At 59.3% G+C, this 266,939-nt stretch overlaps 19 protein-coding genes, 2 long non-coding RNA genes and 3 pseudogenes across 62 annotated transcripts; 9 read left to right on the top strand and 15 right to left on the bottom strand.

Moving 5' to 3' along the window:
* The first annotated feature begins 6,965 nt into the window (after positions 1 to 6,965).
* GSDMD (gasdermin D) lies at positions 6,966 to 12,599 on the top strand. The gene is made up of 11 exons (XM_053896223.1): positions 6,966 to 7,089; positions 8,055 to 8,314; positions 8,505 to 8,697; positions 9,242 to 9,410; positions 10,230 to 10,332; positions 10,589 to 10,642; positions 11,268 to 11,363; positions 11,494 to 11,669; positions 11,753 to 11,894; positions 11,995 to 12,068; positions 12,186 to 12,599. Exons 2-11 carry the CDS (start codon positions 8,098 to 8,100, stop codon positions 12,426 to 12,428), a joined length of 1,467 nt encoding a protein of 488 aa, XP_053752198.1. The 5' UTR covers positions 6,966 to 7,089; positions 8,055 to 8,097; the 3' UTR covers positions 12,429 to 12,599.
* A 10,380-nt stretch (positions 12,600 to 22,979) lies between these two features.
* On the bottom strand, positions 22,980 to 30,089 carry MROH6 (maestro heat like repeat family member 6). Of its 7 annotated transcripts, XM_053896296.1 has the most exons (16): positions 29,984 to 30,089; positions 28,533 to 28,601; positions 28,015 to 28,170; positions 27,746 to 27,898; positions 27,435 to 27,589; positions 26,754 to 26,871; positions 26,445 to 26,629; positions 26,215 to 26,352; positions 25,980 to 26,094; positions 25,736 to 25,879; positions 25,472 to 25,645; positions 25,168 to 25,335; positions 24,812 to 24,931; positions 24,507 to 24,609; positions 24,330 to 24,395; positions 22,980 to 24,105 (listed from the first exon to the last, which is right to left on the bottom strand). In XM_053896296.1, exons 2-16 carry the CDS (start codon positions 28,593 to 28,595, stop codon positions 23,729 to 23,731), a joined length of 2,235 nt encoding a protein of 744 aa, XP_053752271.1. In that variant the 5' UTR covers positions 28,596 to 28,601; positions 29,984 to 30,089; the 3' UTR covers positions 22,980 to 23,728. The 7 variants fall into 7 exon arrangements, with proteins under 7 accessions (XP_053752271.1, XP_053752270.1, XP_053752269.1 ...); XM_053896295.1 differs by lacking the exon at positions 29,984 to 30,089 and having other exon boundaries at positions 28,533 to 29,820; XM_053896294.1 differs by lacking the exon at positions 29,984 to 30,089 and having other exon boundaries at positions 28,015 to 29,820.
* NAPRT (nicotinate phosphoribosyltransferase) lies at positions 30,045 to 33,833 on the bottom strand. The gene is made up of 13 exons (XM_053896333.1): positions 33,583 to 33,833; positions 32,960 to 33,087; positions 32,797 to 32,879; positions 32,404 to 32,534; positions 32,176 to 32,291; positions 31,731 to 31,927; positions 31,509 to 31,649; positions 31,110 to 31,194; positions 30,931 to 31,011; positions 30,737 to 30,839; positions 30,505 to 30,659; positions 30,257 to 30,364; positions 30,045 to 30,162 (listed from the first exon to the last, which is right to left on the bottom strand). Exons 1-13 carry the CDS (start codon positions 33,806 to 33,808, stop codon positions 30,100 to 30,102), a joined length of 1,617 nt encoding a protein of 538 aa, XP_053752308.1. The 5' UTR covers positions 33,809 to 33,833; the 3' UTR covers positions 30,045 to 30,099.
* Positions 33,834 to 35,188: 1,355 nt separating this feature from the next.
* EEF1D (eukaryotic translation elongation factor 1 delta) lies at positions 35,189 to 49,111 on the bottom strand. Of its 2 annotated transcripts, none has more exons than XM_019435112.2 (8): positions 49,006 to 49,111; positions 39,921 to 40,041; positions 39,497 to 39,568; positions 36,312 to 36,411; positions 36,134 to 36,234; positions 35,779 to 35,997; positions 35,401 to 35,595; positions 35,189 to 35,284 (listed from the first exon to the last, which is right to left on the bottom strand). In XM_019435112.2, exons 2-8 carry the CDS (start codon positions 40,035 to 40,037, stop codon positions 35,246 to 35,248), a joined length of 843 nt encoding a protein of 280 aa, XP_019290657.2. In that variant the 5' UTR covers positions 40,038 to 40,041; positions 49,006 to 49,111; the 3' UTR covers positions 35,189 to 35,245. The 2 variants fall into 2 exon arrangements, with proteins under 2 accessions (XP_019290657.2, XP_053752283.1); XM_053896308.1 differs by lacking the exon at positions 49,006 to 49,111 and adding an exon at positions 41,687 to 43,264.
* On the top strand, positions 49,094 to 51,698 carry TIGD5 (tigger transposable element derived 5). The gene has a single exon (XM_019435110.2). It carries the CDS (start codon positions 49,094 to 49,096, stop codon positions 51,509 to 51,511), a length of 2,418 nt encoding a protein of 805 aa, XP_019290655.2. The 3' UTR covers positions 51,512 to 51,698.
* A 2,799-nt stretch (positions 51,699 to 54,497) lies between these two features.
* PYCR3 (pyrroline-5-carboxylate reductase 3) lies at positions 54,498 to 59,674 on the bottom strand. Of its 3 annotated transcripts, none has more exons than XM_019435113.2 (6): positions 59,545 to 59,674; positions 57,726 to 57,790; positions 57,018 to 57,197; positions 56,483 to 56,695; positions 56,078 to 56,231; positions 54,498 to 55,897 (listed from the first exon to the last, which is right to left on the bottom strand). In XM_019435113.2, the coding sequence occupies exons 1-6, from the start codon at positions 59,642 to 59,644 to the stop codon at positions 55,605 to 55,607; spliced, it is 1,005 nt and encodes a 334-aa protein (XP_019290658.2). In that variant the 5' UTR covers positions 59,645 to 59,674; the 3' UTR covers positions 54,498 to 55,604. The 3 variants fall into 3 exon arrangements, with proteins under 3 accessions (XP_019290658.2, XP_019290659.2, XP_019290660.1); XM_019435114.2 differs by lacking the exon at positions 59,545 to 59,674 and adding an exon at positions 59,190 to 59,481; XM_019435115.2 differs by having other exon boundaries at positions 55,592 to 55,897; positions 56,078 to 56,170.
* A 3,238-nt stretch (positions 59,675 to 62,912) lies between these two features.
* On the bottom strand, positions 62,913 to 67,922 carry GFUS (GDP-L-fucose synthase). The gene is made up of 11 exons (XM_019435184.2): positions 67,792 to 67,922; positions 66,896 to 67,052; positions 66,466 to 66,580; positions 65,155 to 65,283; positions 65,004 to 65,077; positions 64,678 to 64,811; positions 64,514 to 64,578; positions 64,072 to 64,138; positions 63,831 to 63,910; positions 63,553 to 63,652; positions 62,913 to 63,267 (listed from the first exon to the last, which is right to left on the bottom strand). Exons 2-11 carry the CDS (start codon positions 67,039 to 67,041, stop codon positions 63,212 to 63,214), a joined length of 966 nt encoding a protein of 321 aa, XP_019290729.2. The 5' UTR covers positions 67,042 to 67,052; positions 67,792 to 67,922; the 3' UTR covers positions 62,913 to 63,211.
* Positions 67,923 to 75,076: 7,154 nt separating this feature from the next.
* Positions 75,077 to 88,156, top strand: ZNF623 (zinc finger protein 623). 2 transcript variants are annotated; one of them, XM_019435183.2, is made up of 2 exons: positions 75,077 to 75,320; positions 84,337 to 88,156. In XM_019435183.2, exon 2 carries the CDS (start codon positions 84,414 to 84,416, stop codon positions 85,923 to 85,925), a length of 1,512 nt encoding a protein of 503 aa, XP_019290728.1. In that variant the 5' UTR covers positions 75,077 to 75,320; positions 84,337 to 84,413; the 3' UTR covers positions 85,926 to 88,156. The 2 variants fall into 2 exon arrangements, with proteins under 2 accessions (XP_019290728.1, XP_019290727.1); XM_019435182.2 differs by lacking the exon at positions 75,077 to 75,320 and adding an exon at positions 75,752 to 75,851.
* On the bottom strand, positions 82,160 to 82,604 carry LOC109258387 (small nuclear ribonucleoprotein E-like). The gene is given in 2 exon segments (XM_053896359.1): positions 82,160 to 82,453; positions 82,455 to 82,604. Coding segments are annotated over 2 exon segments (279 nt in total). The 5' UTR covers positions 82,593 to 82,604; the 3' UTR covers positions 82,160 to 82,312.
* Positions 88,157 to 89,815: 1,659 nt separating the features above from the next.
* LOC109258302 (26S proteasome regulatory subunit 4-like) lies at positions 89,816 to 94,758 on the bottom strand (annotated as a pseudogene).
* On the top strand, positions 94,205 to 98,058 carry LOC109258407 (ADP-ribosylation factor 1-like; annotated as a pseudogene).
* Positions 98,059 to 107,033: 8,975 nt separating this feature from the next.
* CCDC166 (coiled-coil domain containing 166) lies at positions 107,034 to 109,678 on the bottom strand. The gene is made up of 2 exons (XM_053896362.1): positions 108,956 to 109,678; positions 107,034 to 108,869 (listed from the first exon to the last, which is right to left on the bottom strand). Exons 1-2 carry the CDS (start codon positions 109,394 to 109,396, stop codon positions 108,033 to 108,035), a joined length of 1,278 nt encoding a protein of 425 aa, XP_053752337.1. The 5' UTR covers positions 109,397 to 109,678; the 3' UTR covers positions 107,034 to 108,032.
* A 10,662-nt stretch (positions 109,679 to 120,340) lies between these two features.
* Positions 120,341 to 121,710, bottom strand: LOC128775312 (uncharacterized). Of its 4 annotated transcripts, XM_053896357.1 has the most exons (3): positions 121,178 to 121,710; positions 121,104 to 121,123; positions 120,341 to 120,984 (listed from the first exon to the last, which is right to left on the bottom strand). In XM_053896357.1, exons 1-3 carry the CDS (start codon positions 121,539 to 121,541, stop codon positions 120,919 to 120,921), a joined length of 450 nt encoding a protein of 149 aa, XP_053752332.1. In that variant the 5' UTR covers positions 121,542 to 121,710; the 3' UTR covers positions 120,341 to 120,918. The 4 variants fall into 4 exon arrangements, with proteins under 4 accessions (XP_053752332.1, XP_053752331.1, XP_053752328.1 ...); XM_053896356.1 differs by having other exon boundaries at positions 120,341 to 120,978; positions 121,111 to 121,708; XM_053896353.1 differs by lacking the exon at positions 121,104 to 121,123 and having other exon boundaries at positions 120,341 to 120,978; positions 121,124 to 121,707.
* Positions 121,711 to 122,440: 730 nt separating this feature from the next.
* On the top strand, positions 122,441 to 122,974 carry LOC128775318 (uncharacterized). The gene is made up of 2 exons (XR_008419955.1): positions 122,441 to 122,542; positions 122,598 to 122,974. It is a non-coding gene; the product is annotated as an uncharacterized LOC128775318 (long non-coding RNA).
* A 1,253-nt stretch (positions 122,975 to 124,227) lies between these two features.
* Positions 124,228 to 130,500, top strand: MAPK15 (mitogen-activated protein kinase 15). 4 transcript variants are annotated; one of them, XM_019435151.2, is made up of 13 exons: positions 124,228 to 124,501; positions 125,713 to 125,811; positions 126,263 to 126,292; positions 126,411 to 126,501; positions 127,024 to 127,154; positions 127,235 to 127,398; positions 127,604 to 127,743; positions 128,440 to 128,497; positions 128,851 to 128,988; positions 129,111 to 129,216; positions 129,363 to 129,564; positions 129,663 to 129,805; positions 129,893 to 130,500. In XM_019435151.2, the coding sequence occupies exons 1-13, from the start codon at positions 124,433 to 124,435 to the stop codon at positions 130,286 to 130,288; spliced, it is 1,767 nt and encodes a 588-aa protein (XP_019290696.1). In that variant the 5' UTR covers positions 124,228 to 124,432; the 3' UTR covers positions 130,289 to 130,500. The 4 variants fall into 4 exon arrangements, with proteins under 4 accessions (XP_019290696.1, XP_019290694.1, XP_019290695.1 ...); XM_019435149.2 differs by lacking the exon at positions 127,235 to 127,398 and having other exon boundaries at positions 128,440 to 128,988; XM_019435150.2 differs by lacking the exons at positions 127,235 to 127,398; positions 129,663 to 129,805 and having other exon boundaries at positions 128,440 to 128,988.
* Positions 130,501 to 131,898: 1,398 nt separating this feature from the next.
* On the bottom strand, positions 131,899 to 145,140 carry FAM83H (family with sequence similarity 83 member H). 6 transcript variants are annotated; one of them, XM_019435144.2, is made up of 5 exons: positions 145,015 to 145,140; positions 137,710 to 138,171; positions 136,710 to 136,874; positions 136,511 to 136,635; positions 131,899 to 136,313 (listed from the first exon to the last, which is right to left on the bottom strand). In XM_019435144.2, exons 1-5 carry the CDS (start codon positions 145,069 to 145,071, stop codon positions 133,550 to 133,552), a joined length of 3,573 nt encoding a protein of 1,190 aa, XP_019290689.2. In that variant the 5' UTR covers positions 145,072 to 145,140; the 3' UTR covers positions 131,899 to 133,549. The 6 variants fall into 6 exon arrangements, with proteins under 6 accessions (XP_019290689.2, XP_053752255.1, XP_019290693.2 ...); XM_053896280.1 differs by lacking the exon at positions 145,015 to 145,140 and adding an exon at positions 141,356 to 141,568; XM_019435148.2 differs by lacking the exon at positions 145,015 to 145,140 and adding an exon at positions 138,737 to 139,083.
* Positions 141,712 to 165,163, top strand: IQANK1 (IQ motif and ankyrin repeat containing 1). The gene is given in 15 exon segments (XM_053896360.1): positions 141,712 to 141,846; positions 143,597 to 143,697; positions 147,095 to 147,163; positions 162,099 to 162,232; positions 162,362 to 162,526; positions 162,619 to 162,810; positions 162,894 to 163,019; positions 163,493 to 163,645; positions 163,647 to 163,760; positions 163,916 to 163,942; positions 163,945 to 164,013; positions 164,211 to 164,319; positions 164,418 to 164,538; positions 164,615 to 164,749; positions 164,812 to 165,163. Coding segments are annotated over 14 exon segments (1,815 nt in total). The 5' UTR covers positions 141,712 to 141,846; positions 143,597 to 143,600; the 3' UTR covers positions 165,116 to 165,163.
* LOC128775314 (uncharacterized) lies at positions 151,096 to 153,040 on the top strand. The gene is made up of 2 exons (XR_008419950.1): positions 151,096 to 152,131; positions 152,353 to 153,040. It is a non-coding gene; the product is annotated as an uncharacterized LOC128775314 (long non-coding RNA).
* Positions 165,164 to 165,367: 204 nt separating the features above from the next.
* Positions 165,368 to 186,717, bottom strand: SCRIB (scribble planar cell polarity protein). 7 transcript variants are annotated; one of them, XM_053896265.1, is made up of 37 exons: positions 186,540 to 186,717; positions 185,188 to 185,305; positions 185,001 to 185,079; positions 184,814 to 184,903; positions 184,655 to 184,711; positions 184,493 to 184,556; positions 184,323 to 184,397; positions 184,110 to 184,254; positions 183,657 to 183,775; positions 183,236 to 183,435; positions 182,975 to 183,141; positions 182,765 to 182,892; positions 182,565 to 182,690; positions 181,630 to 181,797; positions 181,106 to 181,507; positions 180,399 to 180,461; positions 179,908 to 179,997; positions 179,321 to 179,398; positions 178,351 to 178,674; positions 178,117 to 178,197; positions 177,778 to 178,032; positions 177,130 to 177,240; positions 176,734 to 177,027; positions 176,455 to 176,643; positions 169,455 to 169,565; positions 169,304 to 169,351; positions 169,036 to 169,110; positions 168,053 to 168,121; positions 167,331 to 167,435; positions 167,084 to 167,243; positions 166,857 to 166,986; positions 166,569 to 166,754; positions 166,333 to 166,475; positions 166,207 to 166,244; positions 166,023 to 166,097; positions 165,789 to 165,840; positions 165,368 to 165,708 (listed from the first exon to the last, which is right to left on the bottom strand). In XM_053896265.1, the coding sequence occupies exons 1-37, from the start codon at positions 186,696 to 186,698 to the stop codon at positions 165,572 to 165,574; spliced, it is 4,911 nt and encodes a 1,636-aa protein (XP_053752240.1). In that variant the 5' UTR covers positions 186,699 to 186,717; the 3' UTR covers positions 165,368 to 165,571. The 7 variants fall into 7 exon arrangements, with proteins under 7 accessions (XP_053752240.1, XP_053752236.1, XP_053752241.1 ...); XM_053896261.1 differs by having other exon boundaries at positions 167,084 to 167,435; positions 180,399 to 180,443; XM_053896266.1 differs by lacking the exon at positions 166,023 to 166,097.
* Positions 186,718 to 187,677: 960 nt separating this feature from the next.
* Positions 187,678 to 200,409, bottom strand: PUF60 (poly(U) binding splicing factor 60). Of its 9 annotated transcripts, none has more exons than XM_019435133.2 (12): positions 200,278 to 200,409; positions 195,566 to 195,667; positions 193,155 to 193,250; positions 192,948 to 193,037; positions 191,955 to 192,005; positions 189,667 to 189,828; positions 189,487 to 189,579; positions 189,136 to 189,349; positions 188,866 to 189,056; positions 188,590 to 188,725; positions 188,188 to 188,423; positions 187,678 to 188,105 (listed from the first exon to the last, which is right to left on the bottom strand). In XM_019435133.2, exons 1-12 carry the CDS (start codon positions 200,299 to 200,301, stop codon positions 187,806 to 187,808), a joined length of 1,695 nt encoding a protein of 564 aa, XP_019290678.1. In that variant the 5' UTR covers positions 200,302 to 200,409; the 3' UTR covers positions 187,678 to 187,805. The 9 variants fall into 9 exon arrangements, with proteins under 9 accessions (XP_019290678.1, XP_053752279.1, XP_053752282.1 ...); XM_053896304.1 differs by having other exon boundaries at positions 195,566 to 195,664; positions 200,278 to 200,405; XM_053896307.1 differs by lacking the exon at positions 200,278 to 200,409 and adding an exon at positions 199,922 to 200,032.
* Positions 200,410 to 204,156: 3,747 nt separating this feature from the next.
* NRBP2 (nuclear receptor binding protein 2) lies at positions 204,157 to 211,536 on the bottom strand. Of its 4 annotated transcripts, none has more exons than XM_053896335.1 (18): positions 211,191 to 211,533; positions 210,529 to 210,651; positions 210,352 to 210,453; positions 210,140 to 210,229; positions 209,933 to 209,973; positions 209,752 to 209,846; positions 209,601 to 209,624; positions 209,447 to 209,530; positions 209,306 to 209,361; positions 209,114 to 209,209; positions 207,938 to 208,070; positions 207,703 to 207,805; positions 207,525 to 207,575; positions 207,315 to 207,450; positions 206,437 to 206,490; positions 206,274 to 206,337; positions 206,116 to 206,171; positions 204,157 to 206,029 (listed from the first exon to the last, which is right to left on the bottom strand). In XM_053896335.1, exons 1-18 carry the CDS (start codon positions 211,317 to 211,319, stop codon positions 205,961 to 205,963), a joined length of 1,506 nt encoding a protein of 501 aa, XP_053752310.1. In that variant the 5' UTR covers positions 211,320 to 211,533; the 3' UTR covers positions 204,157 to 205,960. The 4 variants fall into 4 exon arrangements, with proteins under 4 accessions (XP_053752310.1, XP_053752313.1, XP_053752311.1 ...); XM_053896338.1 differs by having other exon boundaries at positions 210,529 to 210,686; positions 211,191 to 211,292; XM_053896336.1 differs by lacking the exon at positions 210,352 to 210,453 and having other exon boundaries at positions 211,191 to 211,536.
* A 1,618-nt stretch (positions 211,537 to 213,154) lies between these two features.
* Positions 213,155 to 230,559, bottom strand: EPPK1 (epiplakin 1). 2 transcript variants are annotated; one of them, XM_053896257.1, is made up of 3 exons: positions 230,457 to 230,550; positions 225,946 to 226,041; positions 213,155 to 225,054 (listed from the first exon to the last, which is right to left on the bottom strand). In XM_053896257.1, the coding sequence occupies exon 3, from the start codon at positions 224,997 to 224,999 to the stop codon at positions 214,614 to 214,616; it is 10,386 nt and encodes a 3,461-aa protein (XP_053752232.1). In that variant the 5' UTR covers positions 225,000 to 225,054; positions 225,946 to 226,041; positions 230,457 to 230,550; the 3' UTR covers positions 213,155 to 214,613. The 2 variants fall into 2 exon arrangements, with proteins under 2 accessions (XP_053752232.1, XP_053752233.1); XM_053896258.1 differs by lacking the exon at positions 225,946 to 226,041 and having other exon boundaries at positions 230,457 to 230,559.
* Positions 230,560 to 237,014: 6,455 nt separating this feature from the next.
* Positions 237,015 to 240,739, top strand: LOC109258414 (uncharacterized). Of its 3 annotated transcripts, none has more exons than XM_053896346.1 (3): positions 237,015 to 239,030; positions 239,316 to 240,076; positions 240,391 to 240,739. In XM_053896346.1, exon 1 carries the CDS (start codon positions 237,702 to 237,704, stop codon positions 238,650 to 238,652), a length of 951 nt encoding a protein of 316 aa, XP_053752321.1. In that variant the 5' UTR covers positions 237,015 to 237,701; the 3' UTR covers positions 238,653 to 239,030; positions 239,316 to 240,076; positions 240,391 to 240,739. The 3 variants fall into 3 exon arrangements, with proteins under 3 accessions (XP_053752321.1, XP_053752322.1, XP_053752323.1); XM_053896347.1 differs by having other exon boundaries at positions 239,316 to 240,072; XM_053896348.1 differs by having other exon boundaries at positions 239,586 to 240,076.
* A 14,031-nt stretch (positions 240,740 to 254,770) lies between these two features.
* Positions 254,771 to 255,356, bottom strand: LOC109258342 (60S ribosomal protein L39-like; annotated as a pseudogene).
* Between the last annotated feature and the right edge of the window lie 11,583 nt (positions 255,357 to 266,939).

The following is a 266,939-nucleotide window of genomic DNA, read 5'->3' on the forward strand; positions in this document are numbered from 1 at the left end:
AATTTGCAGAGAATGCTGAAAAACAGGCTATGTGTAATAAAAGAACTAACATACCAGTGGATTTCAACATGCTCACTGGTACAGGACGATATGATGATGTGGGCCTCCAGCTGAATTATCCTGAAATTAATACCTGTGCCATTGCAGCTTGGAAAAAACTCCCCTCTACAGGGGGCAGAACTGAGGAATTGTCTAAAATTAGGCAAGGGCCAGATGAGAAGTACCAGGATTTCGTTGGGCGCCTCTTGACTGCAGTCAGTCGTATGGTTACTGATGGGGAGGCAGGTACCATTATTGTAAAACAGGCTTATGAAAATGCTAATTCTGCATGTCAGGCAGCCATTCGTCCTTGGAAAAATCAGGGTACCTTGGAGGATTATATCAGGCTATGTCCTGAGATTAGACCCTCTTATATTCAGGGCATTACTTTGGCAGCCGCCTTAAAGGGAATAGACCCCTTACAGGTGCATGCCCAGCTTCAGGGTAAAAACGTAAGAACTAATCCAAGGAAGTTGGGTGGAGTAGTGTGTTTCAAATGTGGCCAAAAGGGCCATATGAAGGCCCAACGTCGTAGTAAAGAAATAATTCCAACCACCCCCGGTTTGCCAAGTGGCCCTAACATTAATAATAAGCCGGCAATTATTTGTCCCTGATGTGGACGGGGGTGTCACTGGGTCAATGAATGCCGCTCTAAAACTGATTGTAATGGCAAACCTCTTCAGGGAAACTGGAAGCGGGGCCAGCCGCAGGCCCCTCAAACAATTGCGGAAATGTCCCCACAGGCGCCTTCCCACCCATTGTGTCCAACACTGGAGACCTCCCAGGTATTAGCCAACGACACCGCGGCACCCCCGCCAGTGCGGGACTAGATCTTGCCCCAGCTCAGTCCGTTTACCTAGAAGGAGGACAGCCCCCCAACGCCATCCCCACAGGGATATGGGGGCCTCTACCCAGGAACACTTGGGGGTTATTATTGGGAAGATCCAGCTGGACTCTTAAGGGACTGATGATCTATCCTGGAGTCATTGATGAAGATTACACCGGAGAAATAAAAATTTTGGCCAGCTTAACTATGGGAACTTTGGTGCTTGAGCCCAAGACTCCCATAGCACAATTGATCTTGATACCCCGGATATCCTCCAATAATAAGGCTGTTAAACCTTACCGGGGAAATCAGGGGTTCGGCTCCACAGATCTTTATTGGGCTAAAGTGATCTCTGTAGAAAAGCCCATGCTTACATTGCATATCCAAGGAGTCCCTTTTGAGGGACTAGTGGATACAGGTGCAGATGTCTCAGTTACCGCTCAAAAACATTGGCCTGTCACGTGGCCTACTCAAGTGACTAATATTCCAATTAAAGGTGTTGGTTACGCCTCTGCTCCGTTGCAAATCTCTGATTATTTACATTGGAGACTGCCTGATGGTACGACTGGAACTTTTCAGCCTTTTGTTTTGAAGATAGATCTTAATCTCTGGGGCAGGGACATATTAACTGCAATGAATTTGACTCTGGAGACTAAGGCAGTCCCGATTCCAAAACAGACTAATCTCGCTATGCACCTTATGAAGGAAATGGGCTCTATTGAGGGGAAAGGCTTAGGGAAGGAGTTGCAGGGGAATCCTGAGCCGTATGTCCCCGAGCCCAGAAGAGACCATTTCGGATTGGGTTTTTCCTAGGGCCATTGGAAACTCCCCACGCTATGCCTCTCCAGTGGATGACTTCCACTCCAGTGTGGGTTGACCAATGGCCCTTACCTACTGTTAAGAGGGAGGCTGCTGCTCACCTCATAGAGGAACGACTGCAATTAGGTCATTTAGTTCCCTCCACCGGTCCCTGGAACACCCCAATCTTTGTGATTAGAAAAAAGTCAAATAAATGGAGGTCGCTGCAAGATTTGAGAGCAATTGATGCTGTCGTGAAGCCCACGGGGGCTTTGCAACCCGGCCTCCCTTCCCCATCGGCCCTTCCTTTACAATATCAATTGCTAGTTTTGGACTTAAAAGATTGTTTTTTTCCCATTCCGTTGGCCCCTGGCGACGGAGAACATTTTGCATTCTCCCTGCCTTCCACTAACTTACAGGAACCTGCTAAGCGGTATCAGTGGAAGGCATTACCGCAAGGCATGGCCAACAGTCCGACTTTATGTCAAGAGTTTGTGGCCAGAGCAATTGCCCCTTTTAGACGGAGTTTTCCCCCTGTATATTGCATCCATTATATGGATGACTTACTTTTGGCTGCTGAAACTGAGGAATTATTACAGGAGGCTTTTATTTCTCTCCAAAGATGCCTTAAAGCATATAATTTGATTGTTGCCCCTGGGAAAGTTCAAAGGGAAGCACCTTTTGAATACCTAGGGTATCTCATCTCCAAATCAACTGTCCGACCTCAGAAAGTATCAATTAGGACCGGACATTTGACTACTTTAAATGATTTTCAGAAATTATTAGGAGATATGAACTGGATTAGAAACACACTAGGGGTCACCCCAGAACAATCATTGCCTTTGTTTAATATTCTAAAAGGAGATAGTTCTCCAGCGTCCCCGCGAAGTCTCACTCAAGAAGCTAAAGAAGCTATAAGACATATAGAACAGGCCATTCAGCAGGCCCACGTCACTAGAACTGACCCTTCTCAGCCTTTGTATCTAATAATGTTAAAACCTCAGGTCATCCCCTTTGCAACTCTGTGGCAATCTCACGGTCCACTTGAATGGCTACATTTAGCCTTACACTCTCCGCATGTCATTAATCCTTTGCTATCTATGGTTTGTCTTCTCATCATTAGAGGAAGATCCCGAGCTGTTCAGCTCTTTGGACACGATCCAGAATTTATTGCCTGTGCTTTCTGACACAGAAGCTGGTGGACGCTGCTTTTGCCCAGTCCGTCGAATGGCAACTTGCCTTGGCTAATTTTACAGGTCAAATTAAATTTCATTTACCTTCTGATTCTTTAATACAAGGTTTCAGTCTTATAGATATTTTGCCCTATAATCCTATTGTCTGTCAGCCGATTGAAGATGCTGCTTCCATTTTTTGTGGATGCTAGGAAAGAGGGTAAAATTGCAGGGTATTATGTCACTTCCCAACATAAAAATTTGATCACTTTAAATTATACGACTAAATCTGTCCAAAGGGCCGAGCTTTATGCCGTTCAGGTAGCCCTAAGAACTTACCCAGAATCTATAAATGTCTATTCTGACAGTCAATACGTTGTCAAAGCCGTGTTGCAGCTTCCCACTGCCTTTATACTGACAGCAGATGAGGAACTTTATCATCTACTTCATGCTATACAAAAACTTCTTAATTCACGGCACAGTCCAATTTATATTTCCCACATTCGAGCTCACACCCATCTGCCCGGTCCCCTAGTTGCTGGGAATCGGATAGCCGATGCAGCAACCCATTTATCGCAAGTTCTGCCCATTACCACTCCTTGGGAAACAGCCAAAAGGAGTCGTGATAATTTTCATCAGAATGCGGCAGCCCTTCGACGAGAATTCAAAATATCTCGTGAAGCGGCCAAATTGTTAAACAGTGCGGCATCTGTCCGCAATTCTTCCCACAGCCGGTCTGTGCCATTAATCCCCGAGGTCTTCGACCCAATGATTTGTGGCAAACGGACGTCACCCAGTATTTACCTTTTGGGAAATTGCGACGTATACGTGTGTCTGTAGACACTTGCTCAGGCTACATACATGCTTCAGCCCACTCAGGAGAAGCATTTGTTGCTGTTCAAAATCACCTATTTTCTGCCTTTGCAGCAATGGGCAAACCTCGTAAAATAAAAACTGACAATGGTAGTGCTTATGCTTCTAAATCTTTTGCAGAATTTTGCCGCCGACTCCGAATTGAGCATACAACCGGCATTGCTTATAATTCCACAGGACAGGCTATTGTTGAGCGAGCTCATCTGACTCTAAAACAGTATCTGCGAAAACTTAAAGAGGGGGAGATATTAAAGGGAAAGATCAAGTACTCCCCACGTGTGCATCTCACTCTTGTGTTGTATGTTTTAAATTTTTTTAATGTCAATGAAGCAGGGCTGACTGCCGCAGCGCGTCGCTGGCGAAGGAGTCAAGAACCTCTCTTGATGGCAAGATGCAAAGATATGCCGAAGGCATTTGGCGAGGCCCAGACCCAGTCCTTCGGGAAGGGCGAGGGTGTGCTTGTGTTTTTCCACAGGATGAAGAGGCGCCGCGCCGGGTCCCGCTTCGGCTCCTCAGAGACATTACGGTTGCGCCGAAAAATGGCCAAAGTGACAGCGACGGAGCCCCCCCAGAAGCGACAACGGCGGAGTCATAAGGCGGGTACAGCCACCTGGGGACAGATAAAGAACCTGCTGACCCAGGCCACTGATGTAGTGATGGCCTCAGGTGGAGAGGTAGCGGCCACACATGTCTTCTTGGCCTGTGCCTTCTCACTACACCCGGGGATCTGTCCTCTATTGGGCATACATGGTAGGTCCTCCTACAGTACATGGAGAGACCCCACACCCAAAGTATACACCAGTCTCACCTTTATGGGAGGGGAAGACGCAGGGTTTTTGCCCACTGTGTCGGCCTCTATAAATTGGACGGCACTCTCTGCAGGAACACCTATCTGCCTGCAAAGGGAGTCTACGCCGTACAAACTTGCTTATGGGTGTTTGGGTACGAAACCAGTAGGGCGGTCTATTACTTATACACTGTGGCAAAATGACAAGCGTCCTTCGGAACGGGTACCCCGCTCTGTTGCCGCTTATTGGCAAAAGAGAGAATTATTAGGAGAATGGATGTTTTTTGGGCCGCGTGATCCCCCTCGGAATCTTCCTACATGTCCCTCAGCTGGTCGAGGCCTTACTGGGGACTCACCTTGGGGTAAATGTGCCCAATCCTCTTCACTGAGGATGACTCCTAAAGACGTAAACTATACCATTACAGATTATTCCCGAAAGGCCCGGCTAGCTCAGTCGGTAGAGCGTGGGACTCTCGATCCCAGGGTCGTGGGTCCACCTCCTAACGAGGTACAGGTACACCACAAGATTATCCCACAAACCATTTTGCAGCCCCTGAAGGAAGAATTCATTCTGATCTTTGGAAGTTATATGCTACCTTTGATAAAATACACACTAATGACAGCTTTCGTTTTCCAGAATATTATGTTTCTGCAGTTCTGCAATTGCGTGCCTGTGTTCCTCCCCCCTACTCTCTGGTTGTTGGAGAGGGGACCGTTACTCCAGCGAAAGAAGATGGTCATCAGTTATACCGGCTGACGTGTCCTGCTTGTGCTTTGACCAATTGTCTCCCAGTAGATGGACCCTCTAGAAGTGGAATGAAGGTTTATCTGCTCTTACCACCTCCCTATTGGATGTTGCCAGTACATGTTACAGGACCTTGGTATCCTAATTATGGGATGCAATTGGCCTTAGAAATCAGTGAACGGCTGCGCAGGACCAGACGGTTTCTTGGACTCTTGATTGCTGGACCCATAGCAGCAGTGACTGTAATTCCCTCTGCAACTGTATCTGTAATATCCTTACATGAAAGTGCCCAAACGGCATCCCATGTAAATGAATTGGCTCATAACGTATCCAAGGCGCTTGCCACTCAAGAACGAATAGACCGTAAATTGGAAGCCCAATTAGAGGCACTGCAAGAAGCATTGATGTATCTTGGTGATCAGTTTGCTATTTTGCGTACCAGACTTTCTTTAATTTGTCATGATGCATATAAGCATATCTGTGTTACCCCTTTAGAGGATACCAATAGGACATGGGGACAAGTGCGTCGTCATTTACAAGGGGTTTGGCACGATGCTAACACTAGCTTAGACCTTTCACAGCTACAAGAAGAGATAAATGCTGTTGCCGGTAGCTCACTCAGTTTCCCTGACCCTGGAGATCTCGCTGAAACCATACTGCACCAACTTAATGGGTTTAATCCATTTAATATTCTTCAGCATTCCTTTTGGATCTTTATTGGAATTGTTTCCGTAATATCTGTTATACTTGTCTTGCTATGTTATTTCTGGAGATGGGGTCTTACTGCCTTTACCACATACCAAGCCAGGATGCACATGTTGCAATTACAAACAATAGGGGGGCATGTGGGAGGCCGGGCCCCGGCGCCAGGCTGAGACCGGGTCGAGCAACATTCCCCGTTGACTCCGCCAACCCGGTGGTTCCCCCTCCCATTCATGTGGGAGGCCGGGCCCCGGCTCCAGGATGAGACCCAGTCGAGCAATTGTTCCCTGTTGACTCAGCCAACCCGGTGGTTCCCCCTCCCATTCCCCCCCTCTCAAGGGCATACGAAAGCCTTGTCAAGGCTGAGAAAGTTAATTCCTGAAGCCTGTGGTCTGCGGGTGTTGGCAGTAATGCTCCTCCCTTTTTCTACCCCGAGTCAGATAGAAACAAACATGGGAATTGTGTTTTGCCAGCAATCTTATCAACAAGGTCTTGTTGTGACCCGTCTAGAAAATTCACAAGAAACACACAACTAAATGTTTTGGTTGGCAGCGATTATGTGAAACCCGTTTATTCTTAGAATGGCCTGACCCATAAGAGTCTGGATATAAAAGATTGCGTACGGCAACAATAAAGCCGTCACTTGGGCCGTCAGCCCAGGGGACCCTCCTGTTCCCAAACGTTCTCCTCTCTCTTTTTTCTTGCATTCCCCTACCCTCAGGACCCTGACCTCGGTGTTTGTCGCGCCGGTCGCGACAGGTGTGGTCTGATGCGCGGGCCTCTGGTGGCTGATGACGTGAGCAGCTTTTCAGTGCTTGGTGCCCGTTTGTACATTTTCCTTAGAGAAATGTCTAATGGAGACTTTGCCATCGCCCGAGTCGTAAGAAAGAAACCACGAGAGGTGTTGCCGGCTGGAGGGGGAGGCCGTGGGCTGCCACGTGGCCCCTGGCTTGCTCCACTCTGGGCGGGCAGAGGGGCCCCACGGGGTGTGTGCTGCCTGGGGCGTTTCCGGGAGCATCGGCCAGCCTCCCCAGGCCAGTTTCACTTTTGGGTCTGTGCACTTGCTCAGAAGCTTCCCGGCACAGCCCTGGTCTGCAGGGAGGCCTTGCTTCACGTCGTGGGCCCAGAGCCTGGGGTGACGGTCACGGTGAGCTGCGCCCCACACCCAGTACCGTTCCTTGCTGGCTGGGCGGGGGCGTGGGGGTGGCTCACACCAGGGGCGGAGGACGTCGGCCCTTTTGGGAGGTGCTGGTCCCAGCACCCTCCAGGACTCCCCATGATCCCAGACCAGTTTGGGGAAGCCCGAGGCCTCTGGGAAGGCAGCGCCCTCGCCAGCCCATCTGGGTCTCCGGTCACCCTTTGGTCTGCTCCCGATTCAGACGGGCACTGAGGCTCAGAGGTTCCTACCGACGGGAGCTCCTCTGTCTGGGACCCAGGGCTCCTGCGTGCCGGGTCAGGTCTGCTTTGGCCTCTGACCCCTGAAGCCTCAGCCTTAGACTCTGGGCACAGAACAGGCCCTAGAGGGTTCACCTGGAAGCTGGAGACGCTCTGACTGGGCCTCGCTGTGGCCCCTGTGCCAAGTGCCCAGGAACTCGGTGGCTCCTGTTTCTTCCTCTGCCCCCTGAACACCTCAGCCAGGGAGACAGCTGCTGCGGCAGAGAGAGCACCGGCCTGGGGTTCACCCTGAGGCCCCCGCCCTGCCCTCCCTCGGTGGCTGCTTTTCAAGAGCGGCTCTAAGCGCTGTTGGGCTGACAACACGACGGAGGCCTCTGTGGGGAGCCAAGGGCGGCCCTGCCCCACCCCTCCCCAAGCACTGAGAGTCCCTGGGCTTTCTTGGGCGTCCTGCGGGCACTCTGGCCATGGTACAGATGGTGTGAATGGCCTGAGTCCCACTGAGGGCTGCGAATGCCGTCCCAGCCTAGGGGCACTCACCCACCCCATGGAGAGATGGTTCGAGTGGATGCCAGGGTAGGCGGTGCTGAGTAATGATCAGCGGCGGGAGCTTGCTGCCTGTTGGAGCATCTCAGGACTGGCCTGTGGAGGAAAAGAGCTCCCTGTCGTAGGAGGCATCCAAGTACCCACTTGGCCCCGTGCCCCCTCCCACTCTTCCAGCCCTGATCACAGAACGCCTGAGCCATCTGTACCCCTCGGGAGCATGACGTCCACCTTCGAAAGGGTGGTCAAGAGCGTGGTCCGGGAGCTGGACCCCAAAGGAGACCTCATCCCCGTGGACAGCCTGCGGAGCTCCACCAGCTTCCGGCCCTACTGCCTGCTGGGCAGGAAGCTCTCCAGCTCATGGTTCTGGAAACCCCGCTACAAGTGTCTCAACCTGTCCATCAAGGACATTCTGGAGCCTGATGCCCCAGAACCAGGTACCCTGCTGGGCACTGAGTCGGGGGGCCTCGGGTGGGAGGGGAGCGAACAGGCCGGCCTGCTGCCTGCTCTGGGCGTGTGGGCTGCGTGCTTTCAAAAGACAAAGCACCACCTCTGCCGGGGGGGGGGGGTGGGGGGGGGACGGGGGGCAGCTGGCAGGATGGAGCCTCAGCTCTGGTCTGGCTCTAGCTGTGGAACGCGTCGCCTCCTTCCACATCGAAGACCTCGTGGACGGGATGGTGCAGGGCAACGTGGAGGTGAAAGCGCTGGGACAGGGCAAGTTTGTGAGCGGGGCAGCGGTGTCGGCCACAGCCAGCACCTCCATGGACGTGTGCGTGCTGAAAGTGCCCCTCCACACCTGGGGGGCCATGAACAAAGAAAGGTGAGCCGGTGGCGGGGGGGCCGGGGAGGCTCCAACCTTAAGCAACCGCTGGGTCACAGCCTTGGGGCATCAGGAGTCACAGGGTGTCGCTGCCAGGCCAAGGGGTCAGCACAGTCGGGGTGGGGGAGCCCCCAGGGGTTTGCCGAGCCCGCAGAGGTGACGGGGGGGGGGGGGGGGGGGGGGGGGGGAGGGGGGGCGGGGGGGGTGGGGGGGGGGTGGCCGCCTCCTGAGGGTCAGGGTGGTCAGGCAGAGCCCAGGCCACTGGGGTGGAGCCGACAAGGGGGGCGGGCACCTCCAGGCGTCTGTGGGTGTCCACTTATCACCCCTGGATCCGGCCCCGCCCCCAGACACTGTTGGGAGGCCCCCGGGAAAGGAGCGACGGGGGTCCCGTGCCCCGGCCCCCGCAGAGCCCCCGCACTCCCGGGCCGTGTCAGCCCCCCACCGGCACGAAGGCTGAGGTCCCGGGAGGGAGGCCCGACCCACGGCCCGGGGCCGGAGAGGGCAGGATGCGCCCCGGAGCTTCCAGACCTACCCCCCGCCGTAGGCGCCTGCGGCAGCCGGAGCACAACATCCTGCAGCAGCTGCGGAGCTGCGGGAGCGACGTGTTCGTGGTGACGGAGGTGCTGCAGACGCAGGAGGAGGTGGAGGTCACCCGGGCCCAGAAGCAGGAGGGCTGTGGCCAATTCGCCCTGCCCGGAGTCCTACGCGTGCAGGTGCGTGGCGGGGGCCGTGGGCGGGCAGGGGTCGGGGAGGCAGGAGGGAGCGGCCGAGCCTGGGCGGCTGGGATCTAAGAAGGGAACGTTGGCGGCCCGGTTGAGAAGCAGCAAAGCGGGCCAAGAAAAGCCGGTCTCCTTTGAAGTCCACACCTTGCCCGTGGATCGTGTTCCCCGCTCTGTAAACGCTTAATCTGAGGTAGAAGAACCACCCCCTTCCTGTGACGTATACACTGCCCCCGTCACGTCGCCCCCCGCCCCCCACCCCCCGCCACCCACACATCACTACCCTGATCGTCCCGATCCCCGATCCCCGACAGTTAATGAGCCTGCTTTCTTCCTGCTTTCGAAAGCACACGTTCCTTTCCCCTGCACCCTCGAGTTGTACTGATAAGACTCTCAATAAAAACTGGAGAAGAGGGGCGCCTGGGTGGCTCAACCGGTTGAGCGTCCGACTTTGGCTCAGGTCACCATCTCCAGGTTTGTGAGTTCGAGCCCCGCCTCGGGCTCTGTGCTGACAGCTCGGAGCCTGGAGCCTGCGTCGGATTCTGTGTCTCCCTCTCTCTCTGCCCCTCCCCCACTTGTGCCCTGTCTCTCTCTGCCTCTCAAAAATAAACAAAAAAACTGGAGAAGAGCTTTGCTTGGGGCCATCACCACCAGAGCCCTTGGCCCCCTGCCCTCTCCTTTCTCTGACTCAGGAGTCTGGAGTGATGTGTCCTCGGCCACCCCAGTGCCCCCAGGCAAACCCCCAGCACCCGCACCCAGCCCACCCAACCCCACAACCCAGAGCTCACTCCTGAGCCCATGCCCATCCCTCAGGGCAAGGGCCAGGGCCACCTGAACCGGAAGAAGACAGTCACCATCCCCTCAGGCAGCGTCCTTGCATTCCAGACGGCCCTGCTGGTTATTGGCCCTGACTGGGGTGAGTGGGGACTGGGGTGACTTGGGGGGCCTGGGCTCCGTGGCAGAGAGGCAGGGAGGCCCAGGGACTGCCGCCGGCTGGCTGGGGTCTGGCTGCACAGCTTCCTGGCTGCGGTGGCTGAGGAATGCTCTGGCATGTGAGGGGTTGGGGCACACGGGGACAACTGTGCAGGGTGGTCCCGGTGGGTGATGGAGAGGCTGGGGTCACTGGCTGACCTGCCCCCCCCCCCCCCCGCTCCACTCCCACTGGCGGCCAGAGATCCACCACCTCCAGCACAAGGACGAGAGGACCTTCAGGCTGCCCAAGACAGGTGAGGACCGGGGATCCCCCCACCCACGCGGGGCAGGTGACCAGCGGCTGAGGCCTTCCGCACAGCATGGCTCAGCCGGGGGCTCCCGAGGACTGGGCGCACGGGCACACACACGCGGGCACATGCACACGCACCCGCACACACACTCACGTGCACACACCCACACGCTCACATGTGCTCGTGCGCACGCATGTACACGCGCGCGTGTGCACATACGTACATACACTCACTCACGTGTACAACGCACATTCACATGCACTCACATGCACACACGTGCACACGGACTGTCACACATGCACACGCACACACACGTACACACAGTGCACTCACGCACACACGCACGGTTGCACACGTACAGACGCACCTATACACATGTGCACGCTCACACAATGCTCTCGCACGTGCACATGCACGCTCACATGTGCACTCACACACGTACACGTGCACACACACTCACGGGCCGTAAAGCAACACCACACCAGACTCGGCCTGGCATACCCTCACTCCCTGCCCTGGGCGGCCAGTGCTGGGGCGGGTGGTGAGGGACGACGGGGTCTGGGGAAGGCTTCAGCCCTGTCTGGCTCGGGGACCTGTACCCTGCACTGACCCACCCTGCCCCACCCAGGCCACAAGCCTACAAGCAGCACAGGTCTCCTGTCACAGATACCTCTCAGCTACTTCAAGATGAGGTTCCCATCTACACCCGTGGACATGGTGTCGGGTCAGTACCTTCTTGACGACCCTCAGAACCCTTGGTGGGCTCCCCTTTGCCCCCTGGGAGTCTGCCCTTCCTGACCAGGGCTCTCCAGGGTCCTGCGGGCGCCCGGGCAATTCCAGCCCTCTCCACACAGATGGGGACATTGAGGACCAGATGCCAGTCACTGAAGACTTTCAGGGCCTGAAGGTAGAGGTTAGTGTCCACGCCGACGGCCTGAAGGGCTTGTCCGGGGAACTGTGCGGGCAGATCCTGGCAGGCCTGATGAAGGTGTTGCGGGAAGAGCCGGCCTTGGAGAGCCTCCAGGAGGAGGTGAGCAGCCTGCTGGAGTGGGCAGGGTGGGTGGGACCTGCGCCCGGCCCATCGGGCTCACCCGCCCCACCATATGTCCCCAGCTGGAACAGGGCCTGTGCTGTGGGTGGGTGGCGTCCCCTGATGCCCCGGGGGGTGCCATCCTGGAGTGCCTGGTGCAGTCCTCTGGAAAGGTAGAGGAAGAACTCGCCCGCCCCATCCTCTACCTCGTACAAGCACTGACTGGTGAGAGGCTCCTGGGGGGGGGGGGGCAGGTAGGGGGCAGGGAGATGGGCTTCTCCAGCTGGCTTTCTGGAACCCCCTCTTACCTGAAGTCTCTCCCCAGAGCTGAACGAAACCCAGCGTGCACTGCTCGCGGAGGCGCTGGAGACAGGGGACCTGTCCGGGCAGTCCAGGCTGGTGAGAGAGCGTGGGTGGCCGGGGCAGGGCTGGGCCTGTCGGGGGGGGGGGGGGGGGGGCGCGTGCCGGATGCTGGGAGTGGAGTGGGCAGCGACGACCTCCCACACTGTCCTGCAGGTGCAGAGCGTCCTGGAGCAGAGCTCCCCCTGGAAGGAGCACAGGGCTGTGTCCCTGCCGCAGGAGCTCCTGGGGAGCAGCTGGGACTCAAAGGCACCTGCCTGGGTCCTGCTGGAGGAGTGCGGCCTGGAGCTGCAGGTGGACGTCCCCCAGGTGCACTGGCAGCCGGACGCGCAGGGCCGCACGAGCGCCCTCTACGCCTGCCTGGTGCTGCTGCCGCATCTGAGCCAGGACAGCGCTTAGGGCCGAGCCTGGCTCTCCCGCCGGGGCGCCTGGGCAGCGCTCCGGGCAGGGCGGGGCTCCTGCCCAGCTGGCGGCCAGCCCCGGGAAGGCGAGAGCCCGACCGGCCACGTGGCCGGTTCAGCGTGGGGCCAGGAGTCGGGGAAAGTCAATAAATGCGATGTGTAAAGGAAAGATGGGATCACTGAGGTTTTGAGGGGCCCCAGATCTGGGTAGGGAGCAGCGGCGGGGACTGGGCACAGGCGTCTGCCCCGTGGTCTCGCTGCTGGTGCGCTAGGGGGCTGAGGGGAGCCGCCCTGTGTTTGACCCTGGCCGCTCCGGAGCGAGCGCCGCATGGCTGGGCCCTGGCCCCTCCCCACTGTGCTGGCCCAACGAAGAACAGGGCAGAGCGGTTTTACCAAGAGGGTCTGTATCTGCCTCAGGGACCTTGAGGGCGCCGCTGCCAGCCAGGAGGTAGTGGGGGCCGCCGTGGGGGGTAGGTGTGGCTGGCAAGCAGTCTGCCCCGGGGCTGCAGGGAGGCTCCAGGAGAAGCAATGCCCCACGTGAGACTCCAGAGAAACGGGCCTTCGGTCGGGCCTCCTCTGAACACGTCTGCTCCAAGGGAAGAGTCTCTCCCCGGAGAGGGGCCCGCAGCCCCCGAGCTGCTCATCCAGGGCCCTTGGCAGGCCTCCGGGCCCTCGCAGGCCCTGAGCTGCGCGTGGCAGATGCGGCCCCTCGTGCAGGGAGAGAGGGTACGTGATCCGGCCGGGAAGCTCTCCCCATCTCTGGGGAAATCTGCCTCTCCTCGGTGGGAACGCAGTCAACCGCCCTCGCGGTGGAAGGCAGAGGAAGGTACACGCCTTCTGACGCCCTCTGTCCCGGCCACCGTTGACAGGCGGCTTCATGAGAAGGAGAAGGGACAGGAGGTCCGGCTGGGGCTGGGGCATTAACTGCAGAGAGTATCTGGCACCCAAGCCCGGCGGTAAAATGAATATCGGAACAGAAGGGACGCTGCACGCCACACTTCCCAGATCCGGGCAACAACCTGAGGCTGCCCTCCCACACAGCCCAGTAAGAGGCTTCCGCCCCCAGGCCCCACGGTCTTCTCCAGGGCTTTGCTCCTCTTTAGAGAACCCTCCCTGGGGGCGCTTGAAAGGCCACCTGCAGTGCGCCAGCGGAACTGGAGCGGCCCGGGTCTCAGGAGCACCTGGGCAGGGGCCGAGGCGGGCCGTGGGTGTCCCACCAAGCCCCAGATGTGGGGTCCGATTGACGGTGCAGGCTCCAGGAGCAGCAGCGCGCCGAGAGCGTCTGAGCACCGCCACCGAGGCGGGAGGGCCTCGCACGGAAGGGAAGCGGGTCCGAGCCTAGAAACGCTGGCAAGTCGCTCGGGCCCTCTGCGGACAGACCTGAGGGACCCGGCCACCCCGCACACCCCTGGGGCCGGAAGCACTCACCCGGCACGGGGCTGTGGTGCTGCCGCGGGGCAGCCCAGCAGAGCAGTCTCTGAGAAGGGTCACACTCCCGGGCGGCCACAGCCCGGCCTCCGGGCCACGCGGACTCGGCAGGACCTTACACCTGGCGGGCAGGCAGTGGAAGGGGGCTTCCCGGTAGGGGGCAGGGCGGACACGCGACCACGAGAGGCGGCCGCGTCCTTGGTCCTTCGGGAGACAGCCTGTGCTCCTGCTCTTGGGGCGGGGGTGGGGCCCCCAGGTGGGAGACGCCCAGGCACAGCGGAGGTGGGGTGACCCGGGACAGGGGGCTGCCTGCCTGAGCCTTCATCCGAGTCTGGGACCTCCTTTCCGGAGGGCATCGCTGTCCGGCCGCGCTGTGCTTGGCGAGAGGAACGGGCGCCGGACACCTACCCCACGTTCCGCCCTCCGGGCGACCGGCGAGGGGGGCATGAGGCTCCGTGCGGCCCTGCCCAGGGCCTGGGTCCAGCCAGGGGCTCTGAGGACGCTCCCCGCACACACCGGCTGCACGGAGGGGAAACTGAAGTGGGAGACCCGGCCCTGCCCCACACGCCGTCCTGCGAGCTGCGGTCCTTCCCCGCGGGTGGCCAGCTTGGGAGCTCCGAGGCCAGCACAGCCCGGCAGGACGCTCCCACCGACAAACTTTTCCTTCTCTCCTACCGTTCGCGGTGGTGGGAGGGCCTCCTGACCTGTCCAGAGCATCCGCCATACATTTCTTGTTTTGTCAAACCTTGGTCTGCGTGCAGATTTCGTTCCGGAAACTCGCTTGTAAAGCAAAGCACTTGTATATCAAAGCGAATTTCCCCCTAAGAAATCATGGAAACTCAGATGATTCGTTCCAGCCAAAAATATTCATATAAAAATGATTATAATACTGTAATATAATACAAAATAATAAAGAAAATAGGGAATATAAAGAAAAATAAACAAATTAACCTCCTTTCTTTTGAAAACCTTCGTGGCTGGTGTGAGGGAGACGAGAGAGGAGTGTTATTGTGTAGGACGACTTTCCCCATCGCTAACAGAATCACTGCCACCTATTGGCTCAATGGGATCCTTTGCTCTTCATTCAACTTTATCCAATGACACCTGCTTTGGCCTCCTTTTGAGGATTTGGCGGAAGTGTGACGTTGCATTGTCGTTAAACAGATTCATCGCTCAGACTGCTGCAGCCTTGTTCGCGTGGTGCTTTTCTACAGAATGTTTCACCGTTTCCCACATCTTACACATCTCCCTAATCTCATTTGAAGTGAGGGATTCCTCGGCCTTTTTCTCCACCTCTGCAGACGAGATCTCCCCCATAACCTCAGCTCTCGCTCATGATGCAGACCCATCAGTTCGTCGGTGGTCGGCTCCTGGCCATGCTCCTCCACCAGCTCCTGAACGTCGTCCTTGTTCACCTCCAGTCCCCTGGTCTTCCCCAAGGACACAGTTTCGTCGACAACTGGTGGCTGCTGTTCATGAACGAGCCCCTCTAAGTCATGTCCAAGAACGCAATCGGACCACAGTTTTCTCCAAGCAGAATTGAAGGTTCTCTTGGTGACCCCATCCCAGGCTTTATCGATGATCTTGGGGCAGTTCATGGCGTGGAAATGATTTTTCCAAAACTTGGAGGGTGAGGTTTATCCTTCGGTCACCTCGAAGCATCGCTGAAATCGGGCTTCAGTGTAAAGCCTTTTAAAGTTCTAAATGACCTGCTGCTCCATGGGCTGGAGGACTGGAGTGGCGTTGGAAGGAAGGAACCTGCCCTTAATGAACTCGAATTCCTCCAGTAAGTCGTCCTCAAAGCCTGGAGGCTCAGCAGGGGCATTACCCATAACCAGCAAGGCTTTGAGCGGCAAATTCTTCTCTAAAAGGTATTTCTTCGCTGCAGGACCGGAGGCCTCGTTGATCCACTCAACGAACAAGATACGAGTGACCCAAGCCTTGCTGATGGACCTCCACATAACGTTTAACTGGCTTCTCTACATCTTGCATTTCCTGAAGGCTCGTGGATTCTCAGAATGACACACGAGCAGGGGCTTGACTTTGAAACCCCTGCTCGCGTTAGCACAAAACGAGAGGGTGCGACGGTCTTTCACGGACTTGTGACGGGCACTGCGTTCTCTTCTTCTGTAACATACGTTCTCTTTGGCATCCCCTTCCAAAAAACCTCATCTCATAGCAGTTGAAAATTTGCTAAAGCAGAGAGGGGCCAAGATGGCAGAACAGCATGGAAGTTCTCTGCTTCTCTCATACCTGAAACGCAGCTGGGTCAGCACCAAACCATTTTGCACACCTAGGAAACTGATCTGAGGATTAACACAACACTGTATAACTTGAGCCACAGAACTCAGCAGGGACGCGGCACAGAGAGGTGAACCGGGGGACAGAGAAGCCCTGGAAGGTAGGGAGCTGTATTTATGGAGAAAGGGCAGAAAAACGGGGGACAGTACAGGAAAAGCACTCCCCCCAAAAGTAGCTGGAGAGGAAGAGAAAGAGTGGAAACACCCACAAGTGACTGAAGAAGAAAGGGAGAAAGGAGAGGGTTTCAATACCATTAGGACTCCATAAACAGGGGAGAGCAGAGTCAGAAATTCCGCAGCTCAATACCTGAGGGTGCTCTGGTGGGAAGGGAGAATCCCCAGGAGCAGACAGCGAGGTCCTTGAGGTCCTTGGGGTCCTCGGGCCACACAGGAAGAAGAGGTTCCCCCTGCTGAGCGGGCACTTGGTAGAGGCCATACGGCCTCCCCACAGGCAAAGGTCCCAGTGGACCAGAGAACAGCCACCTTTACTGGTACTGGAACAAAGACACCAGGGTGCGGTGAAACCTGGTGCCTGCTGTATGTTGTGGTTACCATCACCTCTGAACCTCTGCACGAACGTTTCTGGGGCAAGCTGGCACCCGGCCATTGCTCAACGAGAGGGTTGGACCGGGTCCAAGCTGCAGGGTTCTCAGAAATGAGGGATTGGGAAACACAGCCCCATCTGAGATAAAATTCAGGAGGGAGGTGCCGCCTAGCAGGACAATGGCTTGGAGGCGGACAGCGTAGAAGCGGGGAGTGGACAGAAGCCGGAGACAAAGGAGGGGTACCTGATGGCCGGTAGGGTAGAGCACAGAGCTCTGTTGCTAGAGACCGGGAACCTTGGAGAAGCCATTTTCACCTCTCCTGCACATGTGCACACACACGCACGTGCCACACCGATCCACCCCAGTAAGCTAAGCAGTGCCACCTAGTGGAGAACCGAGTTGTTACACCAAGCCCATCCAACTGTGCCAACCAAGCTCAGGCCCCAGAGGACCAGAACAAGTCTCTTCCCCTGCTTAGTGCACGGACTATAAAGTGCTTCATAGTTTGACTTCTGGGGGAAACTGGCTGTAATTTCATTCGGATTTCATTCTATTTCTTGGTTCATCTCTTTGGGGGGTATTTTTTTTTTGTTGTTTTTTTCTTTTCTTTTCTTAATCTTGGATACAGAAAGAGAAAAAAAATATTTTTATTTTCCATTTTTGTAAAATTTTTTAAAACTTTTTTACTGTATTTTTTTGTAAATTTTTATTCTATTTTACCTTCTTCATTTCATTTAATTCTATTTTATTGTATACATTTTTAAAATTTTTAAACGTTTTCTTTTTCTTTCTTTTCTTTTCTTTCCTTTTTTCCTCTATTCTATCAAGCTTCTTTCAACAAGCAGACCAAAACACACCTAGGATCTAGCTTCCTTTATTTGATTTTTTGTGTTGCTTTTAATTATTTTATTTTATTAATTCTTTTTCTTCCTCCAAAATGACAAAAAATTCATCCCAAAAGAAAGAAGAGGAAGAAATTACAGTCAGGGACTTAATCAACACAGATATAAGCAAAATGTCTGAACGAGAATTTGGAATCACGATATTAAGAATATTAACTGGGGTTGAAAAAAGCATAGAATCCCTTTTTGTGGAGGCAAGAGAAGTAAAATCTAGTCAGGACAAAATTAAAAATGCTATAACTGAGGTACAATCTTGAATGGATGCCACAGCAGCAAGGATGGATAAAGCAGAGCAGCAAATCAGTGATATAGAAGATAAAATTATGGAGGATAATGAAGCAGAAAAAAAGAGGGAAACTAAGGCAAACGGGCACGATATAAGAATTAGAGAACTCTGACTCATTAAAAAGGAATAACATCCTCGGGGCGCCTGGGTGGCGCAGTCGGTTAAGCGTCCGACTTCAGCCAGGTCACGATCTCGCAGTCTGTGAGTTCGAGCCCCGCGTCAGGCTCTGGGCTGATGGCTCGGAGCCTGGAGCCTGTTTCTGATTCTGTGTCTCCCTCTCTCTCTGCCCCTCCCCCGTTCATGCTCTGTCTCTCTCTGTCCCAAAAATAAAAAAAAATTAAAAAAAAAAAAAAAAAAAAAAAGGAATAACATCCAAATCATAGGAGTCCCAGAAGATGAAGGGAGAGAAAAAGGGGCAGAAGGTTTATGTGAGCAAACTATAGCACAAAATGTCCCTAACCTGAGGAAAGACACAGACTAAAATCCAGGAAGCACAGAGAATTCCCTTTAGATTCAACAAAAACTGACCATCAGCAAGGTACATCAGAGTCAAATTCACAAAATAAACAGACAAGGAAAGAATTATGAACACAGCAAGGGAAAAAAAAAAAAGTCCCTAACCTTAATGGAAGACAGATGAGGTTCACAGCAGACCTATCCACAGGAACTTGGCATGCCAGAAAGAGGTGGCAGGATATATTCAACGTGCTGAATTGGAAAAATATTCAGCCAAGAATTCTTTACCTAGCAAGGCCATAATTTGAAATAGAAAGAGAAATAAAGAGTTTCCCAGACAGGGATGTCTGGGTGGTTCAGTCGGTTAAGCATCCATCTTCGACTCAGGTCATGATCTTGAGGTTCGTGAGTTTGAGCCCCACATCGGGCTCTGTGCTGTCAGCTCAGAGCCTGGAGCCTGCTTCAGATTCTGTGTCTCCCTCTCTCTCTGCCCCTCCCCTGCTTGTGCGCTCTCTCTCTCTCTCTCTCAAAAATATATAAACATTAAAAAATTAAAAAAAAAAAAGAATTTCTCAAACAAAACTAAAGGAGTTCATGACCACTAAACTAGCCCTGCAAGAAATTTTAAGGGGGACTCCTGAGGGGCGAAAAAAAGCAAAACAAAACAAAGAGACCAAAAGTAACAAAGACTAGAAAGTGCCAGAGAAAATCACCAGAAACTCCCACTCTATAGGCAACACGATGGCAATAAATTCGTATCTTTCAGTTCGCACTCTAAATGTCAATGGACTAAACACTCTAATCAAAAGACATAGGGTAACAGAATGGATAAGAAAACAAGATCCATCTATATGCTGTTTACAAGAGACCCACTTTAGACCTAAAGACACCTTCAGATTGAAAGTAAGGGGATAGAGAACCATCTATCATGCTAATGGTCTACAAAAGAAAGCCAGAGTAGCCATACTTATATCAGGCAATCTAGACTTTAAAATAAAGACTGTAACAAGAGATGAAGAAGAACATTATATCATAATTAAGGGGTCTACCCACCAAGAAAAAAAAATCTAAAAATTGTGAACATTTATGCCCCCAACAAGAAGCGCCCAAACATATAAATCAATTAATCACAAACATAAAGCAACTCATTGATAATAATACCATAATAGTAGGGGACTTGAACACCCCACTTACAACGATGGACAGATCACCTAAACAGAAAATCAACAAGGAAACAATGGCTTTGAATGACACCCTGAACCAGATGGACTTAACAGATATATTCAGAACATTTCATCCTAAAACAGAGGAATATACATTCTTCTTGAGTGCACACGGAGCATTCTCCAGAATAGATCACATACTGTGATTAGTCCTCAACAATTACAAAAAGATTGAGATCATACCATATATATAGTTTCAGACCACAACGCTATGACACTCGAAATCAACCACAAGAAAAAATTTGGAAAGACAACAAATACTTGGAGATTAAAGAACATCCTACTAGCCAGGAAGTTAAAGAGGAAATTTAAAAGTACACGGAAGCCAATGAACATGATAACACCACAGCCCCAAACCTCTGGGATCCAGCAAAGGCGTTCATAAGAGGAAAGTACATAGCAATCCAGGCCTTCCTAAAGAAGAAAGAAAGGTCTCAGATACACAAGCTAACCTTACATCTTAAAGAGCTGGAAAAAGAACAGCAAATAAAACCAAAAAACCAACAGAAGACAGGAAATAATAAAGATTAGAGCGGAAATCAATGCTATCGAAAACAAACACAGAGTAGAACAGATCGATGAAAACCAGGAGCTGGTTCTTTGAAAGAATTAACAAAATTGACAACCCCCCTAGCCAGTTTGATCAAAAAGAAAAAGGACCCAAATAAATAAAATCAAGAGTGGAAGAGGAGAGGTCACAACCAACACAGCAGAAATAAAAACAATAATAAGAGAATATTATGAGCAATTATATGCCAATAAAATGGGCAATCTGGAAGAAATGGACAAATTCCTAGAAACATACACACTACCAAAACTGAAACAGGAAGAAATAGAAAACTTGAACAGACCCATAACCAGTAAAGAAGTTGAATCAGTAATCAAAAATCTCCCAAAAAACAAGAGTCCAGGGCCAGATGGCTTTCCAGGGGAATTCTACCAAACATTTAAGAAGAGTTAGCACCTATTCTCTTGAAGCTGTTCCAAAAAATAGAAGTGGAAGGACTACTTCCAAACTCTTTCTATGAGGCCAGCATTACCTTGATTCCAAAACCAGACAAAGACCCCACCAGAAAGGAGAATGACAGGCCAATTACAATACATTAAAAGAATTATCCACCACGATCAAGTAGGATTTATACCTGGGATGCAGGGCTGGTTCAATATCCGCAAATCAATCAATGTGATTCATCACATCAATAAAAGAAAGGACAAGAACCACATGCTCCTCTCAATAGATGCAGACAAAGGATTTGACAAAATAAAGCATCCTTTCTTGACAAAAACCCTCAAGAAAGTATGGATAGGAGGATCATACCTCAAGATGGTAAAAGCCATATACGAAAGACCCACCGCTAATACCACCCAAAACTTAGAGCTTTCCACCTAAGGTCAGGAACAAGACAGGGATGCCCACTCTCGCCACTGTTATTCAACATAGTATTGGAAGTCTTAGCCTCAGCAATCAGATAACACAAAGAAATAAAAGGCATCCAAATCGGCCAGGAGAAAGTCAAACTTTCACTTTTCGCCCACGACATGATACCCTATATGGAAAACCCAAAAGACTCCACCAAAAAACTGCTGTAACTAATCCATAAAGTCTGTACAGTTGCAGGATATAAAATTAATGCACAGAAATCGGTTGAATTTCTATACACCAATAATGAAGCAGCAGAAAGAGAAATCAAGGAATGGATCCCACTTACAATTGCACCAGAAAGCATAAAATACTTAGGAACAAACCTAACCAAAGAGGTGAAAAATCTATACACTGAAAACTATAGAAAGCTTGTGAGAGAAATTGAAAAAGACATAAAAAATGGAAAAACATTCCATGCTCATAGATTGGAAGAAGAAATATTATTAAAATGTCGACACTACCCAAAGCAATCTACATATTCATGCAATCCTTATCAAAATAACACCAGCATTCTTCATGGAGCTAGAACAAACTATCCTAAGATTTGTATGGAACCACAAAAGACCCCGAATAGCCAAAGCAATCCTGAAAAAGAAAACCAAAGCTGGAGGCGTCACAATCCCGGACTTCGAGCTGTACTACAAAACTGTCATCTTCAAGACAGTATGGTACCGGCACAAGAACAGACACTCAGATCAATGGAACAGAATAGAGAACCCAGAGATGGACCCACAAACGTATGGCCAACTGGTCTTTGACAAAGCAGGAAAGACTATCCGATGGACTAAAGACAGTCTCTTCAGCAAATGGTGCTGGGCAAACTGGACAGCGACACACAGAAGAACGAACCTGGACCACGTTCTTACACCAGACACAAAAATAAACTCAAAATGGATGAAAGACCTAAACGTAAGACAGGAAAATCCGTCAAAATCCTCGAGGAGAAAGCAGGCAAAAACCTCTCTGACCTCGGCCGCAGCAACTTCTTACTCAACAGCAGCAGAGGAAAGGGTCTCTATCTAAGGCAGCCTGACCTAGAATGAGGCAAAGCATTCCTAAGCTCATGCTTGTCTGAAAAAGCAAAGGACTGTCCACAGGTGCTTTGAAGTGACGGAAAATACACTAGTTCCAGTGGTGGGCACCTGCCAGCATTCTGAAAAATCACTGATTTCTGTCAGCCACTGCAGCCTGAGACCGAGCATCCAAGCATGGGCCACAATTGCACAGAGAGAGAGAGAGAGAGAGAGAGAGAGAGAGAGAGAGAGAGAGAGAAGAGAACCATTGGCTCAGTTATGATCATGTGACATTCAGCATCACATACTACTTGTATTGCAAGACGTCGTTCGTCTGTCAAGTTAAAATCTATTTGAAATGTTTGCTTGTCTTGCGGAACACTTGCAGAACAAGTTCCTTGCAACCCAAGGTTTTACGTACTTTAACCTTGTTCTGGCATCTGCTTTGGAGGCTCTCAACAAATACACCAAACCACACATGGCCTTGGCCTGACCCTGCCTGGCCCTAGAAATGCTCTAAAGAGAGACCCCACCTCCTTCCTGCCTGAGCTCCCAAACTCGCTTTTTTTTCCTTTTAATTTTTTACTTTAATGTTTATTCATTTTGAGAAACAGACAGAGCGTAAGACAGGGAGGGGCAGAGAGAGAGGGAGACGTAGAATCCGAAGCAGGCTCCAGGCTCTGAGCTGTCAGCACAGAGCCCGACGTGGGGCTCAAACTCACAAACCGCGAGATCGTGACCTGAGCCGAAGTCAGATGCTCAACCAACTGAGCCACCCAGGCATCCCTCAAACCTGCTCTTTGACTCAAGGTAAGCCCTGAGTCACAAGCCTGGACCCTGAACCTGGCTGACCCTCATTCCTGGCTACACGCTGCCTTATCTATAACCCCAGCCTGAGCGCAATGTTGGACCAGGCCACGGTCATCAGAACTTCATCCTTGGCTCAGACCCGGTCTCCAGAAAGACGCCAGACTTTTTAAATCCACCTGTGTTTATTTTAAACACTTTCCGTAGTGGGTGGACAGGACCCCAAGGGGTCTCCAGTCTGGGGGGACTGCTCCCAGCCCCTCCAAAAGGCTGTGTGAGCCAAGGCCTCTCTGAAGTGGCTAGGTGGAGGGCCTTGAACGGCCCAGAGAGGCTCAGTCACAACAGAGGGGCTGTTTCTCTGCATGTTCGGTCACGCTCTCCTCATTCGAGCCCACACAGGGCACGGGGGAGCGTCTTGAGGGCTCAGTCTAGTGGGGTGCAGATGTCGGCACCCCACACCTGAGCCCACAGGTACCATCCCAAGCCTGTGGTGTCCCGTGGGGCGGTCAGGAGAACCTCCTGGAGAAGGTTCAGGTGAGGTCTGGCAGGCTAGCAGGGGTGAGGGTGTGGGGATGTGGGGACAGGCCGGTGATGAGTGGACACATGATGGAGGCTGATGGGCTGCCGGGCAGGGGTGCCAAGGAAGGCAGGGGAGCCCGAGCCAGGCTGTGCGCAGAGACAGACACCTGGAGAGCAGGCAGCCTGCCAGGGCACCAGCTCCCCGGGCTGGGCTGGTTTCACAGTGTCCCCAACCAGACCCCAGCTCGGGAGCCCAGGTGCCATCCAGGCTGAGGTTGGCGGAGGTGGGGGCACACTCCTGGGCGCTTGGAGAGCAACAGGTCTGGCCTGAGTGGGGACGGATTCACCCAAGCTGAAACAGTACTCGGACAGGAGGCGTCTCCATCCTCTTGCCTCTCACGTGGCCGTCGTGGCCCTGGGCCTGGAGGATTTGTGTGCAGGAGAGGGGGAGGGGGCTTGCTCACAGCATCTGGTACCGGGCCCAGGGGCCCCCGGAGCGGAGCCTCTTCTGCGGATCGCTCCCCCCACCCCCCACCCAGGATGAACCACAGAGCAGTGCGGTGCCTGCCTCAGACCCAGGTACCCTGCGGGCTGGCTTGGGGTCAGGCACAGCCGGATCCCAAGCAGCCCCAGCGCCCCACGACGCTCCGGGGCTGGAATGGACTGCTCGCGTAGACTGGTGGGGGTCGGTGGGGACCCGCGCGGCGCCAGAGGCCCAGGCGGAGGAGACGCGGGAGGCGGGGCGCCGGCGGTGCGCGGGCCAGCAGCGCCACCTGTTGGGCGGACACTTGAGCCGCGGCGACGACGGCTGGCTCTGGATCATTCTGCAGCTGCCCCAGGTCTGCAGGGACAGGGCGGCTCGGGCAGGGTTGCAAGACTCTCAGAACCGCTAAGTACCCCAGACTCCTGGCCCTCCACCCATCCATTCCCCTCCACTCCGTCCTAGCACCCACAGCCTCTCTAGGACCCCAACCTGGCCAGCGAGCTGGGTCCTTACCCTGGAACAGGGAGTCCAGCAGGTCCTGGTTGACCCGGCTGGGGCTTGTGTGATGGACGAGGAAGCCTGGACCAAGGCAAACCAGTGAGTGCCGGCCCCAGGCCCCACCGGGGGGGGGCCGGTCCAGCTCCCAGAACTCTGAGTTCGAGAGACAGCGTGACTCCAGTCCTGCCTCACCTAGGAGCACAGCAGCTGCCCAGCGCAAGGGGTCCTGCGGGCTCCGCAGGTAGCCCTGGGTCTGGCTCAGGAAGCTGGGTATGTGACTCGGGTACTGCTGAACCTGGGGACAGACAGGCTTATGGCAGTATGGAAGGGCCAATCCCATATGGAGAGAAGGTGGCAGAGGTGAGCCCAGGAGCTGGGACCCCCTGGCAAACCCTCAACGCACGGCATCAGGGCCTGAGGTCTTAGACCTGCCACCACCTTGGCTGGGAGAGTGGCCCTGGGGTACACGGGACCGAGTGGGTGCTCCCCCTACTGACCAGGCAGTGGCAGATGCGGCTTAGGGCCTCAGGGCTGTCGTAGTGGGCCACGGTGACCATCTCCTCCAGCAGGCCCCAACGGAGGGCGTGATCACAGCGGGCCAGGGTCCACTCTGAACTCTAGGACGGGCGAAGGGAGCAGGGGTAGGGGTCCAGGGAGAGGCAAGAGGTGGCTGGGGTGTAGCCAGGACGAGGGGTGGAGGAGCCCAGGGCAGGTGGTCCAGGAAAGACCAGGAAGCTAGGAGCCCTTGACACCTGCACCTGACGTCCTTGTAGAACTCTTTGGAGTTGCGCAGGGTGGGGATGCAGAAGGCTGGATGGGGACAGCAGCGGGACAGTCTTGGGGGGCAGCTGACCTCAGCGGCGTCCCTGCTGGGATCTTGCAGGCGCAAGAGCAGCGGCACGAGGCTCTGCAGCACCAGCTTCCGCAGGGGGCCGCGGAGCCCCACCTGGAGCCCGCCCCGGCCCCGCCGCACCAGCGTCCCGAGAAGTCCGACAGCCGAGGCGCGGACCGAGTCCCGGGCCTGCGTGGGAGGAAGGGGTCAGGGCACACCGGGAACCCAGGTCCAGGGAGAAGGGCGGTCTGGCAGGGGGTCCGGAGAGGCCTGAGGCCGGGCGGGCTGGAGGGGCGGGGAGGCAGCCTGGCGGGGCGGGGCTTACGTCGTCCAGCAGCGGCGGGAGGCGCGGCCCCAGCTCGGCGCTCAGCAGCCGCACGGGCGCCCGAGGCCGCAGCAGGAGCCGCCGCAGCGCGCCCAGCGCGGCGTCCACGAGCCGCGCGTCGCCCTCGCCCAGCGCGCCCAGTAGCGCGGGCAGCAGCTTGCTCACGTGCCGCACCTGGGGGGGGGGGGGGGGGGGGCTCGTGGGCGGCCCCTCGCAGGCCCCGCCCGGGCCCCGCCCCGGCCCCGCCCGGGCCCCGCCCTTCACCTTCCCGCGGCTCAGCGCCAGGTGGCCTAGGCCGAGCAGGCCCAGCCAGCGCACGGTGGGCTCGGGGTCGCCCTGCCAGGCGCGGAGCCGCTCCAGGATGACCTCTTCCCGCAGAAGCCCTGCCGTGGGCCGACTCTGCAGCAGCTGAGCGGGGACGCGGGGTCAGCATGCTCGAGGTCCCCAGGCACCGCCCAGAGGCCGGGTCTACGGTCACCCCTCACCGCCCGTGTGGACGCAGGCTCACCCCGGTGAAGAAGGCCATAGCCGTGAGGCGCCGCGTGTCGTCGGCGCTGCGCAGCCGGGGCAACAAGTTCCCGAACAGGCCTCGCAGGTGGTGGTCCGCGTGGGCCACCATGGCACTGGGAATGGAGCGGAAACGGGCGTTCTCCCTCCTCTGGGCGCCTCACCCCGGGAGACGTCTCCGCCCGACCCCCCTCCTGCCCCTGCCTCTTCCCCCCCCCCCACCCCCTCCCCAGCACCTGGCCAGCAGCAGGACGCCTTCGAGGTGGGTGTGGGCTCCCACCAGCCTCCTCCAGCCTCCAGCCTGTTCCATGCACGTGACCACCATGCGGCCGCCGTCCCCGGTGAGCAAGGCCTTCAGGGCCTCCACAGCGCAGCTGGAGGTGGGGGCAGGCAGCGAGGGGGGCGGGGGGTGAGGGCCGGGAGGGCACCGGCCCAGGCCTCACTCCGCTCTGGTGTGTGCCCTCACCTGGCGTGGCTGTGTGGCGGCCCTCGGTCCGATGGGGTCCAAGCTTTGGGGGTGTCAGGGGAGGACGCGCGCCGCGCCAGCTGGTGCAGCTGGGTGACCAGCACGAGCAGGAGGTGTGGGTAGAAGCCCCGAGTGGCGCCTACGCAGCCGGACACAGCCAGCATCTCCCCAAGGGCACGAGTGGCCTGTGGAACAAGCAGCCCATCTCAGGCTCTGGTGCAGGGAGCAGGGACCAGGACCAGCGGCTGATGCTTGAGGAACATCATGCATGCGCTGGGCGCCCCCCGGGGCCCCAAGGGAGTCACCTACCGCCAGTGCCTCCGGCTCGGGCCCGGCTCCGCCCTTCAGTGCCCACAGCAGCTGTACCAGCACCTGCCCATTCACGCGCTGGTTTCGGCTCAGGCTGCGCCACAGCTCAGCAGCCACCCTGGGGGTGCGGAGCGCCCGAGACTCGGTCTGATGTGGGGGGGTCCCTGGGGCCGGGTGGGAGGTGGCCACTGGGACTCCCGCGTGGGAGAGTAGGTAAACCCCCGCCCCCCGACACTCCACCCCCAAATCCCAGAGAAGCAAGATAACCAGCATCTGTGCAGAAATAGCCTGCAACCTTAACTGCCTGGCAGGGACCGTTCAGAACCTGGTCGGGCCAGCAACCCCAAACAGACCCGATAGTGGAGACGATCACTGTGGAGAGTAAAACCAGAGAGAACTTCTCCTGGGGCAGGGTAACCACAGAGCCAGGGGCTCCAGGCTTGCTGACCCCACCTGGGAGCTTACCCCCAGGCTGGGCTCCTAGTGTGACCCGGAAGGAGAAGGCAGGCCCCCGAGGTTTTTTTGGGGGGGGGGGTAGGTGGAGGGCGGGAGTCACACGGAGGGAATTGAGGCCCTCTCCACAGCCTGCCCCTCCAGGACCAGACTGCTGCCAATTTGGAAGAGGGAAGGAAGCTGCGTGGTGCCTCGGGGCGCGGGGCTGGCCTGGGCCAGGCGGCTTACCGGTCCGGGGGCAGCGAGCTGGGCAACAGCGCACACACCACCTCCCGAGCATGCTCCAGGGCCAGCGCACTCAGTACCCGGAGGGCCGCCTGCCGGGGCCTCCCCTCGGCCAGGCTGGGCACCTGTGCCAGCAGCCCGCGCACCAGGGCATACACCTGGCGTGAGGGAGCCCGCGTCAGTGGGAGGCTTTCTGGACCCCCCTGGGCAGGTGCCACCCGAAGGGAGCGAGCTTGACAGGCTGCTCACTGGGATCCCCCAACCTGAGGACTCCACGGCAGGAGCCTGGGGGCAGGGAGGGGGTGCTGGCTCACCTGCTCCTCCAGACGCTCCCCCCGGGCCTCCAGGGCTGAGGACAGTGTGAGGGCTGTTGCCTGGGTCCCCGCAAAGCCAGCCTCTTCCAGGCAGGCAGCCGCATACAATGCCAGGTCAGCCAGGGCCCCCTCCTCCCAGGAATTTGGGGGGTCCTAGGGCAGGGTGGGTGGGATGTACGAAGTCCCCTTGCCTCTCCCAATTCTCTTCCCCAGCACCTCCCCAGCCTCCTCCCTGTGGTCCCCTCGGCCCCCCTTCCCTTACCACTCACCTGATAGAGCCCCTTGGGGGCTGGCTCTTGCACCCTGGGCAGAGAGCAGGGCACAGGGCGGGCTGTGGGGATGGCAGTGACACCCGTAGGCTCTGCCTCAGGTTCAAGTTCAGGTTCAGGCTGAGGGTCAATGGAAGAGGGTCCTGGGGGCTGCCCCTGGTTGGCCCGGATCTCTTCAGCCAGAGCTGTCAGGGTTAGGGCCCCCACAGGGCCCCCCCGAGCCCTGCCCCATACCCCCCAAGCCATGGCTGCCGCACACCCCAAGCTCCTCAGCTGGACCCAGCCTACGGCACCTGCCACTGGTTCTCCCCGGAAGTCATGCGCGGGCCTGACCTAGAAGCTGGCCCTGGGCAGACAGGACCCGGGACAGGCGTGGTGGCGCATGCCTGTGAGCTCATGCTCTGTGCGTGTGGGGGGTTGGGGAGCCGCGCCGAGGCGTCCCCGGGTGTGGCACACAGCAGGGGCTTGCGAAGGGCCCTCCTGCCCTTGCTGCTGGCAGCGAGTAGCCAGCCTGATACCTGAGCGTCTGGGATCTGGCTCAGCCCACCAGGGCCTTGGGGAACGGATAAGAGCCCTGGCATGCGGATCTGCAAGGAGAGGGGGAGAAGGGCCCTTTACCCCTGACCTGCAGCCCCTCTGGGCGGGGAGACCTCATGGAAGTGTGCCCAGCCCTGAAGAAGCCCCAGCAGGGACCAGAAGTCTGGGCCCAACCCTAAGTTAAAGCCTTGCCTGATTCAGCCCTAAAGAAGCAGATGTGTCCAGGCAGGGCCTGGGGTCAGGGACTGGGCTGTCCCCATTGCATTCCCACGGAGCCAGACATCTGGGGGATGAGGAAGGTTGGGAGAGCCGTCACCACCTCCCGGCTCAGGCAACCTCGGGGTGGAGCAGAGGCCGCCTCCCAGGTGCCCTTGCTGGTGACTGCCATTGTTGAGGTGGGTCCCCCGGGTCCTGGCGCCTGGGAAGTGCGCATCTGAGAAGTGTTGACCTGGGGAACCTGGGGCGGGTGTGTTCTGCCATGTGGGTGTTCGTGAGTCTGTCTCTCTCGAAGCCTCTTGCTCCCCAGGGCCTCTGCCCTAAATTCTGTCATCCTCACCCAGTGACATGGGCACTGCCCTGAGCTTAGGGATCCAGAAAAGCCAGTCTGGTCAGATACCTGGAGAGGCGGAAGTGTTCTAGGAAGCACCCCCGGGAAGCCCGCTCCCCTCCACACGCCCTCACCTGCCTTTGCCACCTTGTGCCGGACCAATCAGAGGCACCCGGCACCCCTGCCCTACATCCCCCAGAGCCTAGAACGTCTCTCGTGAGTGGTTTCTCCGGAACGCAAGTTGCCAAAGCTGCCAGAAGCCTGACCAGCTTCGTGTGCATGAGGCAAGGCCAGCCCAGCACGCTGAATCTCTTCACGGGCTCTCATGTGCACCCCTGAGCCTTTCTCTCTGCAAGGCTGCTGCATCAGGAGCCAGCTCCCCTGGGGCCCAGGCCCTGCTGACCCTGTGACAGATGCCAGGGCCTGGAGAGAGCCGGCTGGGTGCAGCCCGTGAGCCCAGCGTCCCCAGTGGCAGAGTCCTGCAGGCCTGGCCACAGCGGTGGCCTGGGACACCTGCACTTCTTTGGCTTTGGAAGCTGGGGTGCCCTGCTGACTTCTCCGGGGTGGGGACCTTGGTTGGCAGGGGAGTCTGGGGCCGTGCCTGGATACAAGACCCTCTTTCTGGCACCCGTCCCTGCCCTGTGGCTCCCCCTCCCTAGTTGCCTGCAGCAACTCCAACAACTCTTGGGTGGGCACCAAAGCCTCCCTTTCCCCATAGCCTTGTCCCCCCCACAGTCCAGCTTCCCAAGCCCTGGACACTCCCCAGCCTTGGCCTAACTCCTTGCGACCTTCAGACCTCAGCACAGGACAGCCTCCCCACCCTGGCAGAGCCTGGGCCTCCCCTGGGAGCATGAACCCGTGCTCTGACCCCAGACTCCAACCCACCCTTGGAGGCCCTGGGGGTCAAGCGAGTGGCAGGCTGAGTGAAGAAATGACACGGGACAAGTTGTGCAGGACAGTGAGTGACTCATGTTGATTCCAGGCAGTCTCCACCACAGTTCTCACCAGGACCCTCCTGTACTCAGTCGGTGCACCAGGGCCTGTAGCCCATCAGACAGCGCCACCTACAGGGAAAAGAGAGAATGGACGGGTGGCTGTAGGGACAGAGGGCACACAAGGCAAAGGGACAATGATGTGGGGGGGCGGGCATCTATCTACCTGGTATGGTGCGGGCTGTTCCAGCCGCTTGTGCTCAGGGTTCAGGCGACCCAGGGACAGCTGGGCAAAGGCTCTAGATTCAGCCAGAGATGGGAGAGGCCCACACAGCTGCGGGGAGAGGGAAGGGGAGAGGTGAGAGAGGCCCATGAAGCTGGGGGAGCGGGAAGGGAGAGGCTGGGGCAGGAGCAGGTGCCAGGGCTCAGTTCAGGCTCATCGTGCAGACTGAGGGAGCAGGTAGAGGCAGTTACCTGTCCCTGCTGAATGCAGAGTCTCAGCAGGGGCTCCACGTGGGCAGGCCTCACAATACAGGCTTCCTGGGCCCCTCGAGGCCAGACCCTCAGCTCCTGGCCAGGCTGGGGTGGTGGTTCCTCTGCCAGCTGCAGCACATCCATCAGCAGAGACCCTGTGTGTGCAGCAGGAATAAAGTGGGGGGCCTGGGGACTCGAGGAGGAGGGCCGTGGGGAGTGGGAGGGGCCTCACCATCGGAGCCCAGGAGCCGGAAAGCGGCCTTGCTCCCAGGCAGTGTCTGTTTCTCGGGGTCCTCAGTCAGCTTCATTCGGGGCTGACCTCCCACAGACACCAGCTGCAGAGACAAGTGCTGGGACCATGGGAATCTCCCCCCAAACCCATGACCCCTCTGGCCCACTCCACTGGACCCCAGACCCTGTCTTGACCTTATAGACGCAGCCCAGGGAAGGCTGGCGGGGGCAGGTGACCACGGTCGTGCCGATGCCAATGACGTTCACCTCACTGCCCTGGAGGAGGAGGGACAAGGTGGCACTGAGCTTGGTTGACATCTGCAGCCCCAGAGCCCTCCTAACCGCCCCTGCCCCTGCTCCCCACTGCCCGCCACCTCCTGGGCCAGCCGGGCCAGCTCTTCCTCGTCAATGTTGTTGCTGACGGCGATGGGGACTGATTCCAACCAGGGCATCTGGAACCTGTGACGGGTGGACGGCCCTCAGGTGCTCCTGCCTCACCTGGTCATTCTCCATTCTCAGTTATGCACCTCCCCCCACCCTCCCCACCTGAGAATTTGGCCTCAGCCACATGGGCTCTCCCTTCTGCTTACAAGCCCCTGGGTGAACCACTCCCCCGACCTCCCCCCAGAGCCCCGATGTCTCCACTGTGGTAGCCGCCAGATCAGAGCTCCTCAATTTGGGAGGAGCAAATCCCTCCCTCCCTCTGCCCCATCCCAACACTCCTGCCCCCAACAGGGTCTCTCAGCAGGCACAACCCCTCCCAGGGGACTCACTGGGCCGAAACGGTCCTGAAGGCCCTACGAATCTCCTGGGCCTGCTGCAGAAGGTCACCGCTGTCCAATCTTACGCCCACGGCTCGGTAGCCCAGCTCCCCCAAGGCTAAGGCTACTGCCAGAAAGTTAGGAAGACCGCTCCTGCCAGCAAGATGAGAAGGGTTGGTGGAGGGGCCATAGGTGTTCAGGCAGAGCCCACCCAGGGGGGTGCCTGGGCCTCACCTCTGCACACTGTAGGTGTCCAGCAGGCCCTGGAAGGCCCGGGGGAAAGCCAGGGCATAGGCCACGAAGGCTGCCCGCTCCCCCCGGTGGGGCTCCCGCACCCCTAGCCCCAGATGGGCACACACGCGTCCCAGCCATGCCTCCACACGTGCAGCCAGGTCCACCCTGGGGCCCTGACTGGCAGCTGGAGCCAACATCTATGGAAACGGGTCGGCGAAGGATGGACAACCCTTAGTGCATGAGCGGGGTGAGGGCTGGTTCCCCCAGGCTGAGGTCTAAGCAGGGGTAATGCCTGCCACCATCTGCCAGCTTCTGAGCGCAGGACTGCAGCTACCTGCTAGGGTGGCTCAGATGGGCGGGGCATGGCAGTCCCTCCTTCCCCTGGGCAAGGACTGGCTTCGGGGACTGCCCTCTGGAGGGCAGCGGAGGAGAGAGGGATGCTAACCGGGTCAGGGGGCACCTCAGCGCCCGAAAACGAGGTGACGAAAGAGTGAGCCAAGGTTCCAGCCAGGGGCACGCCCCGCAGCTGTCCTGCGAGCACGTTGCTGCTGCCATCGAAGCCTGCATCAGGGGCCAGGAGGGCGGGGGCGTCAGTCGGGCGTCAGACTTGGCTAGAGGGCTTCTGGCAGGCCTCCTCCTTCCCTGATCCCTGTCTCCCTCCTTGGGCTCTTACCGCCCAGGTAACTGTAGGTGGAGGCCGTAAGACCTCCATCGGGGCCCTGAGCTCGCCGCAGCCCCATCTCCAACAACCGCTTCGTCGGACCCGCGATCAGGCGAAGCCGCGCAGCGTTGGTGGCGATGAGGCTGTGGGGGGCAAAGGAGCAGGGGACCTGCGGTGAGGGTCCGGAAGTCACCGCGAACCCCGGCCCTCTTTGAGGCCCTCCACAGTGGGAGCCGGAAGCCGCTCTCCAGGGCCCTGCGCTCCACCCACAGAGCCTAGGGGCCCCACCCCACCCACGGAGCCACGCCCCTCCCAAAGGCCCGCCCCCCCCGGAAGTCGCCGCTCTTTCTCCCGGGGCCCTGCCTTCCCCGGGCTCCTCCGGCCGGCGGCCCCCCCCCCCCCCACCTGGCGTAGCTGACGAGGCAGAGAAGTGGCGTCTCCAGCAGTTGCACCACCAGGAGTGGCCCTGACACCTGTAGCAACGGCACCTGCGGGGAGGGTGGTCAGCTGGGCGCCGCCCGGCCCGCTCGGTCCCGCGCCCCTCTGCCCCCGCTCACCCTGCACTCACGCTGGGGAAGGCGAGGGAGCCCTCGGGCAGGGCCCGCACCGTCACACCGGAGCAGTCGAGGGTACGAAGGTGCTCGAAGAATGCGGGATCCGTGTCGGAGGGCAGCACCGAGGCCAGAAACTGCACGTCTGGGGGTGACAGAGGCCCTCGTGGGCTGGAGCCAGCGCAGGCCGTGGGGACTCGTCGGGGCTGGGACCGCGGTAAAGAAAGGGGCCTGTAGGGGGCCTTGGGGGGCCTTTGTTGGGCCATGGAAGACTCTCGTCAGGCGAGAGTCTTGTCCGGGACTCATCAGGCCTGGGGCGGGGCGGGGGGAGCTGGCTTAGGCGGCAGGTGGCCTGGAGGGGTCGGGGACTCGCCAGGTCGGGAGTTGGGGGTGGGGTGGGAAACTGTCCTGGCGGGGTTGGTCTATCTAGGTGGCAGGTGTCCTGGGGGTGTGGGGGCTCGCCTGGCCGGGGTGGGGTGTCCTGGCAAGGGCGGGTCATCTAGGTAGCAGGTGGCCCTGCGGGTCGTGGGGGGCTCGCTGGGGCCCGAGGAAGTGGGATGTCCTGGCGGGGACAGCTCATCAAGTGGGGGGCGTCCTGGCGGGGTCGTGGGGGGGCGGCCGGGAACGGCGGGGCTACTACCTGCGTCCCGCAGGCGGAAGGTTCGCAGGAAGCGCACGCAGTCGCGCAGCCCCGCGGCCAGGGCGAAGGCGCCGCCGAAGGGGCAGCGGCGGAAGTAGAGCTCGAACTCGGCCTGGTCCCGCGCCCGGCCCGCGCGCCAGTAGCCCAGCGCCATGGTGGCTTGGTAGAGGTCGGTGAGCAGCGGCCGGGCCGCCGCGCTCGCCTCGGGGTCCCGCTCCGCCGCCATTCCGCCCCCGCGCCCGGACTCTGGCCGCGCCCCGCCTGGCCCACGTGACGCCGCTCCCCACGCCCGGAGCCTCCCCTCCCCCGCCGCGGAAACGGGCGGGGCGGGTCGGCGGAGGGGCCCCTCCTCCCCTTGGGGCCTGGTCTGATCTGGGGTTCCCCCCACCCCATCCCACCCCACCCCACCAGCCCGCGGAGGGGTAAGTGGCGGTGTTAACTGCGCACCAGCCCAGGCCCAGAGCAGGGCAGCAGGTAGAGGGGATTCTAGAATTTGCTCCAATTGGGCACGTACGTGGTGCCACACCATACGGCTTAGGGAACCAGTGGGGTGCTGACAAAGAGCAAGGGGGTGAACGGGTAGCCTGCCGGGTCCCCACCATCAAGGGGGCCAGTCCATTCCCCTTGTGGCTCCGCACCCTGGAGGACAGCAGCCGTGACAGGCCACAGCCCACACCATTCATTTCTCCCCAACTGTGAGGATGGTGGTCTCTCCAGCCACACTGGCCAGCAGTCCTGGAGAGAAGCCACTAGTGGCCCAAATACTGCCCGCGCAGGACAGTGGGCACGAATTAACCATGGGCCTGTCCAGGGTCCAGGTCTCCAGCGAGGGAGGGATCGGCCGCATCTAAGGAAAGCAGCCCAGCTTGTCCCTGGATGTGGTGGGAGGCCTGGCAGGTTTCACGCAGGTCAGACCTGGGGGGCCCATGTAGTCACAGCAGCAGGGCCCGGTCAGCCACTGGGACCTTTGTTCCTGGACAGTTTCAGGCAGACACTTTAGCCCCCATGGGGACAGCTTGGCTGGGAATGGAACCCAGAGAAGGCAGAGTAGAGATGCCTCGGGGGCCTCGGAGGGCCAGCAATCCATACAAGGAAGGAGCCACGCATGCTGTTTCTGCCTCAATAGCTTGAACCGTTCGCATGCTGTTTCTGCCTCAATAGCTTGAACCGTTCGAGGCGGCACTTGTAAGCGAGGGGAGAGGGCAGGCAGGGTTCGGTCACACACCAAAATGCGGCAGAGACGGGGCACCTGGGAGACTCAGTTGGTTAAGTGTCCAACTTTTGATGTCGGCTCAGGTCATGATCTATCAGGTTCTTGGGTTTGGACTCCATGCTGACAGCACGGAACCTGATTGGGATTCTCTGCCTCCCTCTGTCCCTCCCCTACTCAGCCCCACTCACTCAAAATAAACACACTTGAAAAAAGAAAAGAGTGCCGTGGAGAAACCGAAGAGGGGGAGGACGGCACTGGCGCCGTGGGCTCCTGGGTGTAGGGGCCTGCGTGGGACACGACCGAGGTGCGGGCCACGTCTGAGGCCTGGGGTGTAGCAGTGCTGCTCCCTGAATGTGCCCACCCACCGGGCCCAGACCAGGACAGGAGCCAGAGTGGAATCTCAGTCTTTAATGGCTGAGGGCCCCACACCCCACGGCCGGAGGCTGGGGCTCAGATCTTGTTGAAAGCAGCAATGTCCACACTCTGCACCTGAGGAGGAGGAGGAGGGAGGCCCGCGGTCACGTGGGGCCTTGGTTCCCGAAGACCCAGCCACCCACTCCAGCACCCTGCCAGGCCAGGGGTTCCCTTGGGGGCCTGCCACTCACGTGCTCCTCGAACTTGGTGATCTCCTCCTCCAGCAGGTCCGTCCCCACCTTGTCGTCCTCTACCACACACTGAATCTGCAGCTTGCGGATGCCATAGCCCACGGGCACCAGCTTGGAGCCCCCCCAGGTCAGCCCGTCTAACTGGATGGAGCGCACGCAGGCCTCCAGCTGGGCCATGTCTGTCTCGTCATCCCACTGGGAGATCAAGGGGTGGAGAGGCTGGGTCAGGAGGCTGCAGACCCCAGGGAGTGCCCCCCCCCTCACCGGCCCCTGCCCTCGCCCTCGCCCCCCAGGGCACAGAGGGCAGGCAGCTCTCCTCTCGGCTGAACCCGGCCAGCTCGCTGAGCCCACCGCGAGCCCGGGGGCGGGGTCACTCACAGGCTTGACGTCCAAGAGGATGGAAGATTTGGCCACCAGCGCGGGCCGCCCCGCCTTCTTCTCCGCGTACTGCCGCAGCCTCTCCTCCCGAAGCCGGGCTGCCTCCTTGTCCTCCTCGTCATCGCTGCCAAACAGGTCGATGGCATCGTCCTCGTCATCCTCTGCGGCGGTGGCCGCCTTGCCGGCAGGGGGCTCCACTTGGCGCATAGGGGACACGTGCTGCCGTGGGAGAGGGAGGCTGAGGGCCCCGCCCCCGGGGCCCCAGCTCTGCACCCTGGTTAAGAGGCTGCGGCGGGGAGGGGGACAGGAACACCCCCCCCACCCCCTCCCCAAAGGGCCCGAGAAGGGCGCGCACCTGGGTCTGTGGGGCTGCAGCCCGGTGGGTGGGTGAGCTCTTCTCCAGTGCGCTCAGCCGGGCCTCCAGCTTGGAGACAGCCTGCTGCAGACCTTGCACCACTGCAGGAGCAAAGGGGCCGCTGGTCAGACGGCGGGGACTGGGTGCGGTGCCCCACCCGTTAGGCCCAGGGCCTCACCGCCTCGCAGGCTCTGATTCTCCACTTCCAGGCTGGCGATCCGGGTGGCGAGCTCACTGTGATCTCCGCCCGGCCCGCTGGAGGCCCCAGGGCCTGAGCTCTGCAAGGCAGGGGGAGAGTGAGGCTCTGCACCCCCGCCTGCTTCCAGGGTTCCCCCCAGTCACAGCTACTGAGAATCAGGGCCCCGAGAAAGGTGGGAAAACTGCTGGACACTAGGAAGCAGCTCCTGTCAGCCCACTGGGTCCACCTGTGACACTGCACCCGAGGGTGGGAGGAGGCCCTGTAAGCAGGAGAGCAGTGAGTGACGTCCTTGGCCAAGCGGAAGGCACAAGGCCCGGGGCAGCCCCAGCACGGAGCTACTGCGGAGCCCACAGCCACAGTCGGGTGGGAGGAAGCGCCAGGGGCGGCCTGGGCCACAGAGCAGGGCCCAGCAGCGCAGCCGGGAACTGGAAGCAGGCTGGGAGAGCAGCTGAGGAGCCGCTGGGAGTCCGGAGTGCTCGTTACAGGGGGCGGCCACTCCGTGCGCAGTACCCTGCCTCCCCCAGGCCACGCACCTGCCATTTGGCTCACCAAGCCTGCCCTTGAAAGGCTTGAGTGACCCGGGGTCCCATCCTGCCTGCCAGCCTCCCTCTGGTTCCTCCCTGACCGGGAATCCCTATCACCCAACTCCAGCGGTGCCACCCAGGGAGCCCCTCAGCACAGCGCCGCAGTCCACGCCCGAGTTACACACCCTGATAGAATGGTCTAGGAGGACGGAGTGTACCTGGCCCTTCCCTGAGGGCCGCTGTCCCTACCCTCCCTCCCTGTGTCCAATTATGAAGACCTTGGACCCAGAGCCCACCTGCCAAGCAGCCACAGAACGAGCCCCGTGGCTTCCTCTGTTCTATGTACCCCCGGAGCCCAGACAAGCTAAAAACCCCCAGGAAGTACAGGCAGAAAGGTGCCTGGCTTCCTTGCCCCAGGGATCGGAGAGCAATGCTACCCGTTGTGACCCAGCAGCTCCCTTGTCTGGCTCCTAGTAGAGCTGGCCAAAGGTGGAACGGGATGCTGCTGTGCAGCTGGGGTCAGAGCGCTGGAACCAGGGGTGGCTGGCACCACTCCCCTCCTTTCAGCTCAACTTGAGTGTCCACACCCAACCAGCCCCCCCACCTCCCTGCCAAAGGAGACCCGTGCTGGACTCGCCCGACCCTTGGCTGCGGCCACATGGCCTCCTCTCCACCTGTTTCCTCAGCACCCCAGCTTGCAATGCCGTTCTCACTAGGATTTTCCAAAAGTTTCCATCAGACAGGGATGAAATCCAGACCTTCTTGTTCCCTCGAGGCCCTGACCATCCTCCTCCTGTTCACCAGGGAGTCTAGGCACCCCCTCCCAACCCCAACCTCAATAAGGCAGACCTAGGCTACCCTAATCCTAGCCTGTGACGGTGGGTCACAAGGAGCCAGCCACGCAGTAGCCTCAGAGGACAGTGCCACATGCCAGGGTTTGGAATCCAGACCTTTCCAACCCCATCTCCGACCCTGTCCCTGGCAGCATGCACGGTTCCCAGGAACCCCTTGGTTCTAAAGGCCCAGTGTCTGCTGAGCCCTATCGAGCCCAAACCCAAGCGTTGGGGCTGGGTCAGCAAGGTCCCTGGGTCAGCAAGGTCCTTCCCGGTCCATTAGCAGTTGAACGATACTCCTCTGAATTTCGTGCCGCTCTCAGAACAGGGGCTTTTGTTTGGAAACTGGGTCTTTATGGTGCTAATCCAGTTACAACAAAGTCGGGAGAGTGGCCCGAATTCTGACTGGTGTTCTTATAAAACGAAGTTTGGATACAGACAACACACAAAAAACAATGTAAAGGCAAAGGAAAACCAGGAGAGGCCTCAGAACCTACCCACACCTTGACTTTGGACTTCTAGCCTGCAGACTGAGAAAGGAATCCATTTAAGCTCTTGGTCTGTGATGCTTTGGCCTCCAGCGGTGCCACCCCCAGCACACAGGGGCTCCCCCAAGTCCTCCCAGCGGGCCTACATGGTTTCCCCAAGACCCGGAGCCAGAGGTCGACCCCAACACATCCAGGGCCCCCTGAGGGCCAGAGGGGGGGCTCCTGTGGCCCAGAAACCTCAGTGCCACTGGGCACCCTGGCCTTCTGGGGGTTGGCACCCCACGCACCTGGCGCCAGCTCCTCCCCACGGCTGCCTGGCCCAAGCAGGGACCCTCCCCCCCACAGCTGTCCAGCCTATGGCCCAAGAGCCAGTATAGCCAAAGTAGCTGGGCAGGCAGGGGTGCCCACGTAGTCCCCAAGCCTGTAAAAAGGTGACCTAAATGGCAAAAAGGACTTTGCACGTGATGAAGCGGAGGCTCTGGAGGTGGGGAAATCCTCCTGGATTATGTGGGTGGGCTCAGCGTCGTCACCAGGCTCCGTGTACCCAAGAGGGAGAGGAGAAGGAAACGTAACAGAAACAGCCATCAATCGGGACTCTCTGATGGCTAGGAACCACAGGCCAAGGAATGTGGGCGGCTTCTCAAAATTGGAAAAGCCAAGGAAAGGATTCTCTCCTGAAGTCTCTAGGAGCAGAACTCTGCTTGATCCTCGACCCTCAAGGACAGGACACCATGTGTCCTAGAGAGAAGACAAGGTCTCGACTTCGCTAAGAAGGCAGAGCAGCGGGTCTGTCTCCTCCTGGGGACATCTGCCCAGCCAGGCTGGGGACAAAGCTAAACATGGACCTGCTTTCCTCTCTTGTGACCCAATCTGGGACCTGGGGGCCAAACGCAGCTGGACGGCCCCTCTCTGGGCCTCAAATTTTATCATTTGGACTCCCATCCTGTGAACCCATCTCTCCAGGGAGGCAAGGCCTAGGAAGCAAGAGAAAAAGGCCTCTCCCACTCCTCCCCACACAGAGTGCAGAGCAGGGGAGGAGGCCTCCAGGCCCAGCCTGGGGATGGCGCCACAGCAACAGGCAGGGTGAGGGCAGGTGGGAGTCCTGGGTGACCACCGGGCAGCAGCACGGATGCCATCGGCTCCTGTGGCAGTCTGAGTCACCGAAGCCCGCTGGGGCGGGAACACCGTGCTGGACGCCCCGCCCCAACCGTGCTCCTAAGGCCCAAATGAGCGCAGCGGTACCGGGGTACTGGGGCGGCTGGGAGGCATGCAGCCAGGCCGGAGGGCAGCAGTGCCGATGCGGGCCTGCAGGTACTCACCCCAGCCAGGGATTTCTGGATGTTCTCTCTGGCTCTGGCAATGTCACGGAGGATCACACTGGCACCGTTCTCCTATAGACAGTGCAGAAAGAACCGCTTTTTTCTTTTCGTTAGAACAATTTTAGCGGAAAAAAAGGAACGAACCCTCACAGACAGCAAGAGCTGCACAGAACCGAAGGCTCAGTGGGATGGCAAGGAGCTATGACAACGGCCCCGAGGCCCACACCCCATCCTGATGGGCACCGGTGTGCCTGCTGGTCTGACACGGCGGAGGTGCCCCGTCCCATCTCGAGCAGATCCAGGGACGCGCCCGCAAAGACCCCACCACCGGCGCCTGGAGCAGAGCCGCTGGGGCCGAACATGCCTCTGCCCGCCCCCACCCCGTGCTGGCACAGTCCCCCGGTGCCCCGAGGGCAGCCCCCACCTGGCGCGAGGAGCCAGCCACGGGCCCGTTCATCCGCTCATAGAACTGCCTCTCTGCATCATCGTATTTGAACTTGTCGAACCAGATCTTCTCGTGCGCTAGGAAGTTTGTAGCCATTTTCCTGTTGGGACGGGAAGGCGAGACTGAGACAGCGTGGCTGGGAGGAGAGGGTACGTGCCCTAAGGCCCCAGGCCTGGCCTGCGTGAGTGCCCCACAACGGCCCAGACACCAAGGGTGCAAGGTGACGAGGGGTCCAGGTCGGAGCACAGGTGCCTTGGCACTGCCCGAACCAAGTCTGTAATCCGCACCCCCCCAACTCCCGGCTCCCGCCCCTTTGGTTCTCAAAGTGTGGTGAGGAGCCCCTGAGGGTCCCCGGGGTCCTCCCTGTCCAACTACACGTTTGTGCCAGGCACAATTATGTCCATCGGACAATACACACCAACAGACTGAGTGCAGAAGAAAGTGTGACAAACCGGGTGCCTCCTGGTTAAACAAGCCACTAAGATTTGCAAAAATGTCGAATAAGGCCGCTCTGCTCACTGCATCTTTTTGTCTTGGGAACACTGCTGCCCATAGGAACAAGTGGTTATGTTAACGCGTGATCGACTTCTTATTCAATGACTGAAGAACTACCGCGTTTCTATTTTAATTGCTAACGTGACAAAAATCAACAGCACAAAAACCGTGTGAGGTCCAGAGACCTGAAGTTTGAGAACTGCTGCTCTAGAGCGGGAGCCGCACGGCTGTGCCCACCGCCCTCCACCTGGCATGGCCCCTCCCGTTCCTGAGCAACGGTGACGGAAACGGACTCGATCTTACCAATCCTCTGTGCCAAGGGCCCCAGGCTATCACTGGATCACACCGAGTGCGCCCCTGGTGTCAGGAAAGGAGCCGGGCCCCGTGACTCTCCTCCACCCACCCCCACACAGCCATCAGGTGCAGCCAGGCCACCGTGAACACTTTTGGCTCCACACTCACCCTAGGCTGCTGACGGGGACGCTCCTGCACACGGGTTCCCACACCCCGCCGCTCACACCGAGCTAACAGGCTGCTGATGGGCATGTGGGGCCCAGGGTGGCACCGCTCCCTCGGGCCCGGCCTTCCGCACGGCCACCCACGCCCCGGACCCTCCCGCTGCCACGCTTGCAGTTTGCCCGGCCGCCTGCCTCTCCCCCTGCCCTTCTCCAGATCCTGGCGTCCAGACACCGGTGTTGCATGGAAGCATCCTGGGGCCGAAGGCAAGTGAGCCTCATGCAGTAGGTGTCCCTCAGACATAGGCCACTCGACTGACAGCACGCTGGTGTGCCTGAGACACTCACCGCTCCCTGGAGGTGACTGTGGAACGGGAGGTAGGGGAGGACGGACAGAAGGGGCAGGAGGGACGGGCCAGCTCCCGCGTCTTCCCCAGCAGGGCTCGGGCCAGGAGCCTCTAACACTGGCCCTGCCCTGCCCTGCGACAGCCAGGGGCACCGGGAGTTGCCCGGCAGAAAGGGAAACCCTACCCAAGCACAGTCTGCTCTGTGCTAACCCCTTTCCTCCCTCGACAGCCCCAAACCTTGTGATCCCCAAGAGGTGGCCCTGGAGGCTGCACTGCCCCAGGAACAGAAAGCTACCTCTGCCCAACCCACTCCTGCATCCAACTTAGCCGGGTCCAGGAGTGCTGGGGAGAGAGCCGTGCCAGGGCGAGGGGGGGTGGGGAGAAGAGCAGCCAGGGCCCCAGCCCAGGGAAGCCCGGGCCGGGAACCCACGCGGCAGGTTTCTCCTACTTGGGTCTCAGGCTGGACACGGTCGGGCCAGACCGGGCACCAGGTCGGTGAGCCAGGGATGCAGCTTCGAGGCGCCAGGCCACTCGCAGGGCCTCTGCGGCATGATGGCGGCACTCTGCGCTGTCATAGGTGGGCTTGCTGAGCCAGGGGGCCTCGGCATCTTTGTGCAGGAGATACCAGTAGGGCAGGGCAGAGGAGGCCTCCCCGTCAACCCGCCGAGGCCCGACCCGTTTGCTTCCCACGGAGTTTCGGCCTCGCCGGTCTCTGCGGCCCCGCCTGGCCCCCTCAGCCTGGCCGGCTCGCTCCTGCAGGCGCACCTTCCCGGGAGGGTGGCCGTCGAACATGGCCTCGTAGAAGCCCCTCTCTGCCGCGTCGTACTGGGGCTTCTCCAGCCACACCTCCTGCACCAGCGCCTGCAGACTGCCCAGCGGGGGTTGGCCGTTGGCCAGCGGGCCAGGCTGGCGGGCGAGAGCCAGATCGGGGGCAGATGCCTGCTGGCCCGTGTCAGAAGCCCCCTGCCTGCCACTCCCCTCCGCGGCCAACAGCGAGGCCTGCGACCGCTCCACGAACGCCCGCTCGGCCTGGTCGAAGGACGACTTATTGACCCAGATGCCCCAGGTCACATGGTGGCAGGCCACCTGGCTTCCGTGGGTGCAGGGGCCTCGGGGGACCAGGGCAACCCGCTGGGCCGCCTGGGCAGCCGCATCCGCCAGCCTCTGGCGATAGGAGCTCTCTGCCTGGTCGAACATTGGCTTGTCCAGCCACACGTGGTCGGCCGAGAGGCCCACGAGGGCCAGGTCTGCCTGGCTGAACCAGCTCTTTGGTGAGCGCTTCCTTTTCTTCTGCAGAGGCTTCTTTCCGTCGTGGCTCCTCCTGGGGTCGCTCCTGCTGCCGCTGTCAGGGGCGTCTGCCTCCTCGGCGTCCTCCCGCCCAGGCCCGTTCACGGCTGGCGCTTCAGCCAGGAGCTGCTGGGTGGCGGCGGCTCGTGTGGCCTCGTGCTCGTAGAAACGCCGCTCGGCTTCCCCATACTTCTGCTTGTCCTCCCAGACGGTCTCCAGGGCACAGGCGGCTCTCCCGCTCCTCATCTTCCGCACAGCGTTAAAAAGCAAGCACAAGAAGGCAGTTGCAACACCGCGGGCCATGGGGATGGCGCCCCGCCCCCCTCCTCAGCCTGACTTTCAGGGCTGGCCGGGCCTGGGAGTGCTCCCCGATGGGGGTGCCAGGAAGACACAAGCAAGGACCCGAAGTCAAGTCCACGGGAAGCTCAGTAAAGCAATAAGCAATTACGTGCATGCATGTGCGTACGTATGCGTTCTTTTAGCTGTAAAGCTAATCTTTCCTAATGCGCCCGGGCTCTCCAGAGGGGTCTAGAGAACGGTTTCCAAACTTCTTCAACCACGGAAGCCTTCTCCCATAGAGCCTCCACAGGGGGTTGCCAAATGAAATACACACCACACCCAGGTAACTTGACTGATACATAAACAACAAATAACTCTTAGAATAAACACGTCCCACGAAATATTTAAGACCTTTACACTGAAGGGTTATTCGTCGTTCATCTAGGATTTTAACAGGACGTCCTTTGACTTTGCTGAATCTGGCCACCTTTCCTGAGGCACTGGTGCTTCCGCTTTCTAGAAGTATACGCGGCAGTCTCCCAGGCCAGCCCCATCACGGCCAGGCCACCCCGGGGACCTTGCCCCGTGGCGGCATACCCCTGCCGCAGCCACACCACCGCCTGCAGCGGCATGCTCCAAGGGGAGCTGGCAAGGGTCTCAGACAAGGGTTAGTGTCTCGGGGAGCAGCTGGGAGCACAGGGTGGAGGGCCTGGCCCTGCAGGGGCCACGCTGGGGGAGACACAGGGAGGATGCTAGTGACCATCCGGAAGAGAAGGAGCCTGGCGGCTCAGGCAGCAAGTGAGAAGCAGGCTCCGGGTCAGCCACAGCCACCTCTGGGCGCACCCGCAATACAGGAGGGACCACGTGGGAAACTCTGGGCCCCGGGGTCATTAGGGCACCCGCCTCTAGTCACAGAACCATTTGATGTGAGGGGCCCCATCCCTAGAACAGAGGGAGGCAGGTGGGGAACTGTGTGTCCCATCTGCCACTGTGGACAAACCCTTGCCGAGAACCTCAGCCTCTTCAATAGAGGTGGTGTCCCCTCCAGTCGGTCATCTGAATAGAGGAGTCTGGGCCACCACTGCCACCGCCTCTGCAGCCTCTGGCCAGAAACGGCTCAAGCCCAGAAAGCCCCAGTAGCCAGTCTGCTCTTAAGACGTGCCCGGTGGTCTGAGCTCACACTCCACAGGCCTGTTCTAGAGGAATGGCTGTAGCTGGCAGAGATCCTGTCCGGACACAGGCTGGACTCTGGCCCCTGCTCCCCAAAGCAGAAGCGCCCACGCCAGATGACCAACACCCAGGACCATCCCAGCTTCTGCGGGGTCAGTCAGTAGCCTACGTGGGGGGACGCACCTGCTGGGCCCTGTCTCCAGGAGACCAGGTCTCCAGAGGGAAGGCGGCAAACCTTTCCCGTCACCTGCAGCAGCATCGACATCCCTCTCCTGACACCCCGAAACAAAACTGAAACCTGATTCTAATGACCCCGTGGGACATGCCGGCTGTGTAAGCGCCGCGTCCACTCAAGACGTGGGGGAAGATTCCCCCTTGAACTGTGAAGGGACGTGTTGGGGGCCTCTAATGGCACAAGCCACAGGACGGAAGCCCCAGGCCTGGAGAGACCCCTGGGACGCCCCCTTGTGCCTTCCTCCCCAGGCCGGCAGCAGTCCTTACCAAGGCCAGGCTGACAACAGAGGCAGTGGTGAGAGGCGGGGAGCGTGTGCTCAAGAGGCAAGGCATTGTGACATCACCCACTGTCCCTGAGGGGACTGCAGGCCAATCAGGCAGGGCTTGTCCGCCCTTCAAACTTTCTGGCAACGAGCCCCCAGCAGACCCTCAGCAGAGGAGCCCAGGGCTTGCTTGGTTCAGCCCCTTGAACTCCACTAGGCTGACGCCCCACTGGTGAAGTCCTGTTGGAACCTACTGACCTAAAGGCTGTCCTTGTCTCCTGACATCAGATCAGGCCCTGCTCAGAGCTCTGGGGGCCACACCTGGGGGGAGGCGGGGAGAGACTGCTTCTGAAGATTTCTCAAGAACAAGGGGTGTGGCCTGTGGCAGGGGGTGTCCCCGGTGTCCTCTGCCCAGAGGGGAGGGCCAGCACGCCAGCCCCGGCCTGCTCGGGGAGTGCCCCCCACCACAGGCACAACCTGGCTCAACCCAGGGATGCACTGAGACACCCACGCGCTGCCCTGCCTGGCAGGATCAAAGCCCAACGACAGCAAAGCCAACTCCTTTGTGTTGCAGACAAGGAAAGTAAGGCCTGGCGGCCTGGCCAAGCCGGGCCCTGCACAGGCGCCGGGATGCCTCGTACGCTGTGGGCCAGGGGCTCCCTGGCTGAGGTGAAGGGAACACCGGGCACGGGACAGGTGGGTACTTACTTTCCCTCTGGTCTCCTAGGATGGCATGAAGAGAAAGCAGCAAGGTTAGAGGCAGTCAGGGCAGCACAGCGGCTGGAAGGTGTTTGCAGAAGGTGCTTGGAAAGGTGGCACGAGGTTTGGCCGAGCAAACTGAAGATGAGCACCAAAGACCCACCACCCAAATCCCCTAAGGCGACCAAGTCCACCCACTCGGGACAGCACCCCCCCCACCCCCCCCAGCCCCACAAAATGAGCAGTTCCTACGGTTCGCACTAGCTGGACTGGGCAAGCCCATCTGAGCACCGCTCCCACCCGCTCCACACTCCAGCACAAGCCCTCTGGGGGGAGAGGAGCCAGCACTCAGTGCCCCCACTGCCACGTGCAGCTGTCGACGGGATCCCTACCTGGCCCCGCTGTCGTGCTGCCCTAAGTCCAGGGCTGCCGGACAAGGCACGAGACAACCAGGACCATCCATGGGGCCCAGCAGCCCTGGAGCCCACGCTGGGGCAGGGAGCCGCCACCGCTCCACACGTGAACAAAGACACAAAGCCCCCACGGTGTTCACAAAAGGACAGGGCTTTCAGTCCCTTCACAGATGGGAAAACGGGCCAGAAACACTAAGTGCCCCGCCCCAACTCCGACAGAGGTAGCAGTCCAGGAGCCGAGGAAGCCACACGCAGACGAAGCCATCTCTGAGAAAGCCTGCAGGGCACGGCGGACAGCCCTGCCCGCCCTGCACCCGGAGCCCCCCCAGCTGCTCACTCACCGGAACCCAGAGATCTGCCAGCCAGGCCCCTTGGCCCCCGCGTCTGCCCCAGGTCACTGACAGGGACGTCCAAGGTGCCCGCGGGTGCGGCAGACGCAAGGACACTGGCGCGAGGACAGGGAGCTGCCCCCCAGGAGCACACAGCAGGCCCTGGGCAGCCGCCCTGCACACATGGCGGTGAGCCGCCCTGCTGGCAGTGAAGCCGGTGTGGTGACAGGCCAACAGCACTCCGGGGACACTTGCCGCAGGACCAGGCAGCCGGGTTCTCCTGCCCCCGGCCTCTCCATCTCCCAGGACAGGCGGCAGAGTGCCCCCCACCTTTACTGCCTCAATCTCCCCGCTCTCCGAGCACTCCACGTCCCACGAGGACCTGCTGAACTGAAAACCCCTCTCTCTGGTAGAAAAGCAAATCTGAGTTTAAATGATCCCCGTTGAGAACACGAACATCCGAGCCTCCAGCCAGAGTGGGGACCCTCCTCTCTCTCCCGTGCTCTCTCCACACACACAGCATTGGCTCCATAACAGGGATGCATGAGGAACAAGGCCCCAGAACAGCAGAGCGAAGACCCGGGAGGAGGGGGCCCCAGGTGTCCCTGCCTGCTGCCATCATCTACTTGCTTGCTCACTGCAGGGCCCAGCTGGGCTGCCCGTGACCAAGACTTCGCCCCCGCACCTCAGGCAGGCTGAGACCTCGCCCACGGGAGGGGGTACTCCGGGGCCATGCCCCACCTAGCCACCAGGGACCGTGGTGAGGTGAGCCATGTAGGAGAGCTGGTCCTGGCCACAGACGACCCCTCCCCTGCAACCGGTCCCAGCACCCCCGTGGAGACGTGCTCCAAAGCACGTGAGCTGGGAGGGCAGGTCTTACAGCGGCCCTGGCAGCGGCCCCCACAGCACACCCCTGGCTGGACGGCCTGGACGGAAGGCGAGGATGTGGCCCCCGGCACTGTGCCCACAAGGTGCCAGGGCCTGTAAGTCTCTTGGGGCCTAGCGGAATGGGGTAGGTTTCTGGGAGGAACTGGCCCCTCGCCAGACTCTGCCCTCCAACAATACCTTCCCCTGGACACCACCCCATCACAGCCACACCCCCGGACCAGCCCCCCAGTTGTCCACCCAGAGGGCAAAGGTCTGCGCCCCTTCCAGGGGAAGGGGGAACCCACAGAGGTGAATGGGGGGCGGGGTCTGCAGGCCAGCTCCGTCTTCCTCGCGACAAAGCCTGCCGTACCTGCGATGTCTGAGAGCGCTGTGACACCTGGAACCGTGAGTCACGGGGGGAAGGCACACGGAGGGGTAAATTTACCCAACGGCGCGTCTCCACGTGCACGGGGGTGATGCCACCTGACTCTTGCAGGGGGCACTCCACAGCCCCACATGCTTCCCAACCTGACTCCTGATGTCAGCCCCGCTTAGAAGTACCGGCTTGTCCTGGCAGCAGAAAGGGGGCCCCAAGCCCTCAGATTCCAGGCTCACACCACAGCTACCTAGGTCACCCCGGGGCAGGCTCAACGATGTCCGCGCCTCAGATGCCACAGCCTACCAGATCGGTCTAACCTAACCAGCCGGGCCTATGCCCCCTTCCCTCGGGGTGACCCCAAGGACTGCACGTGCTTCCTCAACCCTTCTGTGCACACGGGCCTCACACAGCTGGAGGACTGAGCGGAGAAGGGAGGCCCCCGAGTCAGGGAGGCGAAGAGCCCGGGATCCGTGTCTCCCTCCATCGCCTGCACGGAGCTTCAATGCCATGCTGCCACCTGCTTTGACCACACACCTGTCACCTTAAAATACTGGTGCGGGGCGGAGGCTCAACAGATACGCTCGCCAGCATTTCCTGCCTGCGGAACCCCAAAAGACGACACCAACGCACAACTTGCTGGAGGTATTTTTCTGGTCAATCTTCAAACGCGCGCACACACGTCCCTGCAAGGACACTTCTTTCACGGAAACGCTGCTCAAGCACATTTGCCCACTTGTGCCGAACCCTGGCAGCCTCACCCTGCTCCGCAGGGGCAAAGCTGAGGGGGAGGGGGTGGCCCTGCACCAGGATCCTCCAGAGGGCAGTTGTCTCTGGCCGGTAAAAGGCTCTTCCCAGGACTGGCATGAGGCCCAGAACACTGACTGCCCCCATAGAGGTGACGGAAAAAGCCTGCTCCTCAGCTCGGGTGCCAGTCACTCTGCAAGATGACACTTTCTTGGGACTCCCTGTTCACAGGGCAGGGCACAGGAACGCTCGAATCCCATGTGAGCCAGCTCACTGGCGGCTCAGCCAGGCTCAGGGTACCCAGAGAAGGCTGCGGTGTCAGAGCTGCCCATGCAGAAGCGTCCTGAGAGTGTCCCTCCCCGCCCCCGGGCCAAGCCTGAGCCCTCAGAGAAGATACACGCCAGAGTCAATTTGAAGAGGTGTTCCCCTTCTGGCAGGGATCACCCCAAAGCTTAGCCGGACAAATATTTGTCTTGTTGAAGGGTGGCCCTTCATTCACGCAAGCCTCCACCCCACTCCACTCCTTTGGCCCCTTTCTTCCTTCCAATCACGGTGCCCATTTCTCGGGAAGACGTCACCCACCCCTACAGAGACCGGCTTCAACGTCGCCTCCTGCCGGGACCCTTATCCAAGTCAGGACTCCCGAGCACTCCGAGAACCCTAAGGATTTCTTCTGAGTCACTCAACAGTCACTCAGCAGTCACTCCCTTATTCTTTCCCGCGCTCACGAACCCTCAAGGCTCCGCGAGGGCTGGGCCCGAGCCTGTCCCGCTGGCCCAGAACCGGCGTGCAGCAGGTGCTTAACAGACGCGTGCCCGACAAAAGAAGGGCTACAGGACCGGGACCAACCGAGACCGAGGGGCCCACGCGGTCCCCGGCCTCCCGGCCGCCACCTTCCCGCCGGGACCGCAGTCGGGGTCCCGCCGGCCACGTGGCCCGCGCGCCCCGCCCCCCTGCGCCCGCCCCTAGCGCCGCGCTCGTCCCACCGTCCCTACGCCGGCACCCCGGCCGCACTAACGCCCCGGCTCGGGCGCCCGCCCCGCCCCCGCCCCGGCCCCTCCGCGGCGCGTGCCGCTCCTGCGGGCGCGGGCTGCGGTACTCACGCCAGCCAAGGACGCGGCGACCAAGAAGGAGGGCTCGTGGCGTGCGACGGTGGAGGAAAGGGAGAGTCGCCCCGGCCGCGCACGGGAAATGAAGCAGAGGGATGCACCACGCGCCGCGGCAGGGGAAGCGGCTCCCGCGCACGTCCCGCCTGGCCGTCACAGCCCTCCGCGCGACGCAACGCTCCCCGCGGCTGCAAAGACAGAAGCCAGTGGGAGTCACCACGGGGCTCGCAGTTTCCCAGAGAAGCTGGAGCTAGCAGCCGCGAACACGACGGCAGCTCGTCCGCACCCCTGCGCTACCGGTGCAGTGGGCTCGCCGGGGTGGGGCGGGGCTGCTGAGCCGGCACGCGCCGGACGGCGCGCGGCGCGGCGCGGGGCGGGGCTGGGCGACGCACGGGGCGGGGCTGGGTGGCCGGGCCAGCGCGCCTGCGCCCCCGGAGCTGGCGAGACAAAGGGGAGGGCCCGGCCGGCCCCGCCCCCAGCGCCCCGCCCCGCGCGGCCGGCCGGGCCGGCGTGTGGCCCCCGCGCCCCCGCCTCCGCTGCCGCCGCAGCCGCCATGTACCCCGCGGGCCCCCCGACCGGCCCAGCCCCGCGCCGCGGCCGCCATCCCCTGCCCGGGCGCCCCGCGCAGCCGCCGCGGCTCACCGCACCCACCCCGGCTCCCGCCGTGAGGCCGCCGCCCCCCGCGCCCGGGCCGCGGCCCCGCGTGGCCGTGAAGATGGCCTTCCGCAAGGCCTACTCCATCAAGGACAAGCTCCAGGCCATCGAGCGCGTCAAGGGCGGCGAGCGGCAGGCCAGCGTGTGCCGAGACTTCGGCGTGCCGGGCGGCACGCTGCGCGGCTGGCTCAAGGACGAGCCCAAGCTGCGCTGGTTCCTGGAGCAGCTGGGCGGAGAGGTGGGCACGCAGCGCAAGAAGATGCGGCTGGCCAACGAGGAGGAGATCGACCGCGCCGTCTACTCGTGGTTCCTGGCGCTGCGCCAGCACGGCGTGCCGCTGTCAGGGCCGCTCATCCAGGCTCAGGCCGAGGCCTTCGCGCGCCAGATCTACGGGCCCGAGTGCACCTTCAAGGCCAGCCACGGCTGGTTCTGGCGCTGGCAGAAGCGCCACGGCATCTCCAGCCAGCGCATCTATGGCGAGGCCGAGCCTCTGGCCGCGGGCCCCGCGCCCGGCCCGCCCGTCAAGCAGGAGCCCGCGCAGCCCCCCGGCTCCAGCTCCGGGCCCCTGCCCGAGAGGGCCCCGGCCCCGCCGCCCCCCGCCGAGGGCGGCTACGGAGACGAACAGATCTACAACGCGAACGTCACTGGCCTCTACTGGAAGCTGCTTCCGGAGCAGGCCGCGCCCCTGGGCGCGGGAGACCCCGGCGCGGGGGGCTGCGGCCGCCGCTGGCGGGGCGACCGGGTGACAGTGCTGCTGGCCGCCAACCTGACCGGCAGCCACAAGCTGAAGCCGCTGGTCATCGGGCAGCTGCCAGACCCGCCCAGCCTGCGCCACCACAACCAGGACAAGTTCCCAGCCTCCTACCGCTACAGCCCGGATGCCTGGCTGAGTCGCCCACTGCTGCGGGGCTGGTTCTTCGAGGAGTTCGTCCCTGGCGTGAGGCGCTACCTGCGCCGCAGCTGCCTGCAGCAGAGGGCTGTGCTGCTGGTGGCCCACCCGCCCTGCCCAAGCCCGGCTGCCAGGACGCCCGCCCTGGAGGAGAATGAGGAGGCCCTCAGGCGGTGTCGGCCTGAGCCCCTCAGCTCCCCAGAAGAGCTGCAGACCCCGGATGGTGCCGTGCGGGTGCTGTTCCTGTCCAAGGGCAGCAGCCGGGCACACATCCCTGCTCCCCTGGAGCAGGGAGTGGTGGCCGCCTTCAAGCAGCTGTACAAGCGGGAGCTGTTGAGGCTAGCTGTGTCTTGTGCGGGGGGCTCCCCGTTGGACTTTATGCGCAGCTTCATGCTCAAGGACATGTTGTACCTGGCCGGCCTCTCCTGGGACCTGGTGCAGGCTGGCAGCATTGAGCGGTGCTGGCTTCTCGGCTTGCGGGCGGCCTTCGAGCCTCGGCCCAGCGAGGAGTGTGTTGGGCAGCCAGCGGGCCAGGCCGAGGAGGCCGCGGAGCACAGCCGGGTGCTCAGCGACCTCACGCACCTGGCGGCCCTGGCCTACAAGCGCCTGGCGCCCGAGGAAGTGGCCAAGTGGCTGCATCTGGACGATGACGGGGGGCTGCCGGACAGCTGCAGAGAGGAGGCAGGCCCTGGCCGGCCCCCGGTGCTGGCCCCTGCTGCCCCTCCACCCCCCGCCAGCCTACCCTCTGTCATGGGGGGTGGAGAGGAGGAGGAGGAGGCCGCGGTGCCCACTGCTGGGGAGGCGGTGCGGGGACTAGAGACAGCTCTTCGGTGGCTGGAGAACCAGGACCCCCGGGAGGTGGGGCCACCGAAGCTGGTGCAGCTGCGCTCACTGATCAGCATGGCCCGGAGGCTGGGAGGCATTGGTCCTTCTCCCGCAGTCCCCGAGGACGGGGTGTGACCAAGCCAGCCCAAGTGGCCCCCCAGTGGCTGTTCTCCTGCTGCACTTGGAGGGAGGGGACACACAGTCTTTCCATCTCCTCTCCTCCCCTCCCCAGAGGTGGCCCACCCTATGGCTCAGGGGGTTCCAGGGACCCCAGCACGGGCTGGCTTGGAGGGGCTCTGTTGGTGAAGGGTCGTTCTGCTCACTGGTCCCCCATCTCCTGAGGGGGGAGCTAGAAGAGAGGCCTCGGGCTCATACACCTCCCTGGGCAAGCACACTCGTGGGGTCTGTGGTTCTAGCCAGGGTCCTTGCTGCACACACGACACCACGCACTTAACAGGGCAGCTGTCGGCGTTCCCGCCCCAGCCTTTGAGAGCTGAGATCTTCAGCCCTGTGCCTGTCTGTACCTCTGGCCCTCCTCCCCAGGGGCCCGTCACGTGCCCTGGACGAGGGTCCAGCACTCCTGTCAGTCTGGAGCCCTGGTGCTTTGTGGCTCCCGTGCTACAGCCATGTGATCGTCTCCATGGGGAAGCACCCCACTCAGTTTTGGTGTTTAGCACATTAAGTCCATTTTTACAGATACCCCTCATGGGAGCCAGGGTGGCGTCTCACCACCACCCCCTCCCCCAGCCTGGGGCCGGTCTTGGAGGTTGGCTGTGTCGGCTGGGAAGGGAGGATGGTGCCCGGCACTCGGGGGACCGGACGTTCCGGGTGCAGCAGGGAGTGTAGATTTCTGTTCCACTGGGATTGTTAGTTTTCCTTAGGAAGATTCCATTCCAAAATCACACCTATTCTGTGGGGTTGGCAACCTTCTAGCCTTTCTGGGCCCTGGTGATTTGACCAATGGCTGAATGAGCTCCCCAGACCAGCCACAGCCCACTCGGTCCAGCCCCAGGGCCCAGAGCCACGCCACCTCCTCGGCACTGGCCTGCGGCACTGACAGCCACACCAGGACAATCCCACAGTGCCTTAGTGCCCTCCAAGGCTTTTCCATCCCTCCAGCACTGCCAGGGGCGTGACGAAGGAGCGGCTTCCCACGGCCCCAGGAATTGGGCTTCCGAGTGGCCCAGCTGGAGAGAGGGAGGCAAGTGTTGGTGTGTCACTGCCCCGCTCTGGGCTCAGTCCTGCGGGTGGTCTGGGACCCGGAGGTGCCCGGGGCCTTCAGGGACTGTCTGGGGAGCTGCTGCCCAGAGCTCTCATGGAGGGCGGGGGCTGGGTCTGCGGTCCACACCCCCACCGCCCCGCGTGCTGGCTGGACACTGCAGAGGCTGTACACAGGCAGTGTGCTGGTGGGAGGGAGGGGCAATGCACTGGTGAGGGAGCCCCCGGAGCAGCTCCCCAAGTCTGCTCCTCGGAGCTGTCCTCAGTCGAGGTGTGTGCGTGTTACATACGTGGGTCTCAAATCCGAGAGCTGAGGGGAGAAGTGGAGAATTTGGAAGCTCGACCAGGCAGGGGCCCAGCTGGCACCTCTGCTCGCTCATCTCAAGCCTGCACCCCTAGAGGAGCCGGTGGCCGGCTGTGGCTGGCCCTGGGACTCTAACCCAAGCAGCTGGCACAGAGCTTCAGGAAGCCTTCCTTCCACCACCTGATGGCAGCTCAGGGACGTAGGGCTGGGAGCCCGTGGGCGCTAGGAGGGGTGCACCTGGGGCTCCAAGAGTGTCTTCAGGAGAACGGCTGAATACTCAAAGCAGCAAAGGTTGTTACTCTTAGGAAGAGGCTGTTGGGCCTGATTGGGGTGTCCGGAGGGCACGGCAGTGGGCTGCAGAAGGGGGCCCTGGGAAGTGGGTGTGTGGGCTCCTATTAAAACCACGCTTAACTTGTGTTTTGGGGAGAGTTGCCCATCCGAGACGCACGGCCTTGCCCAAGGGGGCTACGTGCTTGGGAAGCGACCCCCACACGTGGAGTGGACTGCAGGTGCAACGTCACCATGTGGGGAGGGGAACGGAGCGCCCGTGAGCTGAGGGGACCAGGGACCCCCCAGCCCACGCCTCCACCCAGTGTAGGTCAGGATTGCTATGCGGAGCCCTAGGATGGGCGCTGGGCACTGCTTGTCCCCAGATAGGGGTGTCCCCTGGTGAGGCTCATCTCCAGAGGCGTGTCCTCGAGGGGACCGTGGGCTTATGGGGTGCACGCAGTTGAGCCTTTTCACACCCATCCTTGCCGGAGGTGTTCACCCAGTCAGCCCGATGCGCTTTATAATAAAAGTTCGTGTCAACTTCATATGCATCCCTGTTCTAAAGTCTTCTTTTAATATATTTTTTTGAATTTGGGGTATATTTTATTTTTTTAAGTAACCTCTACATGAAACACGGGGGCTGAACTCCTAACCCCAAGAAACAAGAGTTTCATTCTGTAGGACTGAGCCAGCCAGGTACCTGTAAAGTCTTATTTTTATAATTTTCAATCCAATACTTAGATCTAGAACACCTCATGATTCAAAAAAGTGAGGAAGACAAAGAGACTGATGAAAGGAGAGACTAGACCCACCAGTCTCTTGAAAACCTAACTTTAGCCTCGTGGTATAAGCGGGCTTGGGGCCAGCCAATGATCAGGCTGCCGCCCCGGCCCCCAAAGCCACTCTCATTCCCGTCCTGTCCAGGGCCATCGCCATCTGGGGCGAGGCTGCCCCGCCAGCCAGGCTGGGGGCTCAGGGAGACGCCTCTCGTTCAGCGAGTGGCCTGCTCATGGCAGGGCTGGTCACAGGTTCGTCCCCTGCCCCACAAGCCAACCCGCCCAGCTTCTCGGGGACCGCGTGGGGAGATGGACTGCTGGAGCCCGCCGACACACCGGAGGGTGAGGCTGGGGTGTCGGGAAGCCAGCGACTCCGCCCGACCAGAGCTCTCCGGTGATGGTGACGTACAGCCAGGGCGGGTCGCCTCTGCCCCCACGCCATCTGCGCTCGACCGGCTCCCGGGAGCCCCGCGCCCCAAGCCTCAGCTCTGATGTACCTCTAAGCCCTTGGAATCTGTCTGGCTCTATCAGCCCAAGTATGGTCACTCAGTGCTACAGGACAGCAGCGTCTTTATTCCCATCTCAGAGAAGTCAGGTGTGGAAATGGCCTCAGGCTGACCCTCCTGACAGGCAGGAGGGCCAGTGTGCCAAGATGGAATGGGGCGGCGGGAGGGGTGGAGGGCAGGAGCGAGAGCAGGGTGGGCACTGCTACAGTGGCGGGGGGGGGGGGGGGGGGTGCCACCAGGCCACCTACAGACGGGACTGATTTGCTCGTCTCGGCCTGCAGGTGGCACAATCAGCTAGCTCCACCCCGTGACTGGCACGGTGTCGGGAGGCCACTGGGGGAGGGGAGGGGAGCTCCAGCACTCCAGGGCCTGGCCGGGGGAGGCGGGTGGGCAGTGCGGGCAGCCCACCCTCCACCACAGGCCCCACAGCCTCAGTTCGGGACCTGGGTTCCCTGCCCTCCGGGCTGGTTGCTCCATTCAGGGACATGCCGAAGAGCCACATCCTGCAGTTGAGGCCAGGCCACGAGACCCTCCAGGACAACCCATGGAAGGGTCATCAGGGCAGATCACCCAGATCCTGCCACTTGCCAGGAGCTCCGCAGGGGCAGGGGGCCCACGGCCAGCTGAAGCCAAGTCTCTGTCCCGCAGCTGGCCAGGCCACCCTCCCAGACTGCCCGTGGCCTGCTGCCAGCTGGAGCACTGCGGCCATCCTGCGGGGGCTCTGCTCGAGTGTCCCCAAGGGAAGGACCTGGGTGCAGGTCCTCCTCAGCCAGGGCAAGGACACCCAGCCCCGTTCTCTTCTTGGGGCCTGGCAGGGTCAGGGCCCAGCTCCCTGTGGGGAGCCCCACCTAATGGCAGGTCAACCTGGGGACGAGACGGATGTGGCTGGCTTCACTGCACAGAGCAAGTCTTTGTGCAGTCTCTGCGTCACCCCCCCAGCTGGCGGTGGTTACACGGCTGTCAGAAGCGCCCGCCCAGCTTCTCTGCTCCTGCCTCACGCAGCCAGCCCACCACGTCCCAACGCTCAGGCCCCCAGAACGCGGGCCACCCACGAAGGGGGCCCACCGCCACAGTGTTCTCTGCCCCATGGGGGTGGTTCCTACAGGTGAGGGGATTCCCCGCCTGCCAACCCCTCCGGTCCTGTCCTCATTTCCTCACGCAGGGATGGGGCAGCCCTGGGGATTCCTGCCTGGAGGGAGAGCTGCAGTGCCGGGAAGGGGCAGGGAAGGAGGGCCTGGGGGCGGCCACGGCCAGTGCCCGCTCCCTACTTCCCGCTCAGCTCCCTGGCCCGGCAGGTGGCAGCCTCCACGGCGCTCATGGTGGCCGCCCGCAGCCCGCCCCGCTCCAGCGCGTGGAGCCCATAGATGGTGGTGCCGCCCGGCGTGCACACGTCTGTCCGCAGCTGAGCCGGGTGCTGCCCCTTCTGCAGCAACAACTTGCCTGTGCCCTGGGGAGAGGGGCACCGGCGGTGACTCGAGGGAGGCTCAGTCCCACTGTGTAGCCTGCTCGGCCTGCCATCCCAGATCCTAACTCAGGCTTCCCGGGCCTGCTGTCTCCCTTCCCGCTGCTCTGCAGACACCCCAGCCTATCCCTCTTCACACAGTCCCTGGGGGCGGCCCTCACTCACCAGCAGGGTCTGGGCAGCAATGCGGTGGGCCAGGCCACTGGGCATGCCCATCTTGATGGCACCTTCGGCCAAGGCCTCGGAGAAGGCACACACCTGCAGCAGTGAGGGGTGGGGACTGACAAAGCTGACGCTCTCCCTGGATGAAGCACCCAGTCTGGAGAAAGCGTAGAACTTTCAGAAACAAGGCCCAGAGCACTGGCCACCAGTGCAGGAACCCGGTCTGAGGCTTGAGCCCAGGGCTCCGACTGGAGGAGTCCTGAGCCTCAAAGGTGGGGGAGAGCAGAGATACAGGCAGCTCGGGGATCAAGCCATGTGATCCCAAAGGCAGGGGTCACTGCAGGGACTTGAAAAGGCTCCGCTCTGTCAAGGGCCGGCCTGGGGGGCGGGGGATGAGACAACACTCACGAAGGCCACGCCGCTGCCACTGAGGCCGGTGTGGATGTCCACGTGGGCCTCAGGCACCTCCTCGCACTGCCCACAGGCCTCCAGCAGGGTCTGCAGGAGCTCGGCGTCGCTGTTTCCAGTGTGGCGGCCGCGGGCCATCACCATAGCGCCCTCTTGAACCACGCAGGGCAGGTTGGGGGAGATCCGCAGCACCCGTGTGGCCGGTGGCAGCAGCTGGCCAGAGAGAGGCAGGGGTCAGGGAACGGGTGGGGTCGGCGCTGCCAGGCAGGCCCTCGCCTCCGCCAGCTGTGGGCTCCCCTCCCCGGGTCCTGGGCGCGGTGCCAGGAGGTGCCTGAACCTCAGGCCCCTCGACCCCCTGGCCCCCTGTTCGGGCTGTCTGGAAGGCCAAGTGTCACATGTCTCGCCCATCCCGCCTCCCTAAAGGGCTAGAGTCAGGCTGGCACCAGTCTCGGATGGCAAGGGGTGGGAAGCAGAGCCTGGCCAGCAGAACTGACTCTGGGGGCAAAGCCTCACCTCCCACATAACCACCACTCACCTCCTCCAGGGTACTCAGAGAGATCCCGGCGGCCACAGACACCAAGATGTGCTCAGTGGTTACCACGGGGGCCACCTCTGCCAGGACAGCTGGCAGGACATGGGGCTTGGTGGCAAAGAAGACTAACCAGCAGTTCTGCACAACCTCCTGGTTGGAGTGGGTGGTCTGGCAGCCCAGAGCCTGCAGTGGGGACAGCGGGATCATGGCGGGGTGAAGTGCGGCAGCCTCCCAGACCATGGCCCTTCCTGCTAGAGGCCACCCTGCATCCCCAGGGGTCCCCAGGGATCTCTCCTCCCATTGCAAACACCTGCACCAGCCCCCTCACAATGCCCAAGACTCACCCAGACCACGGGTTCTTGCTCAGGACCCAACCTGCACCTCACGGGCCTTGCTGATGTCAGGACCTCCTCACGCCCTCTGACCCCAGTGAGTGCCCACAACCATCTCTGCCCACCCCAATACACAGATACACGTGCACACACACACACGCCCCGTTACTCCACCCTTGCTCTCCACAACCTTGACTTTCCTTCCAGTCTTTGACCTCCTCTTTCCCCAACCCAGACAGTCTCAAAAGTTCAGCTAACTAAGCAGCATCCCCTTGCCCCCAGGAAGTGTCTCAGAGGAACAGGAGCCAAGAGCCACCATGAGCCCCCTCTCCCCCCCACCAGGATAGCCTCGACTCAGAAGAGCCGGGGACCAGCTCACCCGGAAGCGGCAGAGGTTCCTGTCGCTTGGTGCGCTGGCTAGTACGTGTTGAGCTTCGACTTTTCCTGGAGAGAAAGGCCAAGAGCAGAAGGGTCAGTGAGGAGGTGGGGTGGAAGGAAGGAACAGGGGCCAGCCTGGCCTGCCCCTCACCGAAGGGTCTCTCACACTCAGCCATGCCTGGGCCATCCTGGCCGCTGGCTGCCTGAGACTCTGTAAGAACCGAAGTGCGTGGCAGGGGTGTTCCACTCGCCCGGGACCAGGCAATCACGTCCATCCTGTGGTACTTGTCAGTCTCCACCACCCATCTGTGGCCGCGGCCGCAGGCCCCGCTAGACACAGGGGCCAGGAGCTTGCCTAGTCTCATGAGGACATGGATCTCAGGGGCCTATACCTCGAGGGACAGGAAGGCAGGGGAGGAGGGGTCCGTGGTGGGTAGGGAGGCCAAACAGGGGCAAGCTTCCGGCGGAGCTGGGGGTGTATCTGTGCTGGGATGTCCGAGCTGGGGCTAAGCGCCCATTTGGTAGAAATCCTCTGCACCTGTCGGGTACAGGGCTGAGGAGATTCAGTTTCTGTAAGGTCTAACAGGAAGACAGAAGTGCACCCCACAACCCAAACACAAGGCCAGTTAGTCAGGACAATGACAAGTGCCATGCATTCCTACCACTACCGTGTTCAACACTGAATCTGCACCACCCTGGAAGGAAGGAGATACTGGCGGTTTTACAGGTAAAACACTTGAGAGTTTTGCAGCAAAGTATTTTCTGATGATTTTGACCCCACTGAACCTTGACTGTGGCTGAAGGGAGAAAGCCAGCCTATAGTCTACACGTAAAGGTTTCTAAATCCCGTGGAGTAAGTTTAGGACAGCATTATCATGCCTTGCTGCAAACCAGTGGTTCACCACCCGGGAAGTCTCTGCCCCTTTCCAACCCCAGGGGACTTGTGGCAATTGCTGGAGACAGTTTTGCCTCTCACAACAGGGGATGCTACTGACATCTAGTGGGAAGAGGCCAAGGACGCGGCTAAACACCCTACAATGTGAAGAATGGAGAATTATCCCACCCCAAATGTCCACAGTGCTGCGGAGGTTGTGAAAACCTGCAGCGCGCCGCCAGAGTAGAGCCGGCAAACAAACAGGAAACAGGAGGCTCAAAGGTCAAGCAACTGGACCCAGGCAGACCAGGTAGTTAGTAGGAGATCCCAGGCTCTAAGCTAGCGCTGTCCAAGAAAAATATCACCGAAGCCACGTAGAGAACTTCACACTTTCTAGTAGTCACATTAAACAAGTAAGGAAAATAGATGAAATCAATCGTAACATATTTGACTTAACACGATATAAAGAAAATGCTATTCTTCCAAAACTTCGTTTCAGTCAGCATTAAAAGTTACCAAAATATGTCACTTTCTCTTTTCTTGTGTGCTAAATCTTCCAAACCCGACGTAGATTTTATGCAATAAACTCACGCCACATCTCAACGCGAACCATCCACATTTCCATGGTGGGCGGTCTATGGCCCCATGTGGCTCCTGGCCAGTGCGGGGACAACCAACTCTAAGCCTCCTACGCGCAGCCGTCACCGCTGTGCTCACAGGGACGCAGGGTCCCCAGGAGCAGAGTCCGCCTTCCGCCCGGGCCCACGCCCGCCGGGCCGGACCCGCCCCGCTCCGCTTCCACGGTGCCCTCGCTCCTCGCCCAGGAGCTCTGCGGGATGCATCCCTCCACGCAGAGAAACCCTTCCCTCGCACAACCGGCCGGTGTCGGACGCCCGCTGGTCCCCAGGCCCAGGGACCCACGCGCCCCCACGCCCGAGGCCCCCACCTGCTCGAATGAAGCCCTGCGCGAGGGCCTCTGCCATACGCCCGGCGCCAACAAAGCCCACGCGTAACTGGTCCAGACCGGGGGCCGCCACCACCGCCATCTCGCCACCGCCCCGCCAGGCCTTGCCCCGCCCCACGCCCTCGGCCCCGCCAATGGGCTACGCCGCCCCGCCCTGTCCTTGTCTATTGGCTGCCTGGACTTCACGCCCCGCCCACTCCCTTCCGGGCTCTGCGCCCTACCGCTCGACTAGCAGTACTGCTCCAGTCCCTCCCCGCGCTGCTCATTGGTCCGGGAGAGCGGGGCGCTGCGGCTCCGGTGGGCGGGGCGCCGCGCCCCGTCTTCCACCACGCGTTGGAGAGTCTGGCAGAAGCCCCGCGTCTGGCGAGGTGGATGAAGCTTCCGTGGCAGGATTCTGGGGGCCTGGTGTCGACCAGATCCTGATCGGAGCTTGAGAGACTCCGTTCAGTGGCCAAGGGTTGGAAAAGGTGGGGGTTCCTCCGAGTCCTTCCGGAGGTCTGTGCCCTGGAGCGTGCCTGGTTGGGTGTCCCTCGCGTGAACGCCGCAGAGTCCGGGAAACCACTGGCGCTGGACAGTTTAGCTTCCAGGTGAAAGCATCGTCCTGATTCCGATGAAGGGCCCGGGCGGGCGAGGTCCTGACCCTGGCCAATCATTACGACATGTCAGGAGCTAGGGAGTGGAGCCCTACCAGCCTTAGGCCGCTTTCTCTGGGTGGCAGCCACGTTCTCAGGGGCACCCAGGTTCTCTCTTTGGAACCTGGGAGTGGACTCGGGTGGGGAAGGCAGGGCTGCCTGGCCAGGGCTTGTTGTCAGCCCCTGTCCAAGCTTCAGGTCCAGGTGACAGCATAACATTAGCACTGCCAGTGAAATGTGTGAATAGGGCATGCATTGACTGCATTAACGAAGTTCCTCCAGCCAGCCTGGATCTTGGTTTTCATGGGCCTCGCAGGTTGCTGTGATAAGGCAGGAGAGGTCTTCCTGAGGCCTGGCTCCCCAGCGGAGACCTGGCCCATCTTGCTGTTGGTCCTGGGGGAGATGGGAGTGCTTGGCCACCGCCAGGGCCCATGTTTGAAACTGATGGGAGAGTAGGGGTAGTAGTACTTGTTTTTCGTTTTTCGGTTTATTTATTTATTTTGAGAGAGAGAGAGAGAGAGAGTGAGCCTGGGGGAGGGGCAGAGAAGAGAGAATCTCAAGCAGGCTCCACGCTGTCAGCACAAAGCCCAACTCAGGAGTCGATCCCATGATCCTGGATCATGACCTGAGCTGAGATCAAGAGCAGGGTTCCTTTTTTTTTTTTTTATGTTTATTTTTGAGAGAGAGAACGCAAAAGGGGGAGGGGGAGAGAGAGGGAGACAACAGAATCTGAAGCAGGCTGCAGGCTCTGAGCTGTCAGCACAGAGCCTGACACGTGACTCAAGCTCATGAACCGTGAGATTGTGACCTGAGCCAAAGTCAGACGCTCAACCAACTGAGCCATCCAGGCACCCCTCAAGAGCCGGCCTCTTAACCAACTAAGCCCCCCCGGGTGTCCCAAATGCTTGTAATCTTTAATTGGCATGGGAAAAATAAAGCTTGGAGAGTGAAGATTGTAGTTTTTCTGTTTGAGACTGCATTTTAAAAACGTTTTAGGGCGCCTCACAGTTGGGCATCCAACTCTTGATTTCAGCTTGACTCTTGGTTTTGTCTGGGGTGGTGATCCAAGGCCACGGGATCAGACTCCACACCTAGCGTGGAACCTGCTTGAGATTCTCGCTCTTTCCCTCTGCCCCTCCCCGCACGTATGCTCTCTCTCTCTCTAAAGTAAGTAAAATTTTAAAAAATGTTTGGTTACTCTAAACTCTACTTTGACACATTCTAAACTCTTCAACAATGAAATCCCCTCATTCACTCAGCACTGCCCCTGCAGGGTGTGAGTCCTGCTCCGAGGAAAGCCATGGAGCAGCAGACTGGGCCGCAGAACCCCTACCTTGAGGACTTGTTCTGGCTGGGGACGCAGCCCCTCTGTGATGCGCATGCACACACACACACACACACACACACACACACACACACACAGAACAGTGCAGACGATGGCTCAGGACACACAGCCACTCTTTGTGTCCTGCCAGGTGTGTGCAGGTCTCTGCTCTGCAGGGGCCTCCCTCTGTATGTGCGCACGTGGCTGGCTCAAGCTCCATCTCAGGCACCACCCCCTCCCTGAACTCCTGAGCAGAGCCTTCTTTGTTCACAAGGGCTGGAGCCCAGGGAATACAGGGCTGACCCACGTCCTAGAGCTCAAGTCCTGGGGGGAGGAGCAGGCTCCCAGGTGCTCCCAGACCAGCACACAGGAGTCCCACAGCAGAGTGAGCACTCAGAGAAAGGAACACCTCAACTGAGGCCTAAAAGGTGGACAGGCACTGACATGAGGGTCCTGGGCCAGCCCCAGCAGAGCCCTGTGGGATAAACACACAGCCTGCTGGAGAAGGGGTGGGGACAAATGCCATGGAAGACCAGCTAGGTACAGGGACAAAGGTGGGAATTTGTGTGCCTGGCACTGAGAAGACAGCCAATACTGCCTGAACAGAGGGAGGAATTAACATGGCAGGCACATCTGGGGTCAGAAGGAAGCTGGGGGCCACCTGCATGAGGATGGCCAAGGGTGACCCAGGAGAGAGGGGACCTGAGAGGAGGTGGGCCCAAAGCCAGGGAAGGTGTCTGGGTCCTGGGCTAGGCAGTACTGAGGGTTTTCAAGTTGGGTACTCCTGGGTCCACACCCCAGCACTGACTGGCTGGCTGGGGGACTCTGCTGTATTCCTGCTGAGAAGGGGGAGGCCTGAGCTGCTCTCCCCTACCCACCTTTGTGACAGGCCCTCCTTTGTGACACCTTTGCTACTGTCCAGGGAGAAGGTCGGGCCAAGCCCCATCACAAGCTGCGACCTGATGGCTAGGGAGATGAGGGGCCAGGCCTGGCTCAGCTCTCTCTTGGGGTCCCAATCACCACCCTCCCCTTGGATCCATCCAGATGCCTACTCAGCCTGTCCAACTCCAGAACAACCTCATGCCCCAGGGTCCTGGGGCAAACAGGCAGGCCCCGGGAGTTCAGGCCACCCGGGCCTGCATATGACCTCATGTGGAAAGGCTAAGCGGTGGCCACAGCACCAGCTGGGACCACTAACAGGTGCTCTGCCCTGCACCCCCACCACTCGACTGTCCACTGCCTCCGCCCTGCAGCCTACCCAGGTCCAGCTGGCCACCCTGGCCCAGCAGCTTTCCGAGGAACCAGCAGGTGAATGGTGGGTCCTGGGGCCAGCCAGGCGCAGGGAGGCAGTGCCCATGGTGGGAGGGACACAGCTGGCACAGAGCTGCTGGGGGTAGGCCTGGGAAAATAGACTTTATTGGCTCCCAGGGAATGGGAGAGCAGGATCAGAAGTGGACACACTCAGGACCCAGAGACCGGCACTGGGGAGCAAGGTGCCGGGCCTGGCCAGGCCTTGGTTTCCCTGAGGACAGACACGAATGGTGGCCTCACTGCACAGCTGCTCAGAGCCGCCCTGGCAGAGGGGTGAGAATGTGGCCCCCCGGTGCTGGCAGTGCCCTTGGCTCCCGGCACGGTCTGAGTGTGTCATCTCTGGGGCTTCGGGGGCAGCCGGCACCTGCTCCCACACCGTGCTTCACTTCCGGGCCTGTTCGTAGTTGTGGGTAAACCAGGCACAGGTCTCCTTCACAGCTGCAGAGGTGGGCGGGTGACAGGTGGTGGCAGGTGAGGGCCGAGGCTGCGCTGACCTCCACTGGAGGAGATGCGGAGGGTGGAGACCCCAGGACACCGGCAGTCACCCCTTCTGGGTCCTGCCTCCCCGACAAGGGTTTGGACGCCAAATCTACAGGGTGTCTTCAGCTCCAAGCAAGGAAGCCACTGCTTAAGGAGGGGCAGGAGTGACCCAAAGCCAAGAAGGAGGGGCTGGGAGGTCCCGAGGGATGGGGTAGGAGAGCCACGGGAGGGCCGGGGGCTCACCCTGCTTGAAGGGTGTAAACCGGAAGTCGGGCAAGTAGGTCCGAAGCTTGCCGTTACTGGCCGTCTTCTTGAACTGCCCATCTGACTTGCTTGTATCAAACTAGGTGCCCAGTCAAGGCCACAGCACAAGGGGCACCCACCCCACCAGCCTGCCCTTGAACCTGCCTTTCCCAGGGGAGCTTTGGGGACAGAAGAGCGCCCCTCCTCTCCAGCCGCCAGGCGAGAGCCATTCTGCATCCATCAGCCCCACAGCGTCCTGCCCCAGAGCCAAAGGATACAGTGACCTCCCCGCGGAAGTCCATGGCCTCCACCACGGCTTCGGCTGCCTCCTGGATAGAGACCTCATCCTCCTCGCCCACTGTGGGGAGCGGGGGGGACCAACAGCCAGGTGAGGCCTCCTCCACCCGGCCTTGCAGCTACCCAGCCCCCCGCCATACTCCCATTCCCAGCCCCAGGTGCCCTCGGCACAGACGTGGGTTCTGCCCCGGGGCAGGGGCAGTGGGGCCACAGGGTGCCCACCTGACAGGATGATGGGTTCCACCTCATCGTACTCCCGCAGGACCCAGATGAAGAGCCGAGCCAGGTCCTGGAAGTCAGACAGGGTCAAAGGACACAAGTCACGGCCACCTGGAGCCACAGGCCACCTCTCTCGGGTGGCCCTGTTCGGTGAGGGCACAGCCTGGGCTCCCGGGGGGGAGGTCTCTCCCTTTGGGCAGCTTAGCCACCCCAGCCTACCTGACAGAGAGAGTCTTATCTTTCACTGAGCTCAGAGCTGCACCCAGCGACTCCCATGGGGCCAGGCACCTATAGGGACCCAGCGAGGACCAGTGGCTGCTGCTCCAGAGGCTCAGCCTGGACCCTCACTCCTTTCTGGGGCTCCCTCACACTATGGCCTTCCCACAGCCAGCATGGCAGGCCAGGGAACGTTCTAGTAGAGAGCATGGCCCAGTCCTGCACAAACCAGTGAGTAGATGAACTGCCTCCGTGGCTTGCCAGTGCCCCACACCGTCAGGGCTGAGCCGCTGCCTGCAGATTCAGGGAGGGGGCAGGTGTCAGAGGGGACTCCACCAGCCACCCCCCAGCCTCCCCCCCCCCCCCCCCCGACCTCACCAAGCAGGCACTCACTCTTAGCCAGGTGCACCTTGTGGATGAGGCCGGGCAGCACGTGGCCGTCCTCGATGTTGAAGTTGTCGTGGGGCCCGAAGACGTTGGTTGGGATGACGGCGGTAAAAGTGCAGCCGTGCTGCTGGAAGTAGGCCCTGCAGGGTCACAGCGTCTCTTGCGGCGCTCGCCTGGGACCGCTGACCCCACCACACCCGCCCTGGCCTCTGAGGGGGGTAAAACCGAGGCCCGCAAAGAGAGGGCACGATGCTTGGGAGCTGTGCCAAGGTACCCACTGGGCCCTCCTCCCTTTTCCTGTCCGGCCTCAGCCGGGCCAGCGGGCGGACGACCTGTTCTGCACGTCGATCATCCTCTTGGCGTAGGAGTAGCCAAAATTGCTGTTGTGCGGAGGCCCATTGTGGATCTAGGGGAGCAGAGGCAGGCTTTGCTTTTCTGGCCCCGCCCCCACTGGCCCCGCCCCCCGTTGGCCCCGCCCCTCACCATAGTCTCGTCAATAGGGTAGGTGGTCTTGTCCGGGAAGATGCAGGTAGACAGGCAGGAGACCACCTTGCGCACGCCCACCTCGAAGGCCGAGTGCAGGACGTTGTCGTTGATGTGAATGTTTTTCCTCTGGCGTGGGGGTGAGGGGGGTGGGCAGGGCAGATTCAAGCCCCTCTGAATCTGCTGGCAGGACCCCAGCCCTTACCTGCTCCTCCAGGGACAGAGCAGGACACACCCTGGCCCCTCCCACGAGGGCAGCACCTGAGCCAGTTTATCCTAACTGCTCCTGGGGACAAGGCTAGACCTCCCAGCATAGACCTCCCAGCAACCATGCCCCCTCTGGGCCTGTTACATCCTAGGCAGGCAGTCCTTTGACCCCCCCCCCCCCCCCACCCTTGGGGCCGTGGGGTGGGGCCGGCTGGAGGAGAGGACCACATTCCCTAGCTCAGGGCTGGGCCTCACCCTCACAGGCTGCTGAGGGCAGGCCCGATCTAGCCCCCAACAAGGGTGGAGACAAGGGGCCCCTCCACTCCCCTAGCCCAAGGAGACTACCCAACTTTATCAGCCGGTAGCAGTGAAGCTTTGAGCAGCCCCACCCCTCCCCAGACCCCACTTTCCCCAGACCCTGGGATGAGACCGGGCATGAGATGGCCCAGACATTTGGAGGTGGAGAGGCTTCGACCAGGCGGCTTTCTTGGATGACTGGCCTGAGACAAGGAAAGCCCTGGGGTGGGGCGCCCCGGGGCAGAATCTGATCTGAGCCTCTGCCATCCCTGCGCCATAAAGACCAGATGCCCAGCAATGGTGGGTCCAAGCCTCAGGGGCGCAGCCTGGCAGGAGCAGGGCTATAGGCAGAACCTTGCTCCCCTCCTGCCCCTTCCACCACATCCCAGGCCCCCAGGTCAGACACCTCAGACCCTGAGCCCAGCTCACACCTCTGTGACCCAGAGTGCATGGTGGGCCTGGTTCAGCGCAGCTGGACCAGAGATCCTGGGAGCAGAAGGGTCTAGAGACCTGGGGGGGCTCAGCGGGTAGAAACCAACCCTATCGAAGTCAAACAGCGAAGGCTGGCTACTCTCACTTCCTCCAACCCACAGTCAACTCCATGGCTTTTCCCGTGGGGCCAAATGCCCCCACCCACCTGTACGCCCATCTGCCTCCAAAGCGAGTGTGGGTCACCGGGGACCCCATGGGGACTTGCCCCCACCAGGCTGTGCCAAGCCCTGACCCTCAGGGACTTCCTGGGGCCGACAAATGAGCATGAAAAGCCAACAAGAAGTTCCCAGTGCTCCACGGGGCCCTCTCACTTACCCAGAAGTCCAAGTTGTATTTGATATTCCGGAACAGGCCCCCCACCATTGCAGCAAGGTGGATGACGTGTGTGGGCCGGACCTTTTCAAACAGGGCTCGGGTCTGTGCAGCATCCCTGGGAGGAGCCGGGGAAGGAACTAGCACCCTGGGGGTGGGGTAACGGGGGCAGGAGTAGACAGGGCTGATGGCAGGAAAGGCTGCCACAAAGGAAAGTGGCCCGTGCAGGCGCTGGCCGGTATGAGGGTGTGGACCTCCAGAAGAGATAGGAGGATGTTTGCCTAGGAACAGAGCTGCACACACCCGAGCCAGGCCAGACACCCGGCAGGGAGGACCCAGACCAGAGGCTACCAGGCTCAGGGACAGGCCTGGCCTGGAGCTCTGGGTCTAGAGAGGGTGTGGGTGAGTATGCTCCAGGGATGGGTCCACTTACGTGAGGTCAGCATCCTTGGAGGAGACGAACACCCAGTCCTCTCCAGGCAGCCCAGCTCCATCTGCTACCACCTCTTGGATGGCTCTGCCCACCAGCCCAGAGCCACCTGTCACTAGGATTCGCACTGACCCCCCAGGCTCACTCATGTCGGCTGCACCTGTGGGGGCAAATGGTGGGAGGCATATGGAGCCCCACTCCCTGGAGATGTCCCTGCGTGGGGCACTGCCCTTGGTTAGCACTGGGCCCCAGGGCAACTGTCCAAAGGCTAGACCGGGGTTTCCTGGGGCCACTGGGACAGGATGAGACCCGCAGGGGAGGAGAGAGAGCCTGCTGGGGACCACCCGAGTCTCCCCCTCCCCGCCCCATTCCCTAGGAAGCCTTCTGCCTAGAAGCTCACAGGCCATAGACAAGGAAGAGGAGAGCCCGTGTTTGCAGTCCGGTGCCCAGTGGCAGCCAGCTGCTCCAGGAGAGCCTCTGCCAGCCTAGTTCCTCCTAGGCAGGTGGCACTTCCGGCTCAGAACTGGACAAGCCTCGGGGCGCCACCACCCTCAAGAACCCTAGCCTAGGGGCTGGAAATCTGCTCGGACCCCTACAGGACGGCTCTGACCCAGCTGCAGGGCCTGATGGCCGGCATCAACCGGAGGGGATACTGCCGCGACATCGGCTGCTCCCGACCGCGCCTACAGTCCAGCAGCAGGTCGGTGGGGAAACACCACCGCGGCCGGGACTCCTCCCACGCCCCGTTCCTCTCCCAGATCCCCGGGACACCTCCACGCCCTCGGAGTCCCCACACCCCTCAGGGTTCTGCGGCTGTCACGGAACATCGAGAGCCGGAGCCGCAGCTCGCCACGCCGGGTCCCCGCCGGGATCCTCGGCGCCGCCGCGCGGCGTCTCACCTGTGCACGGCCCCACCTGCCCGTCGCCCGAAGAGCGGCTTCCGGCAGCGGATTGAGCGTCCAGCCGCGTGCAGGGGCCAGGTGGAGGGGGCGGAACCGGGACGGACCCGACGGGCACTCCCGCGGCACTCTGGGAAATGCAGTCCCGGGGGCGCCCCGGGCGCTGCCGGGAAGTGGAGTCCGGGAACGCGCAGCCGCCTGGGAAATGTAGTTCTCGGTGCTCCGCCTCCCCGAGGCCTCAGGGGGGTACCGGACAGAGAGACCCCGTTTGCTCCGCCGGGGCGGGTGGGTGGTGGGAGAGCCGCGGAGGCCGCGTGTACGCGGGAACTCCGCAGCATCAGAAAGGGGGAGCGGCAGGCGCCCGGCCGCGGTTGCAGGACAGCGACCGGCCGCGGGCCGGCCTCCGGGGCTGAGGCGCGAGCTGCGGGGTCCGAAGGGCAGACCGCGGCCGGCGCGCTGGCCGGCGCCGTCCTTCGAGCGCCGCGGGGACGGGCGGGTCTCGGACCTCCGGGTATCGGGGTGAGAGGTCGCGTGGAGGCCCTCTCGCTAAATGCAGATATTTAACAGCAACCGACCTTGCTAACACACTGGCAAACAGAATGTGCTGTGCCCTCCGACCTTGACAACATATTATTATGAAAATATATTCCATTTAAAAAACATCCATAAATTTGGGGGCGCTTGGGTGGCTCACTGGGTTAGGCTGGCTCAGGTCATGATCTTATGGTTCCCCGGTTGGAGGGCCACCTCCGGCTCTGCGCTGACAGCGGGGAACCTGCTCCGGATACTCGCGCGCTCTCTCGCTCTCTCTCTGCCCCTCCCCTGCTCCTCTCTCTCTGTCTCTCCCTTGCACGTGCTTTTTTTTCTGTCTCTCTCTCAAAATAAATAAACTTTAAAAATAAACAAATTTTATATACCTAGAAGTCAAGAAACTATCAGAGACGGACGAATAATTAGCACTGCTAATGGGGCGCCTGGGTGGCCCAGTCCGTTGAGCTTGGACCCCAGCTCAGGTCACCATCTCCAGGATCGCTCTGCTGTCAGCCTGTCAGTGCAGAGCCGGGAGCCCGTTTCAGATCCTCTGTCTCTCTCTCTGTCCCTCCCCCACTTGCGCTCTCCCAAAAATAAAAAAAAATTAAAAAAAACAAAACAAAACATACCGCACTTCCCACACTGCTGCATAGTCATCCTATATAATTTAGTTTTCTTGTCTGCATTTCACCAGTTACTAAGTCAGATGTTATAATCAAAATTTGTCACATAATTTGTATTCTTTTGACCACAATGCCACATCAGACGGTCTTTCCTAAGTCTTTGTAGTTTTCTGGTTTTGTTTTTTTGTTTTTTAGTTTGCTTCGATTTGGAGAAACTGCTTTGCTGAGGCCATAGCAGCTGGAATTGACAAGAAAAATCCATAAAGCAGTACTTAGATTCAGAAATGGACCGAGGGTTTTTACATATCACACTCCCATACTCTAAGAGGGTTGCATATGGTAATGTATTGGTATTGCAGAAAATGCTAGCAAATGCTTTAATTCAGATTTAAAATCGTCCCCCGCTACGGAGTGTCATTTACTATCACAGCAATGCAATATTTCGTAAGCTCTTTCACATTTTCTGATGCTGGAATATTATAAAGAAGACAAAAAATAGCAAATGACATCCAATTTACAATTCTTTAAAAAAAAAATGTTTATTCATCGTTGAGACACAGACAGAGACAGAGTGTGAGCGGCCGGGGGGCAGAGAGAGAAGGAAACGGAATCCGAAGCAGGCTCCAGGCTCTGAGCTGTCAGCACAGAGCCCAATGCAGGGGCTTGAACTCCTGAACCGTGAGATCGTGACCTGAGCTGAAATTGGACGCTCAACTGACTGAGCCTCCCAGGGCACCCCTATTTACAACTCTTCTTGGTAGTATAGTTTCATCTGTAACAATCAGAAAATCATTTCTACTAAAATTACATTTGGGCTTATTTTTGTGAGAATGTTCTCCTTGGTGGTCATGCAAACATTTTTGTTTCTTGTTTCCATTTCACATATTTATGGGAATGTAACTCTTGTGTGTTTCATGTTCTGTTTCTGTCAGTTTAGAAAAACACTTTCTCTAAAAGTAAACAATCCATTTTAAAATTCCGTTTGAAAGTGGAATTATCAACCTTAGCTCTCTTTAGGGTTCGGTCAGCTTTACAAATATCAGAAACAACCAATAACAGTTCATATCAAATCACTGAGGCAGCACGAATTCAAAACTGATCTTTTCTAGGAAAGACAGTCGGTTCTTGTGAGCACCTTTTGTGTGCCTTCTCTCTTAGAGCTTCCACATCTGTTCAACGCCAAACCTAATTCCTTTAGTGTTTAGCCCCAGATCCCGGGATGTGTCTTAGGCAGGGAGAGATTCAAGGTCAAAATCGATCCATATTTCATCAAGGTGTTCTATCTCTGGGCTAAATCAAAAAACACCCTGATTTTGAGTTATTTTAAGGAGTATTAACAGCACGACTGAGGCCACACCTCAAGCACAGATAAAACGATGCTCCATAGATGACACAGTAATACATCTAGTTTTCCAGCCTAAGTTCTGGCTGGTTCACCTTTTTCTATACTAACCATTTTATTTCCATTTTCTTAGGTTTGCCTTCAACAATCTTTTAAATCCGTGCATATGATTCAAGGTTTTTTATTTTTATTTTTAATTTTTTTAACATTTATTTTTGAGAACCAGAGAGAGAGCATGAGTGGGGGAAGAACAGAGAGAAAGGGAGATAGAGAATCGGAAGCAGGCTCCAGGCTCTGAGCTGTCAGCAGAGTCCAACGTGGGGCTCGAACCCGTGAACCCTGAGATCAGGACCTGAGCCGAAGTCAGATGTTTGACTGAGCCCCAGGTGCCCCCAAATTCAAGGTTTAAAAAAAAAAAAAAAAAGCTTTTCACTTAAGTCAAAACCTGAGCCACTTCAAAATGAGTAACATCGGGGCGCCTGGGTGGCGCAGTCGGTTAAGCGTCCGACTTCAGCCAGGTCACGATCTCGCGGTCCGTGAGTTCGAGCCCCGCATCAGGCTCTGGGCTGATGGCTCGGAGCCTGGAGCCTGTTTCCGCTTCTGTGTCTCCCTCTCTCTGCTCCTCCCCCGTTCATGCTCTGTCTCTCTCTGTCCCAAAAATAAAAAAAAATAAAAAAAAAAATGAGTAAAATCAGTGAAATACTTATCAAGTTTTCATTTTCATTTTTGGAAGTTCATCATTATAGATAATACACATTGGTTGTTGGGGTGTCTGGGTGGCTCAGTTGGTTAAGTGTCAGACTCTTGATTTCAGCTCAGGTCATGATCTTACAGTTTGTGAGTTCGAGTCCCGAGTTGGGCTCTATGCTGACAGCATGGAGACTGCTTGGATTCTCTCTCTCCCTCTCTCTCTGCCCCTCCCCTGCTTTCTGTCTCTCTCTCTCTCTCTCTCTCTCTCTCTCTCAAAAATAAAAAAAAAAATTTTTTTTTGAAGAGCAGGATATCTGTGGGTTGTACAGGGGAAGTTGAATGGTGGAGGCACTTAGGTAAGGAAAAAGGTAACCTAGCGACTCAGATCTTTCTTGCTTTCCTTCCTGTTCCAATCTGGGATTTTAAGAGTACCCAGAAATTAATGCAGGATTTGCAATAGTGGCTGAGGAATATTTTGCAACATCAATTCATATTTGTCTTAAATCTACATATATGTACGCATAGATGAAACATGCATTTGACTTAAGGAAAGGACTGGGAACAAGCAAAATACGGTTTTAGGGATTGATTTAAAAAATTATTGAGGGCAAGTAGATACCACTGGCACCGATACGGTTGGAGAAAATAAAAGTGAACGAGCCAGAAATGTTGGCCAAAAAAGCAGGAGCATTTTTTGTGCGACATGTCATGTCACAGGGAGACCTGACTTTAACTGTACTGATCATAATGACATTCTCTAGATCAAACACAGTATTTTCTGGATCTGCCCAAAGCTGAAACGTCTTGGAAAACCACATCACATTTGACCTTGTCATCAGCCTTGGACATGTGATAGGAGTGCTGACTATGGGCTTCACATATATTTAATTTAGATACTGGAAGGCTGAAGACCTAAGCAAGACAGCGGAAGGTTCCCAAAGAGCAAATCATGGTCCCAAGTGGCAAACAGAGTTACTTTTTTTTTTTTTTACCTTTTTTTTATGTTTATTTATTTCTGAGACAGAGCATGAGTGGGGGAGGAGCAGAGACAGAGGGAGACAGAATCGGAAGCAGGCTCCAGGCTCTGAGCTGTCAGCACAGAGCCTGACACGGGGCTTGAACTCGGGAACGGTGAGATCATGGCCGAAGCCGAAGTCAGACGCCCGACCAACTGAGCCACCCAGGCACCCCAATCTTGTCCATGTTTTAAGAGAGCCAGTCCTGTCTCCACTCAGGCATCTGTGAGGCCTTGTCCTCCGGGAAGCTTTCCTTGCCTTGCTGAGGGGGCCCAGGGGCACAGCCCCTTTACGAACTTCTGATTGTTACAATTCCCTGTGAATCCTCTGCTCCCCGCATCTCACCCCTTGTGAATATCGTCCTTCCTCAACTTCCTTCAGATTTTCTTTTGCTTCCAAAACCTTGCTCTAGCTGGGCTATTATGATAGTCATCACAACCCAGACGTGGGCTTAGGGTCCACCTTGCAATGCAGGGAGGGGGCAGCTGCCAGCCGCTAAGCAGAGGGTGGGTCTCTGAGGCAGCGTGACTGGTCCCCTTCCATGGCGTTTCTCATCTGCCACTAAGTTCTCATGGCAACGAGGGCTCTGCAGCCAGACTCCAGCATCAGAGAGCTAGTCTGGTGGGGGGGGGGGGGGGCGGGCAACAGGAATTAACTCCCGCAGGAGCCTGGTAAGCAGAGGCGGGTGGCCCTCCCACAGTGCTAACCCCCCAGGCATCCTCACAGTGTCCTTCCTGGGAGCCGGGCCTGTACGAGAAGCCATGCAACCCCAGCGAGGTTTTGGATGGAATTGAGATTAAGCATATGCTGTTTCTTGGGCGCCTGTGCTGGGTGAAGGTGGCATTTCTGGAGGCCTCAGCCAGGACAGCCCCCACTGCCCCTGCAGATCCAGGAAAGGCTCTACTCCCAGCCAGCCTCCCTCTCCTCTGCGGGGAGCCCAGGGTCCCACTGACCAGCCCTGCTTCACGGGTCCCCCAGGCCTGTGCTGAAGGTTGGGAGAGGTCTGGCTCTGCTCTGACCCCTTAGCTTCAACATCATCCTATTTCTAAGTCTCTTTGAATTCTTTTGAAGTCATCTCTACCCCCAACGTGGAGCTAGAACTCATGACCCTGAGATCGAGAGCCACATGCTCTATAGACCAAGCCGGCCAGCCAGGCGCTCCCTAAATCTTTTTGTTTGTTTGTTTGTTTGTTTGTTTTTAAGTTTATTTATTTTGAGAGGGAGGGAGAGAGTTTCAAGCAGGCTCCTTGCTGTCAGCACAGCGCCCAGTGTAGGGGTTGAACCCACGAACTGTGAGATCATGACCTGAGCCGAAATGAGGAGTCAGATGCTGAACTGACTGAGCCACACAGGCGCCCCCCCCCCCCCCCGCCAAGTCTCAAATAGGGATGGGGGGGGGGGTTCTGTGCAGTCCTCCTTTGCTGGCCAGCTGACAACCTGCATGGCGTGATTACATTGTGTGTAACCTCCTATGTATCATGAGGCCATCACTTCAAAGTTTACTCACACACCTCCACTCACTGTGGCTGCAACACTCATTTCTTTTTTTTTTTTTTTTTTGAGAGAGAGAGAGAGAGAGTGCGTGGGGGGAGGGCAAAGGGAGAGAGAGAATTCCATGCGAGCTCCGTGCTCAGCGCAGACCAGGATGTGGGGCTTGATCTCATGACCACAAGGTCGTCACCTGAGCTGAAATCAAGAGTTGGAAGCCCAACCGACTGAGCCCCCCCAGGCGCCCGTCGTGTCTTTTCAATACAATTACTCTCAAGACACTTTTCTCCGATAGGACAGTGTGTACAAGGGCAGGGTGTTTAACTCACTTTATGGGGAAACTGGCTCACCATATGGAAAAGAGTCAGATTCCAACATCTCATCATATTCAGAAATAAATTCCAGATGGCTGGAAGACCTAAGCATGGAAAGTAAAAGCGTTAAACCTCCCTGAGAATAGGGGCACCCAGCCAGCTCAGTCAGTGGAGCCAGCGACTCTTGACCTTGGGTTGTAAGTTCGAGCCCCACGTGTGTGTAGAGAGTACTTCAAAATCTTAAAAAACAAAAAACAAAAACAAAAACCCTCTCTGAGAGGAACGGACAGTGAACATCACAAAGGAAAAGAGACCCCAGGGCACCAGGGTTAGTGAAGGGCACACAGAACTGTGGGAAAATAAAGGCAATACGTTTGCAGTACACGTAGCAGGCACATGATTTGTATCCACCCTAAAAAGCTCCTAGTCGCAAGGAAAGAGACAAGCTCAGCGGAAAAGCGGGCCAAGGTCATTTTAGTCCGTTAACAAGAGGCTCAAATGGCTACTAAGCACGAGGGATTGGCCTGACTAGCAAATCAGTCGGTTCACTGAAGCAGCTGGAGGGGTGAGACCTGGGGGGAGGAGTGCAGGGGAGCATTGGGAGGATGGAGATGTTCTGTCTGGATCGTGGAGGTCGCGTAGGAGGATACATTTGGCAGAGCTATTTATCACGTGTATTCATTACAAACAAATGCATCCACTGCTAAGTTAGGTCTCACTGAATTTGAGAACAAAAACCAGGATGCTGCTTTTCACCCCTTAGATCGGCCAATTTCAGGCCAGATAAGGGTTGGTGAAGCTGCAGGGAACGGAGTCTCCCACTGCGATAGACGGAGCGAAAGTTAGGACAGCCACTGAAAAGCCAACGTGGCAACACGCTAACACTAAAATCTGCACATTTGGATCCCGTTTCTAGACCTGTCGCCTAGAGAAATCCTTGCTCAGACACGGAAATACCGTACGCGGATGTGCTCTCTTCCATCACTCGCAACAGAGAAGAGTAGAAAACACACGGAACGTTCATCAATAAGGAGGGGTGGGGAGCAGTGTAGACACACGGCGGAATGCGGTGGGAGTGGGTGGACCAGACCCACTGTGTGTGTTAACATGGGGTGATTTTAAAACAATGCCGAGTAAAAGCAGCCAACTGCACAATGACTGGCACGCCTGTTCCGTGAGTGCTCAAAACGCACGCACATAGCGATACCAACAACTGTGCTCCTGCCGCGCCTGCCCACACTTTCAAGCGGCTCCCGGGACCGGCAGGAGATATGCTCCTGGCTCCTGCGCGCTCCTAACGCTGTGCTCCATTCGCTACCGGGGGTCCTCTGCACCCCCTGCAGGCGGGGCAGGAGCGCCCGCGGCACCGCCGCGGCTTCGGTAGTTCCCGACCGGCCCGCCGCCGCCGCGTGGCCCGGCCCGGCCGTTCGACACCGGCTCTTCCGGGGGGGAGTTGCGGGGGCCGATTCCGCGGGACCGTGTCCGGAGGCTACTTGTGCCCCCGCAGCACAAGCCACACAGCCAGGTAAGAGCGCGGCCCCGGCTGCTGCGGCTTCCGTCTCCACCGGTAAGGGCCTTGCGGCGCCGCGGCCGTCGGCTCTCACCACCACCGGCTGCCCCGGAGCGGCCTCGAAGAGAGGCCCCGGGCTCCGCCCGCTGGAGTCGGGATCCGCGCTCCACCCGGCGCCGACGCCAGCGTTTACAGCTCGCCGGCAACGAAATCCCTCGCGCGCATCTACGCTCGGGAACGGGCGGCACTAGGGGTGCGGGAGCGCGGGGGCCGGACACCGGCCTCGTCTCGGCGGCGACACACACACACACACACACACGCACACACGCACACACGCACGCACGCACGCACGCACGCACGCACGCACGCACGCACGCGCGCGCGCGCCCGGGCGGAAGTGCGCACCAGCGAGAGTCCGTCAGCCCCGCTGCACCTAGAGCGGCCCCGGAAGTTCTCGGGGCTGGGCCTCGGCCAACTTCCGGCCGCGGCGTGCGGGCGGCGCTGCGGGCTTTGTCGGCGGGTCGTGCTTTTACCGCTGGTCGCCGGGTGAGTGGGTCGTGTCCGGCGGAGGACGGGCGCGGGGGCGGTGGGGTCCGCCAGGCCGGCAGGTGTCGTGGGCGCCGGGCGCGGCCCGCCCCGCGCGGGAGTCCCGGAGCCGGGGCTTCGGTGAGCCCGCCTCCGAGCAGCCGTCGCGGCCTCCCCCGCGCGGCTGCCGGGGCCGCACCTTCTCTCCCTGGGGGCCGTCATGGGAGCAGATATTCGGGTCCCAGGCCGTGGAGCCTCCAGCTTAAGCGCCTTGCGCCGCAGTGCTCAAGTGGCTAGCTCCTCCGGGGTGACCTGGGGGAGGAGGTGAGGGCTGCAGGTAGCGCTGCTGTTGCGCTCTCAGCCTGTCCCCTCTCTCTGGGGCCTCTGTGCCGGTGGGGGTGCAGAGCCAGCACCCCGTGCCCTGGCGGGGGTAGGGTGCAAAGGGAATTGGGCCTGAAGAATTCTCTGGCGTGGAGAAGTGGTTGGCCGCGCTGTTCTAGCTCTTTCCTAAGGGTTCCCATCCCTGTAGAAGTCTGTCAATCCCAGTGGCTGACTGCTGATGTCAGGAACGGTTTACCCTCGCCCCCTCCGTCCCCCCCCTCAGAGACTGGTTACTTCATGGTGTCGAGATCCTCGGCCGGGAGCACGCCTGAGGTTTCCCAGGAATGTTAGCGGGAGGCAGGCTTGGACCTCAGCAAGTTTGTGTGTAGAGGTTGTGCTCATAATCGCTCTTTGGCATGTCTTTTTTCCCCGTGAGCCAGTCCCAGTGAATGATAGAGATAAGTGTCTCTTGCCCGCATGGGATCCGAGATCCTCATCTAACCTAGTCTTCAGGTGATAGCCTGCTCCCTGTCCACAGATATGGAACCTTTGACCGTGTTAGAGATGTAGTATTGTAACTGTGTTCACGACGCCAAGAACCACGGAATCTCTTTTAAGGGAGATGTGGAGAAAAATTAGGGGGAGGGATTGCTCCGTTTTTTCACAAGCCTGCACACGCAGCCCCGGCCTCTCCTGAAGTGATGGGGATGGATGGCTGACTCCTGGAAAGGTCTTGGGGGTGATGTGGAGACAGGACGGAGCTGAAAAGGCCCAGACAACAATCGCGAGCCACAGGTGGAAGGGGCGGTGGGGGAAGCAGCTGACCCAGAGCGGGGCAGTGCCATCGAAGCGGTTCAGGGAGCCGTCAGGCATGTCCACTGCCGCCTCAGGTCGTGGAAGGTGACTGGCGTAAGGTCACTGGACTTGTCGGGAGAGGAGAAGGCCGTCAGTATCCTCGGGCAGAGCCCCGGGAGCAGGAACCAGAGGACTGTGGGGTGGGGTGGGGAGGAGGGGACAGCAGCTAGTTTGGCCTGAAGCCGGTCACCTGCCTGGACCTCCTGGGTAGTTGTGAGGCGAACACGAGGAAACTAGAAACAAGACACCTTGCGGAGTGACCGGGACGTACCAGCTTCTCCGTTTCCTCCCTGATTACAGAGGTGCAGGTTCTCCAGGAGTTGTGCTTCGTGTCTCGGTCAGGTGCCCCTTGCCCCCGTTACTACCAGTGGTGAAGCTCGGACAGCGTAGTGCTTCCTTTCTTTAGGCTGTAAGCCGCAGACAGCGACTCTGGGAGCCTGGGAGCCCGGGGCCACGGTACCCTTGACCAGTGCCTGCCTCAGTGCCCCTCTCTTTCCACCCCAGGGCCGTTTGGGATTGCTCACAGGTTCCTGCTCCAGGTTAAGATCCCACTTCTTTTCCAACACCAAGGATTTTCCCTTCTCTCTCAACGTCAAGTGTGTGTTTACACGTGTTACATTTCACCCAGCAGATACTATGTGTTCTAACAGAAAGGTGGGCCGTGTTAGCTCAGTGTGTTGTGGGGTCAAAAGCATGCTGTATTTTTACTTCCTTTTGTGCATGTCACTCAGGTTTCTTTAAGTGAAAGTGTATCGGTGTAATTTTGCTTGAATTCACAGAGGAAAACAGCTAAGCAGAAACCGAAAGAAGGCTGATCTTCAGATAAATGTTTATTCAAAGCAAGGTTTAGCTCTCTGATGTTAAGAAAAAAATATGAGGGGCACCTGGGTGGCTCAGGTCATGATCTCACGGTTTGTGAGTTTGAGCCCCTTGTCAGGCTCTATGCTGACAGCTCAGAGCCTGCTTGGGATTATCTCTTTCCCTCCCTCTCTCTCTGCCCTCCCCCCTGGCATGCACACGCGTGCTCGCACTCTCTTAAAAATAAACGTTAAAAAAATTCTGAAGACCATTAAAAAACACTTTTTTTTTTAATGTTTATTTCTGAGACAGAGACAGAGCATGAGTGGGGGAGGGGCAGAGAGAGAGGGAGACACAGAATCCGAAGCAGGCTCCAGGCTCCGAGCTGTCAGCACAGAGCCTGATGCAGGGCTCGAACTCACAAACTGTGAGATCATAACCTGAGCCAAAGTCGGACGCTTAACCAACTGAGCCACCCAGGTGCCCCCCCTTTTTTTTTAATTAAAAAAAAATTTTTTTTTTGAAATGTTTTTATTTTTGAGAGAGAGAGAGCTTGAGCGTGGGAGGGGCACAGAGAGAGGGAGGGACAGATCCAAAGTGGTTCCAGGCTCTCAGCTGTCATCACAGGGTCCCAGGCAAGGCAAAAAACACATTTTTAAAGCTATGTTCTCGTAGACAGATGAAAGCTTGTTTGCAGGGAGTTCAACAGTCCTTTTAAGCATAAAAATCACAGGACGTTACTTTCAAGACAAACAAAACCCCAACATTTTACTGCCACCTTTGTTAATTAGGATAAGTAAGACTTAATCTATAAGCTTACTTCTGTAATACTCATTCCACGTGATCCGAGCAAAGCATAGCATCCGTAACGGCGACAGATAACACTTGGGAAAAAAAATCTTTTGCGTTAGGGACGCTGGAGGAAGGGCGCTGGAGGAAGACAGATCGAGATTTGAACCTCAATGCTGCCTCTTACTAGTTTAGTGACCTTGGGCAATGGACTTTCTCCCTTAGCCTCTGTTTCCTCATCTGTAAACTAGAGTAAATACCCAGGGAACACCTGCCTCATAAGGCTTAGAGGAGCGCGTGACACAGTGGGAGTCAGGTGCTCGGCACTGTGCCTGGTGGGGCTCGAGGGGCCCTAATAAATAGTGCCCCTCCTCCCCTTCTGAGCTCTGAACCAATGAGGCATTTGAGCCCACCGCCGCCTTCCCACTGGCAGAGGCTGGGCCAGAGCAACAGTCAGACTGTGGCGCCCTCTGCCGGGAAGCCCTGGCGGCTCAGAGGGGAGGGGCCCTCGGATCCTGCTGACTCCCTCCATCTCTGGGGGGCAGACAGCCCCAGGCAGGTGGGCAGAATACCTCAGGGAACGTGCTTCCTCGGGACACCAGGGGCGCAGCGTGGCACCCCAGGGGCACGGGGACGGATGTGCCTTTCGTGTCTGATCCGAATAGGGATTCAGTCACTACCTACGGTGGTGAAACCCTTCAGAAAACGAGGTGACATCTGTGTGGATGGACTGGAGCGTCGCAGGATCTGTTGTAAATGGGACGGTTGCAGATGGTGAATTCCGTTCTTATTTTTGAAAATCGTGTGTGCCTGAGTAAGTGGATATGTTTTTGCACAAGTGCACGGCATTTGTGCAAGCAAAGTGTGAGCGAATGCGTATAACCAGAACAGCTAACGGGGGCAACCTGTTGAATTGGTGGGGGTTTTTACTGTGTCTATATCGCCTACACTTTATTATTTGAAATACTCTCACAGGATGTATCTTACGTTTGCAGTGGCTAAGAATTAAAAGGATGCAAAAGTAGAACAGGATGTAAAACTGAGCCGTATGGTCCTGATTTCATAAAAATACTAGTGCAGAAAAAATACCAGAGAGAAAATGCTAACTGGTAATCTTAGGTTTAAAGGTCATTTTATTTTTCTGTTTTCAGTCTTTCCATTGTCTCCGTTTTCTCAGTTGGCATAATTTATCTCGTACCTTTAAAAACTAACTAGTTAAGAGTAATTTTTATAAGCAGGAGCAAGATATTTTTAAATCACGTTAGTGAGCTGGCTCAGGAGAACACGGTCAGTGAGCGCCAGCAGGCCGGCCTCGCGTGGCCCGGGTCCGCGCTGTGCCGAGCGGCGCTGCTGCGGGGAACCGTGTTGGCAGACCTCACGCACACGTAGTGCCTGACACACACTTGTGCTCAGCTCCTTGGCCTCAGCGCCAGTTATTGGTACGTGGGCTCAGTTTCTTTTTCATCATTGGGAGCACCGCGTCTGAGTTCGGCTTGTTTATTAGCGTTACTTAGGCATTATTCAAGTTGCCATAACAGAGATTCAAAAAACTTGACTTCTCGTGCGTTTCACCTACCTAGGCGGCTCTGGCCCTCGAGGGCTCTGGGAGCCTGGCTGCTTTGCCACATCCACATGTCACCATGGGTGGAGGTAGGGACCCCGCACACATCCGTTCCCTTCCCGTGTCATTGGCTGGAACCCGACCTCGGGCCTCGACCGAGTGCAGTCGTTGGCTGGGCGGCCACGTGCCCGCTCAGATGTTAGGTGGGAAGCAGGGATGCTGGGCAGTCCTCGGTCGGCCGTAGCTTACCCTCTCCCCCACTGCTTTGTCCCACACACCAGTCACTTCCTCTGGCCCAGATGGGCGGGCGTGGCTTTCTCCACCAGGCGCCGGTGCGGTCGTTTGTACTCAAAACTCACGCGAGTCCTGGCCTCCCTGAATGCTACGCCTGCACGGGTTCCCAGTGGAATCTGCAAACGTGTCCTGAACAGGCGGCCACTGAAGCAGTTCTAGGACCCGTGAGCCAGCAGTCACACTCCTGGGCGTATACCCGGCAGAAGCGACCTGCATCTCCGGGAGTGTTTTCCGCAGCTTTAATCGTCATCCAGACCACAGACACCTGAGGCGTTCGTGAGACGTGGAGAAGTGAATTGTGACCTGTCCGTGCAGCGGTATGCTGCGTGTCACTGGAGAGCGTGAGCCGTCGTTGCCTGCCGTGGTGATGACTTTCACGGGCGTGGTACTGAGCCAAAGCAGATACGTTGCTGGGGGAGCGATGGAAATGTTCTGGAGGTAGACAGTGGTGGTGGTTTTGCAATCTGAGGAATATTCTAAACTCTTGCTTGTGCACTTCAGGATGGTGAGTTTAGGGGTGCATAGGTGGCCCGGTCAGTTAAGTGTCCAGCTCTGGATTTCCCCTCAGTCGTGATTTCATGGTTCGTGGGATCGAACCCCGCATCAGGCTCTGCGCTGACAGCAAAGAGCCCGCTTGGGCTTCTCTCTCCTCCCCAACTTGTGCGCATGCGCACTCTTGTGCTGTTTCTCAAAATAACACGTTTAAGATTGTGAGCTATAACTCAAAAAAAATGGGTGTGTGCCGAATAAAAAGCAGACACAAACACGTATGATTTCATTTAAACGAAACGTCGTGTTTGTATTTTTTCATTTTTAAGTAAACTCTGTGCCCAGCATCAGGCTTGAACTCACGTGCCCAAGGTCAAGAGTTGCAGGCTCTGCTGACTGAGCCATTAAATGGGCACAGTTCTCCTTTACTTACAGAAGTGGTTGCCCTTGGAGGGAGAGCCTTTGGGAAGACAGAAACGTTCTGTGTTGGCCCGGTGTCGTTAAACAGGCGTCACAAGGAGTTCGTCGAGATGTGTGCGCTTTGTACGAGTTGCGGTTCGCATCAAAGAGAAAATCGTGTTGAAAAGACGCCCTTCCCGGGCCAGAGAGCACGTGTTGCCTGGTCGCTCCCTCTCCTTCTGCTCCTGTCCCACCCGGCCCCCAGCTTCGCCCTCAGAGGCAGGTCCTTGTCCTTGATGGCCACGTTGAAGATGGGTCCGGAGGGCGTCCCTTCGCAGGTTTGCGCAGCAAGGTCTGCTTCCCACTGGTGCAGATTGGGGGCAAGAAGTGATTGTTTGGGGTCACCTTGGGTGGAGCTCCCTGGAAGTGGGCTTACTCTGTAGAGTTCTCAGGTGATACATCTGTGAGAGGGGCTGGATCAGGCGGGGGGGTTGAAACTGAGGCTGCGGCCATTCCCAGTGGAGCTGTGGGGTTGGGACCACACTTCAGGTGCCCCAGATGGAGACGAGGACATACGCCCTGGGTTCCCGTGATTGGCCAAGCATTGGCTGTGGCGTGGTAGGCATCTGAGACGGCCGTCCAAGGTCCCTGGCCCCTAAGGGGCACACACCTCCTCCCAGCTGCCTTGGAGGGATTTCGCGGTTGTATTTAAGGTCCCGAGTCAGCTGGTGTCAGGTGGGGAGGCTCTCAAGGTGGACTGACCTAGTCATGCATGCCCTTGGAAAGTAGTTTTTTTTTTTTTTTTTTTTTTTTTTTAAATAAAAACAATCCCACGGCATTTATTGTCATCTGGTAATAACATAAAGGTAATCAGAACAATAGGAACAAATGTTTTAGAACTAGACTCCCAACAAAGGACCTCTAAAAAAACAAACTACATGGCCCTCTCAAGCATTTCTCACTTCATTGATCATTTCTAGTTGGAGACACTTTGGAGCAGGGTAATATTATCTCCTTTTAGCATGATCCGACCCAGTTGTTTTCTTGACTTTGTTTTAGAATGAATCTCTCCTGCATCATCTAATATGAGGTTCATGTACTCATCAAAACCAATGATAACAGCCCTCTATCCGCATGTTCACTTGCTCATAAAGCCACACCTGAATCCGAGATCTATTTTGCAAGTATCTGAAGATGAGGTTGATGGGCTGCACCATCACCTTCTGCACTTTTTGGCCCTGGCCGCGGTACGCCATGGTGGAAGCTGACAAAAGTGGAAAGTAGTTTTCTACAGCTGGTGGCAGAAAAGAAGTCAGGGGTTCTATGCACTGTTCCTGCCTGAAAGATTCAGGTGTCCCTGGGGGCTGACAGCAGCTTCCAGCTGACAGTTGGCAAGGACTCAGGGAAAGTCCTGGGGTTGTAAGGAACTGATTGCTACTGACATCTGAGTGAGTTTGGAAACAGGTTTCCCAGCACTTCCAGATGTGACCTCAGCCTGGCTGACACCTTGTGTGGCCCTGAACCGGGGTCTCAGTCACTCTGGGCTGCGCTCCGACCTTCAGAGGTGTGAGGTGTCAGATGTGCTGTCTTGTGCTGTGTTTGTGGCGCATCGTCACAAGTGATGGACAGCTAAGAGCGGGCCTTCAGAGGGAGGGTCGTGACCTTGTGGGGAGGCAGAGTCCTGCCTACAGTTGGTTCCCAGTGTGAGAATTTCAAAGCTGGGGACGGGAGTGGGCATGGCACCCTGGCACCCCTGACTGCACAAGCTTTCCCACAGCAACAGACCAGCGGGACGCAGAGCTCCATGTAGGCCATCGGCACCCTGTGCCCCTGCGTCCCCTTCCAGTTCTTACCTTCTCCCTAAAGGTCATCAGGGTCTTAGTTCTCCCACACGGATCACTTTTGTCTGTTGTTTTCTTCTAACTTGATATAAACAGAACCCTACAGTACGAACTCTCTTGTGACCAGCTCCTTCTGCTGAACGTTGCATCTTGAGATTCATCTTTGCTTTTGTATTTAGCAGGTTTCTTTCATTGCTGCGTATCATTCCCTTGAGGGAGTACTCCTCAGTCTATCCATCTCTCTGTTGGTTATTTTGGAGGTTGTGAATGGTGCTGCTGTGAACATTCCAGCTCTAGACTTGTGCAGGGGAGGCTTGGTGTCATTGAGCGGATGAGAGGGGTGGGTTTTAGTGCCCAGGTAGTGCCCAGGATCAAGGGCAGTGTGACCATATAAGAAGGGAGGGCCTGATGTGGGTATAGACAGGTAGGCTGGTAGATGCAGTAGGAGAAAGTTGACACTGTCCTCTCATTGCTTCTGTCTTACTGAAATAAGCAAGGGCATCAGCTAAGAGGGAGGAGGGAGAGTATTGGACATTTGGGAAGAGAGGACAAAAGGGGTGGTCTCGTAGGAGAGTAAGGAAGTAGAGATTGCTGGTGGCTCTCAGGGCCCTGGTAGGCAAGGGGTTGTAAATGTACAGAGAGCTCAGTTGGTGTAGATGCAGACGCAGAACAGGAAGCAAGTGGAATTTAACCCACATCGGGATTTTCCCACGAAAGTGTGGTAGAGGAGGGGCAGGGAGAGTTAGGACTAATATGCAAGAAGATGGTTATAAAATATGACCAAAGAGAAACACGGTACCATAGACCATGTGATCTAAGCTGGGTACAGAGGAGAGGGAGGACAGCGAAGGGGTGGCAAGGTCAATACTTTTGTTTCTTTGGAAATAGGTCTTAATTTTTTAATGGATCCAAGCCACATCCCTCCCCATTAGTCTGTCCCCAGAGTTGGGTGTTGGAGGTGGAACCCCAGAGAAGCCTTCTCAAGTGGGTGAGGCAGGTGGCTGAGATGCATGCTGGGATGTCCGCATGTTGGGTGGGGAGTGTGAGCAGGGGAAACATTCCTCCCTCCCACTCTTTGGATGTGTGTTATCGTCCGCTGCTCCAGCAGATTCCTGTCTGTTGATAAAGGGAAAAGATGATCTTTTCTCCTTTATTTCAGATTCTGACCTAGGAACTTGTGACAAAGAAGGTGACTCTGGAGCCCGAATTTCTGAGGATGGAAATCTGCCTAAGACAATGGCAGAAACACTCACAGTGATGGAGCCCCCTGCCACTGAGTCTCAGACACTCCCCGAACCCGGATTAGGGGAGCTGTTAGGAAACCCAGAAGGGCAGAACCTGCGGAGCTGTCCCCCTCAGGAGGGAGGTTTCAGGCAGGTGACAGTTACCCACTGGAAGATCCAAGCAGGAGAGACAGCTCGGGTGGGCAGTAAATCAGGAGAAAGCCCAGTTCTGAGCTCAAACCTCCTCCTCCTCCAGAGAGAGCTTGTGGAACGGGAAGCCCACCAGTGTGAGACTTGCGGCCAGACCTTCCCGTTTAACGCAGACCTTGTAGGACATCAGATTGCTCATTCTGGGGAGAAATCTTGCAGGTGTGAGCACTGTGGGAAAAGCTTCAGCCAGAGCTCCCACCTTGCTGAGCATCAGAGAGCTCACACTGGAGAAAGACTCTATGTGTGCAACATGTGTGGGAAGGACTTCATTCACTACGCAGAACTCGCCGAGCACCAGAGGGCACATGTGGGAGGAAAGCCATTCCGATGCGTGCAGTGTGGGAGAGCCTTCCATCACAGCTCAGACCTGGTTCGGCACCAGCGAGTTCACACGCGGGAGAGGCCTTTCGAGTGTAAGGAGTGTGGGAAAGGCTTCAGTCAGAGCTCCTTGCTTATTCGCCATCAGAGAATTCACACAGGAGAAAGACCCTATGAATGTAACGAATGTGGAAAGTCCTTCATTAGGAGCTCAAGCCTTATTCGACATTATCAGATCCACACAGAGGTGAAACAGTACGAATGTAAGGAGTGTGGGAAGGCTTTCCGTCATCGCTCAGACCTCATTGAACATCAGAGAATTCACACTGGAGAGAGGCCCTTTGAATGTAACGAGTGTGGGAAAGCCTTCATTCGAAGCTCAAAGCTTATTCAGCATCAGCGAATCCATACTGGGGAAAGGCCTTATGTATGCAATGAGTGTGGGAAGCGTTTCAGCCAGACGTCAAACTTTACTCAGCATCAGAGAATTCACACTGGAGAGAAACTCTATGAATGTAATGAATGTGGGAAAGCTTTCTTTCTGAGTTCGTACCTTATTCGACACCAGAAAATCCACACTGGAGAGAGAGTGTATGAATGTAAGGAATGTGGGAAGGCCTTTCTCCAGAAAGCCCATCTCACTGAACATCAGAAAATCCACACTGGGGATAGGCCCTTTGAATGTAAGGACTGCGGGAAGGCTTTCATTCAGAGCTCCAAACTGCTTCTACATCAGATTATTCATACTGGAGAGAAGCCCTATGTATGTAGTTATTGTGGGAAAGGCTTTATTCAGAGGTCAAACTTCCTTCAACACCAGAAAATTCACACTGAAGAGAAACTCTATGAATGTAGTCAGTATGGGAAAGATTTCAGCTCGACCCCAAACTTTAAAAATAATCAAAGTGTTCACCAGGAGGGACTTCCCTTGAATAAGACCACCGTACATTTGGGTGAGAAGTCTGCAGGTCACGGGGAATGTACAGCTGACTTATAAAATAGCCATTCTCCAACTCAGTGGGTGATGTTTAGAAGGGAGCGGCACAAGGTCACGTGATTCCGTTCATGTGACTCGGGATGTGTCAGCATTTTCCAAAGTCCTAGGCGGGGCTGCTTTCAGAGTGGGCTGTCCCCTGCTGGCGTGCAGCGGTGCTGGGCTGCTGTCCTCAGCTAGGAATGTGCGACCTCAGGAGAGCCACGAGACTGCACAAGTGACCCTGGGCTGGAACGGTGCTGGGGGAGGAGCTGGGTCTCAGAGAAGGTTCTGTATTTTATTGCACAATTACAGGTCACCCCCGAGTTAAAGCCTTTTTACGGCAGAATTCTGAATCTAATCTCAATACTTAAGAGAATATTACGTAGTAAATTTTGATCTATTAAAAAGGCAAGTTGAGAAAGATCTTTCTTCTTTACAACCACAAATTGGCTCCCTGTCGTCCTTAGGATACTTCCCAAGCTCCCACTCCTGCTTTCTAAGACCTTTTTGCTTCCTGAAGTTGCATCCACTGCGTAACCACCTGCCACGTGATTGGTGTTGTGGCGACGCTAACTGCTCGACGCTCCCACTTGGCCGAGCTGCTCCTCGTCTTTGTCCTTGTTTGAGTGCTCCCTGCCCCACACCTGACCGACTCCTCAGGTATCGCGTCAGGCTCAGCCAGCCACTCTCCCTCTGTGCTTGTGTTGCTGGGAGCACTTCTGTTACTGCCCTTTGTTCTGTCAAAGTTACGTTGTTTATCTACTATCTGTGTCATCCTTACCCTACTGGCTCCTTAAGGACATGACCGTAGCTGACTGACTTATGTGTCCCTGTATCTGGTGCAGGACAATAAAGAGCACACCCCACATCTGCGTGTGATTGGCACCTCTCTTGCTTTGTCCTTTCTGTACTGCTATGTTTGAAATTTTTGGTTCTTGTTTCGTAGCAGCATAGTTCACTGGTCTACAGGAAGTATCTTGTCTCTCAGCCCTGTTGATACCTTCTGCTTGTCCTTAGAAGTTGCAAGCAACAGCTAGTGTAAGACTAGCACGCCTCATATTTATTGCCTTTAGAGCTCACCCTTGACTTGTCCACTTGGTTTTGGGGAGTGCTGTCTTCACTTGGTTGCCTGTGTATCTTTCTGATCCGCTCTGATCCAACGCGCCGCACGAGGTTTTGTCTCAGTTCCGCGATTGACCTCATCGCTTCTGGTCTCTCCACCTGCTTTGTGGCTCACTTTGTCATTTATTTGGAAATGTAGTGATTTAGAAGGACCAGTGCTGAACCCTAGGAAAACAGATGAAGCTGTTCAGTCTGCTGGGGAAGACAGATCACACGCAGCGTTAAGTGTTGAAGTAGAAGTCCCCGGTTGTGTAGGACGCAGGTAAGGAGGGGACTAGTTGGGCATGGAGGGTCTGGGACAGCTTCACAGAAGAGGTGATGCCGGGACTGAAAGAACCGTGGCAGCTCGAGAAAGAGAGTGACCTGGAGAGGACCCTGCAGGACAGGGAGTGGTGGACTCCTCTTTTCGCAGCTTTCGCGGCACGGTAGTTAACGGCGCAGAACTTGACGGTCGTTTGCCTCTGAATTTCTTTTCTCTGACATGAACCAAAACGACCGGTTTTGAAATGACCTAAACCAATTTTGTTTTGCCTGTGAGGGCAGATTTTGAGTTCTTAAATTCCAGCAACCCTAGAAGCCTCCAGGGGTAAGTGATCAAGGGGGGCATACAGCGCTGCACCTTCTGGAAAACTCCTCATCACTAGAGATGTCTCACGTGGTACAGAAGAGAGTACCGGACCACTCGCGTAACCTTTGGTGAGGTCCAGTCTGCAGACAGTAAAACGCCTATTTAAAGTGTACAGGGTTTTGAGAAACCGTATACCTGTGTAACCACCGTTAGAATAAAGAAAAATAACATTTTTATCACACAGCATTGTTCCCTCTTGCCCTTTCCCGGTTAATCCTACCCTGGTCCCAAGTAACCGCTTTCCGTCAGCGTAGATTAGTTTTGCTTGTTGTAGGGCTTCACGTTAAATGGACCCGAACAGTATATGATACCGCGTGTCTTCACTTCCTTTGCTTTAGCATGTTTTAAGGACTCGACCGAGTAGTTATGTGTTTCGGTATCTCTCTGCCGAGTAGTGTTCCGTTGTGTGGACAAACCATTTGTTCTCATCCACATGTTGATAGAAATTTGGGTTTCCAGATTTCTTACGAATAAAACTGCTATGAGCATTTGTGTAAAAGTATTTATTTGGAAATGCCTCTTTATTTCTCTTCAGTGAATGCCTAGGAATTTACTTTCTGAGTTATAAGTGTATTTTTAACTTTATTTTTATTTATTTTTTTAATGTGTGTTTTTGAGAGAGAGAGAGACAGAGCGTGAGTGGGGGAGGGGCAGAGAGAGGGAGACACAGCTCCAAGCGGGCTCCAGGCCCTGAGCTGTCAGCACAGAGCCCGACGCGGGGCTCAAACTCATGAACCGTGAGATCATGACCTGAGCCGAAGTCGGACGCTTCACCGACTGAGCCACCCAGAAGCTCCAGTGTGTTTTTAACTTTATGAGAAATTGCCAAAAAGTTCTCAATAGTGATTGTACCATTTCGTACTCCTGCCACACTCCTCTGAAATGTAATCCATCCTAGTTGTGTGTGATGGTGTATTTGTGTTTCTAATTTGTATTTGTCCGCCAGTGATAGCATTGAGCATCTTTTCGTGTACGTGTTGCCATTACCTATCGTCTTTTGTGATGTGTCTACACACCTTTTGTCCGTTTTTAAAAACTTCTTTTAATGTTTTATTTATTTTGGGGGGGGGGGAGGGAGGGGCAGAGCGAGAGGAAGACACAGCGTCCAAAGTGGGCTCCAGGCTCTGAACCGTCAGCACAGAGCTGGACACGGGACTCAAACTCACCACGAGATCGTGACCTGAACTGAAGTCACGTGCTTAACCGACTGAGCCACCCAGGTGCCCCACCTTTTGCCCATTTTTTAAATTGGGTAGTTTGTCTTATTACTGACTTGTAAGAGTCTTTTCTATATTGTAGGCAAGAGTCTTTTTTCCAAATATATATTCATTACAAATACTTTTAATCTTTGGCTTGCCTTTTCATTTTCTTAATGGTATCTTTTTTTCTTTTCCTTCAAATTTGTATTTAAATTCTAGTTAGTTAACATGTAGTGTAACAATTGGTTTCAGGAGTAGTGATTCATTACTCACATGTAACACCCAGTGCTCAAAACAAGTGCCCTCCTTAATCGCCACCACCCATTTAGCCCAAATGGTATCTTTTAAAGATCAGATTTAAAAACCATTTTATTAAGTCTACAGTTTACCAAACTTTTCTAGTTTGTGCTTTTTTTTTTTTTTTTTTTTTTTGAGGAGGAGGAGGAGGAGCTTGCTTTATTGTGGAGGAGCACCGCACATGGCCAACACGTGAAGGCAGCCCAGTAGGCACCCTACATGTCAGCTCAGAAAGGGACACGGGAAGTTCTGCTAAGAAAGATCAGCTGGAACGTGGGTTCCTCCGGGCGGCTTCCCAGCCTCATCCCTCTGAGGAGTCGGGACGCTCCCGACCGTTTCCTTGAAGGCAAATGTGGTCACTACAGGTAGAGCCCCTCGAGGGCCTTTTTTTTTTTTCCTGATTCCTTTTTTAAATTTTTTTTAATGTTTATTTTTGAGAGAGAGAGAGCACGAGCATGGGAGGGGCAGAGAGAGAGGCAGACACAGAATCTGAAACAGGCTCCAGGCTCTGAGCTGTCAGCCCAGAGCCCAACGCGTGGGGCTTGAACTCACAAACCTGAGCTGAAGTTGGACGCTTAACCGACTGAGCCACCTGGGCGCCCCGGCCTTCTTGTTTTTTATAAAGAGCATTTTCTTTAGACTTTTTGAAGTCTTCATTTGTTACTTCCATTCTGCATTCTCTCTAGGCCATCAGACCAGCCTCCGTGCAGATTGCCTTGATGTCAACCCTGGAGAGGTCATCTTTAGCCATGATCAAGTCGTCCAGGGTCACATCATCGGCCGGCGTCGTCCTGCTCGTGTGGATCTGAAAGATGCACTTCATAGTCTTTTCATGAGGCGAGGGGAACTCGGTTTTCCTGTCAGTGCGGCCTGGTCTGATAAGTGCTGGATCCAAAGTTTCTATTTGCTCTGTGGCCATGATCACTTTCATGTGACCCCTTGAATCAAATGCACCCAATTGGTTCAGCAGTTCCAACATTGTTCGTTGAATTTCTCTTTCACCACCGGAATTTGAGTCCTAGCTTTTTGTTCCAGTGGCGTCAATTTCATCAATAAACACGACGGATGATGCGTGTTGTTCTGCGACTCAAAACAATTCCCGAACGAGTTTGGGCCCATCACCCAGGTGCTTCTGAATAAGTTCAGAGCCAACCACTCTGAGGAAAGTGGCTGAGGTTTGGTTTGCTACTGCTTTGGCCGATAAGGTTTTACCTGTGCGGGGTGGTCCATAGAGAATGACCCCCTTTGGGGGCTTTATACCCATCCCTCCATAATATTCAGGATGAGTGAGAGGAAGCTCCACAGATTCCTTAATTTCCTGAGTTTGGTTGTCCAACCCCCCAGTGTCAGCACAGGTTTCCTGGGGGGCCTTTGCTACCTTCATCACTGTGACCAAGGGATCTGTGTCATCGATGACCTGTACCTTGTGGTTGAGCAGGACTGAGCAGCCTGGTTCCAGGAGGTCCTTGTCTACAAAGGAAAGAATACTGACGCAGTGTTCTGAGCCCACAGATGGGGACACGATGGCACGATTGCCCTTGATGATCTCTTCCAATGTTCCTCCCAACCCTGGGGTCCCCCTCAGGTCGTCCACCTTTGATCTTTTTTCCTCTCGCTTTTCTTCTAAAGGCTTCGTTTGTTCCTGATCTCTAATGAACTCATTCTCCCTGAGAAGAGAGTCATTCTCTCTCTAACCTCGGTAGTTTTAAGCGGCACTGAGTGTGATGTGTCACCGGTGGCAGCTTGCTGGCAGCATCTGGTCCCTTCTTTTTCCCCACTCTAGTTGGCACAGGAGGTTTGTGTTTCTTTTTCTTGTCCCTGTCATCCTTCTTGCCACCTCCGGGGCCATGACCACCACTCTGACTGACCTATCTTGCTTTGGCCACTCGAACCGCCACTATGGAAAAAGCATCTCTTGTTTATGTTTCTTGAGTTCTGTCTCGGTTTTGAAAAATCTATTTTCCAATTGTTCTTGTTAGTGTGTGGAAATACATTTGATTTTGCTATGCTGACCTTGCATCCTGCAACCCAGGTGGATTCACGTACTGGTTCCATGAATGATTTTCTAGATTCTCTGGCATTTCTTATGCAGATAATCAAAGAATTTTCCTTCCTCCTGTATAATTTTTATAGATCTTATCCCCCCTGCTTTATTTCGCTGACTACAGCGTCTTGTACGATTTGCGTTAGAAGTGATGAGAAGACATCCTTGTTTTGTCTTGTCTTGATATCAGGATAATGTTGCTTTCAAAGAGTGGCGAAGCATCCTACCCACATCTATTTTCTGAAGTCGTTTGCATAGTAATTTATTTTTTCCTTAAATGTGTGATAGGTTTCACCAGTGAAACCCTGGGGATTTCTTTCTGAGAAAATTAGAAATTCAATTTTTTTTTTTTTTTTTTGAGAGAGTGCATGAGCAGGGGAGAGGGGCAGAGGGAGAGAATTAGTTACATTTTAAATGATTTCCCTCCTTCCTGGTATTGGTGATTGGTATCTTCTACTTTTTGACCAATGTGGCTAGATATTTACCAATGTTATTGCTGCTTTCAAAGAAACAGCTTTTGTTTTCCTTGATTTTTCTCTATTGTTTGTCCGTTTTCTGTGTCATCGAAATAGAATCGTTATTTGTTTCCTTCCGCTTTGAACTAATTTCCCCGTTTCTAGCTTATGGAAGTGGAAGCTTACGTCATTCGTTTTAGATCGTTCTTCTTCTCTCATGTGAACACCGAGAGCAGTTTTCCTCCAAATACCGTACCAGCTGCACTCCGTCAATTTTGATATGTTGTTTTCATCATCATTCCTAGTTTCCTATTTCTCTTGGGAGTTTTTCTTTGACTATGACTTATGATAATAGAAGTCTGTTTAACTTCCAAATACTTGGGGCATTTTCCAGTTATTTTTATTACTGATTTCTAGTTTAATTCCATTGTCTAATCAGACAACATGTTCCATGTATTAACTCTTTTCGATTTAATACTTGTCTTACAGCCCAGATGGTGGCTTATCTTGCTGAGTCCCCCACGTGCCCCTGTGACACACTTGCATCCTGCTGGTGTCAGGTGTTAGGATTCTGTGCACGTCAGGTCAGTCTGTCTGATACGCTTGTTCATGTGTTCTGTATCTTTCCTGATTTTCTTTCTACTTTTCTGTCACTGAGAGAGGTATGTTGGACTCACCAGTTATAATTGTGGATTTGTCTTTCTCCTTTGATGTTGTCAAATTTTATGTATTTTGCACCTCTGGTTTCAGTTACATAAACATTTAGATTTGCCGAGTTTTTTAAAATTTTTTAAATCTTTATTTTTGAGAGAGAGAGAGAGAGAGAGAGAGAGAACGGGGGAGGGGCAAGGAGAGAGGGAGAGACAGAATCCGAAGCAGGCTCCAGGCTCTGAGCTGTCAGCACAGAGCCCGATGTGGGGCTCAAATTCAAGAACTGTGAGATCATGACCTGAGCCGAAGTCGGACGCTTAACTGACTGAGCCACCCAGGCGCCCCCAAATTTTTTTTTTTTAATAAAAAATAAAAAGTATCCATCTTTGGTGTTTTTTAAAAACCCAAAATTTGATGCTAATGCAGCTGTTTTAGGCTTAGGATTAGTGCTTCTAGGATACAGTTGTACTTTTTTCTTTTAATCTATGTATGTCAGTGTATTTAAAGTGTATTTCTTGGAGGGATGCCTGAGTTGCTCAGTTGGTTAAGTGTCCAATGCTTGGTTTTGGCTCAGGTTATGATCTCATGGTTTGTGACTTTGATCCCTGCATTGGGTTCTGCACTGACAGTACAGAGCCTGCTTGGGTTTCTCTCTCTCTCTCTGCCCCTCCCACATGTGTGCTCTCTCTCTCTCTCTCTCTCTCTCCCTTTCAATAAAGTAATAAACATTTTTTAAAAATAAAGTGTATTAAAAAAAATTTTAATGCTTATTTATTTTTGAGACAGAGACAGAGCATGAGTGAGGGAGGGGAAGAGAGAGAGGGAGACACAGAATCCGAAGCAGGCTCCAGGCTCCTAGCTGTCAGCACAGAACCCAACACAGGTCTCGAACTCACAAACCGTGAGGTCATGCCCTGAGCCGAAGTCAGACACTCTGCCAACTGAGCCCCCAGGCGCCCCGGGCTTGCATTATTTCTGATGAAAATGTTGCAGTCGTTCTGCCTTTGTTCTTTTCATAATGTCTTTTTTGCCTCTAAGTGCTTTTAAGTTTTTATCAACGAGGGGCGCCTGGGTGGTTCGGGTGGTTAACTGTCTGACTTTGGCTCAGGTCATGATCTCATGGTTCGTGGGTTCAAGCCCTGGGTCGGGCTCTGCACTGACTGTGCCTTGCCTGCTTGGGATTCCCTCTCTCTCCCTCTCACTCTGCCCCTCCCCAGCTTGGGCTTCTTTCTCAAAATAAATAAACTTAAAAAAGGAGAAAAAAAAAAAAAAGGTTTCATCATGGCTTTCAGCCATTTGGTTATGACGTGCCTTGCTGTGTTTTTGTTACTATCCGGATTGGAGTTTATTGGTTTCGAATTTGTTGGCTTTGGATTTATTATTGTCGTCAAATTTGGAATGTTTTCCGTTACAGGCTCCGTGTGGTGGTGGGTGGGGTTGGGTGGTACAGCAGCTAAGTCTTTCCTGCACTGGGGGGTGGTGGTGGTGGGCACGTGCTATGGACCAAGTTGTTGGGAAGTGGCAGAAGGGGGGAGCTGAGCGCGTGTAGTCCTAGGTGGGGAGAGAGGGGGTTGGGGCTAGAGTCTACGGACCCCAGGGTATACAGGGACTTTGATCAGGACTTGGGCTGAGAGGTCTCCCACTGCGCTGGACCGCTGGACCGCTGGAATCCAGTCATTCCTTATGCCACTGTCCCCGCACCAAGGGAAGGAGCCAAAGGCACATGCCTGAGCGTGTGCCCTCCCGGGGAGGGTCTCCCGTCTGTGAACCGGGTCCGCTGTGCTTTCTGTGTGGGGTCTGTACCCTCTCCCAGCTCTTCCTGGGATGGCTCTAGCCCTCTAGGTCAGCCCTCTAGGTCAGCCCTCTGGGGGTCCCCCACTCCCACTTGGTGGGCTAGGTCTCCCCAGCTGCCTGACGTTCGGCAAGTACCGGGATAACGGCAGCTGTGTCCCGTGCAGAGGGAACGAGGTAGAGACCTCAGGAGAAATAAGATTGGCCCTGGCTCTGGTTCAGCATCACCTGGGGGGTTTTAACAGCCCCTGGGGTGGCCCTACTGGAGCTCAGGCTGATGTAATTAGCTCAGGCATCCTCCACGTTTTTAATCTTCTACTTTTTGCGATAACGGTAGATTCATGCCCGTGTGTAAGACGTAATACAGAGTTTCCGTGTTCTGTTTACCCCAATGGCAATGGCAGCATCTTGAAGACCACAGTGCAACAGTACAGCCAGGAGATTGACATGGACATCTTCAAGATACAGAAGAGTTGCTTTCCAGGAAGAACTCTCACTATTTTATATCCGTACTCACTTCCTTTCTGCCTTCAACCCCTCCTTCTCAGCTAGCAACCATTAAGGTTTTCTGTGTCTATGATTTTGTCATTGCAACAATGTTATATAAATGGAACCATACAGTATTATGGACTTGACCTGTTGGGGCCAGGTTACCTCCAGCTTCCATGGGTATAAAATCTGGTGTAGGTAGTAGCATAAACAGACATTTATTGGAGTAGAGCAAAGCCCAGAAATAAACTCTTCTATATATAGTCAGATGATTTTTACCATGGGTGCCAAGAACATTCCGTGGGGAAAGGACGGTCTTTTCAACAAATGGTGCTGGGAGTACTGGACATCCACATGCCAAAGAAGGGACATTGGGCCCTTATCTAACACTATGTAAAAATTAACTGCGGGTGGGGGCGAAAGCAACGGCTGGCTCGGAGCAGTAGCCTCGCAGTGGCCTCGAGGGGCCCTCCAGCCAGTGTTGCCCCCACCCCAGTCTCCAGCATGGGAAGTATCTTCGCAAACCTCTTCAAGGGCCTTTTTGGCAAAAAGAGAGACGTGCATTCTCATGGTGGGCTTGGACGCTGCAGGGAAGACCACCATCCTGTACAAACTGAAGCTGGGTGAGATGGGGACCACCATTCCCACCACAGGCTTCCACGTGGAGACCGTGGAGTACGAGAACATCAGCTTCACCGTGCGCAACGTGGGCGGCCAGGACAAGATCGGCCCCTGTGGCGCCACTATTTCCGGAACACACAAGGCCTCATCCTCCTGGTGGACAGCAAGGTCAGAGAGGGCGTGAAGGAGGCCCGTGAGGAGCTCGTGACGATGCTGGCGGGGGACGAGCTCAGGGATGCCGTCCGGCTGGTGTTCGCCAGCAAGCAGGTGTGTGCGCCCGTGCGCCCCGGCCATGCGGGGTGGGAGGTGGGGAGGGGTGGTCCCCGTGGACCGCTGACCCGAGGTCGCCGGGCCTCGCCCACCAGGACCTCCCTAAGGCCATGAAGGCGGCCAAGTCTATGGACAAGCTGGGCCTGCACTCGCTGTGCCACAGGAACCGGTACATTCGGGCCACCTGTGCCACCAGCAGGGACAGGCTCTATGAGGGACTGGACTGGCTATCCAATCAGCTCCAGAACCAGAAGGCAGCCCCCCCCGCCCCGGTCCACATGTGCTTTCACTCCCTCAGCCTGCAAGGGTCGGGTTTGCCAACGAAACAACGACCTCTACTTTTTTCTCTCTTATTTTGATAAACACTGAAGAAGCTGGAGCCTTTCAACTTTATCTTGGGGAGATCCTCAGAACTGGTTTATTTGGTGTCATGGAACCTCTTACTGCTTTCAATACACGATTGGTAATCAACTGTTTTGTATACTTATTTCCAGTTTTCATTTCGACAAACAAGCACTGTAATTATAGCTACTAAAGTCTCTTAACTAGTAAAATAAATAATAAAAATAAACATCAAAATTAATTGCAAATGAATCAAAGACCTAAACTTAAGAGCTAAAGCCATAAAACTCCTGGAAGACATAGGGGAGAAGCTTGACGACACTGAATCTGGTGATGATTTCTTGGATACGCCACCAAAAAGCACAGGCAACAAAAACAAAAATAGATCTATGGTACTTCATCAAAACTAAAAACTTGTGCATCAAAGGGCACTATCAACAAATCAAAAGGAAACCGAATGGGAGAAAAATATTTGCACATCACGTATCTAATAAAAGATTAATACCCAGAATATATAAGGAACTCCTAAAAACAGCAACAACAAAACTGAATTTGAAAATGGGCAAAGGACTTCAACAAACATCTCTCCAAAGAAGATATTTGTGGGGCTTTTTTTATTTTTATTTTTTATTTATTTATTTTTTCAACGTTTTTTATTTATTTTTGGGACAGAGAGAGACAGAGCATGAACGGGGGAGGGGCAGAGAGAGAGGGAGACACAGAATCGGAAACAGGCTCCAGGCTCCGAGCCATCAGCCCAGAGCCTGACGCGGAGCTCGAACTCACGGACCGCGAGATCGTGACCTGGCTGAAGTCGGACGCTTAACCGACTGCGCCACCCAGGCGCCCCGTGGGGCTTTTTTTAAAGTTTATTTATTTATTTTGAGAAAGCGTGAGTGCCAGCAGAGGAGGGGCAGAGAGAGGGAGAGAAGAAAATCCCTAGCAGGCTCTGCGCCGTCAGCACCAGAAGCCAATGTGGGGCTCGAACTCAAGAAGCCGTGAGATCTTACCGCTTCTCGACCTTTTGGCTAAGATCAAGTGAAGAAGCCGTGAGATGTTGACCTGAGCTGAAATCAAGAGTTGGACACTTACCCAAATGAGCCACCCAAGAGCGCCTCAAAGAAGATACTTGAACGGCCAATAATCACACGAGAAGACATTTGATATCTTTAATCACTATGTGAATGAACATCAAAATCACAATGAGATGCTACCTCACACCCACTGGGATGGCTAGTGTGAAAAATAAGTAACAAGTGCTGGCGAGGATGTGGAGAAATCGGAATCCTCGTGCGCTGCTGGGGGGGAATATAAAGGTGCGGCCTTTGGAAAACAGTATGGCTGGTCCTCAAAAATGTTTAAATAGAATTACCATTCGACCCAGCAGTTCCACCTCTGGGTACATAAGGAAGCGAAAGGAGGGACATGCGGAGATACTTGCACACCCAGTCCACAGCACCGTTATTCACAACAGCCGAACGATGGAAGCCATCCAGCTGTCCTCAAGGGATGAGTGGATAAACAAAGGGTGGCTTATCCATACAATGGAACACTACTCAATCTTAACAAAATTCCAGGCACAGGCTGCAACATGAGAGGGGAGGACTTCTGCCACGTGAAAGAAGCCAGTCACGAAGAGCCCAATATTGCACGATTCCACTTAATGTGAGGCATTTAACCATTAAGACCAGAGGGCGAATAATGGTTGCCAGGGACTGAGTGGGGGTTAGTGGCTGTTTTATGGATACAGAGTTCCTCTTTTGCGAGATCCGGAGTTTGGAGCTTAAATGCAAAACACTGTGACGTACCTAATACTAGTGCACTGTGCAGTCAAAACTAGTTAAGACGGTCAATTCTAAGTTACGTGTGTTTCAGTTAAAAATAAGAAGGCATAACTGGCCGGGCGGGTTGGGAGCGCGCACCGCAGGGCGCGGTGGGCGGCGGAGCGGGCGTCCAGGTGGCCCCAAGGGAGGCGGCCACCTGCCCACCACGAGGGTCCCAGAGGGACTGCGGGCTCTGGAGACGGGCCCCGGGCTCCAGGGGGTGACTGATGGACACCGCAGGACCCAGAGGGAAGGACGCGGCCTGAGCGGCTGGACATGACCGGGGGGGGGGGGGGGGGGGGGGGCGCCCGGTACTGAAAGCTTCAGAAAAGCGGCGCCATGGCTGTATTAGTCGCGGGTCCACGCAGCGCCACGCACACCTGGCGAAGGGGCCGGAGACGCCGGAGCGCCAGCCACTGTAGAGACGCGGCGGAGGGCTGCGGCGGGGAGCGAGGCTGGAAGGTGGAGGGGCTCCGCCGGGGGGTGGGGACAGCTGGGGGACGGGGAGGGGGCCCGGGGTACGGTCGCTGCGGTCGACTGAGCGGCCACTTCGCCCGCCTGGCCGCCCGCGCGCACCACCGAGACGCGCTTCCGGGCAGGGCGGGAGCGCCGCTTCCGGCGGCGGGAGGAGCACTTCCGCTGGGGAAGTGGGCGGTGGCCTCGGCGGGGCGGGGCGCTCCTCGGGCGCCGACAGAGGGCGTGCCCGAACGGCTCCGCCGGGACCGCGACTGTCGCGCCAAGGGCGCAGTGTCCCAAGTCCCCGGCTCTCCACGCCCAGCTCTCTGGTCCTCCCCGGCGGCCCCACCGGGAAGGTGGCTGTCCCCAGGTGGGAGCCCTTTCCTCCCGCCCGCGCTCCGCCACCGCTGACGCCTAGTGTCCTCGCGGCTGGCGCGCCCCGTTCCCGCCCTCGGGATCGGCGGCCGGCGCCTCACCGTCTTCCCCACCCGACCCGCTGCCTTCCGAGTTGTCCACCCCGAGGGACCTTTCCGAAATGGAACTTCTCTCGGTGCTCTCCGGGGCTCCTCCCTCTCCGCGCTCCTCGCCACGCCGCGGCCTGGACGGCTGCGGTGCGGGGGCCTTGGCTGCGGTTCCGGCCGTCGTTCGTGCGGTGCATCCCCTTCCCCTCTGTTTTCAGCTCACGGGGTCTCACCGGTGGTGGCGCGCCGTGGGCGCCCTGTTGGTGGGGCTGCGCTCAGTACTTCGCGGGGATGGTCATTAAGCCCCGGGGGGAGCTCAGTGTCTCCTCTAAGCTCTTGGGGACGCGGGCTTGATGCTCTGTGTCGGGAGTTTAGAGACCGTCGTGGGTCTTTTAGTGAAACCTTAAAATATTTTGCTCATCTTAAGCTTTCTTTTTATTTCTGTTATTCATTTGTAGGATTTCTAGTTCTGGATAGGAGCCTTTTCTAAGATACGTGTATTGAGACTATTTTCTCCCGGGCTGCGACTTGCTTTTTCATTGAACTGACTTTTGATAGGCAGAAAATTAAAAAATTTCTTTATTTATTTTTGAGAGAGACAGGGTGCGAACAGGGGACAGGCAGAGAGAGGGAGAAACAGAATCCGAAGCAGGCTCCAGGCTCTGAGCTGTCAGCACAGGGTCGGACATGGGGCTCAGACTCACAGACCACAAGATCATGGCCTGAGCTGAAGTTGGAGGCTTAATCGATTGAGCCACCCAGGCACCCCAAATGTTGTGTTTTTAAGGGAATTTGTTGGCATACTTTTACTCCTCGTGGCTCTTTATGATACTGTTAATGTCTGTACGATCTATAGTGAGATCTCTTCCTTTCATCCCTGATGGGTAACTAGGCATTTTCCTCCAGGTGGTTTGTCTTTTCTCAGGGCATCTTTGGGACTGGCCTCTCCTGCATCTTGGGGCTCTGTCCTTTACTTAGCAAAGACACAGGTGCGCACGGCAGCAGGAAACTCGGTGACTCCGAGGAGGATGGCTGTCAACAGAGCTGGGGGCAGAGGCTGGCACTGAGCAGACCCTGGCTGCACAGTTTAGGGGAGGCTGTGGCTGAGTCCCAAATCCAGTGAGCAACAGACAAGTTCTAGAGGAAGAACAGTGAAGAGTGACAGGCTGCCCCACCCCTGCTTTGGGAGAAGGCAGTGACGGGTCCCTGTCTGTGGGAAGGTGCGTGAGAACATTCACATGTGCAGGGCGCAGGGTTCGGGCTGTCCTGGTCCTGTCTCCGCGTGAGGACAGGGCATCCCATCTGGTGCCCACGCCGGCCACGCGTCCCCATCGGTGTCTTAGAACCCTGTGCTGACGGTGCCGTCGTGCCACGCAACCTCCCCAACTGAATTCACTCATGGGCACCGCGTCGTGCCTTCACTCGTCTACAGTCACACTGTGTGTGCTTTGGGAACGTTTGTTCCCAGTGTTATGTGGCCAGACGCTGGCAGGTGGTCAGAAAGGCCTGTGTGGGCAGGCGCCTGGGTGGTTCCGGCGGGTAAACCTCCAAGTCTTGATCTCAGGTCGTGAGTTCAAACCCCACATTGGGCCCCATACTGGGTGTGGAGCCTACCTAAAAAAAAAAAAAAAAAAAATCCGTATTAGGGACGCATTTGCATGTTGACCTATTTGTGGGTGAAATGACAAGGTGTTGGGGATTTGCTTTAAAATTCTAACAAAAAGAAGACAGACAAAACCATATTGGCAGAATGAGCTGTTGAAACTAGTTGTGTCTGAAAAGTTTCTTCTTTTTTCTTCTTTTACCGGATGTTTATATTTTCAGTTCATTAGTATGTACTGAAGATGATTGAAAACAGCCATTAAGTCCTTAAGTGACAGTGCTGGGCCATTCGGCTCGGTCAGTGGCCCGAACACAGCACCACAGACCGGGTGCTGTAAGCCACACGTTTGTTTCTCGTGGCTCTGGAGGCTGGGAGTCTGAGAGCGGGGCGTCGGCACGGTCGGGTGCGGGGGAGGCCCCCTTCCTGGTGTGCAGACGGCCGCCTCCCCGCTGTGGGCTCAGGGGGTGGGGGGAGCTCTGGTGTCTGATCTTATGAGGGCACTTAACCCGTCGGGGGGGGGGGGGGGCCCACCCCACCCTCATGACCTCATCTAATCTAATCACCCCCAAAGCCCCACCTCCAAGTACCATCCCATTGGGGTTAGGGCTTCAGTGTAGGAATTTGGCGGGGTGGGGGGGGCGTGGGGGACAACTCATTCCATAGCAGAATCTTCCCTGGGTCAGTCCTGGCCCGCAGACCAGCTGGGGAAGGCCTTGCTCCTGCAGGACAGGCGCAGCATGGCTACTGAAGCATAGGGCCTGGGTCCTGAGGCCCCCAGAATGAATGGAAATCCGCCCAGCGGCGTGCGTGGGTGTCTCTTGTTCATAGAATCCAAACGTTTGTAGCAGCGTTTGTATTTCTTTTCCAGTTCAGCGCAGTCGGGCAGGGGAGTGCCTGGTTTCTTGCCCCCGACCTGTGGAGCTGTAAGGGCCTTCACGGGACATCCAAGTGCAGGTTCTACCGGCCCGTTCCCCATCTTTGGGCAGTAAGCGCTAAGGCAGGCGTGCTACGGACTTGAGCTGTATCCTGCAGAAACCGGCTGGCTGTGTGTCGGGGTCACCGGTTTCTGGTTTTCGTCTTTCACTTCATGATGCGATGGTGTGGAATTAAATACGAACAACGCAGAATTATGCGATTAGCTACATTCCCTCTGACGACAGCTATGGACCGATCCCAGTGGGCCACCTTGGCGCTTCGTGGCAGTGGGACGGTGGGAGCGTCAGGCTCCCGGTGGCCCCTCGCTCACCTGTGCCGGCTGCCGAGGCCGCAGCTGTGGGGCGAGTCCCAGTCTGTCGTCTGTGCTCCGCTTTGGGGCTGTGGCTGGAGAGGCCCTTGAGGGAGCAGTAACGGGCACGTCGGGGGCTCAGGAGGCTGGTGCTCCTGTGCATGTCCGTGCGTGACTTCCTGAGCAAACCACCCTTCAGCACAGCTTGGGGAGGGAACCGCGGTGGTGAAGCAACGGAAAAGCACCGTGAGGTCTGCATGTCAACATCCCGTCACCGGAACCGCTAACGGTAAAGGGGCGCAAGTCCAGACGGACACAGGAGTGCTTAAACTGAACAAATTTGGGGGGCACCTGGGGGGCTCAGTCAGTTGAGCGTCCGACTCTGGATTTCAGCCCGGGTCATGATCTCGCAGTTTGTGGGATCGCGCCCCTCCTGGGGCTGTGCACTGACAGTGCGGAGCCTGCTTCGGATTCTCTCTCTCCCTCTCTGCCTCTCTGTCTCAAAATAAACGTTTATAGTGAAGTGAACAAATGTTCTCTTCTTTTTTCTGAAGCCTCCCCCGCTCTTCACTTGTTTTCCCGTGGAACCCTGTGTTCCAGGAACTTGGTATTGATACTTGGTAGGGAGACCCCACCACGGACCCAGCACCGGTCATGACCACCTTGAAGACAGGACAGAGGCAGCTGGCAGGGCCTACCAGAGGCCCGTGGAAACGTGTAAGACCGCTCAGCCACCTACGCCGGGCAGGTGTGCAGGTTCGAAGGCATCGGCCTGTTGCAGCAAAGTCACAAAACTGTCATTCCTCTTTGTCCCCAAAGTCTGTTGTTCGAGTTGTATTTCGGCTCCGGAGCACAGAGGTCGGTTTTCGATGATCACCACGTCCAGAGTGACGGGGTTCTGGAGGCAGGTGGCCCGTAAGGTGAGCCTGGCCAGCAACGTGCCCCTCCCCCACCACACCGCCCCTTCTGCCTGCGCTCGTCTAGGGCAGAGGACACGAGTCCACTCGGGCAGGATAGGTGTGCCACTGGGGGCTGGCGGGTGAGCCGTGCCGGTGACCTGGCCTTCCCTCTCCGTGGGGGCCACTATTCAGAGCCGCCTATAGGTTGTCCGTGTGGAGCACAGGCTTCCCTCTGCACGTGATTCTGTCCTTGGCCCCCGTGGGCAGCGGGCCCACAGAGCCTAGCACCCCAGACCCCCCATTTGGGTCCCAGAAGGCCCAGGCTGGTGTGTTGTGTCTCCTTCATCCCTGTCCTTTGTGACACTTGGAAATCCCTTCAGCCGGAGGCCCCTGGGATCTGACTGTCCAATGTGAAGGTGCAGACGTTCACCCGTCGGGGAGGGTGGAGTGAGCTTCTGGGTCCCTCGACCAACACATCAGGCAACTTTTGTCTAGAAAAGAGAGCCAAGTGCATGTTGCTTTAGTGAAGTTTTTTCCAAGTTACAGTTCAACATCAGCCTCACCCGATAAAGTATCTCTGTGGGAACCGGACAAAAAGCCAGAGGCGCCCCCCCCCCCCAACCACCACCCGGCCCCGGCCCGACGGCTATTTGGTTAGCGGTTCAGCCTGACCCTAGCGCTCGTCCTGTGCCAGGTAAGTAACACATGATCTTGGTTTGTTTTCCTCGCGGTGGTGGACTCGTGCGGCCCATGTCCTTCTCCATGGTTTTGTCCCCATTCTTTGAACAGCCCTCCTTGTCCCCATTCTTTGAATAGCTTCATGGGGTTCCAGAACACGTGTCCTGCTGGAGGACATCTCCTGGGAGCCTCCTGTATGCACGTGGGTCGTGTCAGTTTCCTGGGGCGGCTGAAACAACAGAATGTGTTGTCTCCGTTCTGCAGTCACAAGCCCGAGGTCGAGGCATCGGCAGGGCCACGCTGCCTCAGAAACCTCGAGGGGAGGGTCCTCCCTGCCTCTTCCTGCCTCTGGTGTTCCTTGGCTCATGGACGCACGGCTCCGGTCTCTGCCTCCGTTGCCATGGGTGTTTCCCTGCGTGCCTGTGTCTTCACGTGGCCATCTTCTTATAAGGACACCGATGCTGTTGGGTTAGGGCCACCTTATCCGGGGGACTGCGTCTGCCAGAGCCCTATTTCCAAATCAGCTCACATCCCGAAGCTAGGACTTTGGGGGACACAGTTCAATCCACACCCTCCATGCAGAATAGGGTCCCAGAATACTGCCGGCTCAGAGTAGGTCTGCTTTAATCTAGTAGATCCAAAGTTTAGATCCACCGCAATCTCTGGCCCAGCGGCCGTGGCCGCCCTCCCCATCCGGGATGAGGACTTTTGTCCTTTGGGCTTCAATGTCACCTGCCTCCCTGACACCTGGCCGGTGCCGCGGTGTTCCTTCCTTATTCTGGTGAGTGGTCGGCCCTTTTCTTTCAGCTCTTCGTAAAGTTATCCTTTTTCTACTTTACTTGTTGTAAACATTGCTGTCTCCTAATCGATGGTGTGTCTTAGCATAACGTCTTTCACGTTAATGTCTCATATCTTTGCGTGGCGATACTTTATGCCTTGAGGTTTTCTTTCTTGTCAAAAAATGCTTCCCAATCTTCAAGATTCTGGAATGCTTGCACTACTTTGTTTTTACTTTTTGAAAAGAGTTAATGGATTTCCTATTTTTAGAGCATTTTTAGGTTTGCTGAAAAAACTGATCAGAAAGTAGTTCCCATATCCCCCCACCCCCAGTTCCTCCTGTTACTAACATCTTGCATTAGTGTGGTTTACTTGTTATAACTGATGAGCCAATACTGATACGTTCCATAGTTAACCTCAGGGCTCACTCTAGGCCCGTACAGTCTGCGGGTTTGGACAGACGTGTAATCCGTGTGCCCGATACTGAGAGTCACCCGGAGTAGCTTCACTGCCCTGAATCCTCTGTCCCTCCCGTCGCCCCGACCCCTGGCCCCCACTCGTCTTTTACCGTCTCCACGGTTTTGCCTTTTCCAGAATGTCACAGACTTGGAATCGTACTGCGTGTAGCCTTTTCGGACTGGCTTCTTTTACCTCGTAATACGCATCTAGGGTCCCTCTGGGTCTTTTCACGGCTCGACAGCCCGTTCCTACTTAGTGCCGACCCACATCCCGTTGTCTGGATGGACCGCAGGTTGTCCGTTCACCTGCTGACGGACACCTCGGCTGTTCCAGGGTTTGGGGGCTCTGGATGAAGCCGCTGTGAACACCCGTGTGCAGGTTGTCGTGTGGACCCAAGTTTTCAACTCTTTAGGTAAATACCAAGGAACGTGATTCCAGGATCACGTGGTAAGAGTGTTTAGTTTGTAAGAAACCGCCAAACTGGTCTTCCGAAGTGGCTGCCACATTTTGTGGCCCCTCCAGCCATGAGTGAGTGTTGCTGCTGCTTTATACCCTCACCTGCATGTGGTGGTGTTAGTGTTTTGGATTTTAGCCATTCTAACAAATGTGTGTTTACTTTTTTTTAATGTTTGGATCTTTAGTCACAAAAAACGACTTTCCAGACTAGCTGAAGCAGCCACATCAATAACAGACAGGCTGTAGGCAGAGGCAAGGAAGAACACAGCAAGGAAGGCAGGCTGATAAAAGGTCCCGTTTACGGGGAAGAGCTAGTGATCTAAACTTGTACGCAATTAATAATTGCTTCAAAAATACATAAAATAAAAGTGACAGAACTACAAAGAGAAATGGACAAATGCCTACTCTGATGTGTCTCATTATTTCATGGAAATCAGTGGGCTAGAGGGTCTTGAGGACGGGGTGTCTGGGCAGAAGGGACATTGGAACGTCAGTTGCCAGAAGGAATGCCCAGGACGAGGAAGTGTGGGGCATGCCACTGCTTGTTAGCTTCATAATTGCCAAGAAACTCTATCGTGATGTAACACTTCAAACTAGAATAGGGGTTTGAACGAGGTCTATATGTTGCATTTAGTGGAAATGCGTCTTAAGTCTGCTAATCCATATCAATGTCCCCTTCCTCTTTAAAAAAAGAATTACTTCCCACTTATTTCTTGGGAAAAAGCAGTCATTTGCCCTATGGGGGTTTGGATGACTACATCCCTACTCTCTCTTTTAATATGTTCCTCTTTCCCCTGTATTTTGTGTGCATTAGTAGTCACGTCCAGAAACTTGATCAGATCAGTTTGTTTCTCATCAAGAGTGCTCTGTGTTGCATTGTGCAGGATTCAATGGCTTCACACCAGGAGGCACTTAATATCTCTTAGCAAAGTTTGGGTCGCTCATGGGTTCAGAGGGTCAGCTGAATCCTCCATTATTTTCATCAGTCTTCTACCAATCGGCTTTCACTACCATTATGATATTGCCGATTATTTCTTCTGCATTTATTAGATGGAATTCGATACATAACTTCCCTCCACCAATTTGTTTATCCTGAAATACAGTTCATAGGGGAAAGGCAGAATGGATGTATTTTTAGTATAATGGGTTATGGTACTAGCAACCTTCAAGATGACCCATGGAATGGGTGTTCATCCTGTTTTAAGCTCATGCATTTTATTATATTTGATATGTTTCTATTCAGTGCAGCCATTATTCTTTTTGATGTTGAAATTGTTGACTTGTTGGCCATTCAGAGCCTTTCACTTTTGTCACCCTGTCCCTCTGGCAGGTGTCTCTCTGGGAGCAGCCTTGCTTTGTGGCACAGGAAATCCCAAACTCATTTTGTATTGCCTCCTTCCCCGAATCTCAAAGGAGCCCTAGTTCCTTTTAAACAGAAATGGTGTACTCTTCCAAGAGTGTGTTTCCTGCTGGGAGGGGCCCAAGAGCACTGCCCACCCGGGTCCAGAACATTTAAAGTTTCATGGCGGGGGTGGGGGGCGGGAGAGCCGGCCAAAGCATACAGCTGGGCGAGGCGGGGTTTCCGCCCGCTTCCTCCGAGTGGTTCACCCTCATCGTGCACAGCCCGCGACGACTGAGAACTCCGTCTTAAAACCTGTGATCTGAACTCCTGCCTCCACCGGGCCCAGGTCCAGCCTGCTTCCACCCGCCCTCTCCATCCCTGGGGCCCTCCCATGCGGGCTGTGAAAATTCACAAAGGGAAACCTCGTTTCGAACGGAGCCGAATGGAGCCGGGAGGCCAGCAGGGGGAGCTCCCGCTGCCCCACCATCTTGTCAATTGCAGACCCAAGTGGGACCTGGCCGGTCACTACTTCCCAGCCCACCAGGGGCCGCCCTGCAGGGGGCTCAGCCAAAGCGCAGCCACTACGCTTTCAGCTCTGTTTACTCCAAAGGACTTTTTGTTTACAACAGCACCGCCCAGCTCCCCCTTTCCTCTATAAAAGAGTGTTCAGCTCCTTTCGCACCTGTGGTCTAGCCCTCCCCTGCATGTGTTGGATTGCAATTCTCTGCTATTCCTGAACAAACCTATTTCTGCTGGTAAAATACCTGGCCTTTTAATTTTTAAGGTTAACAAGGCAATCAGGGGCTGCTGTCTGGACCCATGGTCCGTGGGCCACCGTGGGGGGCTGCTCTGCAGTGCCCCAAAGGCCCCACCGTGCCTGCACCTTCCTGCCAGAAGTGCACCAGCCACCCTAGCCACGGCCACCTCCTGTTTGGGCCTCTCCAACGCTGGGCACCAATGTGCCACCAAAGACCCAGAAATTCCAAGAACCATCCCTCGGTGCTCAGGATGAAGCCCCTAGCCCTTGGGCCAGTACTGAGGGTGTGCAGGGCTTGGGCTCTCCCAAGAGCTGCTGGACACCGCCCCCCCCCCCCCAATATGGCTGTGGATGAATACAAACCACAACTGTGGGACATCTTAATAACCAGCCCCCGCACGTTGAGACTGACAGCTAAATGCGGTGTGTGGCCCTGGCAGAGGGGGTGGCTGCAAAGGACACTGTGGGGACAACTGACACCATTTCAGTGGGGTCTGTGGCTCAGCTAATACTGTTTTCTCTGTACTGAGTTTCCGGATTTGGATCACTGTTCTGGGGTAGCAGAACATCCTGTGCTCAGGAACACGAAAGGACTTAAAAGTGAAGGGACATGGCATCTTGAGCCTGATGTCAAGTGATTTAGGGGAAAATGCAAACTCGGCTGCAGGGACTGGAGGCAGACTGCTGGTGAGTAACGGTGACCGGGGAGTTCTCTATGCTCTGCAGCTTTTCTCCAAGTTGGAAATCACGTTCAAATTAAAAATTACCCCCAAACCTCCAATAGGTTCAACATAAACCCCCTGTGGTCCCGGTGGCGCTGGAGACACCCCTCCCCCTCGCAGGCGGGCCCTCCTGACCACAGCGCACCCCACGCTGGCCCTCCTGGCTGGTGCGACTCCTTTCCTGCTCTTACACCTTTTGTCCGCGCCGGCGACCTCCGTCTCCGTGAGCCCTGGTGGGAGGATACTGGTGCGGCCGACCTCTCTGTCCTTGCGGAGCAGCTGCGGTCAGCTGCGGACTAGAGGGATGCCGAATCCCCGCTGACATACAGGGCGAGGGGCGCATCAGGCTACTCTGAGGCTTGGAAGCCGGACCGAGCGGCCCCTGTGCCGCCGGAAACGCTGCAGCGGGAAAGCAGGCCGTGCCAGAGCCCGGTGAGCGGGTCACACCTTTATTAACATTGCATTCACCAAACACCCGAGCACCGCGCGCCCTCGCCTCCGCACGCCCTCCACCGCCCCCAGCAGATTCCGGCTCCCCTTGGGGCGGCTTCCCCTGCAGCGTCAGTGTCCACGGTCTCCTGCGTCTGGGGGACGGGAAGAGCCTGGCCCCGGGACAGACTTGGCAGAGGGGGCGGTATTCTCTGAGGCCCCGTATGAGGCCCGCGAAGAGACCCGGGAGCCTGGGCGCGACGGGACCAAGGATGGGACCCGGGACCCCGGGCGGGCTGGGGTCGAGGACGCGACCCGAGAGCCGGGGTGGGACGGGGTCGAGGACAGGAAGTGGGAGCCCGCGCGCAACGGGGCCTGGAATGAAGCCCCTGAACCCTCCTTCGAAGGGGCCTGTGATGGGGCCCTGGAGCCCACCCGCGGGAGCCATGTCGGGGTCTGGGAGGCCCCGCGCGATGGGGCTGTGGAGGCGGCCAAGGACCCCTGATGCGAGGCGGGCCGCGCTGGTGGCGGTGGCGGTGGCGGTGGCGGCGGCGGCGGCGGCGGCCGCCAGAGCGGCGGGCCCCCTGGGCCCCGGCGCAGCCAGCCATGCACACGCGCCAGGTCCCAAGTGTCCTCGTGCTCGCGCCGCAGCTGTTCACGCTGCTCCAGCAGCTGGCGCCGCGTGTCATGCAGCAGCTGGGCCCAGCCAAGCAGCCGCAGCAGCTCCTGCCGCAGGCGCGCGTTGTCAGCCTTGATGGCCTGCGTGTGCGCGACGAGCGCGCGCGCCGCCTCTCGCTCCGCGCGCCGCCCCAAGGACTGCACGCGCTGACGCGCCTCGCGCTCGAAGGCCGCCTTGTCCTCCAGGAAGCGCCCTTTCACACGGTGAAGCAGCTGCGTGTGATCCACGCGCATGTGCAGCAGCTCGCGCTCCAGCGCCCGGATCCGGGCCAACTGCTCCAGCTGCAGCTCCTGCGGCGGGGGCGCGGGTCAGCGCCCGGGCGCCGCGCGCCCCCACCCCTCCCGTCGGGCACGTCCGCGGGCGCGCGCGCACTGGCCTTGTAGGGCTGCAGCTCCTGCACCTGCCGCGCCATCCGCGCCGCGCGCGCCTCCATCTCCAGCAGCTGCGCGCGCACTCCGTTCTCGCGCCCGCGGTAGAGCGACTCCAGCTCGGCCCGCTGCCCGTGGATCCGGGTCAGGTCCACGCGGTTCTGCTCTTCCAGCCGGACGACGGCGTGGGCGCAGCGCTGCGCGCGCGCGCTCATGTAGCTGGCGTAGAGCCGGTTCTCCTCGCGCAAGCGCGGCGCCTCGCGGTCCAGGAAGGCGTTCTCCTGCAGCACCTGGTCCACGCGCGCCTCGCAGGCGTCCAGCTGCTCCGAGAGCAGCGTGTACTCGCGCTGCAGGTACTGCGCGCGCTCCGACAGCGGCGGCTCGGCCCCGTCTCCCGCCGCGCCCGGCCGGCGCCCCGCGCTGGTCCCGAGCTGCTTCTTGGGAGCCATGGGCTGGGGCCTGCGGCACGGGCACGCGTGAGAGCGCTGCCCCCAGGCCGCTGCTCCAGCTTAGCCCTTCCCTCCCACCCCCTCCCCGCCCGCCCGAAAATTCTAGCGGGGAGGGACGCGTCTCAGGGACATGAGATCGGGGGAGGCAGAGTCAGGGGCATGGGGGTCCGGACATCGTCTCCAACCTTTACTCTTGGGCCTTTTCCGGGCCGTGGACGTCGGTCCGTCGGGGTGTGCCCACCTTCAGTAACTCTGGCGTTCATCCTGCACGGTCTCCGTGGAGACAGAACTTAGTCGCCCTCCCCCACTCCCACCCCGTCGCTTGGGCAACGGCCCGGCTTCCCCTTCCGGCTTCTCCCCACCCCCACCGCCCGCCACTCCCTCGCCCCAAGTGCGTGACAAGCCCGTGTGCGCGCCCTGCAGAGGTCCGATCTCAGATGGGCAGGATTTTGGCTTCCGGAGGAGGACGCAGGACTTGCTTCCGAATCCGACCTAGCAGCAGCCCAAGTAGTCCCCACTGTTCGCGTGCCGGGAGATTTGGGCCCTTCGCCCAGGGGACCCTCACCGCCGGCGCCCCCATATGGGGAAATGGCGCCACGAGTTTCCGACCTCCAGCCGTGGGCAAGCCCCCCACCCCCCACCCCGTGTGAAACTTCCATATCTTGTCGGGACAGAGCTTCCCCACAGCTTATCATCTCTCTGGAGACCCTAGTTTTCTTCGAAGCACTTCGTGATTCTTTTCCCTCTTCCTGGGGGCCTCGGTGGGAGTTAGGGTTACCGGGAAGATCGTGTCCATTCGGGTGTCCACTGTATTTCTCCCTGGGATTTCCTCTGTGGGGTTCCTAAGCCCACACGTGTGCACCTGTTCAACTCATCCCACTCACTTGCTCTTTTTTACTTATTTCAATGTTTACTTATTTTAGAGAGAGAGAGAGAGCATGAGCAGGGGAGGGGCAGAGAGAGAAAGAGACACAGACTCCAAGGCAGGCGCCAGGCTCTGAACTGTCAGCACAGAGCCCGACGCGGGGCTCGAACTCACGGACTGCGAGATCATGACCTGGGCCGAAGTCGGACGCCCGACCAACTGAGCCACCCAAGCGCCCCAGATACGGTATTTTTAATAGGAAATTGGTACCTAACTTTACAGGAACGTAAGAAAAGACCAAGTAGAATCAGGGGAAAAGCACCCGAGACCCTGCAGTGGGGGCTCCGCGGAGCCAGTGAGGATGTCTGTTCTATTTCCAGGACCTGGCGCTTCCAACCAGGGCCTCTGCTCCCGGGGCAGACGCCTGCGCTCCTCTCCCTGGCCACCCTCGAGGCCGCGCCGGGGCCACCGCCCCCATTTGCCAGACTGCTACACAGGCCGCGAGGAGCGGAGGCCTGCTCCCCCCTCCCGCCCCAGCCCCTCCTGGGCGTGTGTGTGTGTGCGTGCGTGTGTGTGTGTGTGTGTGTGTGTGCGTGTGTCTGGTTGGCCTCGGTCTTTTAATTTCTGGTGCGAGGTGAGGGACTCCATGCGCAGAGGATTTTAAGTCGTCCCAGCCCCCGGACTTCCCGCGGATTTCTCCCCGCTTTACGGCTGACAAATGCCTCCTCCCAGGACAGGTCCGCCGAGCGTTTTGTTCTCTTCTGCCTCCGCGTTCCTCGAGACTCGCTTCTTCCCAATTCTGCAATGTCCACGGAATAGTCTGGAGAGCCGCGGGGGCGGCCGCCCCCGCCCGCGTGCAGCCGGATCACCCCCATTCCGGGCGCAGCCCGCGTCCCGCTCTCCCCGCCCTCAAGCCACGCCCAACCCCGGATCGGCTCCGGCCCCGCCCCTCCCCCGCGCCGGCCCCTCCCCCGCGGCTCCCCCACTTCCGTCCCCGCGGGAGTCTCGGCCGCGGGGCGCTGGGCTTCGCCGCCCACCCGCGCCGTTTAGCGGAAAGCGAGGACCCCGTTTCCTCTGCTGCCTCGCGCTTGCTCCACGCCGCAGGTCTCGGGGCGCATGGATGGTTCCAGGGACAGTGCCTGGCCCGGAGGCAGGCCGAGATGCACCCCCAACCAGGGGCCTTGCCTGTGTTGGCGCAGGGGTGCCTCTGGCGTCCACCGGGTCCCAGCGCCGCGCACAGAGACAGCTAACCTCCGAGGGCTCAGAGTCAAAGTCAGGCTTTACCCATGACATTTCTCCCCCCTCCTTGGGGTTCTTCCCCCCCTCCCTCCGTGAATAGGGTGGTGGGGCCAAGACTGTGTCTCCCTCAGACTCAGGCTGAGGAGGGTGTGGGGTGAGGGGTCACTCACCTCTTGGGAGAACACCGAGCTGGAAAGACACTGGGAGACAGGGGGGTGAGCTAGCTGTCTGCTCAGCTTCCGCCCAGGCTGCCCCTGCCCCAGCTCTCTGCTGGGGACTTGCCGCGGACCCCCAAGGCAGTTTCTTGGGTTGAAGCTCACACGACTCGGCAGGGTACTCAGTACCCACCGCACACGCGGCCACACCCCCCACCCGCAGGCGAGCTTCTCAAGGGCCCACTCTCCTGCCCCCGTCTTGCTGTGGCTTCTGCCTTGGACCCCTCCCTACTCAGCTTCTGAGACTTGGGGTGAGCCCCCTTCCTCAGGAGTAGCCGGTGGGGTTGGGCTGTGCTTGACCCCTGGGGTGAGCACTGCCAGCAGCCTCCGCCCCTGTTTCACAGATGGAGAAACTGAGGCACAAGGTGATTTTTGTCCCAGGATCCCTGGAGTCACGAGGGCTGTGACTTAGGCATTGGTGGCCTCTTCCCGCCGTATTACCACCTCTTGCCAAGGCTTCCCCCCACCCCTGCCCTGTGTCCTGATGCAAGGGGCAGAGCCAGCCACGTCACTGGACCCACCCCACAGCAGCCTGAGGCCGGCACATGCCTGGTGCCCACGACCCTTCTACCTGCCAATGCCAGCTGGACCTGTAGAATGGGTGGATTCAGGCGACACCAAAACCGGTTCTGGAAGCTCAGCTGTGGGTGGGAGGCTGACACTCAGGACAGCCAGATACTGAACAGTGGTCAGAGGAGGGGACCCTGGGGAGCCTGGTGGTAGGGATGCTCCAGCCCCACCCCAGCAGTACCTCCTCTCTTGACCAGAAGCACGGGGGGGGGGGGGGGGGGGCGCTGACCGCAATCACCACGACAAAGGGGATGGAGGGCAGGAGCAAAGTCCAGCAGGAGAGCCTATCTACCCAGTGTGTCCTCTGGCTGGGGTCAAGCCCTGGGGAGCCCAGGCCTGGCTGTTCTCTGGGCCCTGGGGGGGACCAAATCTGTCCCCCCGCCTGTGTCCTAATTTGGGTACCACCTGCGGGCCTGCCCCTCCACCCCCAGCCCCGGGAATTGGCTTTAGGCTGGGCACCAGGCAGAGACCCTTCTTCCTCAAGTGGCCTCCCCTTCACCCCAGGTACCTTGGAACCCACGCCAGCCTCATAGTCAGCCCCAGGTGGAAAGCCCAGGTCCAGGCCACGAGGTGCGTCGGCTCCCACAGCCACGGCTGCCCCTGGAGGAAGCGCTCTGCCCTCCCCGACACACGGTGCAGGTGCCGTGAGGGCCCTGGCCGGCCTGCCACAGCTTCACAGGGGCCAAGACAGGCCCGGGCCCGCAGGAGTCACTGGTGGGTGCAGGGAGCACACGAAGGCCGGGTGGGGCTTGTGGTGATGCTGCTGTGGTGAGCCTTGGGTCTGGCCTGCTCAAGGTCAGCGGGGTCACAGCTTCGGGGCAGGCTAATGAGCTTTGAAAGGCCTCTCTGGGACCCAGGGAGGACCTGTGGGCTTGCCCCCCCCCCCACGCTGAGGGGGCCAAGCCAGGTAGGCTGGGGCTTGGGGTGTGGCCTAGGTCAGCCGGCATGTCCCCCCTCCCCAGGAATGCCCACTACCTCTGTTTGTGAGGAAAAGGATGACAGACAGAAGGATGCCCAGTGTCCAGAGCCCCCCCACAGGCCCCAGTGGCGATGCCCACACCCACGTCTGTAGGCTGGCTCAGAGATGCCCCTGAGAGACAGCTCTGAGGGGGAGCCCAGCCAAGGGCACACCTCTTCCGGGACCCTCATTCCCGAGTCGGGACTCGTGATCTCAGACACAACCACATCTATACCCTCAACGTGCCTTCCTGGAGTGACCTGGAGTACCTGAGTCCATAGCCCGTGCCAGGACCAGGAGAGAGGACAGGATGGCTTTGGAGACCCAGGTGCCGGAGGACTGTACCAGGCCCATTCCAGCAGCGTGGGAGAGGCTGTGCATGGCACAGGGTGGGCAGTGGCTACAGCGGTGACGCAGGTGTGGACACAGCTGTGCTATGTCTCAGACTTTGACCCTGAGGGGTGGGGGTGGGGCGCACGCACATGGACGATGAGAGGACGCGGCCTGGGAGGTGGGGACCGAGTGAGTTTGGTCTCCTGAGCTACAAGGAGGCCGGCAACGGATGAAGCAGGAAGTTCCCGCCACATCCTTTCACCCTGGGGACTTTGACCTGCCACACGCCCGCTGCCTGCTGGCTCTGGGCCTTCTGGACAAGGCCTCCCCAAGCTGCCATGATTCTCCCACGTGTCAGCTGAAAACGAACTACACAGTCCACTTTTTAGCTAATTCCTAATAAATACTCCAGTTGACGATGCACTCCAAACGAAGCCGAGGGTTACGACCGCGTGCGACAAAATCGGTTGTCAGCTAACAATCGATGAGAAAGTAAACTCTTTTGCCCAAATTTACATCTGCAGGGGTAATGTTTGAACAAGGCACCGTGGGGCTTTGCAGACATGCGGCCCCATGAGAATACACGTAACAGCAGCTTTAAAAGATACCAACTAATGGATGAATCAAATGTCCATTGAAAAACTGTCTTAATAATTACATGTAATGAAGTTCACTCGGCAGAATTCTTTATGCTGAAGCTCCCTGATGTCGGTCTGATTTTGCTTAGTGACTACACTCTCAGTGGCCAAATGGCAGGGTCAGGAACGCCTCTAACTTGGGGTTCGTGGGGGAAGGTAAGGAAAAGAGGGACCGGCCTGTCAGTTGTCACATATCTTTGGTGCTCTGATGCCAGCCGCCCTCAGCAGGTGCACAGGACCGGGAAGAGGCTCCCGCTAACCCAGCTCATGAAGGATCCTGCTGCCCTCTCCGGGCCTTGGGCTCTTCATCAGTGGGACCGGGTCTAATTTCCTGCAGGCTGGGCAACTAGCTATCAGCCCTCCCTCCGTGCCCATCCATGTGCCTTCTCCTCTCCCCTCAGTCCTGGTGGGCTTATAGCTTTTCCATCCGTATTTATGTTTGTTCTTGAGTATATCTGGGGAATGCTCCCACTTGTTCAGTAGATTTGCCATTTCAGCTAAGTTATCAAATCAATTGATGTGAGGTTGTTCATAATAAACTCTTGTTATCTTTCTAACGTTTGAAGAATTTGTAGGAATGTACTGTCTTTCATTCCTGACATTGGTAATTTCTTTCTTAGCTCTAATGAGTCTCCTTAGATTGTATTCAATTTACTCAAAGAATCAACTTTTAATTGTATTATTTTTTTTTCTCATGCTTATACACTTTGCATTTCAATGATTCTTACTCTTATCATTACTTCATTCTTTCTACCTATTTGGGGTTTAATTTTGTTGTCTTTTTCTAGCCTTTTAAGGTGGAAACTAAAATTTTTGTCTTTTCTAACATGAGCATTTACAACTATAAATTCCCCTCTAAGTGCAGCTTTAGCTGCACCCAGCACATTCTCACTTCATGTTCTCATTATCTTCCAGCTCAAAATAGTTTCTAACTTCCCTTGTGATTTCTTCTTTGACCCACTGTTTATTTAGATGTGTTGTTTAACCTGCAAATTTTTGGGTGGATTTTCCAAATATATTTCTGTTATCTATTTCTAATTCTGTGGGATCAGAGAACATACTTTGTGTTATTTCAATAATTTTAAATTTGTTGACCTTTGTTTTATGGTACTTAGAATATGGTTTATGTTGGTGACTATTTCATACACAATGGAAAACAGTGTGTATTCTGTTGTTGTTGGTAGATTGTTGTATAAATGCCAACTAGATCAAGTTGGACAGTAATATTGTTCAGGTCTACTATATCTTTATTTTCTGCTTGCTTGCTCTACTAATTATTGAAAAAGGAGTGTACAATCTCCCAACTGACTTGATTATTTCTTCTTTCAGTTCTGTCAGTTTTCACTTTAATGTATTTGAGAATGTATTATTAGGTTCATACATTCTCAGGATTATATTATCTGTTTGACAGGTTGACACTTGTATCATGATGAAGCGTCCCTCTTTCTCCTGGTAATATTCCACGTTCTGAAGTCTACTTGGTCCGATATTAATATAGCCACTAAAGCTTTCTTATGATAACTATTTGTATGATCTATCTTTTTCCATCTGTCTTAGTCTATTCAGGCTGCTGTAACAAAATACCACAGACTGGGTGGCTTATAAACAACAGAAATTTATTTTTCATGGTTCTGGAGGCTGGAAAGTCCAAGATTGGGGCACCAGCCTGGCTGGCTCAGTCAGTGGAGCATGTGACTCTTGATCTTGGGGTCATGGGTTTGAGCTACACATTGGAGAGTAGAGCTTAGTTAAAAAAAAAAAAGTCCAAGATCAAGGGGCCAGAATGGTTGCAATCTAATGAGGGCCCTCTTCATGGTTCATGGCCAGCACTCTCTGTGTTCCCACATAGTGGAAGGGGTTAGGGATTTCTCTGGTGCCTGTTTTATAAGAGCACAAATTCCAGCATGAGGCTTTATTATCATGACCTGAGCACCTCCTAAAAGCACCACTTCCTGATATTACCACAATGTCTCAACATATGAGTTCTGGGGTGAGGGGCACCAATACTCAGACCACAGCATCATTCATTTAACTTCTCTATGTCTGTATACTTAAGGTGCCTTTCTTGTAGATTGCACATTCTTGGATTCTGATAAAAAAAAAAAATAAGGTTGTGGGTGCCTGGGTAGCTCAGTCGCTTGAGCATCTAACTTTGGCTCAGGTCATGATTGCGGTGGTCTGTGGGTTGGAGCCCCTTATCGGGCTCTGTGCTGACAGCTCGGAGCCTGGACCCTGCTTCGGATTCTGTGTCTCCCTCTCTCTCTGCCCCTCCCCCGCTCATGCTCTGTCTCTCAAAAAAGAATAAATGTCAAGAAAAAAATTTAAACAAAAATAAGGTTATGCAACTGTTGCCTTAAAATTTTCTCTATTTACTTAAGTAATCTCTAAACCCAATGTGGGGCTTAAACTCATGACTCCAGATCAAGAGTCGTGCATTCTTCCTACTGAGCCAACCAGGTGCCCCAACTGCTGCCTTTTTGTTGGAGCATTGAGACTATTTACATTTAATGTAATCATTTATATGGTTGGGTTTAAGTATACCATCTCAGTATTTGTTTTCTATTTGTCTTATCTGTTTCTTCTTAGTCCTCTTCTTTTTCTACCTTCTTTCTGATTGAGTAATTTTTAATATTTCATTTTATCTAGACTATGGGCTTATTAGCTATGTCTCTTTAGGTATGTTTTTATTTTATTTTTTTTAATTTACTTTTATTTTATTTTATCTATCTTTAAATAATATTGTAATTCTTCACATGTAATTTAAGAACCTTACAATAGTATATTTCCATTTTCCTCCTTGGCATATTGATATAATACATTTTACTTTTACAGGTTATAGATCTCACAATATGTTGTTATTCTATCTACTTTAAACAGTTAACTATCTTTTTAATGTTTTATTTGTTTATTTTTAGAAAGATAGTGCACATGCAAGAGCCATGGAGGGTAGAGAGAGAGAATCCCAAGCAGGCCCTACTCTGCTAGTGAGAGCCTGTCGTGGGGCTCGATCCCACAAACTGAGATCATGACCTGAGCCAAAATCAAGAGTTGGACATTTAACTGACTGAGCCACCCAGGCATCCTGGTTAACTATCTTTTTAAAAATTATTTTTAATTGTGGTAAAGAAAAACACAACATAAAAGTTACTACCTTAACTATTTTAAGTGTATAGTTCAGTAGTGTTAAATGTATTTATATTAAGTATATTCACATGTTCACAGATCTCCAGAATTTTTTAATCTTGCAATCTGAAGCTTGATATGCATTAAACAATGACTCCCCATTCTCTCTTCCCCACAGCCCCTGTTAACCACCATTCTACTTTGTTTCTATGAGTTTGACTACTTTATATATCCATATAAGAAGAACCTCACAGTATGTATCTTTTTAATGTTTACTTATTTATTTTGAGAAAGAGAGAGAGAGGGAGAGAGAGAGAGAGAGAGAGAGAGAGAGAACCCAAGCAGGCTCTGTGCTGGCAGTTTGGAGCATGGTGCAGGGCTTGATCCCACGAACCCATGAGATCACAACCTGAACAGAAATCAAGAGTCAGACACTCAGCTGACTGAAGCACTCAGGCGCCCCACACGGTGTGTGTCTTTTTGTGATTGGTTTATTTCACTCAGCATAACGTCCATGTTCACTCATGTTGTAGCATATAACAAGATTTCCTTCCTTTTTGAGGGTGAATAATATTCAATTGTATGTATAGCTACATTTTGTTTATCCATCCACCAATGGACATTTGGGCTGTCTCTACCTCTTGGTTATTGTGAATAATGTTATGAAGAAGGATGTGCTAATATCTCCTTGAGACCCTGCCTTTAATTCTTTTGGATATGTGCTCACTTTTGGAAGCGAGATTGCTGACTCATAGAGTGGTTCTAATTTTAATTCTTTTAGGAATAATCATACTGTTTTCCATATTGGCTACACCATTTTATAATCCCATCAACAGTGTCCAAGGGTTCCAGTTCCACATCCTCACCACCAATTTTACCATTTTCATTTTTTGTTTGCTTTGCTTTGCATTGCTTTGTTGTTTTTGTTTTTGTTCTTTGCCATCCTAATAGGCATGAGGTGGTATCTCATTATGGTTGTAATTTGATTCGAGAGAGACTTTTGATTATATCGTTGAGTTATCAGGTCTAAGTGGGGCAGTCAACTATATTTTAATGAAATTTAGTAGATGAGATGAGAAAAATGTCTTTTATATTTACCCACCTGTCTCCCATTTCCAGGGCTGTTTTTTTTTTTTTTTTTTAATGTCGATCCAGATTTTCATCTAGAATTATTTTTCTTCATCCAAGAAAACTTTATTTTATTTTATTTTGTAGTGTGGGTCTGCAGGTGTTATATACTTCCAATTTTTTTTCTTTGAAAAAACTATTGTCTTCATTTTTGAAGGATATTTTCTCTGAGTATATAACTCTAGATTGGCAGTGTTTTTGTTTTGTTTATTTTTCTTTTTGTTTTTAGTTCACTAATCATGTTCTTGCTTTGTCTTCTGGCCTAAAATTATTTTCTGACAAGAACTCTGCAGTCATAGTTATTTTTGTTTCTCTGTATTTTTTTTTTTGATAATTGTAGTACTTTTATCACTTTTTCAGCAATTTATTTATCATGTGCTTATTGTGGCTTCCTTTGGGTTTTTCCTACTTAGGTTTCATTGAAATTCCTAGATTTGTGAGTGTATGATTTTTCCTTCAAATCTGCAAAATTTTCAGCCATTGCTCCCAATGATACTTTCTGCATCGCTCTCTTTTGTTGATATGATCCCACAGGTTCTTCGGTTTAGTTTTGTTTTTTTCCCCTCTGTTTCAACGTGGATAGTTCCTATTGCTGTGTCTTCAAGTTCACTGATATCTCTTCTGCTGTTAAGTTCATCCAATGAATTTTCGCTTCAGAGATTTTATTTTTCAACTCTAGCAAGTTCTTTTTTATAACTTCTCATCTCATCATATTCGTGTCTTTCTTTAAATCCCTGGGCATGTTTATAACAGCTATTTCTTAAGTCATTGCCAATTCCGTCATCTCTGTCACTTATGGGTCTAGTTCTGTCAACTGGCTTTTCTCCTGGGTCTGGGTCATGTGCTCCTCCTTCCTCATAAGCTTTGTAACTTTTTTATTGAGGTGAAATTCACATAAAATTACCTACATTAAAGTATACATCTCAGTGGCATTTGGTACTTTCACAGTGTTAAGTAACCACTACTTCGATCTAGTTACAAAACGTTTTCATCATCCTAAAGGGAACCTGTATCCACTAAGTAGTCACTACCCATTCCTCTTCCCAACCCCCTCTGCCCCCGGGAAACCACCTATCTGCTCTCTGTCCCTATACACGTACTTATTCTGAATATTTCATATATGTGGCATTGTATGTGTGACTTTTTGAATCTAACCTCTTTCACTTAGCACAATGTTTCTGAGACTCACCACATTGTAACATGTAGCCAAACTTCGTCCTTTTTTCCAAAATTTTTTAAATGTTTATTATTTTTGAGAGAGAGAGAAAGCATGAGTGGGGGAGGGCAGAGAGAGAGAGAGAGAGAGAGAGAGAGAGAGAGAGAGACATGGGATCTGAGGCAGGCTCCGGGCTCTGAGCTGTCAGCACTGAGCCTGACGCGGGGCTGGAACTCACAAACTGAGAGATCATGACCTGAGCCGAAGTTGGAAGCTCAACCGACTGAGCCACCCAGGTGCCCCTTTGGTGTTTCCCTTTAAAGAGTGTTGACGTTTTTTGGCAAGCATTTAAGCTATGTTTGTATAATCTTGTTCCTTTCAAGGCTTGTTCTCCACACTCATGATGGGTGTGGAGTAGGCTTTAGTCTAGAGCTGGTTCAGTCACTTTACTGAGATGTGACCTGTCTCGGCTCTCTCCTGAATGCTCTGGTGTCCAACATGGCTTCTTGGCAGTTAACGACCTCCCTACCTAAGTGAAACCTGAGAATTGTTCAGCAACTCCCACACCTCCAGGCCCCACCCCCTGCCGCCAAGTTGTTCTTTGCCTGGACTTGATGGCAGTAGGCCAGGTTCGAGGACCCAGGGGATCCTATAGGACCAGCCAGGACTCTCCTTGGCTTCATGAAGGATGCAGGACGGAAATCAAACATGAGTCAACAGGAAGTGAGAGTAGACATTATTGAAGATACAGGGAGACCAGATACAGACAGAGCATCTGGGAGACTCAGAACAGAAAGGACCATGAGTCTCATCTTTGTCTGGGGTTTGGGTTTTCTTTTATTTAAAAAAAAAAAAAAAGATTTTTTGTTGAATGCTCAGCTGACTGAGCCCCTATTTTTGTCTCATTTAAAATAATATTTTTTTAATGTTTACTTATTTCTGAGAGTGGAGGAGAGACAAAGCACGACTGGGGAAGGGGCAGAGAGAGAGGGAGACACAGAATCCGAAGCAGGCTCCAGCCTCTGCACTGACAGCAGAGAGCCTGATACAGGGCTCAAACTCATGAAGTGTGAGATCGTGACCCAAGCTGAAGTCAGATGCTTCACCGACTGAGCCACCTAGGTGCCCTGTTTTATTTTTAAGTAAACTCTACACCTAACGTGGGGCTCAAACTCACAACCCCAAGATCAAGAGTCACATGCTCTAATGACTGAGCCAACCAGGTGCCCCTGGGTCTGGGGTTTTCACTGAGGATGGTGGTCTGGCGTAGGTGTCCTCTCCGGCATCCAGGAACTGGTCAGAACAAACACCAGGGCATATGGGTTATTCCTGAGAGCCAGGAGGTCTTGGCCTGGAGGTCTGACTTGGAGATCTTGGCATGGAGGTCTGGCTTGGTGGTCTCACTTGGAGGTCTGACTTGGAGGTCTTGGCATGGAGGTCTGGCTTGGTGGTCTGGCTTGGAGGTCTGGCTTGGTGGTCTGGCTTGGAGGTCTGGCTTGGAGGTCTGGCTTGGTGGTCTGGCTTGGAGGTCTTGGCTTGGAGGTCTTGGCTTGGAGGTCTTGGCATGGAGGTCTTGGCATGGAGATCTGGCTTGGTGGTCTGGTTTGGTGGTCTTGGCATGGAGGTCTTGGCATGGAGGTCTGGCTTGCAGGTCTTGGCATGAAGGTCTGGCTTGGAGGTCTTGGCATGGAGGTCTGGCTTGGAGGTCTTGGCATGGAGGTCTTGGCATGGAGGTCTTGGCATGGAGATCTGGCTTGGTGGTCTGGTTTGGTGGTCTTGGCATGGAGGTCTTGGCATGGAGGTCTGGCTTGGTGGTCTTGGCTTGGAGGTCTTGGCTTGGAGGTCTTGGCATGGAGTCTTGGCATGGAGGTCTGGCTTGGAGGTCTTGGCATGGAGGTCTTGGCTTGGAGGTCTCGGCATGGAGATCTGGCTTGGTGGTCAGGTTTGGTGGTCTTGGCATGGAGGTCTTGGCATGGAGATCTGGCTTGGTGGTCTTGGCTTGGAGGTCTTGGCATGGAGGTCTTGGCATTGAGGTCTTGGCATGGAGGTCTTGGCATGGAAGTCTGCCTTGGTGGTCTGGTTTGGTGGTCTTGGCATGGAGGTCTTGGGAGGAGGTCTTGGCATGAAGGTCTGGCTTGGTGGTCTGGCTTGGAGGTCTGGCTTGGTGGTCTTGGCATGGAGGTCTGGCTTGGTGGTCTGGCTTGGAGGTATGGCTTGGTGGTCTTGGCATGAAGGTCTTGGCATGGAGATCTGGCTTGGTGGTCTGGTTTGGTGGTCTTGGCATGGAGGTCTTGGCATGGAGGTCTGGCTTGGTGGTCTTGGCTTGGAGGTCTTGGCTTGGAGGTCTTGGCATGGAGTCTTGGCATGGAGGTCTGGCTTGGAGGTCTTGGCATGGAGGTCTTGGCTTGGAGGTCTCGGCATGGAGATCTGGCTTGGTGGTCAGGTTTGGTGGTCTTGGCATGGAGGTCTTGGCATGGAGATCTGGCTTGGTGGTCTTGGCTTGGAGGTCTTGGCATGGAGGTCTTGGCATTGAGGTCTTGGCATGGAGGTCTTGGCATGGAAGTCTGCCTTGGTGGTCTGGTTTGGTGGTCTTGGCATGGAGGTCTTGGGAGGAGGTCTTGGCATGAAGGTCTGGCTTGGTGGTCTGGCTTGGAGGTCTGGCTTGGTGGTCTTGGCATGGAGGTCTGGCTTGGTGGTCTGGCTTGGAGGTATGGCTTGGTGGTCTTGGCATGAAGGTCTGGCTTGGTGGTCTTGCTTGGAGGTCTGGCTTGGTGGTCTTGGCATGAAGGTCTGGCTTGGTGGTCTGGCTTGGAGGTCTGGCTTGGTGGTCTTGGCATGGAGTCTTGGCATGGAGGTCTGGCTTGGAGGTCTTGGCATGGAGTCTTGGCATGGAGGTCTGGCTTGGAGGTCTTGGCTTGGAGGTCTTCGCTTGGAGGTCTTGGCATGGAGGTCTGGCTTGGTGGTCTTGGCTTGGAGGTCTGGCTTGGTGGTCTGACATTGATGTCTGGAATACACGTGTAATGACTTTGTCAGGTCATTCTCACCCAGTCCTTCCTTAGACATTCTCTGTTCTAGAGAAATCATGAACTCCTTGTTCCTTACATGGAGGATGTACACTGTTTGCATTCTGAGGCATGTGTAGAGTGGGGTGCGGGCCCTACCAAGAACAGAAGCAGCGGGGCGCCTGGGTGGCTCCATCGGTTAGAGGCCTGACTTCAACGGGGGTCATGATCTCAAGGTTCTGGAGGTTCCAGTCCCACCTTAAGCTCTGTGCTGACAGCTTAGGATTCTGTGTCTCCCCTCCCTCTGCTCCCTCCCTATTCGTGCTCGCTCTCTCTCTCTCTCTCTCTGTCTCTCAAAAATAAATAAACGTTAAGAGAAAAAAAAAGAAGGAAGGCAGGAAAAGGAGCAAAAAGCAGATTTGTATGGAGTCCTTCAGCTTCCCCGTCTCAGCCTGGGGGGACCTTCTCCCACTCCTCCCCAGACACAGGCCGGCCCTGGAATCGGAGGACCTTGTTTGTTCCTGTTTTGCCAAGGTCGCGGTCCTGCGCCGCTGGGTGCCCAACCTACAGACAGTTTCACATGTTTTGTCCAGTTTTCCAGCTGTTTCCCGGGGGAGGGCGCGTCCAGTGCTGGTGACTCGGTCGGAACGGAAGAGCGGCCTCTCTTGGTCCTTCCGGGTTTCTTTCCCCTGTTCGCTCTCCGCGTCCTCCAACTTCATACCGTGTTACGACTGAAGTGGCACACACTGCAGGTACACGACTGAGACACTTCAGACCCAAGTGTGCACCCTGAGCGCGTCCGCACAACCCAGCGCTTCTGAGGCCTTGGGAAGCTCTGGGGGGCTCGCAACCGCGCCCCTCGCCTCCCCCCGCCTCTCCACGCTGTGCGAAGCATTTTCTGCAGCTCTGGAAAAACGGAATCACACAGCGGGGCTCGCGAGAAGTGCGGCCCAGTGGGCCGACCGCCTCCGAGGTCCAGCGTGTGTGTTCGCAGGCGCTTCTCCCTTGTTTGCTGAGCCCCGCGCCACCGTAGGCGCAGCCGCCTGTGGTTTATGCACTCCTGTCTCAAATTCGGGTCGTTTCCAGTCTGGGGCTGCTACGAACATCCGTGCGTGATTCTCCGTGTGGACCCAGGTTTTCATTTCTCTTGGGCAAGCACCCAGGGAAGAACGCCGGGGTCACGGTGAACTTACGCTCAAGGAACTGCAAGGAGGCGGCCGGGAGGGAGAGAGCATGCCTGGCCCCGCAGTCCGGCTTCAGAGGCCCCGGGGCCCAGCGGGGTGGGGGGTGCAAAGGGGCAGCGGGACCAGGGAGGGGGAGGGGGCCGCCGCGGGGCGGTGGGGACCCGGGCGGGGGGAGAGAGGGGGGCGTGGGGAGCGCAGCGGGGGTGGGGTTACGGGGTGGGAGGAGGGTCGGGGGTGCTGCGGAGGCGGGGTTACGGGGTAGGGGTAGAGGCGTGGGGACCGCAGCGGGGGCCTGGGAGGGAACGGGGTGCGGAAGGGGGGGGGGGTGGGAGCGCGGCGGGGGCGGAGGCAGGAGGCAGTAAGGCGGGCGGGGGCGGGGCGGCCGGGGGCGGGGCGGCCGGGGGCGGGGCGGCCGGGGGCGGGGCGGCCGGGAGGAGCTCTGGGCCTATCCGGATCGGGCGGGGCTTGGGCCGTAGATCCCGCCCCACGCCAGCGCCGCGGAGGCGCAAGGGAGGGGTATCACCACGCCCTCCCTACCCCCCCCCCCCCCAGTTTCCAAGGCAACCGGGTTCAACAGTTTCTGCGCTGCCGGCGTCCGGAGGCCCCCGGGCGCCCACCTGTAGGCATGTGCGCCGCGGAGGTGGACCATCAAGTTGCCCAGAGATACCTGCTCAAGCGGCGGCTGGGGAAGGGGGTGAGCCCGGCACCTGCAGGGCGGGGGAAGGTCCAGTCGGAGGTCTGTTCCCTCCGACGCGGCCAGGGATCCCTGGGCTCACGTCCTGTTTCCTCCGTGGACTGGACGGTGGCTTGGGCAAGCCACCGAGCCCCTCGGGCCTCAGTTTCCTGTAGGGGGGCTCTAACAGCGCCCACTGCAAGTGAACCTGTCGCCTGGCTCTAGGTCCACAGCGGCCTCAGGTCAGAGGGATCGTGGACAAACACTCCCCCCCCCCCCGTCCCCCGTCCCCCGTCCCCTGCTGCCAGCTGCCTCTCCTGGGCCCATAGAACACTAAGGAGGCCGGGCCCACCCACTCCGATCACTAAAGGCGATGGGTGGGTCCCAAGCCTGGCCCAGGAAGGGCCTGAGCGGGTAAATGGGCATGGAGCGAGCCACATGTGAGCGATTGTGCGTTTGTGTGTGACAGCATGTGGGATTGTGTACAAGAGTGTTTGTGAAGGTGTGTGGCTGGGTGGGTGGTATTGGGGAGAAGAGAAAGCACGTTCCAAACAGCACAGACAGCAGGTGCAAAGGCCCTGAGGTAAGAACCTGCTGGCTGTGGGGAAACAGCAGAGTTGATGTGAACTGGTTAAGAGTAACTACGGGAGGGCTGGGATCACCTGTGGCTTTGGGAAACTGCAGAGATTTCTGGGCATGACACGCAGTGGTAGCAGACATTGGTGCCGCTTTACAAGGCTCACCCTGCCTGCTGTGTAGAGGACAGACTGTAGTGTGGGCTAGGGAGGCCAGTTAAGAGGTTAGTGTAGCGATCCAGACAAGAGATGGGGGAGAGGCAAGAGTCCCAGGTGGGGCAGCAAGAGGTCAGATTCTGATGAAGTTTGGAGGTGGAGCGAACAGGATTTGCTGATAGGCTGGATGCAGGGTGTGAAAGAGGGGAGAGGTGCCCAGAACAGGCTTTGGCTTCCACCCTGAATCTCCCTTTTGTAACCTTATTTCTTCCTGGAGCCTTGCTTCTCATCACCATCTTCTGGAAAACCTGGGGCGGGGGTGGGGGTGGGGGGGCTGCTGCAGCAGCCTTAGCAGCCCGCAGCTGTGGGGACCTTGCCCGGAGCCATAGGCCCTCACCACACCCTCACTCCCTCCCCGGAGCCTCAGGCAGCCTGCTGGGCAGGGGAGGGCTGGACAGGAGGCTGGCCCCGTGCCCAGCAAGCTGACCACCGTCCTCGCAGGCCTACGGCATTGTGTGGAAGGCAGTGGATAGGAGGACTGGCGAAGTCGTGGCCATCAAGAAAATCTTCGATGCCTTTAGGGATAAGACGGACGCCCAGGTGAGTGGAGAGGAGGTGTGAGAAGGACAAGGGCAGGGGTGCGGGGGGGACCCCTTCTGCCTTGGTGCCTGGAAGCTCCAGTGTATTTCTGAAGCCGATTCACAGCAGGTCTCTATAATTGCTCAGACATGACCGGAACCTGTGGTCCAGCAGGTGTGGGTGACGTCTGTCAATCCCTGTGGATCCTTTCGAGAAATGAGCTTCCGGGGAGCCTGGGGGGCTCAGTTAGTTAAGCGTCTGACTCGTGATTCCGGCTCTGGTCATGATCTCACGATCTGTGAGACTGAGCCCAGCGTAGGGCTCTGCTAGCCTTGGAGACGGCTTACGATTGTCTTCCTCTGCACCTCTCCTGCTCACACAGGTGCTCTCTTTTTCTGTCTTTCCAAAAAAAAAAAGGAGGCGGGCTTCCTTCTCGCCCCATACTTACGCTCAAATTTCTGTCTCACTCCAGAGAACGTTCCGGGAAATCATGCTGCTCCAGGTGAGCAGCCCGGGCCACCTGGCAGCCCCTCCAGGTGCAGGTTCTCCCAGCAAGGTGGGGGGGGGAGACCCAGATCTGCGTCCCCCCCAAAGCACACAGCCCCTGGCTCTCTCCTCAGCAACTTGGGGACCATCCTAACATCATCCGCCTCCTGGACGTGATCCGGGCGGAGAACGACAGGGACATTTACCTGGTGTTTGAGTCTATGGGTAAGTGAGGCCTTCTCACCCTCCAGCCTCACCTCAGTCCTGGTCCAGGACCCTCCAGTGGCCCGGATCCCTTTACATGTCCCTCTGCGGCCGGGTCACCGCAGTGGTCAGTTGTCACCCAGAACAGTTTCTTGGTGTGGCTGGTGCATGGTCAGCGCCTGGGCCTGGCAGTGACCCCTGGAGCCCACCTCCATGAGGCTCCTGCTTTTTCCACTGTTTGCAACTGTTTTTCCTTTTTCTACCCATGTTCTAAAACAAAGCAACATGAGATAAAGTATTAAAAATCACCCCAGACACTGTTATTGCTGTGCTGGCAAAGACAGAGCAGGCCCGAAGAAGCCTGCTAGAGCCACTGGGAAGCGTGTGTACCCGGGACAGGGTTAGGAACAGGGCTCTGAGGGTGGCTGGTGCCACCTGGGGACCGCGACCGGGGGAGGGCTGAGCACCCCTACAAGGGTCAAAGGTGGGGCAGACTTGTCCAGTGTCCCCAGGCCCCCCAGACTGACCTGCGTGCTCCCCCAGACACTGACCTGAACGCCGTCATCTGTAAGGGCAGGCTGCTGAAGGACGTCCACAAGCGCTTCATCATGTACCAGCTCCTGCGGGCCAACAAGTTCATCCACTCAGGAGGCGTCATCCACCGGGACCAGAAGGTGCCACCCACAGTCCAGTCACGGCTGCCCCCCAGCGTGTGCACCCACCATTAGCCCTCAGCCCACCTCCTCTCCTGCAGCCGTCCAACATTCTCCTGGACGCCAGCTGCTTGGTGAAACTCTGTGACTTTGGTCTCGCCCGCCCTCTCGGGGGCCTCCCTGAGGGGCCTGAGGGCCCGGCCCTGACAGACTACGTGGCCACACGCTGGTACCGGGCTCCGGAGGTGCTGCTGTCCTCGAGCTGGTAACAGCGTCGCCCCCTCCCCCTGCAGTACCCCCTGTGTCTTCTCACCCAGCCAAGGCCCCGAGGCCTTCCTGTGCCCTCGCTTTGTGCCCTCCCGGCCCCCTCCTAGCACCCCAGGCCCTGCCCCTTTGAGTGTCTCTCCTCCTCCCTCCACATCTACCTCTGGGGTCCCCCCCCCCCAAGCCTCCACCCCTTCCTGCCCCAGGTACACCCCTGGGGTGGACATGTGGAGTCTGGGCTGCGTCCTGGGGGAGATGCTTCGGGGGAGACCCCTGTTCCCAGGCACATCTACACTCCACCAGCTGGAGCTGATCCTGGAGACCATCCCGCCTCCATCCAAGGAGGGTGAGTATGTGTCCAGGGGCCTGCTGGGCACCGGGGATCCCAAGGGTCAGAGCACACAGCTCTGGGGGCAAGCACATGATGGGCCAGGAGTGGTAGGGAGGAGTCTGGGGAAGAGGGGTGGGGAAGGTCCAAAGTTTCAGGAAAACCTGAAAGGGCAGGCCCCACACATAGTAGGCCCAGGGAGGAGCTGCTGGGGGCTTTGGGATAGCAACTGGACGGGTCTGCAAGGCGGGCAGGGCCTGGCCACAGGTCCTTGAGGGCCGAGCGGAGCGATGCTCATAAAGGGTCCGGCTGAGCGGCTGAGGGATGGGGGCCGGGCAGGGGAGGTTGGGGGTTGGGGGAAGATGTGGAGGAAGGTAGGCTGCAGCAGAGGTAGGTAGCTTAGGTGGGGGTGGGGGGGGTGGGGGGTGGGGAGGGTCTGTCCTTGTTCCTGGGGGAGGGAGCAGAGCAAGAGAGGGGAAGGACCAGGTGGGGAAGTCGGGGAAGGGGTTCTTCCATGGAGGTGGGAGTGCCTGGATGTGGAGTGCATGCGTGGGGGTGTAAGTGTGCAAGGGCCAGCACACGGGTGGGGCCCGAATCCAGATACTGAAGCCCTGCAGAGAGGCCACTCCATGGGGCGGGAAGAACGACTGGCCCCAGACCTCCCTGGGCCAGGCCCCCCTGACCACACACCACCTCTGTCCACCCTCCCTGCAGACCTCCTGGCTCTCAGCTCAAGCTTCAGCGCCTCAGTCCTGCCCTGCCTGGGGTCCCGGTGAGCGGGGCTGCTGAGGAGCCTGGCTGGCACTCCTCCTGTAAATTTGCTGGCCAGTCTGCCCGCCCAGACCCGGGCCCTGGCCTTCTGATGGCAGGCCCAAACCCAGCGAGTTGGAATTTCCAGCACCGCCCGGCTTGGCCTGGGGGCATGGGCAGGCCGGCGGGAACTGCACTGCGCGGGGCATGGAGAGCAAGGGACCAGAGGACGAGGCAGGGAGGGGTCGGCCATCAGTGCCATGCTGCCTGGGGGTGTCGTGTGGGGAGGGGAGATGCACGGAGGCAGTTAAGTGGCTGGGCGGAGGACGGGGAGGGGCCCGCCCTGGAAAGGGAACAATATGCAGGCACCTACAGGCCACGGCAGACGCTGGACGCCCTCCTGCCGCCAGACACCCCCCCGGAGGCCCTGGATCTCCTCAAGGGACTCCTGGTATTTGCCCCGGGCAAGCGGCTTAGCGCAGCGCAGGCGCTGCGGCACCCCTACGTGCAGAGGTAGGGGCGGGGTCCCCTGGCCCAGCTCCTGCTTTGCCCGTCTTGTCTTGGGTGTTGGGTCCCGGACCTGGGCTCGGCCGGAAAGGCCGTCTTGACCGCAGCCCGAGGCTGGCTCCCCGCAGGTTCCACTGCCCCGCTCGCGAGCAGACCCTGGATGCGGCTGTGAGGCTCCCGGTGCTCGAAGGAGTTCAGCTGTCAGCCCCTGAGTACCGCCGCCGCGTCTATCAGGTGCTCCGGTCCGCGACCACGATCTTCCCACACCCACGCTCACCCTCGAGTGCCCCCCTCCCGCCCCCCCCCCCCCCCGCCTCAGCGACCCCCAGAACCCTCTACACCCGCGCCGACCACCTCTGAGCGCCCCTCGCCTCCCGCAGATGATCCTGGAGCGCAGGGGCGGCGGCCCCGGCCCGAGAGGGAAGGGCCCGGGGGGCACGCCCCCGGGGACGGAGCCCAGCGCCCCCCGGGCCCAGGCGCGCCTGCGCTCACCCAGAGCCGTCCCTCAGCTGTCCCCGGGCTCGCCCTCGCAGAAGCCCGGTGCCGTCGCCCAGAGCAGCCTGGGTCAGCAGTCCGCACACGGTGTGTGCCCCGCCCCCCCGGAGCGCGGCCCCTGACCCTTCTGGGTGGAGCCACCAAGGGTCCGCAGCGCCGGACTAACCCCGGGGGTTGGTCTTCAGACCCCACAGACGTTCCCTGCGGAGCCGAGAACCTTCCCCGGCCGAACGTGGTGCCCCTGCTCCAGCCCCCGCCCCCAGGGGGTCTCGGGAGGGCGGAAAGGCCCCCTGGGGTGACGGCACAGGCCCCCTCGGGCCACTCGTGGGTAGGTTGACCGGGGAGGGCCCCTCTCACTGTACTTCCGAGGGCGGCGCCCGGTTGGGCGGTGACCCTGTGACGCGCCCCCTCCCAGGTGAAGCCCAGCGTGAAGGGGGCGGCGCCCTCCCTGGCCTCTCAGGCCGCCGCCCGGGTGGCCGTCCAGGCCCTGATCCGGAGCGACTGGAATCCGGGCCGTGGGGTGAGGGCGAGCGGCTCCCCGACCGCTCCCCCAGCCCCCCGGCCCCGCCCCCTCGCGCGGCCCCCAGACTGTGTGCGGGTCCCTCGCGGGCTTCCTGCGGATGCGCGGCCCGAGCCCCGGCCGGGCCGGAGGATGTTCGGCGCCCCGGCCTGGCAGGGGGCGCAGGGCGCCGCGAGGGCCGCGCTCGGGGGCTATTCTCAAGCCTACGGTACCGTCTGCCATTCGGCGCTGGGCCGCTTGCTCCTGCTCCCGGGCCCCGCGCGTAAGCCGCCCTGCCAGCCCACGACCTAGCTCCTGTGCTCAGCCCGCGTCCCTCGCCCAGCCCTGGATCTGCCCCCGAGTGCCCCGTGCTGCCCACCCCCTCCTACCCGCTCCCCCTTTTGCCTGCCCACACCCTTGAGTTCCAGGGAGCTTGTCCAGCCGTGTCTGGGGGAGTGGGAGAGGTCCCCAGGGAGAGGTCCCCACCCACCCCCAGCCACTTCCTCCAATAAAGTCGTGTTTGGCCACAGTCTACCTGTTCGTCTTTTGTCCTCAGTGAGGGACTCCCTCTGAGGCCACGGAGTCCACCCCCTTCCGAGGACCCAGATGTCTAGTATAGAGTCTATGAGAAGCTGCGTGGCCCCCCTCTGCCCAGCACCCAGTGCTTTCCCTCTAGGCTCACATCACCAAAGGCTGGCCCCTGGTGGGGGGGGGCTCCTTGGGTCCAGCTTCCCGTCCTCTGTCCACAAATGCTCTGGGGACTGCGTGGTGCCCATCAGAGGGACCACGCTGTCCCCAGGGGTTCCTGGAAGGGCAGGGGCTTGTGCACCTGCTGCCTGGATGCAAGCCATCACACGACTGCATTTGTGACCCTGAGCCAGAGTAAAAGTGGAAGAGATGTTGGGGTGGTGCCCCGGGGTACAGCTCCTGACTGGCTGTTGTTGCTGACCCCAGCCACCTCTGTCACCAACAGTGACTGGCAGCTGGTTTGTCCTGGAGGGGGGTGGGTCCAGGGTGTGGGAGCTGAAGAGATCCAAGGGGCCTGGTGGGCACCTGTCTCATGGCTCCAGGGTGCCTGGCACCACACGTGACCCTGGGCAGGGGTTGGAACACAGGGGAGGCTGTTTTCCGGCTGCCTGGTGGGAGCTCCCAGTCTAAAGGGTGCGGCCTTTGCTGTGCTGGGGGCGGGGCTGCTCGCAGCAGGGGCTGTGAGCTCCTGGAAAAGCTAGGGGCCACTGGGGGAGGCACAGGAGGGAAGGGCCAGGAGAGCTGGCCAGGCCGGGGGAGGGGGGGCACAAGAGAGACAGAAAGCAGAACAGGATTTGGGAGGAGGCTAAGAGGGGCGGCAAGGATAAATGCTCTGTCCAGGCTCGGAGGTAAGCCAGCCACGGAGGGGGCAGCGTGTCGGGGTCCTAGAGCCCCCGGCTGATGGACAGGGGGGCGGATGAGGCCCTGGGAAGTGGCAGGGCAGCCCAGAAAGGAGCAGGCGAGGCCCCAGGAAGCCCACCCCTGCGAACACAGACCTGGGGGCCCTGAGAGGTCCAGACATCTGGGCACCCAGCGCAGGGGAGGCTGGGAAGTGTGTGTGGGCTCGGTGACCTGGATCCCCCAGGGGCGCACCAGTGAGGGGCGCAGGGCTGGTGGAAGCGGGGAGCGGGAGTAATGGGCTAAAGCAGGTTGGCCCTGAAGGGGAGCCAGTCACGATCATGGTCACGATCACGGTCACGGGAGAGGGCTGAGGTGGAAGGAGTCTTTCTTCGAGGTTAGGGGATGTGGCGAGAGGTGTTTGCGGTACAGGCGGGCAGGTGGGGGTCTTCCGTGGTCCCCACAGGGATGGGCGGTGGAGTCCAGAGGGACATCTGACAAGTTCACAGGACTAAAGTTTGCAACGTACAACTGGGCGATCATAGGTATTTAGGAACGTGTTGGAAAATCTTGTGTTTTATTGTTAACACCGAAATGTGCAGGGTCACATTTGAGATGTTATTCGGCACGAGGCAGAGGACGCACACAGGAGGCTGCCAGGGCGCCCCTTGGCAACAGGCCGGCACCAGGAGAGTACAAGCGGACTTATCAGCAAGTGCGGCCAGGCCAAGGGCACTGCAGCGCATCTGGTTCCTGGGGGACCTTTTCCGCCTGGCCCAAAGTCCCTGCTGTCGCCTCACCTGGCTAGTGGCTTTGGTAACCAGACTGAGCTGCTGAGGAGCAACTGTCCCCCCAGCCTCCCTCTCCTGCCACGTGGAGTCACAGTACTGCCTTTGCTCAGTGACCTCGTGTGTCCAGTCCTCCCCCGGTCCGAGTGACTGCCATTTTTTATACTTAAACCCCCAAAACTGTTGCACAAACACTAATTGCACAATGTTAAAACTTACAGCAGGGGTCTTCCTCAGCATTTGGTGCCAAAATGTGTCATTCCAAACGAAAGTCACTCTCCACAGGTGAAAAAGACACAAGAAAGGTCGGCAGGGAAACTCCGATCTCGTGGGTTGGTGACAAAGAAGAAAGGAGCCAGAACGGGGCGGACTTGGGGTCGGCTGGGACCTGAACCAGAACCCTCACCCGCGAGTACTGGCCCGGCACTCCACATCCAGCCCTTCTCGGGCCGGCCTCATCCACCTGAAGGGTTTTGTGCTGCAAAACTCGGAGCTCTTACCCCTCAGCAGGTGCTGGCTGGAGCACGGCCGGGATGTGGCCAGGCCCGCCTCAGTTCTCTTGGCAGGGCAATCTCTCAGGTCCTTTGCGCCCCCATCTGCCAGTGGCCCAGCAGACAGGACAGTGCCTCCTGAGGGACCGCCTTTGGGTCTGGCTCCACCCCCATCACGCGTCACCCACAAGCAGCTCTGTCCCCACAGGGAGAGGATGGGCGGCTACGAAAGGTACCAGGAGGCAGAGAGGGAGGCAGTGAGGAGAGCAAGCAGGGCAGGAAGTGAGACCTGAGCCACCTGTCTTGGTGGGGGGTGGGGGGGACACACCGGGCTCTGGGGAGGGGGGGAGGCTGAGGGAGAGGGGCTGGGGCTGCCGGGAGCCAGCCGGGAAAGAAGGACCGCCAAGCAGCAGCAGCAGAGCGGGGAGGCAGTGAGCAGAGGGGAACCCTGAGACACGGAAGCCCTGAGACGTGAGGCCCCCAAAGAATGGGGGGCTGAGGTGCATAGATGGCCCCCCAAGAAGATGGGGGCCGAGGCAGAAAGAGGTGGGCCCCCCAAAAGATGGGGGCCTAAGGCACAAAGAGATGAAGCCCTGAGGCGAACGAAGGTCTATAGGGGACCTGAAACTCAACCAGGGGGTGGAGGCAGAGGAATCTGAAGGGGGAGGCTCAGGGCACAGGGGCGGGCATGGAGCCGGAGGCGCAGGGCAGTGAGGGGCTGGAGCCCCAGAGGGGAGAGGCCAGAGGCAAAAGGCAGGCCCGCCGCTGGGTGAGCTCGGGGCGGAGCCAGGCTCAGGCTGTGCTCCGCGGGCGGCCCCGCCCCCCCCCGCCCCCCCCCCCGCCCCCCCGCCCGTGAGAGCAGGTGCTCTGCCTGGTGGGTGGCAGTGACGGCAGGCACCTGGACCTGGGCTGCTGCCGGGCCAGGAGACTCACTTCTTGCTTTTGAAGGTGCCCAGGATCTTGGGCATGAACTTGCCCACCTTGCTGTCCCTGGTGTCCTCCTCTGCAGGGGCCTCCCCTGCCCCCGCGCCCCCGGCCTCTTCCTTTTTGCAGAAGACCTCGAATCGGCTGTAGACGCGTTTCTCTTTGCGCATGCTCTCCATGCGACGCAGCAGCCGGTCGCGCTCCTCCGCGCTGGCGGGCATCGTGCGGCTCAGCCTGCCCTGTGTCCCCGGGCTGTCCGAGCGGAAGATGGCAGAACATTTGTCCTTGTCGGACATGTCCGGGGCCAGGCCGCCGGCAGCTGGTGAGCGGCCTAGTTCGGGACTGCTGTGAGCCAGGCCCGGGGCCGGGGCCCCGCGGTGCTTCTGGCCGTGGGCGCTGATCTGCTCCAGAATGGCTTTCGTGTCATCCCGCAGGTTGCTGCTGTACAAGGCGTTGGCCGTGGCGGAGGTCATGCGCGCCCGCGGGCTCCGCTCGTCCCCGGCGGCAGCCTCGGCGCTATCACCCCTGCCCAGCGACGGCCGCCGGGGGCTCTCTGGCTGCCCGTTCTCCTGTGGCGCTGGGAAGCCGCCCTCATCCTCCGTGCGCCGCTCACCCTTGGGGCTCAGCAGCTGGCGGAGGCGCAGGGAGCCCTTGCGCAGGACTTCCATGGGGCCGCCGGCCGGCTCCTCCGCGGTCCCCGTCTTGGGAGACTCCCCGGAGAAGGTAAGGGTGAGGCTGCCTCTGCGCTCCGGCACGGGGGGCACGGGGGGCACGGGGGGCACGGGGCTGCCCCTGCGCTCCGGCAAGGGGGGCACGGGGCTGCCCCTGCGCTCTGGCACAGGAGGCACGGGGCTGCCCCTGCGCTCGGGATAGGCCGATGTGGGGCTCCCTTTCGGCTCAGGGTAGGCAGAGGTGGGGCTCCCTTTTGGCTCAGCGTGGGGCGCCTGGCGGGCGCCTCCCTCCAGCGGGGGGCTGTCCCGCCCTTGTGGGGAGGAGGAACGGCCCTGGGCAGAAAGGTAGCGAGAGGGCAGCCGGTCGGTGCCGCTCCGGCCCAGCGTGTCTAGCAGCTGGGTGGCAGTGAGCGTGGCCGCTCCGGGCTGCCTCTCGGCCTCCTGATGCAGCCGCTGTGCGAAGGAGTCGCGCAGGTCCAGCAGGCAGCTCTCGAGGCTGCGGCGCTCGCTTCCTGCGCCACCCGGCGCCACCACCTCCTCCCGCCACGCCTGGGACACGACAGCCTTGCTGTGGCTGGCGACCGTGACCGGAGCCCCCGCCCCTCCGGCATCACGCGCCGGGCCCTTGTATTTCTCCAGGAGCTCGGCCACCTTGGCGGAGGTGGCGGAGCGCACGGCCTCGCCGCCGGGGCCCAGCGTCTCGCTGACCGTCTGCTCCTTGTGCAGCAGCTGCACCTTCTCGGCGGTGGCCGTCGTGGCCCCACCCGCGCCCTCGGCCTGCGAAGCGCTGAAGATCAGCGAGGAGCGCAGGCGCGAGCTGCGCTGCACCAGCGGGTTCAGGCGCGAGCGGAAGGAGTCCTGCTTGGCCAGGCCCGCCTCCTCCGGGCCGTCGCGCTCCGGGCCGTCGCCACCGCCCTTGGCCGGGAAGAGTGCGGGCCCGCGGGAGGCCGAGGGGAGCAGGTCCCCGGGGGCCACTCGTCCCCCGGGCACCAGAACATCGTCTTCGTAGGCCTCGGCCTCCATGGGTACCGGCAGGCCCTCGTCGGCCGCGTCCTCGCCATGGCAGCCGCTCAGGTAGGAGGCCAAGCGCCAGTGCCGCAGCCCGGCCCGCCCCTCAGGGCCGCCCCTGCGCTCGGGCTCCGCGTCGGGCGCGGCCTCGGGGCCCAGCCTCGCCACCGCCTGGCACGGGAAGCGCTGGCCAAGGTTGGGGCGCGGGGCCGCGCCGGGTTCCAGGCCGCGGGGCCCGGGGCCCAAGGCCGGGTCCGAGCCGTGGCGCACCTCGCGCGACGCGCTGGACGGCACGTAGTCCAGCCGCTGGTGTCCGTCCGGGCCGAGCTCGGGGAAGCGTGGCCCGCCCCCCAGCGCGAGGTCGTCGTGGTCGCCGAAGCCGGGGCGGCCGGCGCGCAGCTTCTCGAACAGGCCCTGAGGGCGCGCCGGCGCCAGCTGCGGGTCCCACTGGTAATGCTGCTGGTAGAGCTGGTCGCGGTGGAAGTGACTGGTCTGGAAGCGGAAGTCGTCACCGTGGCTGAGGAACGTCTGCCGCGACACCTGCCGCGCGGCCGCGAAGTTCTCCACCGCGCCCGCGCCGTCGGCGGCCGCGTAGCTGTGCCGCTTGAAGGCGTCCATCTCCAGATGCCGGGCCTGGAAGAAGCCCCGCGGGCCCGCGAGCTCCCCGCCCGGTCCCGCCTCGGCGTCCAGCCGCCGCGACAGCGGCCGCAGCCCCGCGTGCGGCTCCAGGGCTCCCGCGGGCATCCGCGTGGGCTCCTCCCGGCGGAAGGCCGACAAGAAGTGGCGGTCGGGGTCGAGGAAGGAGGGGAAGCCCAGGCCCTCTTCCCGGGGCGGTGGGAACAGGAGGTGCGCTCGCTTAGAGAAGGAGAAAGGGGTCGGCGCCCCGGTCACCTGGCCGCCCATAAGGGGCCCGGCCCCCGCGTACGGAGCCAGGGCGTAAGCGTCCATGCGGGCCAGCGCCCCGGCCGAGGGCACCAGCGGCTCGGACTGCGCGAAAAGGATGCGGAACTCCTCATCGAAGCTGGAGACCAGCTCGCCTTGGAACACGTGCGCCAGGCTTCGGTGGATCTTCTCGAAGGACCACATAAAGCTGCGGGCGGGGCGGGGCGGGTCAGGGGCGGGGCCAAGCAGCCGCGAGGGCCGCAGAGCCCCCACCCGCGGCCCGCCCCGGAAGCGTGAAGCCTACCCGAACCCCGGGGCGGAGGCGCGTCAGGGGCTGCGGGACCCGGGCTCCTGCAGGGGAGGCCCTTAGGTGGGGAGGTGCTGGGGCCGCGGGGCCGGGCGCACCTGTAGCTCCCACTCATGACCACGGCGCAGTCCACCAGCAGGAACTTCTCCTTCACGTGGCCCTTGAAGGACTTCCCAGTGCGGCAGTAGTAGGTGGGGCCCGCCACAGTGCGCACACGCAAGAACTGGGGAGCGAGAGGCGTTAGGTCTGTGCGCGGGAGTCTCCCACCTCCCTCCCCGCCCCCTCTCTGCCACTCACATCCACGTGGTGCAGGTTGACACGGCACTTGTCGGCCATGTCTAGGAAGTGCTGCGCGTTCATCTCATCCAGGAGGATGTAGACCGGGACGCGGCGTGCCGCTGCCTCCAGCACTTCCCCAAGCAGGTCCACGTCGGTGAACATGTCCATCACCACGGCCACCACCTGCAGGGGTCGAGTTAGGGACAGAGGACAGACCCCTCTGCCGTCCCCACCATTCTCTGGCCATACCTGCATGGCCCGCACGGGGGCCTCTGGATCTCCCACAAACACTGCAAATTGTCCTCTAGCCCGTCCCAGAGGAGAGCAGGGACCCTGTCGGGGAACAGGGCTCAGGAGGAAAAGGCCTATCATGGGGGGCTGTGGGGCTGCTGGCGGGTGGGTGGCCCATGATGGCCGGATGAGGGCCTTCTAGGCAGGCACAGAGGGCCCACCTCCTTCTGGGAAGGGGCAAAGGCAAAGGAAACCCCTGCGACAGCCCCCGCCACCCCACCCCATAGATGGCGGAGCCCAGGCTCTAGTGCTGCCCGGGGTGCAGAGGGCAGTTGGGGTCTTTAGCTGCAGGACCTGTGGCCCCCACCTCCAAGATTTACCAGGCTTCCTTTGCTGTTTGCCACCTGTTTGGTGGGGGTAAGAAGCCCTCAGCTGGGTCAAAGTTAAAACTAGAGAGACTTTTCTGAACCATAAATCCAACCGGGAGACGTGCGCAGCCATCCCAGAGCCCCTGAGTTTCTGGACACTGGCCAGGACCACCGGCAAGCAAGCCTGTGCAGCATGCAGCCTGCAATAACCAGACCCTTGGTGACCCCAAAAGTTGTCAGCCAGGGAGCCCTCGCTGGTGCTTGAAGGCTGGAAAGGCGCGGCCAGCTACCCTGGCCTCACCCTTGCCCCCGAAGCTGGGCATGCTCGTATTTCTTTCACCTGCACACTCCTACTCATGCTTCAGGGTCCAGCTCGGGCTGCCCTGCCCCCACGGTCCACCCAGCCCATGACAGCGCACCTGCTGGGCTGAGCGGATCATCCTTCGAGCCTCATCCTTGATGCTGGGGCTGTCGGGCGGTGGCGGCTGCACCAGGGTGGTAACCTCAGTGCCCTGGAAGCCGAAGGTCAGGGGCCAGCCTAGGTCGAGTTCGGGCACTGCCTGGTCTGAGTTCAGGGGCCAGTAGGTGCCTGAGGAGCCATCCATGTCCACATTGGGAGGACTGCCTTCAGGGGGCTCTCGAGCGACATGCTGTGGGGGCCGCAGGTGACGGCTCACATGCTCCAGCTCCTCAGGGCACAGGAAGGCAGGTGCCCCCTCGGCCGCCAGGAAGCGGCTGTAGGCCTCTGGCCCGCCCTCAGCCAGGGCGTCCACCGCCAGGCGGTAGTACTCTTTGTAGTGAGGCGGCAGGTACCCGGGTGCCAGTGGGTTGTCCCCCTGCGAGGAGCTCTGGGAGCGACGGGCCATGTCGGGGCCAGCGGCCTGGGAGGGGCGGGGAGACACGTTACTGGGGCAGGGGCTCCGTGCCCGCCCCCCACCCCCCCAGCAGACACACGTTGTAGAAAAGGGCTGGTGGAGTGCAGGCCATACCTGCAGGCCTTCCAGACACGCCTGGACCCAGACTGCCCCCCAGCTGGGGCAGCCAGCAGAGCAACCGGGCACAGGCCCGCCCCCGGCCCGGTCTCATGTTGTTCCGTGCTGGCTGGGCCCTTGCTCCTGCCAGGACCTCAGGAGTGCTTGCGGCCTGGTTTCCCCGCAGGGGTTCCGGCTGCACGCAGACCCCGCTCGGGGTTATTTTACGAACTCTGTGACCCAGGCACCTCTTTGTGGGCCCTTCCTCCATGGAAGAAAATCAGTATTTTATGATTGTTGTTATAAGGAAAACACGATCCAGACCGGATTCTTTATTATAGTCACTTTTTCCTTCTGCCTTTGGCATTAATGTATTTTTGTGGGCCTCTGGCATTGTGTGTACCGACCAGTCGGGTGGCCCCCCGCCTGTCTGTCCGCAGTGCAGGGGGCTGAGAGGGGACCCAGGGCCACTCACTGCCTCTCTGGCTCATTATCTCCACTGGAAAATGCAGCTGTCGGGGTCGACCTGATACCACACCCGGCCCAACATGAGCTCAGCACACAAACCTGTCACTACTTTTGTCCCAGGACCCGGCGTGAAGCTCAAGAACTTCCTATGGGGGACCCCATCCTATGGGTCACCGTGAGCCCCACAGCCCATTCACGGACTTCACAGCCCTTCCAACTCTGACCCCTGCCCACCGGGACCACTTGCTTCCCTCTGGCCCACCCCTCCACTGTTTTTAGCCACTATTTATTTCCAGATAAAATCTCCCGAGCGCGCCCCCCCCACCCCGGCAGATGTGGGCAGCGGTGGTCTTCCCAAGTCCCCGTGTTCCAGATGAAACCAGAGCCCTTTGCTGTGGCCGTCAGGCTCCTCCTGGGCCCCAAATGTGCCTCCCCGTCCTCACCACTTGTCCCAACCTCACACTGACACCCAAGCCAGGCGTGGCCCGCTCCAGTCCCCCTGTTCCCCAAGGGCCCGTGGGGACCTAGGCTGGGAGGAGCTACCATGAGCTCCGGAAGGCCACGTGGGGGCCGCTTTCGGATCCACAATCGCCAGAACTGCCTGGATACCCTGGAAGGAGAGCCCCACGCACTGCCCACCCCGCCGAGGCTGCAACTTGGGGCTGGGACTGAGCTGGATTTCACAGCCCGCCCAGCTCACGGGTTCCCGGATGCCGGTCCTGCGAGACTCCCCAGTGTGCCCTGCTCAGCAGGAGCGGCGGGTGACGCTGACTGGATGGGGACACTGGGCAGCCAGGGAACATTGGGACCAAGACTGTTGTGTGCGGTGACCCGAGGAAACTTTCCTGTCCACCTTCGGTGACAGGCTGAGCATGATGTGAAGGTTAGGTAGGGGGGCCTGTCCACCTTCTGGGGTGGGGGACAAGCTAACCCGAAGGTGGCGGGGGGGGGGGGTACTTCTCTGTGCCATCCAGTCCACATCCAGCAGATGCTACCTGGTGTATTAAGGAAAAGTTCTTCGAACACTCCCTCACGGGGGCACCACCCTCTGGTGTGGTTACATACAGGATCCCCATGCTGTCCTCATAGCAGGACCACGTTAAGGAACAAGGTGCAGGCCTGTCTGTAGCGGGGCCTCCCACTGTGCCTGACCCCGGGGCTGGGGGTGGTGGTGGTGGTGCGTGTTTCACACAGTATCTGACAGAGGGTGGTGCTGGGCAGACACTGTGGACCTGGCTGTATGGGGTCAGTGTTGGGCCAGGCAGGGCTCGGGGGCACTCTCCTGCTCACTACATTTGAGACGGAGCACTTCCCAAGGTGGGGAACCACAGAAGGGACCCCGCCCCCTGCACTTTACTCAGAAGGGGATTCAACACAACCTGTCCAGGCTGCCTGCAATGGGGGGGGGGGGGGGGGTGGAAATCCCATGATGAACAAGGAGCCAGCTCATCCGCCAGGGCCCACCAGGAAGGGGGTGCCCATCCTGAGTGACCACACCGGTGACCCTGCATGGCCTCACGCCATAATACATCCATAATCCGATGACCTTAGTCCTTTCACTTTGCACACCCCTGAACTGTGGACCGGGCAGAGGCCGCTCTCCAGCCCCCTCTGGGGAACCCGTCGTCCACCGCAGGCCTGCCCTAAGGGAGGGAGGGGCACTATCCCACCCAAGCCCATGACTCAGCAGGGATCTGCACCTCCGCTGCTGACCTCTGACCTCTGACACAAGGCCGACAAATCCTCCAGGGCCCTGAGGGCTCTAGGAGCTTTCAGAGCGTGGGTCCTTCCCACCTGGGCAGGAGGTGGGTTTTCTAAGTGACGGGTAGGAGGGAAGGCTCTGGGGCTAATGCACAGGAGGTGACCCCGGGCTCCGTGCAGACGTGTGCGGGAGGCTCACCGCAGGAAGCATGTGGAAGCGTTAGGCATGTGGAGGCGGGGGCGCGGGAGGGGGGCGGGGGTCGGCCCGATGGGACTCACAGACTGGAAGTTGGCGAGTCGTAGCTTTCGGGGTGTGCCCCGCAGGACCCAAAGGGATTACTGCACCCAAGGAGTCAGCGACCGCCCAGGCCTGGCGTCCCCTCCACCCGCCCCAGTTCGGGACTCCGGGCGCGAGGGGACGCGGGCCTCCCGCTCTCCCTACGCTCCACGCAGGAAACCAGACCGCCTGGGCCACCCCAGCCGTCCCCAGGCCCAGGCGCCCCCAGGGAAGCGGTCAGGCCGGGCCCGGCACTCTCCCCAGGCTCCAGCTAGGCCGCGAGGGAGGGAGGGAGCGAGCGAGCGCGGATGGCCTCGGCACCCCCCCCCCCTCCGGCCCCTTCCCACTCGGCCCCTGCCGGGCCGGCGTCGTGCGAGGGCGCGCGCGTCCACCCCGGCACACGCGGCCTCGGCGCCCTCCGCTCCCCGCCCGGGCCCACCTGGCCCGGCCCCCGCGCTCCCGCGGCCCCGCCGCCGGCCTCGCGGCCCCGGCCCAGGTGCGGGTGGGAGCGCCGCCCAGGTGAGGCCGCGCCGAGGGGCGCCGAGCGCGCCGACCCCGCCCCGCGGGCCCGGCCGCGGCCTCCCCCTCCCCCCCCCCACTCCCCTCCGGCGCGCCCCGCCCCGCTCGAGCCGGGGGAGGGGGCCCTACCTGGCCAGGTGCGCGGGGTCTCGGGACAAGGGCAGCAGGAGCCGACCGCCGCCCAGCGGCCTCGCGGTCCGGTCGGTCCGGCAGCCACTCCCTGTCGCGGCCCGCCCGCCGCGCGGCCTGATTCACGCGCCCGCCCCCGCCCCGCCCGCCGCTCCCGCCGCCGGCCTGCCCGGGCAGCACCTGGGGGCGGGGCGGCCCCACCCGCGGCGCGCCCGCATTCCGCCGCCCGCCGCCGCCGCCGCCCGCGCGCCCCCGGCCCCCGGCCCCCGCCGCGCCCCCCGGCCCCGCGCCCCCGGCCGCCCCGCCCCCCGCGGCCCGCCGCCCCCGGGGCCCATCCGCCCGCCCCAGCTCCGGGTCCCTACGCCCGACCCCTGACCCTCGCCCCGGAAGTCGAGGTGACTCGGAAGTTCCGGCTCGGTCGCTAGGAAACGGGTCGGCCCGACGTGCGGGGCGGGGCTTCTCGCCCGGGGTCCGCGAGTTGGGGGAGGCAGGTGAGGCAGGTGAGGTCGCGGGGGCGGTGTCGAGCCCGGGGCGGGCCCGGGCCCGGGGACCCTGCGAGCGCCGGGGGTCCCCCGCCACACTCGAGCGCCCGCTAACCTGATACCCTCACGGAGGACCCACCGCCGCCGCCCCGCACACAGCACTCCCAAGTACCTGGGCCCCCACTGGCACGCAGGGACGCTGCGGTCATAGACACCCCCGCCGCCACCACACACACGTACACCGACCCTCTCCCCACACCTATAGACCCTCCCAGGCCAATGCCCCCTATGTAGGTTGGACCCCCCAAGAACAGAGGGACCCGCGTAGGGACCCTGCGGGCACAGGGGCCTCTGCACACACCCACCTCCACAAGGACGAGGGACTCTACAGGCACATGGGGTCCACACACGCTTGCCTCCCTCCGCACCAATGGGGACCCACCACGGGGACCCCTGCGCGCTTAGGGGACCCTACATGCACACCACCTCCACATGCCTGTTACCCAGGCACACGCCAACGTCCACCCACACGCGTAAGAGACGCCCCGTGCACTTGCGAAGCCCTCACACACCGGCCCCTCACGCAGACAGGGGACCCCGCCTCCGCTGATCCCCCACGCACACGATTCCACGAGCATCGGGACCCTCCCCCACAGACCCGCGCCCTGTTCAGGACCCCACACGAACACCGGGAGTCCTCCGCCCAGCAGGCACCTGCTAGTACTACTCCACAGGACAGGGGGCCCTGGATGCACGCACTGACACCCTCAAAGCAGCCCTCGGGCCCCCCCCCCAAACACTGCAGATCTTTGCCCCAGTCCCCCATCAGACTCCACTGAAGTCCCCTCACCCCCTTAGGCCCTGCCCTGTGGTCAGCCATGTGTCCGAGCCAGGTCCCCTGTCCAACTGTCCAAGGCTTCCCCCTTCCCCCCCTTCCCTCCCTCTTCCTGCCGGTCTCTGCTCACCTTCCTCCGTGTCCCTCTTGCCACATGACCCCGTTTTCTGGGTCAGTTTCACTAATTCCTTTCCCGAACACTGTGAGACACCAGCAGCGCAAGTGGCACGCACACGGGCCTGGGGTCACACCAGGGCCCATGCAGTGCTACGGTGAGTCACCTGTCCATGGGGGGAGGCAAGGGGACCCGACCCAGCCTGGGCCAAGGAGACCTCCTGGGGGGAAATCAACTCTGGGGTCAGCCGCCTGGACTAGGGAGAAAGGGATTGCTTCCAGGCCCTGACAGGAACACCTGCCAGGGCGGAAACAAGAGCCGGTTGGGGTCACAGAAGTGTCAGTGTTTTGGGGGCGCTGGGGGCAGTGGGGGGGAGCACGGAGGCTTTAGCGGAGCGGGACTGAGCTGTGCGTTAGGAGGAAGCTTGTCCAGCTGGCCGCCCGGTGGTTTGGAGCAGGGACGTAGGTTCCAGACGCCCAGTGCTGGGGGTGCCGGTCAGGGCCTGGGAACCAAGGATGGATGAGCCAGGGGGTGGAGACAGCAGGTGAACAAGGGCAAGGGGGTGAGCTGTGGCTGGATGTTCTTGTCGCGCACTCCCCCTGAGCTGCTGGGCGCACACAAGCCAGTGGCCAGGGGCAGGCAGGTGGGCCAGGAAGCCGGAGGGAAGCTGTGTTCGGGGCGGGGGGGGGGGGGGGGGGGGGGGGGGCGGGGTCCACACAGGCCCAAGTCCGTGCGCGAAGCTGGTCCTTGCTGCCGCTGCCACTCTAAGCACACACTCCTTGACCTTTCCTCCCCGCCCCCCGCCCCAGGAAAATGAGCAGCAAGAAGGGGGGTGCCAAAGCTGCACCATCAGGGAAGCGGCAGACATCCGTCCCTGGAGCCAGGCCGGGAGCCCCGAGAGCCGTTGCCGGTACGTGAGTCTGATCTCCGGGCACCTCCACTCAGACACCGGCTTGTGAGACCCTCTGCGCAGCCACCGGGGATGGTCTGAGAAGACCCTTCCCCCTGAGAGTGGCTTTCAGGGGACCTCTGAGATGGGCTTGGGTATGACAGACTGAGGGTTCAGGGCTCAGCAGTCCGTTCCAGGCCCTGACCCTGAGACTTGCACCCCCGGGCTGGGACTGGGGAGCAGTGCGCGGAGGAGCACAGCTTGAGACAGAGCTCGGCGACAATTCGCGCTGGGGATCCTCGGGCTAAGTGTGTGGTCCGCTCTGGCCCTCTGTTCCACCTGGGCCATCCGCTGCTTTTCCCTGCCTGCTGCTGCTCTCTCGGGCCACCCTCTCCATAGCCACTTCCAGGCTGAAGGGTGACCGCTGGCCCTTGGCTCAGCCCTGCCAGGGGTCGGAGGGGCACCTCCCCCCAGCCCTCGTCCTTCCCTTCTCTGAGTCCCACGTCTTCTCTGTCGTGGCGTTCGTCTGAGTTGTCTACTTAGCCGCCGGCCTTCCCGGCGGCAGTTCTGGGTCCCTCCAGCTCCCAGCCTGCACCAGGGGTCTGTGGTGGATAATGGAGCACCCACCCTGTTCCCCAGATGCGGCCCCTCTGCTTGGAGGGGGGCGGTCCAAGTCCCTGGACCCCAGAGGGCTCACAGAGCGCATGACCTGCCAGGACGGTTGGGACGGTGGTGACTCCTCTTCATGTCAAGCCGGGGTCAGACCCTAGTTTCCCAAAATAGCCCCAGCGGCGTCTGAGGAAGCAGCCTTTCTGGAATGAGGATGACAGGCTGAGGGCCGCACGCTGCCTCTGTGATCTCAAGCCCTGGGAGCACACGCTGCGGTAAACAGTGGAGGCAGGGCCAGCAGGCCTGGAGGCCGCGTTGGGGGCGTGGGGGCAGGCATGTCCTCGCTTCCGCTGCCTGCTGACTGTCCACCCGGGTCCCTGCCGCAGGTGACCCTGTGTACCCCGACATTGCCCCAGACGGCTCCTGCAGCCACCCGTCCTGGCCCAGCTGGCCAGGACACCCGGGTCCTCTGTAGGAACACCTCTGCCTCGATTTCCCTGAACAAATGTCCCCGGGACGGCTTGCTGTCGCACGGTCTTTGTAGCGCCCTGTGCCGTGGGCACCAGCCTCGACTTGCAAATACGAAAACGGGCCCACGGTTAGCCCGCAGCCACCCCGGCCGCAGCACACACGACAGCAGGCGGCTGGCCCTCGGCGGGTACCTGTGAGCCGCCTGCACGGTCACCACACCCCCACACGTCGTCCGGAGCCCCCCCTCCACCCCCTTACCTGGCCTTGGGTCTGCAGCACCTCAAGGCCCTCGCTCCGGAGTTGCTCCAGGGCCATGGCCAGCTCCAGCCCCTCCACGCGAACCCAGGCCTGCTGCTCCTGCAGCTGCTCCCTCCACAGCTGCTCCTCCTGCCACAGCTGCTCCCTCCACAGCTGCTCCTCCTGCCACAGCTGCTCCCTCCACAGCTGCTCCTCCTGCCACAGCTGCATCTGCAGCTGCACCTGCCGCCGCCGGTCCTCCAGCAGCAGCTGCTCCTGGGCCAGGCACAGCTGGACCTCGTGGAGCCTCAGCAGCTCGGGACCCAGGCCCGGGGCCAGGCCCCCCGCTCCACAGCCTTCCATGTCCGCAGGGGGGACTGACACCAGCTCGGACCCCAGAGCGGTGGCCTGCACTGGCCGCTCGGCTACCTGTGGCCGCTCTGGCTCGGCCACCCTGGGGTGTCCCTGGGCAGCTGGCTTGTTGCTGGTCACGTGCCCTGCAGGGGCCACCCCCACCTCGTCCCGAGGGCCCCCTGCGGCAGGGGGCGGGGGCTTGGCCTCAGGGCCCTGCTGACCCGAGGCCTGCTGTGCCTTGCCCGCCCTCCTGGCTCGGGCTCTTCGAGCCCGACTTCGTCTCCCCGACATGGCCCCGCGATCCGGCGCCTTTTACCAGGTGTCTGCTGCCCCGGGGCCCTAGCTCATTGCCGGCCGGCCTTGATCAGGCGGGCTCAGGGGCCATCCCCGGGAGGCCACAGTGGGTCCTCCGCTCCTGCCCTGCCCCTTGGCTGGTGTCTATGATGCGGCGGCTCCGGGCCCTGGCTCTGCCTGTGGGGCTCACGGGCCCCGCTCGTTGGGCTGGGCCACGCTGGGGAGTTTATAGGAACTCCGGCGGCGTGGTGGCTCACCCAGGCGCGAGGGCTGACTAACGTGCTGACACAGGGCGCAGGACTTTACAGGCCACGGGCCTCGTTGGCCAGACTGGGAGGGAGACTGAGAAACTGGCGGAGGTGACTCGGCAACCAGATCGCGGGCTGTGTGTAGCGAGTCTGGTCCTGCCCTGGGCGGGCAACAGTGCCTCCGCCCCCCACCGCCCACCCCTGCCCCCGCCCCACCCCTGGTCCAGCTCAGGGCCGGCCTGGCCGGGCGGGGAGCTGCATCCCAGCCTGACCACAGAGAGTCCCAACCCAACTGGCATGGGAGGCTCCAGATCACAGTGAGCACCCTGGCACCCCCCCCCCACCCCCAGCCGGCCAGAGGGGTGGCCTCTTGGGGGGGGGTGCTGGCACTCGGTGGGGGCTGACGGGAGAGGTGGGGCCTTGAAAGGCATTTTGTGGACTGACATGGGGTAGTAAGCAACAGTCCATCCTGCCCTGGGGTGGGGCCGTGGCTCTGGAAGCCTCGCGCTTGGGGGTCCAGCTGCCCTGCCCACAGAAGCAAAGGCCTTTGGATCCCCAGGGACGGACCTTGGCTGGTGGGGGGGTGCACAGGGCCAGAAGAGTGCTGGCGTCCCCCGGGGCTTCCTGTTGGGAGGAGGCCCCAGACGGCCTCCTCCCCAGCCCTCCTCCCCAGCGTTTCCCCAGCCTGGGGCCAGCTGACTCACACCCACGCCCAGGGCCCCATCCCAGCCGGCTCTGCCACACTGGCTTGACCGGTTTGCCTCGCCCAGCCCTGCTGGGAGCACCCTCTTCGTCCTCCCGCTCGGCCCTCGCCCCTGAAGCTTCGGGGGAGCACAGGCGGACACACAGGGAGTAGGGCCTGCGCGACCGACGCGGCACCAGATGCGGGCGGCCCTAGGGGTGGAGCAAACAGCGGCTCCTCCTCCCGGAGGCTTCGCAGCACCTGGGCTCGCGGGAGCTGGGGCCTCGGGACCCAGGTGCAGGGGCGGCCCCGCCTGCCGGGCTCACCGGCGCCCCCGCGCGGCAACCCCAGGGGCGATGCTCTGCTCTCCGTGGAGGGCCGGCCCCCGGGGTGGGCGCTCCTTAACGGCGGGAGGCAACTTGCTTGGCCAGGAGGTGACTGCACTCGGTGCAGAGTCGCCTCCCGAGGTTGAGGGGAGAGGGAGGGTCCACGTCTCGAGCGCGCTGACCGCCCCCTCCCCCAGGGAAGCCGGGAGCGCACCGCCAGCCGCCAGGGCAGAGGGAGACCGGCCCGCAGGCCGAGGCCCCCGCAGGTGAGAGCCTGGGGGCCGGCGGGGAGGGGGAGGACTGGGGGGTGGGCCGGCGGGAAAGGGGCTGCCCTGGGCCGGGACGCGCGTGGCCAGCATGCACGGGAGTGCGCGCGTGTGTGCGAGTGTGAGCGTGCATGCGCGCGGGGGCTCGTGCAGCCGCGCGGCCCTCCCGGGAGCAGGCGGCGCGCGAACCCGGGCCCTCCCTCCCTCTGATGCCTCCGGCCTCCTGCTTTCCCGGGGAGGTGAGGGCTGGGCGGGGTTGGCTCCGTGCCTGCCTCCCAGGGGCGCGGCCTCTCGGGAGTCCCTCTCCCTCCTGCCTTTAACTCCCTGTGGTCGTGTCCGTCCTTCCTCAGCTCCGGCGGCCGGCAGGTGTCCCGGGGACTGGAGGGAGGCATCGCCTTAGTGTCCCACCGGGCCTCTCCTGCTCACTCTTGGGCGTCTGCGCCTGGGGCCCCGTCCCAGGCCGTCTTCCCTCGCACAGCCTCCGCTGCCGTCTATGGGCACTGACTTCCAGGGCTATGTCTTTACCAAACCGTCCTCCTGTGCGCGATCCCCTATTCGGCTCAGCCCCCCAGCCCTCTCCCGGGTGTCCTCAAACTCACCAGCGCATCCAAGGGTAGACCCTTCCTCTCTGCTGTCCAGTCTCCCAAGACTCCTCCCTGGTGACCTGAGCCAGAGCTCTCGTGCCCACGGAGAGCTCTTCGTGTCCTCGGTTTCTTTCCCTCCCCTGGCCCTGGTCTTTTTGCCTCCCGAGTCCTATTTTACTTCTAGTCTAGTCCCCCGAGGGCGAGCGGGCTCACACCCCACACAGACTCGGTCTTGTGCGGGTGGTGCTGGCCTGGCTCCAGGATGAACTCCCAGCACCCCACCCACACCAAGGGTCAGGACAAGGAGCCTGACCTTGTCCTGAGGACAGGGGTGGACCACAGAAGGTTTGTGAAAGCTAATGGTTTTATAAAAGCTGTATATGCCCGATGTATTCGTCATGGTTCTGGATTACGTACAGAAGGAACATATTCTATGCAGTTTAAGTAGAAATGGAATGTACTGGAAGGATATTCATTAGCTGGGGATTTGGGCTGGGAAAGAGGCAGAAGTGATCGGGAGTACAGGACGCAGGCAAGGTCAGACCCTGGACGAAGGCTGCGTAGGATGTCCCTCCTGTCACTGGAAGCCAGTGCCGGCTGGACTGGACTCTGGAGCTCCACGGAGAACTGTCTCTGCTGAGCCCATGGCCCGGTGTGACTTTTCCAAGACTCCTGGGGAGACGCTGTCCGCACTTAGGTCCCGCTCTCAGTGTCAGGGGAAGGAGGAACAGACGTCATTCCCTGCCTTCTGTTTAGGTTTCCGTAGTGGGCAGCGGGCTCCCACCGAATCCCCCGGAACAGCACCCAGTCCAACAGGGTGGGAGTCCTGAGCCTCCAGCAGGCCCTGCCACTCGTGTCCGAGGCCAGCTGTTCTGGGGCGCGGGGTGAGACCCGACGGGCCCCTGCACCGTGCCTTTCTGCTGTGAGCCGGGGATCGGGACTGGCACTGGGGGTTAGCAGGTCTGTGCAGATGGCACCGTGAGCAGAGCAGGCGGCCCAGCAGGAGCCTCCCTGTGGGAACCCACGTCAGCCAGAATAAATGGTGTCCCCTTTGCACGGAAGTGTGTTCGGGCCCGGGCACCCGGAGGGGGAGGGTGTGCGTGGCCCTGCCCTGCTGCCGGGGGCATGTGGCTCCTGAGCCCTGGGACAGTCTCCGCGTCCGTTTGCTAAGCCAGAGCCACCTCTGCAGCGGGGGGGGGGGGGGGGGGGGGGGCCCGGCCACAGGGGGGAGCACGGAGTGTTCTCACGCTCTGGGTTTATTCCGAGAAGTCCCTTCGGAGGGAGTCCTCCCCGGGCTCCTTGCCGCCCCCCAAGTCCCGGACGTGAGCTGCTATGGAGAAGGCCATCGGGCGGGACAGCATCTGATCTGGGTCAGCCTCGATGAGAGGGGCTCATGCTGTTGGGTCCGAGTGTCACCGGCGTCCCCGCCACTGCGGCCACTCCGCTCACCACAGGCCCGCACGTGAGCACTGGGCGGCCGGGCAGAGGGGCCGGCCAATACCCACGGGTCCCTTGTGCTGTCCACCTGGGTGTTTGTCGTCTCCTCCGCAGCGGGCTGTGTCTGGGCGTGTCACAGTGAGATGCAGAGCCAGCCACCCTTGTCTGGTGTCCCCAGCCTGCTCCTGCCGCGTGCCTATCCTCGTGCCTTTCCAGGCCTGCGTGTCTCTGTCATCCCAGTCCTGCTCAGTGTGTGTTCCTGAGGAGCCAGCCAAGCCTTTCACCAGTGTCCTGGGGTCCCATTTTCTGCACAGTCGCGGCCACTCTTCCCACCCATAGGGAGGGGTGACCAGGTGCCCCTGGGGGAGCCCCTCCACCGCCGTCTTTTAGGGTCCCCCTGACAGAGGAGCGTAATAGGCGGCGATCACAGGGCTGAGCCTCCTGTGCCTCAAGGCGAGACTTCGCTCCGCCTCCTGTCCTCCCAGGTGGCGAGGCTGTGATCCTGCTGGAGAGAGGACAGGACGGCAGGACCGTCTGGGTCACGGAATGTACTGTGCCTCCCCGGTGGCTCGTTGTTGTCACGCAGTGGATTGCCGCTGCGTGTGCCCCGTGCCGGGGGTCCACGGGCGAGGACCCCAGGCGGCGATTGACCGCCCAGTTTGCACGTCCTCCGGTGCCCCGGCCGGACGCCCGCCTCCCCAGGGGCCAAACCACGAATGGTGTTCTGTCCCGGAAGGCAGAGCCTTCCTCTAGAGTCTGCGGCCGTCCCCCGGCCTTGCTGACGGCATCCTTCTCCCCACAGACCCTCCGGCAGGGCGGGCCTGCCTCCGCCACAACCTCCGGGCCCTGCTGGAGCCGGTAGCCTTTTCTGGGTCTCTCAGTAAGCGGGGTGGGCCGTACTCCCAGGTATGGTTTGTGCTGCTCTCAAGTCCTCACGGGCCTGCCTCTTCCTCGAACGGGGCACAGCCATTTCTCTTTTACCTTGACATGTCCCAACGCGCCCCGGATTCATGAACCCTTAAGACTTCCCCGGCGTGGTTTTGCCTCCGCTGTCTGGAGCTCCCTGGACCGGGGAGGTGCCAGGAGCATCTGGGTTCCCGTGTCCACGGTCTGCAGTTGCTGTGACAGCCAGCACTGGAGCTTAGAAGTCCGACCCGGGCCTCAGCGGGTGACAGGAAGGCCATGGCAAGACCGAGATCCTTCCTGGGGCTCCAGAGGGAAATCTGTGTCCTCCCTCCTGGAGGTGCCCACGTTCCCGGCTCCTGGCCCTTCCTCACCTTCCGGGTCAGCAGTGTGGCATCTGCTTGACCTTCTTTCGGGTCACAGCTCCCTATGGCCTCTTCTTTCCTTCTTCCACTTTTTTTTTTTTTTTTTAAGCTTCTATATTTTGAGAGAGAGCACATGAGCAGGGGTGGGGCAGAGGGGAAATCCCAAGCAGGCTCCACACTGTCATCACAGAGCCCGACGTGGGGCTGGAACTCACGAACTGTGAGATCACGACCTGGGTCAAAATCAAGAGTCAGACGCTCAACGGACTGAGCCGCCCAGGCGCCCCCCGTCTCTGCTACTTGTGAGAAGCCTTGTGATTGCATCGCGTCCACCTGCATAACCCAGGGTGATCATCCTATTTGAAGGTCAGCTGATTAGTGCCTCAAGTCCATCTTCAACCTTAAGTCCTTCCTGCATGTAACACAGCGCATTCGCAGGCTCCAGGGACCGGCACGTGGGCATCTTCGGCAGGGGCATCGTTCTGTCTCCCACGGTCCCTATGGGCCGTAGCGGAGTAGAAGGCAGAGCGTAGCCGGGGTCTTGAGAAGACACGGTGAAGGGAGACTGCCGCCCTGGCCGGGCCCACCCGGTGATGGCTGTCGAGGGGAAAGCATGTGCCGAGTCAGTCGCCACATACGAAGGCGCCACTTCCGGACGGCAGACCCCACCGGCCCTGCCACCCATTCAAGGTCACCGTGCTCGTGCTCCGTCATCTTCCGCCATTAGTCACTTTCTGCAAAGGCCAGATTGGTGAGTTCAATGGAGATATTCCGGGGACCCCGCTCCCGCTCTCCTCGAGCCTTCCTGCCTTCTTGTTTAAATTAAGGCTTTATTTTCTAGAGCGCTTTCAGGTTCCCAGCAGCACTGAGGGGAAAGTACACAGACTTCACATACACCCCCTGCCCCCACTCGTGTGCGATCTCTCCAGCTGTCAGCATCCCCGCCAGAGTGGTACCTGCGTCCCAGTCAGTGAACGGACACGGGTACCTGATCGTGATGCCTCGTCAGCAGCCGGCATCCACAGTTTACCTCAGGGCTCACTCGAGGCCCGTACAGTCTGCGGGTTTGGACAGACGTGTGATCCGTGTGCCCGATACCGAGAGTCACACGGAGTAGCTTCACTGCCCCGAATCCTCTGTCCCTCCCGTCCCCCCGACCCCCGGCCCCCACTCGTCTTTTACCGTCTCCACGGTTTTGCCTTTTCCAGAATGTCACAGACTTGGAATCGTACCGCGCGTAGCCTTTTCGGACTGGCTTCTTTTACCTCGTAATATGCATCTAGGGTCCCTCCGGGTCTTTTCACGGCTCGACAGCCCGTTCCTACTTAGTGCCGACCCACATCCCGTTGTCTGGATGGACCGCAGGTTGTCCGTTCACCTGCTGACGGACACCTCGGCTGTTCCAGGGTTTGGGGGCTCTGGGTGAAGCCGCTGTGAACACCCGTGTGCAGGCTGTCGTGTGGACCCAAGTTCTCATCTCCTTTAGGTAGACGGCAAGGAGCGTGACTCCAGGATCACGTGGCCAGAGCATGTTTAATTTTATAAGAACTCTCCAGACTGTCTTCCAAAGTGGCTGCCCCATTCCGTTTTCCCACCAGCCACGAGCCAACGTTCCTGTGGCTCCGCGTCCTGACCAACATCGGGTTATTCGGTGCTCTGGATTTTGGCCGTTCTAGTAGGTGTGCGGGAGGATCTCGTTGTCTTAATTTGCATTTCCCAGATAACGTGATGTGGAGCATCTTTTATATGATTGTTTGCCATCTATTTGTCTTCTTTGGGGGACTTGTCTCTTAAGGCCTCTGGCCTGTTTTTTAATTGTGTTGTTTGTTTCCTTACTGCTGAGTTTCGAGAGTTCTTTGTATACTCTGGATAACGTGGGGTTTTTTTTTCTTTTTTTAAGTTTATTTATGTATTTGAAGAGGGAGAGAGCAAAAAAGGGAGAGAGAGAGAGCGTCCCAAGCAGGCTCCTTACCGTCAGTGCCAAACCTGATGCAGGACTCAAACTCAAGAACCGCGAGATCCTGACCTGCGCCGAAATCAAGAGTGGGCGCCCCGTGTGACACGCTTTTACCAGATGTGTCTTTTGCCGATGTTTTCTCCCGTCTGTGGCTTGTCTTCTCACTCTCTGACACTGTCTTTCACAGAGCAGGAATTTTTTAAGTTAATGAGGTCCAGCGTATCAGTGATTTCCTTTCTGGATGGTGCCTTTGAAGTTGCATCTAAAGATGGGCAGCATACCCACGGCCATCCAGGTTTTCTCCTGTGTCATCTTCTAAGAGCTTTATAGTTTTGCATTTTACGTTCAGGGCTGTGATCCATTTTTTTTTTTTTAAAGATTTTGGTTTTTTAAGTAATCTCTCCACCCAGTGTGGGGCTTGCACCCACCACCCCGAGATCAGGAATCGCACACCTCACCAGCTGAGCCGGTCGGTCGCCCCCGGTCTGTGATCCACTGTGAGTGAATTTCTGTGAAGTGTGTCCGGGTGTGAGCCTACGTTCTCTCCCCCTTGGCGCGTGGGTGACCAGCTGTCCCTGCCCGTTCGTTGGAAAGGCGGCCTTTGCTTCTTTGTAAAGATCAGTTGACTATTTATGTGGGTCCCTCCAGTCCTTGGTGTCGCGGCTGATCTCTACGAGTCCTCCAGGAAAGCACTGTTTCTATCTTGTCCACATCTTGGTCGGGAGGAAGTTCCCTGGGGCCCCGCTTGACTCTTCCTGCCGTAATGACCCCGCTGGTCGAGGCGCCGAGGTGAGCGTCCTGCCAGCGGCTAAGCAGATCTACCCCAACGTACAGGTCGGATCCATAGACCTGCCGGGCCCGGGGGAGACGACTCAAGCCACGGCGCCTTCCTCGCGGACGCCCCTTCTGCGAGCAGAGGACCCTGACGCTGCTGCAAAGCTGCGGGTGGCGGTGGCAGTCTAGATGCCACCCCCGGGGGCCCTCTGAAGGTCTACACCCCTCCCCCCGTTGCCCAGTGTACGCTTCATTCAGCTCCAGGGCCACGGACCCCTCTGAGGAAGGACTGGGAGAGTGTTCGGCGTCGGGACAGAGCTTGTGGGCGGGTCCTCCTCCCAGAGCGGCTCCGTCTTTGACTTTGGCGCCTGTCTGGGACCGAGGGCGACTGTGACGGCTGACGTCAGATATCTGCTCGGCAGACCTGGGGTTATTCTGACTTTACAGATCGAACGGTGCCCCACACACTGCCACGTGTCCCATGGCACGTCAGAGCACCCCGGCCACCACTCTGCCCTCTGCCTGTCACGACGCCACCCTGCAGCCGCTTAACCGCTTCTCTTCCCGAAATTGGTCACTCCCCTCAGAGTTGCCACTGAGCTCCGCGGTCACTCACGAGTGTCTTTCTTCCTTTTGTCTTTTTAAAGTAATTTTTCAAATGAGCTTGTTTATTTTTTGAGTGAGAGAGCAGGGGAGGGGGGGGGGAGAGAGAGAGAGAGAGAGAGAGAGAGAGAGAGAGAGAATCCCAGGCAGGCTCCGAGCCGCCAGCACAGAGGGTGATGCGGGGCCCAAACCCATGAACCGCAAGATCACCACCCGAGCCGAAGTCAAGAGTCGGAAGCTCAGCTGAGCCACCCAGACACCCCTCTTTTTTCTTTTTTCTTTCCGAGTGTATTTATTTTGAGAGCGAGAGACCGAGCACGAGCGGGGGAGGGGCCGAGAGCGAGAGAATCCCAGGCAGGCTTAACTGACCGAGCCGCCCGGGCGACCCCACAAGTGTCCTTCTTACTGTTTTAGCACAGGGGGTGCCCAAGGATCCCGGTCAGGCGGAGGCTTTACAGACTCACATCAACCGTTTCCTGCAAAAAAGAGTTTTTTGAAAGCCGGCTATCTCTTCCCGGAGCCGGCTTGCACTTCCCCGGCCGTCTGCTCGGACCCCTGGCTCTGATTATGGGCCGGTGCGGTGAGAGGTCACGGGGGCCTCGCCTCTCAGGGCGGCCGCTTCGGCGGAGGCCACCGCGTGGTTCAGAAGACCGGCCTCCTCTGACACGGAAGCGGCTGCGTGGCCGGGGCGGTGTGAGAATGCGCAGCAGAGGGGGAGAGCAAGCCCCTTCTCCCTCCTCCTGCCTTCGGCCCCCTCTTGTGCCCCAGTTCCACCATCTGCCCACGAGAAGCCCCCGCTGTCACTAGAGGGCCACGGTGGTGTTTTGGGGCCCCGGTGCTTGGTCCGAATTCTGGCCCCTGCCCTCCCTCCGGGGCCGAGTCCCCCTCGCAAACGGGGCCGTTGGGGAGCTTGGAGGCGGGTTGACTGCGAGGGGCTCAGGGTCCCCCCCGAAGGCATCCAGGCCTCCTGTTCAAGCACAGGTGCCGGTCTGGTTCGTCGCGACGCTGCTTCTTGCCACGGATCACGGGCATCTCACTTCCTGCTGGCCAGGAGCTCGGTACCACGGTCAAAGACGAGAGCGGGACCAAACTGATCGTGTGATTGTATCTTTTAGGGTCTGTTCTGGTACCAGGTACTGTCCCTGTCAGAACGCCCTCCAGGAAACAGAAGCTTGCTAAAATCAGAAGACAGACTTTAATAGGACAGTTGGTTGAACAGCTGTTGGGAGTCTAAAAAATCAGGAAGGGAACACGGAAGCTCACAGAGATGAGCCTCAGAAGTGGCCATCTTCCCTGGGCGGGCAAGGGGCTGTCGAGGGGACGGCCCGAGCTCAGGAGCTTGTGGGAGGCCGGTACCTGGGCGGCTGTGCAGGCCAGGAGCCCAGCGGCGGGCCCCCAAGAGCTGGGCGTCCGCCTCCGAGTGGGCAGCGGAGGCCCGGCCTCGGGGCACCTGCAGGCTGCCGAGCGCCGCCTAGATTTCGGAAGGGTGGCCGTCCCAGACCCCACACTCAGGACGCGTGCGAGACTCACTTCAGTTGTCACCTCCCCAGAAGTCAGAGCCTGGAACGCCTTCGCTGCACCCGCGTGGAGGCAGGGGTGGGGTGGGGGGACCCGGGATGATGGGCCCCCGCAGGGGCGTCCCTGCCTGCGGCTCTGGTTACTTCATCGGGCTCCTTTTCCAAGGCCTGCGGCAGGGGCGGGAGAGATGCTGGGCTCACTGGCTAGTCTCATGCAAATTCTATTTCACTACCCTTCTGCTTGCTCGCACCACTTGTGTATTTATGTTGTGTGATCATACCTCCGACTTTTGAAATATGTTTGTCGCTTTGAGCAGTTGTGTGCTAAAAGTAACAGTAGTGACAACCCAGAAGAACTTTTTTTATTTTTTTCATTTTTTATTGTTTAAAATTGTTTTAATGTTTATTTATTTTTGAGAGAGAGAGATAGAGTGTGAGCAGGGGAGGGGCAGAGAGAGAGGGAGGCACAGAATCCAAAGGAGGCCCCAGGCTCTGAGCCGTCAGCACAGGGCCCGACGCGGGGGCTCGAACCTACAAACCACGAGATCGTGACCTGAGCCGAAGTTGGACGCCAAGGCGCCCCGGCGCCCCGGATGTTTTCTTTTTAAAGCTTATTTAAGTAATCTTTACATCCAGGGTGGGGCTCGAACTCATGACCCTGTCCGTCTGCTGCGGTACGAAAACTGAAGAGCTCAGTTCCTCCACTGTGCCGTGAATCTATACATCGTCTTAATTATGCTATCTTTTCTTTGATTTACTCTTCTGGTAGGAAGTTCACGGCTCTCCCACTTGGCTTTTCGTACAATAACAGCGACCATGAGGACACTGATCGTCACACTTCTCGCATGCTCACTGCGGGTGAGACCCCGCCCTAAGTATTTTGTATCCGACTAACAAATACAAAGAACCAAAGCCAAAACCCGTGAAGCAGGTGGGGACGGTGGTGGTGGTGGTTTTCCGACGCACGCGACCCAGCCTGGAGTTGGTGCTTATCTGCCTGTCCTGCGTCTGTGAGATGCAAGAGGTCGTTTTAACAAGGTCTCGGGCAGCCCCTGAGGCCTCCATCTGGGAACTTAGGGGTGTTCATAGCGCGTCGCTCTCTCTCGAGGACCCCGTAATTCTTGAAGCGTCCGTGTTCTTCCGATCGGACCTTCTAGCGATGGGAGGATAGAGAGAGAAGCGCCAGCCGTCGGGGGGCGCCGGCCGGAGGGACCTCCACAGCCGACGGTCCCAGCCGTGCAGGACGGGTGCACGACTATGAGATAGCACCCCAAGCCCCACGCACTCATACAAATTTGAAGCCGTGCCAGAAAATCAAAGGAAAAAGCAACAAATCACCCACGCGCCCCGCCGTTCGGAACGAGGCAGCGTGGACACGCGTGATGTCCGGTTTTCTGCCCCCCCCCCCCCCCCCCCGGCCCCCTGTGCGGCTCCGGACGACTTCGCGCCGGGAGCCCTGGCCGGCGGGGTCCGTCTCCCTGTCTCGCCTCCCCTCACTGTCTTTCATCCCTGTCGTTCATCGTGGCTACCTGGAGTCTACCGGGGCCGATGGCAGGGTCGTGCCCAGTCACGGGAGAGGACTCCCCAGACCCGGCCCTGCCCGCGGCTCTGTCCTCGACGCGGGGCTGAGTTCTCACTGCGCGTGTCCCTCAAACGTCCCCTCAATGTTACCCCGCGCTATCTGGGATTTGAAAGAGTTACCGTTTCCATCCGCTTTCCCCTTCTACTCGCAAAACAGCCCCTCGTGCTCTGAGCTCGTCTTTGTCAAAAGCAGCCAGGGGCGCGCTGCCAACGTGTGCTCCCGCCCGGCCTCCTGGCGCCACAAGTTCACGCGGTGCCTCGTGTGTCCCAGAGGGCGTCCTCTGCGCGCCCCCCGCCTCGGCCCGAAGCGCAGGCCACACGGTTCAGTCTGAACGTCTGCCACCTGCTTCTGAATCGGTCAGGATGGGCCGGGTCTTCAGGAACAAGTTTCTTGGTTTCAAATGGCAAAAGCTTACTCCCCCCTCGGGCTCTGCCGCGCGGCCCGACCCACGGAGGAGGCACCGCCCTCGGATAGCGCTCGGCGCCCTCTGACCCCGCGGCGGGACCCACGCGCGCCGTGAACGTTTGCTTCCACGTACTTTATCGTTTTCCTCCTCTGACGCGCGGCTTATTGTAAAACGTACTTCAGAATTTCTAAATATATGGGTATCCCTACTTGATTTTTCCTTATTTGATCTTAACCTTAACCGTGGTGACAGGTGATGAGGTTTGGGGGTGACGGTGGGGGGTCCGGAGCCCACCGCCGAGCAAGAACCCTCGAAGTCGTCTTTGGTGCAAGAAGGTGATTTTAGTAAAGCCCGGGGCCAGGACCCGAGGGCAGGGAGAGCTGCCCTGGGGTCGTGCAGAGTGACTGCTCGTACGCTGTGCGGTCGGGAGATAACCTCAGGAGGAAGTTTCTGGAAGGGATTTCCACACGCTAAAGAGGATTCGAGATTCCTGGAGGCCCAGCTAGTGTCACGCTGAGGTGGTTTTTCCCTCTAGCAAAGCATTAGCCCTGAGGCAGGAGGGAGTTTCTGGAGATGAGGCCATTGAGAAGACTGCCTTTTTCTTGGAATTTACTTGGAGACTCAGGCCCTGCAGGACTGTGATCTCTATCGGTTAAGCATTGGTTTCCTTTCCTCTCCTTTGTCCTTGGGCAGCCGGGAGGGCCTGAGGAATGTCCCACATAACCCATGATGGGCGGGGGGGGGGGGGGGGGGAAGGTGCTAGCTTGTGCTGGGCCCCGGCCTGCCCCGTGCTCCCTGTCAACAGGGTTCAGTGGTGACAGAGTCCCGCGGTGACGGGGTTCGGTGGTGACTGGGTCCTGCATTTTCAACATGTCGGCCAGGCAGAGTGTTAGCCGTAAAATAGACGTTTCCTGTGTCGTTACACACGTTATGGTTTTATTTATTAACGTTTATTCAGTTTTGAGAGACAGAGAGTGAGCGGGGGAGGAGCAGAGAGAGGGAGACACAGAATCCGAAGGAGGTTCCAGACTGAGCCGTCAGCACAGAGCCCGACGCGGGGCTCGAACCCGTGAACCACGAGATCATGACCTGAGCCGAAGTCGGACGCTTCACCGACTGAGCCCCCAGGCGCCCCCCTAGTGCGATTTTAGATTCGTCGGCTTCTGTTCATAGTTTTGCTCGGTGCATTTTGAGGCCTTGTCAGCAGAGGTGGACGTCTTTGTAAGAGCCATACTGCCTGGCAGACTGCTCCCTCCCCTTCTGGAATGTTCTTTAGCTCTAGAGACGCCTGTTGCCTTAGACTTTACTTACCACTCGCAGTTGGGCGTAACTTTGTGTTTTCTGTTGCTGCCTTGACAAATGGCCACAAACTCAGTAACGGAAGGCAGCTCGCGTGTGCCGTGTTGCACTCCTGCGGCCCGGGCGTGTGCGTGTGCCTCCCCGTGGCCTTCTCGCGGGGCCCACAACAGCGGTCCCCGTCTGCCAAGGGGGAGCCCTGTAGAGCGTGGGGTAGCCGCGGGGCGCAACACCCACCGCCTGCGCCACACGGACGGCACCCCTGTTCCAGGGGAGAGCGGACACGGGGCCCAAACTGCTGGGCGCCACCCCAGGCGTGCCTGCCAGTGTTTCTGTACTGATCCTGCTGCGGTCACCTGTCCTGGAGTCTTCAAGTCCGGTGGGACTGTCCCCCGTCCTGACAGGGCGCGGGCCTCGGCACTTTGAACTACCCCTGCCCTCCTCTGGGCACATGCCCCGGTGTTGGGCGTGTCCTAGCCCAGCTGTGTTTGCGACGGCAGCGCTGTCTGGGGAGCATCTGCCCCGCACGTGCGTTCTCTCCGTGGCCCCTGCCCCTGCCCCTGCCCCTGCCCGCACCTGCACCCCTGCTGGGCTGCTCCGCGGCTGCTGAGGCCCCTTTGTGTGTCCAAAGGTGTGTTCGTTTTGCCTTAATTTTTTTTTTATCCCTTTGAAGGCGATAGACCTTTTTTCTTTAATTTGAAGACTTTTCTTGCCGTCTTTAGTTTTTAGCAGTTTTACCGTGGCGTGCTGTGGGTGTGAGCCCCTGTTTGTTTTCCACGTCTTTTGTTAGTTTTGAAAAGTTTTCTTTGAATGTTGCTACCTCATGCCTGTCCCTTAAGCTTGCAACTTGAGTTCGCGTGTGCTAGACCTTTCCTCTGGCCTCTGCGCCTTTAACCTGGTGTCTCCATGTGTCTCGCTTCCAGTTTTGTTCTGTTTTCAGCTGTGTCTAATATCCCATTGAGCTTGCTCATTGAACTCTCAACTTCAGGTTTTATATTTTTACCTTCTCAGATTTCCATTTAGTGCTTTATTATTATCGTTTCCAGTTCTCTGCCCCAATTTTTTTTATTAAGTTTATTTATTTTGAGAGAGAGGGAGAAAGCGTGAGCAGGGGAGGCGCAGAGAGGGAAAGAGAGAGAATTCCAAATAGGCTCTGCCCTGTCGGCCCAGAGCCCGACACGAGGCTGGAACCCACGAACCGTGAGATCATGACCTGAGCGGAAGTCGGACGCTTCACCGACTGAGCCACCCAGGCGCCCCCCATTTTTTTTTAATGTTTCAAAAAATTGTTTTTTAATGTTATTTATTTTTGAGAGAGGGAGTGAGACTGGGGGAGGGGCAGAGAGAGGGAGACACAGAATCTGGAGCAGGCTCCAGGCTCCGAGCTGTCGGCACAGAGCCGGACGCAGGGCTCACGACCTGAGCCGAAGTCGGACGCTGAACAGACTGAGCCACCCAGGTGTCCCAAAGCTTTTTAATTTGTCTTTAATTCTGAGAATGTGTCACTCAGACATGAGGTCCGCGTCCAAGAACTCCTTATTTGCTCTATCTGGGTTTATTTCTGTTGTTCATTTTCTTTTTCAGCGAGATGGTGTTTCTTCATGTGCCTGATGATTTTGGTACGTGGCACCCAAAACATTCTGGAACGTGCCAAAGCCCTGGGCAGCACCATCCTCCTGCAGGGCCCATTTGTTTGGTCTCGGGCAGGCATGGGGAGGGGGGGCGGCTCCAGATCTGGATCCCGTCAGGGACTGATGGATTTGCTGGGGCTTCTGTTCCTCGTCCCCAAGACTGGCTCCTTCAGGGCCCCCGCCCAGCGTGGTGCCCCGTGAGAGGAGGGCGCTCACTGACATTTGCGTTTCAGGGAAGCAACGGGTCCTTTTCTTCCCGTGCGGCTCCCAAACTGCCTTCTGTATTTCCATTAGCTGAGCCTAAGCCCAAAGCCTTAGGGGCGCGCTCCGGATCACATGCAGGTTTTGTCCCCCTGGCGACGCCCTGCTGGGTCTGCGGCCCCCTTCCCGGGCCGGCCGCTCCCCCTCCCCCCTTCCACTCGCACCTGCGACGCAGTCCTGCTGTCCTCCTGTGTGGCGGTCTGAACGCCCCGCTCTGCCACTGGGAGAAGAGTCCCTGTGGATCTTCAGCTCCTCTTTTCCCTTCAGTTTTGTGGACACCAAGTCCCTGACCCGTGACCTTTCCTGTGGCCGGAAGTGTCTTAGGAGAAGCCCCCGTCGGCTTCTCTTTCGATCCGGAGGCTCGAGGAGCTTTCTGGCTGTTGTTTGAAGGTTCAGCGACCTAGTTGCGGTGCGCCTGATGCCTGAGGTCCGTTTCCCGGTACGTTTTTCTCGCCACCCGTAAGACTCAAGTCAGGAGATCTGTTGGTGTTTTATCTCTGGAACGCGGAGACCACAACGGGGAGACCTCCAGAGTCTCGAATTATCCTCACGTTTCGTTGTTCTCGCCTCCCTTTCTACGCCGTCTCCGCTTATCTTGTCCACTTTCCGCCGCACCAGCTTTCTGGCCGCCCGGCCTCGCTCACTGTCCCCGCCCCTCGACTCCTTGTCGCACCGAGTCCCTCTCAGGCTCTTCCGCGGCTCTGGGCGCTTTGGGTGAGCGGCCTTCGTGGCCCGACGCCGCGAGGTCGCGCTGCGGTGGCCCTGCCACACTCAGGCGTGGCTACCGCCCTGCCGCTCTGGCGCACGACTCCAGGAGCACGTGCCGAGCACTGAGTAAGTCTTGGGAGCCCGCAGGGGCCCCGTGGGGTGTCACCGTCACGGTTACCCCCTTTTGCAGAAAGGGACGCGGAGGCCCAGAGAGGTGAACCCACCCGACCTCAGGTGGGCAGGGGGCCAGGGCACGGGGTGCGGACCCTCGTCCAGTGCGGGTCGGGTTCCCGTGCTCTCTGCGGGGTGCATAGCCCCCCACGGAGGCTGCGTGGGGCCTGGAGCTCGGGCCGCAGGCACCTTGGGCTCCCTCTTCCGAGTCCCCGTGGGCTTGTGCCCGCCGTGCCCAGCCCCTGCATGCCCAGGTGGGGCCTGTGGGGGGCACGTGGGGGCTTCTCTGCCCGAGGCCATGTTTCTCACCATTCCTCCGGTGCCAACTAGCTTCTCCGGCTGGTCTTCCGCAGCGGGGGTCTCTGGGGGTCCCAGCTGTGTCTGGGGTGGGGCAGGTCAGGAGTTGGGGGCCTAACTCTACTCTCGCCTGTGGGTCCTCCTCCACCTTTGCTCTCGGCCGGTGGATTATTCCCGAGCGGCCACATTTGCCAATCTTAAAGATTTTATTTTGAAGTGACCTCTACACCCCACATGTGGCTGGGACTTACAACCTTGAGATGGAGAGTCACTGCTCTACCACCAAGCCGGCCAGGTGCCCCTGTGTTTGCAGACTTTAGAACATTTCTGTCCTTTGGTGGGGTGAACCTGGAGGTCTGGCACGCCTGGCGTTGGGGTCCCAGCGGCTGCGTGACCGCGGCTTGGAGGGGACCGGGAGCCCCGAGCCCTCTCTCCACCCCCAGGGCCCGCCGCGGAGGATGGAGCGGCCACGATCATCCAGTGTGCGTTCCGGCAGCTCCTGGCCCGAAGGGCGCTGGCCCGCCGCCGGCAGGAGCACCGCAACTACCTGCAGCGCGTTGAACGGCTGGAGAGGGAGGTGAGGCGGCCGGGCTGGCTGGGCCCGGAGGTCCGATCCCAGTGGCGGGAACTCTGCACAGCCAGGGTGTGACCGCGGGCCGGCCGGTGACCCGGGGCGCGCGACTCCTCGGTGCGGGTCTGCCCGCAGGCCTTCGTGGCCCTGGTGCGGAGGGAGCAGGAGGCGGCGCGGAGGCGGCGGGAGGCGGAGGAGGCGGCCGAGCGGCGGCGGCAGGAGGATCGACAGCGCGGGGCGCGGCTGCGGGAGGCGGCCTTCGCCGGGGACCTGGGCGAGATCAAGGCGGTCCTGCGGGAGGTGGGAGGCGGGGGGGGGGGGGGGGGGGCGGGGCGAGGGCCGGGGTCGGGGCGCCCCCGGGGCCCGCGCGGTGACCGCGGGCCCGCGCGCAGGTGGACGAGCTGCTGACTCGCGAGGGCGTGGGCCACGACGAGGCGGGGTTGGCGCTGCGGCGGCGGGGGCGCGTGGCCCTGGTGGAGAGCGAGGACCGCGGCGGGAACCCTCCGCTGTCGGAGGCGGCGGCCGGAGGGCAGACCCTGGCCATCCGGCTGCTGGCCGAGCAGGGCGCCAGCCCCAACAGCAAGGTGGGCGCGGGGGCCCGGGGCGGGGGTGGGGGGTGGGGGGGCGCCCGCGGCCCCCGGGCCTCGCTCAGGAGCCCCTCGCTCAGGGCGCCTACGGCCGGACGCCGCTCTACCGGGCGGCCTTCGGGGGGCACCTGGAGGCTGTGGAGGCGCTTCTGGAGCTCGGAGCGGACCCCCGGGTGTACGCAGAAGACGGTAGCACCCCCGAGCAGGTGTGTGAGCATGGCTGGAGCACCGCCTCGCACCGCCCTCCTCGGTCGTCGGGGGGGGGGGGAGGGTGGCCCTGGCCCCTGGAGCGGGGGAGGCTTGAGACGAGGGGGGGCGCGGGCGGTGTCCTGCGGACAGCCAAGAACGGGAACCGAGGGCTGGAACCCTCAGTGCCAAGGGCGACCCGGGCAGTGGACGCCTGCTTCTGCAGGGGGCCTGGGGAGGGAGGAGGGACTGGGGGTGGGGGTGGGAAAAGGAGACCTGTTTGGTCTTGGGAGGGAGGCCCGGAGGACCCTCGGCGGTCCCGGTCTTTGGGGGGAGCTGCACCATGACGGTCAGGGCTTCGGGGGCCCTCGGAGGGTGAGCTGTGACAGCGGCACCCTTTTCTCTAAACGGGAGAGTAACCGAGCCTCCTCCCAGGCCAGGCGGAACACAGGACACACGTGCTGACCTCCTCACCGGCGTCGTCTGTCACTAGGTGGCCTCCCTGGACGCCGTGGTTAGTGTGCTGAGGTCCTGGGACCTAGGTCTCACTGAGGCCATGCTGCAGAGCATGGAGGCCGAGCGGCAGCGCCGGGCCCGGGAGGCCGAGCGACAGGAGGAGGCACAGGCCAAGCGGTGCGGCCCGGGGGGCGGGGGTGGCGACAGCGGCAAGGGGCGGCTCTGAGCGGGCTGTCCCCTCCCCCAGCAGCCTGAAGTCTCGAGTGCAGCAGCTGGCTAAGGAAGGGCGGCGGCGCCACAGAGAGGTGAGGGGAGCCTGGCCGGTGGGGGGGGGGGTGGGGTGGGGTGGGTGGGGTGGGGGGGGCGGGAGGCCCCCCGCAGGCTGCTGGCCCCGGAGGGAGGTGCTGGGAGGCGCTGAGCCGGGGCTCCAGGCCAGCCTCCCCCGGGCCCTCCTGCCCAGCTGCAGCAGGCCCACTGTGAGCTCAACACACACGGAGGATCACGGAGCACGACAAGTGTGAAGGGAGGCGCCTGGGCCGCACTGAGCTCACGCTGCAGGTGGGCTTTCTCCCTCTCCGGCCTGGGGCTCTGGGGCAGGGGTCTCCCCCCCCCCCCCGCCCCCAACGAGGGGTGTCACCTTCCAGCAGCAGCCTCCCGGGGTGGAAGGGGGCCCGCTATCCCCTCCTTGGGTGTACGGGACGCCCCGTGTGGAGGGGTAGGGCCTTGCTCTGAGCGGAGTGGGGCCCCTCCTCCAGGCCATCAAGGACGCGGAGGCCCAAGTGGCCAGGCTACGTCTGGAGGCCCGGAGGGCGGAGGAGACGCTGGCCTTGGCCAGGCTGGAGCTGCGGGAGCAGACCCAGGAGGGTGGGCGGGGCTGGGGGGCGGGGCCCACTCCTGGGCGAGTGGGGGGTGGGGGCTTTGGGTCCTCCTGCCTCGCGGCCACCATCCTGCGACCCCCGCAGGGGAGGAGGAGGAGGAGGAGGAGGAGGAGGCAGCCGCGGCGCCGGGGCTGAAATGCCAGGTCACTGAGCTGCACGACGTACTGATGAAGGATGTGGGCGACCGCATCCGCGCGGATGGCAGGTCAATAGCCTGGGTTGGGTGACGGTGAGCGGAGGAGGGTTTGGGTGGACGGCGGTGACCCGGCGGCCGCTCCCAGGTTGCCTCTTGTCATCGACCCTTTGGCCCAGGCAGCCACCTTCCTGCGCTACCAGGACACCAGCTACGTGGACGCGGTGAACCCGGACCACTTGCGGCCGGAGAGGATCCGGCTGGCGCTGCTGGGGGCGCTCAGGTAAGGTGGGCGGAGGGCAGGGCCCCCCCCGCCGGCCCCTCACCCACCCGCCTGCCCCGCAGGTACGGGAAGCCGCTGGTGTTCGACCTGTGCGACGTGGACCTGTTCCCCGCGGTGCGGCAGCAGCTGGAGGCGGTGCAGCCCGGCCTGGCGCAGGAGCTGCTGGGCCGCGGGCTCCTGGAGCGGGAGCGGTACCTGTCGCTGGTGCGGCCCGCCGACGGCCCCGAGTACGGCCCCGCCGGGTTCCAGGAGGCGCGCCTGCGGCACTTCCGCCTCCTCTTCGTCACCAGGGCTCAGCGGCCGTCGGAGGAGCAGCTGCGGGTGCTGCTCCCCGTGCCCGTGCAGCTGCCCCGCGGGGGCCTCTAGCGCCCGGCCCAATAAAGTCGGCCCCGGGATGCGGGGCGTGACCCCCAGGACCGTCCCCGCCTCCCACTGTGTGCACGCCACCCGGTGTGGGGAGTGGGGCGGGGTGTGCGTGGGGGCCCCGGACGGAGGGCACGCTGCTCCCGGGTGCACGGGATGGGGGAGGGCCTGGGGGTTCAGGGTTGTTTCCGGCCCGCCCCCCCCCCCCAACCACCATGAACCCCAGCCGTGGGGTGTGGGCAGGCAGACAGGAGGTAAAACGTAGTCAACTTTATTCTTCTTAAACCACAAAATAGAGTCTTTGGTTGTACAAACGTCACTAGTTACAGTCTTGCCAACAGGTCCCAACTGGGGAGGGGCCTCTTTAAAATGCTAACACCCAGGTTAAAAGACTCGGGGCAGGGGCGGTGGTGCTGCGGGCAGGGCCCCCACCCGAGTCAGGGGAGGTACCCAGGACCTCTAGGAGGGCACTGGGCCCAGGCCGCGGCGCCCTGGCCGGATCGGGCGGCGGCTGCTGCACAGCGTCACCTCCTCGGGGCCAGGCGAGGGCCTGCCCAGGAGCACCACGGCCACCTCTCCGTCCTCCTCCTGCAGGCCTGGTGGGCAGAGGCAGGGCAGTGAGCCGACAGGGGGTGGGGTGGCCTGGGGGCACCCCCGGGCCTCACCTGTCACTTACCAGGGCCAGGAGACGGTTCCAAGGACCTCAGCTCCTCAGCAAAATCTGGGGACTGTGATGGGGAGAAGGGTTGGGTCAGGACTGCAGCCAGGGGCTGCCTGCAACCACCCCTGAGAGCCGGGGTGGGGGTCCCCGCGCCCACGGAACAGGACTGGAGACAGGCAGAGAGGGCGGGACAGGCCTGGTGCAAAGGCGGCAGGAGCCCATGCGGCTGTCCCGCGGAAGGGCCTGTACCTGCAGGTCATAGACAGGTCTGGAAGAAGGGAGGGCTGCAAACACCCTGTAGTCAAACTTCCTCCCAGACAAGGCCTTGAAAGGACAGCGTGAGGGAGAAAGGCAGAGAGCGTGAAAAGGGTGAGGGGAGAGGCAGGGTCTGGGGAGGGGGGTACGGGACAGGCATCGACTGCTGACTCCTCACCAGGCGTCCAGGAGAGGTGCTGGTCTGGGGGCCGAGGTCTGGCGGGGGAGGGGGGACAAGAAGTGGGTGTTGGGGGAGGTGTGGGCTGCAGGGCAGACCCGCCGCCTCCCCTACCGGGACGCAGACCTTCCAACGGGGTGGGTGACGGGGTGGGCGCCGGTGAGGGGGCCTCCGCCAGCCGCTCCAGGGGCCCGCGCCTGCCTCGGCCCTCCTGGGACTTGCTGAGGACCATCTGTGCACGGAGGGCGTCCTGTTCCAGGGACTTCATCCTGAGAGCAAACGGGAGGTGGGGCTGGGCAGGCGGTGCGGTGGCCGCAGGCAGCGGGGGCAGGGGAGGCCTCGCTGGGCCGCAGGGGCCTCACCTGGCCGCCCGCCACAATGCGCGCTTCTCGGCCTCCAGGGCACGGCGCTCGGCAGGGGACAGAGCCCGATCGGGCGCAGGCAACTCGGGGCTCTGGACACGGAGTCGCTCCTGATGGCGCCGCTCCGCTTTGGCTGTGCGCACCGGGGCGCTGCCTCCCGGAGGCAGGGGGGACGAGGGTCCGAGCCTGGGAGAGGAGATGGGACAGGAGATGGGACGGGAGGACCGGGTGGGTGGAGTGCTGGGGGTACAGGGGCACCCGGGGAGATGCTGGGTGCTGCCCCCTCACCCTGTGGTGGGGCCGGTCGGGGGAGGCAGCTCCTCTGGCTCATCGGGGGGTTCCCCATCCAGGTCCAGGGGGGGCCCGGTGCCCTCTGCCTCCCGCATCATCTGCGCCCTCTTCTGCTGCAGCTTCCGGGCTGGGGGGGAGGAGGAAAGGGGTGTGTGTGTGGGGGGGCCGACAGGTCAGGCCCCGGCCTGGCCCCAGCCCTCCCCGCTGCCCATCCGGCCGCTCACCTTCCTCCTCCTGCATCTTGCGCAGATCGTCGGCACCCACCAGGGACACGCGCTTGGGGGGCCCCTCGGCTTGGGGCAGCCGCACCTCCAGTTCAAAGTACTTTTGCCGCTCGCGGAAGGAGAGCTGCTCCGGGGAGGCCGCGGGCCCAGGTGTGGGGGCCTGGGGAGAGTGGGTCCTGAGGCCCGGCCCCTCCGGCACGCGCCCCGCAAGCACACGCAGAGGAAGGGCGGGCCGCCCACCGTGTACCTGGGCGGGGGTGTCCGGCGGGTGTGGGCCGGGCACGGCGGCAAAGGTCCTGTAGGCCTGCTTCACGTTGGTGGGCAGTGCGTCGGGGGAGGGCGGGGAGGGGAGCTGAGGGGTGGGGTGCACGTGAGTCATGCAGAGACAGCCATCATCAGCCACCAGCTGTCCCCACCAGCTGCCCGAGACGCCCGCACACTGGAGGTCAGAGCGCTCACAAAACGGGGATCACCTCTATCCCTGGGGGCCACAGAGTCCCCTGGCCAGGCCTCAGCCGCTTTTGTCAGCAGAGGGAAGGATCGGGGTTCAGGTAAGGTGGGGGGGGGGGGGAGTTGGTGCAGGAAAGAGACACGGAGCCAAGGTGAGCGGTCAGGTTGGGTACCCAGGGGCACGGGGCCGACACTTACCTGCCTGCCGTCTGCTGGGCAGGGGCAGAGGCCGGGAGCTGGCCTCTGAGTCGGCATTGCCAGTGCCCACCCCCCGCTGCCCTCTCATGCAGCCGACCCAGGGAGCCTGAGTAGGGCCAAGCTGGCCCCCAGGGCCTCACAGACAAGAGGACAGGCAGGGGTGAGGCAGCCCTGACCCCGGGGGCCCCGGGGAGCCCTCACCCACATCACCAACCACCTCTGGCCAGGGAGGTGCCGGCAGGCTGTGCCCTCACAGTCCGAGTGGCAGCTGGGGGGAGGTGCTGTCCCCTCCCCCCCCCCCCCCACCCACTAGGCACTCACCTGCTGGCAGCTGGGGGAGGGGGAGCAGGGAGCCTCGGCCATCTTCCCTCCGGCTGTTCCAGACAGGACCTGCAGGCGTCAGGCTGGAGTGAGGGTCAGGCAGGGGTGGGGCCTCGCAGGGGGTGGGGCGCTTGGCAGAAGCTGGTCTTCGGCTCCTGACCTGACCCCAGTCCAGGGGGCATTCCCAGGTGGACATAAACACCTGTTTGGCCAGTGTGAAGGGTCCCCCCCCCCCCAAAGGCCACAGCCTGGAGCCCCCCAGGATCCCCTCTGCACCCCACGATGCCAGGGGGACAGGAAGGAGGCTCTGACCACAGCGAAGGCAGCTGTTCCGTGGGCAGCGCCCCCGGCTCCCCTCCCCGTGTTCTCTGAAGGGGCGTGAGCCAGGGAGGCCCGGACCCTCGCCTGCCACCCCGTGGCATAGTCCTCCTGGTCAGAGGACACGGGCCCCAACCCTGCCGTGGGGTTCCCGCTCTCAGCTGTTCACAGTTGAGGGAAGGTCTACAACCGAAGCCTCCGAGATGCCCCCCGGCACGACTCCCCACCGCTCGCGGTCATGTTGGCGCCTCGGGCAGCTGCTGGGAGGGCTGCTCCCATCTCGTGGGGGAGGGCTGAGGACCCGACGTCCGTCCCGTCCAGCACAGCTGTCAGCAGCGGGCCACTTCCCTCCGGCCCGGCCTTCGTCAAGGCTGCTCAAAGCTGTCCTCCTCAACGGCAGACCCCCAGTGGCTCTGGAGGCCTCCAGCTGCCTCCGCCCGCCCCTCCCCAGCCCTCAGGCCAGGCTCAGGCTCTCCTCCGGTGGGTCTGAGGGGAGGGGCTTCCTGGGGCCCGGCCCCCAAGCCCCGCGTGCCTCTGCCTCAGGTGCCCCCGTGGGCCCTGCCTGGTCCCCGGAGTCTTGGGGGAGGAGGGGGGCTAAGGCAGGGGTGGGTCAGAGCCTAGAGGGCAGACGAGAGAGTGGGCCGGGCTGTGACCTGGACACTGACCCTCTGCGTGCTGCCAGCGCCGGGCGTGGCGGCCAGGGTGCGGTGGTCCAGCTTCAGGCCCTCCGGGCCCCGACCCTGGGGAGCAGAGTAGAAGTGGTGTGAAAGGCCGTGTCTGCACCCGAGTGTGGGACAGGCCGCTGCCAGGGGAAGGGAGGGCCTGGCGGGCATCTGGGCCGCTGCCTACTGTCCACCCTGGCACCCTGCGGCGCCCCAGGCCCGAGTGTGAAGGGAAGCCTAGTGTACAGGGCAAGGACACCTGGACACTCACCACAGCTTCCAGTCCCCACTGTGGGGTCTGTCCTGGTAGCTCCTTCTCCTATGAGCGGAGAAGACGCTAGTCAGGGACCACCGGCCTCAGGCTCCGCGCCCACCCCTCCCCCCACCCCGCCCCCTGGGGCTGAACTGCAGGTGGTTCTGACCTTGCCAGAGCCCTCGGGGCTCAGCTCCCGGTCGACGGAGGAGATGCTCTCCAGGCTGTTCCGGCGGCCAATTCCTGCCGCGAAGGGGTTGGCAATGACACCCGGGGACACCTAAGGAGAGACGTGGGCTTAGGGCGGGACCCCCGGTCTCGGGGTCCCCTCCGCAGGTAGGCTGAACCTGCCAGCGACCCATACGGCTGAGGCGGCCTCTGGGGTGGGCGGATCCGTGACCGGGTACCGCCGGCACCCCGGACGTTGTGCCGTCACTGCATCTGCCTCAGAACATGGATGCACATCACGAGCCCCAGAGGCCATTCTGACACGTGGCAGGAGGCAGGGGAGGCTGACCGTGTACACTCAGCCCGGGAAGCAGGTGACAACACCGAGATGGGGTGGGGATGGGGGGCACCGGGCAGGGGTGCCTGGCGGCACAAAGCCTCTTCCGACTCACAGGCTGCTTCTGGAATCTGCAGCGCGAGCGCCCAGAAAGCATTCTGAAACAAAGGACGCAATGCAGGAGGCAGCCCGGCAGCCCGGCAGCTCGGGGTGGTAAGGGGGCGGGCACCGTCTCCTGCCAGGTACCGGCCGGCAGAGCGGTGGGAGGAAGGAGGGTAAGAGCGTACGGTCTGTCCACAAACTGCGCTTTAACCGTGAGCCCCGAGGGTGAACACAGGTGGGCGGAAACACGGGAAGGGCTCGCTCCAACCCCACGCGAGACAAGAGGGAGAACTCAGCCGTGAGCAGCAGCAGGAACCGGAGGGGCGGCACGGGAGGCACGGAGACTCCCCTCGGGGCGAACGGCTCCCGCTGACGGGGGCGGCTGTCGGTGTGGGCCAAAACACCTATCCGGCTGCGGCCGACACTTCGAAAGCCCGAGTGAAGGGGTGAGCGAGGGGAGGGCAGAGAGGTGCCAGCCACATGGAGAACGAGGACAGGGGGTGCCCACAGCAGAGAAGAGGGGCTCAAGGATGGAAACAGTGGACAGACAGGGACGCTGTCATGCCGGACGGAGCCATCCATGAGGCAGGTATGACAACACGAACTGGGTGCCGGACAGGCGAGAGGCTAGAGGGGGAGAGCAGAGTCTGCTAGGAACGCGGGCTCGACAGAAACCCTGCAGCGGGAGACCCCCAACTGGGACTGAGATTCTGGCAACAGTGGAAGATGTAACAGACGCTAAGGAGCCCACCTTCTCAACTTCTGGAACACGGCAGTCAGAAGGCCGCAGGCGGGCCTGAGAGAGGCGGGGCCCTCAGACCAGGGAGCACAGTCGCGCACGGGGACTGAGCGGAGAGCACAAGCGGCAAGGCGGCCGGGTCCCTCGTGGCAGAGGAGGCCACGTACACAGGGAGGGGCCGGCCCGGGAGGCCACTGGGATGGTGGATGACGACGTGAACTCCTGCTTTTCCACAGTCAGAGACGCAAATGTCAACACGCACCCACTCATGGAAGAGCCCGGCCGCCGAGAGGCGCTGAGGCCACGAGCACACCTGGGGCCCAGATCTTGGCTTCTAAATACCACTTTCCGCTAAAAGGAACGAGCACTCCTTGGAGAAATGTGCCACAGAGTCGGGCGGGAGAACATGACATGAGCCCAGAGTGACCCGTTGTGCCGGAAACTAGGTTGCTCAAAGGATCGTGGGCCAGGTTAGAGGGGCTGGCGGGAAGCCCCTTCCATCGGCCAACTCCAGGGCTCCTGGAGCATGAAAGCAGCGGCCACGGCGACAAACCATCACCGTGAAAACAACGTGGAGGCCAGTGAGTCTGCGATCGGGGCAGACGGGGGAGTATCTAACTGCAGAGAAGGGAGAGCCCCTCCTGGCAGCACAAGGCCGACCGACAAACGCGGGAGGAGCAAGTTCAGAATGTCATCATTGGCAACGACCGCGACACTGACGCGAGAGACACCTGCAGGCGCTAGGGTTGGCGGCGGACACGGGACGAGTGACGGACATTCAGACACTCTCAACGTCCCCCCACAAGATACTAATTTCAAAGGGAAAAGAGTCACTTTACAGTGAGGACACCTGGGGACAGCACTGTGGAGACCGCGGGTGACGGGCCAGACCGCCATCTGTGCGCCCTGCCAGCAGGCTCTGGGGGGACAGGGGTCAGTCTGCGGGGAGCGGCCACGGGCCACGGTGCACAAGGTCAGGGTCGGGGAGGCTGCAGAGACGCGGCCACCAGGCTCCCACCCGCGCACTCCCGCACTGAGCCCTCTGCGACGAGAGACGCCGTGGGACCGTGGGAGAGGCGCACACACGGCCTCTGGGCGAGAGATTCTGTGGTCTGTTCTTGCCTTTTTCCAAATTTAAAATCATTTTATGTACTTGCTCATATTTTTCAAAAAGAAATCATGCAGACTAACCCCAGACCGACACACCTGGTGGCCTGCAGGGACAGAAGTCAGACTCGTCAAAGTGCTGTTTGTAGTTTTGGCTTTGGGACCACGTAAAGACTCACACTAGCACAAAAGAGCGGTTTGAAACCATCCCTAGGGGCGCCTGGGTGGCTCAGTCGGTTAAGCGGCCGACTTCAGCTCAGGTCACGATCTCGCGGTCCGTGAGTTCGAGCCCCGCGTCAGGCTCTGGGCTGATGGCTCAGAGCCTGGAGCCTGCTTCCGATTCTGTGTCTCCCTCTCTCTCTGCCCCTCCCCCATTCATGCTCTGTCTCTCTCTGTCTCAAAAATAAATAAAAACATTAAAAAAAAAAAAAATTAAAAAAAAAAAAAAAGAAACCATCCCTAAAAACCGAGAATGAGGAAGCCCAGCTGCCTACCAGGCTGGCAGCATAACAACACGACGAGTTATTCCAAGTCACTTAAAATACAGTATTGGGATTATACACCCTAGTAAGTCTTTTTTTTTTTTTTTAAATTTACTTTTGACAGAGAGAGAGAGACAGAGCATGAGCAGGGGAGGGGCAGAGGGGGAGAGAGACACAGAATCCGAAACACGCTCCAGGCTCTGAGCTGTCAGCACAGAGCCCGATGCAGGGCTTGAAATCACAGACCGCAAGATCGTGACCCGAGCCGAAGTCGGACGCTCAACCGACCGAGCCACTCAGGCGCCCCATAAATCTTAAGAACTCGGGGAAATCTTAACTTGCTCTCAACGACCTTGGTATTAACAGCTTCAGAACTATCGAACATAATAACAATACTTAAAGTTTTGATAGAAAAGAGACACAAATATAAAATCAAACGTAAAAACGCTGCAAACTTAATTATGAATTAAAAATAACAGCACAGTGGGACGCCTGGGTGGCTCAGTTAGGCATCTGATTCTTGGTTTCGGCTCAGAGCAGGATCTTATGGTTTGTGGGTTCGAGCCCCATGTTGGGCTCTGTGCTGACAGTGCAGAGCCTGCTTGGGATTCTCTCTCTCTGTCCCTCCCCTATACTTGCTCTCTATCTCAAAATAAATAAGTAAACGTTAAAAAAAACAAAAACAAAAAACAGCACAGTGACACCTGGCTGACTAATCAATGGAACATGTGACTCTCGATCTCAGGGTCACGAGTTCAAGCCCCGTGTTCAGTGTGGAGCGTACATAAAAAAATAAAGAACAGTACAAACTCATGGCTTTCCTCTTTCTAGAAACATCCACATCCTGGGCCGCACGTGCTGCAGAGGCTGGGAAGCAATGAGCCCAGCACCATGAGTGCCGCAGGCCAGTACGGGGCGGGGCGGGGGTGGGGGTGCCGAAGCGCCACCCGTGGCTGAGAGGTGCCAGAGTCCTCTCAGAAATGGCCGATTCCAGGGCCGGGGGAGGAAATACCTGGTCACTCAGGAGGGCAAGGAAGCTATCGAATGACAGGTGCCACACTAAACAGAAGCCACATGTCCAATGAGGGGACGGTGTGAGTGCAAAACACAATGGGTTCAAAGACATCAAGAACACGCAGACCTGTGAATTCACAGTAACGCTAAAAACAAAAACAAAAAAGGGTTCGGTTGCTACCCTTGAAGCTTTGCGAGGCCCCAGCTTGTTATTTAAAACCCCGTCAGGGGGCGCCTGGGTGGCTCAGTCGGTTGAGCGTCCGACTTCAGCTCAGGTCACGAACTCACGTTTGTGAGTTCGAGCCCCGCGTCGGGCTCTGGGCTGACGGCTCAGAGCCTGGAGCCCGCTTCCGATTCTGTGTCTCCCTCTCTCTCTGCCCCTCCCCCGTTCATGCTCTGTCTCAAAAATAAACATTAAAAAAAAAAAAACTTTTTTTAAAAAAAGATCCCGTCAGGACAACGGGAGGGACCCGGCGTGCGGTCTCGCCTGTCCCGGGCAGCGCCTCGTCTCGGGCCCAGCGGCCGAGAGGGGCTCTCTTCCTGGAGGCACACGGAGGCGTGCGGGGCGAGTCCTCCCTCACGGCAGAGACCAAGGGAGCGCGGAAAGGAAAGGTACCCGTGGCCAAAGCCCGAATGCCGGCCCCCGGGAAAGCCAGTAAGAGACACGCTGGCAAACGTGAGCCGGAGGGCAAGATGACAGCTGCGCCGTGAGGAAGGGACGCGACCGCACAGGGGAAGGGCCGTGGGCGCAGAGGGTGGGATGAGGGAGCCAGGTGGCCGTCCGTGCGCACGGGACGGTGGGCGTGTGCCGTGCCGCTCCCGCCACCCGATGCTCCCCGGAAGCGGACGCTACGCTGCGCAGGCGAGGACACCGAGGCCGGGAAGCCAGCGCCCGCCCAAGGCTCCGCAGCAAGGAAGGGCTGTGCCCCGGGTTGCGCTGGAACAGAGGGAGCACTGGCCTCGCCGGTGGAGCCGGCTGCAGCAAGTTCTCGTGAGCCCCGCCCCTAACGAGCTGCCGGGGGTGCTGGGGAGGAAGGCGGCCAGTGCACCAGCTGGCACTGAGACTGGTTTCCAGGACCCGAAAGGGTTCAGGGGACACTCGGCAAGCCCGGACCCTACGGGGCTCAGACGGGCTCTCACACGAGCCTGACACATGGGGTACGACACCGGGGGGGGTGGGGGGGCAGCGAGGAGAGCATTCCGAGGGCCCTGCCCTGTGCCCTGGGGCACACAGAAGTGTGTACGGTCCACTTCTCACTGCTGGCACGGGGGCAAGGCCACCAGAGCGGACCAGAGGGGCCTGACCAGGAAAGCCAGACCCGCATACGCCGCTCAGGACGCAGGACCTCCACGCGGAGGATGGTAAGCAAAAGCAGAGCGGTCCACACGCGGGCTTGGAAAAAACACATTCTCGCGGAAGAACTCCCGAGATCAGAGCTAATTCTCGAGTCCTAATCAACTTTTGTTACAGAACTTGACAGGTTTGTTTGGAACAGAAAACGCAGAGAAATAGACTGAAGCTTTTCTCAAGTAGAAGCAAAAGGTGACTTGACCCATCGGGGATCCAAGCGCACCAGAAAGTGACCGTATTTAGGACCACGTGCAGCAGCTCTGGACACACTGAACTCTCACAGAGATGGCCCCAGGTCCTCAGACCCATGGGGAGCGACAGGTGAGCGTCCCCACTCCTGAGATGACACATCGCCCACTCAGAAAACAATCCGGGGGGACTGCAGAGCTCTGTCTTTAAAAAGTTACGTTAGTACAAGCAAGAAACACACAGCGACGTTCTGACAATTCTTTGAAGCAAGGAAGCAAAGCCCAAGATCCAAAGACACAAGGGAAAGATCAGAAAACTTAATTCACAGAAAACTTAGGTTTCTAAAACCTCAAAGAAATCACTCTTAAAAAGCAAAAGCGATAAAAACAATCGCGTCCCACGTAACAAAAAGCTGACGCTCAAAACACGAAAGAGCACGTGTCGGTCTGCGAGGACGGACGGAAGGTCCGAGTGCCCCCAGGCCTCCTTCCCGCACAAACGCCCCCAAAGCACAGAGACGGGCTCCCGAGCCTGCTGGCCAGTGTGCTGGAGGAAGGCGCAGACGTGGCGACCTGTGGAGGGACCACTAGGCACAGCCACGTGAAAGGGCTACCAGCAGAACCACGTGCCCAGACGGCAAAGCCAAGTGTGGGCACCCCCGTAACTCGGGGACATGCCAGCCCCACTCCCTCGGGGGTTTGAGCCCCTCACCACGTAGCTGTTCTTTTCTCTTCAACTGAAAGGCTTTCAAGTCAGCAAACTTGTAAACTTTTCTAAACACACACGGGAAACGCACAAAAGGTAAAGCCTTTTCTGGGACCACACGGTCTAAACCTCAAGTCCTAAGAGAAACCCCTCCCAGAAGCCACCACCGGGGTTCCCGTGAAGGCAAAGGGAGGTGTGGGCGCGGGGCATCCGGCCTGGCCTGGAGTGCAGAGCGTGAGCACGGCCTCCCTTTCACGCAGCAGACGATACACAGAACCAGGGATGAGCCCCCACTGGCAGTGCAGGGACAGGGTGGCAGGGAGCCACCGTCCCCAGGATGCGCTGCAGACGGCCAGTCTGAGGGGGCCGCCCCATCCCCAGGCAGAGTAGGCAGCCACTGTGGCGAAGGGTCCTCAGAGGCCCGTTTGGGGCGCAGGCACAGCCGCGTCACCTTTTGCCCGGGGGCCCCGGGGACAGCAGTGGAGAGGTGGGAGAGGGTGAGACGGGGGACCCTCCAGAGCAGAGGGGAAGCCGGGCTCAGAGGCCAGACTCGTTCAGACCGAGGGCCCCGCACACGCCCCACGTGGCTTCCACTCTGAGGCAGGTCCTGGGAAGCAAGGTCCCCTGAGGGGTCCCCACGCGTGTCTGCAGGCAGAGTCCCGAGGGGCCCCAACCTCGCCGCGTGCGTGGCTCAAAGCCATGCTGTCGCGGCTCGTGGCCCTGCCCTGCAGATGCCGCCCACCTGAAGGCACCGGCTTCCTCTAGGGCCCGATCGTGCCGTCAGTTCACACGCCCTGTCCCACCCGGGACCGCAGCCCCCTCCCACGTGGACTCAGTGGCCGAGGGCTTCCCCAGGCCTAGAGACGGAAAGACCAGCTCTCCCAGCCCACACAGGGTCACTCCTCGAACGTCTAGGCTGCGCTGCAAACAGGACCCTGTCCTTGTGGCAGGGCGCCGATGGGGGTGGGCACTGACCTCGGCAGGGGCGGCAGCGTCGGTGTCGAAGCCGTCACAGACGAGCACGGTGAGAGTGTCGCCCACGCCGCGCAGCAGCCGCACGGCCTCGCCGTGTGTCAGGCCCAGCAAGCTCTGCTGGTTCACCTCCAGCAGCCGCAGCCCCACCCGCAGCCGGCCGTCACGCCCCGCTGCTCCCGTGGGGCTCACCTGCAGAGAGACCCGGACCTCGAGGTCTACGATGGTTCCTCTTCCCCGAGGAACCCAGTGGGGCGGGGCTGGCTGAGGAGGGGCCCTCACCTTGGAAATGAAGATGCCCTCGTCTGTGGGGTCGCAGGGGTTCCCCGCATGGCCCTTGGCGCCCCCTCGGATGCTGATGCCCAGCTTCTCGCCGGGAGCCTTCTGGATACAGAGTTCCCGCATGCCCGGGGGTGGCGGGTCCCTCCTCACAAGCAAGACCAGCTCCAGGCAGGGCCGAAGCAGGGCACTGACCGCCTCCTGGTGCGTGGCCTCCCGAATGTCCTGCCCGTTCACTGCCAGGATGCGGTCCCCAACCCGGAGGCCGCTGCGTGCAGCCAGGCCCCGTGGGAGCACCTGTCAGCGGGGGTAGGGGTGAGGTCCGGTGGGCTGCAGGCCTTGCTGCCCCCTGCCTGGGCCGGGCCCTCCTAGCAGAGACACACGCGGGGCCCACTCTACCTTGGAGATGAATACGCCAGGCTCCTGGATACCAAACGGGTGGCTGGAGTGATCAGAGCCCCCGACGATGCTGAGCCCCAGTGGGCCCCCGGCTCTCGGCAGGCAGATCTCCTGGGGATACCCAAGGGCGTGAGGAGCTGGTTGGAATGAGCCTGTTGGAGCAGCAAAGGGATGCTTCTCCAACCCAGAGGGTGTACGGGCCCAGGGCGGCTGCACGCAGACAGGTTGTCAGGGATGCTGGGCGGCGGCCCCGCCACGTCAGGACTGACAAAAAGACCACGTGGGGAGGTGGCCAAGAAACGAAGGCCCAGGGGCGCCTGGGTGGCGCAGTCAGTTGAGCTTTCCACTTCTGTCAGGTCACGATCTCACGATTTTTGAGTTCGAGCACCGAGTTAGACAGCTCAGAGCCTGGAGCCTGTTTCGGATTCTATGTCTCCCTCTCTCTGCCCCTCCCCTGCTCACACTCTGTCCCTCTCGAGAATAAGCACCAAAAAAAAATTTGTTTTTAAATATAAAGTAAAAAAAAGAAACGAATGCCCAATGGCCCGGCACCAGAACGGAGAGGGCGGGGCGCTCCTCCCACCCGGTGTGAACCCTCGGGACGTGGAGGGGAGCAAGGGACAGGCAGGGGGAGGGCCACGGTCTCACCTCCACTGGGTATGGCCCCTCCAAGGTGGCAGCCGGTAGGCTGGGGGCCAGCCGCAGCGGCCCAGACTCCCCAGGGGTGGCAGCGGCCACGGCGGTGCTGGCCACACTGGGAGGTGTGGGGGGGGGTGGCGGAGGGCTGGGGGGAAGGGGCCCTCCGGCCCCACGCTCCAGCAGCAGGGCGATGGTGGGGGAAGCGGCGGTCAGCAGAGAGACGGCGTGGTCGTGCCTGGCTTCGGTCATGTCCACCCCGTTGATCTGCAAGAGCGAGGCCCGTCAGGGAGCCCCGGGAGGTGGGTGGAGCAGATGTGGCGGTCAGCCGGCCCCACGACGCCCACTCACCGAGAGGACTCGGTCGCCGACCTGCAGAGTACCCGCCCGGTGGGCAGCGCCCCCCTCTGCGATGCGGGAAATGAAGATGCCCTGCAGGGGAAAGGAGAGCTGAGTGGCACGCGCACGACCCCGGCCCCGAACCCAGGCCCTGCCTCACCCCATCCCCGGCCCCCACCTCACCCTATCCCCGGCCCCCGCCTCACTCCATCGCCCACCTCACCCCATCCCCGGCCCCCGCCTCACCCCATCCCCGGCCCGGTAAGGTGTGGAGCCTTTCCCGCCGGCGATGCTGAAGCCCAGCCCCTTCTCGCTGCGCACAAGGCAGGCCACGTGGCGCTGGCGGAGGGGCCCGGCGGGGTCCGGCTGGAGCAGGGGCAGGCGCAGGGCAGCTCCCCGCCATTCCCGAGGGCTGTAGTCGTCCTCCGGCCGCAGGGGCGTGACGGTGACCGCGTTCTCCGGTTCCACCATGCGCTCCCGCCACAGCCGCATCTGCACAGTGCTGCCGGCCCCCCGCAGCGCCTCCACCGCCTGGTGGTGCTCGGCACCGTGCAAGGCCACGCCGTTCACCTGCGGGGCGGGACACCGGTCAGGCCGGGGCCACGGCCGCGGGGAGGCCCCGCGCACGCTCCCTCCACAGACGGGAGACGGGCAAAAGAGCCAGCCCCGCGACTCGTACAAACCCGGGGTGAGGCCGCGGGTCGGCTGACGGACACGAGGGTGTCCTTTCTGCTGGTCCGCACCCATCCCTCGGCCCAGCGGCTCGACTGAAGACGCCCAGGGTCGCCGGGTGTCTGACGCCATCCCTCCTCCCTGACCCCAGCCTGGTCGGGCTCCCTCTCCTCCGCTCTCCCTGCCGTACTGGCCACGGCACACACTCCTCCACAGAGAGCTGCAGCGTGGTCTCAGCCCTGCCTGGGCGAACGCCAGCCTGGCCCATAGCCTCCGTTCCCGGCCCCTTCTGGGCCCTGCAGAAAGGGCACGTTGCCCTCAGACCTCGCCCCGGTGTGTCCCCCAAGAGCTCCCGGATGCCCCTGCCCAGGCTCGGGAGCAGGAAACCAAGCCAGCGACCCAGCCTGCCAGAGGTGTGACCACCTCCCCGACCAGCCTCCACCCCCGGCACGGCCAGTGCCCTGCACCACCCGGATTCCCTCCCTGACAGCAAGGGCTGTGTGCAGCCTGGGGAGGGCGGGGGGGGGGGGGGGCCCTGACCCACCTCGAGGAGCTTGTCACCCACCCGGACTCCCGCCCGGGCTGCAGGGCCCTCCTCTGACACTCGAGAGATGAATATACCCTGGAGAAGAAGCAGAGGCTGAGCGGAGAGACAGGACGGAGGCCGCGGAGGGGGTCCCATGCTGTCCCGTCCCGTCGGGGGAGCAGCTGGGCAATGCCTGGAAACCCTGCACCAGGCCGGCAAAGATGCCCGAGGGCGCAGGGCAGTCACGGGCGCTGGGCTCGCCGCCGGAAGTCCTGTGAGTCAGGGAGCTAGAAGGCCCAGGTCAATCTCTTGAGACGGTTTTCAATCCCAGACCCAACAGGGGTGACCCACGGAGGGAAAGCGGGATGCCGAGGAGAGCGTGGGCACCCGGCACTGCCTCCAACTAGCCTCCCCGGCTCTGTCCCCGGTCAGCCATCAGGGCCGGGCACCCGGGGCCAGGGGTCCCCGAGGGTGAGCAGGCACCAGAAGAAAGCATGCCGTGAGGTTGGAGAGTACAGTGGAACAGCTCTCAAAACCACGAAAAGCCTCGCAGAAAAAAGGCGGGGATGCAGGGAGAGGGGGCCTCGTGGGCCCTAGGTCCTCACCTCGTCATCCCCTTTGTAGGGCGTAGAACCCCTGCCACCAGCGATGCTGATACCCAGTCCCCCCGTCTGCCGCACGATGGTGAGCGTGAGCTGGAAACAGAACAGGCTGGCTGTCCGAGGGCCGCCTGGGGGCCTGCACGGCGACGGGCACTGACAGAGCAGAGCACAGCCTGGACCGTGCCCAAGGCCCTGCCCCCACCCGTAGATACTGCCTCAAAGCTCCAGGGTCCCCACGGCTGGGAAGGCAGGGGACGCCCCAGCACCCCTGCTGACACCGGCTGCCTGCCCCAGGCCCGCACCCATCTCTGTCCGTCTGGGTCAGAGGGACGGCTGGCCCCGGCACCGGGGAGGTGGGCGGGATCTGCCCAGGCGTGTGGGAGAAGGGGGGCGGGGGGGCGGGGGGGCAAGAGGCGTGAGAGCTCACAGCCCGGGAAGCAAGACCAGCAGCCCGGGACACAGAGCACAGAGCAGAGCCCAGAGCAGGTACAGACCTCTTCCTCCTCAATGCGTGCGGGCTCTATCAGCAGGTTATTGGCCTGGTCAAACGACACCCCCTGTTAGGACGGGACCAGCGAAGGCATGCAGGTGAGCCCCGACCCTGCCCTGCCACCGCCTTACCCGGCCCCGCAGAGAGCAGAAAAGAGAAGAAAGACCACACCAAGCTCCCGCAGCCCGAGCACCGGCCCGTCTCCCGGGGCACGCGGTCCCCTCCGCTCCAGACACAGGGCTACCACTGCCACCGCCAAAACACCAAACGGGGCGGGCTTAGCGGGTCGGGGGCCCCCAGGGCAGGCTGAGCCTGTGTCTGGCTGTCCCAGAGTACGGCCACCTAGGCCCCTCAGCTGCCACGGCATCACACCCGCTCTCCATGCACAACCTCGATGTCAGATGCACAGAAGTGCTGTGGTGCTGACGTGTCCCCAGGGAGCAGGCAGGACCTTGTGTGGGCCCACGAGAGCCCCCTGAGGGCTAGGGAGAGGACTGGGGCGTGGGTCCACAGTGGGGCCGGCAGGGCCTCGGGACCCAAGTCCGAACCCAGCCCAGGAAGACCTCGCGGGCAGCAGCCCTTGGGGAGGAGCCGAGAGCTGCCGTGAGTGCCCCGAGATACCAGTGTGGATGGAGGCCCGCTGAGGAGGAGTGTAGACCCTGCGGGGGCCAGCAGAGCCTGGGTCGACCGGGTGTGTGAGCTGAGACCCACCTTGATGGAGGGTGCGGAGACCAGGGTCGCCTCCTCCGCCGCCTCCTTCTCAGCCTCCTCTTGGTCCGGAGGAGCCTCCTCCTCCGCCTCCTCTTCCTCCTCTTCCTTCTCACCTTCCTCTTCGTCCCGAGGAGCCCAGGCTGTGTGGAGGCCGTTGTGCCAGCCCCCAGGCCCTGCCGGGCCCTCCCCGTCCGGCTGTGCTCCCTGCAGCAGGGCCACGACGGCCTCGGGCTGGGGCAGCTTGGAAATCTTGAAGTGCTTCTTATAGTGAGGCGTGTCCTTGCGGATAAGGCGCTGTCTCCCACCGGGCAGGGGCCAGGGCGCCTCTGGCTGCCCTTCCTCACTCTCGCCATCTTCCCTCGGGGGCAGCAGCAGCGTGTCCTCCGCGAAGCGCACTGTGGGCTGCGTGAAGCCGGGCGTGAGGACGGCGGCGTGGTCTGCACGGGCCCCCTGCCCGGACGCGGCTCCCGGACGCTGGGCAGCACGCCGCTGCAGACCTCCGCGGGGCAGAGGCCCGGCCTCACCTCCTCGTAAGTCTCCTCCGCAGGCTCCTCTGGGGTGCCCGGGCCGGCTTCCTGCTGGCTCGGCCCCTGCGTCTCGGTCAGCGGCCCCTCGGGGTCACCCTCGGAGGCCGTGCTAGCAGACGGCTGTGAGTCCTTGCTCAGGCCAGACTCGGTGCTCAGCCTCTTCTCCTGCGGCAGGGTCAGGCAGCTGGTCGGCCTGGGCGTTCTGCTGCCCCGCCTGCAGAGCCCCCGGTGGGCTCACCCCGACGGGTAGATGGAGCCCGTCCCAGCCCCCAGGGAAGCCACGCCGCCATCAAGATGGAGAGACGGTGTGCGAAGCCACAGATCCGTGGCGCAGCCCCTCAGGGGTCTTCCCGCAAGACACAAGACGGGGACCAGGTAGGTTCCAGAAGACCACCAGACCGACAACCGCCAGGCGCCCAGACGTGAGCACGGTTCCGCACATAAGCCACGGCGGCTTCACAGAGCGGGTGGCCCGGCTCCACGTCCCTCCAGGCTTCAGACACCCTGCTGCACCCGAAGCGTCCCCAAGCTTTCCCCGACCCCAACGCCAGGAACCTCTAAACGAGCACCACCGGGCCCACCTGACTCAGGTCCCCGCGTGCCACGCCAAAGCCGGCCGTGCCCCTTCCGGCTGTGTGAGGACCCGAGGCAGGTGTGACCCGCTCGCCTCGCTCTCCGCCCCTACACCGCCTCTGGTTCCTACCCGGCGTGTCTACACCACACGTCCCCCTGCACTCGCGCCAGTGGCCCTTGTGTGACGTGGCCCTGCTCCGCTGGAGAGCGTGGCGGACTTGGCCCTGGACCCCTGCCCCTCAGGCTCATCTCCTCCCAGCCCCCGCGCCCACCCCTAGGCGCCCAAAGCCCCACACCCATGATGGACAAGACACCCGGGGCCAGGGTCCCTTCTGTGCCAGGCGGGTTCCCATAGGCACCTCCTCCAAAGGTGAGGGTGGCCCAGACTCGGGCCTGCAGGACAAGGCTTCGCCCCGACGTTCCTCGACACCCCTCTTCATCACCTTCAGCTCGCTGGGGTGAGGCGTGGCCCGACGTTGCAGGCCCTGCAGTGTGCAGGGGGGTGAGGGGGGGGGCGGGGAGGATGTGCCCCCTCCCCCCCGGGGCACCCCCACCATACCCGCTTCTCAGCAGCAGCTTCCTCGGCGTCGTCGCCACAAGCGGGGACCTCCAGAAACTGGATGACGCTGACGCGACCGAGCGGGGCGTCGCTCCAGCTCTCAGAAGGGCTCCGCTGCCCCGGCTCCTCTGAAGGACGCGGTCGTCAAGGGGATGCCCGGCCCTGCCCCTCAGACGCAGCCGCCCCGGGGCCCCGTGGCCAGTCACCTACCGAGGCTGGGTGGGGGCTGCTGCGGCAGCAGGTAGCAGGTGAGAACCTTTTCGCCGGTCTGGGCGTCGTCCTCCGTCTGGAACCGGAGCATAGGCTGTGCCTGGTTCTCAGCCAGCCATAGGGCCTTGAGGTTGAGGTGGGTGAGCGCAAACGGCAGACTCCGCAGCCTGGGGGCCGGGGGGGGGCGGGTGGCACGGGAGGTTCAGCGGGGGCCGGCAGGCTCGGCTGGCTCAGCGGGGGCCGGGCAGGGCGAGCACTCACCGGTTTCCAGCCACGTCCAGCACGTGCAGCTCAGCCGTGTGGGCGAGCTCGGGCGGCAGGGCGGCCAGACGGTTGTCCCTCAAGGAAAGGACACTGAGAGCCACACAGCCTCCGATCTCGGGCGGCAGCGCCTCCAGACGGTTGCGGTCCGCGTTGAGATTGGTCAGCTTGGTCAGCTTCCCCAGAGAGCGGGGCAGAGCCTGGTCGGGGCCGAGGGAGGGTCACAGGTTGGTGGGAAACTGCCCCGGTCCGGAAGTAGAAGAGGACCTTTCTGCGGGGTTCGGTCTGGCACCGCTCCCTGTCCCCCGCAGGGAACCGCTTCCGGCCATAGCCTCCCATCCAAGCAGACCCCCGGGGCCTGCCGCACGGTGCTCCTCTCTCCCCGCCTCAGCGTCCCCGGTCCCACCGGGCCGGGGCCTACCGTCAGCAGGTTCTCCGTGAGGATCAGCTCCGAGAGGTTCTCGCAGTCACCGATGGCCTCCGTCACCTCGCACAGACGGTTCTGGTCCACCTTCAGGATGGACAGCTGTTTCAGCTGACCTGGTATCGGGGAGACACGATGACACCGCCGTGTGGGGCAAGGGCCCGGCTGCCCGTGTGGGGCACAGCTCAGAGCCCTGCCCTGCTGCAGACCCGGCCCCCATCACCCAACCCACCTGCCCTTGCAGCCCTTCGAGCTCCCTGCCCTGGAGCTGAACCGCCAAGCTCCCTCACCCGCTCACCGGGCCCATCCCCACCCCAGTTTAATTCCCCTTCTCGGGGGCATCTCTCGGAGTCCAGGTAAGTAGAGTCAGAGCCCTCCCCGAAAGGGCCCTCCTCCAGGCCGGGGTTCCCCGCCAGCCACGCCCCCCCCAGCACCCCGGCCGGTGCCGACCGATGCCATCAGGGAGCCGCTGCAGCAGGTTCTGGGAGAGCAGCAGGTCCGTGAGCAGCAGCAGCCCGCCGAGCTCAGAGGGCAGCTCCTCCAGCCGGTTCTCCGACACGTCCAGGCACACCAGGCGCCGCAGGTTCCCGAGCTCCTGGAGGTGGGCGCAGGGGGTCAGGGAGCAGCTGAGCACGGGCCAGGGGGTGCCGCACCCTCACTCACCGGGGGCAGTGCGGACAACTGGTTGCGGTCCAGCCACAGCTCTCGAAGATTGGGCAGAGCCCCCAGGGTATCAGGCTGCGAAAACAGACGGGGACAGGACGACAGGCTCAGAGCGAGCACCTGAGGTCCCCGGCCCTGCCTCGCCCGAGACAGCCCCGCCCTCTCCGCACCAGCACTTCCAGCTCATTGCCTCCCAGATCCAGCTGTTCCAGCTTGACCAGGAAGGACAGGGACCTGCGGAACAAACAGCAGGTGTCGCCTCGACTGCGCGGCCTGAAGCCCCGAGGGCCTCGGCCCAGGCAGGCACCGGATGAGGACCCGAGCCCACTCACGCAGGCAGAGACTTGAGCAGGTTCTCCCGAAGCTCCAGGGTCACCAGGTTGGCGAGGCTGAAAGAGAGATCACGGTGGGCGTGACAGAAACAGAGAGATGGTGGGGACAAGCGGAGAAGCAGGGCCGAGCCGAGTTCCCCTGCCCTGGAGGGCACTCACTTGCCCACGTCCCCGGGCAGCGCCTGCAGGGACACGTCATTCAGGGCCAGGTGAGCCAGGCTGCGCAGCTGAGTGAAGCCTTCCGGGAGCCTGCGCCAGAGGAAGGGGACCTCAGGTGTCCAGAACAGGGCTGCATAACCTCCCGCACCCACTACTGCCCCCCACCCCTGCCATGGCCATCACCCACCTAGACAAAGGGTTCCCGCTGAAGTCTGCGATCTCCAGGGCCTTGCAGAACTTGATGCTCTCGGGGATCTCCGGAATGTCTGTGGCAGGAGAGGGATCGCCATGGAGAGACACCCGTGGTCTCTGAGGACTCCCAGTCCTTCCTGCCTCCCCTAGGCTCCACCCCGGACCCGCCCTGGGCTCCGCACCGTTCCGGGACACGTCCAGCTCCACCAGCTGCATAAAGTTGGCCACCTCGGGGGGCAACCGCTGGATCTCGTTGTCACTCAGGCCCAGCTTCCGCAAGTTCAGCAGACGAAAGAAGGGCTGTGGGCAGGGAGTGGGGTCAGGGGTGCCTGGACTCTAGCAGAGGGCCCCTCCGAGAGCAGACACGAATTCACAGCTCACGGATCCCATGGGCCCCTGCCTGCTGCAGGCCCCACAGAAACCCAGGGTCCTGCCACATCACCTCAGTCTGCAGCAGGAAAAGGAGAGAAAAACGCACACCCCCGTCTCTCCGAGCTTCTAAGTTCCTTTTGGTACCTGGTCCCTTCTCGTCAACTCAGACACGTTCCCTGCCGCTCTTTCCAAAGCGTTCCAAATCCTGGCTGGTGAGTACTCTCACGTCTAGCTGGGTGATTCTCCATTCCTCACCCTGTGTGCTCCCTTAATGACTCCACATGCAACCTGAAAGCCCTCTTCCCCCCGTCCAGCGGCGAGTCCTCCAGGGCCCCTGCTGGCTCTGCTGCTGCACCCAACCGACCCGGCCCAGATCTGCGGCGAGGACTGGGCAGTCATGAAGAAAAGTGACAAAATCAGCAAAGTCCCCCAAGTACAGTGGTTTCGTGTACAGGGGGGCCGAAGACTCCTGGAGGTGGTGAGGGACAGAGCCCTCCCATCCAAGCCCAGAACAGGGTCACCACACCCTTTGTGGCACACGGCCCCAAGCACTGGGCCGCTTAGCAACCGGTCTCCAAAAAGGAAATCCTTTTATGACCTGCTTCCTTTAGTAACCTCTTCTCCAGAGCAGCCTTAGAAGGAAAGCAAGCTGACCGGGACGCACAACCGCAAGGAGAGGTAGACAGGCGGCAGACCTATCAGGGACAAGGACCTTGAGGACAGCTCCCCTACCCTGCCTCAGCCCCTAGGAGGAGAGCAGTCGGAGAACGCCCGCCGGGCTCCTCGCCTCCCGGGCAGTGTGAAAAAGTAGTCTTCACCTGCCAGACCAGGTTCGCCTACCCACCTCGACGGGCTCCCTCCCATCCACCGCCCCCGTGCTTGCGCTCCCTTCGCTCCTAGACTGTGGCTATCCCTGTCACCCCCAGGCAGGCACCCGAGGAGCACTGCCACCTGGCGCCGGCACCCGAGGTGGGTGAGGAGGGTGGGGCTGGCCAGTAAGAACCAGCAGGGCCAGCTGGAGGCTGCGGTGCCCCGCCCGGGGCCAGCGCCTGCTGACGAGCCCTGGGAGAGCGGGAGCCGCCGCGGGGCCGATCCCGCCGACCGGTGCCCACTGGTGCCCAGGGCCGGGCCGGGCGGCAGGTAGGTGCGGGCGGCCGCTCACCTTGGGCAGCTCGCGCAGCTGGTTGGCGTCGAGGAGCAGCTCCTCCAGGCTGCGGCTGTAGCGGTAGATCTCCTCGGGCACGGCCTGCAGCGAGCAGTGCCGCTTGTCCACCGACTCCACGTGCCGGTTGCAGCGCCACAGCGGGATGCACTTGAGCATGGTGCGGGCTGGCGGGCGCGCGGCGCTGGCTCAGGCGCGGGCTCGGGCGGCGGGCTCGGCCGGGGGGCGGGGCCCGGTCCGCATGAGCGCCGGGCCGGCCGGCCGGGCGGGGGAGGGGCGGGGCGGCGGCGGCGGCGGCGGCGGCGGCGGCGGCGCTGGGCCCGGGCCGCGCTCGGAACGCTCGGCCCGAGGCGGCCCGAGAGGGGAGGGGGTGGGGGGGGCGCGCGGCCCGGCCGGCGCTCAGACTCTCGGGAGACGGCGGCGGCGGCCCCGCATCCCGCCCAGCCCGCTCGCCCGCCGCTGTGCCGCAGCCGGAACGGCCGCCGCTGCCCGCCGGACTGCCCCGCCGACAACCGCCGGCCGCCGCGCAGCCCGCCGGGAAGCCGAGGCCCGCCCTCGCCGCCCATCGCCGCCGGGAACTGCAACCCCCACAAGGCCCCGCGGTGTCGGCGCCTCCGAGAACCCGTAGCGGTCCCGCGCACAGCCTGTCGGGAAGCTCAGCTCCGGTGCCCGGGCGCGAAGCACGATGGGACTTGAAGTCCGCACAAGGACCGAGCTCCGCGACGCTGGCCGAAGGCTTCCGGAGGTTCCGCCCGGGCCCTTCCCTGGGGTGGGTCCCGCGACCACTGGCTCACCCAGCCGCCCCTCCCACCGGGACCTGGGCTCCCTCGGGGCAAGGCGACCAGCGGAGCCGGCGCTCCACTTCCGGGCCGACTTCGTCCCGGGGCGTGAGGTGCCCCGTGCCAGTCTTCCGGCACTAAACCTGCACAGGCGATGCCAGGACCGCGGAGCAGGAGAGCGCCACTCCGTACAGGGGCTGCTCAGGGCAGGATGTAACCAAGCAGGCCTTGACGAGCACTGCAAACGCCTTCCTCCCCTGTTCTCCAGCAGGCCTGAGTTCAAGGCCCCCTCTGCCCATCCCTTCCCCCAGGCTGACTTCCGGGAGACAATAAGCACAGGACCACTGTTACACAGGGACTTTTGGGGCCAACAGCATCTGCACCTTTATCCCCACGCTGGGTGGCTAGGCCTGAGACACCAACAAATCACTCTATAAAACCCAGAGGAAACAAGGAGCAAGTGCAAGTCCAGGGAATAGGGCCAAGGTCACGCAGAAAGGTCACTGTTATCAAAACGCTCCTGGTCATACACTTCAGCCACCACCTTGCGGCCAGCAAACCAGCGCCCATTGAGGGCCTGGATGGCCTTGTGAGTCTCGGAGGCTATGGAAAACTCCACAAAAATCTTGACGATGATCTCTGCGTCCTCCTCCTCGCCCTGCTTCTCCTGGTATATGATGACACGGTTCACAGCACCAAACTTGCCACACTCCTCGGTCACCTCCCCCTCCAGGTCATCGTCGATGTCCTTGGGGTCCACCATGTTACGCAGAACCATCACCGTGGACTGTGCAGGGGAGGGGACAGCTGAGAGCTATGGCTGGCTGGGTCACCCTGCCCCACCCACCCCAGTGGCCCCGGATGCCCACCTCCTGCTTTCGGAGCAGCTTCTGCATCACCATGTGGCGGGCACTACTACCGGAGATGCTCATGTGCTCCTGCTCGCTGAGCATCTCTGGCCGCTCCGACTCAGGGAAGAGCTCCTCCTCCTCCTTCTCCTTCTTGGGCTCCAGGAGACCCAGCGTCGGGGGGCTGGCCAGGATGGGGTTCACCACTCCCACAGAGGGGATGGTGACCGGAATGGGAGGCCGGGCTGGGGTCACACCTGCAGCAAACCCACCAGGTCCACTGGTCACTCCCCCGTCTCTGCCCTTCCCAGGAAGGAGTGTAGCACCACCTACCCAGGCCTGAACCATGGCCCGTCCTGGCCACAGAGGGCTATGCGCAGAGGGGCAGGAGAAGAAGGGAGGCCCTGACCCACCCAGGCTCACCTGTGATGACTCCTGGCGCCTGGGCAGCCATGACAGCCTGGGGCAAAGCCCCCAGAGGTTGGGCCAGAGTCAGTGCAGGGGACACCAGTCCAGGAGTGGCCAGGGTACCCAGCACCGCTGCTCCAGCCACTGCTTCCTGCAACTCAGAAAGCCACCACACTCAGTCCCCGATCTGGCTGCCTCCACTCAAGACCACCCAAAGAGCCAATCCCCAAAGGATGAGGGAGAGAGGCGCTGTCACCCACAAATGAACCACACAACTGCACCAGCCCTCACCTGAGCTGTGATCTTGGCTGTGGCTGCAGCTGCGGCCACGGCAGCAGCAGGTGGGAGGCCTCCGGGTGTGGCAGGCGTGAGCAGGGGCATGGGGGGTGTGACAGCCTTGCCCACCCGCAAGTACTGGCCACCCAGATCAAACAGGTTCATGGAAGACACGGCATCCTGGGATGACTGGGCCTTCTCATACTCTGCAGGGCAGAGGCAGCAGTGAGGGTTAGCCCCAGTGCCAGGTGGGCCCCACCCTCACCTCCGTCTCCCCAAACTCACCAATGAACCCATAACCCTTGTGCTTGCCAGTTGTGGGGTCCCGGGCCAGTGTGCAAGATTTGATCTTGCCAAAGGCCTCAAATACGCTCTTGATGTCATCGTCGGAAAGATCCTGGTGCACAGAAGCCACGTAGATGCGGTTGAAAGCTCGCGCCTCCTCAGCCAGCTGGTCTATGATAGGCTGGGCCTGCCCTATATTGCTGGGTCTGCCCACCTGGGAGAGAGGCAGGGGACAAAGAGTCCCCAGTCAGCCCAGGCCTGGCCACTTCGGGCTGCTCTGCGTCTCCCAGGGGACTGAAACCAGAGCACACCCGACGTCCCGGCCCCGAGGCCCACCTCCTTGGCCCCTACCTTGATGTTCCTGCCTCCTAGCATCACTGAGTTCATCTGCTCCAAGGCGAGCTGCGCAGCTTCTGGGACCTCGTACTCCACAAAGGCAAAGCCCTGGACACGTGAATGTGCCTGTCGTTAGGCCAACAGGGCCCGGGGTGGGGGGTGGGGCGGGGTGGGGCGGGGCAGACTAAATCTCACCTTGTGCTTCATGGTGACGGAGTCCCAGGACATGTCAATGCTCTTGATGGGTCCGAAGGGAGCAAAAGCCTGGCGAATGGTGTCCTCCCCAAGCTCATAGTAGATGGAACCCACGTAGACCCGACACATGATGGCCAGCGCCCGCTGCCGCTGAGCTGCCATCTGGAGCAGGACACAAGGGGAGAGAGAGCCACTGGCTTGTGAGGGGGTTGCAAGAGGCTGGGCAGCCCACTCCCCTCCTGGCCCACCTACCCAGCTCCGCTGTGGGGAGAGCTCCCCACACGGCAACAAGGTGCAGGCTCAGCTCCTGCAGTCAGGGGAGAAGGGGTCAACAGGACCCTACCCCCAGGAAGGAAGGCCAGGCCCAAAGGCAGGACACGGACGCACCCCGGCCCATCCAGGTCCTGGGCAGACTGGCAGCAAAGCTGACAAGCGGCTGGGAGGCAGGGCTGCACGCCCTCCCACCCTGCCCACCTTCCAGTCTGGGGGCCAGGTACCCCAAGCTGGGCTAGAAGATCCTCCCAGGGTCCTGGTCAAGTGCTCTAGCAGAAGAGGGAAGGGGAAGCCATCCAAGCTTCAGGGACCCACTGGTGTGGAGGCAAGAGAGGGGGCAGAAGACAGGGCAGCTACTGCCCAGAAGAGAGCCCAGGGGAGGAGGTCAGGAGCCCAGATGGGGGCTCCCTGCAGAGACAAAGGGCAGCTGCTCATACAGGGCCAACTCAGGTGGGGGCTTAGCATTTGGCAAGCCCCCCAGTGTGTTGAACACCTGACAAAAAAGGGCTGGCTGGAGCTCACCCCTGCAGCCCCAAGGCCCCGCCCCCAGGAATGTCAGAAGGTGGCAGAGCTGCCAAAAAGAGAAGCCCCAGGGCTCCTTGGAGCAGGGAGGGAACAGGCCCAGCGGGCCCAGGACTCTGCTTGGGCAGACGCTGCCTCTGCGCCACCGGGGCAAGCTTGGGCCCAGGGACCTCCCCATGCCCCTCAGGGACGGGGTTCCCACCCCCGCCACCTCACACGTGACGTGCCAGGCAGGGGGGTTCCCAGAGCCATATGCAGTGGGCGGCCAGGAGCTGGGCCCCGGGGAAGACATCAGAGGCCCAGGGCAGGCAAAGAAGATGGGATCCTGGCTCTAGTCCCTCCATAAACACGGGCTCCCCTCACCCTCAAAAGGCTCCCCATAACCAGAGGCTAGTTTCCCTCTTTAGACACCAACCGGCCTCTTATGTAGACCAGACCTCCCCCTCCCTCAAAGAGGAGCCTGAAAATCAGATCCGTGTGTTCCCCCAACTAGGAATTTCCCCCCAAATGGGACTGCCCTTCTCAAACTGGGCTCCTGACAAGTCGGCCTCAGGCCCCTGCAGAGACCAAGGACCAGCAAAGGTGGAACTACGTCCCCTCTCGCACCAGACACCCCACACATACACCATCTACCCCTCAGGTCAAAACCCCCCAAGATAACAGCACATCTCCTCTCCAGGGTGGGCTTCCCAACAGCAGGTGGGCCAAGAGCCCTCCTCCCTGACGTCTCCCCATAGACAGACACTCCTCAGCGAGGACGTCGGGTCTGTCTGGCCCTCGACAGGGCCACATCTCCCCTGTGAGAGCAGCACACCCAGGGATGACCCCCAGGGGATGGAGCAGTGTCTCTTTCCCAGACTCCTCCGCCCACGGCAGCCAAGGCCACAGCCACCGCCTCTGCCTCCTCCCTGGCCCACTCTGGGCTCAGCCCCTGCCTGCTCCCTGGCTGCATGGCCTCTACCCCTTGCTGACAGCCAGGCCCAGAGGACCAAATTCTTGCCCTTCCCTCTCCTGCTTGCTTGGGACCCCCCAGCCCCCCGCCCCATCCATCCATCCTCCCTCCAGGGTCTGATGGGGCCGGGAGTTAGGACTCGTCTCTCCTCGGGGGCCTGACCCCAACCCAGGAGCCCGGGCAGCCTGGAGACCGGCAGAGCTGAAGGCCCAGGCGCTGCGCCTCGTGCGTGCAGGCGACATGGGTGAAGGTGGGCCTGGCGTGGGCAGCTGCCCTCCTGGCCTGCTGCCCTCCGCAGTTACCTGGCCGGTTAGTTTTAAGGCGGGACCTCAGAGCAGATGGAGGCCTCCCCAGGGGCGGTCCCGGGTGGGTGCCCGCCCACACCACTGGCCCCGCCACGCCTGGCGCTCTGCTGCGCTCGTCCCGAGCTGGCGGGCAGGGCCGGCTAGGGGAGCAAGGTCCCCAGCACGCGGGCTGCACTGCCCCCCTCTAGCCCTGACTAAGGACATGAGCCCCGGAAGAAGTGAGCATTTCTATTGACCGATTGCAAAGGTGAGAGAGGATCTCCAAAGCCCATTGTCACTGCTGCCATCTGAAAGACAGTAAAGACAGAGTTCAGTCTGTTGGAGCCGAGCAGTCTCCCGCTCTTGTCACACCTCACGCAGACAGCGGCAAGGCCCGGAGTCCCCGCCCTGCCAGGGAGGCCCGCCTGCCTTCCCAAACTGCCGGCCAACTGGCCAGCCGCCGGCACCTGCCCAGGGGGGGCCTCAGAGCCCCAGGTGCCCCGCCCCGCAGCCTGGCCGGCGGGGCAGAAGGAAGGGAGGGGGAGGAGGGGGGGAGGGGGAGGAGGAGAAGGAGGAGAAGGAAGAGGAGGAGGGTGCGGACGGAACAAGGTGAAGAGCCAGGGCGTCTCCTGGCAGTGTGGATATCTGAGGGCCGGGCAGGGGGGCAAGGGGCTCGAGGCCCAGGCACCAGTCAGCCTCTCCCTGGCCTCTTCCCCACAGCCACTGCGGCTTCCCGTCACAGGGCCAGAACAGGGCCCTGTTGGAAGTGCTCCCAGCCTGTCCTCTCCGTCCCAGACCCCAGTCCGGGTGGTCTGGGCTCACTGCAGGGGTCGGGGCCTGACACCTCTGATCCGAGGCCGTGGGGGGTGGGGAGGAACGCCCCTACATGCTGCACCCTCAACTGGGCGCAGAGGCGACCTGAGGCAACGCTTTCAAGTCCGAGAGGAGGAGCCAACTCAGGGTGCGGGGCAGGGCTACAGAGAAGGGCGGGAAGGGGCCGCGGGCACTCAGCAGATGGGTAAGGCTGGGCCACTCGTGCCTCGCGGAGAAGCCTGGGCGTCCCAAGAACGAGTCCTTGAGAAAAAGAACCGCGACACCTCGCGGGGACGGCCACAGGCACAGGAGGAGGAAGAGAAGGAAGAGGAGGTGGGTGGCGGGGAGGGGCGGGCGAGGCTCCCGGCCCGGGCGGGCGGGGCCGGCCTCAGGCGGAGCCGGCACCGAGGCCGGAGGGCGGGGCGCGGGCGGCTCACCTGCAGGTTGGTGAGCTGCTGTTGCTGGTGCGCGATGGTCTGCTTCACCAGCACGCTCTTGATGCTCTGCTCCATGGCATACTTCTTGGCCTGCGGGAGAAGGCGGTGAGGAGCACTGGGGGGCCCGGCCTGCGGGAGATGCGCTTTCCTCCGCCACCTGCTCCCCGCCCCCGCTGTGCCCTGGTTCCCCAGCAGGTACACTCTCACCTTCTGGAGGGCCTCTTGCTGCTCGGGCGTCAGAGGAGGCAGTCCCAGCTTCGCGGTTGTGTTCTGCCCGTTCTCCATCTTGATGGAGTCCGTCCCCTGGTAGTGGGGAGCGGGAAATCATTAAGAATAAGCTCAAGGCCACCCCACGTGGCCCCAGGAACCCCACCCCACCTGCCTCCCCCTACACCTGCACGTGGCCTCGGGCCCAGTCCGTTCCCAGGGACAGACAGCTCCTAGTCACGGGCGGTCTCTGGCCTGGCCTAGATATGCGTCTGCCCCTCCGCCATCCCTGTGCCTGTCCCTAGTCCGCCCTCTCCCAAGACTCCTGAGCAGGACACACGCTGAGGAAGGCAGGTACGTCGGGGCCCGTGGACAACCCTGAACAGTTTTGGGGCCCAGGCCACAATGGCCTCCTCACGAGATACCGAGACAGGCAGCGAGTAGTAAGAGGGGCCCATCCCTTGGAGCAAGCCTGACCCCAGAACCTCAGGCCCACACGGTGCAAGAAAGCTGGCCTTAGCCATCCCTTATAAGGAAGAGGGGCCATGGTTCTCTGGATGTGCTGGGACTCCTCATTCCCGGACTGCCTGTCACCCACCTCTGCCCTCCACACCGCCCCACAGACCCAGCCATGGTCACAGACTCAGCTTTCCTGATTGGGTGGAGTACCAGGGACCACTCAAGGAGCAAGTGTGGGAAAGGGCCTCCCTCCCAGCATACCTTCAGGCAGCGCCCCATCCCCTATCCCTGCACACTGTTGAAAACCTGGACTTGCTCTCCCAGGCCACCACAGCCCCAAGGAGGACTCCAGTCTCCTGGGAAGAGAAGCCAGGAGCAGACCAGCCACAGAAGAAAAGTGGACCTGCCAGCACCCTAGCCAGGTGAGCATGGGGACCAGGAGACATTTTGGGGAGGTGGCGGGGGGGGGGGGGGGGAGCAGGCACAGCCTGCTGCAGACCAGAGCGAATGCAGCTAAGATTAAGGTTACATTCTTTCTGCCAAAATACATTTCTAAGCTGTGTGCAGGCGAAAGAATACAGTTCTGTGAGCAAGAAAAAAACCACAGCCATCAGACCAAAGAGTACGTGTCTCAAGAGTCAGACCACACCTGCCTGCCCAGGAGCTCAGAGGGCCTGGGGCTACCCCAGCAACCGCAAGGATAGACCACCACCAGCCCCCTCCAGAGGGGATGCTCTGCAGCTCCCAGCACAGCCTTGGGAGGGACAGCAGAGGAGACAGACAGACCCCCAGCGCAGGCATGATGAGCAAGGACATCAGAGGAGGCAGGAAGGGGCCAGCTGACCCAACCCCCAGGAATCCCCATCCTGACCAGCCCAAGAATTAGGTTTCCAGCACAGGATCAAAGGGCAGAAGGGGCCTGGAGGTCCCTACTCTGGCGACCCAGTCTGGCCCAGAGGCTTGTCCTCTCTACCCTCCCGGCTGGCCCCAAGCCAGGTTCTCCTTAGTGAGACAAAGGCAAGAGTGCCAGGGGCTGTGACTCTAGAGCAGGCTGTCACCATGGTAACCAATGCCAACCCCCTTTCAGCCCCTTAGAAACTTTTCAATCTCCTCTTTGTCTTGGTAAACAAAAGGCCCTTCTCTCATCAATCAGGGCAGGGGAGGGCTGGCTAGATAGACACCCTGGCCCCTCTGCCCATCTGCTTCAGCCCCCATAACTTCCCAGGATCCAAGCCACATATCACGGCCAAACGTCCCCTGAGTGTGTGGGGGCCCGCAGGAGGGTCCCACTCCAGCCGGCCCCCAGACCACCTTGTTGAGCCCCCACTGGAACCCGCTGGGGGCAGGCGCTGCCATGGAGAAGCACAAAGAACCCTACTGCCCAGGGACAAGGACTGGCTCCACCTCCCATAGGACAAGCTCCCGAGGACAAAGAAACCGGAGCAGGACGAGATCTGCCCAGACCCACTCTGAAGTCTGGCCCGAGTCCCATGCAGACCCCGTGCTCTGACTTACACATGTTCTGCTTCGCTGTTTTATCTAAATTCGAGGTCTGAAGTGAAAATCTCTGTTTCTGGCTCTTAACACCCATCACACTCTGAAAGGGCACATCTGCCCTCTTCTAGGACACCCGTGGCGAAGGGCGTGCACTCGCTCTGGGTCAGCCCCCAGCTAACCATCATCACTATCTGCCCGACGTCTGAAGACACGAGGCTGTGACCCACCACAAAAGCAGGGCAGATGCTAAGGGGAGAGCCAGGCCTGAGGCCGGGTGGTGAGGGGACAAGACAGGTGCCTGCACCCAGAAGGTAGAGAAGAGTCCCTAGAGCTCCTCCCACCCCACCCCCACCTCTCTAGGCCCAGGGACACGCAGGCAGGCAGGCGGGCGGGCGGGCGGGCAGGCAGGCGGGCAGGCGGGCAGGCCTGAGGGCAAGGACGGTTAAGGTCAGTACCTGTGGAGGTTTCCATTTGTCTCCCGCTGCCACCACTGCCGCCGCCGCCGCTGCCGCCGCCGCCGCCGGCTCGGACCCCCCTCCTTGCTGGCCATTGACCTGCTGCAGGCAGGAAAGAGATGTTGTAACGGACAGTTATAAGACCCACCCACCCCGGCCCTCTCTCCCCTTCCCTAGCTAAAGGCCAAGTGTCCATGGACGAGAAAGAGAGGCAGCAGAGGCACAGGACAAGACCAGCTCTGGCTTGGCCCCTGAGCATCCGACAGTGTCCCACTCCACCCCACACCGCCCATTCCTCCAGGACACCTGCAGCTGATCAGGGTCCTGGCAAAAGGGGCTGGCCTGTCAGAGTCTAGGGCAGCCCAGAGTTGGCAATGAGTCACCAGGAAAGGACAGGACAGAGGATAAGAGCTCCTGCCCCATGTCGAGGAAAGGCATCCTTCCCTAGGTCTAAAACTGCCCTCTGGCCACACAGCCGAGGTCTTAAAGATCAGTTCCTTTCCTGCCGGCAGGCTGGGCCAGGCCACAAGGGATGACAGGGGGCACAGCTGGCCATCCCCCACATCCCCCCCCTGAGGCAGACAGCGGAACCTCTCTAGCTGCCTGCACACACGTCTGGGCCGGCCCCATGGCTCAGCATCAGTCCCAGTGCCTTCCACAGGCTCTGGCCAAGCCCACACCCCAAACCCTTCCTGAAGACACCTCTGAGGAGGGCTGTTCTCCGAATAACAGGCTCTGGTACGTGGTCTGCACACACAAGCCTCCCTTCCCCCGCAGTCAAACTGTCCGGGGCTGTCTAACTGCAGGGAGGGCAGCCGAGAGCTTGGCCATACTCCACACCCAGAGGGGCATGGAGCCACTGCCAGGCAGAGATAGCCCAAAGGAGAGAACAGCTCTCAACTCAGCTCAGCAGGAGCAAAGACAGGCCACAGGCAGGAGGCAGCAACGATGGGGGCTGGGGGACTTGGTGGAAGGGCCCGGAGATCTACTCCACCTTCTCAGGCCACACAGCGGGAACTGAGAGCAGAACACACTTTCCCCACTCCCAGCTCACAAGACCCACAGACATCTAGGAACACAGGGGACAACCACGCTTACCCTGGGAGCCCTGTGCACAAAGCCAGAGGCTGGGATGACTTGGTCAGAGCTCGTCTCAGGCCCTCTAGCTCCAAAGAAGACGGCAACACAAGCCTGTCTGTGCTGGACACACGGCCAGTGGGCACAGGAGCTGTGGCTAACCCAGCCCTGCGCCTTGCCCAGAGCTGCACCACTCAGTTGCTGAGCTCAGCACCACTGCTACTTAGGAACGATGCCCCACAGAGAGCCAAAGGATGGGGGACCCTTGTGGCATGGCCCCACCGACTGGGCGTATGGCAGCTGGGGTCAGGGTCCATGTCTGGCTTGCCTCAAGCACCCTGGCACCCCCAGGAGCACATCTGGAGCCGAGGCTGCCCTCTCGAGGCTCACAGCAAGAGCTGACTTCAGGTCTGCGAAAGCAATCCAGCACCTAGGCCTGTGAACAGAGCCAACCCGAGGGCACATTTATCAACGACTTCTTGGTCTCCCAAACTAATATAATAGCCAACATAGGAAACAGGCCATTGCTGAAGGTAGTACACGACTCAGAAGAGACCTCTCAGGAACAGTCAGGCCGGCAGGGGAGACCACAAGGAACATGCCACCACCTCCTCGGACACCAAGGAGCTAGTCTCACAGAGCCCACGGTTCTGCTAAGAAAGCTTGGAGAAAACTGCTGTTTATGATCACAGATGGCCACGTGCTGTCACCCTCTGGCAATGAAAACAGGCGGCTTTGCAGTCACAAAGCTCCCTGTCATCAGGCAGCAGTGCCTCAAAGGGTGAGAAGTCCCCTCTGGGAGGCAGTGCGGCCCTGTGATTCTGGGCCCCAAACTCCAGCACTGCCACTGCTCACCGGCCTAGGCTCAAGACGAGTACTTCCATCAGAAATGCCAGAGAATTTAAAGTAATTACTTAACGTGTCCAAGACTCGGCCTCTTCAGGCCTGTGTCCCGGGGCTGGCAAGTCACCCCGTGTAAAATACTCAAGGCTCTCCCGGCACAGAGCAAGCAGCTCTAGGTCTTAGCCATTATCAGCACTGGTACAACACCCAGCGTCAAATCCCCAGAGCAGAGCCACTTCGGGACGCCCTCCGTCTGTTCAGTCCTCTTTACACGGTGCCACGTGGTCTACCAGACGGCTGGGCTCTGTGCTGGGCACTTTGCAGCAAAAACCAGGCAGGTGGCACCTACATAAGAAGACTGCTGTAGTTCACGAGCACAAGAAGAAACCACCAAGCGAGCGCAGGATGCGAAGAAAGGCACCGAGGGTGCTCCGCTGAGGCAGCCAGGGAAGGCCGACGAGGTAGGTGCGGACCATCTTCAGAAGGAGAAGCAAGCACCGGTGCCCACAGGGAAGGGAGAGGGTCTGGCGCCCCTGCCGCATAGACGGAGACCAAGAGGAATGGCTCCAAGTGGGAGTGAGCCCAGTGGTCACAGGTAGGGAAGAACGGAGTGATAAGTCACAGACACACGATGCCACCAGAAGACCACGCCCCTAATGAGAAGGGGCCGTGGCCTGTTTCTGCAGCCAACAGGTGGAAGGCACAGAAGGGACAAGCGGCACTTCCGCATCTTCCTGCGTCCTTCCCTAGTGATCGCTGTCAGCCAAATTCGGTGCCACTCTATCCCCACGTCCCACGAGAGCTGAAGCCACATCTCAGGACAGCACCTGTGCTGCTCAGCATGCACGGACCACGGGACAGAACAGGCTCTCACTATGCCCGACCAAGACAGAACACAGGCTGTCTAGAGAGCCACCCACTGGAAAGGTCAGAAGAGGAACGTGTCAGACCACAGCCTGGACCTCACTCCCAGAATCTGACGTGAGCCTGAGACTGTACGGTTTTCGGATGCCCACCAACGTATGTACGTGTCAACCTCTTGAGAGAATTCAAATGAGCAACAAACACCCCTACGGAAAACCTCGGTTAGCGGGACTCAGACTCACTGCCTGTGGCCACCTCTACTGTGAGGTCACCTCTGTCTGGCACCACGCCACGGCACAACTGAGCCCAACTCATCCCTCAGGGTCCGTGAGTGCAGCGCGCTGCCAGCTCCAGCCTCCAGCACCCACCGAGGCCAGCGCTCGGTGTCCATGCTGCCGCTGCAGGAGGCTCGAGGGAAACCAGGCACCCACTCTTCACTGGCTTCTCCTCCTCCACATTCCACACTTTCCCAGGAGTCTGGGTCCTCGTCTCCAAGCCTCCCTCTCCTTCACTGTCCAATTCTAACCACTGTCCGGGACAGTCGCCAAGTCCTCTATCTCCGTCTCTTTTCTAACTTCCTCTCAGGCAGGTCGTTTGCTCCTGTGGTTTCAACAGGGAGCGGGACGCGGTAGAAAGAGGACAGTAAAGTTAGCAAGGTCGGAGAATCACACGCTGGGCTCCCCTCACAAGCTGGGGCCTCCCCCCACCCCCCAGCCTGTTCCTGTCCCAGTGACTCCCAGTGACATAGGTCCAGCCTCCCTCATGGGTGTCGGCCCCCAGCAGAGGGCCTGGCCAAGATCTAGTTCTAACCTAAGTCCACTCCCTGACCTCAGGTGTCTTCCCCATCAGTCCAGCGTCCAGCCACCTGCAACAGGTGCCTTCTCTGACAGACCTCACCATGTCACCGTGGGTATGGATTAGGGGCGGGGGGGAAGGTAAATAAAGCAACGGAATGACGTTGTGCAAGGTCCAGGAGAACAGTCATTTAAACCGAATAGGAAGAAAAAAGGGTCAAGGGAGACTTCACCATGAAGTGTGGTGTATGTAAGCGTTCTCCATCAATGCTAATCGCTCCAGGTGACTGAAAGGTAGGTGAGCACTGAGCAGGGGAGGGAGAGGCTCCTTCCGCTGGATGTCCACACCACCCTGAGCACAGGTCCCTCGAGCTCACTGTATACATGGGCCCCGTGGGTGGCAACTGGTCCTCAGGGTCCACCAGACCCCAGAAGGGGGCCGGGACTACGTCTAGTTGCCCACTGTGCCCCCAAGTGCTCGGACAGAGCCTGGGGCAAAGAAACTGCTCAAGAAACGTGATGCGAGAGCACATTCTCTCCTTCCTGAATAAGGAAGCCGGGATGGAGTCCCTGTTAGCTGGTAACCACTTCCCGCGGAGCATCAGCGGAGAGCAGCAGAGTCGCAGCTGTGGATGCAAGGAGCCAAGGCCACCACCCTTCCCACCGGGCCAAGATGCCTTCCTACAGGCCCTGCACGCCTGGCGGCTCGTTCCCACGGACAGGAGGAGACGCCATCACTGCCAGGAGCCCCGCAGTCAAGCCCCGGCCACAGGCGCACCCGTCGGCAGAAGGGTACGACAGCCGCCCGGCTCCGCCCTGAGGCTGCGACTCGGCGGCGCGACCCGAGGCCGCTCGCGCAGGCCCGGCCGGCCGCCCCCCCGACCGGGCCGCCCTGGGCGCGCCTCACGGCCCCCAGACTCCGACCGCCGGAAGCTGTAGCCCGCGAGCCGGAAGCTGCGGCCGCGGGCCCGGCCCCGCCTCGCGCCCGCCCCCGCCCCCGCCTCGCAGAACCGAGAGCCGCGGGGGCCCGGGAGCTACCGCTGCGTCCCCAAGAGGCCTTCGGCGCCCTGGCCCGGCCGACGACCCACTCCCGCCGACCGAGCGGCGGCCTGCGCTCACCGGCGGCTCACTTACGAGAGCTATGGTCGCCGTCGCCATCTTGCGTCCGTCGCGGCCGCCGCGCGCGCCACACGCTCCTGCTCCCTCCGCGGTCTCGCGCGATCTGGTTTGCCAGCGGATGCGCCCGGAGAAGGGGGGAAGTCTCGCGACAAAAGGCCCCTTCGCCCTCGACGAGGGAAGACAGAGGAATGAGCTTCCGGTGTGGGGAGGGACCGTTAAGGGCCCGAAGAGGAGCCGGCGGGCGGGGCGGGGCCGGGGCCGTGTGGGCGGGGCCGGCGGCGCGCACCTCTTTCCCGGTTGCCTCACACATCTTGTCTTTCGCAGCGCTTACCCTTCGCCGGCGGAGGGCCGTCCAGGCTCAGTGTGTCTGTTAGCCCCTCGCTTCGCCCTCCTGCCCCTCCTCCCGCCGCTGCTCCACTTTTCTGCCTCCTTAACAGAAAAACGGGTGATGTGTGTGTCTCCTGCGTCCCCGCTCTCACCCAAGAGGCAGGACAGAGGAAGTTTGGATCCCCTCCAGGGCTGAAGAAGTCCCATCTGCCCAAACGATCTTGTTGAAAGAGGTCACGAAGAGTCGCCATATTTCAGAGTCAGATTTCAAGTTACATCTTCTTTGCGTCGTGCCGTCTCTGAAGTCAGCATGCGCCCAGCAGTGAATGATGTGCCTTCGTTTAATTAGCCTCATTCTCTTTCCTAGTGAGTCATAAAACAGCAGTGCATCTTGAAACTGATGGCGTCATGGATTCAATGACATGCAGTCGGTAGAACGGGAATCCAAAAGACAGGCTTGTGAACCCATCCAGTGGGAAGGGCCTGCACCCAGAGTCCCCATCGGGGCCTTGAGCTGCCCTAGACGTCTGCCATATGTCACACCCAGCCCCAAGACCGTAACACAATGAAGCCACATCTGTAAGCTCAGTGAAATTGTCAGTCCAACAACTTCGGCCTACCCGAGGCAACAAAGTGTCTTTCCCAGTTAGGCAGGTCTCTTCTCAATCCTGGGAGGCTTTACCGTCTAGTTAAACAGGGTTGGATATTTTCTTCATACCCCTCCCCTCTAAAATGATAGAATTTTATAAAGACAAAAACCCACGAACACAGAAGTGAAATATTGTGGAACTGGAAGAAGGTGGAGAAGGGGGTCTGTTTAGCCACCTGGAGGTTAGCATCTGAGGGGTCGTGTGTGAAAATGCAGCTGCAAGAAAGAGGAGACCCCCAGGACCTCTATCCCTACTGGCAGTGGCTGGGCTGTCAGAGCAGAACCCTGTTCTGAAAGGGAGTGAGATTCTTGCCCTGTCCCCACCTCCACCCTGGCTCGAAGTCTAGCCCCCAGCATGTGCCCACCACAAAACTCAGAGCTCCTCTCTGCAGTAGCTCCTGGCTCAAAAGAAGACTGGCAGCTGGAGGGTGCTCAGGAGAATGGCCTGGCTAGATCCCTGGCCTCAAAGCTCACCAGGCAATAAGCCCCACCATTAAGATCGTATCACTCTTAAGAGCAACTGGACAGCCCAGGATCACCAGACACCTAAGGAGAAGGAACAAAAATGGAAATGGAAAAGGAACTCAGAAGGAGCAGAGACAATAAAGCAAAGAGAAAAAGAAGAAAAGCTAAACTCATATCCTCAGATACTAGAGAGGATGTTGCATCCAAAATCAAGAACAAGCAATATATTGCACACCTGAAACCTAACACTGCACGTCAGCTAACTGGAAGTAAAATGAGAACTTTTTTAAAAAAGAAAAACAAAATCAAGAACAGGAGGCTATAAAGAAAGAATATTCAGCAAATGTTAAAGAGTGCTTACAAATGAAACATATGGGAGGAAAATGAACAATTCAGTAGAGGGTTGAAAGATACAGTTGAAATCTTCTAGGATGTATAGAACAAAACCAGATAGGTAGAGAAGATCAAATGTAACCATAATCACACTGATCAGTATTCTTCAGTGCTTACAACTGGACTGGCACTTCAGTGGCCTCCATGATAGAGAGGGATGGGTGAAGTAGTGAATGGGCTGGGGCTTGCCACCACCACCACTGCAGGAGAGTGGGAGGCACAAGCACCACTGTCTGGTGGCAGCTTCCCCTGTGACATTTGACATTGACGTATAAAAGGCATTCAGAGTGCTTGTGTTCTGGGCACTGTTCTCGTTACTTTACAAACATTACCTGTGTGATCTTTACAATGATCCCATGGAGTGGGTACTGTTATTATCCCATTTTTACAGACAAGAAAGTAGGGGCATGCTATCATACCTCAGGAAGCGGAATGGCCTCACAGCCTATGCCCTTAACTACCGTGTATTGTGCCTCTCAAAGCTCAACATCTAAATAATAAAAATTCCTCAAAATAAGGGGAAAGTCAACCAAAAAAAAAAAAAAATTCCTAGAACCGAAGGATTGGGATCTCTGGACAACAGATAAAAGAGAAGTTTTAAATGAAGAACTATCATTGAGAATTTTCAAAGGGAGGGAGAGAGAGGAAGAGGAAGTGAGAGAGACAGAAATCACAAGGGGTCAGAATTCAGAAAGGCATGAGAATTCTTGGGACTAGAAGAAAATCACATGATACTCTCAAAATCCTTGGGAGAAATAATTTTCAACTTAGGCAAACTTTTGTGCCTAGCTACACTAACAAGCAGATGTAAGAGTAGGCTAGGGACAAATAGGCAGACTCCATAACTTCCCATGTACCCTCTCTCAGGAAACTTGGAGGATGTTCCTCCTCAAACAGAGGGTGAAGGAAGGAAGATGAGAGCTAAGGATCCAAAAGAGAAAGGAGGTGCTCCAGGATGCTGGTGAAGGAACAACTAACTCATGCTGACAGCTGGGTCACAGGCCCAAGAACAAGCAGCCTGGGGCAGGCAGAGAGCTGGCACAGTGGGGGCTCTGGGAAAAGATGAAACTGAGAAGTCAGTTATGCAATGAATCTCAAGTATTGAGAGGTTCACACTTCAGTAGGAGAATCTAAGAATGAATTCATGAGACATGTATAGAAAACTAAGCAAACCAAAAAATAAGGCAATTATTAACTCCAGGCAAAACAAAAAGTTGTGCAAGAAAGCAAATATAACCCTAGGACACCTTGTTCTCTGCTGAGACCTGCAGTAATGAAGCTGTAATAATACCCACCACACTGGGATGATGCTGGGTCAGGAAACCGAGGCTAGTGATCCTGCTCTTCTCCCAGGACACCAGCCGGGGAAGACCTTAATGTAGAAAACCCAATAAAAAGCAGTAAAAGCATGTGTCGTTTTGTGGAAGATGGGTTTTACACGCCAGAAGAAATAGCTAAGAGTTAAATTTGGAAACAGAGTTGGAGGCTGCATTGGTTATTTATTGTTGGTTAAAAAAAAAAATGCATTCCACTTTTAAAACGATATGTATATAACTTTGAAAAGATAAAAGTTGAAATGAAAACCTCAACATAAGCATGATTAAATGGAGCCATGATCGTATTGATATTTTTGCGTTCAGTTTAATCACGGGTACAATGTGGGGCGCCTGGGTGGCTCAGTCAGTTGGGCATCCGACCTCGGCTCAGGTCACGATCTCGCGGTCCGTGAGTTTGAGCCCCGCATCGGGCTCTGTGCTGACAGCTCAGAGCCTGGAGCCTGTTTCAGATTCTGTGTCTCCCTCTCCCTCTCTCTGACCTTCCCCCATTCATGCTCTGTCTCTCTCTGTCTCAAAAATGAATAAACGCTACAAAAAAAATTAAAAAAAAAATCACGGGTACAATCTGTTATGCATTTGACACTCAAATTATTTTAAGGTGATAGCATTAGGATTTCCAACTGGACGTGTAAGTTATTTTAGATTTGTTATTTAAGTTGGAAGATGTAAGAATTTGGATAACTTTGTAGAGTATTGGGGTGTTTAAGACAACTTGAGATTCACCATGTTTGTACATTTAATCTATTTGAGACACCTTGGTAACTTGGTTTTGGTTTGGTTTTTGGTTAGGGCAATGTGGTAGGTGGAGAAAGGACACCTTCCCTCCAAGATGTCCGTGCTGTAACCCCAGAACCTGTGAATGTTACTTTATATGGCAAAAAGGATTTTGTAGGTATGATTAAGGAACCTTGCGGTAGGGAGATTATTCTGGATTATCCAGGTAGACCCAACCTAATTACATGAGGCTTTCCTGGCTGCAAAAAACCAGACAGACGGTTCATGAGAAAGACTTAACTAGTTGTTGCTGGCTTTGGAGATGGAAGATGGGTACGTGAGCCAAGGAATGTGGTGCCTGTGGAAGCTGACAATGACCTTCAGTTTCTTTCAGGGCAAGAAAATGGGGACCTTGGCCCTACCATTGCAAGGAAATGAATTCCTGCCCAGTGCCCACAGCTTGCACCATGCCTGACACCTGCAGACCCAAGCTGAAGGAACAGAAAATGGAAACCTAGGAAATGGCTCTAGGCTCCCCTAGAACTTCCAGAAAGGAACATAGCCTTGCTAACAGCTTGAGTTTAGTCTGGTGAGACCTGTACCAGACTTTTGACTTGCAGAACTATAATAAATTTGTGGTATTTTAAGCCACTAAGTTTGTGGTAAATTCTTATAGCAGCGACAGAGAACTAATGCAACCGTGGGCTTTCCTGATTTGATACTAGAAATACTTAAAAAGGAATCTGAACGCACTAAATGTATACATGCGATTTAAAATGTTTAAGAATGTTAAACTCAATTTGAAGATGGAGGGGAGGCAGTCTGGGAGAAATGAGGCCAGGGCAATGAGGGGTGGGAAGGAGTTGAAGGGGAGAGACGGGGAATCAGGAGCTGACAGTCTCAGGACCTGGGAGGCAGCCGCCATGGGAAGAGGTGAGGGAGGTAACAAAGGGGGTAATGGGTTTGAGAGGAGGCACAGTGAAGAGCGGGTATCTGCCCGAGCCCAACCCGTCCAGGCCAGGGAATGGAAGAGAAAAGAGCCCTTTGGAGGGGTGTGCAGGGACCAGAGAGTATCTGCAGAGGGCTGGCAGATCCCTGTCTCAGAGCAGTGGAAAGTCTGAAGGGGGCTCCATGGTGGGTCTGCACTGGGCAGCGGTTGGAGGGCTGTGCAGAGGCCACATCAAACTATGAACTTGGGCTCCTGGAAACTTCTCTGTCAACTGCTTCTCCTGCCAGGTTGTGGCCCTGTCCTGTGCCCAGCACTGTGCCTGACGTCTGCAGGTGTGGTGCCACTGGCTTAATGTGGGGGTTCCTCACGTGGGTCTGTGGTTCCAACAGGGGGTGGAGCATTTCCCTGGCCAGACATCTGTCCAGAACACGGGTCCCCCACCCTCAGCACTGGGCTTCCCTGAGGGGCAGCCTCCCCCATGCTGAAGGTACAATCACTGGCCGGATATCCTGGGGTGGGGGGAGAGCTCTGGCCAGGAAATGGCGGACACGGGAAGGGATTCTGAGTTGTGGAAGCTGGCTAGGTGGGGGGGGATCCTGATCCTAAGGACATGTGGGACCTAATGACTCCCCTGACCCCCAACCTAGGCTCCTTCACCCCCTGATCGTCCCCCTGTAGCTCCAAAGCCACCACCTTCCCCACCCCACTCCAGGGCCTCCTTGGAAGCTGTAGAAGGCAGGTGTTTGGTCATCAGCCCCCAGCATGTAAGCAGAGGACAGCCCCTGGTCCTCTGAACCCTGGGCCAATGCTGAGCATCCCCATGCGGGCTGCCAGGGCTGGTCCCTAGGGGCTGGGGTTGGGAGGTCACGGCTGAGCTCCAAGGTACTTGAGGAAGGTGCTTTCCAGGAAGGCAGCCAGCTTGGTCCGGTCATCCTGCAGGGTGGGAGGAAGGCGTGGGGTGACAGAGGGGTGCAGACTCTGCTGTGCCCCCCTCCCAGCTGGCCGGGCTGGCCACACACCTCGTGAACGAAGCCGTAGTGTACCAGCTCGGCAGCAAGGTCCTGGGCACTGTCCGCTGAGGCAGGGACATAGGCAGGGGCAGGGCAGAGGCGTGAGGCCACCGCCTGTGCCCACACCCGCACTCATCCCTGCCCAGGGCCCCGCCCGCCCGGCTTACTTGGGAGCAGGTCGTAAGTGAGCTGCCGGTGCAGCCGGTCCTCCAGCACCAGCAGCAGAGTGAGCTGGGGAGGCAGGAGGGCGCGGTTGGCTCCTAGAGTCCACCCCATCCCCCACTTCCCTTACCCTGTACCTCTGCGGGTCCCAGCGCCGGCCCTGCTCACATGCCAGCGGGCCTTGTCCTCACTTCTCTCCAGGTTGCATTGCATCTGGATCACCTGGGGATAGGGGCGGATCAAGGTCACCCTCAGAGGCTTGACCTCAGCACCGAGTACAAGGGCAGATGCCACCTTAGGGGGCCCAGAAGGAAGAGTAAGGACTGGAAACGGGGGTAAATCCCTAAGGAGAGCCTAGAAAGCACATCTCACGTCACATCACATCACATGAGTGGTCTGGCAAGTTAAGGAAAACTTCCAGAAGAGTAGACACCGAGTCTGGGCAATGAGGGAGAAACAGAGTTTTCACAGGTGGAGAGAACACCTCAATAAGGAGCCAGCTGGGACAGCAGTGGAGGAGAGGGGTCAGGAGGAACATGAAGGAGCAGACGCAGGGGGCGCCAGCAGGGCCAGGCCTCAGAGCACCTGGGAGTCATGCTGAGGACCCCCCACCATCTCTGTGGGCCGCTTTGGACGTTAGCACATGAATCCTGGCTGCACTGTGGAGGGAAGTGGGGGGGGAGGGGCTTAGCAAGCCAAGGGCAGGGAAGCAGAGATGCCTAGGGGTGGATGAGATTCCCAGATGGAGGCTGCTTGGAACACAGCAAGGATGGGGCAGGGATGGGGGGCTGGCAGGCAGGGGGTAGGTGTGGGGGGGAGGCAGGGAGCAAGGGGAGGGGACTTCAGGGGGCAAGGAGCCTCTGAAAAGGGGGTATCCTGGCTTGTCTCCTACCCCCAACAAAAGGGTCAGCTGGGACCTGGTCTCTGGCAGCCGGGAAGAGAGCTGAGCGGTGGGGGGGGGGCCGCTCAAAGCGCCTGAAAAGGGACCCCTGTGGGCTGTGGACAGGCCTGAGGATGGGCACCATGCAGCAGGAGCAGGGGCTCACCTTTCTGGTCTCTGAGTCAAAAGGTTCCGGTGTCGGGGTCTTGGCCTTCTGGGTCTCCTCAGGCGGTGGGGCCAGCACTCGGGGAAGCCCCAGGGGTCGAGCAGCGGCAAAGTTCATCAGCGGGTAGATCCCATTCCTGGGGATACACTGGGGTGGCTGGGGGCCCAGGCCTGGTAGCCTCCGGATCCCCAAACTTAAGACAGCTCTCACCTGACATCCTCCAGGAATTTGTCGAGCTCCAGGTAGGAGACCTCTGAGTACCTGGCATGGGGGGGACAACCACATGAGGGCAGCCAGTCCGCTCCGCTGGGGGGTTGGGGGGGGGGTGGGGACAGGACTGGGGGAGGGGCTGGCCGAGAGCGGAGGCCTCTGGGCAACAGGCACGCACCGCCACTGCAGTGGGGGCCGGGGCGGCCGGGGAAGCTCCGCCAGGACTGCATTCAGGTCCACCGCCTTGGTCTTTTCCTCCACCACGTTCTCAGGCATGAGGTCTGCAGGCCGCAGGAGCAGTCAGGGCAGCGCACCCCGAGCCACAGGTCCTGCCAGGGCCCTTCTCGTGTCCCGCCCCCCACCCCCCACCCCGGCCAGGCCTTTGGTGCACCCCCAGCCTGCCTGCCCCTCACATTGGTGCTGGAGGAAGCAGTGAGCGGCCAGGAGCTTCAGGGAGTGCACTTCGAAGAGCACGCGGTGGAAGAGGAGGTTGTGGGCTGAGGGCCGCCGGCTGGGGTCCCGGGCCAGGCAGGAGAGGATGAACTCCTGGGGACGTGGAGGGGAAAGGCCGCGGTGGGTGGAGCCTCGGTGCCGTAGCTCCACAGGGTGAGGAGAGGAGGCCCCTGAAGTCCCCAGACCCCAAGGGTCCCGTCCTCCAGGCTCTCGCAGGTCAGTGTAGCCTAGCATAAACCCCCCTACCCACAGACTGCCCCTCTTTTGATTGCGTCCGTTCAGGCCCGACTCCTAAGATGACCTTCACAGCTCTCTACCCTACTGCACACATGTCCTCTGTCGCCTCTCATATCTATTCCGGGCCTACTTCTCACCAGCCTCATCTAGTCCCATCACTCCTTTTTTTTTTTTTTAAGTTTATTTACTTAATTTAAGAAAGATAGAGAACACACACACACACACACACACACACGTGTGTGTGAGCAGGGGAGGCACAGAGAGAGAGAGAATCTCAAGCAGGCTCCACACTCAGTGAGGAGCCTGACTTGGGCTTGATCTCACAGACTGTGAGATCACGACGTGAGCCAAAACCAAGAGTCAGATGCTTAGCCGACTGAGCCACCCAGGCTCCCCAAGGCCCTATCACTTCTGACCCCAGAAGCCATGTGGTCAAGCACAATCTCTAGAGAGATTGTGGCTACAACTACATCCCCCTACAGCTCCCTACTCCCCTTCTCCCCTACCCCGCCCCCCCACATAAGCTGGAGCCACATTGCCTCTACCTTGTTTCCTGGAGGCCTAAAGGCAGGGATGCGGGGTAGAACACTGGGTCTGCCACTTCTCCCAAAGCCTTGGGCAAAGTACTTGGCCTCTCTGAGCCTCTTTCTCATCTCCAAGACAGGCACAACGATGGTGCTCACACGAGGAGCATCCCTCTGGTCTCCCCTTCCTTAGAATGCGCCTCAGAGCCTTAGGGCGGTGGGTAAGGGCCTCCTGCGGGCAGGCCTTTGGGCACCGGGGCTGGCATACCCCTCAGCGGCACCGGCCCGCTGCACCTCCAGGCCTGCTCGAAGCACCTTCCTGGCCCTACCCGGAGCACTGAGAGTCAGCCGGGAGGGGCAAGGCAAGGTGCTTACCCGCATGTTGGGGTCGCTGAGTGAGTGCCTGGCGCGAGTGATGGCCTCCTCTGTGACCCGGGTGTCTCCATTGGCTTGGATCTCCAGCACAGCCATCTGGGAGGCAGGGCCAGGTCAGGCGTGGAAAAGAGACAGCACAGGTAAGAGGCAGGGTGAGCTAGCTGGGAGGCCACAAGGCCACCGGGCTGGTACCTCCAGTGCACACATCCCAAAGGAGAAGATGTCCACGGCAGTGCCATCAGCCACCTCTGAAAGTGGGGGAGCAAGTCAGGCTGGGTGCGGCACACGCGGTGTTCGCGGGGCACGGCCGGGGCGCCTGGATTCTGGACTCACCGCCATACTCTGGTGGGAAGAAGTGCAGGTTCCGTGGTTCCTCACGCTCCACACGGATAGGGCTCCGGAGATCATCTGGGAGCGCTGTGGAGACAGGCGAAGATGAGCAGGCTGGCCTCTCCATGCCCTCCATCCCCCCAGGGCCCCCACGCACCATTGGAGAAGATGCGGTGCCACACTGCACCCGCCACCGCAGGGAGAAAGAGCAGGCGTCAGTGTGGTGGGGCGCCGCGTGTCTTCTGCCCACGGCTTCCGGCAGCCCCCTCCTCCCCCTGCAGCCCCCCCCCCCCCAGCCCCGCCAGCACCAGAGCCAATCTTGATGAGGCCATTGTGTTGTATGAAGATGGTATCGCTGGTCAGGTTCCCGTGGATGATGGGGGGGTTGCAGGCGTGTAGAAAGCTGCAGGGGGAAAGGAGAGCACGTGCGGTCAGGTCAGGGGTTACCGGGGGCCGTAGGCGTGTGGCGGGGTGAGCCCAGACCCTCACCTGAGCGCCGACAGGATCTGTGTGCACCAGCGCTTCCAGGCCTGGTGGCGGATGGACTCTGTCCGACCGGTGCGGGAGAGGCAGCTGGGCCTTCGGTGCCCACCCTGCACCCTCACCTCGCATCCCTGCCCTGGCCCCGGCCCGTTTAGGTCCCCGGAGCTGCCCCTCACCCACCTCCCCAGCGCAGCCCTGTCCCACTCCCCATACCCGGGCGTTCATGGCTTTGTGGTTTTTCTTGGTCTTCTTGAGGAATTGCTTGAGGCTGCCTGACGACACGTACTCGGTGATGAAGATGACCTGTGGGGCGGGCAGGCTCCGCCAACTGCGGGTGGATGGCTGCCACCGCCCCACCCCCACCCGGCCTGTGGCCACATCCCACCCCGTGGTGTGCCCGTGGTGTGCCCGTGACCGTGGCTCACCCGTGCCCGGGCTTCCGAGGCATCCAGCCAGTGTTTGTGCAGCTTGACAATGTTGGGGTGGTCTACCAGCGCCAGCTGCTCAAACATGGTCTGGATCTTCTCCTGGGAAGGGGGGTGCGGTCACGGGGTGGTGGGGGTGGGGGGGCCGCAGTCGCTCGAGGGGTGGGCAAGCCTCACCTCATGGGTTGCGAAAGCCTTCCTGTCCCCGAAGTGCAACTCATTCCACACCACCTCCACCCCCTCCTCAGTGTCCATGGCCAGGAAGGTGCTCTGGACCCCTGGCATGTTCCCCTGGTTCACCTGGCAGTGGGGGAAGGGCGTATGAGTGTGCTGATCTGTGTCAGGAGACGGAGTGGGGGCTTGGTCTCCGCCCACACCCTTGGAGGGGGAAGCTAGCTTGGGGTGCTGGCTCTGACCCCCTCTAGGGGAAGCCGCGGGACTGGAGGCGGGTTGGGTTGGGCTCTACCGGCTAAGTGGTGGTATCCAGGGGCTGGGCCGAAGAGATTCGGAGCGAGGTTCGGGGGATTCAGGATGGTGTTGGGGGCGGGGGGTGGGGGGCGGCTGGTCTGGTCACAGAGGCACGGGGAAGTGGTCCTGGGAGGAGGCTGGACTTTAGGAAATTGGGAGGGTCGTCACCAGGGCGTGGGGACCAGACCAGACGGGTGCAAGGGCCGCCCAATTAGGGGGCTGTCTGCGCGAAGCCGCGGAGAGGTTTCTGGCCTCCCGGCTTGCCCAGCGGTCCCACGGCCCCGCCGTGGCCTCCCGGGCCCTCCGCCGGAGGTGGGGGATGACCACCCTACCCCCCCCCCGCTCCCCCCTCCCCGCTCCGCCGTGCCCACCTGCTCCCGCCGCTTCTGCCAGCGGCCGCAAGGGCTCTCCTCCAGGATGTCGCTCTCGTCCTCGCTCTCATCCTCCCGCTCCCGCTCCCGCTCCCGGCCCCGCCTCGGCGCCGGCTCCGGAGCCGCCATGGCTTGGCTGGCCCAGGCCGCCGCCCTCCGTGGGATCCGCGGCCCCGAGCCGCCGCCGCCGCCGCTCCCAGCCCGCCCTGGCCCAGAGCCCAGACGCCCAGGCGGGAGCGGAGCCGCCGACTGCCGCCGGGAGCCCGCGCCCTGCTCCGGGAATTGGGAGGCGCGGGCGCGCGGCCAGCCGGGGGTGGAACCCGCCCGCCCCTCCGGAGCCGCCTCCTGGGGCCGGAGCCCTAATGGAGATTCCTGGCGGAGGGCAGAGCCCGCGCTGGCCCCGCCCACCACCGGACAAGGCCACGCCCCGGGCCACACCCCAGGCCCCATGAAGGTGAAGGTCCCGCCTCCGGCCTCCCCACCCCCCCCGCCCCGCTACGGCCACGCCCCATCTGAGGCCGCAAGCCCCAGGCCCCGCCCACCCCCAGGTAAGGCCGCGCCCTTTGGCCCCGCCCCACCCGAGGGGTCGCCCTGGGCAGAGACCCCACTCGCGAGCCCCATCCCATGTGAGGCGCCCTCCCAGGCCGTAGCCCTGCCTAAGGCCCCGCCCCAAGGAGTCCGCCCGGGCTGAGGCCCAGCCTATCCGGACTAGAGCCCGCGCCCCGGGCGTCCAGCTCCGGTCGGGGTAAGACGCTCCTGCAGCAAGCCTCCGCTCTCAGAAGAGGCCACGCCGCCAGCCGGAGTCCAGCGAGCCGACCACAGGGGGTTCGGCGCCGGCCTGGAGCCGTGTACGTCGGGTCCTCCACGGGCGCTCCGTGACCTGCATGGACCGGGCCCGGGGCTCCGGGAAACGCCCCTGTGCAGCCCTTGGAGCCGCAGGTCCTTCCCGCACCACTTGCCCACCACCCTCGCGCGGCACCGCGGTTGTCTCCAGGCTTCCGTCCCAGGGTGGGCCCAGTGTGGGCCCAGTGTGGAGCGCGGCCTGGGGGCTGCTCCCCGAGGGTCTAGGAGAGGACCTGGGATGGGGCATCTGGAAGGCCAGCTCTCCTGGCGCGTCGCGCCTCCGCCAGGGAACACGTGGGAGGGCCACTGAAGTGATAAACACACCAGCAGGCTGACCGGGAGACTTTAATTCATGATCACAACCCGCCCCGCCCCGCCCCGCCCCGCCCCCCCCCCCCCCATCCCGCCTGCCCTTCTGGGCTTGCCTTTCACTTGCTCGGTCACCTTCCCACACTCCAAAATGCCAATTTATTCTTTTCTCTTGCCGTTCTGCTGATGGCTCCCCTGGCACAGAGGAGCCCAGCGTGGGGAGCCCCTCCCTCCTCACATGCAGCACCTTTCTCTCCAGGAGGCCCCCGGTGACACCCTCTGGCCATGTCAACAAGAGACAGGCTCTCGAATTCTTGTCCAAAGGTTCCCTTTACCCCACACCTCCCCACTGCCTTCCCATGGTTTCACCCTGTCACAGCTGCTGATCCCTCACCCCAACTTCATCATTTCTTTCTAGAGAGAAAAGTGGTGCACGCACACACATGCCTCCTCTCACACTCGAACCCCAACCTTGAACTCTTATTTCTGTGTATAGGCCTTCAGCCCCACTGGTGTATCAGAGTCAGTAGGGACACTTCTCTTTTCCCCAGATGCTGCCGTGGATGACATCTGACTGCTTCCAACATCCCTGTGGCTGTCAGGCTTCTATGACCAGCTTTGCTCACCAAGACCACCCAGCAGCTTGCTCCCTGTGTCCCAGCTTCCCCCCCAGGACCCAGCAGTACTTTGAAAATGTCACTCACCCTCTCACTACTCCATATAATGAAGAAGGAGACCAGGGAGGCCTGGCCCTTTGTCCCAACTGCACACCCTTTAATTAATGACTGAATTACCAAGCTCTTCAAGCAGTCTTTGAGTATGACCTAACTACAGTGTTCTTTTATTACTATTTCATTTTAGAGAGACAACGAGTGAGCACCAGTGGGGAGAGGGGGAGAGGGAAAGAGAGAGGAGAGATCTTTTTTTAATGTTTATTTTTGAGACACAGAGAGAGAGAGAGAGTGGGGAGAGGGGCAGAAAGGGAGAGAGAGACTCCCCAGCAGGCTCTGAGCTGTCAGCATAGAGCCCAATGCAGGGCTCGAACCCACAGACTGCGAGATCATGACCTGAGCTAAAACTAAGAGTCGGACACTTAACCAACTGAGCCACCCAGGTGCCCTGAGATTCTTAAGCAGGCTCCATACTCAGCGTGGAGCCCAACATGGGGCTGAATCCCATGTCCCTGGGATCGTGACCTGAGGTAAAATCAAGAATCAGATGCTCAACCAACAGAGCTACCCACGCACCCATTAGCTGCAGCGTTTTAAGAGACTATTCTAAATGTAAGTCTATGTTACCCTACATTTGTGATGGTTATTTTCCTTGTTTAACTTATTTCTACAATTAAAACATCCACCACTCAAAACTCTGAAATCAGAGACCTTTCGTTAAACACAAACATTTCTTTGTAAATTATAAAGCACATAGTTACAAAACGTGCTAGTTACCAACCCACGAGGGGACATACCTAATAGAAGGGCCACGCCAAGAACATATTCAGGCTGAGCTTTATTGAGCAAAGCAATGGGAAACACGGCCACCAAAGAGGGACCCGAAATAGCCACGAACCACTGAATTGAAAACAAAACTTGATGGGAAATGAGTTAATCCACAAGCAGGACATATCTTAAAAGTGGAAAGGAAAGGGGTACCTGGATGGCTCAGTGACTGAAGCGTTTGACACTTGGTTTTGAGTCGGGTCATGATCTCACAGTTCATGGGTTCAAGCCCCACCTTGGGCCGTGTGCTGACAGCTCGGGATCCTGTTGGGGATTCTCTCTCTTCTCTCTCTCCCCATCTTTACCCCTCCCCCCTCATGTTTTCTTTGTCTTTCTCAACATAACTAAACTTTAAAAAAAGGAAAAAATAAAATGGAAAACAGAGCATTTAAAAAAAAAAGAACATAAGAAACTAACGTATATACAACAACAGCAACAAAAAAGGGAAAAATTTTAACTATTTTAACTATTACTGCAACACAGTTTAATACAGAATGTCTCAACATCAATCCAAAAGACACACACATAATAAAAATTCACAAGTAAGAAAACAGGGAGAAGTGCAGACCGGTATGAGGAGTGGGGGTTATGTTATTTTCCCACAAAATGGGATGTGGGGGAACTAGGGGGATGATAAGAATTTTGGGTACCTTACCAGATACATATATAGCACGAGTGACAAAAGAAAGAAAATTAATTGGAATATACCCAGAATTTTGCATTAATGACAGATGCTTTTATATCTCTACAAAGCAACAAGGAGAACGGCGATTCAAACTCCACTCAGAGACATAAATAACAGTCCAGTCTCAGGATCAGCAGTAGCTCTCTCCATGAGCTGCAGGTAGGTGAGGTTCTCGTGCGTGTTGGGGTCGAAGAAGCCCTTGGTGTCGTCGCTCGGGTCCGCCAGGACGCGGTTCATCTCCTCGTCGAAGTAGCCGCGCCGGTAGGCCACGTCCACGGGCAGGCGGTGGCTGTGCACCGGGTCGATGATGCCGCCCGTGGCGATCTGGGCCTCCAGCAGGCGGATGCCGTGCTCCCGCACGATGAGGTCCTTCTTCATGGCCTGGAAGAGGGAGATGCGCTCCCCGGTGTAGGGGTCGGTGTAGCCGGTGACGGCGCGCTCGGCCGACAGCAGCTTCTCCTGGATCTCGCCGCCCACCACGCCCGCCGCCACCGCCTCCTCCACGGACAGCCTCTGGTTGCGCACGGGGTCGACGACGAAGCCGGTGGCCGCCTGCGCCTCCAGCAGCACCAGGGCCGTGCCGGGCCGCAGGACGCCCTTCCACATGGCCTGGTAGATGCTCATCTTCTCCTGCCGCCCGGGCTCGTCCTTGGCGGGCACCAGCACGCCCGCGATGCAGCTCGTGCCCTGCAGGTAGCGTTTGACCGAGTCCATCTCTGTCACCTCCTGCAGGGTCTTGGTGCCCTGGGCCAGGTCCCGCAGGGTCTCGGGGCCCAGGATCCCGGACGTGTGCAGCTCGGACGCGGACACCTGGCGCCTCAGGCCCGGGAAGGACGCCTTGCTCAGCCGCTCCTCCGCCTCCTCGATGGCCTGGGTGAGGACGGCGATGAGGGCGGGCACGGCCAGGGCGCCGGCCGCGTGCTGGGCCAGGAGCTCGTCCCGGCGGGCCTGGCTCAGGTAGGAGGAGAAGAGGACGTCCCACACGGAGGGGCGCTGGCCCCGGAACTGCCCGGCGCGCACCTCCATGGTGGCGGCACGCAGGGCCCGCTCCTGGAGGCCGCTGGCGGGCTCGGCGTCGGCCCCGGCCGGGGAGGGGCCCGCGTCGCCGTCGCCGCGCCCGGGGGGCCGGGGCTCCCGCTGGCCGCGGGCGGCGTCCCCCGACGCGCCCTCGGTCCCGCCGGCCGCCTCCGCCTCCTCGATGATGGTGGTCAGCCTGCGGGTCAGCGCGGGCAGGCCCAGCGTCCCCGAGCCGAAGCCGGCCAGCAGGTGCTCGCGCGTAACGCCGCTCACGTAGCTGGACGCCAGCACGTCCCACACGGGCACCGCCGGCCCGCGCAGGCGGCCCACCTTGACCTCCATGGTGGCGGCACGCAGGGCCCCCCGAGGGTCCGGGGGCGCCGGGCGTGGGCTCCCGTCCTCGGCACGGGCCAGCAGCGGGGTGAGGGCGGCCCCCACCTCCTGCGCGGTCAGCGTGCCCGCCTGGTACCTGCGCAGCAGGTCCTGCCTCAGGCCCTCGGGCACCTCCCGGTAGAAGAGGAGCTCCCAGATGGAGACGCTCTGGCCCCGGAGGGCGCCCGCGTCCGGGGTCACGCGGGCCTCACGCAGGGCGCCGCGCAGCTCCTCGCTCAGCTCGTGCACGGCGGAGCCCCGGCCGGCCAGCTGCAGCATGTAGAGCCCGGTGCCGGGGTCCTGCACGCAGCGGCGAAGCAGCTGCACGTAGGTGAGGTTCTCGTGCGTGTTGGGGTCGAAGAAGCCCTTGGTGTCGTCGCTCGGGTCCGCCAGGACGCGGTTCATCTCCTCGTCGAAGTAGCCGCGCCGGTAGGCCACGTCCACGGGCAGGCGGTGGCTGTGCACCGGGTCGATGATGCCGCCCGTGGCGATCTGGGCCTCCAGCAGGCGGATGCCGTGCTCCCGCACGATGAGGTCCTTCTTCATGGCCTGGAAGAGGGAGATGCGCTCCCCGGTGTAGGGGTCGGTGTAGCCGGTGACGGCGCGCTCGGCCGACAGCAGCTTCTCCTGGATCTCGCCGCCCACCACGCCCGCCGCCACCGCCTCCTCCACGGACAGCCTCTGGTTGCGCACGGGGTCGACGACGAAGCCGGTGGCCGCCTGCGCCTCCAGCAGCACCAGGGCCGTGCCGGGCCGCAGGACGCCCTTCCACATGGCCTGGTAGATGCTCATCTTCTCCTGCCGCCCGGGCTCGTCCTTGGCGGGCACCAGCACGCCCGCGATGCAGCTCGTGCCCTGCAGGTAGCGTTTGACCGAGTCCATCTCTGTCACCTCCTGCAGGGTCTTGGTGCCCTGGGCCAGGTCCCGCAGGGTCTCGGGGCCCAGGATCCCGGACGTGTGCAGCTCGGACGCGGACACCTGGCGCCTCAGGCCCGGGAAGGACGCCTTGCTCAGCCGCTCCTCCGCCTCCTCGATGGCCTGGGTGAGGACGGCGATGAGGGCGGGCACGGCCAGGGCGCCGGCCGCGTGCTGGGCCAGGAGCTCGTCCCGGCGGGCCTGGCTCAGGTAGGAGGAGAAGAGGACGTCCCACACGGAGGGGCGCTGGCCCCGGAACTGCCCGGCGCGCACCTCCATGGTGGCGGCACGCAGGGCCCGCTCCTGGAGGCCGCTGGCGGGCTCGGCGTCGGCCCCGGCCGGGGAGGGGCCCGCGTCGCCGTCGCCGCGCCCGGGGGGCCGGGGCTCCCGCTGGCCGCGGGCGGCGTCCCCCGACGCGCCCTCGGTCCCGCCGGCCGCCTCCGCCTCCTCGATGATGGTGGTCAGCCTGCGGGTCAGCGCGGGCAGGCCCAGCGTCCCCGAGCCGAAGCCGGCCAGCAGGTGCTCGCGCGTAACGCCGCTCACGTAGCTGGACGCCAGCACGTCCCACACGGGCACCGCCGGCCCGCGCAGGCGGCCCACCTTGACCTCCATGGTGGCGGCACGCAGGGCCCCCCGAGGGTCCGGGGGCGCCGGGCGTGGGCTCCCGTCCTCGGCACGGGCCAGCAGCGGGGTGAGGGCGGCCCCCACCTCCTGCGCGGTCAGCGTGCCCGCCTGGTACCTGCGCAGCAGGTCCTGCCTCAGGCCCTCGGGCACCTCCCGGTAGAAGAGGAGCTCCCAGATGGAGACGCTCTGGCCCCGGAGGGCGCCCGCGTCCGGGGTCACGCGGGCCTCACGCAGGGCGCCGCGCAGCTCCTCGCTCAGCTCGTGCACGGCGGAGCCCCGGCCGGCCAGCTGCAGCATGTAGAGCCCGGTGCCGGGGTCCTGCACGCAGCGGCGAAGCAGCTGCACGTAGGTGAGGTTCTCGTGCGTGTTGGGGTCGAAGAAGCCCTTGGTGTCGTCGCTCGGGTCCGCCAGGACGCGGTTCATCTCCTCGTCGAAGTAGCCGCGCCGGTAGGCCACGTCCACGGGCAGGCGGTGGCTGTGCACCGGGTCGATGATGCCGCCCGTGGCGATCTGGGCCTCCAGCAGGCGGATGCCGTGCTCCCGCACGATGAGGTCCTTCTTCATGGCCTGGAAGAGGGAGATGCGCTCCCCGGTGTAGGGGTCGGTGTAGCCGGTGACGGCGCGCTCGGCCGACAGCAGCTTCTCCTGGATCTCGCCGCCCACCACGCCCGCCGCCACCGCCTCCTCCACGGACAGCCTCTGGTTGCGCACGGGGTCGACGACGAAGCCGGTGGCCGCCTGCGCCTCCAGCAGCACCAGGGCCGTGCCGGGCCGCAGGACGCCCTTCCACATGGCCTGGTAGATGCTCATCTTCTCCTGCCGCCCGGGCTCGTCCTTGGCGGGCACCAGCACGCCCGCGATGCAGCTCGTGCCCTGCAGGTAGCGTTTGACCTGTTCTTTTTCTCCGATGACATCTGAGGTGCTGGCCCCCTTGACCATGTCCTCTAGCATCTCCTGGGTGATGATTCCAGAGTCGAACAGTTCGGAAGCTGTGATTTGTTTTCTGATCCCTCGGAACCACAATTGTTTGTTGCCTTTTTCCCTCTCATCGATTATTCCTAAGATGATGTTTACTACCTTCTGTAACTCTTGGGCCGTGCCCTTTTTGTATTCACCTATCAAGTCGAGCTTTCTCTCCTCCGTCACGTATTCTGAGTTCAGGATCTCCCATAGCGATGGCTTCTGGTCCTTGAACCTTCCCACCTGTACTTCCACCTGCTCAGCCTCCAGGGCCCTCCTCGTTGGCTCATCGATGTAGGCAGGCTTCTGTTGGTCCTTTACCACCGGGAAGAGCGCCCAGCCTGTCCCTGCTTCCTTTTGGCTCCTTTCCTGTAGTTGTCGGTAGGTGACCCTCTCCCGAGTGTTCGGATCCACAAACCTTTTATTCATGTGCTTCTGATCTGAAATGAGCGGGTATGTGTCCTGGTGTAGACACCCCCGTCTGTAGGCCACATCCACAGGCAGGCGGTGGTGGTGCTGTGGGTCGATGATACCCCCTGTGGCCTCCTGTGCCTCAAGCAGTCTGAGCGCGTCCTCTCTTCTGACTAAGTTCTTTTTCATGGCCTGGAATAGCGGGACTTTGTGTCCCGTGACCGGGTCTGTGTAGCCTTGGGCGGCCTTCTGGGCGTCCAGAAGCCTTTCCTGCATGTCCTCACCCACCAGGCCCTCAGCCACGGCCTGTTGCACAGAGAGCCTCCTATGGCTGCAGGGATCCAGCATGAACCCAGTGGCCGCCTGGGCCTCCAGCAGCTGAGCCGCAAAGCCCATGGGGATGAGTCCTTTCCTGCTGGCGTCATAGAGGCTCATCACCTCTTGGGTGGAGGGCATAGTCACCCCCGCGATGCAGCCACGACCTTCCAGATAGGTCTTCACATGTGCCAACCGGCTGAGATCCTGCTCACCCTGTGCCTCTCTGTGCAGTACATCCAGGGTCCTTTTATCGATGATTCCAGAGTTGAACAACTCCGCAGCTGTCACCTGTCCACCGATGCCTGGCACCTGGATCGCCTCGTACTGCTTTTCTGTTTCCTCCACGGTAGCCGTGATGAGCTCCAGCAGCCGCTCGAGGGGTAGATTCTGGGCTCTATACTCCTGGATGAGTTCCCGCTTCCTTTCCTCTGGGAAGTACTGGGAAAGCAGGTCCCAGAAGGAGACTTTCTGATTGGCAAACCTCCCCACATGCATTTGTGTAGTTCTGGACCGTAGGACTTGTTTTGTGGTTTCATCGATATAAACGTAGGTCTCTCCTTTCTTTACAATTTGTAACATGTACAGGCCCGTCTCGGGGTCCTCCACGCAGCGCTCCAGCAGCTGCAGGTAGGTGAGGTTCTCGTGCGTGTTGGGGTCGAAGAAGCCCTTGGTGTCGTCGCTCGGGTCCGCCAGGACGCGGTTCATCTCCTCGTCGAAGTAGCCGCGCCGGTAGGCCACGTCCACGGGCAGGCGGTGGCTGTGCACCGGGTCGATGATGCCGCCCGTGGCGATCTGGGCCTCCAGCAGGCGGATGCCGTGCTCCCGCACGATGAGGTCCTTCTTCATGGCCTGGAAGAGGGAGATCTGCTCCCCGGTGTAGGGGTCGGTGTAGCCGGTGACGGCGCGCTCGGCCGACAGCAGCTTCTGGTAGGTTTCCCTGCCAAACATCCCTGATGCGAACGCCTCCTCCACAGTCAGCCTCTGGTTGCGCACGGGGTCGATGAGGAAGCCGGTGGCCGCCTGCGCCTCCAGCAGCACCAGGGCCGTGCCCGGCCGCAGGATGTGCCTCCTTAGGGCCTCGGAGACGCTCATCTTCTCCTTCGTGCCCTGGACGAGGACCCCGGCAATGAAGTTGCTTCCCTCCAGGTACCGCCTCACACTGTCCATCTCTGTCACCTCCTGCACAGTCTTTCTCCCCTGATTCAGCTCGTCCAGTGTCTCCTTGTCAATGAGCTGGGACCTGAACAAGTCGTTGGCCGACACCTGCTTCCGGAGTCCTCTAAAGGCGGCCCGTGAGGGCTGTGTCTCTGCAGCCTCGACCAGGGTGCTGACTGCCGTAGCCACCTGCCGCACGGCTGTGGCCCTCCCGGACTGGCAGAGGGCCGCCAGCTCTCGCCGCTTGTGGACGCCGACGTACTCGGAGTGCAGCAGGTCCCACAGTGACACGCGGAGACCTTTGAACCTCCCGGTGCTGACAGGTACCTTCGTGGCCCTCAGGGCCACCACCGTGTGCTCATCCACTTCGAGCACCATGTCCTGGGCGAGCGGCAGCAGCCAGAGGCCGGTGTCCCTGTCGGAGACACAGCCCTCCTTGAGCTGCATGTACGTCACCTTGTCTCGCGTGCTGGGGTCGAAGAAGAACTTGTTGTCCTCGTCTTTTGAGGTCAGCACCCGGCTGACCTGCTCATCCAGGAGGCCAAACCTGCAGGCTGCCTCCTGGGGCAGGTGCACCCCGTGCACAGGGTCCACTGCGCCCCCCGTGGCCAGCTGCACCTGTAGGAGCCGGAGGCCCTCACTTTGGGGCACCAGCCCCTTCTCCACGGCCTGCCACAGTGAGAGGGAGCCTCCTGTGTAGGGGTCCGTGTACCCAGCCACGGCCCTCTCGGCCTGCCGGAGCTGCTCGCTCAGTGCCCCGCCCACCAGGCCCGCCTTCACTGCGCCTTCCACAGACAGTCTCTGGCTGGTCAGAGGGTCAATGAGGGAGCCACATGCCACTTGGGCCTCCAGCAGCCTTCGCCCCAGGCCCTCGGGTAGGAGGCCGTCCCTCACGGCCTGGCCGATGCTGGCCTTGGTCCCCGACGGCTGCAACAGCAGGCCCGCTACGCAGCCCGTCCCCCACAGACGGGCCTTCACGCTGGGCTCCTCGGCGACCTCCGCGGGTGACCGCGTGCCCCGAGCCAGGGCCGCCAGGGTCTCCGCGGTGATGATGCCGGCGTCACGCAGCCAGACGGCGGGAACCTCACCCCTGGGGCCGGGCACTGTGACGTGAGCCCGCGCCAGGAGTTCCGCCTCCCGCACCCGCTTGTGCACAGCTGCCTGCAGCTGCTGCAAGGTGGTCCTCCCCAGCCTGAAGTCCTCCACGAAGCTGTTCCGCTGCTCCTCGGTGAAGTGGCCAGAGCCCAGCAGCTCCCAGAGGGACGTGCCGTCCTCAGTCCCCTGCGCCGCCCGTAGGGTCTCCTGGACCTGCTTGTCGGTGGGGATGGCCGGAGCGTCTTCGGGCAGGGGCAGGAAGTAAAGGCCAGAAGCCTCGTCCCTCAGACACTGCTCCAGCAGCCGGGCGTAGCTGGTGTGTCCCCGGCCGTCCGGCGTGGGGAAGGTCTCGGATGAGCTGGACAAGGCCTCCTCCATCTCCTGGTCTATGTAGCCCCGCTGGGTGGCCACGGGCATGGGGAGGTGGTAGTGGCCTGTGGGGTCAATGACCCCCCCTGTGGCCAGCTGGGCATCCAGGAGGCGGGCGGCCTGCTCCTCAGGGATGAGGCCCTTCTTCATGGCCTGGAACAGGGACACACGCTTCCCAGAGAAGGGATCTCGGAAGCCAGTGACAGCGTCCTCAGCCCGTCTCAGCTGGCGATACAGCTCTGGCCCCACCAGCTTCCCGCGCACGGCCTCATCCACCGACAGGGTCTCCAGACTGTGGGGGTCCACGATGGCTCCAGTGGCCGCTTGGGCCTCCAGCAGGGCGAGGGCCACCCCTGGCCCCAGGACCTTCTGCCTCATGGCCTCGTACAGGCTGAGCCGCCGGCTGGCGGGTCCCAGCAGCACGCCGCCGAGGGCGCCGGAGCCGCGTAGGTACCTCCGGACGCAGTCCGTGTGGAGGAGGGCTTCGGGGCTGACCGCCCCCTCCAGCACCCGGTCCAGGAGCTCCTGGTCGATGATACGGGCCTCCAGGAGCTGGTAGGCCGTGACCGGGCCCCGCAGCCCGGGCAGCGTGATGTCCGCCCACCTCCCCATCTCCCTCTCCAGCCACTGCGCCACCTGCTCCAGGGAGATGCTGTGCTGCCGGTACCTCCGCAGGAGCTGCCTCCTCTGGTCCTCGCTGAAGCATTCTGAGTTGATCAGCTCCCACGCGGAAACTCTCCGCCCCTGGAAACGCCCGAACTTCCCCGACAGCAGCAGGCTCTGGAAGGCCTGCCGGGTGGTGCCGTCCACGAGCGGGGGCTGGGTGCCGTTCAGGGGCAGCAGGCGCAGGCCCGTCTCGGGGTCCTCCACGCAGCGCTCCAGCAGCTGCAGGTAGGTGAGGTTCTCGTGCGTGTTGGGGTCGAAGAAGCCCTTGGTGTCGTCGCTCGGGTCCGCCAGGACGCGGTTCGTCTCCTCGTCGAAGTAGCCGCGCCGGTAGGCCACGTCCACGGGCAGGCGGTGGCTGTGCACCGGGTCGATGATGCCGCCCGTGGCGATCTGGGCCTCCAGCAGGCGGATGCCGTGCTCCCGCACGATGAGGTCCTTCTTCATGGCCTGGAAGAGGGAGATGCGCTCCCCGGTGTAGGGGTCGGTGTAGCCGGTGACGGCGCGCTCGGCCGACAGCAGCTTTGCAAACACGTCGGGCCCTACGAGGCCAGCCCTCAGTGCCTCCTCCACAGAATATCTCTTGTTTTCCTTTGGGTCGAGAATGAAGCCCGTGGCCGCCTGTGCCTCCAGGAGGATGAGGGCCGTGCCGTGCCTGAGGAGCCCCCTCCCGCGAGCCTCGTAGATGGCGAGCCGCTCCTGGGAGCCCGGCAGCAGCAGGCCTGCGATGCCGCCGGTGCCCTGCAGGAACCTGTGCACCGAGCCCAGCCTGCCCACCTCCTGGGCTGTGGTCTGCCCTCGCTCCAGCCGCTCGTACGTGTCCTGGTCGATGATCTCTGCTCTCAGCAGCTCTCCTGGGGCCACGGGCACCCTCAGGCCGGCAAAGGTGGTCCTGGCCGTGGCCGCAGCCTGCTCAAGGGTGGCCCTCAGCGCAGCTGCCAGTTCCTCCCCCGAGATGGCGCCTTCCTTGTGGCGCTGGGCCAGTGCCGCCCGCTGCTGCGCAGGGATGGGCTCAGAGAAGAGCAGGTCCCAGAGTGATGCGGGCCGGCCCTGGAACTCGCCCATGGCGATGGTGGTCATGGCCTCACTCAAGGCCTCCCGGGTGCTGTGGTCAATGAACGGGAGTCCTCGTGGCTCTTCTCCAAGGGGGCCCCCTGAGAGGGGGAGGAAGGCCAGTCCTGTTTCTGGGTCGGTGACACAGCGGGCCAGTAGCTGCCCATAGCCCACGCTCTCCTGTGTGTTGGGGTCCCAGAAGCCGGTGGCCCGGGACAGACACTGCTGAGTCTCTTGGTCCAGGCATCTGAAGCGCAGGGCGGCCTCCGGGGGCAGCCGGAGCCTGCGGGCCGGACATACCAGCCCACCTGTGGCCAGCTGGGCATCTAGGAGTCGCAGAGCCAGAGGCCTGTCCACCAGCTCCTTCTTCATGGCCTGGAAGAGGGGCACTCGGGCGCCGCTGAAGGGGTCATGGTACCCCGTCACTGCCTCTTCCGCCACCAGGAGCTGCCTGTGGAGCTCTGGGCCGACCAGGCCCGACCTGACCGCCTCGTCCACCCGGAGCCGCCGGCCGGTGGCCGGGTCCACCAGTGTGCCGGTGGCGGCCTGAGCCTCCAGGAGCGGGAGCGCGGTGCCCATGGGGAGCAGGTGCTCGCTGACGGCCCGGAAGAAGCTCTTCTTGTGGCCCGCGGGCAGCAGGACAGCCCCCGCGATGCTGCCGGTGCCCTGCAGGTAGCGCCTCACGTCAGCCCGCGCGCTCACCTCTCGGGTCGCCAGCCTGCCTTCCCGAAGGCCCCGGGCGGCCTCGTCATCCAGGACCCCCACCTCTAGCAGCTCGGCCAAGCTCACTGCCCCACTCAGGGTGGGGAAGGTGGTCTTGAGGGGCAGCAGCGCCAACCCTGTGTCGGGGGCTCTCACACACCGGCCCAGCAGCTCGCGGTACGACAGCCGCTCCAGGGTGTTGGGGTCCAGGAAGCCAGGGGCACTGGGGCTGGGCTTGCGCTCAGACAGGCCACGCCACGTGTCCTGGTCCAGGAGACCCTGCTGACAGGCCGGCCCCGGGGCCACCCGTGTACCCCGAATGGGATCCACCAAGCCCCCCGTGGCCAGCTGGGCCTCCAGCCAGCCCCGCCCCAGCGCTCCGTCTACCACCTCCTTCCCGATGGCCTGGAAAAGTGCCAGCTTCCCGCCACCGTAGGGGTCAGGGTACCCAGCGACTGCGCGCTCGGCCACCAGCAGCTTCTCCTTTAGCTCCAGGCCCGCCAGGCCCTGCTGCAGGGCCTCGGACACAGGGAGGAACCGGCCTTGCGTGGGGTCCACGAGGCCCCCGGTGGCCGCCTGGGCCTCCAGCAGAGCCAGCCCAAGCTCAACGGGCAGGAGGCCCTGCTTCATGGCAGCGTAGAGACTCTGTGCCTGGCCGGAGGCCTCCACGTACACCCCGGCGATGCTCTTAGGCTGGGCAGACGGAGGCCCAGAAGGGGTGCTGGTTCCCGGCACGGCCTTCATGGTCTTGGGGACGATGGCCGGGTCGGTGCTGTTGGTGACCAGGACATCAAGAGGAGGAGAGGCGTGGCCATTCATCACGCTCAGCCTGTTGTGTAGAACTCACTCACCCAAGGTCCACTGCGTCTGCTCCCTGGAGGGGGTAGAAAAGGCTCTGTTAGGGGCCCTGGAATGGCCCAGGTGGACGGGAGGGAGAGAGTCAAGAGGTCAATCCCAGACCCTGAATCAGCCTCCAGACATGGCTTGCCCTCCTGGGGGATGGGGGTCAGCATCCAAGTAAGGTCTTTTGCCTTGCCCCATGGGGTCCCAGGAGGGACCATGGGGGACCTCCGGCCAGCCAGGGCGGCCTCCAGGACGCGTGGGCTCTGTTTTCCTGCAGGCCATCCTCTGCTCTCCATCCCAGCCCAATCCCCTCAGCTCCTGCCCTCAGGGTCCCGTGGTGGGGGCTGGGCCACCTGGGCCAGAGCCCCTCCCCCCATCTCTCACCCTAACCTCCCGTCTGCTCCCCAGGGCTCCTCCCCCATCCTTGGGTTCAGGGACATCAGCACCCTTCCCTCTTCCAGTCACCGCCTCCAACCCCCGGCCCTGCCCCAGACCCTCTGCTCTGGCTTCTGTTCCTTCCCAGATCTCCACTGGGCTCCAGCCAGAAGCCCCCACGGTGTCCCGCCCCAGGCTGGCTCTGTCTGTGTCCTCCTCTGCCCACTCCAATCCTTGTGCTCTCTGGGCTATGGCCTCTTTGTGCCCGCACTCGACTCGGGGGCCTGAGGGAACACAGACTCCGTGTTTGCGTGCCAGTCCCGTGGGAGCCATGGGTATGGCCACGTCTCTGGTCAGCTGGCTCCAAGCCCCAGAGAGGCTCCAAGGCTGTCCCCTCTCAGCAGACGGCTCTGTGCCCCAATTCTCTGAGCAGCAGTGACAAGTGCTTCACACCTGCACACCAACTCCTCCACCCAGGCCCGTCCCCTTCCTGTGGGATTAAATTGTGTCCCCCTGAGAGATATATCCAAGTCCTGACCGCCAGTACCTATGACTGTAGCCTTATTTGGAAATAGTCTTTGCAGATGTAACTCAGTTGAGGTCATGGAGGAGGAATGGCCCTAATCCAAAATGACTTGAGTCTCTATAGGAAGACACAGGAGAGAGCCCATGGGGCGCCGTCTGGAGCGGCCACAAGCCCAGACGCATCGAGGACCACCAAGCCCAGAAGCATTGACCTCAGATTTCGGCCCCTTGAACCGAGAAGGAGTTTCTGTTGTTTGAAGCCATCCAGGTTGTGGTAATTGTTGCGACAGCTTAGGGAGCCATAGCCTCCCTCCCGCCTCCGCCCTTCCAGCCGGCCCACACCCGGTTTCTGCAGAACCACACCCGGGCCCCCCTTCCCCCTCCCCCCGGGCGCAAGCCCACACTTTGCTCCCGCTGGCACCGGCTGTCTGCTCAAGAGCCCGAACACGTCTGTCCTGGCCTCCCAGCCAGCCCCCAGCCTGCCCCCCAAGCCTGCTCCTGTGCCCGCTCAGGCAGCTGGCTCGCCCCCGCCCCGAAGCTCTCACTAAGATGAACTCGGACTGTGGTTGCCAAACCCAACAAATGCATTTTGGATCTCATTGCCTCTGGGTCGTGGGTGTGGGGCCTTCTCGCCGGTGACAGGGCTCCGCTCTGCCCCCACTCGCCCATTACATCAGGGAACCCCTCACACCGTGTCTCAGGCCCAGCCCGTCCCGGAGTCCAGGAACCACGTGCCCCGGTCTCACGAGGTGCCTCAAACTCCACTGCACCCCCACGACTGCTGGTGTTCTGTAAAGGGTTCCCCCACACCCTCTCCGTGCAGCCTGAGCCCTGAATTGCTCAGCCCCCACTCGCCCCCACTGGCCCCACATGGGGTCGCTGTTTCACGCCGGCCCCTCTCCTGTCCTACAGCCTCCGTGGCTTGCTAGTTACCTACTGTGGCGCTCAAGGCCACCTTCGTTGCTCCTGCCCTCTCCACCGACCTCCGGCCCAGGAGCAGGGTGGGATCAGCAAGTGGCCATGAGGCATCCATGGGAGGCCTCAGCGCCAGGGCGGTGCAGGGGGCAGCATGGCCCAGGGGGTGTCGAGCGCCCCCCAGTGACAGTAAGAAGCTGGGGCTCCGACAACACACACATCTGGAAGGGTGGACGCTTGGGGGCGTGACCCAGACCCCATCTGGGGCTTCAGGAGGGCTGTTGGCAGACGGCCCCCGCTTCGGCCCCCTCGGGAATTGCCTTGCCCGTCCTGGGGCTGCACTGGCTCAGGCCCTTGACTTGACATGGGGCCCGCACGTAAGCCCAGCCCCTGGGAGTGGGTGAAATCCTGCCTCACCCCTTCCCTACACAGACGAGGGGCCCTTCCCACCCCCTGCAGCTCGCGTGCTGCTCAGCTCAGACTGGTGGTGCCAGGACCAGGCAGACACTGGGCGAGGCTCTGGAGGGGCACACCGCCACCCGGCTGGCCGTGTGAGCAGGGATCGGGGAAGTGCCTCCATCTGCCATCGTTCCGAGTAAACGGAGTGTGGGATCAGGCATCTGGGATGCGGGTTAGTGCAGAGCACACGGGGGGGGTGGGGGGCATTGCTGAACAACGAGACTTTGGACGAACACAAAAGGCTGTGAGTGACCAGCTGGATGACAAAAAGTCCTTGTGGACACCTGAGGCTTTGTAGTGACCAGTCAAGAGGCTCTGATCTCTGCAGCGCAGGGCAGGCTGAAGGCTCCATCGTGAAAGGGCCACCGCAGGCAAGCTCCAGCACCAGCTCACCGGTGGTCCCGTGCCCGGGGCGGGGGGGGGGGGGGGGGGGAGGGGCAGTGACCATTCTAGAATGTGATGTGTCTGTCCCTGCAGCTGGACCATATGGGTCCAGGAACCAAGCGATGGGAGCAGACGTGGCCCCCACCATGCCTCCGATGACCCCGCCACCCATCCCTGCAGGTCCGGGGTCAGTCCCACAGGATGAGTACTTCTGCCACGGACACAGCCGCAGTCCCACTGAGCTGAAGGCCACGGCTGCTCCCAGGGCACCCCGGCTCCTTGCGTCCAGGACCAAGGGTCCGGGAGTGACCCGACCACCAGGAGAAGGCAGGGTCTGGGTGGGGTGGAGGCAGGGGTGTGACCATTCCTGCAGCTAATGGACACGTGTAGCCACAAGGGACCTCAGGGGCAAGGGTTTGCACACCCCAGGTGAGCACCAGGCCAGGCCGACGTGCGGTAGGGGTGGGCGAGGGGAAGGAGGAGTGGAGCCTTAGAGACAAGGCCCATGCCACAGCTCTGGCTGGGGGCCCACCTGTTCACCGTCCCCCGTGCGTCTCCCCAGGAAGAGAAGCCCACGGGTGCCCTGGGAGCAGGGTTCCAGGGCCTGGTTGACGGCGGTGAGTGCACGGCTGCCTCGACCTCCTTCCAGCTGCGAGCGGGGCTGCACCAGAGGCTGGCTCTCTCCTGTTTTGTGTCCTGCACTCAACAGGGGCCACCCCGAGTCCACTCCCCAATATGCTTGCCATCAGACCCTGCTTCTGGGGCCCGGCCTGGACACATGCCTGGCTGCTGGCCGGGATACTCCCTTGGCACAGGGTGCCCTGTGCCAGGACTGCCTTCAGCGGGTCTGTGAGCCCGGGACAGGCCTGCCCGTCTCGGCAGGAATGCCAGGTGACATGGCTACTGGGGCAGTTAGATAGCTAGAAGAGCGTGACTTTCCCTTGGCAATGGACAAAGGTGTGGAGAGGAGAGGGACCTCACTGCCCAGCAAAGGGAAGAAGGGACATTCGGAGCCAGCCCTTGGCCTGGACATAGCCGGCCCAGAGCCCTGACGGGGCTGTGCTGGGTGGGGAGGGGCAGCACCCAGACAGGAAAACCAGAGCAGTCACCAGCTTGGGGAGCAGGAGGTTCCAGTTCCCCGCACAAAGGGGACTCATGGGGGAGGGTACCTGGGGGGCTCCGTCGGTTAAGCGTCCAACTTCAGCTCATGATCAGGTCATGATCTCAAGTTTCATGGGTTTGAGCCCCACGTCGGGCTCTGTGCTGACAGCTGGAGCCTGGAGCCTGCTTCAGATTCTGTGTCTCCTTCTTTCTGACCCTCCCCTGCTCTCTCTCGTGCTCTCTCTCTCTCTCTCTCTCTCTCAAAAATAAACATTAAAAAATTAAAAAAACAAACAAAGGGGATTCATGGTGGGAGAGGGGACCCAGGAGCCTGACGGAGTACTCGAGCAGGAAGTGGGGGCCTAAGGCCAGGACAGGCCCTGTGCCCTTGGCAGTTGGGCCACGCCCCCTATTTGGTTGGCAGTGACCTTGGGCCAGGTAGGAGCCTCTTTGGACTCTGCCCAGGTGAGACAGGAGCAGGGTTGTGGAGTGGAGACCTTGGGAAGGCAGCTGGACAGAGGGGTCTGGAGCTCGGGAGAGAAGACCATGGTATGTGACTGGTGTCCAGGGCCCAGGGAGTGGGGGAGGGGGCGGCTTCAAGGGCAGGACACCCTGGCCAGCCCAATGTCCCACAGAGGTGGCCAGCAGCAGAAGGTGGTGGGCATGGTGTGTGACCCGAGGGGTAAGGGCCTTGGGGCTGAGCAGATTTTCCAGGAAGGAAAAGGGAATCTGAAAGGGAAGAGGGCTCTTCCTGCAGCTTCCCTGGAGGAGGGGACGGTGGGGGGACAGCCCTGGGTGACAAGGGGAGGGAGGACAATCCTGAGGAGGGTGGGTCTGCATTCCTTGGCTGTGGGCCACCTTCTGCCTCTGCCCTGAAGGACATCCCCCCTCTCCAGCCCGGGGCCGGGAGGAGGGCAGAGGGCTGGCTGTCCACCTGAGCCAGATAAGGACAGAACTAGGTTGCAGGCTGCCTCAGGCCCACACAGGGAGGCGGCAATCTTGGCTCTGCCCCATCGGGCAGCTGCGGAAGGATCCCACTCACCTCCTCGGGGCAGAGGCCAGCGGCAGAAGGAGCTTGGTAAGACAGGTGGGTACAGGGAAGGCAGCCCTCCTGAGCCCCGTCCTGGCAAGGGTCTTGAGATGACCCCATGCGGTGTCCCTGCCGCCGCCCCACGGGGGACAGCAGGTGGCTCCCGGATTGGTCAGCGCCCCAGCCAGGAGCAGCACCGCCCTCTCAATCTGTCAGCCTGATTACCGATTACCTCCGCCCAGGGCGCCTCCACCCTCCGCCGAAGGGGGGCGGCAGGCGGAACCTGACCTGCACACCCGCCCGGGGCCACCCCAGCCCTGCCCCCTGCCGGGAAACCGCTGGAGCCGGGAGGAACCCCCACCCCCACCCCGCCACCGCCCACCCCCACCTCCCCGGGCCGCATCTCCCACGTCCCTGCCGGTAACCTGCACCCTCGCCCACCAGGGAGGGAGGCCGGCCCGGGGCTCAGACTGCCCGGTCCGGGCGAGCCAGAGCGCGGAGCTCCCGGCCGCTCCCCGCTCCACCGGCGCCTTGCCCCCACACGCCCGCCCCAGCCTCCCGGACCCGAGCTCAGCGCCCGTCGAAGGAGCTTCGGTCTCTGCTCCCTGGCCTGCCCGGGTCTGGCCCAGGCCTGGGTGTCCCACCTGCCCGCGCGGCGCCCCAGCGCTCCGAACGCAGTCTCTCGGCTCGCGGCTGGGCCCGCGCCACCCGAATTTAAACCGGCCGCGGCCCCGCCCTCATCTGGGGGCGGCGGCCCGGGGTGGGGGGCGCGCCCCGAATCCGGGTGGGGCGGGCGGGTACCCAGATCCCGGCGGGGGCCAGGGCGGCGCCCCGGGCGCGCCCCTCGGTAGGCTGGCCACCCGTGAGCACCCCTGGTGAGGAATGGCCCCGAATTGCAGGGGGGCGGCTGCCCTCTCCCTCCTGCCCCTTTGACCCCTTCCCCAGAGTCTCCCCGCGAGGGAGCGGAGGTGGGCACAGGGTGCTGGGGGAGGGGTCCATCCCCCCGCCCCTCTCAGCGGGTTCAGTGGACTTTGTAAAGGAAATGCACACCTGACCGGCGGTTTCACTTTCCAAAACGCGACTGTATTGCGGGAGAGCCGGTCGGGAGGGAAGGTTCGCACAGCTCCTCTGCTCACATGTGCGTGGGGGTGTGGGGGGAGTGCGCACTGCTGGCCACCTGCTGGGTCTGCTCAGTCAGGGGGGCTGGGGGTCAGCTCCCCCCACTGCTGCTTAGGTCCTGGGTGGGCTGAGCCAGGGTTCCGCAGGGGCTCCCCTCTGTGTGCCCCTTGGAAGAACTGGGGTTTCTGTGTCCCCAGCTGGTTCCCCTGTCTGGAAAAGATGGCCAGACTTCACCCCACCTCGGCTGAGGAGCCTCCCCCTGGGCTCAGAGGAGGTCCCGGGTGCATCCCAGAGCTCCTGGCCCTCCTCTCAGAGGCCCACCCTGGCACCGTGAGGCAGTGGCTGCTAGAGGTGTTGGGGATAGAGGCCCGGAACCTTGGGGGCACCACCTTGGTGCCTCCCACCAAAGCAGAGCCCGAGGCTCTCTCCCATCCCCCAGTCCCTGCCTCGAGGGCTCAGTCTCTCTGCCCCCCTAGCCCTTATCTTTGCCTGGTTATTTTTTTTTTTTTAATTTTGTTTTTAAATGTTTTATTTATTTTTAAGACAGAGAGAGACAGAGCATGAGTGGGGATGGGGCAGAGAGAGAGGGAGACACAGTATCCGAGGCAGGCTCCAGGCTCTGAGCTGTCAGCACAGGGCCTGACGCAGGTCTCGAACTCACGAACTGTGAGATCGTGACCTGAGCCGAAGTCGGACGCTTAACCGACTGAGCCACCCGGGCACCCCTGCCTGGTTCATTCTTGACCACATACTTGAACAGGGCCACCCTGACAGTCACCGAAAGTGTACCTGGAGACGCCCGTGCAGGTGCAGGCATTTCTGGGGTGGAGGGTTCTGGGGTCCACCCCCGTGGCTCTGCCCTCACCCCCACCTACCAGGCCCACACTCCCACCTGCTCACCAAGGCTCCCTGGCCCCCGGGGCTGGCCTCTGGCCACCTGTGTGCCCTGGTGCACATCCACCCATCCACGCTTGACGTTCTGTGTGGCTGCCGCTGGCCACCGGGGAGCCCCGACCCCCAAGGGTAGTGAGCTCCGGCAGGGGCCCGTGTCCAGCAAGGGGCGCTGGCCCAGCTGCATCTCTGCCTGCGAGGCCCCGGGACACCGTCCGCGATGGCCCGCTGGGAAGCGTGGCTGTGCTGGCTGTGGCTTGTGGCCCAGAAAGTGCCTCAGAGTCACTCCTGCCCACGACCAAGCCGTGCAGGCAGCATCGCCACCAGGCCTCAAAACCCAGGTGCGTGCCAGCCCCTCTCGTGGGAAGGAGGACAAAGGCTGGCCCTGTCCCCGCCGTGCCCACTGGTCCTCTCCCGGTGTCTCCAGTTTCTTGCAGGAGCCTCCAGGTCAGCCTCCGGGACCCCCTGGGGAGCAAGCCTGGGTGACTGTCCTACCTCCCCGGCCCCCAAGCCGACCCCGATCAGGACCTCTCAGAGCCAGTGCCTTCCCAGAGCCCCAGCCCAGTGCGTCTGCCCAGCCACCCCCAGGCCTAGGCCTGCACTGCGGCACAGCAGGGAGGGCCTCAGGGAATTAGGGGGAGGGGCTGTGGTGTCAGGAGGCCGGTGGGGTGACTCCCCCTATTCAGTCCTGCCAACTGCTCTACCTGTGGCCGTCATGTCCTGAAGCTGGTGGCCCTACCCCAGCCAGCTGTCCTGCTTCCCCTAGAGGCCCTGTGGGCCAGAGGCTCCGAGGAGGGGGTCCCAGGGCCATGTTACCGTGCTGACCCTGGCCTGGTCTAGGAGGTGGCCGTGTGGGCTGCGGCGCTCGGCTACAGGCCCCACTCGGGGCCTGTAGGGCTCGGCCCGACTCAGCCTATGGGTCCGTACGGCAGCTCGTCCACAGAGTGGCCCTCGGAGAGCGGCCCTATCTCCTCCAGGAGGCGCAGCCTAGCGTGGCAGTGTGGCAGAGGTGGGCAGGGAGTGGAGCGGCCGGCTGACGTCTCTGTGGCAGCCCAGTGGCTCCAGCGGCAGGCCCGGGGGTTGGTACCCACGAAGGCAGCCCCTCCTTGCAGGGCCGGGCCCCTCCAGCAAAGGGGCAGAAGGAAGCTGTGCTCCCCGCGGCTCCCACGGGAACCCCTGTCATTAGAGGGGCCTCATGACATGCCTGCCTCCAAGAGGCGCCGCTGCCTCTTACCCCCTCAGTACCCCCCTATCCTGGGCCCCCCACCCCGTGCCTCATGCTGCTCCCTCTGTCAGCAAGGACTCACGGCACAGGCGGGCCCGGGCAGTGCAGCCGGAGGACTGGGCCATGGCCTGGCTTAGCCCAGGCGGCTGTGAGCCTCAGGACATAGCTGGGGGGGTGGGGGCGGGGAGCCTCTGCCCAGACAGGCTGTCGTGCAGGACGCTCAGCGCTGGGGTGAGCTGACAGGGTTATGCCCTGTTAGGGGTGGCATTGTGTCCCTCCCCCATGCTCATATATGAAGTCATGACCCCTGAGCTCCTGAGAACATGCCCTCATATCGAAGGTCATTGCAGGCGTAATCGGTTAAGATGGGGCCTCCTGAAGTCCCGACTGCCGTCCTCACGAAAAGGGGATTTTGGACAGACGCACGAGGGAAGATACCACCTGCAAACCAAGGCAGGGGGCCTGGAGCAGACCCTTCCCTTGTACCCTTTAAAAGGAATCAACCCTGCCCATGGCTGGACTGCGGGCTTCCAGACTCCAGAACTGTGAGTCAATTTGTTTTTCCTTTCTTTTTTTTTTTTTTTTTTTTAAATTGTTTTAATGCTTATTTATTTTTGAGAGAAAGACAGAGAGAGAGAGAGACAGAGAGAGACAGAGAGAGCAAGCGGGGGAGGGGCAGAGAGAGAGGGAGACACAGAATCCGAAGCAGGCTCCAGGCTCTGAGCCGTCAGCACACAGCCGGATGCGGGGCTCGAACCCATGGATGACGAGATTGTGACCCGAGCTGAAGTCGGATGCTTAACCGACTGAGCCACCCTGGCGCCCCTCGTTTTTCATTTCTGTTGCTTAAACCACTCAGCCTGTGCAAACGGAGATAGTCCCCAGTTGTGAGAACCAAACCTGGCAGAGCAAGTGAAGACGGGGTCTGGGACTTCGGCACAGGGGGAGACCTGGAAGCCGCTCCTTGAGGCCCCGCCGCCCCTGTGCTACAGGACAGATGAAGGGGGCGAGGGGAAGGTGCGGCCAGGGTGGACCCACCTGGCGACTCCCAGGCTGGGCATCGAGGGTGGATTAAACTAGGCAAGATGCCTGACCTGTACTTCAGAATTAAATTTCTCTGCATCTTGCTCCAAATATGTTTCCCTTCGAGTTATTGCATAAACAGGAGTCAACAATAGCAATACCGAGGTCTTAGCTGGGAGCTCTGCTTGTAAAGAAGAGGTGGAAGGTGCACCCTCCCTGACCCCACTCCCAGGACGGCTTGGCGTCTGAACGGTGGCGTCTCCAGAGCCATTTTCCCCGGCCTGTCGTTCGTGCCTCTGGAGGCTGGCCGCAGGGCCTGCCGCAGCTCCAGCCCTGACCCCTGCTGGGAGAGCGGGCTGAACTTGGCGTGGGGACCTGAGGCTGCACACGAGAGGAGAGCCGAGTCTGGAAATCGCCACGAAAAGCCTCCGGTCACGGCGCCTCCCCCGGCTTTTCTTCCTCTTCGTCTCTCGAGGGGGCGGGTCTCTTCCGAGGGCAGGCAGGGCCCCAGCACGGAGCCCCCAGGTTGTCCAGCTGCTCTGGGGCCACCTCTCTTCTCCCCGGGCACCCTGCAGTGGGCTGTTCCCCAACCGCCTCCCCCCCCCCCCCGAGACTTCTAAGGTACCTGCAAGGCTGAGGCCCGGCTGTTCTCAGGCCAGAGCCCCGCCAGGTCTGCTCAGCCGGCCCCGTGTGCCCTCCAGCCCCGTGTCCTGCTCCTGAGGCTCTGACCAGTGCCCCCCACCCCCACCCAGAGGCTTCACCTCTACCTGGAACACAGCTCAGGAGAGAGAAGACCGTCTGAGAGCCCGGCCTGGCTCCCTGCACGCCTGCCCCCACCGCCGCCAGCCCACCTGCTGGGCCTGGCCATGTGCCGTCTCTACAGCAGCCCCTGCAGAGCCTGGGATACCCAGTAGGAGGTTTGGTTCTTGAACAGACCCCGGGTGTGCCACTGCCCGGCCAGGGGCCTCTGCCCTGCTGTACCAGCAGCTCCAGCCGGGCGGTCCTCTGGGGGAGGAGAGCAGCGTTATCCCAGGCAGCCCCCATGCAGCAGAAAGCCTCCGCGTCACCCCACCGTCCCTCCGCCATAGCCAGAGGGGATAGGACAGGTAGAGACCACCCCTTCGGCCCTCCCGGCCCGCCGGGGAGCAGCCAACGAGGGCACCACGCCCGCTCTTGCGTCTTGAGCTCGTGGTGTTTGGAGGCTGCCCCCTCCGGCTCCAGCTGGCCTGCCAGGCTTACAGGGGGGAGGCTTCACGCAGCGCCCTCGCCAGTCAGCCTGGTCCTCTGCAGCTCGCGCCGGAGGCGGTGACGGCGCCAGGGATGTGGGCACCTGGAAGGACCTTGGACTGGAGGTTAGGACGTCAGCATGAGACAATTCCCGGAGGCAGTAGGAGGAGGAACTGGGGGAGGGGCTTTTCTGGGAGCACCTCTGGGAGCACCGAGGACGCCACAGCTGACGGGCCAGCTTGTGGGCCCAGCCCTGCCCGTTCCACTCGGCGCCCAGGCTCAAGCAGCACCTCCAGCCTCCGGCGGCCCCCTCGCACGCTCCCTGTGAGCGCTCGCACACCGAGCTCTGGGCAGCCCCCAGCCCCTGCCCCGGGCCCTGGGCCGTACCTGTGGGCGCTGCACCGACCCTTGGGCCCTCAGGCCCCAGCTGTCCGGGAGCTGCTTGAGGAGGGGAGCTGCGCCAGGCAGGCTCTACAGACAGCCAGGTCGAGCGGCTCCGGGAGCCCCCACCTGGGGACAAGACGGTGGTCCGCATGGCCTTCCTGTGTTTGCACTGTCCCCGCCCCTACGGCCTCGCTTGGCCTCTGCCCGCTGCGCCGGGCCATCCCACAGGGCCTGGCGCTGCCCTGGGCTCCCTCCTCTTGCAGCCTCAGCTCACCCGGCGGTGCCCCCTTTGCCCTCCCCACAGGTGCCAGTGCAGCTGCCGGGCCTGGGGGCTTGGGGCACAGGCTGGCCTTCCTCCTAGCCCTCCCGCCACTGCCCTTCCCCAGGGGGCCTCCGACCCTGAGCTGCCGGCACTCCCTGCCACCTGGGGGAGGGTGTGCCGACCATCACCAGGAGCTGGTGGCTCGGCCTGGGCTGAGTGGCCCCCACCTGGCCCTGCCCCCCACGCCCTGTATCTCCTGCCCCCCTGAAGCTGGGCGGCAGCCACCATGGTGTTGGGGGTCAGGCCTCCCTGCAAGGCCCGCAGCCCCTCCACACCATCCAGCCAGCTGCCGGGTTGTCCAGGGTCCCCGGGGGGCACCTGCGAGCAGGACACATTTCGGCCCCACTGGGGGAGCCCCAACATGACCCCCCCAACGCTAAGACTGGCCGCCCTCCCGGTCAGCAGGACCCCACCTTCATGGCCTCCGTCGCTACCGTCTCCATGACCTTGTCACTCTGTCACCTCCGCGGCTCAGGGACATCCCTGGTGGGAGCAGCCCCTTGGGCCCCCTGGACAGGCCAGGACGTGACTCCTCCCCTCCACCTGGTAGCCCAGCCTGGAGACCGGTGTCCCCTGGTGGACGGGGCCTGGGGCAGCCTACGGCACGAGGGACTGGCAGTGGGGTTGGGGGGAACCACGTGGCCTGCCCAGCACCCCTATACCTCTGTGCCTAAGGCTGGGCTCACGCTGTGGGCTTGCCGTCTGGGCGTCCCCGCTGCTGGTCGCGGCCCAAGCAGACCCAGGCTGCGGCCCCTGCCCTTAGCGGCCTGCGTGGGCGGCCCTGGAACTTCGGCCACATTTGTCCACGTGGACCTGCTGGCCTTCTCGGCACAGCTCCACCAGGCCCTGGAGCCAGGCCCAGCCCTCCCTGCTGAGCCGCGTCTCCCTGTTTCCCAGAAAACAGCCTCAGGGCCTCAGCCGTGAGGGTGGGGGACAAGCGGCAGAAAGGGGATGCAGGGCTGGAGCCTCTGACCCTAGCTCGGTTCCCTGTGTGGTGGCAGGGGCGGAGGGCTCTCACCCCCAGCCAGGCCCCATCCAGCCCACCTGCACAGCTGTGGGGCTGAGCAGGAGCCACCGCCGACGGATACCAAGCCTGCCTTGTGTGTGACCTGGGGGGGGCAGCGGAAGTGTGGGCAAGGCCCACACTTCGGGGAAACCATCTCCTCCGCGGCCACGGAGACCCCTCCTGAGCCCGATCCTGGGCCCTCGCCGGCCTCTCCCTCCTCCCCTAGCTGCCCCACCCTTGGGGCCTGGTCACCCCCCACCCGAGACTTCCCGACACTCCTGGACTGGCTCTTGCTTCCGGGAACCCCACACCTTGGCCACACCCTCCCCCATCCATTTCGGGGGAAACCGGCCCCTCCAACCTGGAAGTCCTTCCTCCCAGGCCTGTTGCAACAGGGGCGAATCCCCCCCAGAGGGGACGCTCCCAGGTCCTTGCCAGCCCATGGTTTTCCAATGTGCTTTTCGGTCCGGCGGTCAGGTGGGCCACCCCATGGGCCATTCACTCATTCGAGTGTCGATTCCTCTATCTGATGGCCGCTCCCCAAGCGTAGACACTGTGTCCAGCAGACAAGCCAGGGAAGCTTCGTGTCCACCACCGTGCTGGCCCCCTGCCCTCCCAGGAGCACGCCTTGCCTGGGGAGGGGTGCCCACGAAGGAGGGGAACCCCAGCCTTTGGGGGAGCTGGGGGCATCGATGGGCCCCCTCAGCGGCCTAGCCCTCCCCCCCCCCCCGCCACCCGACCTCGCGTCGGTAAGCCCTCAGGCCTGCCCTTGCCCGGGTACACCCTCTTCGTGGAATCTGTGCTGCCGCTACCCTGGGAACTTTCCATCGGAAAATGTTGGGTGGGGTGGGCGGGCGGACAGGCCGGGGCAGGCCGCAGACGCACTGTGGGTGGAGGGGCTCGCCCGTCCCACACCGCAGCACGGCCTCCCTGCCCTTCACATTCTGATCTCATCCTCTACCCTGAGGCCCGGACAGTGCCTGCTGTGTGGCACCCCCCGTGCCCCCCCCAGCGGCCAGGCTGTCCTCTCAGCGCCCAGGGAGTTTCCAGACCGGGTGCCCCATCTGGCCCCTGGGCCACTTCCCCTCCCCCCACTCCTTCTCAGACCTCCCGGGGGGCGGGGGGGGGGGCTCTCGGTCCTCACACCCTGTTCACGCATCTGCCTCCTGCCCAAGAGAAGGTGCCTCTGCAGAGCTAGCCAAAGGCTCATGGCTGAGGATGGGGAGGCCAGGGGCCCGGAAAGGCCTTGGAGCCGACTCAGGGCAGCCTCTGGCCCTTCCCAGGGGCACTTGGGGCCAGGGTCTGGGGCTGAGCCCGGCTCCTCCTGGGCAGGGACAGTAACAGCCACCCGGTGGGACTCCGAGATGGCCTCACCCCCCTGGTGGCAGCCTGGGCTGGCCAGGTGGCCTTCCTCCCACACAGAGTCCGGCCCTGACCTCCAGGCTGCATCACATCCCAGTCTGCCGACACGGCAGAAATTCGTAGCAAACCACGGCTGTGGGCACCGTCATTCTCAGGACCTGTCCTCAAGGCTGCCACTGGGTTCTGGCACAGGCTACGTCCTCTTCCAAGATGTCCCTTCTCCTTGCGCATTTGAGCTGGTGCTCCCCGGGCACCCCTTCCTGAGGCCCCACCTGCCCTAGTGCCCCCGCCCCACCCAGGCCAAAGACAGGACCAGTCCTGCCAGTGCTGGCTTCTACCCCTCCAGCCACAGGCACCAGGGCACAGGTGGTGGCGGGCTGAGCCAGAGGGTAAATGCCAACGGAGCCAGACCGGGGCCTTCCGGAAGGAACGCAGTCAGCATGAAGTCTGCAGACACAGCCCAGACTGGCCCCTCCGAGCCCCACAGCAACGACTCCCCGGCCTTTGTCGGGGTGACTCTAACTGGTGAACACGCTGTACACGCTGGGGCACGTCTGACAGGGGCAGTGAGCCCGGTGGGGCCGCGGTAGTCGGAGCCCATGTGGAGGAGCTGCCGTCAACAGGGCCTGATGCGGCCCGGAGTCCGGAGCAGCTCCTAGGTTTGGGGGGGGGGGCCGGCAAGTCGGCTGGGGTGAGGAGGCTGAGATGGCCCGAGGGGGTCAGGAGGGAAGGAGGGAGCCCTCGGGAGGGGCCTCGGCTGCAGCTGGGAGACCAGGCCTCGCGGGGGGGGGGGGGGGGGGAGCAGCTCGAAGGCCTGAGGTTCCACCTCCCGCCCCCGCGGGGCTCCAGGTGCCAGGAGGAAGGGGCTGCCACGGGACGGGGTCGTCTCCCGGGGGAGCCCAACCGGGCACAGCCCCACTTATCTCCTCCTTGATTGGCAGCAGGTGTGTGTTAAAATAAGAAGGGGAGAAGACGTGACAAGAGTCACCCTTTGTGTCACCGGTGCGTGTGTCTCTGTGAGAGAAGAGCCCAGAGTCTGGGGGAACCTGAGATCCAGGGGCCCGCACCCCTGTCCCGGCTGCCCCCCCCCCCCCCGCCACTGAGCTGGGGGAGAAGGTGGCAGGCCCAGGCAGAGGCCCCCGCGGTCCCCTGGAGGGACGGGCACACCCTAGGCTTTTGTCAGTCACCAAAAGCCCGACTCCAACTGCCTACAGAAGGGAGCACGTCTTTCCTGAGCTGGCCGGGCCAGGCGAGGAGCAAACACACACGTTCTCCGTCCATCCCAGGCTGCCTGACGCCCACCCGCCTTCCTCCTTCCGAGCACATTGAAAGGCACACTGCCCAAAAGTCACAGCATGTCGTGCTCAAGCACCCCCCCTGCCCCCCACCGCAGGGCGGCCATGTGGCGTTCCAGCCGCTCACACGACCCTGCTCCCGAAGCCGTGCTCCCCGCCATCGAGTGGCCTGCTCCTCCCGTCCGGCGAGCGGTGGACCGGAGCCGGGCAGGCGGCACTGAAGTCTCGGCACGGGGCACGGGCCGCGGCACAGCCTACATCCTGTCCGACGGAAGCAGCCAGGACTCGTGTGCCGGGGACAGCCGGTGCCTCACGGGGACCGTCGCCTTGACCTGACACCGTGAGCCGAAGATGCCCCTTCTGGTGGCCGCTCGCGAGCCGACAACTCCAGCACGTGGCTCGCCCGGTAGGTGAGCAGCTCCCAGAACCTCTTTGCCAGCCTCAGGCCTCACTCCCGGTACCGTCCCCCTGAGAGCTGGGTGGGGCCGGCCCACTGCAGCCTGTCATTCCAGGGCCACCACCAGCCGGAACTTTTTCCGGCCGTCCAGGCAGCCCACCGCCTCGGCCCAACCTTGAACGACTTGAAAGAGACACAGGGGCGGGAGGCACGGTCACTTGCCCGGGCCCGGGCCGAGTTTATCACACCTTTCCTGAGCAGGGGAGGCCTCTGCGTCCCCCGCCCGACTTCATCTGGGGCCACGACTAGCAAAGCCCGTTCCTTCAGGCTGCAGGTGACAGAATCTCTCAGAGAAGGCAGTTCGGGCAGAAAAGGAGCCTGGCAGCTCCCATGCATGAGACGCCAGGCAAGTGAGCCTTCAGGACCGGCTCGATCCAGTCCACCGGAGAGGGCCACGCTGTTTCCTCCCGCTCTGGTGGCTATCGTTTCTGCCGTTTGGTTGCCTTCTCAGGCTCTGTGAGGCACGGGTGATGGCCCTCGGTGCACCTCGTCATGACGGGAAGAAAGGAACCTACTTGCCTCGGCCACAAATTCTAGAAACGGTCACACTGACTGCCGCTGGGACCCTGCTGTTCGGGGCTGAATTGTGTCTCCAAGAAAGATGTGGAAATCCCAACCCGGCACCTGTCAATCTGACCTTACTTGGAAGTGGGGTGTTTGCAGGTGACGTGACCAAGTAAAGATGAGGTCATTAGGGTCCCTAATCCCGTGTGACCGGTGCCCCACAAGAGAACATGTGAACACGACACGTGAAGGCAGAGACACAGGCGGGGACGATGCAGTGTGGTGACGGACGCGGAGGCGAAGCGATGCGTCCCCGGGCCAAGGGTTGGCGGCAAGGCGCCGGCACCGGGAGACGCGGGCAGAGCCCGGCACACAGGCCGCAGCAACTGCGTTTTGGGCTCCGGCCTCCAGAACCGGGAGGGGACATGTTCTAATCCCAAGGCTCCCGGTTTGTGGCCCTCCGTCACGGCCGCCCCGGGAGACGGACACACGTGCGCACCTGAGACGCGATCATGGTGGCCCGGCCTCCGTGCCACGCCGGAGCTGGGATGAGGTCATGCAGCCCGAAGGCGGAGAGGGTGCGGCTCCGGGAGAAAAACCCGAGGTGTGCTGACCAGGGAGGGCGGGGAGGGTGCCGCCGGGGCTGGGGCACACGGCCGAGACTTGGGCCTCGTCGGGCGGGCCTGGGGCTACAGGTGGGCCGTGACCTCCAGGGCTGGCCGCTGGGCAGGGGTGACCCCATCTCAGCCGAGGCCAAAAGAGGGCCACTGTGATGGCGGCTCAGACGCAGGATCCCTTCCCGGGCTCCTGCCCGCCTTAGGCCGCGTCCCGGAGAAAGCGGGAGCTGGCGGCCGAGCCCGAGGCTGGGGGGGGGGGGGGGGCACAGGGTTGGGGTGGGCGGGGGGGACACGGGAAGATGTGAGAGGAGCAGCGGCCGCAGACTCCACACTTGTGCTCTGAGGCTCTACTGGCTGGAGGAGGCTTCATGCGGCTGCAGAGAGCAGAGGGCAGCACGAGGAAGACGCTCTGAGCCCCTGACCCGCGGCCGAGAAAATCCGTCGGCAAGGGAGCCGATGCGCCTCCTCGTTGGCCTGAACCAGGCCTTCGTGGGCCAGCAGGGCTCGGCCCACCCCCCCCCCCCCACGTGCTCACGGCCTTCGCACACGCCGTTCCCTGTTCTCCGTCGTCCGTCCATCTCCACCTTCTGGATTGGGAGGTGTCTGAACAGAGCTCCCGCGCTATCACCTGGTCCCGCGAACGGGAGGTGTCGGAGGACCGGCATGGAGCTCCGTGGTCCCAGACCACGGGGGACCTGTGGGCCTCGCTGGGACCGAGGGCGGGAGCGCGCTGCCCCGAGGCAGGGTGTAATGTGCATTCCGACCCATCCCAGTGGACGCAGACCACTCGGGCTTCTCTTCCTCCAAGCGTTCCAGGGCTCAGAGGGAGACTCGCCCACGCAGGATTCTGCAGGAGACGACCTCAAACCCAGGAGCCACCTGATGGCAAAGGAGGCGACGCAGCGGGCGGGAGACGTGGGACCCTGTCGTCCTCCACACGGACACGGCCCCAGGGTGGTTGGAACCGCCTCTAGAATCAGCTGGTGAGGCCGGGCGCTGTTCTCCGAGGCGGCTGTAGGTCTCGAACCCATAACCACGCTGCGTACAGGCGGGCTGTGTGCGTCTGGTCGCGACGGGGTGGATGCGGGCATGGCCCACTCGTCACCACTCCCGTGGCCCTGGGAGCCGTGATTCTGTGCCTCCCATCCTGCCCTGCAGGTCCAGAGGTGCTGGTTCAGGGGGGTTGCTTCCTCCGGGGGGACAGCGGGGTCACACTGCTCCTACACCGCCGCCTGGTTCCTTTGGGGTCCGCGTGCCAGTAGGCCAGCAGGAGGAGAGAGGAGCTACCATTCTGTAGAGGGTGGTGGCTGCTGCTGGCCGGGGCCGGGGAGTGTGGCCTGGGTCCGGAGCACGGAGGGGCCCCCTGAGACGCTACTGGCGACACAGGCCGTTCTTACCTACACGTGGCAAGGACCGCCACCTTGACTCGGCGCCGGGCCAGCGAGGGAACAGGAAGACGGGCCTCTAGGGCGGAGGGGCGGAGAGTCAGCTGTGGCTTTGGGACCAAATGTGGCGCAGGTGCGCCAGCTCACCCGCCCGGCGGTTCTGGGGAGGAACCTTCCCTCCGTGTGGCAGCATCTGGCTGAAGTCTGTTTCCCTTGCCTCAAAAGCTCCAACAGAGGGACCCCTGGTGGCTCAATCAATCGGCGGAGCGTCTGACTGTTGATTTCGGCTCAGGTCGTGATCCCAGGGTTATGGGATCGAGCCCCCGTGTCGGATTCTGTGCCGAGCGTGGAGCCTACTTGGGATTCTCTCTCTCTCTCTCTCTCTCTCTCTCTCTCTCTCTCTCTCCCCACCCCGCCCTCTCTCTTAAAGCAAACAAATGCTCCATGAGAAACCGGTGCAAGTCCCCGTGACTTATCATGGCACCAGGCACACAGCAGGGGCACAATTAATGTTGAGTTCATCAGTGAATCCAGTTGGGTGTGGAGGCACCTGGGTTCCCGCCGGGGTACTGGGCCGGCACGTGTCTAGGATCACGGCCTGTGCTTTGCCCCCTCGGCGCCTGCCCCTGCCCACGGCTCCCCCCGCGGTGGACGAGCTCCCGTCTCCCAGCCTGGACTCCACCGTCGGCCCACGTAGTTCGGGCTTGGGCTGCCAGCCACACTCTCAGACCCTGGATGTTGAGGACGTGGTTCAAGTTGAGCAGATACACCAGGCTGTTGGTGGCCGCGGCTACCATGGTGGGTCCGTGGAGATCACTGCCTCTGACCTCTTCGGGCCACATCTGGTCCCCTTCTTCCTAGGGCCCCCCGTTATCCTTCCAATGCAGAGTCCCGGATTGCTTCCAGGGGGAACACAGCAGACAGCGAGCCGTCCTAAACAGAGTGGTCTTGGGGCTGACGTGGGGTGCGGGGCAGTGGGGGCCCCTCACTCTCTGGGGGGAGAGGTCCCCTGCCTCCCAGGACCCAGGACGAGCTGGCTGGCTGGGTCGACTGAGTGCTGGGGCTCCAGGTGATGGTGAACCACACGCATCTCCTAACTTGGAAGCTGGTTAAGAAAGACACAGGCACAGAGAGGCAGAGATAGAAAGGTCCATTGCCTGCCACTGAATTGAGGCCACAGCTCCCATCGGCTCATTTTGCTGCCCTGAGCCCCTTCCCCAGCTGGAGGTGGCATAGCATCCCGGTGCCGCCCTCTCCCCAGCTGCACTGGAAGGGAGGACAGTGTGTGTCCCGCGGACTGGTCTCCCTCACCCCCCCCCCCGGGATGCCCCCTCTTCCCCAAGGTGGGAGCCCCCCTCTCAGAGGGTTAGGTGAAGTCCGCGGTGGAGTTCAGAGGCTGTGGGCCGGAGCTGTCTCTACAGCCCTGGAGAGACGTCCCCCCTCCCTGGCCGGAGGCATGGACTCAGGCTGAGAAAGTCACTAGACCCTGTGGGCGGATGATCACAACATTGACAAACGTCCCCAGGGGAGGCCAGCCCTTCCCTGAGGCTCTTTCGCCCTAAGCAGCCTGTCAACACTGCTGATGAGCACCCCCTGAGCGAGGAAGGTTCTTCCGAAGCCAGGTGCCCGTATGCCGTCCCCAACGTCCCTGGGACCTCACCCTGAGCGCTCAGAGCCGCGTCAGACCCGGGAGGCTGAGGCAGCACCCACACCCACGTGACTTTTGGAATGAACTCGAGCAGCACTGTGGATGGCACGGGGGATGGGCTGGGGCGCCTGGCCACGCTCGGGTGTGAGTGGGTCCTGCACTGGGGGTGCTCCCACCCCGCCAAGGTGGTCCCTGCCTCCTAGGCACCCTGCTGGGACTCTACAAGCTGCTGGCTCTGGGACCCAGGCCCCTGCGTGGGGGGAGTCCCCTCCTTGAGGCTGTCAGAGGGGGGCTGCTTGCTCTGGGGTCTGTGCTGTGCCGGCCTCATTTGTGGTTGGTCCCTGCCAGGCTCAGATGGGCCTCTCCCAGTGGCCACAGCCTTGCAGGGCCTCCGTCCCGGCCATCATCACCTATGACATGCAGATGGGACACGTGTTCCCAGCTTCCCCCGGCCACGCGGCTCCTCCCTACCAGGACTCAGGAGCAGCAGCCTTGGTCGGGTCCTCGGAGGGGGCGGGTGCTCGGAGGGGGGCGGGTCCTCGGAGGGGGGCGGGCCCTCGGAGGGGCGGGTCCTCGGACGGGGCGGGTCCTGGGACGGGGCGGGTCCTCGGAGGGGGGCGGGTCCTCGGACGGGGCGGGTCCTGGGACGGGGCGGGTCCTCGGAGGGGGGGCGGGTCCTCGGACGGGGCGGGTCCTGGGACGGGGCGGGTCCTCGGAGGGGGGCGGGTCCTCGGACGGGGCGGGTCCTCGGACGGGGCGGGTCCTCGGACGGGGCGGGTCCTCGGACGGGGCCAGTCACTTACGAAGAGGACTCGTCCGCTGGGACCTGCCTTGCCAAGGGCACCGGAGGCTGCACGCAGGTCTCTCCTTGCAGGGACAGCAGGCCCCGTCCAAGCGGCTGTGTCCTAAGGCAGAGCCGGGACAGCCTGCACAGCCTGCTCAGAGGGGTCGGTCTGAGGGACCCCCAGAGAGTGGCGATGGCCTCCGAAGAAATTCACCAAGCCCGCGCCTCCCAGGTTTGTGTGTGAGTCACAGTGGTGTTTATCCTCTGCTCTAAGATGAGTTTGCCCTCTAAGATGAGGGCACGTGAGGCTGGCTGGCACTCGCTCCTCGGAGTCCTGTGAGGCTGGTGCTGTCCGTGTGTCTCACCCACCTCGCCTCGCCCTGGCGTCAGTCCTCACGGGGCAGGGCTCTTGTACCCACACGCCAGGCAGGAAGAAGAAAGAGTCCAGGGGCTGAACGAGACCCCCCCCCCCCCCCCGCCGTCCCAGCTTTGTGTCTCCCAAGATGCAGAATGGAATAACCCCCCGAGCGGAGACACAGCAGGTTGACCAAAGTCACAGGTGCACTCAGCTGAGGTCCCGGACGATCCTGGGGGTGTCCCTGCACCCACACCTGCGCTCTTAAGCAGAGACTTGATTGAGGGTCTCTCTGCACTGCCAGGCTGGCGAGGGTGGAGGTTAGAGAGGGTGCAGGCGTCATCAGAGGCCAGTTCAGGAGCCACAGCCCATCCCGAGCACCAGGCAGCGAGCGGCCGTGGGAAGGAGGGGACGCTGGGCGGCACGTCGTGGGACCATCTCCAGGCTGCAGGCCCTGCGTGCAAAGCGGGACAGGACGGTCACAGAACGCGGCTTTTCGCCTCGTTTCCCGAGGCTGCCGTCACGATGACCACAAACAGCAGAAGTCACCCTCCCACCATCTGGGGACCAGACTCTGGACCCAGGTGTCAGGGCCGCGGTCCCCCAGACCACTCTGGGATGGGGGGACGCTGCCCGCCCCCTCCAGCTTCTGGGGCCCCAGTGTCCCTGGCTGTGGCTGCATCCCTCAGTCTCTGCCTTGGTCTCCACGTGGCCTCTTTTTACCTCTGCGTGTCTCTCACAGTGACACCTGTCGTTGGATTTAAGGCCCACCTGGGTAATCCAGGACGGGGTCACCTCAAGAGCCTCTGTCCACTTGCACCCCTGCTAAGACCTTCGTCCTACACTCACAGATAAGGGATTAGGGTGGAGGTGCATCGGGACCTCGGCTCTGCCCGGCGACGAGTGTGAGTAGGACCGGTGCCCAACTCTCGCCCGAGGCCCGGGCACTCCCCGTTACAGCCCCTCTGGGGGGAGGGGGTGGCAAAGGACTGAGGGGGCGTCCGCGGGCACCTTCCGCAGGGACCGGGCCGCGGTGGGGCTGCTCCTGCCAGTCTGTGGTTCTGATGCAAATCAGGGGGGCCCTAAGGGTTGCCCGTTTATTTTAGTTCTGAGGGTTTATGGTTGAGGGGACAACCCTGGGGACCCTGGTGGGCCCTGAGGCCCGAGTCCCTCTTTCCTCTGGCCGCTGGGGTCCCACCACCCGCACAGCAGCCAGAGAGCAGGAGGGAGAGGGGGCAGGGCGTGACGAACCTCAGTTACACACTCCCCGCCACCCGCAGATCTGCGCGGGGGACAGCCTGTGCGCGCTTCCAGCCCTAAACCACCTTCCGTCTCCGTCACACACGTGTCCCACGGGTCGGGCTGCTCACCTGTGTCAGCAAGCCCTGTCCGCAGGGGCCGTGCCCCCTCCCGCAGAACCGGAGGAGCTCCTGGCGCAGGGAGGGGACTGTGGGCTCCAGGCGCCCCCGTGAGGAGCCCTGGGGACGCGGGGGGCGTGGGGACGCACGGGTGAGCCCGGGGACTGGCCCAAAGCCGTGGTGCAGGCAGCTGGGCAGGAAAAGGAGACACAAACACAAAAGGAAACGCCAGTGCAGTGGACGTGGAGGCGAAGATCCCAACACGGAGGTGCGGGGACTCCGGAAGGCGGGATGAACGGACCCAACAGTGTTGGGAGGAAGATGGAGCTCAGCTTGCAGAGTCAGGGAAAAAGGACGGGATCACAGAAGAGACGAGGAGAAGTGGGCCTGACACACAACGGTGGGACTCAACGGTATCCAAGACAAGAGGAAGCTTCTACAGCCATTGGGAGAGGAAGACGAGGCCTCCGTGTGGGCCAGGCTCATGCGGGACGCTGGATGCCAGACAACAGTGTGCTGTTGTCACGCACGAAGCGGGGGGGTGGGTGGGGGGGTCTTTGGGCCTTAGATTTGCCCAAATCTATCCAGCCACTCAACTGTGGTCACAATAACGACATTCTCAGATGGCCCAGTCCTCCCATGGAGAGAGCATTTGGAGCTGACAGGAAGAAGGAAATAAGGAAAGAAACCAATGGACGGGGTAGGGGACAATGGACTGAAGATAAGAGCACGGCCAGAAGAACCCAGAGACAAGGCTCCGTGATGTTGCCCTTGAAGGTGAACGTGGGGCCGGGAGGAGGCCAGCCGCCCTGCCCCGTGGGAAGACACGCACCCATAGACAAGGGAAATGAACAGGAGTGTGAATCTTTGTTTTAATACAATTTATTTTACTTTATATTAGAGAGAGAGAGAGAGAGCGGGCAGGGGAGAAGGGCGGAGGGAGAGAGAGAATCCCAAACAGGCTCCACGTTCAGCCCAGATCCCTGACCCTGGGATCATGACCTGGGCCGAAATCAAGAGTCAGATGCTCAACCGACTGAGCCGCCCAGGCGCCTCCGATATATTTGTTTTAGAAATCAGTGAAGGGGCGCCTGGGTGGCGTAGTTGGTTAAGCGTCCGACTTCAGCCAGGTCACGATCTCGCGGTCCGTGAGTTCGAGCCCCGCGTCAGGCTCTGGGCTGATGGCTCGGAGCCTGGAGCCTGTTTCCGATTCTGTGTCTCCCTCTCTCTCTGCCCCTCCCCCGTTCATGCTCTGTCTCTCTCTGTCCCAAAAATAAATAAAAAACGTTGAAAAAAAAAATTAAAAAAAAAAAAAAGAAATCAGTGAAATTAGATTTATTCAATAGGAAGCAGAGAAGTAAATAGAACAGATGTAATAACGTGGCGGAAATCAATCCGAATGTGCCAGTAGGTACACGACGCGGAGTGCGTTAAACTCACCATTAAGGGATTCTTGGACTGGACTCGAAAAAAAGCACCAACGAGACCCAGCATGTGGTCTGCAAGGACCAGCCTTGAAAAGCCGTTTGAGCCAAAGAAAGCTGTCCTGATCTGTGACCCAGGCAGGGCTTTCTGGAAAGGAATGGGGCTGCTGTGTGTGCTGATAAATGGAGCAGCAGAACAGGGGGCGCCCAGCAGCCCCTCGGGATCTGTAAGAAACGCAGGGGCACCCACCAACGGCACACGTCTCGAGGAACTGCTTGTTCGGAAAGACGAAAACTGAAGGCACATACCGGAGCCTCAGCGAAACAACTAAATACGACTCGTCAGACAGATACGTCCTGTAGACACAGCACGCCTGCTTTTTGAGTCCGTAGGGAACATTTCTGCCCAAATATCAGGCCACAAAGAAGTCTTAGAACATCCCAGTCAATGACTAAAGATTTAAACAAGATTTCTTTAAAAATCAAGCCATTTGAATACCTAGATATGATGGACACATTCCTAGAGATATGTATCAAAATTGGAAAATAAGAGAGACTGTCAGGGGTGCTGGGGTAGCTCAGTCGGTTAAGCATCTGACTCTTTTTTTTTTTAAGTATATTTATTTACTTTGAGAGAGAGAGAGAGCACAAGCTGGGGAGGGACAGAGAGGGAGAGAGGATCTCAAGCAGGCTCCAAGCTGTCAGTGCAGAGCCTGATGTGGGGCTTGAACTCATGAACCCTGAGACCATGACCTGAGCCAAAGTTGGATGCTTCACTGACTGAGCCACCCAGGCGCCACAAGCATCCGGCTCTTGATTTCAGCTCCAGTCATGATCTCACAGTTCGCGGGTTCAGTCCCCACTATCAGCACAGGGCCTGCTTGGAATTCTCTCTCTTCCTCTCTCTCTGCCCCTTCCCTTCTCCTCTCCTCTCCTGTCCTCTCTTCTCCTCTCCTCTCCTCTCCTCTCCTCTCCTCTCCTCTCCTCTCCTCTCTTCTCCTCCCCTCCCCTCCCCTCCCCTCCCCTCCCCTCCCCTCTCCTCTCCTCTCCTCTCCTCTCCTCTCCTCTCCTCTCCTGTCCTCTCTTCTCCTCCCCTCTCCTCTCCTCTTTCAAAATAAATAAATAAAATCTTTAAAGATAAACAAAGTCTTAAAACCCCAACTGGTTTCTCACCCATCTGATTCCAGTTAGCTCTGTGTGCCAGAGGACACGCCCTCAGATCTCTGAAGACTTGATAATCCCTTTCCACTTTGCAAATCCCGTTCTCCTTTTCTTGACTTAATCGTGAACACTTCAGCCCCATCCAGAACCTCTAGTGTCTTTATCTGGAGCCATTTTGTTACCCGAGAAGATTTACCAGGTGCTCGCCTAACCCATCAGGGATCAAGTGTGGGTACGCTGTGCTCCCCTGACTTAACCCTTGACTTAAGGCTGAGGTGTATAATAGCTTCTGTCACTCGAGGTGCTCCTGTCCACGGCTGAGAAGCAGTTGTCTCTTGCAACTTTCTAAGTCCCTGAAATCAGGCACTGGCTTCCTTTCCCTTTATCTTGCTGGCAAACCAGCCCGTGCTTGTCTGGGCATCTCGCCGTCTCTCTCAAAATAGAATTCACTGTCACGAAAGTCACCCCTTTAAAAGCGTACAGTTGTTTTTTATTTTTTTTAGCATATCCCAAGGCTCAGCGACCATCAGGACCAGCCAATTCCACAACATTCCGCCATTCCTAAAGAAACCCCATACACTTTAGCAGGGACGGTCGCCTATGTTCTGTCTCTATGGACTGGCCTCCCCGGGGCGCTTCCTGCGAATGGGCTCGGACCATATATGGTTTGCGTCCGACTTCTTTCACCCTCCCATCGCGTTGTGAAGGTCCATCCCCGCGGTAGCAGGTGTCAGCACCCCTTCCTTTTTAAGGCTGACTAATATTCCATTGTGTGGATCCACGACATTTCCTTTGTCCGGTCGTCGGCCGATGGGCGGATTGTTCGCACTTTTTCGGTGTTACGAATAAAGCAGCCATGAACGTTAGTGAGTTTTTGTAGGGACGTGTGTTTGCAATCCTCTTAAGTTCACTCCTCGATTCCTAGGAGTGGGACTCCTGGGTCCTATCGTCAGACTGTTTCCCCCAGTGGCCGCACCGCCTCGCATTGCCACCAGCAGCGTACGAGGGTCCCCGCGTCTCCACATCCTCTCTAGCGCTTGTTCACCTGCTACCCTCTGTTCGTCCGTTTTAAGTTCCGGCTGTCCTCGTAAAGTGGCATCGCACTGTGGTCTTGATTTGCACTTCCCTAACGACCGATGACACTGACGTCTTCGCCGTGCTCCTTAGACATTTGTGTGTCTCCTTTGGAAAAATGTCCACTCAAATCCTTTGCCTTAAAAATCTCTTTCTGTCGAGCTGTAAGTGTTCTTTATGGATTCTAAGTACAAGACTCTTATCAGACAGGCGATTTCCAAATATTTTCTCCCATTATGTGGGTTATCTTTTTCCTTTCTGGATGGTGTCCTTCAAGGCACAGGAAGTTTTCATTTTGATGAAATCGAATGTCTTTTTTCTATGGTTGCTTATGCGTTTGGTGTCTTTGTAAGAAACCATTCTTTTTTAATTTTTAATTTTTATTTGTTTGGGGGGGGGGGCATGAGCTGGGGAGGGACACAGAGAGAAAGAGGGCGGGGGGAGGGGGGAGAGAGAGAATCCCAAGTGGGGAGCCTGCCAGTGCGGAGCCTGATGCGGGGCTCGAACTCACAAGCCATGAGATCGTGACCTGAGCTAAAATCTAAGTCGGGCGTTTAACCGACTGAGCCACCCAGGCGCCCTTGTAAGAAACCACGGTTAATTCCAGGTAACAAAAATGTATGTCTCTGTTTCTTCTAAGAGATTAGTAGTTTGGCTCTTACATTTTGGTCCATTTTGAGTCCATTTTTGTATGTGATGTGAAGCAGATGTCTAGCTTTGTTCTTTTGCATGCGGATGTCCAGTCGTCCCAGCACCATCTGTTAAAAGATTACTCTCTCAAGTCTTGATTATTTTCCAGTAACCAATATGTCTGTCCTTAGGCCAGGATCACACTGTTGGTTTGTAGCAGGTTATTGAATCTTTGTGGTAAACTGTGGTACGGAATTTGTAGTAAACTTTTAAATCGAGAAATGTGAATCCTGCAATTTTGTTGTTTTTGAAGATTGGCTATTCTGAGTCTCCTGCAGCTTCACAGGAATTTTAGGATTAGCTTATCCGTTGTTTTTAAATGTTTATTTATTTAATAAAGAGAGATAGGGAGTGAGCACACGTGGGGGAGGGGCAGAGGGAGAGAGAGAATCCCAAGCAGGACCCTCCCCACCCCCCCACCCCCCCCCCCCCCCCCCCCGCCGCCACCCGCCACCAGCACAGAGCCCAGTGCAGGGCTCAAACCCATGAACCGGAGACCATGTCTGGAGCCGAAATCAAGAATCAGATGCTCAACCAACCGACGCACCCAGGCGCCCTAGCCTGTCCATTTTTGCCGAAAAGCACAGCTGGAAATGTTGGAGATTGCACTGACTCTGCAGATGAACTTGGGGATCGGTGCCATCTACTGATGGGAAATCTCTGATCCCTGAACACAAGATGACTTTCCATTTATTTAGATCTTTTCTAATTTCTTTCAACAACACTTTATAGTTTCCAGTACACAACCACTTCTTTGGCTAAACTTATTACTAAATATTTTATTGTTTTTAATGCTCTTCTTAATGGGATTTTTTTCAGTTTCATTTTGGATTGTTCCTTGTTAGTATGAAACACAGCCGAGTTTTGTACGTTGATCTCATATCTCAAGTCTCGCCAAACTCACTTCTTACAGCTACCAGTTTTCTCGCGTGCTTTCTAGTGTTTTCTATATTTAAGATCATGTCATCTACAAAGAGAAATGCCTTTACTTCTTCCTTTCCAATCAGGATGACTTTGGATTATTTTCTCGCCTAATTGCCTGGCTGGCATCTCCTGCACAGGTTGAACAGGAGAGGTGAAAGTTGGTGCCCTTGTCTGGCTCCTGATCTTGGAAGGAAAGCTGTCCTCCCTCCACCATCAAGTATGATGTTCCCTGTGGGTTTTTCCTAGATGCCCTTTATCGGGTGGAGAAACTTCCCTACTCTTTCTGCTTTGCTAAGTGTTTTGGTCATGGACAGATGCTATGTTTTGTCAAATGCTCTTATTCTATCTGTTGATGATCATGTGGTTTCCTCCCTCTATTTATTTAATATGGCGCGTTACATTGATTAACTTTCATTTGTTGAACACAACTTGCAATCCTGGGATATTTTCCAGTTGGTACTGGGAATAATCCTTTTTTTTTTTTTTTTTTTTTCAACGTTTTTTATTTATTTTTGGGACAGAGAGAGACAGAGCATGAACGGGGGAGGGGTAGAGAGAGAGGGAGACACAGAATCGGAAACAGGCTCCAGGCTCCGAGCCATCAGCCCAGAGCCCGACGCAGGGCTCGAACTCACAGACCGCGAGATCGTGACCTGGCTGAAGTCGGACGCTTAACCGACTGCGCCACCCAGGCGCCCCTGGGAATAATCCTTTTTAAATGCTGGTGGGGGGGCGCCTGGGTGGCTCAGTAGGCTGAGCGTCCGACTTCTGCTCAGGTCGTGATCTCGCAGTCCTTGAGTTCAACCCCGTGTCGGGCTCTGTGCGGACAGCTCAGAGCCTGGAGCCTGCTTTGGGTTCTGTGTCTCCCTCTCTCTCTGTTCCTCCCCTGCTCGCGCTTTGTCTCTCTCTGTCTCTCTACGATAAATAAACATTGAAAAAAAATTAAAAAAAAAAATAAATAAATGCTGGTGGGTTTGGGTTGCTAGAATTTTGTGGAGAATTTTTGCATCCATGTTCATAAGGGATATTGGTCTGTAGTTTTCTTTTCTTGTGATGTCTTTGTCTGGTTTTGTTATCATGGTAATGCTGGCCTCTTAGATTGAGTTAGTGAGTCTTCCCTTTTTGAAAGCTTATGACAAACTGATGTTGATTCTTCATTAAACTTCTTGTGGACTTTGGTAGTAAAGTCATCTGGGCTTTTAATGAGGGAAGATTTTTAGATTGCGATCTCTCTTCACCTGTTTCAGGTCCACTGTAAGAGTAGAAATTTTCTATTTCTGGGGCACCTGGGGGGCTCAGTCAGTTAAGCACCCGACTTCGGCTCAGGTCATGATCTCGTGGTCGACGGGTTTGAGCCCCGCATCGGGCTGTGTGCTGCTGACAGGTCAGAGTCTGGAGCCTGCTTCCGATTCTGTGTCTCCCTCTCTCTCTGTCCCTCCCCTGCTCATGCTCTCTCTCTCTCTCTCAAAAATAAATAAAAACATTTTTTTAAAAATTTAAAACAAAATTTCTATTTCTTCTTGAGCTAGTTTATATCTTTCTAGGAATTATTTAATTTCATCCAGATCATCTAATGTGTTGGCATATGGTTGTTCATAGTATTCCCTTATAATCTTTTTATTTCTGTAAGGTCAGTAGTAATGTCCCCTTTTTCATACATGATTTTAGTGATTTCAGTCTTCTCTTTTCCTCTTGGTCTGTCTAGCTAAAGGCTTTTCTATTTTATTTATCTTTTCATTTAATGTTTATTTATTTTTGAGAGAGTGAAAGCAGGAGAGGCGCAGAGAGAGGGGGACAGAGGATCTGAAGTGGGCTCTGTGCTGACAGGCTGACAGCAGTGAGCCTGATGTGGGGCTCGAACTCACCAACCATAAGGTCATGACCTGAGCTGAAGTCGGACTCTCAACTGACTGATCCACACAGGCGCACCTATATATCTTTTTAAAGAACCAACTTTTGGTTTCATTGATTTTTTTTCCTACTGTTTTTCTATTCTCTGTTTCCGTTCTAATCTTTACTATTCCCATCCTTCTGCCTGCTTTGAGTTTAGTTTACTCTTCTCTACCTTCTTAAGGTGAAAGATTAGTTTATTAATTTGAGGTGTTTGTTATTTTCAGTGTAGGTGTTTAAAGATATCAATTTCTCTGAGCACTGCTTTTGCCGTATCCCATAAGTTTTGGTCCGTTGTGTTTTTGTTTTTAGTCTTTTCAAAGTACTTTCTAATTTCCCTTGGAATTTCCTCTTTGACTATTAGTAATTTAGGAGTGTGTTGTTTAATTTCCACAGAAGTGTGAATTTTCGAAATTTCTTTCTTTCTGATGATTTGCAATTTCATTCTATTTTGGTCAGAGAATATTTTTTGCATGATTTCAATCCTTTTAAATTTACTGAGACCTATTTCATGGCCTAACATGCGGTCTGTCCTGGAGAATGTTTCACATACACTTGAGAAGATTGTGTATCCTTTTGTTGTCGGGTGGAAAATTCTATTATGCCTGTTAGGTCTAGTTGGCCTGTAGTGGTTTTCATGTCTTCTCTTTCTTTGCTGATCTTCTATCTAATTGTTCTATCCATTATGAAAGTTGGGTATTGAAGCTTCCAACTATTATTGTTTTTTTTTTCCAACCAAAAGGTCTCACATATTTATTACTGAGCCAACTCACTGGAGCAGAAGCTTAGCAACAGAGGAAATCATTTCCCTGGTAAAACATGACTGTTATTCAGGTAGTAGGGATGTCACAGAGCCATCGGACAGGAACACGTGACGTTCCTGCAGCATAAGTATGTGTGCTGTCTCATGTGCGATCCCTTAGAGACCCAGCTTGGTTCTTTTCCAATGCCTCCTCTTGGAGTTCTGCCTGATTTAATTGCCAATTTTCATCCAAATCCACTGGGCAATGGGCCCATTCTGCTTTTGTTTCTTGGCCAGGAATCGCTTAATCCTGAAAGTCTTGTGAGAAAACATGGCGAGGAACAGTCAAGCGCACACACCACGGTGGTGGGAAAAAGGCGAGAGCTCCAACTATTATTGTTGGATTGTAAGTTTCTCCCTTTAAAGGTTCTGTCAGTTTTTGCTTCATGTATTTTGAGGCTTTGTCGTTGGGTGCATATATGTTTATAAATATCGTGTCTTCTGGATTGAGTGACACTTATATCATTATAAGATGTTATAAGACAATTTCCATATGTTTTGTGAGCATCAACTTAGAGTTACATTGCTTCTGTAGCCGTCCTATAAGTCAGGGAGGAAAAAAAGCAGTTATAAACAAAAACTACTCATATGCTGTCTTTTGTATTTATCTTTGCACGTAGCTGTACTGGTGTTCTGAATTTCTTCATGTGAATCTGAATCATTGTCTAGTGTCTTTTCATTTCAGCCCAAAGGACTTGCTTTAGTATTCCCTGTAGGTCAGATCCACTAACAACAAACTCTCCCCTCTTTGGTTTATTATTATTAAGAATGTTTTGGGGCGCCTGGGTGGCGCAGTCGGTTGGGCGTCCGACTTCAGCCAGGTCACGATCTCGCGGTCCGTGAGTTCGAGCCCCGCATCAGGCTCTGGGCTGATGGCTCGGAGCCTGGGGCCTGTTTCCGATTCTGTGTCTCCCTCTCTCTCTGCCCCTCCCCCGTTCATGCTCTGTCTCTCTCTCTGTCCCAAAAATAAATAAAAAAAAAAAATAAAAATAAAAAAAAAAAAAAGAATGTTTTAAGCTTTTCTTCATTTTTTAAGAATGATTTTGCTGGATATAGAATTCTTGGTTGACTTGTTTTCTTTTGATTACGTCATTCTACTTTGGGTACGTCAGGTCTCTGAGATGCTGTTCATTTCTTAATTTATTTTTCTTTCTAAGACTAGATAATCTCAATTGATATATCTTCAAATTCAATGATTCTTTTTTCGGCTTGCTCAAATTTGATTTTGAATCCCTAGAGTGAATTTTTTTTTAATGTTTCTTTATTTTTGAGAGAGATAGAGACAGTGTGAGAGAGGAAGGGCCAGAGAGAGAGGGAGACCCAGAATCTGAAGCAGGCTCCAGGTTCCGAGCTGTCAGCACAGAGCCCAATGCAGGGCTCGAACTCATAGACTGTGAGATCATGACTTAAGCCAAAGTCCGACACTTAACCGACTGAGCCACCCAGGCGCCCCCTATTTGATTCTTTTTTTTTTAATTTTTTTTTTTTTAACGTTTACTTATTTTTGAGACAGAGAGAGAGAGAGAGACAGGGCATGAACGGGGGAGGAGCAGAGAGAGAGGAAGACACAGAATCGGAAGCAGGCTCCAGGCTCTGAGCCATCAGCCCAGAGCCCCACGTGGGGCTTGAACTCACGGACCGCGAGATCGCAAGATCGTGACCTGAGCTGAAGTCGGACGCTTAACCGACTGAGCCACCCAGGCGCCCCTCTATTTGATTCTTTAAAAAAAATATTAGGACCTCCTGCCTGACTCAGTGAGAAGAGCATGTGACTCTTGGTGTTAGGGTCATGAGTTTGAGCCCCACATTGGGTATGGAGATTACTTACGTGGATAAAACTTTTAAAAATTATTTTAAAAAATAAATAAAAAAAAAAAATTTTTATATTGTGTTAAAATATGTAAAACAAAATTTCCCATTTTAACCATTGTAAAGCATACGCTTCAGTGGCGTTGAGAACCTTCACGATGTCACGCAGCTGTCGCCACCATTCGTCTCCACTTTTTGATCATCCCTCAATGAAACTCCGCATCTATTAATAACTCCCATGTACCCCCCAACCCTAGCCTCCGATAGTCACTGTTCCACCTCTGCCTCTATGAATTTAACTCTCTAGGCCTCTCGTATAAGTGGAATCCTACAGTCTTGTGTCTGGATTATTCCACATAGTATCAGGACTTTAAGGTTCATCCAAATTGTAGCATTTACCAGAATTTCATTCTTTTTAAAGGCTGAATAATATTCCCTTGTATGTACATACCAAATTTTGCTTATCCATTTATCCATCGATGGATACTTAGGATGTTTCCCACTTCCTTTCTGTGAATTTAGTCTCGCTCATAATAAGTGAGTTGGCTGAGACTCCGCTCTGCCATCTTCATTTCAGGACCCAGGCTGATGAAATGACCATTTTCTGGAATATTTCTGGTCTTCCGGGCTGAGGGAAAGAGAACTCTGGCCATTAAATGCTCTGGTATGAAGATGCCGTGTGCCGCTCCCTCTCACACCTCATTAGCCAACACCAGTCATATGGTCCCACCAGACCACAAGGGGACCAGGCAGTGCAAACCCTGCACCGTCCCCCCCCCACCACGTTCCCGGGAGGGTGGACAGGTGGATGAACATTCACTTCAGTGAAAATCATCCTACTTCTACTTATCCCATCTACCGTAATTTTAATTACTCAGTTTTGTAGTTTATCCTCTAAATAATGCGTAACATTATTTGGTATTAGTGATTGTTTTCTGCATAAACGATCTGGCATCATGTTACTGAATTTTGCTGATTTCTGCAAAATAAAAAATATTCGCCTTGCCCCAGGTGAACAGTGGTTCGGATGGTCTTCTGAATCTAGACGTTGCCTCATCAAAAGCGGCACCTGATACAGGCACAGCCCACAGGACATCTACGAGGCGACACTCCTGACGGTGAAGACTTCCGGGCCCTTAATACTTACACTTTTAGAGAATGTGGGTCTCTCAAATTTCTTTCTAGCAATACTTATACAGGAACACTTTATATTTACGTCCTCCCAAATCAGTAAAAGAACTTTGCGAGAATAACGTGTGGGACAATCTTGAGTTCCATCTCAGAAACAACGGGTAGATGATTGTAGTCGCGTGAACGTGTTTTGCTCGAGGAGAAACAGATGGGTGTGTGTGCGCTGGGGACACGGCTGGGGCTGAAAGAAACCACATTCCTGCTGACAGGTTCGTTAACATCCTTGACCATCACTGTGTTTAGGAAGCGAAGTGTTTAGCGTTTTACATTCAGTTATACGTAAGTAAGTGTGTTACTTACACGGAAGTATTCTGCCTGTTCTTAGTTATATTACAAAGTTGATTCTCAGCTGACTTTTTGTGGAGAATGTCTAATTTTTAGGAATAGGTTTTTGACATTAAATGGAAGAGGACTGTGTATGAGCAGTTGATAGCAAATCACCTAAATATTCCTTTTAATGTTTCTTTCTTTATGTATTGAGAGAGTGTGCTTGAGCAGGGGGAGGCGCAGAGAGAGAGAGAGAGAGAGAGAATCCCAAGCAGGCTCCACACTGCCAGTGCAGAGCCCGACACGGGGCTCAGTCTCACAAACTGTTGAGCTTGTGACCTGAGCCAAAATCAAGACTCGGACACCCAACCGACTGAGCCACCCGGGTGCCCCTCACCTAAATATTTTTTAATACAGTGTCTATTCCACAGCACAGACTGTTATTTTTTTGTTTTTCAAACTTTCAAACAAACCTCTAGCGGTGCCTGGGTGGCTCAGTCCGTTGAATGTCTGGCCCTCGGTTTCGGCTCAGGTCGTGATCTCATGGCTCACGGGATGGAGCTCCGCGAGGGGCTCTGCTCACAATCCCTGCTTGGGATTCTCTCTCCCCCTCTCTCAGCTCCTCCCCCACTTGCGCTCGCGCTCTCTCTCTCTCTCTCTCTCTCTCAAAACAAATAAGTAAACCTAAAAACAAAGCTCTAATGCTCAATATCACCACCAACGTGCACGTGTGTCTTCGCCGCGGCCACTAAGATACACCGTGTCCCCACCCTCACTCAGCCCCTGGTAGTTTTCACGCCCGAAGCGGAGATGAAAACGAAGCACGATCTCTCGAATGTTACATATAAGATAACAAGGTTCTAGGTGGCCCCCAATTTCACCATTTGGAAGAGAATGTGTTCAATAAGTTTCCCCCAACTCCCTGGTGAGGTGGCTGTCTTGGAGATCTGAAGTCTGTGTCTGAGCAGGGTCAGGGCCAAGGCCACCGCCTCTGCTTGATGTCCTCTAGGGCTCACGCCGCTCAGCGAGCGCCCACGTGTCGAGAAGCGCAGGTCGTTTGTGATGGTCTCAGGCCACGAACACCCTCCGATCTGGACCGTTTCTTCCTCGGGAGCCGCGTGTTGGCAGCCTCACAGAGGGACTCAGGTCAGAAAGCCGGACAGAGGCTGACTCTTGTTAGGACAAGACACTTTGCTGCCATCTGCTGGGAGATTCTCAGAGTAGATACGGACCTTGCCACAGACGTGGTCGGAGACCATGAAACCGTAATTAGAACAGTGTAATGAAAATCAACAGTTGTCTACATCAAGAAGGACGTCCGTGACATGACGCTGCCTCCTTAGAGGTCATGTTCTTACAGCCACTGTCCTCCTCCTGGCCTGGCCAGGGCAGGTCACAAAGACAAAGGAGTGGGACAGAAGAGGACCCGGTGGAGTGAAGTCCCCACAAAGTGAGCCTTCTCACCTCAACCCTGATGTAGATTTTATGTTGGGTTCATTGCCCTCGTTCTCAAAGACGTACAATCTCAGTTTCTTTTTTTTTTTTTAATTTTTCTTTTTTATGTTTATTTAGTTTTGAGAGAGACAGAGCACGGGCAGGGGCGGGGAGAAAGAAAGGGAGACAAGGAATCCGAAGCAGCTCCAGGCTCCGAGCTGTCAGCACAGGGCCCTATGCGGGGCTTGAACCCACAAACCGCGAGATCGTGACCCGAGCTGAAGTCAGGCACTTAACCGACTGAGCCACCCAGGTGCCCCCATCCATTACCTTAAAAAATACATATTTTTAAATGTTTATTCATTTTTGAGAGACAGAGACGGTGTGAGTGGGGGAGGGGCAGAGAGAGAGGGAGACACAGAATCCGCAGCAGGCTCCAGGCTCCGAGCTGTCAGCACAGAGCCCGATGTGGGGCTCGAACTCATGAACCGTGAGATCATGACCTGAGCCGAAGTCGGATGCTTAACTGACTGAGCCCCCAGGCGCCCCGAGAATCTCGGTTTCCAGAGGGGACGTGAGGGGTGCACGGGTGAGTGGGACCAGCAGCTCAGCGGGCAGAGGTGAAGGGCAGGCCCACGCTTCCGCCGGCCCGCAGTCCAGACCCACCAGAGAAGCCCCCTCTCCTCGGCAGGGTAAGGAAAGGAGGCTTCCCCCCACAGCCCGGCTTTTGTCCTCTCTCTCCACTTGGCTTATGGTTCCTTAAGCTGGCGTCCCCCAGGGTGTGGCTGCCCCCTTGGGGGTGGCGCTCAAGGCCGGCGGCCCTGCTCTAGCACCCACCACTGCCGCTCTGTGCCCGCCCCCCGGGGGTCCTGGTGGCCGTGAGGGTGGGCGTGGCTCCCCAGAAGGCCCTGAAGTGTCTCGGAACGAGACTTGGGTGAAGCGGGCTGGGGGTTTGACAAGTCCGCTAGCGGTCTGTGCGTGCGTCAGGAGGTTCACCGGGTCGACCTCTGTTCATCAGCGAGAGTATTTCTCTGGAGAGAAGCCCCCTCTCCCGCTGCGGTTGCCCGGAGATCTGGTTTGGGTAGGAAAAGCAGGATACGCGCTTGACTCTTTTTTTCCTTCCGATCGCATGATTCTCAACTCTTAGATGTTTATCTTATTGCCGATTTTTTATAATTATTCCCTTTGCCTTTCTTTGCTATTGTGGTAAAATACACATAACATAAAACTTATCGGGGTGCCTGGTGGCTCAGTCGGTTAAGCATCGACTCTTGATTTCGGCTCGGGTCACGATCTCGGGATTCACGGGTTCGAGCGCCACGCCGGGCTCTGTGCTGACAGTGGAGAGCCGGCTTGGATCCTCTCTCTCTCCCTCTCTCTCCTTCTCTCTCTGCCCCTCCACACACTCTCTCTCTCAAAATAAACATTTAAAACAACCCATAAGAGTTATCATCTTAACCATTTTTAAGCGTACGTTTCTGTGGCGTCACCTCCACGCGTAACGTGCAGGCTTCACCCCGTCCTTCTCCAGAACTCTTTTCATCTTGTCCAACTGAAACAATACCCACCAAGCACTAACTCCAAACTGCCACCTGCCCCGGCCCCCGGCAATCCCCCTTCTACTTCCTGTCTGCGATTTTGACTACGCGCCTCACACAAGTGGATCTCGTACAGTCTTCGTCTCTCACGGCTGCCTTATTTCACTCAGCGTCGCGTTTTCCAAGTTCACCCGCGCGGTACACGTGTCAGAATCCCCTTCCTTTTGAAGGCCGGATAATGTTCCAGTGTAAGGATGGACGGCGTTTTGCTGTCCGTTCATCCACACTTCCTTCCGTGTCTTGGCTCCCGTGAATGTTGCCGCCGTGAACGTGGGTGCACAAAAAATCTACTCGAGTCCTCGCTTTCAGTTCTTTGGGGGCTGTGCCCACAAGTACACCTGCGGGGTCATGTGGTAATTATCAGTATCTCGAGGAAATGCCACGCTGTTTGGCACGGCAGTTGCATCACCTCACGCGCCCACCAACGGCGCCCGAGGGGGGCTCCAGTCACTCCACATCCTCGCCGACGCTCGTTATTTTTTTCGTTCTTATTTTTTGACAGTGATCCTCCTCACGAGGTGAGGCGGCGTCTTATCATAGCTTTGATTTGCGCGCCCCTAAGGCTTAGTGACGTCGAGCACCTTTTCCTGTGCTTATCGGCCATTTGCGTGTCTTCGGAGCAATGTCTGTTCCGTGTCCTACGCCCGTCATTGAACCGCGTTGTTGTCGCTGTTGTTGTTGTTGTTGTTGTAGAAGTAAGTGCTCTACATATTCTGGATGGTAATCCTTCATCAGAGCTATGCTTGCAAATATTTTCTCTCATTCTGTGGCTAATCCCTTTTTTTTAAATTTTTTTTTTCAACGTTTTTTATTTATTTTTGGGACAGAGAGAGACAGAGCATGAACGGGGGAGGGGCAGAGAGAGAGGGAGACACAGAATCGGAAACAGGCTCCAGGCTCCGAGCCATCAGCCCAGAGCCTGATGCGGGGCTCGAACTCACGGACCGCGAGATCGTGACCTGGCTGAAGTCGGACGCTTAACCGACTGCGCCACCCAGGCGCCCCATGTGGCTAATCCCTTTTGATGGACAAAAATTTTTTAATTTTCATGGAGTCCGATTTGTTTCCTTTTTCTTTTTTTTTAAACATGTTTGCACACTTTTTAAATTTTTTTTTAACATTTATTCATATTTTGAGAGACAGAGCGTGAATGGGGGAGGCGCAGAGAGAGAGGGAGACACAGGATCTGAAGAAGGCTGCAGGCTCTGAGCTGACAGCCCAGAGCCCGACACAGGGCTTGAACTCACAGATCGTGAGATCATGACCTGAGCTGAAGTCGGACGCTTAACCGACTGAGCCACCCAGGGCCCCTGTTTACTTTTTCTTCTGTTGCCTCTGCTTTTGCTGTCACAACCAAGAAATCACTCCCAAATCCAAAGTCATGCATCTTTTGTCCTATGTTTCATTCTAAAATCTTTATTGTTTTCTTTTTCTTTTTTGAAAGAGAGAGAGAGAGAGACAGAGAGAGAGCACGTGCACTTGTGGTAGGGGGAGAGAATAAGAATCCCAAGCAGGCTCCGTGCCCAGTGCAAAGCCCAACACGGGGGCTCGATCCCACGACCCTGGATCATGACCTGAGATGAAATCAAGGTCGGACGCTCAACTGACTGCCACCCAGGCGCCCCTGTTGTTTTCAGTCTTAAAATTAAATCTCTGATCCAATTTGAGTTAATTCGTGTACGTGATGTGAGCTAGGGCTCCAACAGCATTCTCCAGCATGTGGACGTCCAGTTTTCCAGCACCGTATGTTGAAAAGACTGTCCTTTCCCCACTGAATAGTCTTAGCTTCCTTGTCAAAAGTCGCTTGTTCATATAGCCGAGGCTCCACTTCTGGGTTCTCTATTCTGTCCCTTTGGTCTGTATACCTGGCTTTATGCCAAGAGCACGTCATCTCGATCACAGTAGGTCGGTTAGTATGTGTTGAAATCAGGAAGTGTGATCCTTCCAGCTTTGGTCTTCTTTTTCAAGATTGTTTTGGCTATTTGGGTCCCCTTGAGATTTCATCTAATTTTAGGATGAGTTTTGTATTTCTGCAAAAGTTGTCCTAAGGATTCTGACAGGGATTGCATTGAATCTGTAGATCACTTGGGTAGTATCGACGTTTTCACGATATTAGGTCTTCCAACCCGTGAACATGAACGTGTTTCCATTTGTTTGCACCGTCTCTAATTCTTTTACAAGAATTTCTAGTTTGCCTTGCTTTTCACCTCCTTGGTTAATTTCTGATTATTTTATTCTTTTTGATGCTGTGTAAACGAGATTGTTCTGTAATTTCTTTTTCAGATCGTTCATTACTAGTATATAGAAACACAACTAATGTGTGTGTGTTGACCTCATGTTCTGCTACTTTACTGAACACATTTACCAGTTCTAACAGAGTTTCTGTGCAACCATTAGGCTTTTCCACATATAAGATCCTATCATCTGCAAATGGAGATAAGTTGAGTTCTTCCTTTCTAATCTGGATGCCTTTTCTTTCTTTTTCTTGTCTAATTGCTTTGGCTAGATGAAGAGAAACGATAAGAGCAGATATCTTTGCCTCATCCTGGTCTTAGAGGAAAAGCTTTCAGTATTTCACCATTGAGTATGATGTTTGCTATGGGTTTTTCAACTACGCCTTTTATTATGTTGAGATAGTTTTCTTTTATTCCCAGTGTGTTGAGGGTTTTAACATGAAAGGGTGTTGATTTTTGTCTGACGCTCTCTTCTCTGCATCGGTTGAGATGATCACGTGTGTGTGTGTGTGTGTGTGTGTGTGTTTGTGTGTGTGTGTGTGAGGGGGGTGGGTCCTTTACTGTGTTAATGTGTCCCACAGAACTCCCTGGAGCTTTCAGGGCAGGTCTAGTGGTAAAGAACCACCTCAGTTTTTGTGTATCTGGGAATGTCTTCATTTCTCCCTCACTCTTGAAGGATCCTTTTGGTGGAAATGGGACTCGTGGTTGACAGGTTGTTTTTCCTTTTTAGCACTTTGGATATATAGGCCCACGGCCTTCCGGCTTCCAAAGTTTCTGGTGAGAAATCAGCTCATTATCTCACTGAGCATCCCTTGGGTGCAATGAACTGCTTCTCTCCTGCTGCTTTCAAGTTTCTTTTTGTGTTTGGCTCTTGAAGTTTCGATTATGCTGTGTCTCAGCATGGGTCTCTTTGAGTTCCTCTTAAGTTGGAGGTCATTGAGCCTCTTGGATGCTTATATTCATGTCTTTCATCAAATTTGGGAAATTTTTTTTATTAAAAATTTTTTTAATGTTTTTATTTATTTTTTAGAGAGAGAGAGACAGAGTGAGTGGGAGAGGGGCAGAGAGAGAGAGTGGGAGACACAGAATTCGAAGCAGGCTCCAGGCTCTGAGCTGTCAGCACAGAGCCAGACGTGGGGCTCAAACTCATGAGCCGTGAGATCATGACCTGAGCCGAAGTCAGACGCTCAACTGACTGAGCCACCCGGGCACCCCAAATTTGGGAGATTTTAAGCCACAATTTATTCTATCTCTTTCCGCCTCTCTCCTCCTCTGGGACTCCCATAATGTGTATGCTGGTCTGCTTGGAGATGTCCCACAGGTCCCTCGGGCTCTGCTCACTGCAACCTGTGTTTCTTTTTCTGTTCTTTAGACCCGATCATTTCTATTGTCCTGTCTTCATGTTCACGGGTTCTTTCTTCTGCCTGCTCAAATTTGCCTTTGAATCCCTCTTGTGAATTTTTCATTTCCAGTATTGCACTTTTCAGCTCCAGAATTTCTTTTTGGTTTCTCTTTAGGTTTTCCATCCCTTTGTTGATATTTCCATTTTATTCATGTGTCATTTTCTTGACATTCTCCACATCTTCCTTAAGTCCTTTGGGCATATTTTAGACAATTGTTTTAAAGTCTTTGTCTACTAGTTCTGCCATCAGGTCTTTTCCAGGGACAGTTTCTGTTGACTTTTTTCCTTTGAATGGGCCTTATATGTTCTTGTTCCTTTGTGTGCTTTGAGATTTTTCTGTTGAAAACTGGACATTGAATCTAATAATATGGTAACTCTGGAAATCAGATTCTCCTCCTTCCCCAGGATTTGCTCTTGACCATCATCATAAGCAGCAGCAGCAGCAGCCTCTGTGCTAAGGATCAGTGTCAGGGGCAAACCTAAGGTCTTACTTGGTCTTTTCTGAGCCCGTTCCTTTCAGTGGGCATGCATGGCCCCTTTCTATGTTTCCTCTTATATGCAGTTGCTTTTGGATGTCCTAGTTTGGCTCCCAAAGCGGGGGGGAAGAGGCAAATAAAGTTGGAAGAAAGGGTGCTGGCTCTTTAAATCCCCCCCCGGAAGTCTCTTCAACCAGAGAGGGAGGGGCTGGCCACAGTGAGGGAGGTGCGGCAATGGCCTTCCACATCTTTGTGTGCAGCTCTGTGATTAGAAGCAGCAATCGGTGATCAGAGCACAGACCCTCACAATTTGGAGGACGGGGCGTGTGTTGTCTGCCCACGCTCCTGCAGGCTGTGTCCACGATGCCCAGGGCCACACGTGCCGCTGCCTGCCATGAGAGGGGTGTGGGGCGGGTATCTGCTACGGCACTCAGAGCTCACATTGACCTAAATTAACCACAATTTACCATCTGTGTCTTCCCCCTGGGAGTTACGAGCCTTCAGTAGACTCCAGATTCCCACAGTGGTTCGACGAGACAGATTCTGCCGGTGCGACTCTGTCTAAGTGGAGGGATTCCTGGCGCTTTGGACGCTGCATCTCCCAATGTGTGACTCTCTTCTGTGGTTTCTTTTTTATTTTATTTATTTATTTTGAGGGGGGAGGGGCATAGAGAGAACCACAAGCAGGCTCTGCATTGTCAACGCAGAGCCTGATGTGGGGCTCGAACTCACGAACTGTGGGAGGGCGACTTGAGCCAAAACCAGGAGCCAGATGTGTAACTGACTGAGCCACCCAGGCGCCCCGATTCTCTTCCATTATTTATCAGTTTTTTTAATTAACATTTATTATTGAGAGACAGAGAGAGGCAGAGCATGAGCGGGGGAGGGGCAGAGAGAGGGAGACACGGAATTGGAGGCAGGCTCCAGGCTCCAAGCTGTCAGCACAGAGCCCGACGCGGGGCTCGAACTCACAAATCACGGGAGCATGACCTGAGTCCAAGCCGGACACTTAACCGACTGAGCCACCCAGGCACCCCAGTCAATTTTAAAATATATATAGTAAGTTGGTTCCCAGTATCCTCTGAAGTTGAGCAATTCGGGGTTTTTTTCTAACTTATGGATTCAAGCTGCTATTTTCTTGGCTGCTACTTGCACCGTCCCATCTTCCAGACCTATTTCTAATACTGTAAAGTCTCACATCCCGAGACCAGAGCAAGAAGCCCCTTCTCGGCAGGTCACAGAAGTCCCACCCCTTCTGGGGACAAGCTTTGTGGAAGCCACTAAGATCGGCTGCCGTCCTCCTGGACGTGGGTGCCCAATGTGGCCTGCCACCCTGCCTAGCTTGGGTGCCGCTCCCTTGATTCACGTTGGGTCTTTAACAGGTGCCTCCTAGACCTGCTGTTGAGACAGGAGCTGATGCCGCTGGGGCCTGGAGCCCAAGGACAGGCTTCCCTGGGGACTCTGCCCTCTGCCCCAGGCAACTGCAGCTAACGAGCCAATGGGCTCCCCGCCTGGAAGGAGAGCTGGGAGCTAACCCCCTTCCCCCGACCCCGGTACGGGCTCACGGCGCGGCCAGTTACAGGGTGGGGACTGGGGAGAGAGGGGACAGGCAGAACACAGGGGTCAGATGCTGGAATCCGCTGAGGCCCCAGCAAACGAGGACGGCTCAGTCATGCTGAGCGTGGGCACGGTGCCGTCCCCGGACCCTGGAGGGCGAACGGGAAGCGGTGAGAGTTTAGGGGAGAGGACACCTGGGTCCTTCCCGCCTGTGCACAAGTAGGGCACGCCA

This window comes from Panthera pardus, unplaced genomic scaffold (assembly GCF_024362965.1).
Source record: "Panthera pardus isolate Hobbes unplaced genomic scaffold, ASM2436296v1 HiC_scaffold_7, whole genome shotgun sequence".
Lineage (NCBI taxonomy): Eukaryota > Metazoa > Chordata > Mammalia > Carnivora > Felidae > Panthera > Panthera pardus.

Coding starts and splice junctions, on each gene's coding strand:
- GSDMD (XM_053896223.1), top strand. CDS start 8,098: ATGACGTCCACCTTCGAAAGGGTGGTCAAGAGCGTGGTCCGGGAGCTG. Junction 10,333..10,588: donor GGTTATTGGCCCTGACTGGG/GTGAGTGGGGAC, acceptor ACTGGCGGCCAG/AGATCCACCACCTCCAGCAC. Junction 11,895..11,994: donor CCTCGTACAAGCACTGACTG/GTGAGAGGCTCC, acceptor GTCTCTCCCCAG/AGCTGAACGAAACCCAGCGT.
- MROH6 (XM_053896294.1), bottom strand. CDS start 28,260: ATGGCTTGGGGGGTATGGGGCAGGGCTCGGGGGGGCCCTGTGGGGGCC. Junction 27,899..28,014: donor CCCCCAAGGGGCTCTATCAG/GTGAGTGGTAAG, acceptor ACCCTGCCCTAG/GACCCCCCAAATTCCTGGGA. Junction 26,630..26,753: donor CCGAGCCGGAGGCACTGGCG/GTAGGTGACTCC, acceptor CTTGTTCCACAG/GCCACTCGTGCCCTTGGGGA.
- NAPRT (XM_053896333.1), bottom strand. CDS start 33,808: ATGGCGGCGGAGCGGGACCCCGAGGCGAGCGCGGCGGCCCGGCCGCTG. Junction 32,880..32,959: donor GCTCCCTCGCCTTCCCCAGC/GTGAGTGCAGGG, acceptor CCCTCCCCGCAG/GTGCCGTTGCTACAGGTGTC. Junction 30,840..30,930: donor CCCTGGGCTGCGTCTATAAG/GTCAAGACAGGG, acceptor TTGTCTCTGCAG/CTGGTGTCTGTGGGAGGTCA.
- EEF1D (XM_053896308.1), bottom strand. CDS start 42,828: ATGGCCCGCGGTGTTGCAACTGCCTTCTTGTGCTTGCTTTTTAACGCT. Junction 35,998..36,133: donor CTGCAGCCCCACAGACCCAG/GTGCGCGCCCTT, acceptor CTCCCACGGCAG/CACGTGTCCCCTATGCGCCA. Junction 35,596..35,778: donor TCCTCTTGGACGTCAAGCCT/GTGAGTGACCCC, acceptor TTGATCTCCCAG/TGGGATGACGAGACAGACAT.
- TIGD5 (XM_019435110.2), top strand. CDS start 49,094: ATGAAGCAGAGGGATGCACCACGCGCCGCGGCAGGGGAAGCGGCTCCC.
- PYCR3 (XM_019435113.2), bottom strand. CDS start 59,644: ATGGCGGTGGTGGCGGCCCCCGGTCTGGACCAGTTACGCGTGGGCTTT. Junction 56,696..57,017: donor CTCTGAGTACCCTGGAGGAG/GTGAGTGGTGGT, acceptor CTCTCTGGCCAG/CTGCTGCCACCGGCCACACG. Junction 56,232..56,482: donor GTGGCAGCGGCGTGGCCTTC/GTGAGTGTTGTC, acceptor CGCTTTCTCCAG/ACTGGGTGCTTCATCCAGGG.
- GFUS (XM_019435184.2), bottom strand. CDS start 67,041: ATGAGTGAGCCTGGGGGGTCAGTGCGAATCCTAGTGACAGGTGGCTCT. Junction 65,078..65,154: donor ACCCTATTGACGAGACTATG/GTGAGGGGCGGG, acceptor CTGCTCCCCTAG/ATCCACAATGGGCCTCCGCA. Junction 64,139..64,513: donor GGCAGTTCATCTACTCACTG/GTTTGTGCAGGA, acceptor TCTGACTTCCAG/GACCTGGCTCGGCTCTTCAT.
- ZNF623 (XM_019435183.2), top strand. CDS start 84,414: ATGGCAGAAACACTCACAGTGATGGAGCCCCCTGCCACTGAGTCTCAG.
- CCDC166 (XM_053896362.1), bottom strand. CDS start 109,396: ATGGCTCCCAAGAAGCAGCTCGGGACCAGCGCGGGGCGCCGGCCGGGC. Junction 108,870..108,955: donor AGGAGCTGCAGCCCTACAAG/GCCAGTGCGCGC, acceptor CCCCCGCCGCAG/GAGCTGCAGCTGGAGCAGTT.
- LOC128775312 (XM_053896353.1), bottom strand. CDS start 121,541: ATGCCGAGACCTCCAAGCCAAGACCTCCATGCCAAGACCTCCAAGCCA. Junction 120,979..121,123: donor GCCAGACCACCAAGCCAGAC/CTCCAAGCCAGA, acceptor TCCAAGTCAGAC/CTCCAGGCCAAGACCTCCTG.
- MAPK15 (XM_019435149.2), top strand. CDS start 124,433: ATGTGCGCCGCGGAGGTGGACCATCAAGTTGCCCAGAGATACCTGCTC. Junction 125,812..126,262: donor GGGATAAGACGGACGCCCAG/GTGAGTGGAGAG, acceptor GTCTCACTCCAG/AGAACGTTCCGGGAAATCAT. Junction 126,293..126,410: donor GGGAAATCATGCTGCTCCAG/GTGAGCAGCCCG, acceptor CTCTCTCCTCAG/CAACTTGGGGACCATCCTAA.
- FAM83H (XM_019435144.2), bottom strand. CDS start 145,071: ATGGCCCTGGAGCAACTCCGGAGCGAGGGCCTTGAGGTGCTGCAGACC. Junction 136,636..136,709: donor TCAACCTGCACCACGTGGAT/GTGAGTGGCAGA, acceptor CTCGCTCCCCAG/TTCTTGCGTGTGCGCACTGT. Junction 136,314..136,510: donor GTCATGAGTGGGAGCTACAG/GTGCGCCCGGCC, acceptor CCCCGCCCGCAG/CTTTATGTGGTCCTTCGAGA.
- SCRIB (XM_053896260.1), bottom strand. CDS start 186,698: ATGCTCAAGTGCATCCCGCTGTGGCGCTGCAACCGGCACGTGGAGTCG. Junction 177,241..177,777: donor AGGGGCCATACCCAGTGGAG/GTGAGACCGTGG, acceptor GGGTATCCCCAG/GAGATCTGCCTGCCGAGAGC. Junction 166,755..166,856: donor CCGACCGGCCCCACCACAGG/GTGAGGGGGCAG, acceptor CTCCTCTCCCAG/GCTCGGACCCTCGTCCCCCC.
- PUF60 (XM_019435132.2), bottom strand. CDS start 199,745: ATGCTCCGCGGGAAGTGGTTACCAGCTAACAGGGACTCCATCCCGGCT. Junction 195,668..199,376: donor TACATACACCACACTTCATG/GTGAAGTCTCCC, acceptor TCCTGCCTGCAG/CAGGTCAATGGCCAGCAAGG. Junction 189,350..189,486: donor TAGGAGGCAGGAACATCAAG/GTAGGGGCCAAG, acceptor CCTCTCTCCCAG/GTGGGCAGACCCAGCAATAT.
- NRBP2 (XM_053896335.1), bottom strand. CDS start 211,319: ATGGCGGCTCCGGAGCCGGCGCCGAGGCGGGGCCGGGAGCGGGAGCGG. Junction 208,071..209,113: donor TCAGCGACCCCAACATGCGG/GTAAGCACCTTG, acceptor CCACGTCCCCAG/GAGTTCATCCTCTCCTGCCT. Junction 207,806..207,937: donor CTGCTTCCTCCAGCACCAAT/GTGAGGGGCAGG, acceptor TGCGGCCTGCAG/ACCTCATGCCTGAGAACGTG.
- EPPK1 (XM_053896258.1), bottom strand. CDS start 224,999: ATGAATGGCCACGCCTCTCCTCCTCTTGATGTCCTGGTCACCAACAGC.
- LOC109258414 (XM_053896346.1), top strand. CDS start 237,702: ATGGGCCCCCTCAGCGGCCTAGCCCTCCCCCCCCCCCCGCCACCCGAC.